General features: G+C 54.7%; 15 protein-coding genes across 21 annotated transcripts; 4 read left to right on the forward strand and 11 right to left on the reverse strand.

Annotated features, from left to right (window-relative positions):
• Positions 1-3,258: 3,258 nt before the first annotated feature.
• PPP6R2 (protein phosphatase 6 regulatory subunit 2) lies at positions 3,259-86,386 on the reverse strand. The gene is made up of 24 exons (XM_069861212.1): positions 86,186-86,386; positions 59,512-59,644; positions 57,358-57,603; positions 50,198-50,384; positions 49,160-49,297; positions 43,683-43,748; positions 42,096-42,208; positions 40,846-40,959; positions 38,171-38,297; positions 36,702-36,854; positions 35,156-35,359; positions 33,435-33,499; positions 32,294-32,409; positions 31,030-31,115; positions 30,618-30,698; positions 29,266-29,363; positions 28,316-28,373; positions 25,904-26,031; positions 24,198-24,364; positions 20,792-20,954; positions 20,349-20,437; positions 19,443-19,650; positions 4,494-4,649; positions 3,259-3,480 (listed from the first exon to the last, which is right to left on the reverse strand). Exons 3-24 carry the CDS (start codon positions 57,582-57,584, stop codon positions 3,429-3,431), a joined length of 2,796 nt encoding a protein of 931 aa, XP_069717313.1. The 5' UTR covers positions 57,585-57,603; positions 59,512-59,644; positions 86,186-86,386; the 3' UTR covers positions 3,259-3,428.
• An 8,137-nt stretch (positions 86,387-94,523) lies between these two features.
• On the forward strand, positions 94,524-124,479 carry DENND6B (DENN domain containing 6B). Of its 2 annotated transcripts, XM_069862534.1 has the most exons (20): positions 94,524-94,705; positions 101,766-101,804; positions 101,892-101,934; positions 102,924-103,036; positions 104,385-104,465; positions 105,784-105,889; positions 107,246-107,325; positions 107,585-107,647; positions 108,446-108,501; positions 110,282-110,404; positions 111,428-111,523; positions 112,707-112,801; positions 113,392-113,457; positions 114,379-114,443; positions 115,108-115,197; positions 116,934-116,987; positions 117,322-117,431; positions 118,740-118,842; positions 121,146-121,220; positions 122,940-124,479. In XM_069862534.1, exons 1-20 carry the CDS (start codon positions 94,538-94,540, stop codon positions 123,060-123,062), a joined length of 1,749 nt encoding a protein of 582 aa, XP_069718635.1. In that variant the 5' UTR covers positions 94,524-94,537; the 3' UTR covers positions 123,063-124,479. The 2 variants fall into 2 exon arrangements, with proteins under 2 accessions (XP_069718635.1, XP_069718719.1); XM_069862618.1 differs by lacking the exons at positions 121,146-121,220; positions 122,940-124,479 and adding an exon at positions 121,066-121,105 and having other exon boundaries at positions 118,740-118,859.
• Positions 124,480-125,730: 1,251 nt separating this feature from the next.
• On the reverse strand, positions 125,731-135,486 carry LOC138724100 (transmembrane protein 116-like). 3 transcript variants are annotated; one of them, XR_011337981.1, is made up of 14 exons: positions 135,217-135,485; positions 134,122-134,467; positions 133,770-133,813; positions 132,601-132,664; positions 132,292-132,432; positions 129,866-129,964; positions 129,647-129,702; positions 129,404-129,532; positions 129,232-129,274; positions 128,114-128,194; positions 127,675-127,828; positions 127,494-127,564; positions 126,046-126,313; positions 125,731-125,947 (listed from the first exon to the last, which is right to left on the reverse strand). XR_011337981.1 is itself a non-coding variant. In XM_069864029.1 (13 exons), the coding sequence occupies exons 2-13, from the start codon at positions 134,446-134,448 to the stop codon at positions 126,183-126,185; spliced, it is 1,335 nt and encodes a 444-aa protein (XP_069720130.1). In that variant the 5' UTR covers positions 134,449-134,467; positions 135,217-135,486; the 3' UTR covers positions 125,731-126,182. The 3 variants fall into 3 exon arrangements, 2 of the variants coding, with proteins under 2 accessions (XP_069720130.1, XP_069720003.1); XM_069864029.1 differs by having other exon boundaries at positions 125,731-126,313; positions 129,647-129,697; positions 135,217-135,486; XM_069863902.1 differs by having other exon boundaries at positions 125,731-126,313.
• Positions 135,487-135,774: 288 nt separating this feature from the next.
• On the reverse strand, positions 135,775-144,489 carry GCC1 (GRIP and coiled-coil domain containing 1). Of its 3 annotated transcripts, none has more exons than XR_011337840.1 (4): positions 144,300-144,489; positions 142,482-143,540; positions 136,554-141,045; positions 135,775-136,448 (listed from the first exon to the last, which is right to left on the reverse strand). XR_011337840.1 is itself a non-coding variant. In XM_069862080.1 (3 exons), the coding sequence occupies exons 2-3, from the start codon at positions 143,526-143,528 to the stop codon at positions 139,741-139,743; spliced, it is 2,352 nt and encodes a 783-aa protein (XP_069718181.1). In that variant the 5' UTR covers positions 143,529-143,540; positions 144,300-144,489; the 3' UTR covers positions 135,775-139,740. The 3 variants fall into 3 exon arrangements, 1 of the variants encoding a protein (XP_069718181.1); XR_011337833.1 differs by having other exon boundaries at positions 135,775-136,255; positions 136,352-141,045; XM_069862080.1 differs by having other exon boundaries at positions 135,775-141,045.
• Positions 144,490-145,531: 1,042 nt separating this feature from the next.
• Positions 145,532-151,671, forward strand: ARF5 (ARF GTPase 5). The gene is made up of 6 exons (XM_069866368.1): positions 145,532-145,671; positions 145,783-145,863; positions 148,927-149,036; positions 149,752-149,823; positions 150,843-150,968; positions 151,160-151,671. The coding sequence occupies exons 1-6, from the start codon at positions 145,605-145,607 to the stop codon at positions 151,244-151,246; spliced, it is 543 nt and encodes a 180-aa protein (XP_069722469.1). The 5' UTR covers positions 145,532-145,604; the 3' UTR covers positions 151,247-151,671.
• Positions 151,672-152,954: 1,283 nt separating this feature from the next.
• Positions 152,955-194,549, reverse strand: ARSA (arylsulfatase A). Of its 2 annotated transcripts, none has more exons than XM_069863635.1 (8): positions 194,323-194,549; positions 160,614-160,854; positions 159,907-160,125; positions 158,101-158,270; positions 156,683-156,807; positions 156,378-156,505; positions 154,773-154,875; positions 152,955-154,657 (listed from the first exon to the last, which is right to left on the reverse strand). In XM_069863635.1, the coding sequence occupies exons 1-8, from the start codon at positions 194,544-194,546 to the stop codon at positions 154,356-154,358; spliced, it is 1,512 nt and encodes a 503-aa protein (XP_069719736.1). In that variant the 5' UTR covers positions 194,547-194,549; the 3' UTR covers positions 152,955-154,355. The 2 variants fall into 2 exon arrangements, with proteins under 2 accessions (XP_069719736.1, XP_069719644.1); XM_069863543.1 differs by lacking the exon at positions 194,323-194,549 and adding an exon at positions 162,900-163,135.
• On the reverse strand, positions 165,057-167,598 carry LOC138735491 (acrosin-like). Its single transcript, XM_069883560.1, has 5 exons — positions 167,528-167,598; positions 166,782-166,973; positions 166,266-166,531; positions 165,797-165,942; positions 165,057-165,410 (listed from the first exon to the last, which is right to left on the reverse strand). The coding sequence occupies exons 1-5, from the start codon at positions 167,596-167,598 to the stop codon at positions 165,057-165,059; spliced, it is 1,029 nt and encodes a 342-aa protein (XP_069739661.1).
• On the forward strand, positions 171,164-173,635 carry LOC138735492 (acrosin-like). Its single transcript, XM_069849725.1, has 5 exons — positions 171,164-171,234; positions 171,711-171,902; positions 172,153-172,418; positions 172,750-172,895; positions 173,282-173,635. Exons 1-5 carry the CDS (start codon positions 171,164-171,166, stop codon positions 173,633-173,635), a joined length of 1,029 nt encoding a protein of 342 aa, XP_069705826.1.
• On the forward strand, positions 180,195-182,495 carry LOC138716557 (acrosin-like). The gene is made up of 5 exons (XM_069849726.1): positions 180,195-180,265; positions 180,579-180,770; positions 181,021-181,286; positions 181,610-181,755; positions 182,142-182,495. Exons 1-5 carry the CDS (start codon positions 180,195-180,197, stop codon positions 182,493-182,495), a joined length of 1,029 nt encoding a protein of 342 aa, XP_069705827.1.
• A 1,936-nt stretch (positions 194,550-196,485) lies between the features above and the next one.
• On the reverse strand, positions 196,486-200,088 carry LOC138716744 (acrosin-like). The gene is made up of 5 exons (XM_069849925.1): positions 200,018-200,088; positions 198,212-198,403; positions 197,696-197,961; positions 197,227-197,372; positions 196,486-196,839 (listed from the first exon to the last, which is right to left on the reverse strand). The coding sequence occupies exons 1-5, from the start codon at positions 200,086-200,088 to the stop codon at positions 196,486-196,488; spliced, it is 1,029 nt and encodes a 342-aa protein (XP_069706026.1).
• A 9,315-nt stretch (positions 200,089-209,403) lies between these two features.
• On the reverse strand, positions 209,404-212,013 carry LOC138716747 (acrosin-like). Its single transcript, XM_069849927.1, has 5 exons — positions 211,943-212,013; positions 211,240-211,431; positions 210,724-210,989; positions 210,256-210,401; positions 209,404-209,869 (listed from the first exon to the last, which is right to left on the reverse strand). Exons 1-5 carry the CDS (start codon positions 212,011-212,013, stop codon positions 209,516-209,518), a joined length of 1,029 nt encoding a protein of 342 aa, XP_069706028.1. The 3' UTR covers positions 209,404-209,515.
• A 10,073-nt stretch (positions 212,014-222,086) lies between these two features.
• Positions 222,087-224,497, reverse strand: LOC138716752 (acrosin-like). Its single transcript, XM_069849933.1, has 5 exons — positions 224,427-224,497; positions 223,812-224,003; positions 223,296-223,561; positions 222,827-222,972; positions 222,087-222,440 (listed from the first exon to the last, which is right to left on the reverse strand). Exons 1-5 carry the CDS (start codon positions 224,495-224,497, stop codon positions 222,087-222,089), a joined length of 1,029 nt encoding a protein of 342 aa, XP_069706034.1.
• A 10,074-nt stretch (positions 224,498-234,571) lies between these two features.
• LOC138716757 (acrosin-like) lies at positions 234,572-236,982 on the reverse strand. Its single transcript, XM_069849937.1, has 5 exons — positions 236,912-236,982; positions 236,297-236,488; positions 235,781-236,046; positions 235,312-235,457; positions 234,572-234,925 (listed from the first exon to the last, which is right to left on the reverse strand). The coding sequence occupies exons 1-5, from the start codon at positions 236,980-236,982 to the stop codon at positions 234,572-234,574; spliced, it is 1,029 nt and encodes a 342-aa protein (XP_069706038.1).
• An 11,735-nt stretch (positions 236,983-248,717) lies between these two features.
• LOC138716766 (acrosin-like) lies at positions 248,718-251,194 on the reverse strand. The gene is made up of 5 exons (XM_069849944.1): positions 251,124-251,194; positions 250,443-250,634; positions 249,927-250,192; positions 249,458-249,603; positions 248,718-249,071 (listed from the first exon to the last, which is right to left on the reverse strand). The coding sequence occupies exons 1-5, from the start codon at positions 251,192-251,194 to the stop codon at positions 248,718-248,720; spliced, it is 1,029 nt and encodes a 342-aa protein (XP_069706045.1).
• Positions 251,195-265,495: 14,301 nt separating this feature from the next.
• Positions 265,496-269,059, reverse strand: LOC138716775 (acrosin-like). The gene is made up of 5 exons (XM_069849954.1): positions 268,989-269,059; positions 267,222-267,413; positions 266,706-266,971; positions 266,237-266,382; positions 265,496-265,849 (listed from the first exon to the last, which is right to left on the reverse strand). Exons 1-5 carry the CDS (start codon positions 269,057-269,059, stop codon positions 265,496-265,498), a joined length of 1,029 nt encoding a protein of 342 aa, XP_069706055.1.
• Between the last annotated feature and the right edge of the window lie 4,575 nt (positions 269,060-273,634).

Genomic DNA, 273,634 nt, shown 5'->3' on the forward strand with positions numbered 1-273,634 from the left:
AGACTCAAAGCCAAAAGCCACCGAGCGACGAGTTCAGAACCTGCAGCAGAAGGCACAGACGCGTCCTTGCTCCTCAAACGTCTCTCAGATGTTATTGCTGCCGGCTGGTCCGTGCTCCGTCTCCGGAGAAGGCAACGTTCCTCAACCCAAGGCCTCGTGAAGGGATCGGGTGGGTGCGGTGCAGCCTCGGCCAGCGTGGGGTTGGGGGGTGACGGGAGGTGAGGTGACCCCCAACCTGTGATGGAACCTTGTGCGAAGCTCATTTCTCCGTCCAACGAGGTGGTTTGAGAAGGATCAAGGCAGAAGGACGACCCAACCGTGCCCGCTATGGACATTCCCCGTCCATCTCTCCATCCCACGTGGACTTGGTCAGGATTGAAGCGTGGTGGAAGCTGTGAGGAGCTCGGTCGAGAGCTGCGAGCGGGCTGGAAGAGAACGATTGCCGGTCATGGTTCTCCACCAGCCGCTGGGACGAGCTGCACGGACGTTGGAGCAGATGAATGAGACTTTTCAAAGTATTAGAGGTTCAAAGAATGCCCAGAGAAAGTTTTTCACAAAGCTTCTAGCACCAATCCTCTGAAAGTTAAGACTTGAACGTGTCTCCAATTAGGAAATCAAAGCCACAAATCATCTTCTGCCAATCCTGGCTCCAAGGGGGGGGGTTGATCTCCACGTACCAAGCAGGGCAACCAAAGCAAAAAGGGAAAGAGTTTGCCTCCCAGTGCAAGGTAATTGAAATTATTTATTTTAAATTACACGGAGCGAGTGAGAAGACCCCCAGGACAACCGTGGCGCGCCAGGAAAGCACCAGCTTCCCGAGCAGTCGTGGTGGGGAGACCCCCCCAGCCACCTCAGCAGCACCCGAGTGGCACCAACCCTAGTGGACAACAGCCACGACGCACACACCAACCCATCCTGGGCTTCCAACCACGCAAAATCCTCCCTTTTCCTGAAGAACGAAGCCAAAACCACATCGGTTTGGGGCACCAAGGGACAACCTTGTGCTGTGGGAGCGTCACCGAGCCAGGAGAACGGTGGTGACGTGGTGTTCCTCACCCACCACCTCTCCGTACGCTTCTGGAACGCGCCTCACAGTTCGAATATTCCGTAAGGATTGAAGCCCGGCTGGGACGCGCCCAAGCCCCGGGCGCTGGGAGGTACCTCCGAAAGCCCCTCCTTACACACAGGTGAGAAGATACCTGGAAAGAAGCTGTTTGGCTACCTACGTGTCAAGCTTCATGCTTTTATTCCCAAGTGATATCCCAGCTTAGGGCTTGGATTAACGAAGTTAAGCAGCGTTTAACGCGGGACGGTGGGTTTCGGAGCACAGAAGCAGCAGGCAGAGCTCCAGGAGAACATGAGCTGCAGCTCCAGGAGAACATGAGCTGCAGCTCCAGGAGAACTTGAGCTGCAGCTCCAGGAGAACACGAGCTGCAGCTCCAGCCGTGGTGCCCTGTGCTCACCAGCCCAAACTTGCTTCTGCGAGCCACCCAACACCTCCACCCAGACCATCTGCGGCTGCAAATCCCGTCTGGGAACGAGCCCGACGCCGAGATCCACGCCGCACGGGGCAGAGCTGAGGCCCCATCGCAGGAGCGGCTCCTCCAACCTCGGCAGAAGCTCCCACGTCCCCGAGGCAGCCCCACACCTCCAAGTGACCTCGCTCGCAGCAGCCCGAGGCGTGGCTCCATCTCTCGGGGCTGTTTTGACTCTATCCCAAGGCCACCTTGGCTCTCCCAAGGTCACCTTAGCTCTCCCAAGGCCACCTTGGCTCTCCCAAGGCCACCTTGGCTCTCCCAAGGTCACCTTGGCTCTCCCAAGGCCATCCTGGCTCTCCCAAGGTCACCTTGGCTCTCCCAAGGCTACCTTGGCTCTCCCAAGGCCACCTTGGCTCTCCCAAGGCTACCTTGGCTCTCTCAAGGCCACCTTGGCTCTCCCAAGGCCACCTTGGCTCTCCCAAGGCTACCTTGGCTCTCTCAAGGCCACCTTCGCTCTCCCAAGGCCATCTTGGCTCTCCAAAAGCCACCTTGGCTCTCCCAAGGCAGCAGCACGTGTCCCACCCCCCAAACTTCTCCGACTACCCAGGGAGTAAGAGCAGGAGACCCGGCTGGGGCCACGTTCTCTCCCGTGTTGTCACTAGGTACAAAGTGCAAAAGTGTTGCTGTTCCTGCATCCATTAGAAACTTTAAAAACAGAACAAAAAAACCCAAATAAACAAAAAGAAAACCCAAACAGAAAAGGATTTCCATACTAATTTGAAAATACATTAAGTCTCCAAAAGGCCAGCAAACACCTGAAAAGCTGTTTGTGCCGTATCTGCTCTCGTTCCCGCTCTCCGCAGTCCAGGGGATCGTTCTCCTCTCCGCCGGAGCGCAATTCCGAGAAGTTGAGTTTCGAGCCGTCTGAGAAGTTGCGTTTTGAGCCATCCGAGAAAGTTGAGTTTCGAATGCGAGAAGTTGAGTTTCGAATGCGAGAAGTTGAGTTTCGAATGCGAGAAGTTGAGTTTTGAGCCAACCGAGAAGTTGAGTTTTGAATCTGAGAAGTTGAGTATTGAGCCATCCGAGAAGTTGAGTCTTGAGCCATCCGAGAAGTTGAGTTTTGACGGATCGACCAGAAGAGACCCAAGCTCTAAACGACCCAAGATCCCGCAGGAATTGTCGCCTCTCCGGAGGAGAGAGAGCAAGTCACCGGAACGCAGAGACTTCCCAGTTCTCGAGACGCTTCAGAGTTAAGAGCAAAAAGTCACCTACTCGGCCTGTGGCTCGGGCCAACGTCAACGACTTCCCTCCCACCCCGCGGCGCCGTCCAAGAGAAATCCCTCCCTGCTTCATCCCACGTCAAGTGTTTGCATCTTTTCCTCCTACGAAATGTTTCTGATAAGGCTTTATTGCTATACAAAAGCGGTGCAAACGCTGCCCGAGGACAGCTCCATCGGGGACTTTGGTCACACGACTGTGGGACTTTGGTGCATCGTCCGCGTCCCAGCGTTAGACCTGCTACCTTTCCGAAGAGAAGCTGAATACTGTGTGCAAGAAACACGAAGAAAACAGGACTGAACCCCAGATACGAAACAAAAAAAAAAAAAACGAGGGAGGAGAGAGGAGTGGGGGGAAAAAAGGGAGTTGGGGGGCAAGGAACTGAACGTAGGCTGAAGGCTTGGGAAGAGCCTCGTCCTTCCTGGGATGACTAACTGCTGGATGCTACATTTAGACAACGCAAACGTCTTTCGGAACAGATTGGAGGTGTCGAAACTGCGGGTCTGGTCCTGAACGCCAGCTCTCTCTCATCAATGCAGCATTTATTAAAAAATAAAATTAAAATGAAAAAAAAAAAAAAAAAAAGAAGAAGAAGAAGAAGAAGAATTGACAAATTGCATCACCAGGTAGCAGCCTGGCCTGGGTCACACACGTCCCACGGCAGCTGGGTCGTCAAGCAGGGCCATTCAACGTGGCTTCGGCACAGGGCAAGACGTCTTCTTTCCTAAAGAGAAAGCCAAAGAGGAATATTAGAATGATAGAGTCACCAGGTTGGAAAGGACCCACTGGATCATGGAGTCCAACCATCCCCATCAATCACTGACCCATGTCTCTCAGCACCTCGGCCACCCGGCCCTTAAACCCCTCCAGGGAAGGGGACTCAGCCCCCTCCCTGGGCCTGAGGACCCTTTGGGTGAAGAAGTTCATCCTGATGTCCAGCCTGACCCTCCCCTGGTGGAGCTTGAGGCCATTCCCTCTCGTCCTGTCCCAATCCTCTGTAGCAGGAGGACTCTGACCATCTCTGACCAACCCTACGCAGTGCTACAGACTAGGAGAAGTCTGGCTGGAAAGGACCTGGAGGAGAAGGACCTGGGGGGGTTGGTGGAACAGGAGCCAGCAGGGGCCCAGGGGGCCAAGAAGGCCAAGGGCATCTTGGCTTGGAGCAGAGCCGGCGTGGCCAGCAGGGCCAGGGAGGTTCTTCTCCCTCTGGCCTCGGCCCTGGGGAGACCGCTCCTCGAATCCTGGGGTCAGTGCTGGGCCCCTCCCCACCAGAAAGACCTTGAGATGTTGGAGCACGTCTGGAGAAGAGCAACGGGGCTTGGGAAGGGGCTGGAGAAGAAGCCTGAGGGCCCTGGGGGTGTTCAGCCTGGAGAAGAGGAGGCTGAGGGGAGACCTCATTGCTCTCTCCAACTCCCTGAGAGGAGGGTGTGGAGAGGAGGGAGCTGGGCTCTTCTCCCAAGGGCCAGGGGACAGGACGAGAGGGAATGGCCTCAAGCTCCACCAGGGGAGGCTCAGCTTGGACCTCAGGTGGAACTTCTTCACCAAAAGGGTCCTCAAGCCCTGTCCGAGGCTGCCCAGGGAGGGGGTTGAGTCCCCTTCCCTGGAGGGGTTTAAGGGCCGGGTGGCCGAGGTGCTGAGGGACACGGGTCAGTGATTGATGGGGATGGTTGGACTCCATGATCCGGTGGGTCCTTTCCAACCTGGTGATTCTCGGATCCTACGATTCTCTGATCTCACCTGTCTTTCGTGGCCGTTTCCGTGACAGCCGTGACAACGCCCGCAGTCTTCTGGAGCTCCTCCGCGTGCTGGGCCGCGTTGTTGAGGGGTTTGGATGCTCTCGTCGTTCCCACGTCCGTGATTTTCAGCTTGTCGATCACCACGCAGTCGGCGTCACTGTGCGGGGAGAATTCAAGTTTGCGTTTAAAACATCAACCACCAGGGCTTAAATCCCAAGGGAGATAAAAAAATTCCTCCTTCTCTCTTCGCACAGGCCATAAAAATGCAATAAATAAACGTGAAGTGAGAATAAACTGGAATGAAGAAGCTTTGGGGGCCTTCTGGAGGCTACGTACCCTAAAATCGAGATACCAAATATGCTCAGGAACGACAGCTCCTCAAGAACAAAAGCTCCTCAAGAAGAGAGTTCCTCAAGAACAAAAGCTCCTCAAGAAGAGAGCTCCTCAAGAATGATAGTTTCTCAAGAACGATAGCTCCTCAAGAACAATAGCTCCTCAAGAAGAGAGCTCCTCAAGAACAATAGCTCCTCAAGAATGATAGCTCCTCAAGAACAATAGTTCCTCAAGAACAATATCTCCTCAAGAAGAGCATTCCCATTTCCCTCAGCCAAATCCAACCCCAACCAAGATGTTTTAACCCCCTCTGCTGGCACGTTCTCCTACGGACGGACACAGAAAACAAGGAGGAGAAGGAAGCAGGTGAGAAGTATGTTCAGCCAAGACTTGGAGGGTCCAGAAAGACCCGTTTAGCCTTGAGGTCATCACACCACAAGCCAACTTGAGAAGAAGAAGAAGGGATGTTCACCAGGAGTATCTCCAGAAGCTGAACACGGTTAAATTAAGGCATCAGCCAACAAATTCTCACTCCTGAGGGACATTCCCAATGACGTCTCTCTACAACTCGACAGAAGCTCAAATCCTGAAAAAGGAAATAACTGCTACCACGAACCCTCCAGATCTTCTCCATCTGGGGACGTAAGGAGGAATTTCTTCACCATGAGGGTGAGGAGGCCCTGGAACAGGTTTCCCAGAGAAGCTGTGGCTGCCCCATCCCTGGAGGGGTTGAAGGCCACGTTGGATGGGGCTTGGAGCCCCTGATCCAGCGGGAGGTGTCCCTGCCCATGGCAGTGGGGGTGGAACTGGATGATCTTTAAGGTCCTTTCCAATCCCATCTACCCTCTGACTCTAAAAAAACCTCATTATTTAACTGATTTCTGTGAGCATCTCCACTTTTTCGCTTCCAAAGCAGAGGACAAGCTGGCACGTGAAGCATCGTCCTCACAGTTTTAACCCAATCCCCGTTTCAGGAATGAGTTCTTCTCCTTTCTGAGAGTCTACAAAAGTGGAAGGAGAACATGGTAGATGATTGAGTTGGGGAGAAGATAACGCACACCCAACCACAGCCCAGTGAGATGTGTGATGGAGATGTTGAGATCCAGGTTCTATTTCCATCGGTGCTTTGCTTTCTGCTCTTGAAAAAAGACTAAATGAAAGCTGAGGAGCAAAGAGACCCAACCATCATCTTCCTACAGGGCTCCTGTGCTTCTAAAAAGAACAAAAACTCCACCGGGGGGTGGATGGGACAGCAGGGAACCGACCGATGTTGCCAGAAACATCAGAAAATGAGTTTCCACCCAAGAAACCGGAGCTCACGAGATTTCAAATGCTCCAAGATCGATACAAGCACTCGGATTTCCAAGACACAAGGATTCATGGGATCACTGAGGTGGGGAAAGACCTCCAAGATCATCTAGTCCAACCAACTCAACCGTAACGGTGAAACCACTGGGCCCAACGTGCCACGGCCACATGGTTTTTGAACACCGAGAGAGATGGAGACTCCAACCCTGCCTGGGCAGCCTCTGCCGGGCTTCACCGCTCTTTCTGCAAAGAAAGTTTTCCTAATATCCAACCGAAACCTTCCCTGGAACAACTTGAGGTCATTTCCTCTCATCCCACCACTGGTTCCTTCAGAGTAACTCTTGTTCCTTGGGAGCAACAAGTTGCTCCGATGTTATGAAGTCACAGAAAAGACTTTTGAGATCATTTAGTCCTGTCCAGATCCCTAAGGACCTCATCCCCCCGTCTTCTAAACCCCTCCAGGGATGGGGACTCCACCACCTCCCTGGGCAGCCTCGGACAGGGCCTGAGAAACCTTTTGCTGAAGAACTTTGTCCTAGTGTCCAACCCGAACCCACCCTGGTGCAATTTGAGGCCATTTCCTCTTGTCTTATCACTTATCAGAGTCCACCCCTAGTGAGTTTGGAGATGACACTGAGCTGGGTGGGAGCTGGATCTGCTGGAGGGTCGGGAGGCTCCAAAGGGACCTGAACAGGCTGGATCCATGGGCTGAGACCAACGGGATGAGGGTTAACGAGGCCAAAGGGCGGGTCCTGCCCTTGGGGCACAACAACCCTGGGCAGCTCCAGCCTAGGAGAAGGCTGGCTGGAAAGGGCCTGGAGGAGAAGGACCTGGGGGGTTGGTTGAACAGGAGCCAGCAGGGGCCCAGGGGGCCAAGAAGGCCAAGGGCATCTCGGCTTGGAGCAGAGCCGGCGTGGCCAGCAGGGCCAGGGAGGTTCTTCTCCCTCTGGCCTCGGCCCTGGGGAGACCGCTCCTCGAATCCTGGGGTCAGTGCTGGGCCCTCCCCACCAGAAGGATGTTGAGGCTCTGGAGCGAGTGCAGAGAAGAGCAACGGAGCTGGGGAAGGGGCTGGAGAAGAAGCGTGAGGGCCCTGGGGGTGTTTAGGCTGGAGAAGAGGAGGCTGAGGGGAGACCTCATTGCTCTCTCCAACTCCCTGAGAGGAGGTTGTGGAGAGGAGGGAGCTGGGCTCTTCTCCCAAGGGCCAGGGGACAGGACGAGAGGGAATGGCCTCAAGCTCCACCAGGGGAGGCTGAGGCTGGACATCAGGTGGAACGTCTTCACCAAAAGGGTCCTCAAGCCCTGTCTGAGGCTGCCCAGGGAGGGGGTTGAGTCCCCTTCCCTGGAGGGGTTTAAGGGCCGGGTGGCCGAGGTGCTGAGGGCCATGGGTTAGTGATTGATGGGGATGGTTGGACTCGATGATCCCGTGGGTCCTTTCCCACCTGGCGATCCTGTGATTCTCTGATAACTCTACGGTTCAAACCCCAAGCGGGCTGAGGGCAGGGATGGAGAGCAGGCTACCTGCATAAACTAGATGTCCCAAGGCTGCTTAAGGAAAGCCAAGGCCAAAGAGTCACCAGCAACCACGTCTGCACCTCCTGCTGACTCCCTCAGCTCTGCAAACACATCTCCCACACTTCCACCTCCAGGAAGAGGAGGAGTTTTTAAGCTCTGACTCAACGTCTCTCACACAAACGCTCCAACAATGAGCTGCTGTCCAGAACGGTGGCTTTGTTCACAAGGGACAAGCACCCAACACAAACAACTCGTGAAGGCCACCTACAGCCGTGCTCACCGGGCTTTCCAACACCACGGCCGGGACAATCTGCCTTTATGGTCACCCAGCTCGATATCGTAGCCAAAGTCAACAACTGAACCGCCCCGTTCGTAAACGCCGCTGCAGAGGTCACCTCTAACAAAGACTCCTCTCTTTCTCCAAGCCCTGCAACGCTCGGAGATACCCGATCGCCCCCAACACACGTGATGAACGTCCTAACTCTTTAGTCTTGGCACAAAATGAGACCACAAAATATGATCTGAGGCATCAGGACCATCCATCCTCACCTCCGGAAGGTTAGAACAAGAGTTAGGACAGAACAAGCTGAAGGTGTCTCCTCCTAACCACGGGCTGAGGTCCTCAGGACAGCACTGGAGAGCCTGGTGGTGTCCTCACCTGGATGCTTGGTGAGTACCAAGGGGGGATGAAGTGTCCTTCTCTGAACCTGTAACGCGGCCAAGCTCAAAGCATCCCGAACAGGTCTCTACTCAGCCTTTAGGCAATAGAGCTTCTCAAGAAGATCATCTTGGGGTCTAAAGGAACTTGGTGGCAGCAGAAGGCTATTGCCTAGGGTCTGGCAAAGTGCAGGGAGGAGCTAATCCACTGGGAAGCTCCAGGAGAGGACAGGAATGGCCACGGTCACGCGAGGGGGGATGAACTGAGGAACGTCCTCCAACACCACAGGGCACAGGTGGCTCTGAAGCTCGGGACCTCAAGGGGGTGAAAGAGAAACGGGTCGGGGATTCCCGTTGACTCTTCCTGATGTGTTGTAGTTCAGGTCTTAAACGTTGTCCACGGGCTGTTTCCAGAGGGACCTGGACAGGCTGGAAGGGTGAGACTGTGAGAGCCTCATGAGGTTCAACAAGGCCAAGGGCAAAGTCCTACACGTGGGTTGGGACAATCCACAGGTTCAGTCCAGGCTGGGGATGGTGTGATGGGAGCAGCTTGAGGAGAAGGATTTGAAGGGCTGGGGGAGGAGAAGCTCCACAGGAGCCACAATGTGTGCTCCCAGCCCAGAAACCCCCCGTGTCCTGGGCTGCATCCAGAGAATGTGGCCAGCAGGGAGGGAGGGGATTGTCCCCTCTGCTCCTCTCCGGGAGACCTCAGCTGGAGGGTTGGGGCCAGGGCTGGAATCCTCAGCAGGAGAAGGAGATGGAGCTGTTGGGACAGGGCCAGAGGAGGCTCCAAGGATGATGCGAGGGCTGGAGAACCTCCCGTCCGAGGACAGGCTGGGAGAGTTGGGGTTGTGGAGAAGAGAAGGCTCCGAGGAGACCTTAGAGAGACCTTCCAGAACCTGAAGGGGCTCCTGGAAAGCTGGGGAGGGGCTCTTGATCAGCAAGGGCAGGGAGAGGATGAGGGGAATGGTTTTGAGCTGCAAGAGGGGAGATTGAGGTGAGATCTTAGAGAGAAACGTTCTCCTGGGAGGGTGGTGAGGCCCTGGAAAAGTTTGCTCAGAGAAGTCATGGCTGCCCCATCCCTGGAGGTGTTGAAGACCAGGTTGGATGGGGCTTGGAGCCCCTGATCCAGTGGGAGGTGTCCCTGCCCACGGAACTGGCTGGGTTTTGAGGTCCCTTGGAACCCAACCCATCCCATGATTCTGTGCTTCTAAGACACGCTGGGAAGAGCAATGACACCACAAACACAGAGGTGAGAGGGTTGTAACGACCTCCCCTCCACACGAGGTTCATGGTGAGCCTTGAAGCGAGTCCTGCAAGCCCAGGCTCTGCAACGACCAACGCCAAGACCAAGCAGGAGACCCAAGGGCAGCCACGCGACACTAGGGCTTCTCACAGCACCACGAGAGCTCTAGCTTCTAAACGAACACGCAGTCTTCCATTAATGAGGTCAACACCTCAGAGGAGATCCTATCTATGCTAATTATTGCAGTAATGTTCAGCTTGGATTGGGAAAGTTCTCTGGTGGAACAGGACCTCAGCTTGGTCACCGTAACCTTTCTTTCCAAATAAACGTACCCCGAGAAGCAGCCAAATCTTCCAGCTCTGGTGGCCTCGTGCTCCGTGCCCCATTCCCACCCTGTGCTGGCTTCCCCAGACCTTCCACCCCGAGCGTTCCAGCAGCTCTTCCCAATGAAGCAACCAAAGATCCAAGCGACCACGTCTCATGCTGCAGTTCCATGCTCGCCGCGTGCGACGGCCAATCCCAGCGACATGCAAGACCAACGGTCGGCAGGCACGGAAAAGAAAGACACATTCCAAACCAGGAGAGCTCAAAACATCCACTGTGACAACGTCACTCCACTCAGGAAAGCCAAGGATTACGTTCTCCACCACATCCAAGAAGCTGCAGCACCCAAACTCCTTGCTCGGTACAAGCCTGGCCACCCTGCCAAGAGCCCAGAGCGGACGTGGTGTGGAGCTGCCAGATCCTGCTCGAAGCCATGGGAGGAACCACTAACGAGGTCAACACCTCAGTCAGCTTAGGAGATCCCGTCCATGCCAATTGTGGCAGTAACGTTCAGCTTGGATTGGAAAAGTTCTCCAGTGAAACCAACGGGATGAGGGTTAACGAGGCCAAAGGGCGGGTCCTGCCCTTGGGGCACAACAACCCTGGGCAGCTCCAGCCTAGGAGAAGGCTGGCTGGAAAGTGCCTGGAGGAGAAGGACCTGGGGGGGTTGGTTGGACAGGAGCCAGCAGGGGCCCAGGGGGCCAAGAAGGCCAAGGGCATCTTGGCTTGGAGCAGAGCCGGCGTGGCCAGCAGGGCCAGGGAGGTTCTTCTCCCTCTGGCCTCGGCCCTGGGGTGAGCGCTCCTCGAATCCTGGGGTCAGTGCTGGGCCCCTCCCCACCAGAAAGATGTTGAGGCTCTGGAGCGAGTGCAGAGAAGAGCAACGGAGCTGGGGAAGGGGCTGGAGAAGAAGCCTGAGGGCCCTGGGGGTGTTCAGCCTGGAGAAGAGGAGGCTGAGGGGAGACCTCATTGCTCTCTCCAACTCCCTGAGAGGAGGTTGTGGAGAGGAGGGAGCTGGGCTCTTCTCCCAAGGGCCAGGGGACAGGACGAGAGGGAATGGCCTCAAGCTCCACCAGGGGAGGCTCAGGATGGACATCAGGATGAATTTTTTCCCCAAAAAGGTCCTCAAGCCCTGCCTGAGGCTGCCCAGGGAGGGGGTTGAGTCCCCTTCCCTGGAGGGGTTTAAGGGCCGGGTGGCCGAGGTGCTGAGGGACATGGGTCAGTGATTGATGGGGATGGTTGGACTCGATGATCCCGTGGGTCCTTTCCAACCTGGGGATTCTCTGCTTCTATGACTCTATGCCATTTCTGTGCTGTTTTATCAATTTTGGGTTGTCCCTGCTGCCCGAAGAGAAGTCAAGCGCCTTCGGCCCAGAACCGTGCACAATCAAGAACAAGAAGAGGCTTTCACGGGATTTTATAGAAACTCCAATGGAGATACGGCAGAAAACCCTAAAACCACCGACACTGTGAGCGTGGTTGTATCTTCACTTCCCGTCTAAGCAACCATCACGGCACCCACAGCGTCTGCCTCCATGGAATGGGACCTGGTGCCACCCAACACGGAAGGAACGGGTTTGGTTTTAACGGAGCAAGAACTTCTGCTCCGAGAATCCCAGCCTCGCCCTCTACACTCCCTGTTCCATTGCTTCTCCAGGCTGCTCGAGCGAGGAGGTACTGGAAGAACCTATTCCACCAGCAATTCCATCAGTAACTCCACCAGAATCCCACTGAGAGGAGATCTTAGGAAGAAATGTGAGGAGACGCTGGCCCAGGTTGCCCAGGGCACGTCCCATCCCTGGAGGTGTTTGGGGCCAGGCTGGATGAGGCTTGGAGCAACCTGATCCAGTGGGAGGTGTCCCTCCTCTTGGCAAGAGGTTGGAACGGGGCTTTGAGGTCCCTTCCAACCCAAGCCATTCCCTGATTCTACGCTGGTTCTACGTTGCAAGGAAAACAAGCGTTTTGGGTTCATGAGCTGAAAGAGAAATTTGGAGTTATGACCACCCCAAATCCACCAGTAGATACAGCGAAAGCAGGGGGCTTCACGGTTTAAGTGCAGCTCATGCTTTGAGAAGATGCTCAACGATCTCGTTTGAACATCTCAGCATCTTCCAACAGCTTCGGAAAATCATAAAGAAGAAAAAGCTCAGGTTAGCGTCCTGCAATTAACAATTAAGCACCGAGACACAGAAATGCAAGTAATTTCCTACAAAATGGGGCTGGGGTGGCCTTGTTGATGTCCAAAACTCCCCAAAAGGAGGTTGTAGCAAGGTGAGCGTTGGTCTCTTCTCCCAAGGAACAAGTGATAAGATGAGAAGAAATGGCCTCAAGTTGCAGCAGGGGAGGTTTAGATTGGATGTGAGGATGAATTTCTTTACTGAAAAAGTGGTGAAGCCCTGGAAGAGGCTGCCCAGGGCAGTGGTGGAGCCTCCATCCCTGGAGGGGTTCAAAAACCACGTTGATGTGGCGCTTCAGGTGGACTGGATGATGTCAGAGATCTTTACAAACCTCAATGATTCTATGACGTCCTGCTCATGTCGCAGACACTTCTGCATCCGTTATCCTCCTTGCCCTAGGAGAAGGACCTGGGGGGGTTGGTTGACCAGGAGCCAGCAGTGGCCCAGGGGGCCAAGAAGGCCAAGGGCATCTTGGCTTGGAGCAGAGCCGGCGTGGCCAGCAGGGCCAGGGAGGTTCTTCTCCCTCTGGCCTCGGCCCTGGGGAGACCGCTCCTCGAATCCTGGGGTCAGTTCTGGGCCCCTCCCCACAAGAAAGACCTTGAGATGTTGGAGCACGTCTGGAGAAGAGCAACGGAGCTGGGGAAGGGGCTGGAGAAGAAGCCTGAGGGCCCTGGGGGTGTTTAGCCTGGAGAAGAGGAGGCTGAGGGGAGACCTCATTGCTCTCTCCAACTCCCTGAGAGGAGGTTGTGGAGAGGAGGGAGCTGGGCTCTTCTCCCAAGGGCCAGGGGACAGGATGAGAGGGAATGGCCTCAAGCTCCACCAGGGGAGGGGTCAGGCTGGACAGCAGGAAGAAATTTTTCATCGACAACTTCAGCAAACCTGGAAGAAATTCCTAAGGAAGCTTGAACATGCTTGGGTGGCTTTGGGAACGTTCTTGATAGTCAAACACTGGCACAAACCCCCTGGGATCACTCAGGAACAGCCTGAGGCTGACTAAAAATTCCTAGCAAGAACCTTCCTAGCAAGAACGTTCCTGAATGCTCAGCTCCTTCGAAAAGAGGCAGAACACTTCCAAAATAATCTGTTAAAATGGCAAAGTTAATTATTAAACCACCTACATCGGAGTTGGGGCAACCTCCGATTTCAGTCCAGGCTGGGGATGGTGTGATGGGAGCAGCTTGAGGAGAAGGACTTGGGGGGCTGGGGGAGGAGAAGCTCCACAGGAGCCACAAGGTGCGCTCGCAGCCCAGAAACCCCCCGTGTCCTGGGCTGCATCCAGAGAACGTGGCCAGCAGGGAGGGAGGGGATTGTCCCCTCTGCTCCTCTCGGGGAGACCTCAGCTGGAGGGTTGGGGCCAGGGCTGGAATCCTCAGCAGGAGAAGGAGATGGAGCTGTTGGAATGGGGCCAGAGGAGGCTCCAAGGATGATGCGAGGGCTGGAGAACCTCCCGTCCGAGGACAGGCTGGGAGAGTTGGGGTTGTGGAGAAGAGAAGGCTCCGAGGAGACCTTAGAGAGACCTTCCAGTGTCTGAAGGGGCTCCAGGAAAGCTGGGGACATTTTCTAAAGGCCTGGAGTGATGGGATGGGAACGGCTTCAAATTGGAAAGGGGAAGATTGAGATTGGACATTATGAAGAAATTCTTCACAATGAGAGCGGGGAGGCCCTGGGCCCAGTTGTCCAGGGAAGTGGTGGCTGTCCCATCCCTGGAGGTGTTGAAGACCAGGTTGGATGGGGCTTGGAGCCCCTGATCCAGTGGGAGGTGTCCCTGCCCATGGCAGAGGTGGAACTGGATGATCTTGAAGGTCCCTTCCAACCCAAATAATTTGGCGATTCTGGATTCCCTTTTACCCCCTCTCCTCGCAGGAGAAGTTCACCAACAGGGAGGGTTTGGCAGAAGCTCCAGGACGCCCGAAACCACCAAGCGCCGGATTTGCTTTCGAAGGGCTCGGGGACGGCACTGGAACGCAGGGCTCGGAAATGGAATTGGTAGGATTTGGTTGAAGGGATCGCGAAAGAGGAGCTTTCCCCGGTTCAAGGGCTCCGTTCCCAGGTAATAATGAGGAGACAGGACTTGTCAGGTGGATGTTTGGAACCCTCAGAAGGTCGGCGTCATACATACCCTACGACTGCAGGTCTAAATACTCTGAGCGCCACCCCCAGCAAGAGAGAAAGGCAGCGAGAGAGGCAGAAAGCAGGAAGGGAGCAAAGGGAGAAAAAAAGAAAACAGTAAAGATCGCTGGAAAAAAAAGAGAGAAGAGTTAACTCTGCGACCATCTCCTCGAGCAGCCAGGAGGACACGCAGGACGCTTCCCAAGCTGTTTCGAAGAGTACGAGCACCAAACACGGCGTTTTCCGCGTAATAGTTAGAGCGACAGCGAGAAAAAGCAGAACGTTGGACACCTGGCTCCAGCCTCACGCACCTCCTGAGGTGACCCCCAAGGTGGGATTCCACAATCTTCAGTATCTAAAGGGGCTCCAAGAGAGCTGGGGTGGGACTTTGTCCAAAAGCTTGTGGATAGGACGAGGGGGAATGGCTCGAAACTGGAGAGGGGCAGAGTTAGACTGGGCATAAGGAGGAACTTCTTCATGATGAGGATGGGGAGGCCCTGGAACAGGTTGTCCAGGGAAGTTGGAGGTGTTCAAGTCCAGGTTGGATGGGGCTTGGTCCACTGGGACTCGTCCCTGACCATCACAGGGGGGTTGGAACTGGATGATCTTTACGGTCCCTTCCAACCATTCTATGATCCTATGATAGCTTGGGTTGGAGAACTCCTGCAGAACTGCTCAGCCTGGAGAAGAGGAGGCGTAGGGACAACCTCATCGCTCCCTACACGAGGTCGCGAGGTGGATGTTGGTCTCTTCTCCCAAGTGACAGGAGATAGGACGAGAGGGAACGGCCTCACCTTGCCCCACTGGAGGTTTAGATCAGATATCGGGAAAAATTTCTTTATGGAAAGAGCAATGAAGCGTTGGAAGAGGCTGCCCGGGGCAGTGGTGGAATCATCAAGCCTGGAGGGGTTCAAAAAACATCTAGATGTGGCACTTGAGGACACGGTTTAGTCGGCACAGAGGGGTTGGGCTCATGGTTGGACTGGATGAGCCGAGAGGTCTTTTCCAACCTCAATGATTTCATGATTCGATGATGTTTTCACAAGGAGCTACCAAACCCGATGAGATCTGGGACAAATTTGCTAAATACGCGTGAAGTAGAGGAAGAGCCAACTACGTCTGCAACACCTTCCGCTGGACAACGCTCAAGGCAGCCAACATCTTCAGCAGGGCTTTCAGCAGCACCGCAAGGAGGGACATCCCACCGAGCCGCGCAAGGACAACTCACTGAGTGCCTGGAGTTGAAATTCTGGGGTGGTTTGGGCATGTAGGGAAGCTCCAGCGGTGGCCAAGGTGGTCATGGAGGGTATGAGAGGTGGGAACTGCACCATCTGGAGGTTTCATGACCCTAGAGATGGTAGAACCTCTAGAGATAGCAGAACCTCCAGAGATGACAGAACCTCCAGAGATGGCAGAACCTCCAGAAATGGTAGAACCTGCAGGGATGGCAGAACCTGCAGGGATGGCAGAACCTGCAGGGATGGCAGAACCTCCAGAGATGGTAGAACCTCCAGAGATGACAGAACCTCCAGAGATGGTAGAACCTCTAGAGATGGTAGAACCTCCAGAGATGACAGAACCTCCAGAGATGGTAGAACCTCTAGAGATGGTAGAACCTCCAGAGATGGCAGAACCTCCAGAGATGGCAGAACCTGCAGGGATGGCAGAACCTCCAGAGATGACAGAACCTCCAGAGATGACAGAACCTCCAGAGATGGTAGAACCTGCAGGGATGGTAGAACCTCTAGAGATGGTAGAACCTCCAGAGATGACAGAACCTCCAGAGATGGTAGAACCTCCAGAGATGGTAGAACCTGCAGGGATGGTAGAACCTCCAGAGATGGCAGAACCTCCAGAGATGACAGAACCTCCAGAGATGACAGAACCTCCAGAGATGGTAGAACCTCTAGAGATGGTAGAACCTCCAGAGATGACAGAACCTCCAGAGATGGTAGAACCTCCAGAGATGGTAGAACCTGCAGGGATGGTAGAACCTCCAGAGATGGCAGAACCTCCAGAGATGACAGAACCTCCAGAGATGACAGAACCTCCAGAGATGGTAGAACCTCTAGAGATGGTAGAACCTCCAGAGATGACAGAACCTCCAGAGATGGTAGAACCTCCAGAGATGGTAGAACCTGCAGGGATGGTAGAACCTCCAGAGATGGCAGAACCTCCAGAGATGACAGAACCTGCAGGGATGGTAGAACCTCCAGAGATGGCAGAACCTGCAGGGATGGCAGAACCTCGAGAGATGGCAGAACCTGCAGGGATGGTAGAACCTCCAGAGACGGCAGAACCTGCAGCTCCAAAGAACACAGCAGCCTTCTAGGATGGAAAAGGATTCCAGAAAAGCTGGGGAGGGGCTCTTGATCAAGGGACAGGACAAGGGGGAATGGTTTGAAGCTTAAAGAGGGGAGATCGAGATGAGATCTTAGGGAGAAATGTTCTCCTGCAAGGGTGGGGAGGCCCTGGAAGAGGTTGCCCAGAGCAGTGGTGGCTGCCCCATCCCTGGAGGGGTTCAAGGCCAGGTTGGATGGGGCTTGGAGCCCCTGATCCCGTGGGAGGTGTCCCTGCCCATGGCAGGGGTGGGACTGGATGGGCTTTGAGGTCCCTTCCAACCCAACCCAGTCCATGATTCAAGAAACATCCAGGAGCTCAGTAGAGCAGGGAGTGGGAAAAAGGAGAAAGAAAGATGTTTCTACAGGAATACGAACGTGGTTTGGAAAAGCCCAGCCCCTCCAGGAAAGGGCTTCTAGAGAGTCATCAAGAACCACAAGTTCATTCTGAGAACTACTCAGACTCTCAGTGTAGTTCATTTCCTTGGAATCATAGAACTGCTTGGTTAGAAAAGACCTTGAGATCATCAAGTCCAACAACACGTGTCCACTACTGAACCAGGTCCCTCAGCACCTCATCTCCCCGTCTTTTAAACCCCTCCAGGGATGGAGACTCCACCACCTCCCTGGGCAGCCTCGGACAGGGCCTGAGAACCCTTTTGGTGAAGAAGTTCCACCTGAGGTCCAGCCTGAGCCTCCCCTGGTGGAGCTTGAGGCCATTCCCTCTCGTCCTGTCCCCTGGCCCTTGGGAGAAGAGCCCAGCTGCCTCCTCTCCACAACCTCCTCTCAGGGAGTTGGAGAGAGCAATGAGGTCTCCCCTCAGCCTCCTCTTCTCCAGGCTGAACAACCTCAGGTCCCTCAGCTGATCCTTGCAAGACTTGTTCTCCAGACTCGCTCCCTTCTCCAGACGTGCTCCAGCATCTCAATGTCCTTCTAGGAGTGAGGGGGCCAAAACCGAACCCAGGATTCGAGGTGCGGCCTCACCAGGACCAAGTCCAGGGGAGGATGATCCCTGCCCTGGCCCTGCTGGCCACGCCGTGTCTGATCCAAGCCAAGATGCCCTTGGCCTTCTCGGCCACCTGGGCCACCGCTGGCCCATGTTCAGACGCTATCAGCCAACACGCCAAGGTCCTTCTCTGCTGGGCAGTCTCCCAGCTGCTCTTCTCCAAGCCTGGAGCATCAAATCCCTACGGAAGGTGGCAAGAAACGGGTTCTCGATTGGCCATTTGTGTTGAATTGCATCCAATCCAAGAGAAGGCCGAGAGCTTTGGGAGACTCGGGGACACCAAGAAGTTCCGATTCACGTCACTGGTTGATACGGAAATTCCAACACCAGGAGAAACCCGGCTCTGGAAGAGCCCCAGAGCATCACATCCATCTACCAGGTGGGGATCACATCCACGAAACGTGCAGCTCAGGAGAAACCTGGAGCAGCTGGGACCACATCCATGTGTCCGGCTGCTGCCTTCCCCCAGCTGCTATTTTGGGTTTTGGCTCCGGTTACAGCTCCCGAGACCTTTGAAGCGGGGACTGTGGTTCCTCGAATATTTATTTGCTTTGCCAAAATCAGATGAGTTTTGTAGAAGTGCAGTCAGGGACGCCAAGCAGGTTCTGGAGACCTTCTTGGAAATGCTCCAGATTTATACGCTTAGAATCACACAATGGGTTGGGTTGGAAGGGATCTTAAAGATCATCCAGTTCCATGCCCGGCCACGGGTAGGAACACCTCCTACTGGATCTGGTTGCTCCAAGCTCCATCCAACCTGGCCTTGAAGACCTCCAGGGATGGGGCAGCCACAGCTTCTCCAGGCGACCTGTTCTCCTCGTCCTGCTCGTACCAACTAACTCTGGTTGATCCCAGCAGCTCTCCAGAAAGGAGAACAGCAAACAACGGCACCGCGCTCCTCTCAGCTAAGAAGAATGAAGGCCACCGAGATGGGCATCAAAACAAAACCCTTGGCCTTCTTGGCCCCCTGGGCCCCTGCTGGCTCCTGTTCAACCAACCCCCCAGGTCCTTCTCCTCCAGGCACTTTCCAGCCAGCCTTCTCCTAGGCTGGAGCTGCCCAGGGTTGTTGTGCCCCACGGGCAGGACCCGCCCTTTGGCCTCGTTAACCCTCATCCCGTTGGTCTCAGCCCATGGATCCAGCCTGGTCAGGTCCCTTTGCATCAACACTCCCACCCAGCTCAGTGTCATCTCCAAACTTGCTCAGGGTGCGCTCAATGCCTTCATCCAGGTCACTGATGAAGACGTTGACCAGCACTGGACCCAGCCCTGAGCCTTGTTCCTCAGCGCCGGGTTTTGAGCTCCCACCACGGGGCGTGGGCAGCCAGGCCTCCATCCTACCCAACCCCGCAACGTTCCTGAGTGAGACGCCCAAAACACGGGGGACTCCAACCCTGCGTCCTCAGGAGGAGGGTGAAGAACAGCCCCAAATACTTTAAAACGGGGTCACCAGATGCTTAGAGGTCACTGGTCCAAGCAGCCTCCAGCACACGCGATCGCAACCCAACCCCTGCCCAGAAGCTGAGAAACCTCAGGAGCTGCCTGAGCTTTTTCTGGCATTTTGCGGGTTTTTTAATCACTTTTCACATCGTTTCATGTCTCTAACACATTGAAAAACAAGAGCTGGAGACACTGACATCTCCCTCTTCCAAGACCGCACGCTGGTTCTACATCGGAACTTGCGTTTGATTAGGTGAAACCACGTTTCACCCACCAGACCGGGTCCAGCTCTCCTGACAGAGGCTGGAAGGAGCCCCAAACGACTCTTAGAATTCACCTCTTGTAAATCTTTGCTTCAAAAACCCAACCCGTGATGCTTCCAGGCACCTTCACAAAGGAGAACTGGAACCAGACCATCCGAAACGGAAAAGGAATTGCCTAATTCCTAGCGACACGAGGGGTTAAACCCGGGAAGAGAGCAGGACTGAGAAGATTCCTCTCCCACCTGGTGAAAACGGCCTTCTCGTTTTTAGCATCCATGGTCAGCTTGATGGTCTCCTGGCCCGAGCCCGTGCTGATGGTTTCGGTGACGCTCTCGGCTTTCTCCTCCTCTTCGTCGCTGTCGGAGCCGCCGGAGGAGCTGCTGTCCGAGGCCACCAGCGGCGCTTTCCTCGTGACGCAGACGTTCCAAACGCAGGGAGAGGCAGCGCTGGCTGAGAAAAGCACAGGATTCACATGGCAAAATGACCCAAGGCCTGAGAAGAACTCCCCCAGGTCCCACCTCGCATGAGCCGCGGGGGGCCAACACCATCAATGCACCCAACTCCACGAATCGGAGAACGGTTTGAGTTGGAAGGGACCTCAAAGATCATCCAGGTCCAACCCCCCGGCCACGGGCAGGGACACCTCCCTCTGGATCAGGGTGATCAAAGCCCCATCCAACCTGGCCTTGAACGTTTTGATAGGAATGGTTGGACTCAATGATCCAGTGGGTCTCTTCCAACCTGGTTATTCTATGATTCTATGATTCTATCTCGGTGATCCAGTGGGACTTGATGATCCAGTGGGTCCTTTCCAACCTAGTGATTCTAGGATTCTGCGATCTCCACGGTTGGGCAGCCACAACTTCCCTGGGCAACCTGTCCTAGGGTCTCACCACCCTCATGGTGAAGGAATTCCACCTCATATCTAGCCTAACTCTGCCCCTCTCCAGTTTATCCCCATTGCCCCTCGTCCCATCCCCACAAGCCTTTGTAGAAAGTCCCTCCTCAGCTTTCTTGGAGCCCCTTCAGGTATTAGAAGACAAGGCAGATGGCACAGGAGGGAAGTTCTTCCCCAGCAGACTCAGAACATTCCGCAGAGAAAGAGCTTCTCTAACGTCTCTACTTCATCTCGGAAAGTTCTCACTTACAGCTCTTGTCTTGACTCTGCTTGGAGGTCCCGTCTGAATCGCTGCTCTCTGTGTCGGCAGGAGAACTGCAACGCGGCCCCGACTCGGAGCTAGAGCAGGAGGGAAAGGGTTGAGAATGAAGGACGGAGATCTCGGTTGTGCTTCCCCCCAGCAGAAGAAACCACTCAGGCTTGTAAATTCTAAATATTTCCTCATTTTATGCTCTTAATGAGAACACGAAGCGTCCCTACGCGGTAAGGCATGAACGGTCCCACCACATGGAAGGGCTGGAAGGCGCTGGGAAGACAAAGCCTTGATCCCGAACGCCCCAACATCAAAGAACACGAGGGGAATGGAAAGAGCAGAAGGAAATATCCCACTAAACGCGCTCCATCCCACCCTATTCCAAAGATTCTTCCATTGGGAAGCGACAAAGCAACCGGCAGAGCGTGGGCCTCCCTTACCAACAGAAAGGCTGGAAGTCGGTGAACTTGGCCCACCCCTTCTCCTCCGGCGCGGTGCTCTCGGCGGCTGCCGAATCCCACACGCTGGAGCCGACGTCCATGGCAACGCAAGGCGTGGGGGGCTTGGCATTGACGGGCTCGAAGACAGCCGTCCAGCCCGACCCTGGGACACGGAAGAAGAGACGGGAACGTTGATGGGCCCTCGCGCGCTTTTGCCACCCCAAAACCAGCCCAAAGTGATCCCAGAGAGAAAAAAACGAAAGCCAATGCGAGGACGCTCCTTCAAATCCTACGGGGTGATGCCAATCACCAAGGTCACCATCAGCTTCAGAACCCTCTGAAGCGTAAACATTGATGGCATCCACATGGAGAAGCATCAGCGAAGATAAATGACACTACGGAGCCAGCCTAAACCTTAGAGAGACCTTCCAGTGCCTGAAGAAGCTCCAAGAAAGCTGGGGAGGGACCTTCTACAAAGGCTCGTGGGGATGGGACGAGGGGCAATGGGGACAAACTGGAGAGGGGCAGAGTTAGACTGGACAGGAGGAAGAATTTCTTCATGATGAGGGTGAGGAGGCCCTGGAACAGGTTGTCCAGGGAAGCTGTGGCTGCCCCATCCCTGGAGGGGTTCAAGGCCAGGTTGGATGGGGCTTGGAGCCCCTGATCCAGTGGGAGGTGTCCCAGCCCACGGCAGGGGGGTTGGAACTGGATGATCTTGAAGGTCCCTTCCACCCCAAACTATTCTACGATTCCATGAAACCACTGGACACTCCACAGGCCGAACTTTGCGTTGATACTGGTTATGCCTAATAAGAATTGACAATGTCTGGACCTTCCAAATGGATGAGGAGAGCTGGACACCAGGACAACTACGCGTTACGCTCCCAGTTGCAGCAAACAGACATCACCCAGAAAAAGAAACTAGTTAGAACTGGAAACTCTCACACCAAGCGAGGAACGCAAGTGAATGTCCTCAGCACTGGTGAAGCCGCACCTCGAATCCTGGGTTCGGTTTTGGGTCCCTCACTCCAAGAAGGACCTTGAGGGGCTGGAGAACGTCTGGAAAAGGGAATGGAGCTGGGGAAGGGGCTGGAGAAGAAGCCTGAGGGCCCTGGGGGTGTTTAGGCTGGAGAAGAGGAGGCTGAGGGGAGACCTCATTGCTCTCTCCAACTCCCTGAGAGGAGGGTGTGGAGAGGAGGGAGCTGGGCTCTTCTCCCAAGGGCCAGGGGACAGGACGAGAGGGAATGGCCTCAAGCTCCACCAGGGGAGGGTCAGGCTGGACCTGATGCAGTGGGAGGTGTCCCTGCCCATGGCAGAGGGGCTGGAACTGGATGGGCTTTAACGTCCCTTCCAACCCGAACTATTGTACAATTCTACGATTTAGTGGACAGGTACAGCTGGAGGTGAGGATCTCAAAGGTCATTCCCAATGTGATGATTTTATGACTCTATGTTTCCGTCCCCTTATTGCAGGTGACTGGGTTGGCTCTGCTGACAACACCGTGTCTCTCGTGAACTCCCACAGGTCCATTTGCACTGTGGTTGGGGACACCCCTGTCCCTTTGCACCCGCCCTCCAGGAACGTGTCTACTACATGCAAATTTCAACCAGAAAGGAGCTTAGGAAAAGACGGATACGTGGAGTGTGGAGATCATAGAATAGTTTGGGTTGGAAGGGACCTTCAAGATCATCCAGTTCCAACCCCCTGCCATGAGCAGGGACACCTCCCACTGGATCAGGGGCTCCAAGCCCCATCCAACCTGGCCTTGGACACCTCCAGGGATGAGGCAGCCAAAGCTTCTCTGGGCAACTTGATTTCCCTGGGTCTCCTCACCCTCATCATGAAGAAATTCCTCCTGATGACCAGTCTAACTCTGTCCCTCTCCAGTTTATCCCCATTGCCCCTTGTCCCATCCCCACAAGCCTTTGGGAAATGTCCCTCCCCAGCTTTCCAGGAGCCCCTTCAGGTCTCTCTAAGGTCTCCTCGGAGCCTTCTCTTCTCCAGGCTGAACAACCCCAACTCTCTCAGCCTGTCCTCGGACGGGAGGTTCTCCAGCCCTCGCATCATCCTTGGAGCCTCCTCTGGCCCCGTTCCAACAGCTCCATCTCCTTCTCCTGCTGAGGATTCCAGCCCTGGCCCCAACCCTCCAGCTGAGGTCTCCCCGAGAGGAGCAGAGGGGACAATCCCCTCCCTCCCTGCTGGCCACGTTCTCTGGATGCAGCCCAGGACACGGTGGGTTTCTGGGCTGCGAGCGCACCTTGTGGCTCCAGTGAAGCTTCTCATCAACCAGCAAACTTTTTATCTCAGAACAGCTTGGGTTGGAAGGGACCTTAAAGATCATCCAGTTCCAACCCCACGTCCCACCAGACCAGGCTGCTTGAGAGTCTCCATAATACTCTTAAAAGATAAGGAGTTGAGGTCATAATCGTCCTCTAAGCTTGTTCATTAGTTTTTATAGGAAAGAGCCAGTGCTGTGACCATCTGTGGTCATCTCAGCATCACCGAAGCTCCACGTCGCTGCCCTGAAGGAGCTGGGCTGGGCTCAGCCTCATAGAATCATAGAATCATAGAATAACCAGGTTGGAAGAGACCCACCAGATCATTGAGTCCAACCACTCCTATCAAATTTCAACCATTCCTATCAACATTCATCATAGTTGCAGGGGCAAAAAATGAAGATTGAAACTCCGATTTCTCCTCTGCCCAGCTGGAATTAGAGAAGATTTCTACTACACTAACTACAGTTTAGGCACCATGGGATAAGAAGTCTCTAAAGCTACCGGAGAGGGGCCGTAGGAGGCCACCAAGTTGGTGAAGGTTCTAGAGGGGAAGCTGTAGGAGCTAAAGTCACTTAGTCTGTTCAGCCTGGAGAACATGAAAGGAAGGGGAGACCTCATGGTGGTCTAGAGTTTCCTCGCAAGAGGAGGAAGAGACGACTTCTCTCTGGTCAACAACGAGAAGAGTCTCTTCCAACCTGGTTATTCTGTGATTCTGTGATTCTGTGAACGATAGGACCTGAGGGAATGGCAGGAGGAACCTAGGGAGGGTTAGGTTGGACATTAGATCAAGGTTCTTCACCCAGAAGGTGGTGGAGCACTGGAAGAGCTCCCCAGGGAAGCAGTCACGGCGTCAAGCCTGACAATATTCCAGAAGCACTTGGCCAACACCCTCAGACACGCGGCGTGAACGTTGGGCTTGTCCTACATGGGGAAAGGAGATGGACACGATGATCCTTGTGGGTCCCTTCCAACTCAGAGACCTTCTATGATTCTACGACACAGAACAGCTCCAGAAAGTCGGAATTTGCAAGCAGCTGTTCTCCAGAGACCGGAGACGTTACAGCGCTTGTTTGAAATGGAACCTTCGAGCTCTGAACCTCGAGGAGGTTCTGCTTCCAACTCTTTACCTTCAGAGGACTCCGAGCCTTTCTGCTCCGAAACACTTTTGTTGTTTGCCGAGGGAGGCGGCTGCTGCTCCGTTTCCTCCTCTTCTTCCGAGTCGACGCTACCGTCATGGTCTCCGTTCTCCAGATCACTTTTCGACGAACTCTCTGAGGTCTGAGATGCTCCGAATCTAAACGGCAGAACTTGGAATTAGAAGAACCCTAACGGCAAGCCGCTCATCCCTCCCCGCCCCAGGGAGAAAACACAAACTAGGACCTGAGCGCACGATGTCAAGTGCCTCTTACGGGGCTGGTGGCCCAAAGAAGAGACAAAGCTGTGACTGGGAGCAGCAGAAGCTGCTCTAGATGCTTCCTCTAAACCTCTACGTGATTCCCTTGTCAAAAAGCATCTGGGAAATAGGTTGCAGTGACATATTTGGGGCTGGGGACCAACAGGAGGAGATGAACACCAGGGTGAGATCCATTCTGTGTACGAACAGGACCATCAGTGAATAAACACCAGGGTCCTGCACCACGGCAGGTCCCTCCTTCTCCTGCAAAACATCGTCTTCTTCTAATCCTGCACCACGGCAGGTCCCTCCTTCTCCTGCAAAACATCGTCTTCTTCTAACAATTCAAAAAGGAATGTTCTGTCTACTGCTCCCAGCCTTACGATTCATTCAGAGAATCCCAGAATCATCAAGGTTGGAAAAGACCTCCAAGCTCATCCAGTCCAACCGTGCCACGGCCACATGGGTTTTGAATCCCTCCAGGGTTGGAGACTCCCCCACTGCCCTGGGCAGCCCCTGCTGGGGCTTCACCGCTCTTGCAGTAAAGAAATTTCTCCTAATATCCAATCTGAACCTTCTCTGGTGCAACTTGAGGCCATCTCCTCTCATGCCATCACCTGGTATTTGGGAGAAGAGCCCAGCACCCACCTCGCTACAACCTCCTCCCAGGGAGTTGTGGACAGTGATGGGGTCTCCCCTCCTCTTCTCCAGGCTAAACATCCCAAGGTCCCTCAGCAGCTCCTTGGAAGACTTGCTCTCCAGATCCTTCTTCAGCTCCGTTCCCTTTTCTGGACACACTCTAGACCCTCAATGTCTTTCTTATACCGAGAGGTCCAAAACTGAACTCAGGATTCAAGGTGTGACCTCACCAGCATCCAATATAGGACACGATCCCTTCTCTGCTCCCACTGGCCACACCGTGGCTGATCCAAGCCAGGATCTGCTGGCCTTCAAGGCCACCTGGGCCACTGCTGGCTCAGGTTCAGCCAGTTCATGAACTGCTTCAACCTCCTCCTCTCCAAGTATCATTCATGGCCGGGTTGGATGGGGCTTGGAGCCCCTGATCCAGTGGGAGGTGTCCCTGCCCATGGTTGGGGTGGAACTGGATGGGCTTTGAGGTCCCTTCCAACCCAACCCATTTTATGATTCTATGAAACACGAGAAAATGAGTAAGTTCTAAGGATTTCAAACTAAGGGTGGGGTGTTTTAGTGTCTTTGACCACAGATTCAATGATTAGGTGACTTCACCATCATCACGCCCCCTCAAACTGGATTTTTGCCTCTTTCTGTAGAAACCTGACAGGGAAAACACTCTGGTTTATGTCAGAAAAAGGCCTTGCAGCACATCAAGACCACACGACGAAGGGTGGACTTCACCAACGTGGACAGTTCCATAGCATTTCGGGTGAAAAACAACTCACTGGCTTGTTTCCACCTTACCGTGTCCTTGATTTCACTTGGGTTGCATAGGTGATCTCCTTCTCTTCCCAAATATCTTCCTCCTCCTCGTTATCATCGAACTGTTGGATCCGTTCGTTGCAGCAGGCTTCGAAGAGGGAAGCGTTGGGCTAAAAGAATAGAAAAAGAAATCAAATCCCGTTCATCCTTTAGCGATAGAAACGAGAACTTTGGTGAGGAGGAAGCTGGTGGAGCCGCCTCTGGACACAGAAGACACCATGAAGGTGTTGGCATTTATTTTGTTTTTACATTCGAAGTCGCACAACAAGGAATGTTTGGAAGTGGAAGAGGAATAAGAGCACGAGATGTTAGATTCAGCAAGGCTGGGACAGGTCAAAGAAGAAACCCAACACTTCTCAGCCAACGTTGCTTCCAAACAGCTGCTCCATGATGGGACTCCGAACCCTCCGAAGAGGCACGGAGATAAAGTCACTGTAGAAGAAGGTTGGAAAGAATTCCCTTGAGAAGACCCTCAAGAACGGAGCAGCTCAGAACTCGGAGAGTAAAGTGATGCTACACAAGGAAAACATCCTGCTAGGACTAAGCTGATGGCCTCCTATGACAAAGGGACTCGACTACTGGATGAGGGAAAGGATCTTCCTGGACTTCAGGAAAGCCTTTGACAGGGTTCCTCCCAGCGTTCTGCTTAGGAAACTGTCCCCTCTGGGCTGGAGAGGAGAACGAGCTCCTGGGTGGAAAACGGGTTGGCTGGAGGGCCCAGAGAGTGGTGGGAGATGGAGTTAACTCCAGCTGGAGGCCAGTGACAAGTGGTGTCCCCAGGGCTCAGGGCTGGGTCCAGCCCTGGTCAATGTCTTTATCAATGACCTGGATGAGGGCATCGAGTGCACCCTGAGCAAGTTTGGAGATGACACTGAGCTGGGAGGAAGTGTCAATCTGCTGGAGGGTCGGGAGGCTCCAAAGGGACCTGAACAGGCTGGATCCATGGGCTGAGACCAACGGGATGAGGGTTAACGAGGCCAAAGGGCGGGTCCTGCCCTTGGGGCACAACAACCCTGGGCAGCTCCAGCCTAGGAGAAGGCTGGCTGGAAAGGGCCTGGAGGAGAAGGACCTGGGGGGGTTGGTTGACCAGGAGCCAGCAGGGGCCCAGGGGGCCGAGAAGGCCAAGGGCATCTTGGCTTGGAGCAGAGCCGGCGTGGCCAGCAGGGCCAGGGAGGTTCTTCTCCCTCTGGCCTCGGCCCTGGGGAGACCGCTCCTCGAATCCTGGGGTCAGTGCTGGGCCCCTCCCCACCAGAAGGATGTTGAGGCTCTGGAGCGAGTGCAGAGAAGAGCAACGGAGCTGGGGAAGGGGCTGGAGAAGAAGCCTGAGGGCCCTGGGGGTGTTTAGGCTGGAGAAGAGGAGGCTGAGGGGAGACCTCATTGCTCTCTCCAACTCCCTGAGAGGAGGTTGTGGAGAGGAGGGAGCTGGGCTCTTCTCCCAAGGGCCAGGGGACAGGACGAGAGGGAATGGCCTCAAGCTCCACCAGGGGAGGCTCAGGCTGGACAGCAGGATGAAATCTTTCCTGGAAAGGGTGATTGGTCCCTGTCCGAGGCTGCCCAGGGAGGGGGTTGAGTCTCCTTCCCTGGAGGGGTTTAGAAGATGTGCAATCTGTCCTTCTGGAAATGAGTTTTCAGAGCCCAGAAAGCGAGGTAGCCCGGTAAATACCCCATGGTTGCCCCAAATGAGACGATTCGAGGATCTTCCCGTTACGACTGGCTACATGCTCTCTCCCAGATGGTTCCCAGTCCAACCCAGTGGACACACAACCACCCGCAGAGCTGGCTGCTCAGGAGAAATCCAAGTTAAGATGAGCACAGGAAGAGCTTTTGGTGGTTGCAGGCTCAGCTGCCAGAGTCGAAAGGAAAATAGAATCGCTGATCGGGAGAGAACTCCCCATCTTCATTGCACTGTTTAAGTGATAAAGAAAGCATCTGAAGACAAAGCTAAGTCTTAGCATTGACCACTTATGCTTCAATGAGCGTGGACTCAGCTCTGAAGCCACCGTTCTCCCTCAAGGAGCACCAACTGAGGTCAATAACCCAGGAAAGGCAGATGTTTAGATCCAGAAGGAACCAAATCTGTTTGCTTTTTGGCCGTGACTACGTACTGAAAGGTCATCCAAGTGAAAACAAGAACAGATTGAGGCTGCAGAGACTCAAAGATTCCTCCTCCATCCAGGGTGTGACCACTGAAGGTCCTCAACACCACGCTGGAAGGCCCTGAGGCTACAGGGAATCCCCGAGTTCCTTCACGAGACCCCATCACGAGTCCAGCTCTGGTTTCCATTTACCAAAACCAAAGCAAACTTTTGGTTTTTCCGACCGACGCCACCGGATTCGAGCCCGAAGCGAGTGGCCGCCCGCCCCGTGAACCCAACGTCCCCACCAGCCACTTACGCTGTCGTCATCGGCGTCGATGTTGAAGTTTATCTCGGCGATGCGGTCGAAGGGGGCGCTGCCAAGAGAAGAGAAAGAAACTTGAGGGACGGCCTGGAGCAACGAAGCGATTTTATCGCCAACGCAAGAAAGAGCCGAGCAGAGAGACACTTCCTACGGCCACGTGACGCCCTCGCGTTTGTTCCCACCACGGGGAACATCACTGGGACCTTGAGCAGCCTGCTCTGCGGAGGTGCCCATGGATGGGGGTTGGAACTGGATGATCTTTAAGGTCCCTTCCAACCCAAACCGTTCTATGATTCCATGGGCAATGGCTTCCTCTCTCAGAGACAGAAGATTAGTTTGTATTTTAAAATCTCAAAATGAGATTTTATGACTCTATGACTCCATCGGGTTTTCACCCGTGAGTTTGATTCAATGACTCAGTGATGAACCTTCGTGCTGTCCTGCTCAGGTGGAATTTGGAGGCTTCGTGCTGCCTGGCTGGTATTTTGCAGCTCTCGTGGTATCTGTGCAGCATAAAAGCATCTCAATTTTCTGCCCCGGCTTCCTCCAGCTGAACCAGAGAATCAAAGAATAGTTTGGGTTGGAAGGAACCTTCAAGATCATCCAGTTCCACCCCTGCCATGGGCAGGGACACCTCCAACTGGATCAGGGGCTCCAAGCCCCATCCAACCTGGCCTTCAACACCTCCAGGGATGGGGCAGCCACAGCTTCTCTGGGAAACCTCTTCCAGTTCCTCCCCACCCTCATGGTGAAGAAATTCCTCCTCATGTCCAGTGTAACTCTGTCCCTCTCCAGTTTATCCCCATTGCCCCTCGTCCCATCCCCACAAGCCTTCCTGAACAGTCCCTCCTCAACTTTCCTGGAGCCTCTTCAGGTCCTGGAAGGTCAGATGCGAAGAGGATGGAATGCAAAGCACTAAGACTCTTGAAGGTTTAGGAACTTACTTGATGTTATCATCCTGGTCTGCAAACTCCTCATCGTTGAAGCCAAACTGATCCACAAAGTTAGCCGTCATCTGCTGGATCTGGTATTCGGAGAAGGCCTGAGGAACGGAACCCAAAAAGAGCCATCGTTAAGGCGTCCAAAGAGATTCCACTAAGCTCGAAGAATCATGGAATGGTTTGGGTTGGAAGGGACCTGTTAAAGCCCATCCAGTTCAAAGCCAGGTTGGATGAGTCTTGGAGAAACCTGATCCAGTGGGAGGTGTCCCCGCCCAGGGCAGGGGGTGGAACTGGATGGGCTTTGAGGTCCAACCCAAACCATTCTATGATGATTCGATGACAAGACAAGACAAAACCACGTTTATTTGTCATGAAGGCAACACATTTTTTCCTTTTTTTCATGTGTTTTCTGTCCTCTGAGGAGAAGAAAGACATTTGTAACATCAGAGCCACCAGTTTGAGTACTGGGACTAAAGAATAACTATAAACGATTTACAGCTCATTAAGACCCTTAATGAGATTTCAGATTGAGATTCTCTTTTGACCTCTACAAAGTTGGGAGCTTCATAAGGTCAGGAGCTCCTTCAAAGCAACATTCGAGGTGCTGAGGGACATGGGTTAGTGATTGATGGGAATGGTTGGACTCGACGAGCCGGTGGGTCCTTTCCAACCTGGTGAGTCTGTGATTCTACGATAAGTAGCTTCCTACCAAAGAGGTTGAAACTCTCATGTTCTGGAAACGCTCTTTACGTTCTCAGCATCGAAAAGGGCTGGAAGAACTTGTCAAAATATCTCCTCCTGCAAAGCGGCTTCCACAGATTGGATGGAGTTGAAGGGAGTAGCTCAGATTTTGAGGATCTTGAGATCTTTGCTATAGCCAAGTGAACCCTTAATTACCTCCAACTCTTCAAGTCAAGGCTTTTTAATGCCCTTATCGCTACCGTTTACCGCTGATATGTTAGGAGGGTTCTTTTGGGTTTTAACAGCAGCAGAAGGCCTCTACAGCTCCAGCGCTGCTGCTGGAAGGTGCTCCACACTGTCTCATGGGTTGGGAACCACCACGGCTGGTGGCAGCTGGTCCAAAGCTCCCTGGCATGCAGAGAACCAGGAAAAGAGAAGAAATGGGCAGCAACACATCATGGAAACGTGAGACGCGACGTGGATCTGGGAGCTGCGAGCAGTCAGAGCCAAACTGGAGTCTAGGCCCTGAAGGTAACTGCACTGGAGAACCACAAACGAGCTGAAGACACTGAGCAGGAGGAACGTTTTGGAAGCTGCTCCGTAGGAGGATGGATTAAGGGCGAATCGGAGAAGGAAGCTTCCCAGGGAGAGCAAGGAGCACCTGGTCAACTCACCTGTTGGAGAGAAAGTTCATTGGGAAAAGCACTTTCAATGTCTTCATCCTCGCTGGACGAGTGCAGATGGTGAGTGCTCACCTGAAAAAAACCACAAAACCATAAGCGGTGACAGCGCAGAAAGCTCCAACGCGTCCCTTCCACGCGTCCTAACAAAGACCAAACTCCTCAGATGGCAGAAACCATCCCAGTAAGGCAGAAACACGGACTGGAGTCACCAACGTGGATCAGAGCACCTGCTGCTCGAAGAGCTCCTATGGAAGGTGTTCACCACAAACCCTCTGCCCTTGAAAGCCGAACCCGTAAAAACCAAAAGAAGAAAAACCCCACCAGTATCACTGTTTTTTTCATCAAAGCAAGCCCAGAAGACAACGGCCTCCTCCAAACCACACACAGGAACGGGCGTCCTCACCAAATCCACCGTATTCCTCCTGTTTGTCTCCGTCAGCGTCTCCTCTACAAAGCTCTCCCATCTCCCTCTGCAGTCCTCAGGTAGCTCTGCAAGGAAAAGTTCATCATGAAGATCAACGCAACCGATGAGAAGGATCAAAGCTGGACCTTTGGCCCCACAGGGAAGGTTTGGAGCAGATACACGAGTCAAGCAGCGCTCCTCTGCACCGTGAATTCCATTCTGGTCCCGATTCTCTGGAAGTGAATTCTGCAGCGAAAGGAACATCTTCCAGTAGAATCATAGAATGGGTTGGGTTGGGAGGGACCTTAAAGTCATGCAGTTCCAAGCCCCTGTTATGGGCAGGACACCTCCCACTGGATCAGGGTGATCAAAGCCCCATCCAACCTGGCCTTCAACACCTCCAGGGATGGGGCAGCCACAACTTCCTTGGGAAACCTGATCCAGGGCCTCCTCACCCTCATGGTGAAGAAATTCCTCCTCCTGTCCAGTCTAACTCTGCCCCTCTCCAGTTTATCCCCATTGCCCCTCGTCCCATCCCCACGAGCCTTTGGGAACAGCCCCTCCCCAGCTTTGCTGGAGCCCCTTGAGGTACTGGAAGGTCTCTCTACGGTCTCCTCGGAGCCTTCTCTTCTCCACAACCCCAACTCTCTCAGCTTGTCCTCGTATGGGAGGTGCTCCAGCCTTTGAATCATCTCCATGACCTCCTCTGGCCCCGTTCCAAGAGATTATCGGGATGTTAACCTTTTCATTGTCAAAAGGACCTTCACAAAATCCATGGAAGAAGAATCTTTGAGAAGAGGAGGCTGAGGGGAGACCTCATTGCTCTCTCCAACTCCCTGAGAGGAGGTTGTGGAGAGGAGGGAGCTGGGCTCTTCTCCCAAGGGCCAGGGGACAGGACGAGAGGGAATGGCCTCAAGCTCCACCAGGGGAGGCTCAGGATGGACCTCAGGTGGAACTTCTTCACCAAAAGGGTCCTCAAGCCCTGTCCGAGGCTGCCCAGGGAGGGGGTTGAGTCCCCTTCCCTGGAGGGGTTTAAGGGCCGGGTGGACGAGGTGCTGAGGGACATGGGTTAGTGATTGATGGGGATGGTTGGACTTGATGATCCGGTGGGTCTTTTCCAACCTGGTGATTCTGTGATCTTTCGAAAAGGCCTTCAAGGGTTATTTAATCAAGGGAATCATAGAATCATAGAACCACCAGGTTGGAAGAGACCCACCGGAGTCCAACCAGGGAAAAACCAGCGATTGAGAAAAGGAGAACACACCTTTGATGAACTCACTGATTTGAGTTTGCATGGGGCCTTTCTCCATGTTCTGGACTACGGCGTTGGCGATGCGGGTGAGGTGGCCCATGTTGCCTCGCCTCATTCCACCTTCTGCCCTGGAAAGAGAAAAGAGCCGTGAGCAAGAGGAGCAGGAGCCACGAATGCCGGGGTGACGGCCACAACCCAACCACGCCAAGAGCTCCCCGCGGCTACAAGAGTTCAACACATCCGCACTGCGGCCTGCAGGGAGAGGACAGAGGATGGACAGGGGGTCATGTAGGCTCCTTGCTCAAGCAGGCAGGGCATGGGATGAGTTTTATGAGTTTACCTGGAAGAAAGGAACCTGCCTGCACCTTCTCGGGTATTGAGAAGGAAGCATAGAATAGTTTGGGTTGGAAGGGACCTTCAAGATCATCCAGTTCCAACCACCCTGCCATGGGCAAGTACACCTCCCACTGGATCAGGGGCTCCAAGGCTCCATCCAACGTGGCCTTCAACATCTCCAGGGATGGGGCAGCCACAGCTTCTCTGGGGAACCTGTTCCAGTTCCTCCCCATCCTCACGGTGAAGAGTTTCTTCTTTATGTCCAGTCTAACTCTGCCCCTCTCCAGTTTATCCCCATTGCCCCTCGTCCCATCCCCACAAGCCTTTGGGAACAGTCCCTCCCCAGCTTTCCTGGAGCCCCTTCAGGTCCTGGAAGGTCTCTCTAAGGTCTCCTCGCAGCCTTCTCTTCTCCACAACCCCAACTCTCCCAGCCTGTCCTGGGACGGGAGGTTCTCCAGCCCTCGCATCATCCTTGGAGCCTCCTCTGGCCCCGTTCCAACAGCTCCATCTCCTTCTCCTGCTGAGGATTCCAGCCCTGGCCCCAACCCTCCAGCTGAGGTCTCCCCGAGAGGAGCAGAGGGGACAATCCCCTCCCTCCCTGCTGGCCACGGTCTCTGGATGCAGCCCAGGACACGGGGGGTTTCTGGGCTGCGAGCGCACGTCGTGGCTCACGCTTTTTAAGATGCAAACTCCAAATCACAATCACACCCGAGACCATTTTTGCCAGCAATCAAGAAACGACCCAAAGATCTGAAAGACTGTTTGAAGGCAACATTCTACAGGGGGACAAGGGCCTTCCAAGGCCCTAACTCCTTACTGTATCTTGTCGTTGGCTTCCCAGGCATCCAATATCCTTTGCACCAGGCAGCACTTCTGGAAGAGCTGAACAGGAGAGAAAAAGAGAGAGGAAGAGCATTTTAGATGCTTGTCAACTGCAGACCTGCACCTTTGGACGTCCAGATGGAACTACAGGGAATTCTACTCATTCCTTCCCTCCTACCCTGCAAGGATCTCAAGTTCAGCACTTCCCCTTCCCGAGAGCTCAAGTTTCAGAGGATCATGGAATGCTTCGTGTTGGAACGGACCTCAAAGCCCATCCAGTTCCAACCCCTGTCCATGGGCACCTCCCACTGGACCTGGTAGCTCAAAGCCTCATCCAACCCGGCCTTCAACACCTCCATTCCAACAACCACACGGTCTACGCAATCAACAATCACTTCTACGAAATCGCAGGGTCCATCCCACCGTGTCTGCGAGATGCCGAAGCGATCACAGCCCTGCACACACGTGGACATCTCCAACTCCTCTTTTTTATTCCCCACGCGACCTGCGTTCACATAGAGGCACTTCAGTTGGACCCCAACGGAGCTAATTGACGGGCAGAAGACCCTTTGTGTTTCTCTTCAGGTGTTCTCCTGCTCACCTGCGAGCCTTCTCCGGGCTCTGGGCCAGCCCTGGCATCAACCTGGGATGGATTGAGGTTCTCCTCCCCTGACAGCTTTAGCTTAAAGCCTTCTTCAACAGCTCTTCCCCTTCTCTGACACGTGGACCTCATCAGCGCCCACAAGACCAGGTTTCTCCATTCCTAGAGGATTCAGGGCAAATGGCAACACCTACAAACACCTTCAGCCTGCTGGGGGGCTTCACACTAGCGGGACTGGAGAAGAGTGTCGGTGCTTCACAAACACGAGAAGGCATCACAGCATTGGGGCCACAACGCAGAAGAGAAGATGCAGCCAGATGGCTGTAGATCACAGAATCATCAGGTTGGAAAAGACCCACTGGATCATCGAGTCCAACCATCCCCATCAATCACTAACCCATGTCCCTCAGCACCTCGTCCACCCGGCCCTTCAACCCCTCCAGGGAAGGGGACTCAACCCCCTCCCTGGGCAGCCTCGGACAGGGACCAATCACCCTTTCCAGGAAATATTTCATCCTGCTGTCCAGCCTGAGCCTCCCCTGGTGGAGCTTGAGGCCATTCCCTCTCGTCCTGTCCCCTGTCCCTTGGGAGAAGAGCCCAGCTCCCTCCTCTCCACAACCTCCTTTCAGGGAGTTGGAGAGAGCAATGAGGTCTCCCCTCAGCCTCCTCTTCTCCAGCCTAAACACCCCCAGGGCCCTCAGGCTTCTTCTCCAGCCCCTTCCCCAGCTCCGTTGCTCTTCTCTGCACTCGCTCCAGAGCCTCAACATCCTTCTGGTGGGGAGGGGCCCAGAACTGACCCCAGGATTCGAGGAGCGGTCTCCCCAGGGCCGAGGCCCGAGGGAGAAGAACCTCCCTGGCCCTGCTGGCCACGCCGGCTCTGCTCCAAGCCAAGATGCCCTTGGCCTTCTTGGCCCCCCGGGCCCCTGCTGGCTCCTGTTCAACCAACCCCCCCAGTTCCTTCTCCTCCAAGCAGCTTTCCAGCTGCTCTTCCCCAAACGTGAAGCTCCACGGGGTTGCTGTGTTGAACCTTGGTGAACCTCATCCCGCTGGTTGCAAACCATTCCTCGTCAAACCATTCCTCGTTAGCACTCCCTACGGGAAACCAGCAGACTTACGTGAGTAACCATGATGTTCTCGGCGGTGGTTTCTGGGGCGTCTACGTTCTCCGTGGCCACGTTTCCGTTGAGCACCTCGTCTTTGCTCTCCTGGCCGTTCGTGGTGGGCTTCCCCTCTTGCGCAGAGTGTGAGAGAATAGCTGCTATCGACAATTCCACTTGGAAATGCAAAAAGTTATTCCACGTGTATTTAAAAAATAAGTCCTGGAACAAAAGAAGAAACAAACTGATTCACACTGGAGGCATCTTGACATTCTTAGCAATCAACTGATACCAGAACATTGCTTAATTAGCTGTTTAATTAGCCATTCCGCTGCAACCGCTGTATTTCTGTGCCTCAGTAGCCACCGTGGTTGCTCTGCTTGTTCTGCTGTCACAGGTGCTTCAAGGAACCATGGAATGGTTGGGGGTGGAAGGAACCTCAAAGCGCAGCCAGTTCCACCCCTGCCAGGGGCAGGGACACCTCCCACTGGATCAGGGGCTCCAAGCCCCATCCAACCTGGCCTTGAACCCCTCCAGGGATGGGGCAGCCACCACGGCTCTGGGCAACCTGGGCCAGCGCCTCTCCACCCCTCACAGGAGAACATTTCTTCCTCAGATCCCATCTCAATCTCCCCTCGTTTACCTTAAAACAATTCCTCCTCATCCGGCCCCTGCCCTCCCTGATCAAGAGCTCCTCCCCAGATTTCTTGTAGGCCTTTCCATACTGGAAGCTGCTCTGAGGTCTCCACAGAGCCTTCTCTTCTCCAGGCTGGACAACCCCAACTCTCTCAGCCTGACCTCAAAGCAGAGGTTCTCCAGCCCTTGGATCATCTCTGTGGCCTCCTCTGGACTCACTCCAACAGCTCCGAGTCCTTCCTGGGCTGAGGACTCTAGAGATGGGCCCAGGACTCCAGCTGAGGTCTCCCCAGAGAGGAGCAGAGGGGACAATCCCCTCCCTCCCTGCTGGCCACGTTCTTTGGACGCAGCCCAGGACACGGGGGGTTTCTGGGCTGGGAGCACAAGTTGAAGCTCCTGTTGAGCTGGTTCAGTCCAAGCAACTGTATTTGTATCACAAAGCCATTCGGAGAATCATAGAATCAGAGAATCACCAGGTTGGAAGAGACCCACCAGATCGAGTCCAACCATCCCCATCAATCACTAACCCATGGCCCTCAGCACCTCGGCCACCCGGCCCTTAAACCCCTCCAGGGAAGGGGACTCAACCCCCTCCCTGGGCAGCCTCCGACAGGGCTTGAGGACCCTTTTGGTGAAGAAGTTCCACCTGAGGTCCAGCCTGACCCTCCCCTGGTGGAGCTTGAGGCCATTCCCTCTCGTCCTGTCCCCTGGCCCTTGGGAGAAGAGCCCAGCTCCCTCCTCTCCACAACCTCCTCTCAGGGAGTTGGAGAGAGCAATGAGGTCTCCCCTCAGCCTCCTCTTCTCCAGGCTGAACACCCCCAGGGCCCTCAGGCTTCTTCTCCAGCCCCTTCCCCAGCTCCGTTGCTCTTCTCCGGACGTGCTCCAAGGTCCCCCCTGTCCCCGTTCGGAGCCCCCCGGTGTTACTCACAAGTAATAAATCCATGGTACTGAGTCTGCATAGTTCCTGATTAATACTGGGAGTGTTGGTGTGAAGCAGAGCAGCTATCAGACGAGATCCATGAAGACGTGCGTTCCCCAGCGGCTCCTCCAAGACACCAATTGTCGTTAGGATTGCTGTTTTCTGTCAGAGGAACGGAGAAGGAGCATCTCAACGGGGAGCAACGTTTCCTTGAGTGGATACGCACCAAGTTTTGACTAGATGCAACCAGTTTGTTTCATAAAGGATCAGCAGGGGGACCTAAACCACCTTCCCACACGGAGCAACCAGACTTTCACTTCCAAACATGAAGATTGAAACCTAACTGAACCACAGAATCCTAGAATCATTGAATGATAGGATAGTTTGGGTTGGAAGGGACCTCAAAGTCATCTAGTTCCAACCCCCCTGCCACGGGCAGGGACACCTCCCACTGGATCAGGGCCTCCAAGCCCCATCCAACCTGGTCTTGAGCACCTCCAGGGATGGGGCAGCCACAACTTCCCTGGACAATCTGTTCCAGGGCCTCCCCACCCTCATGGTGAAGAGTTTCTTCTTAATGTCCAGTCTAACTCTGCCCCTCTCCAGTTTATCCCCATTGCCCCTCGTCCCATCCCCACAAGTCTTTGGGAACAGCCCCTCCCCAGCTTTCCTGGAGCCCCTTCAGGTTCTGGAAGCTGCTCTAAGGTCTCCTCGGAGCCTTCTCTTCTCCAGGGTGAACAACCCCAACTCTCCCAGCCTGTCCTCGGACGGGAGGTTCTCCAGCCCTCGCATCATCCTTGGAGCCTCCTCTGGCCCCGTTCCAACAGCTCCATCTCCTTCTTCTGCTGAGCATTCCAGAACCGGACACAGGACTCCAGATGAGGTCTCACAAGAGAAGATCCTTCACTTCCACCCCTGAGCCTCCTTTACACAAGGGATCAATCCCAACATCTCTGCTTTTTGGTTTTACTCAAATACAAAGCCCTTCCAAATCATGGAATCGTTAAGGTTGGAAAGACCTCTAAGCTCATCCCGTCCAACTGTCAGCCCAACATCACCGTGCCGACCAAACCACGGCCTGAAGCGCCACATCTACGTGTTTTTTGAACCCCTCCAGGGATGGTGACCCCACCACTGCCCTGGGTAACCTCTTCCAACGCTTCATCACTCTTTCAGTAAAGAAATTCTTCCTAACATCCAATCTAAACCTCCCCGGTACAATTTGAGGTCATTCCTCTTGTCCCATCACTTGGTACTTGGTTGAGGAGACCAGCACCCACCTCGCTCCGATCTCCTTTCAGGGAGTCGTAGAAAGCTATAAAGTTGTCCCTAATCCCTCCTGCCCAGCCCCACAGAACCTGAATTGTGGACTTCAAGCGTGAATTCTTCTTCAAACCATCTGGGAAGTCGGTGTAGAATGTGAAGGGAACCCTGGGAGGCAGGTCTGGAGGCTCTGGAGAAGAGTGGAGATGCTTTACCTTGGGAGGGTTGAGCAGCAGCTGGTGGAAGTCCTTTAGCCTCGGTTCGATGCCGTGTAAGATGCTGCTATTGACAGTGTAAGACCTTTCAAATCCCTGAGTGTATGAGTCCATCAGCCCTTCCACTCTGTAAGGAGAAGCACGACACTTAGGATTTGACAACACTTGAGATGGTCTCCAGACACTCTGGCCACGGGGATCATCTCCCCTTGAGAAACCACGGTGAACACAGAATCATTGAACGGGTTGGGTTGGAAGGGACCTCAAAGCCCAGCCAGATCCAACCCACAGCCATGGGCAGGGACACCTCCCGCTGGATCGGGGGCTCCAAGCCCCATCCAACCTGGTCTTCAACACCTCCAAGGATGGGGCAGTCATGACTTCGCAGGGCAACCTGGGCCAGGGCCTCCCCACCCTCATCTTGAAGAATTTCCTTCTTATGTCCAGTGTAAACCTTCCCCCTTCCAATTTAGAGCCGCCCCCCCTCGTCCTATCACCCAGATCCTTGGAAAAGGCTTCTCCCCAGCTTTCCTGGAGCCTCTTTCAGCACTGGAAGCTGCTCTAAGGTCTCCCCAGAGCCTTCTCTTCTCCAGGCTGAACAAGCCTAATGCTCTCAGCCTGCCCTCACAGCAGAGATGCTCCAGCCCTTGGATCATCTCTGTGGCCTCCTCTGGACTTGATCCAACAGATCCATGTCCTTGCTGTGCCAAGGACTCCAGAACTGGTTGGTTTTCTACAACGCGAGCTCACGCTGAGCTTCTCCTCATGAGTCTTTCTCTCATCTTCCACCCTTCTCTCCAACACCTCTTCCTAATCTTCCATTATCTCTTCCACTCTTCCTCACTTTCTCCTTTTTTAGAAACGGAGATTCCCTGTGTCTCACCTCCTCCCCAGAGGTCTCTTTTGTCTTTCTTCTCCATCTCCATAAAAAGAAATGAAAGGAGGATGTGACTCTAAAACCAGAATTCAAACTACGCAGCCAGTTAGAGCTGCAACATCCCCCACCCTGCGCGTGATGGACCATCTCCTCCCGGCTCTGTTCCCATCCCACTGGGAGATCCCTGACATCATAGAATCATGGAATCACCAGGTTGGAAGAGACTCAACAGATCACTGAGTCCAACCATTCCCATCGATCACTGACCCATGTCCCTCAGCACCTCAGCCACCCGGCCCTTAAACCCCTCCAGGGATGAGGACTCCACCACCGCCCTGGGCAGCCTCTGCAAGAGCTTGAGAACCATTTCTGGGAAAGATTTCCTCCTGATGTCCAGCCTGAGCCTCCCCTGGTGGAGCTTGAGGCCATTCCCTCTCGTCCTGTCCCCTGGCCCTTGGGAGAAGAGCCCAGCTCCCTCCTCTCCACAACCTCCTCTCAGGGAGTTGGAGAGAGCAACGAGGTCTCCCCTCAGCCTCCTCTTCTCCAGCCTAAACACCCCCAGGGCCCTCAGGCTTCTTCTCCAGCCCCTTCCCCAGCTCCGTTGCTCTTCTCTGCACTCGCTCCAGAGCCTCAACATCCTTCTGGTGGGGAGGGGCCCAGCACTGACCCCAGGATTCGAGGAGCGGTCTCCCCAGGGCCGAGGCCAGAGGGAGAAGAACCTCCCTGGCCCTGCTGGCCACGCCGGCTCTGCTCCAAGCCAAGATGCCCTTGGCCTTCTTGGCCCCCTGGGCCCCTGCTGGCTCCTGTTCAACCAACCCCCCCAGGTCCTTCTCCTCCAGGCCCTTTCCAGCCAGCCTTCTCCTAGGCTGGAGCTGCCCAGGGTTGTTGTGCCCCAAGGGCAGGACCCGCCCTTTGGCCTCGTTAACCCTCGTCCCGTTGGTCTCAGCCCATGGATCCAGCCTGTTCAGATCCCTTTGGAGCCTCCTGATCCTCCAGCAGATCCAGCTTCCCCCCAGCTCAGTGTCATCTCCAAACTTGCTCAGGGTGCGCTCGATGCCTTCATCCAGGTCATTGATAAAGACATTGACCAGGGCTGGACCCAGCCCTGAGCCCTGGGGACACCACTTGTCACTGGCCTCCAGCTGGAGTTAACTCCATCTCCCACCACTCTCTGGCCCCTCCAGCCAACCAGTTTTCCACCCAGGAGAGTGTGCGCCTGGCCAGGCCAGAGGCTCTCACGGAAAGGATTTTGCTCCGTGGGCACAGGAGATTCATAGAACATCCTGAGTCGGAAAGAACCCACAAGGATCATTAAGCCCGACTCCTGGACCTGCACAGGAGAACCTCAACATCCACACCGTGCGTCTCAGGGCGTTGGCCAAATGCTTCTGGAATATTGTCCAGCTTGGGGCTATGGTTGCTCCCCCGGGGAGCTGCTCCTGTGCTCCAACACCCTCTGGGTGAAGAACCTTTTCCTCACACCCAACGTAACCCTCTCCTGGCATCTTTCTACCATGCCCCCAGGTCCTATCGTTGGTCACCAGAGAGAAGAGCTGAGCGACTGCTTCTCCTCATCCCTTTGTGAGGAAGCTCTAGACCACGATGATGTCTCCTCTCAGTCTTCTCCAGGCTGAAACTCGAAGAGCCGGCGAGAGGGCACGGCTGCCAGCTGGTACATGGGCCACGGCTGCTCCATCAAAGCAACCAAACGTCTTCTCATCCTCCTTTCTAGGCACTAAGAAAAAAAACCCTCCTTTTCTTCAAATTTCTCTTGCTTTGGAAGAAAGAGTCGACTCACCCAGAGCGCCTGGTTTCCAGCAACGTCAGGAGAACCTGTGTTCCATTCACGATGCAGTTTTCAGTCTGTTCTCCATCAAACATGTTCTTGAGGAGCTGCTCCACGCACTCCTGCCTGTGGATCACACGCACGCGTTAGCTCTAAGAAGTAGAAATATTTGGCAGTTCTTTTAATTGCAATAAAAAAAAAAAAATCCACTTTTGAGTTTTCTGGGGGGAAAAAAAAAGGCTGGGATTTGGTTTGGGTTTTATTTTTAGGAAGAATAAAGATGTTTCTCTCAACTTCCACATGACAAGAACGGTTCCACATCAGGTTTCTGAACTTGCTGATCCACCATGAAGGCAAGACCTGGCTCTAAATGTCTCAAGACCAAACCAAATCCTCGTTTCTCCTTCATCAACCCAAGTGTTGACTCAGAGAACTTAGTTTATGAAGGACAACACGGAACTATCAGCTGAGAGTCTAAAATCACCCATGGGAATCGCAAAGACAGACAACGAAGAGCAGAAGCAGTTCTCCAGCCCCTTCCCCAGCTTCGTTGCTCTTCTCTGCACTCGCTCCAGAGCCTCAACATCCTTCTGGTGGGGAGGGGCCCAGCACTGACCCCAGGATTCGAGGAGCGGTCTCCCCAGGGCCGAGGCCAGAGGGAGAAGAACCTCCCTGGCCCTGCTGGCCACGCCGGCTCTGCTCCAAGCCAAGATGCCCTTGGCCTTCTTGGCCCCCTGGGCCCCTGCTGGCTCCTGTCCAACCAACCCCCCCAGGTCCTTCTCCTCCAGGCCCTTTCCAGCCAGCCTTCTCCTAGGCTGGAGCTGCCCAGGGTTGTTGTGCCCCAAGGGCAGGACCCGCCCTTTGGCCTCGTTAACCCTCATCCCGTTGGTCTCAGCCCAGCCACATGTGGCATCCAAGAACATCACCCACACAGGAATTGTCCCGTCTGTCTGTGGAGGATTTCCCAATCCACGAGCCGCGCTTTAACACGCTCAGGATTATCGCCTTGTCTTCAAGCAGGTGGTGAACTTTGGGGGCCGTGAACCTCCACCTCCTGCCTTCAGCGCGAGCTACAAAGCCCAGAGACGGCAGAGGTGGCGAAGCTTCAACTGAACAGCAACGTTAAGCGGGTGGCACGAACATCAAGCGCTAAGGAAAGGTCTAAGAGCCCTCAAAGCAGCGTTTGTGTCTCTGGAGAGCCGGAATCAAGCGACAACGGGAGCAGAAGTTGGTTGAGCAAGAGTCCTCTGAGCGGTACTTACGATTCCAGTGCCGTGAGAAGCGGATCAGGCTCGGGTATGTCCTGGAGTTGATTGCTCTGGTCTCTGCTCAATCGTATGATATCACACAGGGTCTGGGAAGCGTTGGATTGCCTCTGCGAACGACACCAGAGCACGTGTCAGCGCTAAGGTCTCCACCGAGCTCATTCTGCCCCCTTATCACCACCGGGAAGGCGAGGAATGATCGTGGAATCACAGAATCAGTAGGTTGGAAAAGACCTTGGAGATGATCATCAACTCCAACTGTACCGGTCTATTATGAAATGATGACCCCAAGCTCCTCATCTACCCAACATCAACTCCAACCGTACTTGTCTACGACTGACTCATGACCCCAAGCAGCTCAACTCCCCATCTTCTAAACCCCTCCAGGGATGGAGACTCCACCACCTCCCTGGGCAGCCTCGGACAGGGCCTGAGGACCCTTTCGGTGAAGAAATTTTTCCTGATGTCCAATCTGAACCTGCCCTGGTGCAGCTTGAGGCCATGTCTTCTTGTTCTATCACCTCTCACTTGGGAGAAGAGACCATCCCCCACCTCTCTGCAACCTCCTTTTAGGTAGACATGAGTTTTCAGAGCAAGGGGGCTCCAGATTATTCATCTCTTAAACCATAGAACGGGTTGGGTTGGAAGGGACCTTAAAGATCATCCAGTTCCAACCCCTTCGACGGGCAGGGACACCTCCTACTGGATCAGGGGCTCCACGCTCCATCCAACCTGGTCTTCAACACCTCCAAGGATGGGGCAGTCATGACTTCTCAGGGCAACCTGGGCCAGGGCCTCCCCACCCTCATCGTACGGGAGGTGCTCCAGCTCTCCAAATAAACCTTTGGTGCGAAGTTTTAGAAACGCGAACAGGTTTGAGAAGCAAAGGGAAGGTCTTTCTGAACCTAACGAACGTGGTTCGAGGTTTCAGCAAGCGAGGACTCCGTTCGTCCTCCCGATGTGCAGGTTTCAAACACAGGTTTTTCACTCTTAGAATCACCAGGTAGGAAAAGACCCAACGGCTCATCGAGTCCAACCGTTCCCAGCAATCACTAACCCATGGCCCTCAGCGTTGGGGTGAAGACACCAAGAGAACCTCGTGCTGCCCAATTGGTTTTGCTGCCGCCACTCGCTGAGTGGTTGGAGATCAACGTGCTCCTGGGGGTTTTCCTGCTCGGCATCGAGGTGGCAATCAACACCTCGGCATGAAATGATAAGAGCATAAAACTGCTCCAGAGCACCTGGCTGAGGGGTTTTATGGAAATTATTGACCAGGGAAAAGAAAAAAAATCAAAGGTGAGCACTCGTATAACTCAAACCGGTTGATTTGAAGGGTTTCCACCAGCACGTTTCAAGTAGTAGGTTCCTCCTCAACCCCCAGCGAGACAAAACGATAGAGGAAATTGGCAGTAAACAAAGTCAAAACCAGATTAAAAATACCACAAACCACGAGTTTGGCAACCAGAGGGGAGGACACCCACCCGTACAGATTGTCTCCTCCGCTAAAAGTGTTATGGAAGGGATGGGAAGATCCTTCTGGACCTCACAGGACCCACCACCCACCAAGACAAAGCTCATACTCACGTCCTCATCTTGGCTCGAATGGATCAGCTCCACGAGTCTCTGAATAATCCTTGCTTCGTTGAGCCACTGGAGGGAAAGGAAAAAGAAAAGCCTTGATTGAGATCCCAGAAGCCAAAGCAGGAGGACCTTCAGGAAGTTCTACATAACCCAGGCTTCTCAAGAAGGGAAAGCCCTTTCCTTTGACTTCCAACACCAAGCAAACCCACCAACGCAACGTGAGCTCAGCAGCTTTTGAAACAACGGACCGAACGTTACTTAAAAGGAAAAAGACACCGGAGGTTTCTGCAAGATCATCTTCCATTGCCCTTCAGGTGAGTCATGGAGGAAATGAAGCATCTCCTGCCTCCCAGTTCTTCATAAGGTGGCTCCGTGTCCGTTTTCTCTCCTTGAAAGCTCAATGTTGTGTTGACCGTTCACAGAACTTCCAACTCCAACCTTCCGTGGACTCTCTGACAGCTTCGCTCCAACCACCCTCCTCCAGATCTCTCTGACATCACGTCCCAAACGAGGTATGTTTGACTTAACCCCAAAATTCCAGCTGCACTTCAGTCAAGACCACGTTGACCACTCAAGACCAGTCTCTCCTGAGACCCCACCTGGAGCCCTGAGTCCAGTTTTGGATTCAACATAAGAAGGAGATGGAGCTGTTGGAACAGGGTCTGGAAGAGGCCACAAAGATGGTGCGAGGGCTGGAGAACCTCCCGTACGAGGATGGGCTGAGAGAGCTGGGGTTGTGGAGAAGACAAGGCTCCAGGGAGACCTTAGAGAGACCTTCCAGAACCTGAAGGGGCTCCAGGAAAGCTGGGGAGGGATTTCTACAAAGGCTTGGGGTGATAGGACGAGGGGGGATGGCTTTAAATTGGAAGGGCGGGGAATTTAGATGAGACATTAGGAAGAAATTCTTCACGATGAGGGTGGCGAGGACCTGGCCCGGGTTGCCCAGAGGAGTCACGGATACTCCTCCATTCCTGGAGGTGTTCAAGGTCAAGTTAGATGAGACAACTCTATCTGGCCCATGGGAGATCTCAGGCCACATGGAGCTCCTCAGGGAGGGTGTGGACAACCCAGCGCCAGGCAGCAGGGAGCAGCTGGTGCTTCTCCTTGGCAGAGAGAAGGTCTCTCACCCACCGCAGATGCGCTCCCACCATGGGGCTGAGCTCCAGGTGAAGGAGTTGAGGGTGGGGGGGAAGAGAAAACGGAATGTCATATTCCAGATGAAGGGAATTCCAAAAGGGTTTCTCTGCAAAGACCATGGAAACGGTCAAGGTTTCCTGGATCCAAACTCTGCACGGAAGAAGGAAAAGCCAAACCATGCAGGAGTTGGAGGACGGAGACTCCCACGTCGGGATTGGCTGGAAGAAACATGAGAAAGGCTCTCCCACCACCAGGAGATGCGTGGAACGGGCACAACGGCTCGGTGGGAAGAGCCACGGAGGAAGAGGTTTCCTCACGGGAGTTGGAGCTCCTAGAGCCCTAACGGAAGAGGAGGTGGGAGATTCCCTTCGGCAGGGAACCAAGAACCTGCTCCCCAGCCAGATTTGCTGTTCCAAGCAGCACGTCGCTCGCCAGCAGCTCGGCTCCTCCAGCACGTGGGGAGCCTGCCAAGGCTGCTCCAGCCCTTGGACGACCCTTCCCGTCCTCCTGACGCCGCGTGGGCTCCGACACCGCTGCCTGGACGTCCACAACGGCAGATTGAGAAGAGAAAGGGAAAAACCACCTTCTTCCTGCTCATACTCATCCAATTTTCTTCTGCTCCTTTCTCCTCCCTTATCACTGCACGAGTCACAGAATCACCAGGTTGGAAGAGACCCACGGGATCACTGAGTCCAACCGTCCCCATCAATCACTGACCCATGTCCCTCAGCACCTCGGCCACCCGGCCCTTAAACCCCTCCCGGGAAGGGGACTCAACCCCCTCCCTGGGAAGCCTCCGACAGGGCTTGAGGACCCTTTTGGTGAAGAAGTTCCACCTGAGGTCCAGCCTGAGCCTCCCCTGGTGGAGCTTGAGGCCATTCCCTCTCGTCCTGTCCCCTGGCCCTTGGGAGAAGAGCCCAGCTCCCTCCTCTCCACAACCTCCTCTCAGGGAGTTGGAGAGAGCAATGAGGTCTCCCCTCAGCCTCCTCTTCTCCAGCCTAAACACCCCCAGGGCCCTCAGGCTTCTTCTCCAGCCCCTTCCCCAGCTTCATCGCTCTTCTCTGGCCACGCTCCTATCAGCACGGCTCCTCCTCAAGACCTCAAGTTTCATAGAATCATAGAATCACCAGGTTGGAAGAGACCCACCGGATCACCGAGTCCAACCATTCCTATCAAACACTAAACCACGTCCCTCAAATTTCCTAGAATCACAGAACCGTTTCGGTTGGAAGGGACATCAAAACCCATCCGGTTCCATCCACGGTGCCATGGACTGGGAGACCCTCCACTGGTTGCTTCAAGTTCTCATCCAGTCTGTCCTTGGAATGAAAGAAAGGTGGTTTCAGCTGGATCAACCCCCTCGTTCCACGGCATCTTCCAGCCATGGGAACCCTTCAGCGACTTCAGAAGAGCTGAGCAGGCAGAGCCAGTAGTACGGAGGTGAAGGCAGGACGGCCTCTTTCCACACCAACGCCAGCTCCTCACACTCACGGAACTCCTGGCCCTGCTCCACTTGGCACTGGAAATCATCGCTTCTACTAGGAGAGCGAGAACCTCCAGCCGGGCCAAAGTCCTCTGAGCAAGAGGAACCGTCAGCACGGACTTCAGAAGGTCCGTTCAGTGGAAAACAGAGCAGAGAACGGAGCCCTCGGGACCGTCCACTTGCGATAATCTACAGATCCCTAAAATGGAACGTCGAAGAGTCAACCTTGCGCAAGTCTCAGGGAGTCTCCGAGTCAAAGGAACCACGTGGACATCAAATCCCTAAGGACAATTATAGAATTAGAAAGGTTCCCAGAACCCTTGTTCTCCAGCCCCTTCCCCAGCTCCTGCAGATCCTCCTGCCCTCCAGCCATGGATCCAGACCCCTCTGCAGATCCTCCTGCCCTCCAGCCATGGATCCAGGTCCCTCTGCAGATCCTCCTGCCCTCCAGCCATGGATCCAGGTCCCTCTGCAGATCCTCCTGCCCTCCAGCCATGGATCCAGCCTGGCTGGGTCCCTCTTCTTTCCCACCCTCTTTCAACCTCAGATGCAACCAGACCTTTGCTACGAAGCTGCTTGACTTCCCAGTGAACCCTCCACCACCACTATCCCCCACCAGTCCACCTCTGGAAGGCTTTTTCCTCCAACGCCTTTCTTGGAATTGCGATTTGATGCCAAATTGACTCCAGTGCTCACTCCCTTCTCCAGAAATAAAGACTTTCCTGAATGAAGGTCCATGGTTTGTGTCCTTCTCTGCGACAGCAGGACTGCAGGACACGCTCGAACACCAGGAGGTGGAATCAAACAATGGGAACCACCTACCAAGAGTCTTGATGAAGAACCTCTACCTGCTCAGCGCTCCAGACACGGAACATGGAAGACAAAGCCTGTCAACCTTATAAATGTCAGCTGAGACCAACGGGATGAGGGTTAACGAGGCCAAAGGGCGGGTCCTGCCCTTGGGGCACAACAACCCTGGGCAGCTCCAGCCTAGGAGAAGGCTGGCTGGAAAGGGCCTGGAGGAGAAGGACCTGGGGGGGTTGGTTGACCAGGAGCCAGCAGGGGCCCAGGGGGCCAAGAAGGCCAAGGGCATCTTGGCTTGGAGCAGAGCCGGCGTGGCCAGCAGGGCCAGGGAGGTTCTTCTCCCTCTGGCCTCGGCCCTGGGGAGACCGCTCCTCGAATCCTGGGGTCAGTGCTGGGCCCCTCCCCACCAGAAGGATGTTGAGGCTCTGGAGCGAGTGCAGAGAAGAGGAACGGAGCTGGGGAAGGGGCTGGAGAAGAAGCCTGAGGGCCCTGGGGGTGTTCAGCCTGGAGAAGAGGAGGCTGAGGGGAGACCTCCTTGCTCTCTCCAACTCCCTGAGAGGAGGTTGTGGAGAGGAGGGAGCTGGGCTCTTCTCCCAAGGGCCAGGGGACAGGACGAGAGGGAATGGCCTCAAGCTCCACCAGGGGAGGCTCAGGTTGGACCTCAGGTGGAACTTCTTCACCAAAAGGGTCCTCAAGCCCTGTCCGAGGCTGCCCAGGGAGGGGGCTGAGTCCCCTTCCCTGGAGGTGTTTAAGGGCCGGGTGGCCGAGGTGCTGAGGGACACGGGTTAGTGAGTGATGGGGATGGTTGGACTCAATGATCCTCTGGATCTCTTCCAACCTGGTGATTCTATGAATCCCGGTGAGGGCTGCAATGAGCGGGGTACAGATGTCCCTACAGCACATGGTTCTTCTGGTCTACTGAGATGAAGCTAAAGGTGGTTTCCCTCCTCCCAGGCACCGCAGGGTTGAGGGAGCCTCACCCAGACCGGGCTCCGAGGGGAGAAAAACCTGTCCTACCTGTGCAGCAGAGAAACCATCTCTGGGAGAGATGAGGCTGCCAATTAACGAGGAAGGGGATGGAGGAGGGACGAGATATCATCTCTGAAAGTCACATCCATGGCGAGGAGTTAAACAAATTACTGCTCTAAATGATCAGTCGGTGGGAAAGACGCCGCATTTCCTTTGTCAAAGCTCTAGAGTAACACCAGCTGGAGCAAACGGTGGTGGCTCTCCAGGAAAATGAGGGAAAATCATTGGTTCATGGGATGGTTTGGGTTGGAAGGGACCTCAAAGCCCATCCAGTTCCACCCCTGCCCTGGGCAGGGACACCTCCCACTGGATCAGGGGCTCCAAGCTCCATCCAACCTGGCCTTCAACACCTCCAGGGATGGGGCAGCCACAGCTTCTCCGTAAAACCTTCTCCAGGGCCTCCCCACCCTCACAGGAGAAGGTTTCTTCCTAAGATCTCATCTCAATCTCCCCTCTTTCAGCTTGAAACCATTCTCCTTGTCCTACTCCTGCACTCCATGGTCAAGAGCCCCTCTCCAGCTTCCCTGGAGCCCCTTCAGCTACTGGAAGGTCACTCTAAGGCGTCCCCAGAGCCTTCTCTTCTCTAGGCTCAACAACCCCAACTCTCCCAGCCTGTCCTCAGATGGGAGGTGCTCCAGCCCTTGGATCACAGAACCATAGAATCACCAGGTTGGAAAAGACCCACCAGATCGTTGAGTCCAACCATTCCTAGCAAATACTAAACCTCCGTGGCCTCCTCTGGACTCGTTCTAACAGATCCACGTCCTTCTTCTGCTGAGGACCCCAGAACTGGATGAAAAATGCTTTATTGCCAGTGACTGAACCAGCCTTGCTCTGCCACGCGAGCCACCACCAGGCCGAAGCATCCCAAGTCCCCAACACCCAGGCTCTCGCTCTTCACGGCTTCAGGAGAGCAGATCCACTCTCACAAGGAATAACCAAAGGACTTCCATGGCTTTAAGACACCAACCAACCAACCAACCCCCTTCTTCCCGATCCCGTAAAGCAAACCGCGAGGGATTCTCACGTTGAGGACTTCCTGCCGTAGGTTGGCGGGCTCCACGCAGCTGATGAGGCGCAGCAGGAGGTCCATCATCGCCGACGTGTCGATGTGCTTTAGCACCAAGCTAATGAACTGCTCTTTTTTCCTCAAGAACGCGATCACCTGGAAATTAGAGAGTGACGATCAGCCGCTCGGCCAGCACACGCATCTCCTGCACTTCACCTCTCGGTCCCAACCACCCATCTCGATGCGGAACAGCAACTGGATTGAGAAATTCTTCAGCGTACGAGAGAAGGGAATAACATTTTTGCTTCAAATGAAGTTTTTTGAGCTCTTTCCCTTCTTCTATTCCACCAAGACACCCAAGCCCAAAGGAATGAGTGTCGAGAAGCTGGTGCAGCTGGAGAATTTTCCATCCAGCTAAAGCTCTGAGACCCTTCACTCCGAAAATCAGTTTTGAATTCCTAGAATTCCTAAAGCCCTGCTCAGCTCCTGCTCCCAGCACCCCGTTTACAGCCTCGAGACTGAGATGTGGCTTGAGGAACACGGTGATTCCGGACAGGAATCAAGGGATCATCGATGTGCTGGGTTGGAGAAACAGATCATGGAATGGGTTGGGTTGGAAGGGATCTTAAAGACCAGCCAGTTCCACCCCAGCCATGGGCAGGGACACCTCCCGCTGGATCAGGGGCTGCAAGCCTCATCCAACGTGGCCTTCAACACCCCCAGGGATGGAGCAGCCACCACTTGTCCGGGCAACCTGGCCCAGAGTCTCACCACCCCCAGGAGAACATTTCTTCCTAAGATCTCATAGAATCACTGGGTTGGAAAGGACCCATTAGATCATCAACCATCATCTCAATCTCCCCTCTTCCAGCTCCAACCCCAAGACAAAGACCAAAGAGCTTTTGTGAGCTGTTTCCACCCCGATCTCAGAGCCCAGCGAGGTCCTTTCACTGCCACAAACACGACGAGACGATGAAGGTAGCAAAGCTGCTGCCGCACAAGACAACGTTAGCGCGTTAACGGGTGCTGACGTATCAGGACAAATCTAATCGCTACCTGTTCCGTTTTTCTTGCAATGAGATTCCCAATAGTCTTACTGAAGAAACTGGCTAGCAAAGGGTTCAAAGGAGGCTCATGATCCAGGAAGTCGTAGAGGATATTCAGCAGCGTTTCATCCCCTCCCAGCTTGTCGTTGATCTGTGGCACGTCCGAGGTCAGCAGTTCGCAGGCTGTGTTGGGATATCTGGGAAGAGAGAAGCACGAGAACCGAAGGTGAAATGAAAAATCTCAAGGAAATCATCTCTTATTCAAGTCATAAAGCAAAAAGAATCAATGATAGAATCATGGAATGGGTTGGGTTGGAAGGGATCTTAAAGATCATCCAGTTCCAACCCTCTCCCATGGGCAGGGACACCTCCCACTGGATCAGGGTGATCAAAGCCCCATCCAACCTGGCCTTCAACACCTCCAGGGATGGGGCAGCCACAGCTTCCCTGGGCAACCTGTTCCAGGGCCTCATCACCTTCATCATGAAGAAATTCCTCCTCATGTCCAGTCTAACTCTGCCCCTCTCCAGTTTATCCCCATTGCCCCTCGTCCCATCCCCACAAGGCTTTGTAGAAGGTCCTTCCCCAGCTTTCCTGGAGCCCCTTCAGGTCCTGGAAGGTCTCTCTAAGGTCTCCTCGGAGCCTTCTCTTCTCCACAACCCCAACTCTCCCAGCCTGTCCTCGGACGGGAGGTTCTCCAGCCCTCGCATCATCCTTGGAGCCTCCTCTGGCCCCGTCCCAACAGCTCCATCTCCTTCTCCTGCTGAGGATTCCAGCCCTGGCCCCAACCCTCCAGCTGAGGTCTCCCCGAGAGGAGCAGAGGGGACAATCCCCTCCCTCCCCCTGCAGAAGGAGCTGGGGAAAAGCAAAACAACCCACGGAAACAAGGTTTGTCGACGGGAACGGCTCATTCCAAGGAACCATCATCTGGTTTGAACCGACCAGATCACGCAGCTCAGCTGCCCTCAGACCGCGCTCGGGGCTCATTTTTAAGCGCGAGGCACTTAAATCCACTTAAAAGCTCTTAACAGGGATGCATTTGCAGGATGGAATGAACCTCAAGCCGGAGGGTGACGTGCAGGACACGGGTTTTCGCCGGTTACCGTAACATCACAGCAAATTCTTGAGCGGAAAGACACAAACATATTCTGTTCAAGCAAGAGGATTGGAACTGAGAGACAGAAGCTTGGATCCAACACAAACCTCCTGGCAAACGAGCTCACGCTAAGGAGAAGCGATTCAGAGCCAACCCTTGGAGTCTCGATTGTTGAGGAATGTCTACAATCTGCTGTAAAATGAACTTTCAGACAACGTTGCTGCATCTGGCATCGAGAATTTTGCTCACGTCCAATTTCACATTCTGATTTATTGGAAATCCTTCCCATTCCTGCCCTTGTTTCTTGCTCTTCCAGGTTTTTGAAACAGGTCACATTTGTGAACCGGAAAGGTAATAATCGTGGAATAGTTTGGGATGGAAGGGACCTTAAAGATCATCCAGTTCAACCCCTGTCATGAGCAGGGACACCTCCCACTGGATCAGGGGCTCCAAGCCCCATCCAGCCTGGCCTTGAACACCTCCAGGGATGGGGCAGCCACAGCTTCTGGGTCCAGCCCTGGTCACTGTCTTTATCAATGACCTGGATGAAGGCATCGAGGGCACCCTGAGCAAGTTTGGGGGTGACACTGAGCTGGGGGGAAGCTGGATCTGCTGGAGGGTCGGGAGGCTCCAAAGGGACCTGACCAGGCTGGATCCATGGGCTGAGACCAACGGGATGAGGGTTAACGAGGCCAAAGGGCGGGTCCTGCCCTTGGGGCACAACAACCCTGGGCAGCTCCAGCCTAGGAGAAGGCTGGCTGGAAAGGGCCTGGAGGAGAAGGACCTGGGGGGGTTGGTTGACCAGGAGCCAGCAGGGGCCCAGGGGGCCAAGAAGGCCAAGGGCATCTTGGCTTGGAGCAGAGCCGGCGTGGCCAGCAGGGCCAGGGAGGTTCTTCTCCCTCTGGCCTCGGCCCTGGGGAGACCGCTCCTCGAATCCTGGGGTCAGTGCTGGGCCCCTCCCCACCAGAAGGATGTTGAGGCTCTGGAGCGAGTGCAGAGAAGAGCAACGGAGCTGGGGAAGGGGCTGGAGAAGAAGCCTGAGGGCCCTGGGGGTGTTTAGGCTGGAGAAGAGGAGGCTGAGGGGAGACCTCATTGCTCTCTGCAACTGCCTGAGAGGAGGTTGTGGAGAGGAGGGAGCTGGGCTCTTCTCCCAAGGGCCAGGGGACAGGACGAGAGGGAATGGCCTCAAGCTCCACCAGGGGAGGCTCAGGCTGGACATCAGGAGGAAATCTTTCCCAGAAAGGGTGATTGGTCCCTGTCTGAGGCTGCCCAGGGAGGGGGTTGAGTCCCCTTCCCTGGAGGGGTTGAAGGGCCGGGTGGCCGAGGTGCTGAGGGACATGGGTTAGTGATTGATGGGGACGGTTGGACTCAATGATCCTCTGGGTCCTTTCCAACCTGGTGATTCTGTGATTCTATGATTCTAATTCTGCCCCTCTCCAGTTTACCCCCATTGCCCCTCGTCCTATCAGCACAAGCCTCCCACGGCACCAGGCTGCTCCAAGCCCCATCCAACCTGGCCTTCAACACCTCCAAGGATGAGGACAACTCCCTCAGGCAGCCTGGGCTGGGGCCTCCTCACCTTCATCATGAAGAATTTCTTCCTAATGTCTAATCTAAATATTCCCCTTCCCAACTTGAAGCCACTTGGTGAGGTTATTGGTTTGTAACCGAGCCCGTTTCTCCATTAGGATTTTTCAAACCTTCAGAATCCAAGCTCTTTATTTCCTACTTAAAATATTTCCAGGCCAGCCAAGAGGTTTTTTCCCCTCTCACAACACCATTTCCTTCCTAACCACCCTCCTCGTCTTCATGGGGACCATTCCTGGAAGTCAGAAAATCAAACCCCGAGCCCTCGGTAAGGCTGTTAATGTCTTTCTTGCTCCTCTGAGGATCTTAAATCCAAGAACATCACAGTTACAACAACAAAATGACTTTAGAGCCGTTACGTTTCTTGGCCTGAGGGTTGAGGAAGGGTTTTTCCTCCTTTTGCTGGCTCGCGGCTCCACGCAAAAGGCCTTCACGGTCCCTAAGAGCCCCCGTGACAGATACAGAATCAGGATAATGGAATCGTTAAGGCTGGAGAAGACCTCGGAGCTCATCCAGCCCAACTAACAGCCCAAGCCCACCATGACTATTAAATGATGGTTCTAAGTGCCACGGCCACCCGCTCCTAGAAACTCTCCAGGGATGGAGACTCAACCACCGCCCTGAGAAGCTTCTGCTGGGGCTTCATTGCTGTTGGTGAAGAAATTCTCCCTAACATCCAGTCTAAACTTTCCCTGGTGCAACCTGAGGCCATTCCCTGTCATCCCATCGCTTCTTTCTTAGGAGAAGAGTCTGACGTCCCTCTGGCTCCAACCTCCTTTCCAGGAGCTGCAGAGAGCGATGAGGTCTCCCCTCAGCCTCGTCTTCTCCAGATGAAACAGCCCCAGGTCCTCAGTTGCTCCCAGAACCCTTGTTCTCCAGCCCCTTCTCCAGTCCCGTTCCCTTCTCTGCACGCTCTCCAGCCCCTCAAGGTCCTTCTCGGAGTGATGGACCCAAAACTGAACCCAGAATTTGAGGTGTGGCCAGGGGGACAATCCCTTCCCTGCTCCTGGTGGCCACCTCATGGCTGATCCAAGCCAGGATGCCGGTGGCCTTCTTGGCCCCCTGGGCCCCTGCTGGCTCCTGGTCAACCAACCCCCCCAGGTCCTTCTCCTCCAGGCCCTTTCCAGCCAGCCTTCTCCTAGGCTGGAGCTGCCCAGGGTTGTTGTGCCCCAAGGGCAGGACCCGCCCTTTGGCCTCGTTAACCCTCATCCCGCTGGTCTCAGCCCATGGATCCAGCCTGTTCAGATCCCTTTGGAGCCTCCTGACCCTCCAGCAGATCCAGCTCCCACCCAGCTCAGTGTCATCTCCAAACTTGCTCAGGGTGCGCTCGATGCCTTCATCCAGGTCGTTGATAAAGACATTGACCAGGGCTGGACCCAGCCCTGAGCCCTGGGGACACCACTTGGTCCTTTCACCTCTGAAGCCACTATTAACGCGAGCAGGGTCTGCTCTGCCTCTTCTCCAAGCTGCTCTCCTTGCTTCAGGATCTCACCAGGCTCCTCAGACCCCTGCCAGCATCTCAGTGGGGTCCATCACAACCAGACATCCCAAGGCAAACAGCTCAAACTCTTCTTCCACGGCCTGAAGTCTCCATGTGGTTGCTCAGCTTTGACAAGGGGATTTACTGCTCAGTTCTCCTCTTGGCAGTTTCCCTCTTGAACTTTGGGAACTTCCACCCTTGATGTTCTCAAGAAGGAACCACTGCGATGACTCCATTCCCACAGCGCACACCGTTCAGGGCCGTGTGTCCTTCCAAACCTATCGAGTTTCATCCCTGTTCCACTTTAAAACCTTTCATAATCCTTTCTTAAGAGCCAAAACCTGGATTCCACTTGGATTTAGACCGAGTCCTTTTTTTCCTGCTCAGCCTTTATTTATTCCAAAAGCTCCCGCAGCTTCTAAGCAGCTTAAACGCCTCCTTCCCCTCGCTGGTGCCCCACCACGCTTTGAAATGGTCCTCAGCTTGCTCTGTCTACGGGATGGGACGCATTTCCAAACAAAACCCCTTAAAGACCAGCTGGCAAGCGGGCCACCACTCATCTCTCGTGGCCACCAAAGCCTCTGTGCCTGCCTGGGGGTTGTAACCACGCGGCCACCACCGCGACTGGGAAGAGGAAGAGGATGAAATGCCACCTGCTGATGAAGAGAAGGGTGAACGAGGCTGTTTGCTTCCCAACACGAGAGTTCTTCTACCACGGCGGCACAGGGACCGCGATGCCGAAGGCTGAACCTGTTCCACCAGCAGTGGAACCTGCAATGGAACCTCCAGTGGTGCCTCCTCCCCAGCAGGCCCTGAGCTGTGTTCAAGAGCTGAGGAAAACGTCAATAATCCTGCACGGGAAATTCGAGGATGGCTGGGAATAAACACCCAAGCGAGAGCTTCCCTCTTCCCAGAATGACAGAACCATGAAGGTTGGAAAAGACCTCCAAGCTCATCCAGCCCAACCCCTCCGTGCCAACTAAACCAGGTCCTGAAGTGCTGCAGCCTGAAGTTCTTGGAACCCTTCCAGGGAAGGAGACTCCACCACTGCCTGGGCAGCCTCTGCCAGGGCTTCACGGCTCTTTCCGTAAAGAAATTCATCCTAACGTCCAGTCTAAACCTCCCCTGGCACAACTCGAGGCCATCTCCTCTTGTCCCATCACTTCTTCCTTGCGAGCAGAGCCCGACGTCTGCCTGGTCCTTCTCCTCCAGGCAGCTTTCCAGCCAGACATCTCCTAGAATCTGCCCTCTGAACCAACACCGACCACTTCAGAGCTCGGTGCTGGGCTTGGCAGAGGTGGCCTTGTGCTTGGACTCAGTGATCTGAAAGGTCTTCTCCAAGCTCAATCAATGTGAGGAGCAGCTGAGGAACCCGGGGTTGTCCGGCTGAGGTAGAAAGAGGCTGAGGGGAGACCTTGTCACTGTCTACAACTCCCGGAAAGGGTGCAGCGAGGTGGGGGTTGGTCTCTTCTCCCATGGGACAGGTGACAGGATGAGGGAATGGCCTCAAGTTCCACCAGGGCAGGTTCAGATTGGACAGCAGGAAAAATTTCATCACCAAAAGGGTTCTCGGGCGCTGGCAGAGGCTGCCCAGGGAGGTGGTGGAGTCCCCATCCCGGGAGGGGCTTAAAAGACGGGGAGATGAGGTGCTCAGGGATCTGGTTCGGTACTGGAAAAGGACGGTTGGACTCGATGATCTCAAAGGTCTTTTCCAACCTACTGGTTCTACGATTCCGTGGTTCTGTGACCCCACAGTGACAAACCCACCCGGGTTTATTCATTTCTTGATACACAGAACAGCCTTTTCCTTTTACGTAAACTAACCCGACAAAAACAAACTGCCCAAATCCAAACCGTGACTATTTTCAAGCGCACGCTTAGCAAAACAACGTAGGAACAGGATTAGTCGGGAGAACCAAACCCATCAGAAGAGACCACCAAGGTCAGGAAGGGGCCCTCAGCAGAGCCAGAGCCTCCCCCTAGCGACAGGGGCATGGAAATGAGACCTTAGAATCACAGAATCACCAGGTTGGAAGAGACCCACGGGATCATGGAGTCCAACCGTTCCTATCAACCACTAACCCATGTCCCTCAGCACCTCGGCCACCCGGCCCTTAAACCCCTCCAGGGAAGGGGACTCAACCCCCTCCCTGGGCAGCCTCGGACAGGGCTTGAGGACCCTTTTGGTGAAGAAGTTCCACCTGAGGTCCAGCCTGAGCCTCCCCTGGTGGAGCTTGAGGCCGTTCCCTCTCGTCCTGTCCCCTGGCCCTTGGGAGAAGAGCCCAGCTCCCTCCTCTCCACAACCTCCTCTCAGGGAGTCGGAGAGAGCAATGAGGTCTCCCCTCAGCCTCCTCTTCTCCAGGCTAAACACCCCCAGGGCCCTCAGGCTTCTTCTCCAGCCCCTTCCCCAGCTCCGTTGCTCTTCTCTGCACTCGCTCCAGAGCCTCAACATCCTTCTGGTGGGGAGGGGCCCAGAACTGACCCCAGGATTCGAGGAACGGTCTCCCCAGGGCCGAGGCCAGAGGGAGAAGAACCTCCCTGGCCCTGCTGGCCACGCCGGGTCTGCTCCAAGCCAAGATGCCCTTGGCCTTCTTGGCCACCTGGGCCACTGCTGGCCCTCCCCACCTCCGCTGCCCTTCTCTAGATGTGCTCCAGCTCCTGGTTTTGGCTCAACTACCAAAAACCAGTCCAGGTCAGGTATCGATAACTCGGAGCAGAACTCTATTCCCTTGCCATTTGGATCAAACCACCCTGGAGGACCCGTGAAGATACGCGTCCTTTCTCTTGCACGGTTTGAACAAAGAGCAAACGATGATTTGTTTGGACAAAATCAACGTTGAACCATTACAAAGAACTCCAGAAACTCCAGAAAACTCATGACAAACTACAAAAAGCCGTGAAATTCTTCACACTACTCGGAAATCTTTCTCCCAAGATCCCACCCACCTCGCACCAGAGCGTTTCCAACACCATTTTTTTTCACGTAAGAGAGAAAAGAAACACCTACTTGAAGCGGACCTTCTCGTCCATATCCACAGGGGGCTCATGGGTGATGAGGTTGACCAGCTCCTCCATGCAGTGCTGCTGGCAGAGGAAGTCCAGCAGCTTGCGGTTCTGAGCTTTGCACTCCTGTAGGATGTCATCTTCGTCCATCAGCTCGTGAAGTGTCACATCTTCCTTATCCAGCAGCTTGTCCACATGCGATGTCGTGTTCAAATCAAACTTCCAAAACATGTTGATGGGACACAACTTGCTGCAACGCAAAAGAACATGAGTTATTCTTCCATCTTTACTATTTATTCAACCTTTACACGGTTGGAGTAGAAGCCCTTAACAGAACTGGCCACCAGCTGAAAATCAGTTCAATCCTGGAGACAAAATCAGTGAGTTTTTGCATCAGAAAACTAGCAGAAAACTTCGATCAGATCTGAATGACATCGGCGAACAACATGAACTCTCTTCCAACCTAAAGAGCTCCTGATGGACACAATATCTGCCCCCCTTGAACTGAAATCAAAGAGGAGGTTCCTGTACAGAAACACGTGGCCAGCAGGGAGGGAGGGGATTGTCCCCTCGGCTCCTCTCGGGGAGACCTCAGCTGGAGGGTTGGGGCCAGGGCTGGAATCCTCAGCAGGAGAAGGAGATGGAGCTGTTGGAACGGGGCCAGAGGAGGCTCCAAGGATGATGAGAGGGCTGGAGAACCTCCTGTGCGAGGCCAGGCTGAGAGAGTTGGGGTTGTGGAGAAGAGAAGGCTCCGAGGAGACCTTAGAGAGACCTTCCAGAACCTGAAGGGGCTCCAAGAAAGCTGGGGAGGGACTGTTCCCAAAGGCTTGTGGGGATGGGACAAGGAGGAATTGGCTTTAAATTGGAAGGAGGAAGATTTGGGTTGGACATTAGGAAGAAACTCTTCACAATGAGGGTGAGGAGGCCCTGGCCCAGGTTGCCCAGAGCAGTGGTGGCTGCCCCATCCCTGGAGGGGTTCAAGGCCAGGTTGGATGGGGCTTGGAGCAACCTGATCCAGTGGGAGGTGGATCAGGGCTGGGCTTTGAGGTCCAAGCCAAACCATTCTATGACTCTAAGCCTGCAGCTGCAACGCCAGCAGAAATGGAACCAAGATCTTGATCAAACAACACATCCAGCGTCACCTCTCCAGCCTGTCCGGGTCCCTCTGGGTGGCTCCCTCCCTTGGAGCACGTTGACCACGTCACACAGCCTGGTGTCACCAGCAAACCTGCTGCACTAATCCCACCGGCGCTGATGAAGAGGGTGAACAGCAGAGACGCTTGAGGGGCTGCAGACTCAACGAGTTCCTTCAAACACCAGGTCCAGCCCCGTGAGTGGCACCCACAGCACCCTGGTTCCTGCAAACCCACCGCCAAACACTGAGTCTCCAGGCTGTGTTCCCAACAGGTTCTAACTCGGAGCTCCCAGCTCCGATGTTCAGCAGTGGAATCTTCCAAGAGACACCACAGGTCCCTCCTCAATGACTCCAGGTATTCGTAGAATCATACAATCATTAGGTTGGAGAAGACCTCAGAGATCATCACCTCTAACTGTACCCGTCTACTACAAAATCACGTCCCCAGGTACCTCACGTACCTGCTTTTTAAACCCCTCCAGGGATGGGGACACCACCACCTCCCTGAGCAGCCTCTGCCAGGGCCTGAGAACCCTTCCTGTGAAGAACCTCTTCCTGAAGCTCCATCTAAACTTCCCCTGATGCAGCTTGTGGCCATTCCCTTTTGTCCCATCACCTATCACTTGGGCACCACCACCCACCTCTCCACAACCTCCTTTTAGGTAGTTGTAGAGAGCAATAAGGTCTCCCCTCCGTCTCCTCTTCTCCTGAACAACCCCAGGGCCCTCAGCTGCTCCTCGTAACGCTTGTTCTCCAGACCCACCCCCAGCTCTTCTCCGGACACGCTCCAGGACCTCAAGATCTTTCTTCTGAACCCGGGATTCGAGGTGCAGCCTCACCAGTGGAGAGTCCAGGGGGAGAATCTCCCCTGGTCCTGCTGGTCACCATTTCTGAAACAAGCCAGGACGCCGTTGGCCTTCGATATCAACAACCTCCTCACTAGCAACCACCTCAAGGTGGAACGCAGCCCGATACCGCCTGCTGCCACCACAGAGCGTGATGACGAAAAGCAGAGGTTCGTACCTTCAGTAGAAGTTACTTCAAACGTAAAATCTTCTCCACGGACAGAGAAACATTTGGGTTATGGTTCCTGGAATATACCCGGCTTCAGAACATCATCTTCATCCAGTGTGAATTTCTTCTCAAGCGTCCAACCCTGGAAAAGACGTTAAGAAGTTGTTATTGACCACAGGTAGCTGAGGGCAAAACTGTTTCTTTCCTCCTAATCAACCTTTCACATAGAATCACAGAATCACAGAACCACCAGGTTGGAAGAGACCCACCGGATCATGGAGTCCAACCATCCCCATCGATCACTAACCCGTGTCCCTCAGCACCTCGGCCACCCGGCCCTTCAACCCCTCCAGGGAAGGGGACTCAACCCCCTCCCTGGGCAGCCTCAGACAGGGACCAGTCACCCTTTCCAAGAAATATTTCATCCTGATGTCCAGCCTGAGCCTCCCCTGGTGGAGCTTGAGGCCATTCCCTCTCGTCCTGTTCCCTGTCCCTTGGGAGAAGAGCCCAGCTCCCTCCTCTCCACAACCTCCTCTCAGGGAGTTGGAGAGAGCAATGAGGTCTCCCCTCAGCCTCCTCTTCTCCAGCCTAAACACCCCCAGGGCCCTCAGGCTTCTTCTCCAGCCCCTTCCCCAGCTCCGTTGCTCTTCTCCAGACGTGCTCCAACATCTCAAGGTCTTTCTTGGAGTGAGGGGCCCAGAGCTGACCCCAGGATTCGAGGAGCGGTCTCCCCAGGGCCGAGGCCAGAGGGAGAAGAACCTCCCTGGCCCTGCTGGCCACGTCGGCTCTGCTCCAAGCCAAGATGCCCTTGGCCTTCTTGGCCCCCTGGGCCCCTGCTGGCTCCTGGTCAACCAACCCCCCTAGGTCCTTCTCCTCCAGGCACTTTCCAGCCAGCCTTCTCCTAGGCTGGAGCTGCCCAGGGTTGTTGTGTCCCAAGGGCAGGACCCACCCTTTGGCCTCGTTAACCCTCATGCCACCTTCCACCCCAAACAGAAATCAAAGCAAGCTGGTGCGTGACCAACTTCCTTGGCAAAGCCACAACCACCAGCAGGGCTGATGTTCTCCTTCCCATTCCACATCCTTCTGTAGAGCTGGGTCAACACGAACTTGCACCGGAGTCAACAGCCCCTTCTGGGCCCAGGGACTCAGCTCCAAGACTTGGACCTCTTCGACAACACGTTTGTGTCCTTGACATCACTTCAGGAGGAAGTTACAGGCTGTCCAGGAAAACTAAGGGTCATTTTTCCTGCTCCAAGAATCATCACAGCTCCATCCCATGTCCTTCACATCAAGGCTGAGGCCCCATCACCTTAGGAGGCAGCAAGAGGAATGGAGCTGGGGAAGGGTTTGGAGAAGAGGGGTTCTGGCAGCAGCTGAGGAACCTGGGGCTGTTTAGGCTGGAGAAGAGGAGGCTGAGGGGAGACCTCATGGCTCTCTGCAGCTCCTGGAAAGGAGGTTGGAGCCACGTGGAGACTGGGCTCTGCTCCCAAGGAACAAGGGTTGGGATGGGAACGGCCTCAAGTTGTGCCAGGGGAGGTTTAGATGGGATGTTGGGAGAAGTATCTTCACTGAAAGAGCGGTGAAGCCCTGGCAGAGGCTGCCCAGGGTGGTGGTGGAGTCTCCATCCCTGGAGAGGTTCAAAAACCACGTGGTTGTGGCACTTCAGGACACGGTTTGGTTGGCACGGTGGGGTTGGGTTGACAGTTGGACTGGATGAGCTCCGAGGTCTTTTCCAACCTCAATGATTCCACGATTCGATGAAACCCCATGCATCCTCTTCCACCAGGGTGGCAAGAGACCCACCTTCACCTCCAGGCGCAGGAAGCCCCCAGCACCACCTTGAAGAGCCTCCAAGGGCTGAACACCATGAACACCTCCTCCACATTCCCACCCGCCCAACCAGCTCAGCAGCTCCTGTCACCCTGCGGCGTCATTACTTGGTCATTATCCCACCTCCCCGGAAACACAGAACGATCTCCCTGACGTGAGAAGGTGGTGGAGTCGTCACACAAAGGAAACGCTGATAATTCTGCTCTTCGGCATTAACGATTCCCAGCTCCAAGCAGCCACAGGCCAGCAAAAGCCTCTATGAGCATCGTTAGAACCAACAAGGCAGAAAGAAATGGAACCACAGAATTTCACAGAAGAGTTTGGGCTGGAAGGGACCTCCTCACCCTCATGGTGAAGAGATTCCTCCTCCTGTCCAGTCTAACTCTGCCCCTCTCCAGTTTATCCCCATCGCCCCTCGTCCCATCCCCACAAGCCTTTGGGAACAGTCCCTCCCCAGCTTTCCTGGAGCCCCTTCAGGTACTGGAAGGTCTCTCTAAGGTCTCCTCGGAGCCTTCTCTTCTCCAGGCTGAGCAAGCCCAACTCTCTCAGCTTGTCCACAGATGAGAACAGGCAGCTCAGAGAAAAGCAAAAGAGTCACCAACAGTTCCTTGGCAGCTTTTAACCTCACCTGCAGATATTTCAGAGTTCACAGAATCACAGACTCACCAGGTTGGAAAAGACCTCCAGGATCATCGAGTCCAACCATCCCCATCAATCACTAACCCATGTCCCTCAGCACCTCGGCCACCCGGCCCTTAAACCCCTCCAGGGAAGGGGACTCCACCGCTTCCTGCCCACTTGAAGTGCCACAAAGTTATCACAGAATCATTTGGTTGCAAGAGACCTTTGAGACCATTAAGTGCAACCATCCCTGTCCACTACTAAACCACATCCCTGAGCACTTCATCCACCCGGCCCTTAAACCCCTCCAGGGAAGGGGACTCAACCCCCTCCCTGGGCAGCCTCGGACAGGGACCAATCACCCTTTCCAAGAAATATTTCATCCTGATGTCCAGCCTGAGCCTCCCCTGGTGGAGCTTGAGGCCATTCCCTCTCGTCCTGTCCCCTGTCCCTTGGGAGAAGAGCCCAGCTCCCTCCTCTCCACAACCTCCTCTCAGGGAGTTGGAGAGAGCAATGAGGTCTCCCCTCAGCCTCCTCTTCTCCAGTCTAAACACCCCCAGGGCCCTCAGGCTTCTTCTCCAGCCCCTTCCCCAGCTCCTTTCCCCTCCTCTGGACTTGCTCTAGGACCTCAATGTCCTTCTAGGAGAGAGAGGGCCCAAACCTGAACCCAGGATTTGAGACGCAACCTCAAATAATCCATGGAAAAATGCCCAGCATCAAGCAGTCACCCTTTCCATCACCTCCTCTCCAGGGAGGAGGCCATGACCCTTTCAGTCAGCCTGGAGGCTTGGTCATTCCTCGGATTTCACAGAATCATAGAATCACAGAATCACCAGGTTGGAAGAGACCCACCAGATCATCGAGTCCAACCATTCCTATCAAACACTAACCCATGTCCCTCAGCACCTCGTCCACCCCTGCCTTTTCACACTATCAATGCTCACATCAAGGTCCTGAAGTTGGGCTTTTCAGGCATCATCAACTTTTTCTTGGCTCTCAGGAATTCAGGGCCAAAAGGGCATAAACACCATAAAATTGTCGAGGAGAATAACGAAAAACTTAATTCTTATTGCCAAGAGATGGGTCAAAAATCAGGATATTTCTACGTCTTGCAGAAAGCCACCATGAGTTCCCATCTAAAGAAAAGAACTATTAGGCCCTTGAGAGACCTTCCAGTACCTGAAGGGGCTCCAGGAAAGCTGAGGAGGGGCTGTTCCCAAAGGCTTGTGGCGATGGGACGAGGGGGAACGGGGACAAACTGGAGAGGGGCAGAGTTAGACTGGACACGAGGAGGAATCTCTTCACCATGAGGGTGAGGAGGCCCTGGAAGAGGTTTCCCAGGGAAGCTGTGGCTACCCCATCCCTGGAGGTGTTGAAGGCCAGCTTGGATGGGGATTTGATCACCCTGATCCAGTGGGAGGTGTCCCTGCCCATGGCTGGGGGGTTGGAACTGGATGATCTTTAAGGTCCCTTCCAACCCAACCCTTTCCGTGATTTGAGGTGGAAGTGGACGGGCTTTGAGGTCCCTTCCAACCCAACCCACTCCGCGATCCTCTGAAATTCAGGTTCAGAGGGACGACGAATTTGTTTTCCTCACCATCTGGACATTTGCAAAACGAGATGCAAATCATGAGGTAGATGAAACGACGCTGGTAATTATAGACGTAACCGAGACCGGTTACTATTTTAGACTTCTGGCCCCGCTCCCCGAGGAGCTGCCACGGCCACGGAAGCAGCAGGTTCTGGTGTCAGAGCTGGCACCAAAGCCTTGCAGAACTGTTCAGGCTGAGCGTGAAGTCATCTTGGTCTTCTGAGTGGGACAATGAAGTTGGAGAAGGCCCCTTCCACACAGCCAGGAGTCACCGGGTACCCGAGAGCGAGCAGGAGATCATCCAGCGCGGTTATTTCTGGCAGCACCAGCCAAGTGGCAGCAGAGCCGGGACCAAGAAGGAAATTGGGGACAGGGTTTTGCCGCCCAACGTGCAGCTGGAGTTGACAAGAAGGTCCCTTGGAAGGCTGGATGAGGGAAAAGCTGGGGATGGATCTTCCTGGACTTCAGGAAAGCCTTTGAGACAGTTTCTCCCAGCGTTCTGCTTCGGAAACTGTCCCCTCTGGCCTGAACAGGGGAACGAGCTCCTGGGTGGAAAACTGGTTGGCTGGAGGGTCCAGAGAGTGGTGGGAGATGGAGTTAACTCCAGCTGGAGGCCAGTGACAAGTGGTGTCCCCAGGGCTCAGGGCTGGGTCCAGCCCTGGTCAATGTCTTTATCAATGACCTGGATGAGGGCATCGAGTGCACCCTGAGCAAGTTTGGAGATGACACTGAGCTGGGTGGAAGCTGGATCTGCTGGAGGGTCGGGAGGCTCCAAAGGGACCTGAACAGGCTGGATCCATGGGCTGAGACCAACGGGATGAGGGTTAACGAGGCCAAAGGGCGGGTCCTGCCCTTGGGGCACAACAACCCTGGGCAGCTCCAGCCTAGGAGAAGGCTGGCTGGAAAGGGCCTGGAGGAGAAGGACCTGGGGGGGTTGGTTGGACAGGAGCCAGCAGGGGCCCAGGGGGCCAAGAAGGCCAAGGGCATCTTGGCTTGGAGCAGAGCCGGCGTGGCCAGCAGGGCCAGGGAGGTTCTTCTCCCTCTGGCCTCGGCCCTGGGGAGACCGCTCCTCGAATCCTGGGGTCAGTGCTGGGCCCCTCCCCACAAGAAAGACCTTGAGATGTTGGAGCACGTCTGGAGAAGAGCAACGGAGCTGGGGAAGGGGCTGGAGAAGAAGCCTGAGGGCCCTGGGGGTGTTTAGGCTGGAGAAGAGGAGGCTGAGGGGAGACCTCATTGCTCTCTCCAACTTCCTGAGAGGAGATTGTGGAGAGGAGGGAGCTGGGCTCTTCTCCCAAGGGACAGGGGACAGGACGAGAGGGAATGGCCTCAAGCTCCACCAGGGGAGGCTCAGGATGAACATTAAGAAAAGATTTTTCATGGAAAGGGTGATTGGTCCCTGTCCGAGGCTGCCCAGGGAGGGGGTTGAGTCCCCTTCCCTGGAGGGGTTGAAGGGCCGGGTGGCCGAGGTGCTGAGGGACATGGGTTAGTGATTGATGGAGTGGTTGGACTCGATGATCCCATGGGTCCTTTCCAACCTGGTGATTCTGTGATTCTATAACTTCTCCTCTCCTGCCAACGGTCACAATCCGAGCTGACACCTTTCCGTAGCCACGATCCATTTTAGGGCTCTGTCAAGGCATTCGGGAACCCACTAAGCTGAGGAACGCTGCCAGTTTAGCACCTAACACCACGCCGCCACCTCACAAGGATTCACATTTTTAGTATTTTTATCACCAACATCTTCCCAAGCAATGTGCTAATTTGGGTTCTCGAGGAATTTTGACTCCACAACTCGAGTTGCCTAAAAAGGGCCCAACTTTCCAGAAGAGTCACGCCAACACCCTCCAAAATTCAGAGCAAATGTCTGAAGTCCTCCACGGTGAGGTCTGCAGACACATTAGAAAATCTTCCTCCTGTAGATACCAGAGAAAGGAGATGGGAAGCCACCATCCCAGCTTCAGTTTGCACCCACAAAGGCACCAGATGTTCATAGAATCATAGAATCACCAGGTTGGAAGAGACCCACCGGATCAACGAGTCCAACCATTCCCACCAAACACTAAACCATGTTCTCGAGGACGGCACTTGTGTATCAAAACTCCGGTCCTGGAAAACTCTACTCTACTTTTGTGAGATCCCACCTGGAGTCCTGGGTCCAGTTCTGGAACTCCCAAAAGAAGGAGATGGAACTGTTGGGTGCAAAGGAGGCCACGGGCAGACCTCGTAGCAGCCTCCTAGAACCTAAAGGGGCTACAGGAAAGCTGGGGAGGAGCTCTTGATCAGGGAGGGCAAGGATAGGATGAGGGGGAGCAGTTTGAAGCTCAAAGAGGAGAAATTGAGATGACATCTTTGGAAGAAATGTCCTCCTGTGAGGGTGGGGAGGCCCAGGTTGCCCAGAGAAGTGGTGGCTGCCCCATCCCTGGAGGGGTTCAAGGCCAGGTTGGATGGGGCTTGGAGCCCCTGATCCAGGGAGATGTCCCTGCCCATGGCAGGGGTGGAACTGGATGGGCTTTGAGGTCCCTTCCAGCCCAAATCATTGTATGTTTCTCTGAATCTCACACCCACGAGTCTGGAGTCATCACGGGCTCCTACGCCAAAACATGGCGATGCGAATAAAGGCAACGACCTGTCCTTGTTGAGGAGCACAACCCAACATCTTGGAGCACACGATGATCCTCAAGCACCTCCTGCCCCGAACGGTGCGGTTTGAGAGACACAAAAGCCCCGTAGCTTCATGAAAATCAAGGTGGGTTCTCAGCCCTGTTCTTTGAGCTCAGAAGCTCAAAGAGGATGTGAGCCAGCGAGTTCCTGCAGCAGCGGCAGCCACAGAGCGGAGGAGAAGGGGCCCAGGAGGTCACCCAGCCCAACCGTTGCTTCTCAAAGCCGCGTTAGATGGAGCTGTCTAACCTAGAAGAGCATCCAAGAAGGGTTTGAACATCTCCAAGGATTGAGATTCCCTCATCTCTCTGGACAACCAGGGCCTGTGTTCAACCACCCTCACGCTAAAACATCTTTTCTTTCATTGAGTTCAACATATTTCAGTTTGTGCCCTCTGCCTCTTGTCCCGAGAAGAACCTGGCTCCACCTCCTTTACCGCCCTCCATGAGGGATTTCTACACATGGATGATGTCTCTCAAGCATCTCTTCTCCAGGATGAGCAGCCCCAGCTCGCCCAGCTCTCCTCACGCAGCAAATAATCAACTTCATGGCTCTTCCTTGGACTCTCTCCACTAGATCCACGTTTCTCTTGTCCTGTGGAACCCAGCAACGGACCCTGCGCTCCAGATGTGCCCTCCCAGCACTGGATGGACAGGAAAGATCTGCACATGGATCTCTCCTGCAGCAAGGGAACGTCGCTGGCTCCTGGCCAGTCTTGGATCCACCAAGACGACACGGAGATCTTTCTCTGGAGAGCTGAGCTCCAGCTGCTCGGCCCCAGCCTGTCCTGGGGCGCGGGGTTGTCCCTCCCCAGGGCCAGCGCTCGGCACTGCCCTTGCCTGAGCTTCACGAGACTCTTCCAACCTGTCACCCCAGCGTGTCGAGGACCCTCTGCTTGGCAGCTGAGCCTCTGGTCCAGTGAGTGCTCCTGCCAGGACTGAGTCCTAGGATCATGGAATGGGTTTGGTTGGAAGGAACCTCAAAGCCCAGCCAGTTCCAACCGCCCCGCCATGGGCAGGGACACCTCCCACTGCATCAGGTTGCTCCAAGCTCCATCCAACCTGGCCCTCAACACCAGGGATGGGGCAGCCGTGACTTCTCTGGGAAACCTGGGCCAGGGTCTCCTCACCCTCAGAGGAAATATTCCTTCCTAGGATCTCATCTCAATCTCTCCTCTTTCAGCTGAAGAACGTTCCCTCTCATCCTACCCCTGAACTCCCTGATCAAGAGCCCCTCCCCAGCTTTCCTGGAGCCCCTTTCCGTGCTGGGAGCTGCTCTAAGGTCTCCTTGGAGCCTTCTCTTCTCCAGGCTGAACAAGCCCAACTCTCTCAGCCTGGCCTCGTACGGGAGGTGCTCCAAGCCCTCGCATCAACCCCACGGCCTCTTCTGGACTCGCTCCAACAGCTCCACGTCCTCCCTGTGCTGAGGACTCCAGACTTGGACACTCAGGGCTCTTTGCTTTTCCAAGCTGGACATCCCCAACCCGGTCCTGCAGCCCAGACGCGTTTCCTTTCACCCAGTCAGAGGATTTGCTGTTCTTCACCAAGGAAGCGCGCGGCGTTCCAAGAGGGAAAAATCAACCTTTGGAAGATGCGGCTGCTTCAGGCCTGCAGCTCTGCTCCCCAGCCAAACACAACAGCACCACGTGCTCCAGAGCAAAGCAAAGGAGGAGCTGTCAGTGAACCTGCTCCACACAACTTAAAAACACTCTCCAGCCGCTCTCCATCGCTTTCTCCACCACCCACCACCCACCCGTTGTGTGTTTGCTGGGGTTTTAGCCTGGGAGGACTGGTGGAAACCGTGATGATGTTTTAACCCACGGGGCACAGAGCATGGAGGTGATGTCAGCATCTTCTGGATGCTTTCCAAACCTCAAGTTCCCTCCTGCTCGCACAATCTCAGAATCACCAGGTTGGAAAAGACCCACTGGGTCATTGAGTCCAACCATTCCCATCACTCACTAACCCATGTCCCTCAGCACCTCGGCCACCCGGCCCTTAAACCCCTCCAGGGAAGGGGACTCAACCCCCTCCCTGGGCTTGAGGACCCTTTTGGTGAAGAAGTTCCACCTGAGGTCCAGCCTGAGCCTCCCCTGGTGGAGCTTGAGGCCATTCCCTCTCGTCCTGTCCCCTGGCCCTTGGGAGAAGAGCCCAGCTCCCTCCTCTCCACAACCTCCTCTCAGGGAGCTGGAGAGAGCAAGGAGGTCTCCCCTCAGCCTCCTCTTCTCCAGCCTAAACACCCCCAGGGCCCTCAGGCTTCTTCTCCAGCCCCTTCCCCAGCTCTGTTGCTCTTCTCCAGACGTGCTCCAACATCTCAAGGTCTTTCTTGGAGTGAGGGGCCCAGAACTGGCCCCAGGATTCGAGGAGCGGTCTCCCCAGGGCCGAGGCCAGAGGGAGAAGAACCTCCCTGGCCCTGCTGGCCACGCCGGCTCTGCTCCAAGCCAAGATGCCCTTGGCCTTCTTGGCCCCCTGGGCCCCTGCTGCCTCCTGTCCAACCAACCCCCCCAGGTCCTTCTCCTCCAGGCCCTTTCCAGCCAGCCTTCTCCTAGGCTGGAGCTGCCCAGGGTTGTTGTGCCCCAAGGGCAGGACCCGCCCTTTGGCCTCGTTAACCCTCATCCCGTTGGTCTCAGCCCGTGGATCCAGCCTGGTCAGGTCCCTTTGGAGCCTCCCGACCCTCCAGCAGATCCACACTTCCACCCAGCTTAGTGTCATCTGCAAACTTGCTCAGGGTGCAGTTTCTCTCAGAGTCAGAAGGTTCTGGCCAGTACAGGTGATTGAGACACCTCTGGGGAAGGAACAAACAGCACAGAGGACTTTGCCCACGGGCCACGCCGGGAGCAGAGGCAGCAAAGCTTTGTCCAAAGGGCAGAAGGGCTCGTCCAGGTCTCCTGGAGCAGAAGCTGCTTCCTTAGTTGAGTGCAAGCCCTGCTCTCCTGTGCAGGCATCTGCTTCTGCTTCCCAAGCTCCAGTTGCTTCGAGCTGGAAAGGATGAATTATCACCCAGCGGGACGTGGAAGATCTGGAAGATCCACACTGGGAGGGTTGACCAGGTTGTTCAGGAGATGTTTGTCTGGAGATCTGGATTTGAATTTTTTTGGAACTAAGGAACCCAGCGCGGTGTGCTTGGCCACAGTCACGCTTCCCACCACAGACGGGCAGTGCCGAAATCCACCTTGTAGCCCAAGAAGATCCTCACGCCTGCTCCTCCTCCTGCCAGGAGACCCTCACCCTGCTCCTCACTCCAACCCTCAGCATCGAGAAGTCTCTATCCCAACCCATCCATCAGGAACGGTGCCACCCACAGGACAAGGGCCACCCACATCACTCCATGGCCACAGTGGAGATGCGGGGAAGACGATGGAGACAGCGAGCAGAGGTTCTCTTGCTCTTCAAACGTTACCACACAACTGAATCACAGAATCACAGAACAGCTTGGATGGGAAGGGACCTTAAAGATGATCCAGTTCCACCCTCTGCCATGGGCAGGGACACCTCCCACTGGATCAGGGTGATCTAAGCCTCATCCAACCTGGCCTTCAACACCTCCAGGGATGGGGCAGCCACAACTTCCCTGGGAAACCTGTTCCAGGGCCTCACCACCCTCATCATGAAGAAATTCTTCTTTATGTCCAGTCTAACTCTGCCCCTCTCCAGTTTATCCCCATTGCCCCTCGTCCCATCACTCTAAGACTTTGCCAACAGTCCCTCCCCAGCTTTCCTGGAGCCCCTTCAGGTGCTGGAAGGTCTCTCTAAGGTCTCCTTGGAGCCTTCTCTTCTCCACAACCCCAACTCTCCCAGCCTGTCCTTGGACGGGAGGTTCTCCAGCCCTCGCATCATCCTTGGAGCCTCCTCTGGCCCCGTTCCAACAGCTCCATCTCCTTCTCCTGCTGAGGATTCCAGCCCTGGCCCCAACCCTCCAGCTGAGGTCTCCCCGAGAGGAGCAGAGGGGACAATCCCCTCCCTCCCTGCTGGCCACGTTCTCTGGATGCAGCCCAGGACACGGGGGGTTTCTGGGCTGCGAACGCACCTTGTGGCTCCTGTGGAGCTTCTCCTCCTTCATCACCCCAAGTCCTTCTCCTCAAGCTGCTCCATCACACCATCCCCAGCCTGGACTGAACCCAGGGATTGCCCAGAACCAGCTGTAGGACCTGAGAACTTCATGGCTCCAAGCCCTACACCACCAGAGCGTCTGCAAGGCCTTCACCTGCAGCAACAGGGGACAGGACGAGAGGGAATGGCCTCAAGCTCCACCAGCGGAGGGTCAGGATGGACAGCAGGTGGAACTTCTTCACCAAAAGGGTCCTTGAGCCCTGTCTGAGGCTGCCCAGGGAGGGGGTTGAGTCCCCTTCCCTGGAGGGGTTTAAGGGCCGGGTGGACAAGGTGCTGAGGGACATGGGTTAGTGATTGATGGGGATGGTTGGACTCGATGATCCTGTGGGTCTCTTCCAACCTGGTGATTCTATGATTCCATGATTCCCTGTCTGCATCCCTTGGACACCAACAGTTAGTCCTGGAGGGGACCTCCTAGAAGGCCAGGAGAGCCGGGGCTGGGATCTGGGGTGTTCTTCCTTTTAATAAACAACCGCTGCAAGCAGAAAACAATGAAGGTTTGTCTGCTGTACAAATATACACTCAAAATTAAGAGCCACTTCTAATTATTCTGAGCTTCTGAAGTCGCTGAATTAAGCTTCTGAAGTAGCTGAATTAACGCTATCAAAAAGAACTTTCTTTTGATGATCGACTTGCTCCTCACCTGGTATCTGGTTAAACAGCCTTCTAAGTGACGCCTTAACCTGCGCTAACGACATTTGCACAGCTTCTTTATTTAAATGCGACGGTTTTAATTAAATCCAACACTCCCAGGCACTGATGAGAGTGCGGCGCTTCCATGAACGCAGGGAGAAGCCGCCCAGAAAAACAAACCAAAGAGAGTTGCACAAAAAGGGTCTTTTCTAGGTCTGTCGGAAGCACGTGCAGCCAACGCACATTGGAGAAGAATTATAGACTGGGTTGGGTTGGAAGGGACCTTGAAGATCATCCAGTTCCAATCCCCCTGCCATCGTCCCATCCCCACAAGCCTTTGGGAACAGCCCCTCCTCAGCTTCCCTGGAGCCCCTTCAGGTGCTGGAAGCTGCTCTAAGGTCTCCTTGGAGCCTTCTCTTCTCCACAACCCCAACTCTCTCAGCCTGGCCTCGGACGGGAGGTTCTCCAGCCCTCGCATCATCCTTGGAGCCTCCTCTGGCCCCGTTCCAACAGCTCCATCTCCTTCTCCTGCTGAGGATTCCAGCCCTGGACCCGATTCTCCAGATAAGGTCTCACAAGAGAAAGTGAGACCTCATCTAAGTCTATTGGAAGCACATGGAGCCAACAAACACTGGAGAAGCAAATCCCACAGCCTATAACTCCACCTGGGCTTCGAGGGCAGAGTTAGCTCCAGCTTTGGAGCCTCTACTTATGGAGCTCCAGAGTCCATCTCTCCCACCAGGCACCTCGAGGGACTTCCCACTTGATTTGAATATTAAAATACCAGCACCCAAACCTCGTTAAAACACGGATCAGTGAGTCACGGGGGGGTTAAGCAGCGAGGTGCCTCCCTGGTCAAGCTTGTACGGCTCCCACCAACAAAGACTCGGACGCCTCTTGGATCGTTTGATACACATCGGTTAAGCAATAAATTGATTTTTCTTCCTGGATCTCCCCAGTTAAACCCTTCAGAACTAATTATTAACAATCCGACTGGTCGTAGGGAAACGTGGACAAACTTCCAGAGGGACCTGGACAGGCTGGAGAAGTGGGGCTGGAGAACATCAGGAGGGTCAACAAGGCCAAGGGCAAGGACGTGGACCTGGGTTGGGGAAATACATGGTTTCAGTCCAGGCTGGGGATGGTGTGATGGGAGCAGCTTGAGGAGAAGGACTTGGGGGGCTGGGGGAGGAGAAGCTCCACAGGAGCCACAAGGTGCGCTCGCAGCCCAGAAACCCCCCGTGTCCTGGGCTGCATCCAGAGACCGTGGCCAGCAGGGAGGGAGGGGATTGTCCCCTCTGCTCCTCTCGGGGAGACCTCAGCTGGAGGGTTGGGGCCAGGGCTGGAATCCTCAGCAGGAGAAGGAGATGGAGCTGTTGGAACGGGGCCAGAGGAGGCTCCAAGGATGATGCGAGGGCTGGAGAACCTCCCGTCCGAGGCCAGGCTGGGAGAGTTGGGGTTGTGGAGAAAAGAAGGCTCCAAGGAGACCTTAGAGAGACCTTCCAGTACCTGAAGGGGCTCCAGGAAAGCTGGAGGAGGACTGTTGACAAAGTCTTGGAGTGATAGGACGAGGGGAATGGGGATAAACTGGAGAGGGGCAGAGTTAGACTGGACATCAGGAAGAATTTCTTCACGATAAGAGTGGTGAAGCCCTGGAACAGGTTTCCCAGGGAAGCTGTGGCTGCCCCATCCCTGGAGGGGTTGAAGACCACTTGGGATGGAGCTTGGGAAGCCTGACCCAGTGGGAGGTGTCCCTGCCCATGGCAGAGGGGGCGGAACTGGATGGGCTTTGAGGTCCCTTCCAACCCAAACTATTCTATGATTCTAGATTCTATGAAGCGAGGGACTGGGATTCACAGGTGGGGACACACAGGAATTCTCAGAAAACCCAGTTTGCAAACCCATTTCCCACACTGAACTCTGAACCCTGGCTGGTTTATTTTTTGCTGCACACACAGAAGAAGGCGATATTGCAAAAGAAATGCCTTTCCACTCAGATAGCCACGCAGAAATGTTTGGAAACAAAGCTTCTCTCTTGGGTGGTACAAGAAGACCAGGAGCCATAAAACCTGATGGATCATCTACGGGATCAGTACTACCATGTCCTCTCAGGAGGAGGAAAAACGAAGCTTCAGAACTTCTCCTTGCCTCTCCCCACACTCCGCACGCTGCTCCACCACCAAAGTGAACGGACACCAGGGACTAGGTGCTACAGCCTAGGAGAAGGCTGGCTGGGAACTGCCTGGAGGAGAAGGACCTGGGGGGGTTGGTTGACCAGGAGCCAGCAGGGGCCCAGGGGGCCAAGAAGGCCAAGGGCATCTTGGCTTGGAGCAGAGCCGGCGTGGCCAGCAGGGCCAGGGAGGTTCTTCTCCCTCTGGCCTCGGCCCTGGGGAGACCGCTCCTCGAATCCTGGGGTCAGTGCTGGGCCCTCCCCACCAGAAGGATGTTGAGGCTCTGGAGCGAGTGCAGAGAAGAGCAACGGGGCTGGGGAAGGGGCTGGAGAAGAAGCCTGAGGGCCCTGGGGGTGTTTAGGCTGGAGAAGAGGAGGCTGAGGGGAGACCTCATTGCTCTCTCCAACTCCCTGAGAGGAGGTTGTGGAGAGGAGGGAGCTGGGCTCTTCTCCCAAGGGCCAGGGGACAGGACGAGAGGGAATGGCCTCAAGCTCCACCAGGGGAGGGTCAGGCTGGACATCAGGTGGAACTTCTTCACCAAAAGGGTCCTCAAGCCCTGTCTGAGGCTGCCCAGGGAGGGGGTTGAGTCCCCTTCCCTGGAGGGGTTTAAGGGCCGGGTGGACGAGGTGCTGAGGGACATGGGTTAGTGATTGATGGGAATGGTTGGACTCGATGACCCCATGGGTCTTTTCCAACCTGGTGATTCTATGATCCTATGATAGAACCAGCTGGTGGGATTCCATCCCTAACTGCAGGCAACACCGCTGCCTCACGAGAAGGCACAGACCAACCAACACAAGACCACTGGAGCATCGGAAAGGTCTTCTCCCAGTCCCACCAGAATACCTCAGCATGTATCAAGAAGGTGTTCAGCGTCACGCATGAATGGTTTCCTCTCCTACTGAACAAGTCAGACACCCCCCCACGACCAGACTGACACCCCTGACATCGGGTTGGACAATTTACACACATAAAAATTGTGAATGAGAAGAACAGATGAACTTCACAGGCACCACCGGGCAGCCCTTGCTTGTTTAAACACCGCAGGTCGTCAAGAGAGCTTTATAGGAGCACAGAATCATGGAACTATTAAGGTTGGGAAAGACCTCGAAGCTCATCCAGCCCAATCATCAGCCCAACCTCACTAAACCGACTGAACCACGGCCTGAAGGGCCACAGCCACGTGGTTTTTGAACCCCTCCAGGCATGGAGAACCCACCACTGCTATGAGCATCCTCTTCCAATGATTCACCACTCTTCAAGTAAAGACGTTTTCCCCAACATCCAATCTAAACCTCCCCTGGTGCAACTTGAGGTTGATTCCTCTCATCCCTATTCCTTGGGATCAGAACCTGACCCCTACCTGGCTCCAACCTCCTTTCCAGGAGCTGCAGAGAGCGAAGAGGTCTTCTCTCAGCCTTGTCTCCTCCAGTCTAAACAGCCCCAGGAGCTTCAGCCACTCCCAGAACTCTTGTTCTCCAGACCCTTCCCCATCTCCTTTCCCTTCTCTGGACACTCTCCAACCCCTCAAGGTCCTTCTTGGAGAGAGGGGACCAAAACTGAACCCAGGATTCAAGGCGTAGCCTAAAGCTTTGAGGCCAGGGGGACGATCCCTTCCCTGCTCCTGCTGATCCAAGCCAGGATGCTGGTGGCCTCCACGGCCACCTGAGCTCCACCTCTCTATTTTCTTTTCTCACACAGCTCAAAACTGTCTCGAACCCCAAGATACAGAATATTTTGCCATTTGCAGGCAGAGCATCCATTCACATAATCACACTTTCGATGGTATCTTGGCTCATTACTTCACACACCGAGATGGTTATGGAGCTGTTGGAACGGGGCCAGAGGAGGCTACAAAGACGATCCGAGCGCTGGAGAACCTCCCGTACGAGGACGGGCTGAGAAAGTTGGGGTTGTTCAGCCTGGAGAAGAGAAGGCTCCGAGGAGACCTTAGAGAGGCCTTCCAGTACCTCAAGGGGCTCCAGGAAAGCTGGAGAGGGGCTGTTCCCAAAGGCTTGTGGGGATGGGACGAGGGGCAATGGGGATAAACTGGAGAGGGGCAGAGTTAGACTGGACACGAGGAGGAATTTCTTCACGATGAGGGTGGTGAGGCCCTGGCCCAGGTTGCCCAGAGCAGTGGTGGCTTCCCCATCCCTGGAGGGGTTCAAGGCCAGGTTGGCTGGGGCTTGGAGCCCCTGATCCAGTTGGAGGTGTTGGAATGGGGCGATCTTTAAGTTCCCTTCCAACCTAAACTATCCTATGAACTTCCTTAGACCATCCTCTGGCGCTGCCAGCTCTTCCCATGTCTCTTCCCAATGAGGCAGCTGAGTTCCCACCACCCAACACACATAAATGATGGTGATCTCCTGCCCCTCATGGACTGGAACTCCACCAGGTCCAGCTCTCCCTTTGCACCGAGGGCCTTTGGGATCCTCCTGTTCCTCCAACCCCGGCTCCGCTGTCCGCTCCTCAGGGATTTGCTCGAGTTCCTGCTTTTCCCAAAATAATCCGTGACCGGGGCACGAAGCTCCAACAACAAACCCTGATTATGCAACACTATTTTCCTCCCGTGGCGCACGCCCGCTGCGAGGACGAGGCGATTCGGTTCCACTTCACAGCTCCTTGTAAAATCCCGAGCAGACATCCAAGCCCCAAGCACGCACCGAACGGTTTGCTTCGCTGTTCCCTTGAAAGTCTAAAAATAACCCAATAGTTTCGTTGCTGGGATCTGGAACGCTTCATTCCAACATTTTCTTCCAGGTATTTGAAAAGCCAGCGCTCCAACTCGTTTCAAGTGAGTAAAAAAGAAATAAATATATTCGCTCGTGATAAAAAAAGGCAAAGGGGAGAGGGTTTTCCTGCAGGACACGACGTCCCCGAGCGCTTCTGCTTTAAAAGGGAGGAGAAAACCAGGAGCGAGGGGGCACGGACACACTGGATGGAAGCTGCCACGCTGAAAGCACAACAGACAGCACCGCTAATTACCCCTAACGGTTAATTAAGAGGGACCACAGTTTGCCAAGAACAAAGAAGACAGAAGGAAGAGGAAAAACAGAAGTCATGAAATTGGCTGCCCGTTTTGTAAGAGGAAACGGCGGGTGCAGCGTAACAGCAGGGACATCCAAGAGGCATTTCTTCCTGGCAACGCAACCCTAAAACGCCACGCACCCTCCTGCAAAACCCGGCAGTCGCAAGCCCCTTCGGATTTTGTGAGCTGTTCTGCTCCTTCAGAGGGCAGGAGGATCTGCAGAGGGGTCTGGATCCATGGCTGGAGGGCAGGAGGATCTGCAGAGGGACCTGGATCCATGGCTGGAGGGCAGGAGGATCTGCAGAGGGACCTGGATCCATGGCTGGAGGGCAGGAGGATCTGCAGAGGGATGTGGATCCATGGCTGGAGGGCAGGAGGATCTGCAGAGGGGTCTGGATCCATGGCTGGAGGGCAGGAGGATCTGCAGAGGGAGCTGGATCCATGGCTGGAGGGCAGGAGGATCTGCAGAGGGATGTGGATCCATGGCTGGAGGGCAGGAGGATCTGCAGAGGGACCTGGATCCATGGCTGGAGGGCAGGAGGATCTGCAGAGGGACCTGGATCCATGGCTGAATCCATGGACTCAGGTTCAACAAGTGCTGAGTCCTGCACTTGGGACACAAAAACCTTGTGCAGCTCTAGGCTTGGGGAAGAGAATCATAGAATGATTTGGGTTGAAAGGGACCTTAAAGATCATGCAGTTCCACGCCTGCCATGGGCAGGGACACCTCCCACGAGATCAGGCTGCCCAAGCTCCATCCAACCTGGCCTTGAACACCTCCAGGGATGGGGCAGCCACAGCTTCCCTGGGCAACCTGGGCCAGCACCTCATCACTCTCATCCTGAAGACTTTCCTCCTTACGTGTAGTCAAAGAGCAGCTGGAAAGTGCCTGGAGGAGAAGGACCTGGGGGGGTTGGTTGAACAGGAGCCAGCAGGGGCCCAGGGGGCCAAGAAGGCCAAGGGCATCTTAGCTTGGATGAGACCCGGCGTGGCCAGCAGGAGCAGGGTAGGGATTGTGCCGCTGGACTCAGCACTGGTGAGGCCACATCTCAAGTCCTGGGTTCAGTTTTGGGCCCCTCACTCCAAGAAGGACATTGAGGTCCTTGAGTGCATCCAGAGAAGGGGAATGGAGTTGGGGAAAGGGCTGGAGAACAAACCTTATGAGAGGCAGCTGAGTGCCCTGGGGGTGTTTAGCCTGGAGAAGACGAGGCTGAGGGGAGACCTCATTGCTCTCTCCAACTCCCTGAGAGGAGGTTGTGGAGAGGAGGGAGCTGGGCTCTTCTCCCAGGGGACAGGACGAGAGGGAATGGCCTCAAGCTCCACCAGGGGAGGCTCAGGCTGGACATCAGGAAGAAATATTTCACAGAAATGGTTCTCAAGCTCTTGCAGAGGCTGCCCAGGGAGGTGGTGGAGTCCCCATCCCTGGAGGGGTTTAAAAGATGGGGAGATAAGGTGCTCAGGGATGTGGTTCAGTAGTGGACAGGGACAGTTGGACTCAATGGTCTCAAAGGTCTTCTCCAACCAAGCAATTCTATGATTCCATGATCCAGCGTGGAATTTTCACCAAACTAGGACGCACGCAGCCGTTCCCAGGGCCCATCTGCACTATTCCAGCTTTAGCTAATGGAAAAAACTCAGGTTTTACGCTGCCCAAACCAGCAGGAAACTTCAGCTGAGAGTCCCCTGCATGCCAAGCACCGAAGAAACACAGAGCAACTCAGTCTTCCGCACCAAGGAGCTCACAAGACGATCCATGAGCAAACCAGGCAGCCAATCGCAACGCAAAACCGCTCCTCCGATGAGCATCTCCAATCGAACCTGGAAAACCAACCGCGCTGTACGCGACAAACGCTCGAGTTTGTTTTACTGTATTGATCTCAAATAGATAACCAAATGATTCTGGATTATTTATATGCTTTCAACCTCAAACTTCTCCGTCGGCTGCGAAAGAGGAAGGAGTTTCACCCAGCAGCGCGCGTTGCAAAACACAATCCAGGGCCTCGTTCCCCTCCTGCCCCGTGGCAGGTGAGAACACCCCGTGCTGCCGCGAGGAGGTCCCATCCGAACCCTTGCAACAGGACCTGCCTCACCTAACACGTGGAGATTTAAGCTCCGGATGACTAAGCTGAATTAGTCACCCTGATTCCCTTTGCAGAAGAGAGGAAGAAGCGCTTCTAGAGCCAAACTCCGCTCTATTTTAGACTTCTGCATCGAGAGAATAAGCGGCTGCTCCTCTCCGCGGACTAAAAAAGGAATCCTAAAAGGTTACCTCAGCAGCAGGCGTTTACATCACAGATGTGTGAACTCCAGGGAGAGGCTTCCAGCCGTTAGGAAGTGAAGGGAGAGCCTGAAACACAACGTTGGGGGGGAAAGAAGGCTTAGAAAGGCATGAAGAAAATAAGAAAGCTAAAAGAAAACGCGGGATCCGCCACGGACGATGTATGCTGAGCAGCAAGAAAGGGCTGGGAGAACGCAGAAGTGGTGAAAACCAACGGAGCGCTGAGAAAAACAATCTCCCACGTGAAAAAAACCGAGGATAACGTGCAAGAGGACTCAGCTGAAAGGCATCATTCAGTATTTTCTGATTTGCAAAGCGGGCGCCGAGCGAGCGGTTCTGACCACGCAGCTGGGACTCCGAGGATGACCTGGATTCTCTACTCTACTCGTTTGGTTGAAGCTAACGGGGAATCACGGTTCCGGTTCATTTTGCTGCAGCCCCACGTTCCCAGCCCCTTTCCCGTTAGCCGCGGCCGGCAAACGTTCCAGCAGGGCAGCTGCTCTGCTCCCACCGTGCCTGTTGAGTAAAATAAACCTGCAGGAAAGGAGTAGGGGAGGGGGGGGAATCTGCGGACAGACCGGCTCTGTCAGCACAAGACAAACCTGGAACGCAGAGGGACAAACCAGGAACGCCTTCCCCCGCCAACTCCGATCAGGGGCACCGAACCACACCCTGGTAAAGCCAGACCTGCTCCCTTTGCTCTCCTCCTTCCCAGCTCATGCACTGCACCAGCCTCCCTGATAACTTCGCTCTCCTCCTTCCTGGTTCCAGCGCTCCAGCAGCCTCCTTGTTCCCTTTGCTCTCCTCCTTCTTGGTTCCAGTGCTCCAGCAGCCTCCCTGCTCCTTTTCACAGAATCATAGAATCACAGAATCACGAGGTTGGAAAGGACCCACTGGATCATCGAGTCCAACCATACCCATCAATCCCTAACCCATGTCCCTCAGCACCTCGGCCACCCGGCCCTTCAACCCCTCCAGGGAAGGGGACTCAACCCCCTCCCTGGGCAGCCTCGGACAGGGACCAATCACCCTTTCCAGGAAAAATTTTCTCCTGCTGTCCATCCTGACCCTCCCCTGGTGGAGCTTGAGGCCATTCCCTCTCGTCCTGTCCCCTGGCCCTTGGGAGAAGAGCCCAGCTCCCTCCTCTCCACAACCTCCACAAGCTCCTCCCAGCTTCCCTGGAGCCCCTTTCCATACTGGAAGCTGCTCTAAGGTCTCCTCGGAGCCTTCTCTTCTCCAGGCTGAGCAAGCCCAACTCTCTCAGCCTGGCCTCGGATGGGAACAGGCAGCTCAGAGAAAACCAAAAGAGCCACCAACAGTTCCTTGGCAGCTTTTACCCCCACCTGCAGATACTGCAGCTATTTACTCCAATTCTTCCAGCCTGTCCTTGTACTGGAGGTGGACCAGGCCTCAGAACATCTCCGTGGCCTCCCTTGGACATGCTCCAACAGTTCCATGCCCTTCCTTTGCTGAGGACTCCAGAACTAGACACAGGGCTCCAGGTATTGCCCCAACCTGTCAGCTAAAAGCCTCAACTGCCCTTCTGAAATATGCAGAAATCCATTATAAAACAGAATCATTGAACAGTTTGGGTTGGAAGGGACCTTCAAGATCATCCAGTTCCACCCCTGCCATGGGCAGGGACACCTCCCGCTGGATCAGGGGCTCCAAGCCCCATCCAACCTGGCCTTGAACCCCTCCAGGGATGGGGCAGCCACAGCTTCCCTGGAAAACCTGTTCCAGGGCCTCCTCACCCTCATGGTGAAGAAATTCCTCCTCGTGTCCAGTCTAGCTCTGCCCCTCTCCAGTTTATCCCCATTGCCCCTCGTCCCATCTCCACAAGCCTTTGGGAACAGCCCCTCCCCAGCTTTCCTGGAGCCCCTTCAGGTACTGGAAGGTCTCTCTAAGGTCTCCTCAGAGCCTTCTCTTCTCCAGGCTGAACAACCCCAACTCTCTCAGCCTGTCCTCGTACGGGAGGTTCTCCAGCCCTTGGATCATCTTTGTAGCCCTCCTACATGGAATAACACATTCCTACATGGAATAACACACATGAAATGACACAGCAGAGGACCCTCTAAAGGCAGAATAAGAACAGCACGCAGCTAAGGGAACACCACCTTTCCCATCCCATCCCACCACACGTAAGAACAAGCAGGTGAAACAATCCCTGGGTTTGTTGAGACCATGAAGAATGAATCATAGAGTCATAGAATAACCAGGTTGGAAGAGACCCACAGGATCATCGAGTCCAACCATTCCCATCAATCACTAACCCATGTCCCTCAGCACCTCGGCCACCCGGCCCTTAAGCCCCTCCAGGGAAGGGGACTCAACCCCCTCCCTGGGCAGCCTCTGCAAGAGCTTGAGAACCATTTCTGGGAAAAAATTCATCCTGATGTCCATCCTGAGCCTCCCCTCGTGGAGCTTGAGGCCATTCCCTCTCGTCCTGTCCCCTGGCCCTTGGGAGAAGAGCCCAGCTCCCTCCTCTCCACAACCTCCTCTCAGGGAGTTGGAGAGAGCAATGAGCAAAAAAAGATGGAAGAAGAGAGACTCGAAGTCGCCTATCCCAAAACCCCAGGGCGTGCCCGTCGTGCACCTTCTCACAAGGCCGCCACAGGAAAAAAACTGAGACAAAACTGAAACTCAAATATCTTTGCTCGGCTTCCTCCTTCCTTCCTGTGGGCTGCAGCACCTCCAAGCACCCGAGCCTCGGCTCTTGCCCCCGTCTCCCGGGAAGCAGCGCCAGCCTCTGCTTTGCAGCTCTTGCTCCTGATTCTGCCAAAGAGAATCAGAATCAAAGCCGTTTCACGGTCCTCGGTGCCCCTGCGGTGCTTGAACGGCACCGAACCGCAGAGCCCCAGCACACGTGAGAGCCCAACGGCAGCCAGCGCAGGCACGCCGGGCAGGGCGGCTGTGCCAACGCTAACGCCGCCTGCCAGCACGCCTTGCGAAAGATTTCTGTGCGAGCCAGGCAGGGCGCCCACCACCCCACCTACCTGCAACAGGCCTACGAGAAAGCCGGGGAGGGATCTTCAGAAAGGCTTGTGGGGATAGGATGAGAGGGAACGGGGATAAATGGAAGAGGGGCACATGAAGGCTTAATATAAGGAAGAATTTCTTCACCGTGAGAGCGGTGAAGCCCTAGAATAGGTTGCCCAGAGAAGCTGTGGCTGCCCCATCCCTGGACAATCATAGAATCAGAGAATCACCGGGTTGGAAAAGATTCATTGGATCATCGAGTCCAACCATCCCCATCGATCACTAACCCATGTCCCTCAGCACCTCGGCCACCCGGCCCTTAAACCCCTCCAGGGAAGGGGACTCAACCCCCTCCCTGGGCAGCCTCGGACAGGGACCAATCACCCTTTCCAAGAAATATTTCCTCCTGATGGCCAGCCTGACCCTCCCCTGGTGGAGCTTGAGGCCATTCCCTCTCGTCCTGTCCCCTGTCCCTTGGGAGAAGAGCCCAGCTCCCTCCTCTCCACAACCTCCTCTCAGGGAGTTGGAGAGAGCAATGAGGTCTCCCCTCAGCCTCCTCTTCTCCAGCCTAAACACCCCCAGGGCCCTCAGGCTTCTTCTCCAGCCCCTTCCCCAGCTCCGTTGCTCTTCTCTGCACTCGCTCCAGAGCCTCAACACCCTTCTTGAATCCCAGCTTTTCCAAGCTGCGATTTTTAACTTCAGCTGCCTGCGATCATTAATGTTTATCCGCCTGAGTTTGCTGCCCGGAGCAGAGTTAACGCGCAGGTAAAACAGCCGCGGCGCGGAATAATAATGTCAATATTGGCCACCGCACGGTTTTAGTGGCTCAAAACAGGGAAGCCCATCCCAGGGGTGGGAAGGAGGGCGGGAGGAATAGAGACAGGGAAAGAGGGAAGCGCAGTCAAAGAAACAAGGGCACCAGGCAGAAAAGACAAGAATAATATATATATATAAAATAATATTAAACACAAGAGATGCTTCAGCGCCTTCGTAGCTGCTGCTGCTCACACAGAAACCACGTTCCTTCCCTGCTCCTTGCCCAAACCCGCTACCATCCATAGTTTTCCCACGAAAAGGAGGGAATAAACAAGCAAAAGGAAGCGTTACAGGGTTCCGGGAGAGCTGCTGCTCCAAGGGAGAGGAGACACCGTTCCCTACCACCACCCATCAACCCTGTTTCCAATCACTTCACACCCAACCCAACCAGGCCTCGCCGAGATAGTCCTCCCTCGAAAGTTCCCAGAAGTTGGCTCAGCCTCCCAGCTCCTGCTTTGCTCTCAACTCACCACCCTCGTCGGCTCTTCCCGGGTCATTTACACCCGGGTTTCCCAGTCATTCCAGCCCTTCTGCTCTTGCTGCTGCGGAAGCAGCGACTCTTAACGAGATTCTCCTCCATTTCTGGGCATTCCAGTTCGCCCGTTTTTAGGGCTGAGCTTCTCCCACTCCAGCTCTCGCCCTTCAGGCCCTTCAGGCACCAACACTCGGGGCTCTGTTAGGAAAACACGCCACCGGATTATACGTGCGGAGTCGTTTGCCCCAACATATAATCTACGGTCTTTCCACTTGCACTTGTCCACACCTCATTAACCCAAACACGGAGCACGAAAGCTCATCCCGCGCTCCACGTTCTCCTCCAACACGACACCCTCCTTGGCTGGAATCCTTCCGTATCGCGGGATCTCAGGGAAGGGAAGGGAAAAGCTTTGGTTTCTCTTTGTCACTGGAGCCGCTGGCCAATAAAACTCAGGGAAAAAAAAGAGATGAAACGGTGGTTTTCCACGTTCTGTGGAAGGTCTATCAGCTCCATCTGGGGTATCTTCCCACCAAAGGGAAGCGTGAGCGAATGATTCCTCTTCCAAGCTCAGGATACGGCGACTCCAGTCCATCCCAGCTGATTCCCGGTCCAAGCAGGGCGCTGGGAGTAGCAGCCCGAAGCCCACGGGCTCAGGATGCTCGCTTCCCGGGGCAAAAGAAACCAACCAGAAAGCTTTTAAAGATGGTTTTTCATCATTCATTTGACGGCGCTCGGTTTGATGCGCTTAAAAACCCAACTTGTCCCTCCTCCAATGCAAGCAGGACTTCACCAAAGCCCAGGTTTGAAAGGAAGAGGCTCTAGAGCTCCACGCCAGCCACCCCCACGCAGCCCTCGCTCCCCAGGAACCCCTCAAACCCCCCCATGGCGCTCACCAGGGCACCTCACCCACCGCCTCGGCTACAACGCAATAAATCCTCTGCGATTTCCAGACAGGACACGGGCCCAGGCGCCAGGATTCGCGACAGAACACAACGAACGCAACGCGCGGCGAGGACAGGAAAACCAAAACACGCCTTCGGTTTCATTTTCTCCTTCTCCGACCCTCAGTCAGCTCCTCCTGAGCGCATCTCCTCCCGGGATGGCTCAAACCGGCGCAGATTCTTACGCGTTCCTAGCGCGCATCCCGAGATTTAACTTCGCTGACCCCCACGGCGGTGGCCACAGAAGTCACTGTGCAGATTTTTTGTTACCACGAAGGTATTTTGGCTTCCAAGTGTCAGGGTCCTAAGAGAAATCGCAAGGTCTCTTATCCTTAAACAGGGCTTCCCAAGGCAAATCCACCAAGAAGCGATGACGCGCTCGGCTTCAAACCCATCGTAGCACCGGACAGGCCCGGAATTCCGACTTTCTCCTTGGGTTTTTGAGAGAGAAAATAAAGCACGCGATGAAAACGAGCTTCGGGTCGGAAAACGTTCATTTTGACGTGGGAGATGAAGATATTAAAACGCCTCCAGGTTCTCTCGGTTTCCCTTTTTCGCTTCCTAGCTGGGTTTATTTTGATCCAAGGCCTCCGGGTCGGGCGCGGGAAGAGGTCTCCTGGCAGCAGGCCGGGGGGCAACGATTCCCTGTGCGGCTCAGCCCGAGCTTCGTGGCTTCCCCCCACAGCCCCCCAAAACCCAACAAAGCCCAACAAAGCAGGCCTGGAAATGAGGAGGAAGCGCGAGGTAACCCCGGGAGCAGGGAAGGACTCGGAATGGGAGCCCTGAAACCCAACGGAGTTGGGCTGGAAATGGGGAACGCAGGCAGGGGGAGCCGGACTCGACGGCAACGGGGAGCCAGGGGGATCCAGGCAGTGGAAGGGGGCTGGTGATCGACTGGTCCCGGCATCCAGGGGGATCCAGGCAGTGGAACAGGGCTGGTGATCGACTGGTCCCAGCATCCAGGGGGATCCAGGCAGTGGAACAGGGCTGGTGATCGACTGGTCCCAGCATCCAGGGGGATCCAGGCAGTGGAATGGGGCTCGTGATAACTGGTCCCAGGATCCAGGAGGACCCAGGCAATGGAACGGGGCCAGTGATGGACTGGTCCTGGGATCCAGGCAGCGGAACGGGGCCAGTGATCAACTGCTCCAAGGATCCAGGCAGTGGAACGGGGCCAGGGATCGACTAGTCCCAGCATCCAGGGGGATCCAGGCAGCGGAACAGAGCCAGTGACCAACAGCTCGTGGGATCCAGGGGGATCCAGGCAGTGGAACGGGGCTGGGGATCGACTGGTCCCGGCATCCAGGGAGCAGAACGGGGGCGAAGATCAACAGCTTCTGGGATCCAGGGGGATCCAGGCAGTGGAACGGGGCTGGTGATCGACTGGTCCCGGCATCCAGGGGGATCCAGGCAGTGGAACGGGGCTGGTGATCAACTGCTCCAAGGATCCAGGCAGCAGAATGGGGGCAAAGATCAACAGCTCCAGGCATCCAGGGGGATCCAGGCAGTGGAACAGAGCCAGTGATCAACAGCTCGTGGGATCCAGGGGGATCCAGGCAGTGGAACGGGGCTGGTGATCAACTGGTCCCGGCATCCAGGGGGATCCAGGCAGTGGAACAGAGCCAGTGATCAACAGCTCGTGGGATCCAGGGGGATCCAGGCAGTGGAACGGGGCTGGGGATCAACTGGTCCCGGCATCCAGGGGGATCCAGGCAGTGGAACAGGGCCGGTGATCAACAGCTCCTGGGATCCAGGGGGATCCAGGCAGTGGAACGGGGCCGATGATCAACTGGTCCCAGGATCCAGCAGGACCCAGGCAACAGAACAGGGCCGGTGATCAACTGCTCGCAGGATCCAGGCAGCGAAACGGGGGCAAAGATCGACAGCTCCCGGGATCCAGGGGGATCCAGGCAGTGGAACGGGGCCGGTGATCAACAGCTCCCGGGATCCAGGCACCCCCGGACCCCAGGCAGCAACACACGGATGGGGACCCGGGGGTCCCAGGGTGGCTTAACAGGACCCGGCACCGAATGTACCGGGGGTCCCGGTGCCCCGGGGCGCCCCAACAGGACCAGGCACCGAATGTACCGGGGGTCCCGGTGCCCCGGGGCGCCCCAACAGGACCCGGCACCGAATGTACCGGGGGTCCCGGTGCCCCGGGGTGGCCCAGCAGGACCCGGCACCGAATGTACCGGGGGGTCCCGGTGCCCCGGGGTGGCCCAGCAGGACCCGGCACCGAATGTACCGGGGGTCCCGGTGCCCCAGGGCAGCCCAACAGGGCCAGACACCGAATGTACTGGGGGTCCCGGGGCGGCCCAGCGGGTCCGGTTACCGGGTGCTACCGGTGCCCGGGTTGTCTGCGGCCCAGGCCCCGCCGGAGGCCGCGCTCGGCCGCCTCAGCCCGGCAGGCCCCGTTCCCCGTCGCAGCCCGTCCCGGTCGGCGCTCGGCTCGCCTCCCGCCCGTCCCCCTTCCCCGCCGCCCCCGTTCCCGGTGCGTGTGGGCGGGCGGTGACAGCTCGCGGGGGGCCCGGCCGGGGCGCGGGTTCTCACCTGGTGCGGGCGCGGGGCTGCCGTCCGCCCCGCGGCGCCGGGCCTGGCTGCGGGGACCGGCGGAGCGGCGGGCATGGGCCGCGGCCCGGGCGGGGCGGGCGGGCGGCGCCGGGGGCTGCGCTGACAGCGGGTGGAGGGCGAGCGCGGCGCCTCCAAAATGGCGGCGGCCCCGCTGCTGCCCAGCGCCGCGCGGGGGGGGGGGGGGGGGGGGAGGAGGCGGGGCTAAAGCGATTGGGCGGGAGAAGAGAGGGGGCGGGGCTAAGCGGGGGAAGGGGAGAAATGATTGGGCGGGGCGAGGAAGAGGGCGGGGCCAAAGGGCGTGGGCGGGAAGGGAGGCGGGGAGGGGGGCGGGAACGGGAGGGGGCGGGGCCAAAGGGAGAAGGGGTTTAAATGATTGGACGGGGTCAAAGAGGGGGCGGGGCCAAGGGGGAAGAGGCTAAAATGATTGGGTGAGGTCATAGAGGGGGCGGGGCCGAAGGGGAAGGGGAGAAAATTATAGGGCTGAGCCAAGGAGGGGGCGGGGCCAAATGGAGAAGGGGCTAAAATGATTGGGTGGGGTCAGAGAGGGGGCGGGGCCAAGCGGGAAGGGGCTAAAATGATTGGGTGGGGTCATAGAGGGGGCGTGGCCAAAGGGAGAAGGGGCTAAAAGGAGTCTGTGGGGCCAGGGAGGGGGCGTGGCCAAAGGGAGAAGGGGATAAAATGATTGGGCGGAGCCAGAAAGGGGGCGGGGCCAAAGGGAGAAGGGGCTTAAATGATTGGGTGGGGGAAGGGAGGGGGCGCGGCCAAAGTGAGGGGAGGGGCCAAGCGGGGGAGGGGGCTAAAATGATTGAGTGGATACAGTGAGGGGGCGGGGCCAAGGGGAAGGGGCTACAATGATTGGGTGGGGCCAAGGAGGGGGCGTGGCCAAAGGGAGAAGGGGTTTAAATGATTGGATAGGTCATAGAGGGGGCGGGGCCAAAGGGAGAAGAGGCTAAAATGATTGGGCTGAGCCAGAAAGGGGGCGGGGCCAAGGGGAAGGGTCTCCTGGGTGGGCGTGGCCATGGTGGGAGTGGGCGTGGGCACTGGGGCTGTGGTGGGGGCTGAGAGACCCTCCTGAGGTGCAACCAGGCCAAGGGCAACGTCCTACAGCTGGGTCGGGGCAAACCCCGATCTCAGTCCAGGCTGGGGATGGTGTGATGGAGCAGCTTGAGGAGAAGGACTTGGGGGGCTGGGGGAGAAGAAGCTCCACAGGAGCCACAAGGTGCGCTCGCAGCCCAGAAACCCCCCGTGTCCTGGGCTGCATCCAGAGAACGTGGCCAGCAGGGAGGGAGGGGATTGTCCCCTCTGCTCCTCTCGGGGAGACCTCAGCTGGAGGGTTGGGGCCAGGGCTGGAATCCTCAGCAGGAGAAGGAGATGGAGCTGTTGGGACGGGGCCAGAGGAGGCTCCAAGGATGATGCGAGGGCTGGAGAACCTCCCGTCCGAGGACAGGCTGGGAGAGTTGGGGTTGTGGAGAAAAGAAGGCTGCGAGGAGACCTTAGAGAGACCTTCCAGTGTCTGAAGGGGCTCCAGGAAAGCTGGGGAGGGGCTGTTCCCAAAGGCTTGTGGGGATGGGATGAGGGGGAATGGGGATAAACTGGAGAGGGGCAGATTCAGGCTGAACATCAGGAGGAATCTTCATGCTGAGGGTCTGGAGACCCTGGAAGAGGTTTCCCAGGGAAGCTGTGGCTGCCCCATCCCTGGAGGGGTTCAAGGCCAGGTTGGATGGGGCTTTGATCACCCTGATCCAGTGGGAGGTGTCCCTGCCCATGGCAGGGGTGTGGAACTGGATGGGCTTTAACCTCCCTTCCAATCCAAACCGTTCCATGATTCCAAGCTGTTCACCAGCCTGGCCGGTGAGGAGCCTCGCACGGCCCCCTCGGCTGCCGACCCACCCAAAGCTGGGTTGGAGATGCTGCTCGTCCCACGCCGCAGCTTTGGGAGCAGGGTGGGAGTACGATGGCAGCGCGGGCTCTCCTCATCGACGCCAGGTGGTGAACTCATGCTGTGCCTTTCAACGACCTTTTTGGCCGCCTACAAGACCGCGTCGTTGCGCTGGGTGCTCGCACGGTTGGGATCATCTCCAAGTTGTCCCCATCCCTTCTTGTTTGAGCCAACAATACAAGCAGTGACACCGATTGGCACGACGGCAGCTTGGCTGTCCCCGAGCTCTTGGCCAAACTCCTGCTCCACAAGACGTTTTGGCACAGGAGGTTGTGGAGAGGAGGGAGCTGGGCTCTTCTCCCAAGGGCCAGGGGACAGGACGAGAGGGAATGGCCTCAAGCTCCACCAGGGGAGGCTCAGGCTGGACCTCAGGTGGAACTTCTTCACCAAAAGGGTCCTCAAGCCCTGTCCGAGGCTGCCCAGGGAGGGGGTTGAGTCCCCTTCCCTGGAGGGGTTGAAGGGCCGGGTGGCCGAGGTGCTGAGGAACATGGGTTAGTGATTGATGGGGATGGTTGGACTCCATGATCCCGTGGGTCTCTTCCAACCTGCTGATTCCATGATTCTATGATTCTACATGAAATGATGCTTCGCTGCGTGAGTAGCCGGACGACCAGCGAGGGTTCACCCCTTTCTTTGGAGCGTTCAACCTTGATCTAAGGACGCTTCGACTCTGAATTTGAAGGATGGTGGAAACGCATAAACCCAGGAATTGCGATCCAAGCATCTCTGCAGCGACGGCTGGGGCAGAGCTTGGATCCTGGGGCCTCCAGCCCCTGCAATCTTGAGTATTTTGGCTTTCAGACCCTGAGCGCAGCTCCTCAGCTCCAGGAGCAGAAGGAATGAGCTGGAGCCTTGCTACCATTCAAGCCCGGAGTGAGATGAGGCACGTAGTTTGCTAGGAGGCTGCGCGGCCAGAAATAGGATGTGGAGGCTCAAGAATGCTGAGCTCTATTCCTGGCTTAGAAACCGAGTGCGAGCGAGCGCCTAGAACAGACGTTAGCGCCGGGTCGCCAAGCGCCGCTCCTGGCATCAAGTCCTGAAGGGAGGAGGGGAGAAGCTTTCAGTCCTTCTGCTGGAGTCCCAGGCTCCTTTCCCAAACCCAATTTGTTTATCGGGCTTTCCAAACATCGAGGATTCTATTTGGCTGCCTTCTGGGGGCAAGTTCGAAAGCCTCGTTGAAACGACGAGCGCCCAGAACCTCTAAAGAGCGACGAGGAGGGAGGCTGGCGAGCGAGCAGCTCTTGGCTCGCAGCGCACGGCACGTTCTTCTGGTCTGCAGGGAAGTTCTGCTTCTCCTCGTGGCCAGGGAATGTTCTCCTGACTGGCAAGGCGAGAGAAAAAGCAAGGAAGCTGGAGCAGAATGCAAAATACCCTGCGAAATCGGGTGGGCTGGTCGCTCCGGAGAGCTCTGATGCAAAAGATAATTATAGATGGAAGTGTAGCAACGGCCGCGGTTAGGGTTGCGAAATGTTCTATTTACCAGGGTTGCTTAGGAGCCGTGCAGGAACTCCAGTGAGGACGGAGAAGAGCAGCTCTGCAATGTTCTTGAGTTCTGCAGAACCTCCAGTGCCCAAATACGGCCCCGGAGCACAAAAGATCCCGGGGCTGCAAGGAAGAAACCGAAGCTCGGAAAGACCCAGCCCTCCATGGCGAGCAGGTTAAATTCTTCTCTTGGAGAGAAGCCTCTTCTCATAGAATTCTAGACTCATAGAGTCATAGAATCATGGAATCACCAGGTTGGAAGAGACCCAATGGATCATCGAGTCCAATCATTCCCATCAATCACTGACCCGTGTCCCTCAGCACCTCGGCCACCCGGCCCTTCAACCCCTCCAGGGAAGGGGACTCAACCCCCTCCCTGGGCAGCCTCGCACAGGGCTTGAGGACCCTTTTGGTGAAGAAGTTCCACCTGAGGTCCAGCCTGAGCCTCCCCTGGTGGAGCTTGAGGCCATTCCCTCTCGTCCTGTCCCCTGGCCCTTGGGAGAAGAGCCCAGCTCCCTCCTCTCCACAACCTCCTCTCAGGGAGCTGGAGAGAGCAATGAGGTCTCCCCTCAGCCTCCTCTTCTCCAGCCTAAACACCCCCAGGGCCCTCAGGCTTCTTCTCCAGCCCCTTCCCCAGCTCCGTTGCTCTTCTCTGCACTCGCTCCAGAGCCTCAACATCCTTCTGGTGGGGAGGGGCCCAGCACTGACCCCAGGATTCGAGGAGCGGTCTCCCCAGGGCCGAGGCCAGAGGGAGAAGAACCTCCCTGGCCCTGCTGGCCACGCCGGGTCTGAAAGCTTTGCAGCTTTCTCTGAAGGAGCAGAGGACCAGGACCTGAAACGCGGGCTGAACGTCCTCCTTGGTTCTGTTCCTCAGAGAAACTGAGGAAATGGTATAAAATGGAATGGGGATAAACTGGAGAGGGACAGAGTTAGACTGGACATCAGGAGGAATTTCTTCACCATGAGGGTGGGGAGACCCTGGAACAGGTTTTCCAGGGAAGCTGTGGCTGCCCCATCCCTGGAGGTGTTCAAGGCCAGGTCGGATGGAGCTTCAATCACCCTGATCCAGTGGGAGGTGTCCCTGCCCACGGCCAGAGGTGGAACTGGATGATCTTTAAGATCCCTTCCAACCCATCGGGAAACTATTCTATGATTCTATGAAATGGATTATAAAAGCTTTTGTGTTTTGACAACGTGAAAGCAAGACTGGTCTGGGGCACGTCCTCAGCTTGCACAAATTATCAGGAGATATCAAAGTCAGGATCAAACGCTCGCTTTCCCTCAAATATCCTGTGTGTTACGACACAGCAGCCACACGGGTTGTTGTTTTCCCACCAGCAGCATCACCATCGTTTAGTTAACGACACGGCAGGACCATCACCCCTCGTCCTCGTGGGGTTTGTTCCTTCATGCAGAGGTGACACAGTTGCCTTGTCTGGGCTCAACTGTGGTTGAACCACGAGGAGGGTCCAACGCAAAGAACTGACTGCAGTGTTGAAGGAGAATCATAGAATCATTAGGTCGGAAAAGACCTTTGAGATCATCAACTCCAACCGTACCTGTCCATTACTCAGCAAGTTTGAGTGCACCCTCAGCAGGTTTGCAGATGACACCAAGCTGAGTGGTGCAGTTGTCACACCAGAAGGACGGGTTGGATCCAGAGGGACCTGGACAGGCTGGAGAAGTGGGGCTGGAGAACCTCAGGAGGTTCAACAAGGCCAAGGGCAACATCCTACATGTGAGTCAGGGTGATCCCCAGTTTCAATCCAGGCTGGGGATGGTGTGATGGGAGCAGCTTGAGGAGAAAGACTTGGGGGGCTGGGGGAGAAGAAGCTCCATATGAGCCACAAGGTGCGCTCGCAGCCCAGAAACCCCCCGTGTCCTGGGCTGCATCCAGAGAGCGTGGCCAGCAGGGAGGGAGGGGATTGTCCCCTCTGCTCCTCTCGGGGAGACCTCAGCTGGAGGGTTGGGGCCAGGGCTGGAATCCTCAGCAGGAGAAGGAGATGGAGCTGTTGGAACGGGGCCAGAGGAGGCTCCAAGGATGATGCGAGGGCTGGAGAACCTCCCGTCCGAGGACAGGCTGGGAGAGTTGGGGTTGTGGAGAAGAGAAGGCTCTGAGGAGACCTTAGAGAGACCTTCCAGAACCTGAAGGGGCTCCAGGAAAGCTGGGGAGGGACTGTTCCCAAAGCCTTGTGGGGATGGGACCAGGGGTAATGGGGATAAACTGGAGAGGGGCAGAGTTAGACTGGCCATCAGGAGGAATTTCTTCACGATGAGGATGAGGAGACCCTGGAACAGGTTTCCCAGGGAAGCTGTGGCTGCCCCATCCCTGGAGGTGTTCAAGGCCAGGTTGGATGGGGCTTTGATCACCCTGATGCAGTGGGAGGTGTCCCTGCCCATGGCAGGGGCGTCGGAGCTGGCTGGGCTTCAAGGTCCCTTCCAACCCAACCTGTTCCATGGTTCTATGACCTAGGAAATGCTCCAAGACCAGGAAGAAAAGACGGTTCTGTGGCAGGTTCCCCGAGGGTTTGGTGAAAACCCTCTCCCTTTTTGTTCTGATTTATTTCTAGGCTGCTGCTCAGCCAGGCTCGGCCCCGGAGCCGATGAAGGCTGAGGGCACTGCGAAGAGAGAGGGGAAGGAGGAGAACCTGCAGCAGGCTGGACTCATGCAGGCTGGCGCTGAGCACCTCCTGTGCCCCTGGGGAGGTTTGCGATGGAGACGTTCCCTCACACCACGATTTCTCCGGGCGACCTGGGCCTCCCAACCCTCACAGAAAAACATTTCTTCCTAAGATGTCACCTCAACCTCTCCTCTTTCAACTTAAAACCATTCCACCTCATCCTATCCCTGCCCTCCCTGATCAAGAGCCCCTCCCCAGCTTTCCTGGAGCCCCTTTCCCGACTTGAAGCTGCTCCGAGGTCTCCCCACAGCCCCCTTTTCTTCAGGCTGGATAACACCCGCTCTCCCAGCCTGTCCTCAGAGCAGAGCTTCTCCAGCCCTCAGATCATCTCCGTGGCCTCCTCTGGACTTGATCCAACAGCTCCGTGTCCTTCGTGTGCTCAGGACTCCAAAACTGGACACAGGACTCCAGGTTTGGTCTCGCCGGAGAGGAACAGAGGGGCAGAATCCTCTCCCTCACCCTGCAGGTCCCACGGCTTTGGACGCAGTGTCCTCCTGCCCCGAGAGCTGAGGGAAGGAGCTCGTGCCACAGAGTTCACGTGCCTTAAATCCAACACAACTGAGGTCGTTACGGCCCCGGTTGACCCTTGGCCGTTTACTTTGGCTGCCGCCTGCCTCCCTGTGCAAAGCAGGGACCTGCTGGGCGCCTTCCAGCCCCTCACCAGCAGCCAACCCACACCGCTCCCAGCCCACCTGAGCCCATGGGTCAGGTGCCGTGGCCACCGTGAGCCCGTGGGACAAGGTCAGCAATTTCCCCGAGCCCAGGGGTGAGCCCGGTGGCCACCGTGAAGCCAGAGGCAGAGCCCAGCAGCGGGCACAGGACTGGGAGCCACTGGGAGCCCATGGGATGAACTCAGCTGCCCCATCACTGGAGGTGTTGAAGGCCAGGTTGGATGGGGCTCGGAGCGCAGAAACCCCCCGTGTCCTGGGCTGCATCCAGAGACCGTGGCCAGCAGGGAGGGAGGGGATTGTCCCCTCTGCTCCTCTCGGGGAGACCTCAGCTGGAGGGTTGGGGCCAGGGCTGGAATCCTCAGCAGGAGAAGGAGATGGAGCTGTTGGGACGGGGCCAGAGGAGGCTCCAAGGATGATGCGAGGGCTGGAGAACCTCCCGTCCGAGGACAGGCTGGGAGAGTTGGGGTTGTGGAGAAGAGAAGGCTCCGAGGAGACCTTAGAGAGACCTTCCAGCACCTGAAGGGGCTCCAGGAAAGCTGGGGAGGGACTGTTCCCAAAGGCTTGGAGTGATGGGAGGAGGGGGAAAGTGGAGAGGGGCAGACTTAGACTGGACATGAGGAGGAATTTCTTCATGATGATGGTGAGGAGGCCCTGGAACAGGTTTCTCAGGGAAGTGGTGGCTGCCCCATCCCTGGAGGGGTTCAAGGCCAGGTTGGATGGGGCTTGGAGCCCCTGATCCAGCGGTAGGTGTCCCTGCCCACGACAGGGGTGGGACTGGATGGGCTTTACGGTCCCTTCCAACCCAAACTACTCCACGATTCTATGTGGGGTGATGACAGTGAAGGGGCGGGGGGCAGTGTGGGACCTCTCGGCCCATAGGGGGCGCTGTGGGGCGAGGCCAAGAGAGGGGGCAGCGTGGGACCTCCCAGCCTATAGGGGGTGCTGGGGACTTCCTGCTCCATAGGGGGCACTGTTGGCCTCCCGGCCTATAGGGGGCGCTGTGAGTCTCCTAGTCCATAGGGGTCGCTGGGGCCCTCTCTGCCCCTAAGGGGCGCTTTGGGGGCTGGGGGCGCTGGGGCCTTCCTGACTCCTAGAGGTCTCTGGGGCCCTCCCGGCCCGTAGGGGGCGCTGCGGCCCTCTGGCTCCTAGAGGTCGCTGGGGCCCTCCCGGTCCATAGGGGGCGCTGTGGGCCTCCCGGTCCATAGGGGGCGCTGTGGGCCTCCTAGTCCATAGGGGGCGCTGGGGCCTTCCTGACTCCTAGAGGTCTCTGGGGCCCTCCCGGTCCATAGGGGGCGCTGTGGGCCCTCCCGGTCCGTAGGGGGCGCTGCGGGCCTCCTAGTCCATAGGGGGCGCTGCGGGCCTCCCGGTCCGTAGGGGTCGCTGCGGGTCCTCCCGGTCCGTAGGGGTCGGTGCGGGTCCTCCCGGTTCATAGGGGGCGCTGCGGGTCCTCCCGGTCCATAGGGGGCGCTGCGGGCCTCCCAGTCCATAGGGGGCGCCGTGAGCCCTCCCGGCCCGTAGGGGGCGCTGCGGGCGCCGCGGGGCCGGTGGCGGCGCTGCCATGGACGCGCTGAGCCGGGCCTCGCCCCGGCCCCGCCGGCCCGCAGGCCCCGGTCCCGCCTCGGCGTCTCCTTCTTCCTCGTCCCCGCTGCCCTGGGCCCGGTTCTCGGCGTGGCTCGAGTGTGTGTGCGTGGTGACCTTCGACCTGGAGCTGGGACAGGCCATGGAGGTGACGGGGAGGGGGGGAATGGGGGGAGGGGGGGGGGTAACTAGGGAAAAGGGGGGAAGGGGAAGAGTTGGGGAGCAGGGAGGGTGTGGGGAAATAGGGGGAAGGGGAGGAAAGGGGGGGAAGGGGGGGAAGGGGGGGGAAGGGGAGGAAAGGGGGGGAAGAGGAACAGGGAGGTAGGGGGAGCAGGGAGGGTGAGGGGGGGAATGGGGGGAGAAGGAAAGAAATGGGGAGCTGGGGGGTAACTAGAGAAAAGGGGGGAAGAGGAAGAGTTGGGGAGCAGGAGGGTGTGGGGGGAAAGGGGGGGAAGGGGAGGAAAGGAGGGGAAGAGGGGGAAAAGGGAGGAAAGAGAGGGGTAGGGGGAGCAGGGAGGGTGAGGGGGAAATGGGGAGCTGGGGGGGTAACTAGAGAAAAGGAGAAAGAGGAGGAAAAAGGGGGGAAGGGGAAGAATTGGGGAGCAGGAGAGTGTGGGGGAAAGAGGAGGAAGGGAGGAAAGGGGGGGGAAGAGGAACGAGGAGAGGGGTAGGGGGAGCAGGGAGGGTGAGGGCGAAATGGGGGGAGAGGGGAGAAATGGGGGAGCTGGTGGGGTAACTAGAGAAAAGGGGAGAAAAGGAGGAAAAAGGGGGGAAGGGGAAGAATTGGGGAGCAGGGAGGGTGTGGGGGAAAGAGGAGGAAGGGGAGGAAAGGGGGGAGAGGAACAAGGACTCCTAGACTCATCGAATCATAAAATCGTAGAGCTGTCGAATCATAGAATCGTGGCATCGTCGAATCATTGAATCGTAGCTCATGGGATCATCAGTTGTAGAATCGTCAAATCCTGGAATTATCAAATTGTAGAATAATGAAATAATCAAGTAGTGGAGTCATCGATTCGTGTAAGCATGGACGGGGTGATAAGGAAGGAGTCGGGAGGTGGATGTGGCAGGAGGGCGATAAGGAAGGAGATGAGAGCAGGGAAGGGCTGGAAGAGTTTTTCCCTGTTCCTTAGAAGATGCCCTGCAAGAGGGTTTGAAGGGAGTCAGATACCCAGGGCTGGTGGCGTTCCCGGAAAACACAGTGTAAAGGCACCAGATCCATGTGGGTTATCCTGGTCCTAAGGAATTATCTGAAATTCTGTGATTTTTGCTGTGGAATGGGGGGGAGTGCTCCTCGCTTTGCCTGGGTGTGAGGAGGTTAAAGCTTTTCAGCAGAGGATTGAGGCTTTCCCTTGGGCTGAAGCTTCCGAAGGGAAGCGGCAGGGATCGAGTGAGCCTCTTGCCGCTCCGTACCCTTAAATACTTGGCTGTGTTCCTTGTGAAGCCTGAAAATAAATAAAAACCACGGGTGGAGACCGCAGTTTCACACGCTCTCTACTCTTTCCTGCAAAACCAGACTGGATTTGCCCTGGGAAAGCTAAAAATATTAGGATAATAATTAGCATTTATAATTCAATGCTTCATAGGTGGGTTTTAACCTGTAGCTATAAAGGTGCTTTCTTACTAGTTTTATTGCCCATTTGTCTTTCTAACGAGGGGACTTGGGGATTGGGACGTGCAGGAATGTGATCTGTTAATTCCCAGAAAGGGATTTCTCTGCTTTTTTTTGCCTTTCCTCCTTTTTCCTCCTTTGCCTACGGAAGTATCGATGGAAAAATGTTTCTCGTGTGGCATAAGCGACTGGGAACATCTCAGCCTCCGACCTGAGCGATGACACAGCCCATCATCGCTTTGCCTTTTGTTTTCCAGCGTGGGATTTTTGTCTCTGAGCGAAGGGTTTGAGCAAGGAGCAGGGCTCTGTGTGATACGGATCCAGATCCTGCTCTTGATAGGGTCAGGAAAATAAAAAAGTCGAAGCTGTTGCTGTCTGACGGGGAATTCCAAGGAAATCATTCCAGGAGTGAGTCTGCAAAAGGGTAGATGTCGCTGTAGCCAGCAGTGAAATGGAGTCATAGAATCATGAGGTCTCCCCTCAGCCTCCTCTTCTCCAGGCTAAACACCCCCAGGGCCCTCAGGCTTGGTCTCCAGCCCCTTCCCCAGCTTCGTTGCTCTCCTCCAGACGTGCTCCAACATCTCAAGGTCTTTCTTGGAGTGAGGGGCCCAGCACTGACCCCAGGATTCGAGGAGCGCTCTCCCCAGGGCCGAGGCCAGAGGGAGAAGAACCTCCCTGGCCCTGCTGGCCACGCCGGCTCTGCTCCAAGCCAAGATGCCCTTGGCCTTCTTGGCCCCCTGGGCCCTGCTGGCTCCTGTTCAACCAACCCCCCCAGGTCCTTCTCCTCCAGGCCCTTTCCAGCCAGCCTTCTCCTAGGCTGGAGCTGCCCAGGGTTCTTGTGCCCCAAGGGCAGGACCCGCCCTTTGGCCTCGTTAACCCTCATCCCGTTGGTCTCAGCCCATGGATCCAGCCTGTTCAGGTCCCTTTGGAGCCTCCCGACCCTCCAGCAGATCCAGCTCCCACCCAGCTCAGTGTCATCTCCAAACTTGCTCAGGGTGCCCTCGATGCCTTCATCCAGGTCATTGATAAAGACATTGACCCAGCACTGAGCCCTGGGGACCCCACTTGTCACTGGCCTCCAGCTGGAGTTAACTCCATCTCCCACCACTCTCTGTGTCCTCCAGCCAACCAGTTCTCCACCCAGGAGGGCGTGCGCCTCTCCAGGCCAGGATCATTGTCTTCCTGCTCGTTCCCTGTTTCCATCTGTTCCCCCCGGTTGCTTTTAATCGGGTTCAGCTCTCGCCACTTCTCTCCGAGCCGGCTGATTTCCACAGGCGAGAAGAGGGAGTTGTACGCGTTGGGCTCTCAACTGCAGGTTTCTGGATGAAAACAATGCAGGTTTTTGGATGAAAACAGTGCCTCTGTGGCCCCCAGCCCTGTGGGACCTCGCTCCTGGCTCCCTGCGCCGGGGACGTTTGCCGTGGACGTTGCCGGGTCGGTGTAGCTGCCTGAGATTAGATCTCGGCAGCGCTGCCTGCAGGTTTTGTGGCTCTACCTGCAGGTTTTGTGGCTCTACCTGCAGGTTTTGTGGCTCTACCTGCATCCCTCTGACGAGTGATTCATGCGCAGAGGTTTAAGCGGAGCTCTACGGGTTCCTGGAGGAACTTGGAGGAATTACCAGCCTCACGGGCTGCCAGCGAAGCCACTTGGAAGGCAGGGGAACCTCCCGTGGTGGAGCTCGCACGGTGCTTCCGCGTCACCGTTGGCATGTGAAGATCCAACCCGAGGAATTCTTCATGGCTCTGGGAAAGCCCTGGCTCCGGCAGGATTTCTGTGCACCTTTTCCTGAAGATTTTCCTGTGTGTAGGATTCTTTCCAGACAAAGCATGAGCTGAGCCCTGCCGTGATTTTCACGGAATCAGAGAATCACAGAATGGGTTGGGTTGGAAGGGACCTCAAAGCCCATCCAGTTCCAACCCTTCCTGCCATGAGCAGGGACACCTCCCACTGGATCAGGCTACCCAAGGCTCCATCCAACCTGGCCTTGAACCCCTCCAGGGATGGGGCAGCCACATTTTCCCTGGGAAACCTGTTCCAGAGCCTCCCCACCCTCAGCATGAAGAAATTCCTCCTTATGTCTAGTCTAACTCTGCTCCTCTCCAGTTTATCCCTGTTGTCCCATCACCCCAAGCCTTGGTGAACAGTCCCTCCCCAGCTTTCTTGGAGCCTCTTCAGGTACTGGAAGGTCGCTCTAAGGTCTCCTTCCTCCTCCTTCCTCCTCCTTCCTCCTCCTTCCTCCTCCTTCCTCCTCCTTCCTCCTCCTTCCTCCTCCTTCCTCCTCCTTCCTCCTCCTTCCTCCTCATCACTCATCTCCAAGTGCAACATTTGCACCTTGTAACCTCAGGCTCCCCTCTCTCTCCTTCCTCCTCTCCTCCTCCTCCTCCCTCCTCCTCCTCCCCTCCTCCTCCTCCCTCCTCCTCCTTCCTCCTCCTCCTTCCTCCTCCTCCTTCCTCCTCCTCCTCCTTCCTCCTCCTCCTTCCTCCTCCTCCTTCCTCCTCCTCCTCCTTCCTCCTCCTTCCTCCTCCTTCCTCCTCCTCCTCCTCCTTCCTCCTCCTTCCTCCTCCTTCCTCCTCCTTCCTCTCCTCCTCCTCCTCCTCCTCCTCCTCCCTCCTCCTCCTCCCTCCTCCTCCTTCCTCCTCCTCCTTCCTCCTCCTCCTCCTCCTCCTCCTCCTCCTCCTCCCTCCTCCTCCTCCCTCCTCCTCCTCCCTCCTCCTCCTCCCTCCTCCTCCTCCTCCCTTCCTCCTCCTCCTCCCTCCTCCTTCCTCCTCTTTCCTCCTCCTCCTCCTTCCTCCTCCTTCCTCCTCACTCATCTCCAAGTGCAACATTTGCACGTTTTAACCTCAGGCTCTCCTCTCCTTCCTCTTCCTCCTCCTTCCTCCTCTTCCTCCTCCTCCTCCTCTGGCTGCCTTGCAGAACCCCCCCCGAAAAGACACTTGGAGAACTTGGAGACTGTTCTTAACTCTGGAACTTCAGATCAGCAGCAAGCAGCCCAGAACACGCGCTGCTGGGACGTTCCTGAGCTTCCCCAGGAGTCAACGTCACACCTCAAGTTCTCTGTTCCTGCTCTAGCCGTGATTCCATGGCAATTAACCAAATAAATGTCTGCGTGATCGTTAAATTAGTCAGAACCACAGGGATTTGTGCGGTTGCCGGGGGCAGGGATGGTGCTGGCAGAGCAGGGTGTCCTCTCCTGTGGTGCTTCCGAAAAGCATCCCGTCGCACGTCTCCGTCTCGAAGCCTCGGTCTCCGCTTCGCCGCTGGGAGAATTTCGCTCCTGGGGTTTTGTAGCTTTTGTTTTCCAGAGGAGCTTTAAGTGAAGGCTAATCAGTGTGATTTCTTAATTCTCCGCGTGGCTCGCTCCCTCAAGCTGATGAGATGACCTTGCTAAGGGGCCGGTGGGGAACTGCTGGAGCGAGGCGAGCTCTCTCGGTGAACTTCCCAGCGCTCTGGAACGCTGCCACCCTGGCTATTTATAGCCTGGTCGGAAAACCAAGCGCTGAGGAGAGCTCCGGATTTCAGAACCCGAGGACTCGCGCTGACCTGAGGCGGAGTCGCTGCCTGGGAGCTGCCAAGCTCTGAGGAGCAGGGCTCTGTTTTCCAAGCCTTTCAGTCCTAGTTCCTTCCTCATCTGCTGATCTAAAGCCACCCAAGCCGGCCGCGTCACAGGGTGGAGACGTGGGGCTGGAGAACCTCTGGAGGTTCTACAAGGCCGAGGGCAACGTCCTACACATGAGTCAGGGCAATCCGCAGTTTCAGTCCAGGCTGGGGATGGTGTGATGGGAGCAGCTTGAGGAGAAGGACTTGGGGTGATGGGGGAGGAGAAGCTCCACAGGAGCCACAAGGTGCGCTCGCAGCCCAGAAACCCCCCGTGTCCTGGGCTGCATCCAGAGACCGTGGCCAGCAGGGAGGGAGGGGATTGTCCCCTCTGCTCCTCTCGGGGAGACCTCAGCTGGAGGGTTGGGGCCAGGGCTGGAATCCTCAGCAGGAGAAGGAGATGGAGCTGTTGGAACGGGGCCAGAGGAGGCTCCAAGGATGATGCGAGGGCTGGAGAACCTCCCGTCCGAGGACACAAGGAGAGAGTTGGGGTTGTTGAGCCTGGAGAGGAGAAGGCTCCGAGGAGACCGTAGAGAGACCTTCCAGCACCTGAAGGGGCTCCAGGAAAGCTGGGGAGGGACTTTTCCCAAAGGCTTGTGGTGATAGGATGAGGGGGAACAACTTTAAATTGGGATGGGGAAGATTTAGATCAGACATTAGGAAGAAATTCGTCATGATGAAGGTGGGGAGGCCCTGGCCCAGGTTTCCCAGGGAAGCTGTGGCTGCCCCATCCTTGGAGGTGTTGAAGGCCAGGTTGGATGGGGCTTTGAGCAGCCTGATCCAGTGGGAGGTGTCCCTGCCCATGGCTGGGGGGTTGGAACTGGATGAACTTTGCGGTCCTCTCCAACCCAACCCATTTTGTGATTCTAAAACCACAAAATCCACAACTTTCTACATTGGACATAATTTTGGGTGATGTTTAAACGTGTATTTAGGTGCAGAATTTAATATTTACTCTTTCTAGGCTTGAGCTTGATGAGTAAGTTATAGTTTAATGTCATTTCAAGTAGCTTTGGCAAAGTCCTCTCCTGCCGGCTTTACAGAAAACAGACATTTGCCCTCAGCCATCGGTACAGAACAGGTACCAGGTGGGTTGTGGAGCTGTTGGTGCAGTGAGGCTCTGCAAAGGGATCTGAACAGGCTGGACCCACGGGCTGAGACCAACGGGATGAGGGTTAACGAGGCCAAAGGGCGGGTCCTGCCCTTGGGGCACAACAACCCTGGGCAGCTCCAGCCTAGGAGAAGGCTGGCTGGAAAGGGCCTGGAGGAGAAGGACCTGGGGGGGTTGGTTGGACAGGAGCCAGCAGGGGCCCAGGGGGCCAAGAAGGCCAAGGGCATCTTGGCTTGGAGCAGAGCCGGCGTGGCCAGCAGGGCCAGGGAGGTTCTTCTCCCTCTGGCCTCGGCCCTGGGGAGACCGCTCCTCGAATCCTGGGGTCAGTGCTGGGCCCCTCCCCACAAGAAAGACCTTGAGATGTTGGAGCACGTCTGGAGAAGAGCAACGAAGCTGGGGAAGGGGCTGGAGAAGAAGCCTGAGGGCCCTGGGGGTGTTTAGGCTGGAGAAGAGGAGGCTGAGGGGAGACCTCGTTGCTCTCTCCAACTCCCTGAGAGGGTTCTCAGGCCCAGGGAGGGGGTTGAGTCCCCTTCCCTGGAGGGGTTTAAGGGCCGGGTGGCCGAGGTGCTGAGGGACATTGTTTAGTGTTTGGTAGGAATGGTTGGACTCGATGATCCTGTGGGTCTCTTCCAACCTGGTGATTCTATGATTCTATATTGACTGCCAAGTTAAAATCCCAATAAAATATGAGCTGGTCGGTCCATCCCCACCTCCGCTGGGATCAACACAAGTTCTGCAGTGGCTCAGCTTGCTGAAGTGGGGGATGCACCTTCTGTAGGACGCATTAATTTGGGAAAAACAAGGTGTTTGTTGCATGGAAATGGTGTTTATGGATTGATGCAGAACTCATGGGGAGCAGTGTTTGACTCCTTGGCTCTTGTCTCTCTGCAGCTGGTATATCCTTATGAGTCCAGGCTAACGGAGAAAGAGGTGAGGACTTCTTTTTTGACTCCTATTTTAGAGCCACTCAACAGCCGGGAAGGAGGTTTTCTTACTGTGTGGTTTTCTTCGTTGCAGAAAACGAGTATCTGCTACTTATCCTTTCCTGACTCCTACTCAGGTAGGTCTCACCTGCTGGCCCTGCCTGTTTGTTGCTGTTAAATGGAGAAATGGGGCTGTGAGAACCCCTTGAGGTTCTACAAGATCAAGTGCAAGGTCCTGCACCTGGGTCGGGGTAATCCCTGATTTCAGTACACGATGGAGGATGATGTGATTTGAGAGTAGCCCTGAGGAGAAGGACTTGGGGTGCTGGTCAATGAGAAGCTCAACATGAGCCGGCAACGTGCACTCGCAGACCAGGAGGCCACCCATGTCCTGGGCTGCATCCAAAGAACGTGGCCAGCAGGGAGGGAGGGGATTGTCCCCTCTGTTCTTCTCTGGTCTGGGATTAAGGCTTCTTGGAGGTTTTTCAGCAGGGTGGATGGGAAGAGGTGCCTGGAGCTCAGGGTAGAAGATACTGGCCGATGTCTCTGTGTTTCCTTGGCAGGGATTAGCTTAATCACAGAATCATGGACTCATTTAGGTTGGAAAAGACCTTTAAAACCATTAAGTCCGGCTGTAAACCCAGCACTGCCAACCCCACCGTTAAACCATAGAATCATAGAATCATAGAATCACCAGGTTGGAAGAGACCCACTGGATCATCAAGTCCAACCATTCCTATCACTAAACCATGTCCCTAAGCACCACATCCACGTGACTTTTAAACCCCTCCAGGGATTGTCACTCCATCACTGCCCCAGGCAGCTTCTCCCAGTGCCTGCGGCCCTTTCCACGAAGGAATTTTTCCTATTAGCCAGCCTAAACGTCCCCTGGTGCAACCTGAGGCCATTAATGACACCAGTTCTTGTGTTCTGCTGCGTGTTCTTCCTGTCTCACACTGGGATTTGAGGTTTTTTTTTTATGCTGCTACTCTCCACTTCATTTTCAGGTTTTCAACTCCTTGCTCCTCAGCATCCGTGTTTATGTCAGCGTTTCAGATTCGCCCGTTTCCACCTTTCTCTTTACCGAAACTTCTTCCTGAGCCTTTTGTGATCTTCTCTGTCTCAGGTGGCCTGGGGGACACCCAGTTTAGCTTCCGCCTTCGTCAGTCCCGGGGACAGCGGAGCACTCAGTACGAGGATGATGGCGAATACAACAGAGAAGCGCCTCTAACGCTCCAGGTCCGTTGTGTTACTGCTTAAAAGCCAAATGTAGTTCTGATTTATTTTCTATGCACAAAATATTCATTTTCTCTGGCCACAGGAAGAGTCAGAATCGTAGAATCACTTGGTTGGAAAAGACCTTTGAGATCATCAAGTCCAACCATCCCTACCCACCACTAAACCAGATTCCCTGAGCTCCTCATCTCCTTGTCTTTTAAACCCCTCCATGGATGGAGACTCCACCACCTCCCTGGGCAGCCTCGGACAGGGCCTGAGAACCCTTTTGGTGAAGAAATTTTTCCTGCTGTCCAGCCTGAACCTGCCCTGGTGGAACTTGAGGCCATTCCCTTTTGTCCTATCACCTGTCACTTGGAAGAAGAGGCCAGCACCCACCTCTCTACAACCTTTCAGATAGTTGTAGACTGAAGAGGAGAAAGTATTCAGCCCAGGATGGGACTTGGAGCAACCTGATCCAGTGGGAGGGGGGTTGGAACTGGATGGGCTTTGAGGTCCCTTCCAACCCAACCCATTCCTTGATTCCATGACTCTGAGTGATCAGTGAAGAATCCAGAGTCCCTGGATTCTGTTGTGTAAAAATAATATCTGAGAAGACAAAGGTGCCTGCAGCTGTGGGGCCTGTGGGGCTTCAGAAAATGATGTTAAGGATGGTTTTTGCGTTGGGCGCTGGTAACTGTCCTTCCTCCTGGATGTCTGTGGGAACTAAGAATGTGGAACGTGTTTGGGATGATTGCTGGGGATTTGTACGGCATCTGTCTCTTTTCCTGGATGCTGTGGTGGAAGCAACATGCAGCTTTGGTCTTCATCCTGGGCTGGAGCGCCTCCCATCTCAGGACAGGGTGAGAGAGTTGGGCTGGTTCAGCCTTTGAGAAGAGAAGGATCCAAGGAGACCTTAGAGCAGCTTCCAGTACCTGAAGGGGCTCCAGGAAAGCTGAGGAGGGACTTGTTCACAAAGGCTTGTGGGGATGGGACGAGGAGCAAAGGGGATAAACTGGAAAGGGGTGGATTTAAACTGGACATGAGGAGGAATTTCTTCATGATGAAGGTTTGGAGGCCCTGGAACAGGTTTCCCAGAGAAGCTGTGGCTGCCCCATCCCTGGAGGGGTTCAAGGCCAGGTTGGATGAGGCTTTGATCACCCTGATCCAGCGAGAGGTGTCCCTGCCCTTGGCAGAGGGGTTGGAACCGGATGATCTTCAAGGTCCCTTCCAACTCAAGCTATTCCATGATTCCTCTCTCTTCCTATTTGGTCAAACCTCCCAGTTTGCGGAGCGTGGGTGACTGGTGAAGGGGAGCCGGGGGGAGAGGCTGGTGATCGGACCCTAACAGCTTTTTCCGTGTCTCTCACAGTGGGAATCGGCTCATTACTTCGGCTACGTGTACTTCAGGCAGGTCAAGGACAGCTCCATGAAGAGAGGTTATTTTCAGAAGGTGAGTACTGCAACCAGAGCGCTTGCTGCCCCCAAATGCTTCATGGCTATAAACCAGAACCTTTCCAGAGCTGGAAAACAACACCGCGTCCTACGTGACCCCCACGGCGTTTCTGCAGGAAACACCAAAGGTTGGAGAGAAGAGGAATATGTGGAAAACGTAATTCCAAACAAATTGGATGCGGTTGGCTTGCGTTAATCACCCGAGCGGTGACGTGCTCTCTGAATCGTGGGATGCTGGAGTAGCAGATGTTTGCTTCAACCTCTGCTTTGGTGTTGCAGGCAGCGAGAGGATACGCTGGGTTATTGCTGCCTGCGCTGGTTACACCTCAGCCCTCTCTCATTACTGTTTTCATCTTCGAATCCTAGAATCATTAAGGTTCAGAAGGACCTCCACGCTTATCCAGTCCAACCCCACTGTGCTGACTAAACTAAGGCCCAAAGTGCCACGGCCACGTGGTTTTTGAACCCCTCTGGGAATGGGAACTCCACCACTGCCCTGGGTGGCCTCTGTCAGGTCTTCATTGCTCTTTCAGTAAAGAAATTTTTCCCCGATATCCCATCTAACCCTCCCCTGGTGCAACTTGAGGCCGTTCATAGAATGGTTCGGGTTAGAAGGGACCTTAAAGCCCATCCAGTTCCGACCCCCCTGCCATGGGCAGGGACACCTCGCACTGGATCAAGCGGCCCAAGGGCCCATCCAACCTGGCCTTGAACACCTCCAGGGATGGGGCAGCCACAGCTTCCCTGGGCAACTGGAGCCAGTTCCTCATCATCCTCATGAGGAAGAAATTCTTCCTCCTGTCCAGTCTAACTCTGCCCCTCTCCAGTTTATCCCCATTGCCCCTCGTCCCATCCCCACAAGCCTTTGTGAACAGCCCCTCCCCAGCTTTCCTGGAGCCCCTTCAGGTTCTGGAAGGTCTCTCTAAGGTCTCCTCGGAGCCTTCTCTTCTCCACAACCCCAACTCTCTCAGCCTGTCCTCGGACGGGAGGTTCTCCAGCCCTCGCATCATCCTTGGAGCCTCCTCTGGACCCATTCCAAGAGCTCCCTCTCCTTCTTCTGCTGAGGATTCCAGAGAGAAGCCACCAGCTGGGCTTATTCCTTAAACAAAAACCTCCTTGCCTTTGTGTTCACCCAGGCCTTCCCAAAGCTCAACGACTGAGCATCTAGCAAGAATTCCACCCCTAAAAGTGCCGCTTCTTGTTCTTGATGATGTATTTTTTCAGTACAGCCCTCTCGTACACAGTGTAAACAGAAGCTGTGCCAGAAATTATCATATCAGGGTGTCTCTGACTCTTAAATGTCCCTTTTCTTTCAGTCTCTGGTGCTGGTGTCACGCCTTCCGTATGTGAATTTGTTCCAGTCGCTGCTGCAGCTGATCGCTCCGGAATACTTCGACAAGCTGGAGCCGTGCTTGGAGGCCGGTGAGCAGTCGGATTCGGGAGGAGAGAGCTTGCACGTTGAGATCTTGCAGAGATTTTATCAGGAGGCTCCTGAAGGACGGCTGAAATGTTCCAAATTAATTCATTCTGGAACAAATTTTGGCTGGGAAGAACTTTCACCCAAGTGGTTGGCTTGGCAAACCCTTGAACCACAGGAAAGGCTGCGTGAATAGCAAATGTTTGACAGCCTGAATGGGTGATGCTCTCAGCTTTGTATAAAGTTTATTCCTAGAGAGGGGAAAAAACTGTGAATCCTATATATCTATCTAGGTCTGGTGTCTGACTTGAGCTTCACAGGATCACTAGGTTGAAAAGACCCACCGGATCATCGAGCCCAACCACCCCCATCAATCACTAACCCATGTCCCTCAGCACCTTGGCCACCCGGCCCTTAAACCCCTCCAGGGAAGGGGACTCAACCCCCTCCCTGGGCAGCCTCGGACAGGGACCAATCACCCTTCCTGGGAAATATTTCCTCCTGATGTCCAGCCTGAGCCTCCCCTGGTGGAGCTTGAGGCCATTCCCTCTCGTCCTGTCCCCTGGCCCTTGGGAGAAGAGCCCAGCTCCCTCCTCTCCACAACCTCCTCTCAGGGAGTTGGAGAGAGCAATGAGGTCTCCCCTCAGCCTCCTCTTCTCCAGCCTAAACACCCCCAGGGCCCTCAGGCTTCTTCTCCAGCCCCTTCCCCAGCTCCGTTGCTCTTCTCTGCACTCGCTCCAGAGCTTCAACATCCTTCTGGTGGGGAGGGGCCCAGCACTGACCCCAGGATTCGAGGAGCGGTCTCCCCAGGGCCGAGGCCAGAGGGAGAAGAACCTCCCTGGCCCTGCTGGCCACGCCGGCTCTGATCCAAGCCAAGATGCCCTTGGCCTTCTTGGCCCCCTGGGCCCCTGCTGGCTCCTGTTCAACCAACCCCCCCAGGTCCTTCTCCTCCAGGCACTTTCCAGCCAGCCTTCTCCTAGGCTGGAGCTGCCCAGGGTTGTTGTGCCCCAAGGGCAGGACCCGCCATTTGGCCTCGTTAACCCTCATCCCGTTGGTCTCAGCCCATGGATCCAGCCTGTTCAGGTCCCTTTGGAGCCTCCCGACCCTCCAGCAGATCCAGCTCCCACCCAGCTTAGTGTCACCCGCAAACTCACTAAGGGTGCGCTCAGAGCCTTCATCCAGGTCACTGATAAAGACATTGACCAGGGCTGGACCCAGCACTCACACGACTCTCTGTCATGTGTGTTTGTAAGTAGGGAGGCACGGATCGAGTGAGTACGATGGGCAGAACTGAGAGGAGGGGCCGAATTAGCTGCGCTGACCTTCCGATTCCCCTCTTTTCTGTACCCCTGTCCCTGCAGTGTGCAACGAGATCGATCAGTGGCCGCCTCCTGTGCCAGGACAGACCCTGAACCTGCCGGTGATGGGAGTCGTCATTCAGGTACTCGTTGCCGATGATCTGTACTCGGCACCGGGCTGAGGCGAGCTGGACAGCGCAACGCGTCCATCCTTTCCTTCTGAATGTGAAGTTTGCTGTTTAATCTAGAGTTTTTCCCTTTGTTTTTGACCTCTCTACGGTTTGAATGGATAATTGGGGAAGCTTTCTCATGTGGAAGGTTATTAGGGACGAAAGTAAAGCGTGTGTGCAGGCAAATTGATTCTGTCTCCCTGGATAATGTCAGTCCTTATTTGTTTTCTAGGTGAGGATCCCATCGAGGGTGGATAAGCCCGGATCGAGCCCGGTGAAGCAGTTCAATCAAGAGGTGAGCTAAGTTGTGACATGACACAAGCCAGCGATGAGCAGAATCTTGGCAACTAATACAGGAGGAGGGAGAAGAACTGGAACTCTTCTACCCTCAGCCTGTTTGAAACCACTTTAGCCTGGGATTAACGTGATTTCAGCTGCCCATCTGGTTCAAACAGCACCTGCCATGCCTGTGTCTTTCAAAACAGGCCTCTCTGTGCAGAGTTTGGGTGCTTCAAGCTTTGCGTGTCCATTGTTCTCACAGTTTTTATTCTCCTTTGCCTTTCCTGAGAATTCCTGCGTAGGCAGGTCTCCGCGCGCCCCTGCCTCAGCCTGCTGGGCTGTTTCGCAGCGTTTGCCTGTCTGAGCATCTTTGCTGCTTTGATTCCGCTTCCATTTTGATTCTTGTTCATTTGATCTTTGCCCTGTTTCTTTCCTTTGAATCGAGATCTCGTCTTTCGCAGCTTTTGGTACCCACCTGGCCAACCCTTCCTGTCTCTGTCTCTATCTTCTGCTCTGCTTTGCGCCAGAGGGAGCTCTAGAAGATAAAGGAGCAGGCACAGGAAGGATTTCACACCTGGGAACGAGGGATTCTTGGCTGTCTTCTAACAAAGGGAATTCATTTGGACCTTGGATGCTCAATCCAGATCTGGTCCTGGCTCCTACCTCCGAGCATTAACCTCGTTCTCTTCTTTTTGTGCTTGTTGTAGTGGGAGCTGCTGTGTGACTGGTGTCACTTTGGATGGTGCTGCAGTCGGGATGCTTCCATTTACTAACAGTTTTGGGTTGTTTTATTTGTTTTCCCTTCTTCATTTAGAATCTGTTACCAGCCCCTCTGGTTCTCCCCAGTATCCATGAACTGGATCTTTTCAGGTGAGAGCAACCCTCTCCTCTCCATCTGCTTTCCCTCTCCCTGCTCAGAATAGCCTGTAAATCATAGGGATGACGAGGAATCACAAATTACTGAGTTTTATTTAGAATACTAGGCTTGTGGAGCTTGTGTGGTGTTTAAACCTGTGTGCGCTGCCCCTAACACAAACCCTGTGCCCTGGTTTCTTTTCCTGACCTCAGCTTAAGCTCTGAAGCGTTGACATTGCATGCTTGAACCAAGCTTTTGGGTGTTGTGGGCGCTGTTCTAATGGCTGTGAATACGCTGGAATCCACACACAATTTACTAATGAAAACACGCCGAGAGCACTATGACCAGCAGGTTGCTTTACAGCACTTAAAGCGTTTCCTTTAAACGTGGAAATTGGTTAAAGACGCGTGGCGTTCTGTTGTGGAGTATGAAGAATCAGTCCTAGAATCGTAGAATGTTTTGGGTTGGTAGGGACCTCAAACATCATCCAGTTCCAACCAAAGTGGCAGGGATAAAGTGGCCCGAGGCCAACCTGGCCTTGAACATCTCCAGGGATGGGGCAGCCACAGCTTCCCTGGGCAACCTGGGCAAGGTTTCCTCATGGTGAAGAAATTCTTCCTTCTATCAAGCCTCAATCTGCCCCTCTCCAGTTTATCCCCATTGTCCCTCGTCCTGTCTCTCCAAGCCTTTGGGAACAGCCCCTCCCCAGCACTCCTGGAGCCCCTTCAGGTACTGGAAGGTCATGATAAGATCTCCTCGGAGCCTTCTCCTCTCCAGGCTGAACAACCCCAACTCTCCCAGCCTGGCCTCGGACGGGAGGTTCTCCAGCCCTCACATCATCCTTGGAGCCTCCTCTGGCCCCTTTCCAACAGCTCCATTTCCTTCTTCTGGTGAAGATTCCAGACCTGGACCCAATCCTCCAGCTGAGGTCTCACCAGAGAAGAATAGAGGAGCAGAGGGGACAATCCCTTCCCTCCCTGCTGGCCACGTTCTCTGGATGCAGCCCAGGACACGGTTGGTGTCTGGGCTGCAAGCGAACATTGTGGCTCCTGTGGAGCTTCTCCTCCCCCAGCCCCCCAAGTCCTTCCCCTCAGGGCTGCTCCCATCACATCATCCCCAGCCCGGACTGAACCTGTGGATTGTCCCGACCCAGGTGTAGGACGTTGCCCTTGGCCTTGTTGACCCTCCTGAGGTTCTCCCAGCCCCACTTCTCCAGCTTGTCCAGGTCCCCCTGGATCCATCCCATCCTTTTGGCCTGACAACTGCCCCACCCAGCTTGGTGCCATCTGCAAACTTGCCGAGGGTGCCCTCGATCTCGCTGTCCATGTCATCAATGAAGATATTAATCAGTGCTGGTCCCAGTACGGACCTCTGAGGGACACCACTTGTCACAAAAAGATTTCCTAGATTTCAGATTTCCAGAGAGGAGCAAGTAGCTCTTCTCCCAAGCAACAAGGGGTGGGATGAGAGGAAACAGCCTCAAGTTGCGCCGGAGAGGTTTAGATTGGATTAGAGGACAGATTTCTTTACGGAAGGAGTGGTGGAGGCCCAGGACAGCGGTGGAGGCGCCGTCCCTGGAGGGATTTAACGAACACGTGGCCCTTCTTGACGTGATTTAGTCGGCACGGCGGTGTTGGGCTCGTGGTTGGGCTGGGTGATCTTTGAGATCTTTTCCAACCTTAATGATTCTCTGATTCTAAGCGCATCTGGGTAGGCTTTTGTGCAATAACTGTCTCCGGGCTTTTCTGAATGACGTTTCTAAACTTGACTTGTCCTCCTTCTCTTCGCTGGCAGGTGTTTCCAGCCAGTGCTTATTCACATCCAGATGCTGTGGGAGCTGATGTTACTGGGAGAGCCGATTGTTGTCATGGCACCGTCCCCAACGGTTTCCTCGGAAATGGTTCTGGCGCTTACCAGGTAACACCCTCCAGTTCTGGGATGCAGGGAGCTAAAGAAATGAATTCCAGCAGGTTTTCTTTCTCAGATCCGCTCTTAGGAGGAGCGGCTGAGGGAACTGGGGTTGTTTAGGAGAAGAAGACACTGAGGGGAGACCTTAGTGCTCTCTACAACTACCTAAAAGGTGGTCGTGGAGAGGTGGGTATTGGTTTCTTCTCCCAATGATGAGTGATAGGGCAAGAGGGAATGACCTTAAGCTGGGTCAGGGGAGGTTTATGTTGGATATTAGGAAGAATTTCTTCACAGAAAGGGTTTTCAAGGCCTGGCAGAGGCTGCCCAGGGAGGTGGTGGAGTCCCCTTCCCTGGAGGTATTTAAAAAGCAGGGAGCTGAGGTGCTCGGGGATACGATTTGGTACTGGACAGGTACGGTTGGAGCTGATGATCTCAGAGCTCTTCTCCAATCTTATGATTCTATGACATCCTAGGAAGTAACGTTCTCCTGTGAAGAGGAGGAGGCCCAGAGAAGTGGTGGCTGCCCCATCCCTGGAGGGGTTCAAGGCCAGGTTGGATGGGGCTTGGAGCCCCTGATCCAGTGGGAGGTGTCCCTGCCCGTGGCAGGAGGGTTGGAACTGGATGGGCTTCAAGGTCCCTTCCAACCCAAACGGTTGTATGATTCTGTGCTACGGTGGGGGAGATGTTGCTTGGCCTCCTGCGGTTGTGTCAAAACCATCGGGCTGACCACGTGCAAGGAGGGCTGTGGCCGAGCTGCAGAGCTGGATGGATATGGAATATGAATTGGTGGAATATGAGTTTATCTCAGCAGGGAAGAGTAGGAGGGCGTCTTCCATTTTGGGAGACCCAACGGTGCGTAGCCCTGAGGAGCTCTGTCTCCCCAGCTTTGACCTCTGAAAAAAAAAACCCTGAATCTCTTCCGGGGTGTTCCCTCTGGCAGAACAAAGCCACAGGCACAGGACAGAAACCTGATGGAAACCACCTTTGTCCTTCTGTGAGGTTTTGAAAGTGGCTCCTCTGTCTGTGTTGCAGCTGCCTTGCTCCTCTGCGGTACTGCTGCGACTACCGCCCCTACTTCACCATCCATGACAGTGAGTTTAAGGAGTACACCACCAGGACACAAGCTCCGTAAGTACCAGGAGACCCTTGCCACCTGCTTGCCACCTTCTGTGTGAAGAAGCCTGCTGGGTGAGGGAAAGGCTGGGGATGGATCGTCTTGGACTTCAGTAGAGCCTTTGACACAGTTTCTCCCAGCGTTCTGCTACAGAAACTGTCACCTCTGGGCTGGACAGGAGAACGAGCTCCTGGGTGGAAAACTGGTTGGCTGGAGGGTCCAGAGAGTGGTGGGAGATGGAGTTAACTCCAGCTGGAGGCCAGTGACAAGTGGTGTCCCCAGGGCTCCGTGCTGGGTCCAGCCCTGGTCAATGTCTTTATCAATGACCTGGATGAGGGCATCGAGTGCACCCTGAGCAAGTTTGGAGATAACACTAAGCTGGGTAGAAGTGTGGATCTGCTGGAGGGTTGGGAGGCTCCAAAGGGATCTGAACAGGCTGGATCCATGGGCTGAGACCAACGGGATGAGGGTTAACGAGGCCAAAGGGCGGGTCCTGCCCTTGGGGCACAACAACCCTGGGCAGCTCCAGCCTAGGAGAAGGCTGGCTGGAAAGGGCCTGGAGGAGAAGGACCTGGGGGGGTTGGTTGACCAGGAGCCAGCAGGGGCCCAGGGGGCCAAGAAGGCCAAGGGCATCTTGGCTTGGAGCAGAGCCGGCATGGCCAGCAGGGCCAGGGAGGTTCTGGGCCCCTCCCCACCAGAAGGATGTTGAGGCTCTGGAGCGAGTGCAGAGAAGAGCAACGAAGCTGGGGAAGGGGCTGGAGAAGAAGCCTGAGGGCCCTGGGGGTGTTTAACCTGGAGAAGAGGAGGCTGAGGGGAGACCTCATTGCTCTCTGCAACTCCCTGAGAGGAGGTTGTGGAGAGGAGGGAGCTGGGCTCTTCTCCCAAGGGCCAGGGGACAGGACGAGAGGGAAAGGCCTCAAGCTCCACCAGGGGAGGCTCAGGCTGGACATCAGGATGAAATATTTCCTGGAAAGGGTGATTGGTCCCTGTCCGAGGCTGCCCAGGGAGGGGGTTGAGTCCCCTTCCCTGGAGGGGTTTAAGGGCCGGGTGGCCGAGGTGCTGAGGGACATGGGTTAGTGATTGATGGGGATGGTTGGACTCGATGATCCGGTGGGTCCTTTCCAACGTGGTGATTCTCTGATTCTAAGAAAACTCCCAGGTTAGCATTGTTCTGCTTTTTGTTCTCCTTCTTTTTAGGCCAAACATTGTTGTAGGAGTCACAAACCCTTTCTTTATCAAAACTCTCCAGCACTGGCCGCACATTCTCCGGGTTGGGGAGCTCAGAATGTCAGGTAAGGCTCGAACCAAATTCCTGTTGTGCTGGTCGACCTTGTTTAGAGCTAACAGTGCAGTGTAGCCACCGTTTTACGTCTTCATTCCAGTGAGAGCTGTGAAACCAAAGGGAATTCTAGACTTGGACTCAGGTGATGAGCAGGAAGAGCTCACAAAGCGGTGAAGAGGTTATCTTGCTGTGGTGTTTTTCTGAAGCTTTAGGAAAAGGATAAATCCTTCCTTCTGTGTGCAGAGAAGAGCAACGGAGCTGGGGAAGGGGCTGGAGAACGAGGGTTCTGGGAACAGCTGAGGGACCTGGGGGTGTTTAGGCTGGAGACGACGAGGCTGAAGGGAGACCTCATGGCTCTCTGCAGCTCTTGGAGAGGAGGTCGGAGCGAGGCTGGGATCGGACTCTTCTCCCAGGGAACAAGGGATAGGAGAGGAGGAAACAGCCTTAAGTTGTGTTAGGTGAGGTCTAGATTGGATATGGGGGAAGATTTCTTTATGAAAAGAGTGGTGAAGCCCTGGCAGAGGCTTCCCTGGGCAGTGGTGGAGTCTCCATCCCTGGAGGGGTTCCAACACCATGTAGCCATCTGATGTCTTTCCCCAGGAGATCTTCCCAAGCAAGTCAAGGTGAAAAAACCAGCGAAACTAAAAACTCTAGACACGAAACCAGGTAAGGCCTTTTCTCGGACGTCATTTAATTTTATTTCAAATTGCATGTAACGAGGAATGTAAGCTTTGTAGGCATGTGAACGTCGCACGTGTTATTCTCCCCCTCCCTCACGTGGAGTCCTGTGTCCAGTTCTGGAGTCCTCAGCACAGGAATCTGTTAGAGCAGGTTCAGAGGAGGCCACAGAGATGATCCAAGGGCTGGAGAACCTCCCGGATGAGGACAGGCTGAGAGAGTTGGGGTTGTCCAGTCTGGAGAAGAGAAGGCTCCAGGGAGACCTTAGAGCAGCTTCCAGTGTGGAAAGGGGCTCCAGGAAAGCTGAGAAGGGGCTGTTGATCAGGGAGGGCTGGGACACGATGAGGGGGGATGGTTTTAAGCTGAAAGAGAGGAGATTGAGATGAGATCTTAGGAAGAAATGTTTTTCTATGAGGGTGGGGAGGCCCTGGCCCAGGTTGCCCAGAGCAGGGGTCGCTGCCCCATCCCTGGAGGGGTCCAAGGCCAGGTTGGATGGGGCTTGGAGCCCCTGATCCAGTGGGAGGTGTCCCTGCCCATGGGAGAGGGTTGGAACTGGATGATCTTCAAGATCCTTTCCAACCCAAACCATTCTATGATTCTGTGTTCACCTCTGGCCCCACTCTAAGCTGCCTCCGGTGAGTTATCTCACCATCAGCGTAGCATGAGGAGGTCCTTGCGAGTCCTTGAGATAGTTCCGTGTCCTTTAATCCTGCTGTGAGTACTGGTTCCATTAGCAATTTCATAATTGTTTTAATTACCCCCGCCCCCTCCCAGCAGGCGGGATCCGTGCTGAGGATTCCAGTTCTCTTTTCCCTGCACTTTATAACGGAGCCTCCTCTAGATCCGTGGCCAGGAATTTGTTCCTAACTTCTGGATTTGCCTGGTTTTGTCTTTTTTTCTTCAACCTAGGAATCTACACCTCTTATAAAACCTTCCTGCACAAAGACAAAACCCTGATAAAAAGATTACTAAAGGTAAGCTCTTCCCACTCCTACGTCTTGAAGGTTGTTGTGGGACAGCCGTGCGCCTGGGACACGGCGACCCTGGTTGTCCACGCGGACTGTGGGGAGCAAGAGGCTGGAGAGAAGCCCTGCAGAGAGGGATCTGGGGGTTCTGCTCAACTGCTGGGTGCAGTTTTTGGTGCCCCAGGATACAAAAGATCTAAAGCTCCTGGAGAATGTCCAGAGGAGGCCACAAAGTTGGTTGAGGGTTTAGAGGGAAAGATGGATGAGGAGCAACTGAAGCCATCTGGTCTCTTCAGCCTGGAGAAGAGGAGACTGAGGGGGGACATCATCGCAGTCTACACCTTCCTCGTAAGAGGAGGAGGAGAAGTGGGTGCTGATCTCTTCTCTTTGATGACCAATGATAGGACCTGAGGGAATGGCAGGAAGATGCTCCAGAGGAGGGTTAGGTTGGATATTAGGCCAAGGCTCTTATGGATTAAAGGCTTCTGCTGGTGATAACCCAGACTCTGGGTCATGAAATGTGAGCGATAGGTTTAACGGGAGTAGAACGTGTGTTTTGGGTGGTAGAGATTTCCAGACCACTCCAGACTGGCTGTTCAGAGCTGCCGTGTTCCCCTGGGCTTCACCTCTCTGCGTAAGAGAGATCTGTGACTGCAGCGCTTTGTGCTCGCAGGGCATCCAGCGGAAACGCCCGTCGGAGGTCCAGAGCGCCCTGTTGAGACGTCACCTCCTGGAGCTCACCCAGAGCTTCATTATCCCACTGGTGAGTTGAGCAGAGAGTTCTCGGAGTGGTGGGAAGTTGGGGGGGAGCAGGAGATGCTTGAGGGATGAGTTTGCTCTTCCCCTCTTTTATTCACCCCATTCCTGAGCGTCTGTAATAGATTCAGGATGTGGCACTTGGGAGGTTTTTTACCCCGTGGAAAGGAATTAAATGTCTCTTGAAGGCACCTTTCAGCCATTAGTAAAAAATCCTGCAGGCTGGGTGTTCAGAACACTCTGCTTACGGACAGAACGCTCTTTCCTGTAGTTATGGAGACTTCTAGGAGAAGTCTGGCTGGAAACTGCCTGGAGGAGAAGGACCCGGGGGGGTTGGTTGAATAGGAGCCAGCAGGGGCCCAGGGGGCCAAGAAGGCCAAGGGCATCTTGGCTTGGAGCAGAGCCGGCGTGGCCAGCAGGGCCAGGGAGGTTCTTCTCCCTCTGGCCTCGGCCCTGGGGAGACCGCTCCTCAAATCCTGGGGTCAGTGCTGGGCCCCTCCCCACCAGAAGGATGTTGAGGCTCTGGAGCGAGTGCAGAGAAGAGCAACGGAGCTGGGGAAGGGGCTGGAGAAGAAGCCTGAGGGCCCTGGGGGTGTTTAGGCTGGAGAAGAGGAGGCTGAGGGGAGACCTCATTGCTCTCTCCAACTCCCTGAGAGGAGGTTGTGGAGAGGAGGGAGCTGGGCTCTTCTCCCAAGGGCCAGGGGACAGGACGAGAGGGAATGGCCTCAAGCTCCACCAGCGGAGGGTCAGGCTGGACATCAGGTGGAACTTCTTCACCAAAAGGGTCCTCAAGCCCTGTCCGAGGCTGCCCAGGGAGGGGGTTGAGTCCCCTTCCCTGGAGGGGCTTAAGGGCCGGGTGGATGAGGTGCTGAGGGACATGGGTTAGTGATTGATGGAGTGGTTGGACTTGATGATCCAGTGGGTCTCTTCCAACCTGGTTATTCTATGATTCTATGGGCGTTCCCAGCTGTCTGATTCCATTCCCAACTCTGCTTTCTTCACCAGGCAGATGTTTAGGGAAGGGAGAGGGGCCCAGACTGTTCCTCCTCCCCTCCAAGACTGGCATCAAACCTTTTGCCAGCGTGGAACCTTCCCTGCTGGCTTTGGGAAGCTTTGCTGTAGAGCTTAGAGGCCTGTCCACGTGGTGACCACCACCCTACGGCAGTGATAGGAGTTGGACTCGATGATCCTTGTGGGTCCCTTCCAACTCCAGTCGTTCTGTGAGGTTTTACCAAACACCTTCCTTTGAGACCTTCCCTGTCTTGTCCCCCTGGAAAGCTGCCAGTGCTTTTTTTGATGAACCTCCAGCTGGGCAAGTTTGGCTTCTCCACTTTCCTTTCTACATTATCTTCGGAGCTATTACATGGGAGGACAGAGCATCTTCTCACACCCTAGTCCCTCCTGCCAACTCCTTCCCACCTGACCTTTTCTCCCAGGTGCACCTAGGATCCTTCCAGCATCCTTTTCATAGAATCATAGAATCATAGAATAACCAGGTTGGAAGAGACCCACCGGATCATCGAGTCCAACCCCTTTTGTGACCCAACCCCTGGTGGGAAACAAGCTGGAACACTTTAGCTCAGGTGAAAAGCACCTATGAACTAGAAAACCAGAGTGGATGAGGCTGTTGGTTGGGTTTGTGATCGTTGGAGAAGAGCATCAAACTCGGTGACCACGCAAGAGGCTCTTTGATTGTCATAACTTTATTTTTAGTCGTATTTTTGGGGTTTTATATCTTCTTAGGAACATTATATTGCGAGTTTGATGCCTCTGCAGAGGGCCATTACTCCATGGAAGGTACGTTGGCTTTTCCAATCGCTTCTGCTTTCCTTTGCCTGTAGGGATTGGGAAGGGTTATGCCATACGCTCATCACGTATTCTCTTTCTTCGCTGAAGGAGGAGGGTTGTGATGTCTCTAAAAGAAAAGAGAAGGTTGAAACAAACACTGGGTTGCAGTAAATGCAGCTGTGGTCGATCTAATTTGAATTTTACCAGCGAGGTGGTTAAGATGTTGACGCCTCTTCTTCTCATAGTTACTGAGTCTTGCCTTGTGCGGCCTCTTTGCAAACAGAGACTTTGTTCTCCCCGGTTTCTTTTGGGTTCTGTGTCCTACGGTCTTTCTCTTGTGCAGAATCCTCCACAGATCCGTCCGTTCCGTCAGGAAGATTTCATGAAGACCCTTGAACACGCTGGTCCTCAACTCACCTGCGTACTTAAGGGTGACTGGTTAGGCCTTTACAGGTGAGATTTTGGTGATTATTTGCTTGATTCCCTTCGTAGCGGCTGCAAATTATAATGAACGTCAAATCCTGCGTTGGAATTGGGAGCCAAAAAGGGAGTTTGAGGAGAGAGGTCACCTGAAAAAGTCACACCCGTGAAGAATTGATTAATTAATAGCGATCAGGAAGAGCAAGCGCAGGGCAGGGTCAATCCTGTGTGTTCTGTTGTCTCTTAAATGAGGAGATACAGGAGGGTTTAGAGGCTTGTCAGCTCTCCACCTTTAGGAACTTAACCTGAGTCGTAGAATCATTAGGGTTGGAAAAGACCTCCAAGATCATCCAGTCCAACCATCAACACGACACCAACGTGCCTGCTTAACCAAGTCCTGAAGTGCCACTTCTACATGGTTTTTTGAACACCTCTGGGGATGAAGACTCCACCACTGCCCTGGGCAGCCCCTTCCCATGCTTCACCACTCTTTTGGTAAAGACATTTTTCCTAATATCCAATTTAAACCTCTCCAGGCACAACTTGAAGGCCGTTGCCTTTCATCCTATCACTGGTTTCTTGGTTGAAGAGACCATCAGCGAGGTGACTCTGCTCCTCTGTTCCTCTCTTGTGAGACCCCACCTGGAGCCCTGTGTCCAGTTCTGGAATCCTCAACATAAGAAGGAGGTGGAGCTGTTGAAACGGGTCCAGAGGAGGCTACAAGGATGATCTGAGGGCTGGAGCACCTCCCGTCCGAGGCCAGGCTGAGGGAGTTGGGGTTGTTCAGCCTGGAGAAGAGAAGGCTCCAAGGAGATCTTATAATGACCTTCCAGCACCTGAAAGGGCTCCAGGAAAGTTGGGGAGGGACTTTTCACAAAGGCTTGTGGTGATGGGATGAGGAGCAATGGGGATAAACTGGAGAGGGGCAGAGTTAGACTGGACATGAGGAGGAATTTCTTCATGATGAGGGTGATGAGGCCCTGGAACAGGTTGTCCAGGGAAGTTGTGGCTGCCCCATCCCTGGAGGTGTTCAAGGCCAGCTTGGATGGGGCTTGGAGCCCCTGATCAAGTTGGAGGTGTCCCTGCCCATGGCAGGGGGGTTGGAACTGGATGATCTTTAAGGTCCCTTCCAACCCAACGTATTCTACGATGCTATGAAGATGTGAAAAGAGCGTATTAGCTCATAGTTGGTCACCATCCCTCGTGATGCTGCGAATCCCAATGTCTTTTCCTCTCACGTCTGCACCTGCTGAAGCAGAAAGAGGAGTCTGTGCCGTGCAGTCCTTGAGCTTTTCCAGCTCCTGCTCTGTCCCCATCTCAGTGTCACCTCCCTTCCTGCAGGCGTTTCTTCAAGTCGGCCAACTTCGACGGCTGGTACCGTCAGAGGCACAAGGAGATGACCCAGAAGCTGGAGGCCCTTCACTTGGAGGCCATCTGTGAAGCGGTATGTTCCAGCTGCAGGTATTAAAGCCAACGCCAACCCTTCTCAGGCCTGAAACCTGGGAGAGGAGGGTGCTGCTGCCTTGGACGCTTGCTGACGCGTCTCCAGTTCCGTGCTGGTGGGTTGGGGACGGCGCGTTGTGCTCTTGGGAAGCGTGGTTTTTGCCTCCTGGGAATGACGGTGCACGTAGGAGACAAGAAAACTTTGTCAGCCAAGGTAGAACCTGCTCTGCCTGCTTCTATCCACTATTTTTTATAGGTCAGGCCCTTCTCAAGCCAACAGAGAGATGGTGGCATCCAGAGGGACCTAGACAGGTTGGAGAAGTGAGGCTGGGAGAACCTCACGAGGTTCAACAAGGCCAAGGGCAACGTCCTACACCCGAGTCAGGGCGATTCCAAGCAAAAATACAAACTGGGCAGAGAAAGGATTTGGAGCAGCCCTGAGAAGGACTTGGGGTGGTGAGGGATGAGAAGCTCAACGTGAGCCACAACGTGTGCTTGCAGCCCAGAAACCCCCCGTGTCCTGGGCTGCATCCAAAGCCGTACGACCAAGAGGGAGGGGGGGGATTCTGCCCCTCTTCACCGCTCTGGTGAGACCTCATCTGGAGTCCTGTGTTTGGTTCTGGAATCCTCAGTACAGGAAGGGCATGGAGATGTTGGAGCAAGTCCAGAGGAGGCCATGGAGATGATCTGAGCACTGGAGCAACTCCCGTATGAGGACAGGCTGAGAGAGTTGGAGTTGTCCAGCCTGGAGAAGAGAAGGCTCCGAGGAGACCTTAGAGCAGCTTCCAGTACTGAAAGAGTCTCCAGGAAAGCTGAGGAGGGGCTCTTGATCAGGGAGTGCAGGGACAGGAGAAGGGGAACAGTTTTAAGCTGCAAGAGGGGAGACTGAGGTGAGATCTTCGGAGGAAATCCTTCCTGATGAGGGTGGTGAGGCCTTGGCCCAGGTTTCCCAGGAGAAGCTGGGGCTGCCGCATCCCTGGAGGGGTTCAAGGCCAGGTTGGATGGGACTTGGAGCCCCTGATCCAGTGGGAGGTGTCCCTGCCCATGGTTGGGGTGGAACTGGATGGGCTTTGAGCTCCCTTCCAACCCAAACCGTTCTATGATTCTGTGAGTACCAGACCAGAAACATCATCGCTTGCTGCCTTTCTTGATGCCACGATAATCGGTAGGAGTTTTAGTAGTGGCTGCTGGCACCATTCCTTAAGCAGAGGAGCTGCTGGGTGGTCCCAAGAGCTCTGGTGGCCTCCCCAGCTGCACCTCCAGCTGCATCCCTTGCTTCACTGTTGAGCCGTGCAGGACGTTGAGCGTCTTGAAATTCAAAGCCGGCTCCTTTCTGAACAGCCCTGACTTCGGCGAAAGGATGTAAATTCTGAGCATGACACACGATTTGTGGTGATGAATCTTGAGAAGCTCAACATGAGCTCACAGCCCAGAAAGCCAACTGTAGTCTGGGCTGCGTCCAAAGAATGTGGCCAGCAGGGAGGGAGGGGATTGTCCCCTCTGCTCCTCTCGGGGAGACCTCAGCTGGAGGGCTGGGGCCAGGGCTGGAATCCTCAGCAGGAGAAGGAGATGGAGCTGTTGGGACGGGGCCAGAGGAGGCTCCAAGGATGATGCGAGGGCTGGAGAACCTCCCGTCCGAGGCCAGGCTGGGAGAGTTGGGGTTGTGGAGAAGAGAAGGCTCCGAGGAGACCTTAGAGAGACCTTCCAGAACCTGAAGGGGCTCCAGGAAAGCTGGGGAGGGGCTGTTCCCAAAGGCTTGTGGGGATGGGATGAGGGACAATGGGGATAAACTGGAGAGGGGCAGAGTTAGACTGGACATCAGGAGGAATTTCTTCATGATGAGGGTGAGGAGGCCCTGGAACAGGTTGTCCAGGGAAGTTGTTGCTGCCCCATCCCTGGAGGTGTTCAAGGCCAGGCTGGACGGGGCTTTGAGAAGCTTGATCTATTGGGAGGTGTCCCTGCCCATGGTGGGGGGGTTGGAACTGGATGATCTTGAAGGTCCCTTCCAACCCAAACTATTCTACGATTCTGTGGTTCTGATGGGAGCAGGAGAACCCTGCACTGCCTGCTCCTCACTGCATCTTTCCTTGCATCTTCTCTTGCAGGCAAGAGCTTGATGCTGTCATGGGCAGTGGGAAGAGCTCGGTCTTGCTCGTTTAGGTTGAAGTGCTGCAAGCAGAGCAGTGAAAGAGGATGAGAAACCTCCTCCTCGCTTGTACTTCAGGCTTTGCTTAGGGTTATCTCTTTGAGAAAAGCTTCTGTAAAGAAGAAATGTCCCTGATGAAAACTGTTCTCTCTCTTTAGAACATTGTGGACTGGATGAAGGACAAGTCTGAGGTGGAGATTGTAGACCTGGTGCTGAAACTGCGTGAAAAGCTGGTGAGTTTTCCACCCTTCTTCCTCCACTCCTTGTGTGTCTCTCTGGATCCCTGTGGCAGGGAGAGACTGGGGACACGGATCCACACTTGTTGCTTGGAGAACCTTGTTCTTGCTTCCTGACTTGGAGAACTGGCAGTTGGGACGATCATGAAACTTTGTGTAGGAAAGGCTTCAAAGTTCTGAGTCTCTTCGTGAGGCTCATGTGGTGTTTTCCTGTCTGTTCCCTCCAACCCTACGTTCCTTGCCGGTGGAAAAGGACCTCAGGGTGCTGGTTGGCAGTGGCTGAACATGAGCCAGCAGTGGTCCAGGTGACCCAGAAGGCCAACAGCCTCCTGGCTTTGGATCAGCCATGAGGTGGCCAGCAGGAACAGGGAAGGGATCATCGTCCCCCTGGACTTGGTGCTGGCGAGGCCACATCTCGAATCCTGGGTTCAGTTTGGGGCCCCTCACTCCAAGAAAGAACTTGAAGGACTGCGGCACGTGCAGAGAAGGGAACGGAGCTGGGGAAGGGGCTGGAGAACGTGGTTCTGGGAGCGGCTGAGGGACCTGGGGCTCTTTAGGCTGGAGAAGAGGAGGCTGAGGGGAGACCTTGTCGCTCTCTGCAGCTCCTGGAAAGGAGGTTGGAGCCAGGCAGGTGTCAGGCTCTGCTCCCAAGGAACAAGGAGTGGGATGAGAGGAAACAACCGCAAGTTGCACCAGGGGAGGTTTAGATTGGATATTAGGAAAAAAGACTTTACTGAAGGAGTGGTGAAGCCCCAACAGAGGCTGCCCAGGACAGTGGTGGAGTCTCCTTCCCTTTAGGAGTTCAAAAACGTTTGCAGATGACACTAAGCTGGGTGGAAGTGTGGATCTGCTGGAGGGTCGGGAGGCTCCAAAGGGACCTGAACAGGCTGGATCCATGGGCTGAGACCAACGGGATGAGGGTTAACGAGGCCAAAGGGCGGGTCCTGCCCTTGGGGCACAACAACCCTGGGCAGCTCCAGCCTAGGAGAAGGCTGGCTGGAAAGGGCCTGGAGGAGAAGGACCTGGGGGGGTTGGTTGACCAGGAGCCAGCAGGGGCCCAGGGGGCCAAGAAGGCCAAGGGCATCTTGGCTTGGAGCAGAGCCGGCATGGCCAGCAGGGCCAGGGAGGTTCTTCTCCCTCTGGCCTCGGCCCTGGGGAGACCGCTCCTCGAATCCTGGGGTCAGTGCTGGGCCCCTCCCCACCAGAAGGGTGTTGAGGCTCTGGAGCGAGTGCAGAGAAGAGCAACGGAGCTGGGGAAGGGGCTGGAGAAGAAGCCTGAGGGCCCTGGGGGTGTTTAGCCTGGAGAAGAGGAGGCTGAGGGGAGACCTCATTGCTCTCTGCAACTCCCTGAGAGGAGGTTGTGGAGAGGAGGGAGCTGGGCTCTTCTCCCAAGGGCCAGGGGACAGGACGAGAGGGAATGGCCTCAAGCTCCACCAGGGGAGGCTCAGGCTGGACAGCTGTTTTTTTTCCAACCTTGTGATTCTGTGAAAAAACATGTAGATATGGCGCTTTGGGACCTGGTTTAGTCGGCTCGATGGCGTTGGGCTGATGATTGGACTGGATGATCTCGGAGATCTTTTCCAACCTTAATGCTTCCTTGATTCTTTGACCCCGAACTTCACCGGCGTGAAGTTCTCTCGGCCAAAAGCAAAGCAGAAGGAGGAACTTGGAAGGTGTTTCAAAATCCCTCTGCTTCTCCCCTCTCTCTCCCTGCAGGTGAGAGCCAGGTGCCAGCACCTCCCCGTGAAGGAGGAAACTCTGCAGCGCGTGGGCCTCTACATCGAGACCGTCATCGGTTCCTTGCCCGAGGATCTCCAAGCTGTGCTGCACCACCACTGAGCACACCGAAGGGACTCAGCTGGAGAAGGAAAGGCCCTCCCACCTTGCTCTGAGCCGTGGGGAAGCTTTAGTCGCCTTTGGAAAGGAAAGTTCTTCCCTGATCCAGCCAACGGGAGCTGCTCTGGATCCTGCTGACAAACACGTGTCATTTTGAGCGCGTGAGGGTCAGAACTGAGGCCGAAACGGGGAACTGGGGGCGCTCTTCTGTCCAGTCCCTGCTTTGAGGAGCTGGATGAGGAGGACTGGAAAGGAGAAACCGCTCCCTGCGTGGTGTGGGGAGCTCCGAAAGGGTCAGCCGGGCTCCTAGCAGCATGCGACGGGCTGTGCAAAACGTCTTATCGCTCGTATATCCACGTCCACCTCTGTCTGAACGCCGTCGCCCTGCCTGGAAGAAGCAAGACCAGCCCTGGAGCGGGAGCTGCTTCCAGGACAGCGGATCACAACGAGAGAGACATAGAAATAACGTGAAGAAATTGCCTCTTCAGCAGCCCGACTCGTGCCGGCGACAGCTTCAGGCGTGATGGGAGAGAAGGTTTTGCTGGAGGTGGGATGGTGGTTTTTGTCACCCCGGGGCAGAGACGGAGAAGAAGGATCTGGTGCGTCTGCAAAGCGCAGAGCTCTCCACGCCGAGTGTGAGCGGCGCTAGCGACTGGAGCTCCACGGAGAGGAGCTGGCCTCCCAGCGGACTTGATTCTGCTTGCAAAATCAAATTTGGGCTCTCAAATTATGTATGAAAGAGAGAGATTCTAGGATTCCGTGGAGCTCTGCCTCGGGCAATGAGGTGGCTAACGTGGTGGGGCCATTTGCTTATGAAACGTGCTGGAGAACCTGATTTTTAGAGCCTGGCTCGACCTCACCAAGTGGGAACGTAGAGCGGGGAACCTCGCCCTGGGCCGAGGCCGGTGGGGAGCAACCTCCAGCGCTCACGGCTCCATCGTTCTGCTCCCGTTCACCTCTTGGGAAAGAGAGAGGCGACCGCGCGCTTCTGGGCTGAGAGGAGGAAAGGCTTGAGGCTCGGTGACAGCCTCGGAGGGAGCTGCCCTCGACCTGAGAGCAGAACCGTGCCGCCGGCTGCCTTGGAAACGCGTGTCTGGGAAGCTCAAGGTTGCTCGCTGCTGCTGAAATCGCATCGGCTGGGATGTTTCCCTTGAGAACGGCTTTTAGGATGGATCCGAAAGCTCTGATGGGCTCTCGTTCCTTAAAGAGCCCTGGAGCATCTCTCCACACGTGGCAGGAGAGTTGGGGTCTCCCTGTAGCAACGAACCCTCTACGATATCCCGTAGGGGCATCCCTGCCTGTATATATTCAGTGTATATTCTGTATATTGAGTGGGTGTACGCGTCAGCGCGATGGCTCTGCGGTCGCTGGGGTGGACACAAGCACTAATGTATAGTAGAAAATCCTCGTTTAAAACCAATTTAAGCCAAGCTTTGTCCTGGTTTGGGGTCTCCAGCTGATTTCTTTGCTTCAGAAGGGAGTTTCCTTGCAGAGGAGCTCTTGAGCTTGGCCACTCGTGGCCCTCAGTGTGGTGTTTTCATAGATTCATAGAGGAGTTTGGGTTGGAAGGGACCTTAAAGATCATCCAGTTCCAACCCCCTGCCATGGGCAGGGACACCTCCCACTGGATCAGGGGCTCCAAGCTCCATCCAACCTGGCCTTGAACACCTCCCGGGATGGGGCAGCCACAGCTTCCCTGGGAAACCTGTTCCAGGGCCTCCTCATCCTCATGGACCTCCTCACCACCTCGGCTCCGTTCCACAAGAAGGACATTGAGGGGCTGGAGTGCGTCTGGAGAAGGGTTGAGCCCATGGGTTCTGGGAGCAGGTGAGGAACTGGATGGGCTTTGAGGTGCCTTCCAGCCCAAACTATTCCACCATTGCCTGGCAGGGAAGGACCTGGGGGTGCTGCTTGACAGCAGCTGAACATGAGCCAGCAGGGGCCCAGGGGGCCAAGAAGGCCAAGGGCATCTTGGCTTGGAGCAGAGCCGGCGTGGCCAGCAGGGCCAGGGAGGTTCTTCTCCCTCTGGCCTCGGCCCTGGGGAGACCGCTCCTCGAATCCTGGGGTCAGTGCTGGGCCCCTCCCCACCAGAAGGATGTTGAGGCTCTGGAGCGAGTGCAGAGAAGAGCAACGGAGCTGGGGAAGGGGCTGGAGAAGAAGCCTGAGGGCCCTGGGGGTGTTTAGGCTGGAGAAGAGGAGGCTGAGGGGAGACCTCATTGCTCTCTCCAACTCCCTGAGAGGAGGTTGTGGAGAGGAGGGAGCTGGGCTCTTCTCCCAAGGGCCAGGGGACAGGACGAGAGGGAATGGCCTCAAGCTCCACCAGGACAGGTTCAGATTAGACATCAGGAAAAGTTTCTTCACCAAAAGGGTTCTCAGGCCCTCTCCGAGGCTGCCCAGGGCGGTGGTGGAGTCTCCATCCCTGGAGGGGTTTAAAAGGTGGGGAGATGTGCTCAGGGATCTGGTTTAGTAGTTGACAGGTACGGTTGGACTCAATGATCTCAAATGTCTTCTCCAACCAGACAATTCTATGATTCTATGAATCATCCCCAGCGACGGCTCCTTCGTCTCCGTTGACGTGGTCTTGGCCAGGAACCTTCCCCAGAAGCAGGGCTGAGGCCCGAGCCACCTGGTCCTGTTACTTACGGAAGAGCAGCAAAGCCCAGGAGCACCTCAACCGTAACACCTTTATTTGTAAGCGCCTTTTCCCCATCCCCGCGAGGAACTTGGATTGCTCTGTCAGATCGCGTGATGCTGAAACGAGACCAAACCAAAGAGGAGGAACCGCCACCATCCTGGGGAATCGCAGCTCACGTCCCATCGCTGGAAGGGTCCCCAGCTTCCTTCTGCAGCATCTCCCGTGGTCCAGGCGCTGCTGGTGGGGTCGCTGCCTGCACGGTGTGGGTGGTGGGATGTGGGGCTGCCTCCAGGTGGGCTTCCCCGCCAGGAGCAGAGCCACCTCAGCCCCCAGCGCCTTCCGTGCTCCGACCTTTCCAGGCATGAAGGAAGCCCAGGGAGATCCCGCTCGGCCGCAGGGAGCTGCTGGGGAGGTGCAACTCAAGCTTGTGGACAGCCCGGAGGCAGCGGGATGGGGCAGCAGCTTAGGGAACAGCCGCCAGGGAGTCATCATAGAAAGCCTGGAGGCCCCGGGGGGGCTGCAGGGAGGACCTCTTGCCCGCTGCCTCCTCGCGGAAGTTTTGCCTCAACCAACCGTAGACCAGACTGTGCAGGAAGCCTTGGAGGGAGACGGTCAGAGCCTGCGGGAGAGAGTGTGGTGAGCACCACCTTGACCTGCTCCTTGGAGGAACAAGGCCAACCCATCACCCTCTGAGAGAGCTGGGGTGGGTCAGCCTGGAGGAGAGAGGGGTCCACAGGGACCTTAAAGCAGCTTCCAGTACCTCCAGGGTGGGGAGGCCCTGGAGCAGGTTGTCCAGGGAAGCTGTGGCTGCCCCATCCCTGGAGGTGTTCAAGGCCAGGTGGGATGGGGCTTGGAGGAACCTGATCCAGTGGGAGGTGTCCCTGCCTCTGGTAGGAGTTGGAACTGGATGGTCCCTTCCAACTCAACCCATTCTGTGATTCACTCCACATCAGAAGAGCTGAGGAGTGAAACAGCAGCCACCAAACCAGGGACCAACATGCTCCTGCCCTTCCACAGCGGCCACACCACCACCTCTCACGTCTCCGACAGGATGGATGGCCTCAAGCTCCACCAGGGGAGGCTTTACATTAGGAAAAAAATTTTCATGGAAAGGGTGATTGGTCCCTGTCCGAGGCTGCCCAGGGAGGGGGTTGAGTCCCCTTCCCTGGAGGGGTTTAAGGGCCGGGTGGCCGAGGTGCTGAGGGACATGGGTTAGTGATTGATGGGGATGGTTGGACTCCATGATCCCGTGGGTCTTTTCCAACCTGGTGATTCTATGATTCTATGAATGTTATAGAATCACAGAACAGTTTGGGTTGGAAGGGACCTCAAAGCCCATCCAGTTCCAACCCTCTCCCATGGGCAGGGACACCTCCCACGGGATCAGGTTGCTCATCCTCATCCAACCTGGCCCTCAACCCCTCCAGGGACGGGGCAGCCACAGCTTCTCTGGGCAACCTGGGCCAGGGCCTCTCCACCTTCTCCGGAAACCGTTCCTTCCTAAGATCTCCTCTCAATCTCCACTCTTTCAGCTGAAAAACGTTCCCTCTCATCCTGTCCCTGCCCTCCCTGATCAAGAGCCCCTCTCCAACTTTCCTGGAGCCCCTTTCCACACTGGAACCTGCTCTAAGGTCTCCTCGGAGCCTTCTCTTCTCCAGGCTGAACAACCCCAACTCTCTCAGCCTCTCCTCGTACGGGAGGTTCTCCAGCCCTCACATCATCCTTGTGGCCTCCTCTGGACTTGTTCTTCGAGGCCCAATGCCCCAGTTCCAGAGCCCAGGAGATGGGTTTTTACTTACTGTAACAACATAGAGGACAAAAACCGAGGCAGGTTTGATGCTGGTGAAGGAGATGAGGGTGAGGAGGAAGGCTGCGGGTGGAAGACAAAAGGACATCCCTCATTCTCCTGCTCTGATGATGCTTCATCTGGAGCTTCCCGTGTCTCAGCCCAGGAATGAAGCGCCCGCAGTGGGAGCTCACCTGGTGCCCAGCAGAGCAGGAAAACCAGCTGGAAGTAGTGGGAGACGGTGCTGACGCTGCGGATGCTCTTGCTCGCGAAGCCGTCCTTCTCCAGGGCCAGCAAAGGCGCTGCCGCGGTCCTCCGGCACCACAGCTTCACCCGGCGGTACAGGAGCTGGGAAGCAGCGAGCGGGGTCAGCTGGGATGCGCTGGACCGGCTGCTGCAGCCGGATCCCACGCTCGATGCTGCAGCCGGATCCCACGCTCGATGCTGCAGCCGCATCCCACGCTCGATGCTGCAGCCGGATCCCACGCTCGCTGCTGCAGCCGCATCCCACGCTCGATGCTGCAGCCGCATCCCACGCTCGATGCTGCAGCCGCATCCCACGCTCGATGCTGCAGCCGGATCCCGGCTGCTCCATGCAGACCCCATGCCCTCCCCGCTGTGCCGCGGGCTTACCGTGCAGGAGCTGAGCACCAGCAGCAGGTACAAGAAGAAGACGATTTTCCCCTCCAGGCCCACGTCCTTCCTCCCTACGTACTGAAAGGCGAAGGGAAATGAGCGGGGCCAGCAGCCAACCCTGCCCCAAGCAGCCGGGAGCTGCTCGAGCACGGACACCCCTGCCCCGTCCCCCGGCCAGCATCGCCCCTCGCGTGGTGGGGCTGGGGGGGAGTGTGGGTCTGCAGGAGGGTCAGGAGGCTCCAAAGGGATCGGAACAGGCTGGATCCATGGGCTGAGACCAACGGGATGAGGGTTAACGAGGCCAAAGGGCGGGTCCTGCCCTTGGGGCACAACAACCCTGGGCAGCTCCAGCCTAGGAGAAGGCTGGCTGGAAAGGGCCTGGAGGAGAAGGACCTGGGGGGGTTGGTTGGACAGGAGCCAGCAGGGGCCCAGGGGGCCAAGAAGGCCAAGGGCATCTTGGCTTGGATCAGAGCCGGCGTGGCCAGCAGGGCCAGGGAGGTTCTTCTCCCTCTGGCCTCGGCCCTGGGGAGACCGCTCCTCGAATCCTGGGGTCAGTTCTGGGCCCCTCCCCACCAGAAGGATGTTGAGGCTCTGGAGCGAGTGCAGAGAAGAGCAACGAAGCTGGGGAAGGGGCTGGAGAAGAAGCCTGAGGGCCCTGGGGGTGTTTAGGCTGGAGAAGAGGCGGCTGAGGGGAGACCTCATTGCTCTCTGCAACTCCCTGAGAGGAGGTTGTGGAGAGGAGGGAGCTGGGCTCTTCTCCCAAGGGCCAGGGGACAGGACGAGAGGGAATGGCCTCAAGCTCCACCAGGGGAGGCTCAGGCTGGACATCAGGATGAAATCTTTCCCGGGAAGGGTGATTGGTCCCTGTCCGAGGCTGCCCAGGGAGGGGGTTGAGTCCCCTTCCCTGGAGGGGTTTAAGGGCCGGGTGGCCGAGGTGCTGAGGGACGTGGGTTAGTGATTTGATGGGGATGGTTGGACTCGGTGATCCGGTGGGTCCTTTCCAACCTGGGGATTCTATGAGTCTATGATCTGCTGCCTCTTGGGCTCCTTTCGAGCCCAACCACCCTTGGCCGGGAACGGGACTGGCGGGAGGGACAAGCACCCGCAGCTCTCACCTCGTAGCAAACATCCTGAGCGCGGCGGATGAGGAGCAGGCAGCTGAAAGGATGGAGAGGATGGAGGTCCCATCACCTCTTGCCCACCTCGCAGGGGCTGCAGGATGCCCAGAGCCCTCGGGCAGGGGGAGGAGAGCCCATCCTGGCTCCGGGAGGTGGGATGGCAGCGTACCTGGAGCAGTACAGGCTGTAGGTCTCGGAGCGGTTGCCTTTCCAGGGCTCGATGGCTCTCGGTGCGATGTCGGTGCTGGAGGTGCCGCGGGCGATCAGCTGCCCCAGCAGTGTGAGCGCTGTCACCAGCCTTGCAGGGAAAAGCCGAGGGGAGCGTGTTTGGTTCCATCCAGAGCTGAGCCAAGGCTGTTCCACAGCCCCAGTCCGGCTGGAGAAAGGGTCGGGACCGATAGGTGGCACCTACCAGGCCAGGATGTACGGCAACCCCTGCCAGATGCTCTCCAGGCACCCACTCCTGTCCTGCGGGGAGAAAACTACCATCAACCCAGGCTCCTACCCCGCAGGACAGCCAGGAACGGGCTGCTCTTCCATCTTTCTGCGGCTCCCCGAGTCCCCACAGGGCTGGAGGAACCATGAGCAGGAAGGGTGATGCTCATGGGCACCACGGCTTGGGGCCACCAACCTGCAGAGCTGCCACGTGCCACCCTCTCCTGCCGTGGACGGTGCGATGGGCTTCGTACGCGTAGACAACCACCATGAGGAACGAGACCGAGTAGAAGGTCTGGGATAAAAGGAGGAGGAGTGGGCTCCTGCTGGGCCCAGGGCTCCAAAGGCACCTTCTTCTCTCCTCGCATTCTGCATCCCAACATCCCGCTGTCCCCCCAGCAGCACTGTGCCAGGAGAATCATAGAATCATGGAATCGCTAGGTTGGAAAGGACCCACTGGATCATCGAGTCCAACCATTCCTATCAGAGCTCAGCACTCCTATCAACACTGCGTCCATCCCAGGAAAGGAACCGGTGGCTTTATCAGGGTCACAGGGCAGGAGGATCTGCAGAAGGACCTGGCCAGGCTGGATCCATGGATGAAAGGCAGGAGGATCTGCAGAGGGACCTGGATCCATGGCTGGAGGGCAGGAGGATCTGCAGAGGGATCTGGATCCATGGCTGGAGGGCAGGAGGATCCGCAGAGGGATCTGGATCCATGGCTGGAGGGCAGGAGGATCTGCAGAGGGATCTGGATCCATGGCTGGAGGACAGGAGGATCTGCAGAGGGACCTGGATCCATGGCTGGAGGGCAGGAGGATCTGCAGAGGGATCTGGATCCATGGCTGGAGGGCAGGAGGATCTGCAGAGGGATCTGGATCCATGGCTGGAGGGCAGGAGGACCTGCAGAGGGACCTGGATCCATGGCTGGAGGGCAGGAGGATGTGCAGAGGCATCTGGCCAGGCTGGATCCATGATCCAATGCCTGTGGGATGTGGGTCACCATGGCCAAGTGCCAGGTCCTGCACTTGGGTTACAATGACCCCATGCAGCGCTCCAGCCTTGGGGAGGAGCAGCTGGAAAGCTGCCTGGCGGAGAAGGACCTGGGGGTGTTGGTTGACAGTGACTGAACATGAGCCAGCAGTGGCCCAGGTGGCCGAGGTGGCCACCAGCATCCTGGCTTGGATCAGCCATGGGGTGTCCAGCAGGAGCAGGGAAGGGATTGTCCGCCTGGTGAGGCCGCACCTCGAATCCTGGGTTCAGTTTTGGGTTCCTCACTCCAAGAAAGACCTTGAGGGGCTGGAGGGCACCCAGGGAAGGGAATGGAGGTGGGGAAAGGTCTGGAGAACAAGGGTCCTGGGTGTGGCTGAGGGACTTGGGGGTGTTTAGCCTGGAGGAGGCGGAGGGGAGACCTCATCGCTCTCCACAACCACCTGAAGAGAGGTTGTGGTGAGCAGAGATCGGGCTCTGCTCCCAAGGAACCATGGATGGGATGAGACAAAAGGGCTTCCAGTTGTGCCAGGGTGGGTTTAGATGAGACATTGGGAAAAATTCCTTCATGGAAAGGGCTGTCAAGCCCTGGCAGAGGCTGCTCAGGGCGGTGGTGGAGTCCCCATCCCTGAGGGATCTCAAAGGCTTGTGGATGTGGTGCTGGGGGACACGGTTCAGGGGTGGGGTTGGCAGCGCTGGGTTGGACGTGATGATCCGAAAGGTCTTTTCCAACCTAAACGATTCGGAGATTCTCCCAACGCCCGGGGCCGTGCTGGGCTCTAGGTGGCCCGAACGAGGCTCTGCCCTGCGTCCTGTCACCAGGCCTGAAGCCACGGCGATGGGCGCCCCACGCATCGTACAGCCGGGCAGGTGGAGACGTGGAAAGCAGAGCAAAGCTGAGCCCCCTCCTGGTCCCTGTCCCCACGGGTGGCAGAGGCAAAGGCCCCGTTCCCAGTGGGATGAGCCTGGAGGGAAGGGGCATCACCCACCGTAGGGTCCCGGTAAGGCAGAGGAGGTTTCATAGGGTCATAGAATCATGGAATAGTTTGGGTTGGAAGGGAACTTGAAGATCATCCAGTTCCAACCCTCCTGCCACGGGCAGGGACACCTCCCACTGGATCAGGGGCTCCAAGGTCCATCCAACCTGGCCTTGAACCCCTCCAGGGATGGGGCAGCCACAACTTCCCTGGGAAACGTGTTCCAGGGCCTCATCACCCTCATCGTGAAGAAATTCCTCCTCATGTCCAGTCTAAATCCACCTCTCTCCAGTTTATCCCCATTCCCCCTCATCCTATCCCCACAAACCTTTGCAGAAAGTCCCTCCCCAGCTTTCCTGGAGCCCCTTCAGGTGCTGGAAGCTGCTCCAAGGTCTCCTCGGAGCCTTCACCAGGCTGAACAACCCCAACTCTCTCAGCCTGTCCTCGGACGGGAGGTTCTCCAGCCCTCGCATCATCCTTGGAGCCTCCTCTGGCCCCGTTCCAACAGCTCCATCTCCTTCTCCTGCTGAGGGTTCCCCCAGGTTTGGTGGAGCCAGTTCTCCACCTCACACGAGGCCCCTCCAGCCCGCAGAGGGGGCTCAGCACAGGAGGGGATGCTCAGCCCCACGGAGCGAGGTCCCCCCCCCCCGCTTACCGTGAGCAGCATCGCTCCGTAGGGGCAGGCAGCGTACGCCGGGATGAAGAGCGGGGCCGGCAGCAGCTGGATGGTGGCCGTGCTCAGCACCGCGGCGGAGGCCAAGAAATCTGCCAAGGCGAGGAGAAAAAGGGGGCGAAGCTGGGGGACAGAGACGTGGGGTTAGCTGGGACCTGCTGTTCTCCAGGGAGGTTGATGCTTCCTGCTTCTCCTGCCCTGCTCGGGTCCCGTGAAGCCCAGCAGCTGGGCTGGCTTTGACTTGGGGTCCACTGGAGCCCAAATCCATCCCTGTGCCCTGAGAGAACCCACCTGGATGTGGCAGCATCGCCTCTGCCGGGAGGTGACAGCGAGGACGGATCCGCTGCCCAGGAGGCTGGAAGAGATGGAGCTGGGGGTTAAAGTCCCAGAAGAGGTGTTGGTGCCCGACCTTCCTGATGAACCCATCCCAGTGGGGTCCTCAGTGTCCCCGAGGTGCAGGGGCTGGCACAGGTAGGAGGAGGCCCCTTCCCTACAAAGGTGGTGGGATGGGGAAAACCCGCATATCCGCAGTTTGGGGGTCATAGAATCATAGAATCACCAGGTTGGAAAGGACCCACTGGATCATCAAGTCCAACCATCCCCATCGATCACTAACCCATGTCCCTCAGCACCTCGGCCACCCGGCCCTTAAACCCCTCCAGGGAAGGGGACTCAACCCCCTCCCTGGGCAGCCTCGGACAGGGACCAGTCACCCTTTCCTCGAAATATTTCATCCTGCTGTCCAGCCTGAGCCTCCCCTGGTGGAGCTTGAGGCCATTCCCTCTCGTCCTGTCCCCTGGCCCTTGGGAGAAGAGCCCAGCTCCCTCCTCTCCACAACCTCCTCTCAGGGAGCTGGAGAGAGCAATGAGGTCTCCCCTCAGCCTCCTCTTCTCCAGCCTAAACACCCCCAGGGCCCTCAGGCTTCTTCTCCAGCCCCTTCCCCAGCGTCGTTGCTCTTCTCTGCACTCGCTCTAGAGCCTCAACACCCTTCTGGTGGGGAGGGGCCCAGAGCTGACCCCAGGATTCGAGGAGCGGTCTCCCCAGGGCCGAGGCCAGAGGGAGAAGAACCTCCCTGGCCCTGCTGGCCACGCCGGGTCTGATCCAAGCCAAGATGCCCTTGGCCTTCTTGGCCCCCTGGGCCCCTGCTGGCTCCTGGTCAACCAACCCCCCCAGGTCCTTCTCCTCCAGGCCCTTTCCAGCCAGCCTTCTCCTAGGCTGGAGCTGCCCAGGGTTGTTGTGCCCCACGGGCAGGACCCACCCTTTGGCCTCGTTAACCCTCATCCCGTTGGTCTCAGCCCATGGATCCAGCCTGTTCAGATCCCTTTGGAGCCTCCCGACCCTCCAGCAGATCCAGCTTCCACCCAGCTCAGTGTCACCCCGAAATTTGCTCAGGGAGGGATCAGACTGTGGGCTGTGACCCAGATGAGGCCACACACCCCCGGCCGCGGGGCAGAACCCACCTGAGCAGCGAGGCCGCCAGGTAGATGCACGTCAGCGCAAAGACCTGAGGGAGAAAGATGGAGAGGAGCGTGGGCTCAGGTGTCCTGCTGAGAACGGCTCCGGACAGGTGAGGTGGCCAGAGCTGGATGCTTCTCAGAGCCCACTGAGTCACACGGAGAGCGCCGAGCAGGAGCAGCTGACCGGGAAAGCGAGCGCGAGCCTGCAAAGCTCCGGGTTGGGTGGCTGGGACCCCTTTGCTGGCTGCCTGGGGCACGTTTTGCAGCAGCCACAATAAAAAAAAAGAGCCTGCAGCGGTTCAGCAGCAGCTTTCCAGGTTTCTGCAGAGGGATTCCTGCACGCGCACGCTCGTACCTGGTTATCCGAGAGAGCCGCTGGGGGTTCCTCTTCGTCTGCCATGGGTGGGCAGCTGGGAATCAAGAGCCTTCCCACGTCTCCTCTGCCACCAGGCACTGGGATGAGCTGGAAATTCTGGGGCGTCTGGCACCGGAGCAGCTCCCGCAAGCGCTCCACGCGCCGTCTGCAAGGACCTCGGCGCTGCCCGCGTGGTGCAGCCGGAGGAACCTGCCCAGCCGGGGCCGCAGGAGCTTCCAGACGGACGCGCAGGCTCCTACGTGCAAGCCCTGCGAGCAGGGAGGGGATGGGCCCCCTCAGGCTGGTGGAGCAGGAAAGGACGGGCATCCCGAGCTAAAAGGGGAAACTGAGGCACGTGAAAAAAAGGTCAGCGGGACAGAGGATGGGTGTGCAAGGTGATCTCCAAAGCTCAGCGCCCCGGACGAGTGCTGCAACCGCTTGCAGCAAGAATCCAGGGGCTGAATGCGAGCCAGCAGGGGCCCAGGGGGCCAAGAAGGCCAAGGGCATCTTGGCTTGGAGCAGAGCCGGCGTGGCCAGCAGGGCCAGGGAGGTTCTTCTCCCTCTGGCCTCGGCCCTGGGGAGACCGCTCCTCGAATCCTGGGGTCAGTGCTGGGCCCTCCCCACCAGAAGGATGTTGAGGCTCTGGAGCGAGTGCAGAGAAGAGCAACGAAGCTGGGGAAGGGGCTGGAGAAGAAGCCTGAGGGCCCTGGGGGTGTTTAGGCTGGAGAAGAGGAGGCTGAGGGGAGACCTCATTGCTCTCTCCAACTCCCTGAGAGGAGGTTGTGGAGAGGAGGGAGCTGGGCTCTTCTCCCAAGGGCCAGGGGACAGGACGAGAGGGAATGGCCTCAAGCTCCACCAGGGGAGGCTCAGGCTGGACAGCAGGATGAAATCTTTCCCGGGAAGGGTGATTGGTTCCTGTCCGAGGCTGCCCAGGGAGGGGGTTGAGTCCCCTTCCCTGGAGGGGTTTAAGGGCCGGGTGGCCGAGGTGCTGAGGGACATGGGTTAGTGATTGATGGGGATGGTTGGACTTGATGACCCAGTGGGTCCTCTCCAACCTAGCGATTCTGTGAAGACCGAGCCCGCAGCAGGACTGACCTTGCAGCAGGGCTCGGCTCACGACAGGGATGTGGGGCAGAGCCCAGCCTGTCACCACCGCAGGCACAGAAACGGGAGCGGAGGTGCTGGAAGGAAGCATCGGCATCCACACAGACCTGAGGAGATCAAGGACTTCTTCGATAACTTTTGGATCACCGTGGAATGAAGAGTGTTCTGATCAAGCAGCAAACTCCCCCAGGGTCAAGCCATGCCCAGCACCATCCAGGACCCACCAGGTCCCAGCACCAACCACCCCGCTGCGAAATGTTTCCTGCTCAAGGGATCACTGACCCCAGCAACCCCAAACTTCTCTCTGCTGCATTTTCTTTCAATTAAACACATCTCCATCCATCACATAAACCCATCCCTGCAGCACAGGGGGGAGCCCCATACCCTGTCACCAATATCGAGGCTTCCCAAGGCTCTGACAGCAAGAACAGGTCAAATCCACAAGGGAAAAGAAAGAATTTACACGTTCAAGCACAAGGAGAAGCCCGCAGGCAGCCGGCTCGCAGGCCACTCGCTGCTTAAACCCCAAGGCACTGAACAGCGAGCGGATTTAGGCTTCCAGCAGGGTTTTGTACTTTTATTTCAGGGGTATCGGCTGATTGAGGGGAGGAAAGAGGGAGGGATGCGAGGGAAGGTCTGAGGGATGGAGGGTGAGTGGGGAGAGGGGCTGGAGGGGGACAGAGAGAGGAATTGCACTGGGAGAGGTGCACAGGGTGACAGCAGCGCAGGGGAACCAGGCTTTGGGAGCTCCTGGAGATGTCCCCCACAGCTGCCTCCATCGTAGCTGGCCCTGCTTCCCCTCCATCAGGTGAGGAAATGCTCCCTGAACCCCGCGTAGTGGTTCTGGATGGTCCCGGCTGGACCCCACTTGGTTCCCTTCCTCACCATCACCTCCCAGCTGGCTTGGTTCTCTCACCTTCACTGCTCTGGTTCTCTTCAGCTTCACTGCTCTGGATCTCTCCAGCTTCACTGCTCTGGATCTCTCCAGCTTCACTGCTCTGGCTCTCTCCAGCTCCACTGGCAGCTTTTCCTGCCCAGGAACACAAGAGGAACCCAGGCTTGGAGGTGGGGAATGGACATCTTGCAGCGTTCTTGGGACACAGAACCCACCAACCACAGAACCCACCTCCACCAGGGATTTCTTCTAGGTTGCTCTGTTCTCCAGGCAGAGGTTCTTCTGGAAAACCACGAGGCAGAGGGAAGAAAAGGGATCCCCTCTCAGCCTGCGCAGCAAAGCAGGAGGAAGCATCATCACCTTCAGCAACGTGGGAACGGCTCCCACTCCTGCAGGGTCAGGTTTGGATCAGTCCTTGCTGTTTCAGACCCACCACTTGATTCAGGCTTTCCAAATCGGGACCAGAGGAGACCAGGATCTTCTCAGCAGATCTCTTGGCTGAGCCAACGCTCCTATCTTTGACAATTCCTCCAAACCAAGGAGCCCAGGACCAAACACAAGGATGCTCCATCCCTGGAGGTGTTCAAGGCCAGGTTAGATGGAGCCTTGGGCAGCCTGATCTAGTAGGAGGTGTCCCTGTCCATGGCAGGGGGGTTGGAATAGGATGATCTTTAAGGTCCCTTCCAACCCAAACTATTCTAGGATTCTATGAAGCGCTCCCCGAAACAATTTCCATCCAGTTGCTTCCATCAGAGCAGCACATGGAGCAACCACACCAGAGATTTTGGAGATTTTGTAATCCCCTCTCTGGACCTCCAGCAGGCACGAGTTCTGCACGGGGTATGTTTTCCCTGAGGAGTTTCGGAGGAGAAATCGGCACCAAGGGTGGCGTTAACTGAAACTCGATGTTGGACTCGATGATCCGATGGGTCTTTTCCAACCTGGTGATTCTAGGATTGTAGGAAACGCTGCTCTTGCCTTCAGCGAGGTGGGATTTGCAGAGTGGACTCCAGGGAACTCAGTCACTGGTGGGACAAGGACACCGAGAAGGGAAAAGACACTGGAGCAAGCGGCACTTACCCCACTCTGAGGCTGTTGGAGCAGCTGGAGTTCATCCACCCAGCTGAGCAACACTTGGGCTTCTCCCAACAGGATTTAATGTCCCTTTTTTACACGCGTCCTGCATTTCAAGACTGGGAAGTCGTGTTTTAGTAGCCAAGTTTTTATTAAAAACAAAGCAGGTGCAGGAAAACAAAACTCAAATGAGGTTTCGGCTTCCTCCAGCAGCTTTGGACAGGAGAAGCCAGTTCCCAGGCCTGCAGGCAGCCACCCAGCATCTCTGGAAGCAAAACATCCCTCCCTGGTTTGAAGAGAGTAACGATCATTTAAATATCAGCTCAAACACTTCCTGGTGGGCACTTTTCCAGTGGATCCAGCCGGCACAGCTCTTTTCACCTCACAGAGACGCTCCTTCTCATTTCAGATAACCCCAAGCCAACAGGTAGCACTGGACAAACAACAGTTGGGGCGCTCGTTTTTCTCTCCTGACCCTGCATGACTGCGATTACAGAGAGAACCGAGGCGCTGCTCCAGACTTCAGGAGCACTTCTCTGCAGCAGATGCTGGTTTGGACACAGAAACCCACCCCACTGACCCATAAACCTCTCCCACCTGCAGACCTTGCACACAGGGATCAGGCAGGACCAAGGAACGGCTGCTGAGTCCTCCTCCTGCTAATTGCTGTAGAATCACTAGGTTGGAAAAGACCCACAGGATCATGGAGTCCAACCATCCCCATCGATCACTAACCCGTGTCCCTCAGCACCTCGGCCACCCGGCCCTTAAACCCCTCCAGGGAAGGGGACTCAACCCCCTCCCTGGGCCTGAGAACCCTCTCAGGGAGTTGGAGAGAGCAATGAGGTCTCCCCTCAGCCTCCTCTTCTCCAGGCTAAACACCCCCAGGGCCCTCAGGCTTCTTCTCCAGCCCCTTCCCCAGCTCCGTTGCTCTTCTCTGCACTCGCTCCAGAGCCTCAACATCCTTCTGGTGGGGAGGGGCCCAGCACTGACCCCAGGATTCGAGGAGCGGTCTCCCCAGGGCCGAGGCCAGAGGGAGAAGAACCTCCCTGGCCCTGCTGGCCACGCCGGCTCTGCTCCAAGCCAAGATGCCCTTGGCCTTCTTGGCCCCCTGGGCCCCTGCTGGCTCCTGTTCAACCAACCCCCCCAGGTCCTTCTCCTCCAGGCACTTTCCAGCCAGGCTTCTCCGAGGCTGGAGCTGCACAGACCAGAACCAGCAGCGGGGATCCCCAAGGATCCAGCTGCTTCCTCCAGCCAGGTGGCTGCTTCCCTGGTCCCAACCCTCAGCGTGGCAGGGGAGAGATGGAAAGCAATGGAAAGGCACCAGGGTCAAAACCAGCCTTTTGACCACTGAAAACAAGACCTTTGAGGGTGAAACAGCGTGTTCTCCTTCTCTAGCCCAGCAGCTCTCAAGGCACCTGAGCACAGAGCTCCAACAACAAAAGGAAAGTGAGGTTCCTACACAGAGAGGGAAGCATCACAGCCACAGCTCCCGAGGCTCTGACCCCCTTTGGCTTCTTTCCTGCCACACTCACCAGTTTGCAAGGACGTTATGCGGGAGCTCCAAGTTCTGTGCAGCCCCAGGACAGACCCTCATCCTCTCACGATGCTCACTGCGAGCTCAGGAACCGGGTTACGATGCCCTAGAGTTGTTCCCATCCACCCCTCGCTGCTGCTGTTCCAGCAGGAGAACACGTTCATCCCCAAACCAACACCGTGGAGCATCCAAAACTTCCCCCAAGCTCCCAAATGCTCAGAAAATGACTCGCTGAAGGGGTTTCATTTGCCTATTTCAGCCTTCCCTCAGCCCGCAACACCCTGGTTCCCATCCCAAGCAAGGTCAGAACCCTCCGATATCCTCTCTAGAAGAACTGGGACGCAGCACGTGCACTGTTGCCAGTAAATCCTGAGGATTTCCTTCCCAGGAGACACCAGTAACTGCAGAGAATCCCTGCTCAGAGCTCACGGTAACGAGCCATCCCACCAAACGAGCCGCAGCGCTGCTGGATCCACTGGGAGAAATTTGCCTCTAGGTAAAAAAAGAAAGAATTTTAGAGAAACAGCTCAAGATTTTCCGCACTCGGGCGACGCTGGTGGTTAAGACTCATCCTTCTCGCACGCTTTGAGCTCTTGGTCTTATTTTAGCACCGTGCTAAATGCTTCCCCCTCACCTTTTACATTTTTGGAGTCCCGAGCCTGCCTGGTGCTTGAATAAGCAAGTTCCACCTTCACGGAGCTCCTCACCCTGACAGGGAGAGATTATGTTAAAAATTGTGTTTAACAAAAGCGTCAGTGCCTTCATTTTTGTGTTTTAAATCAAGTTCTGACTCAGAGCAAATTCTCACACCAGAGAGCGAGAGCGCACCGGGATCTTCTTGGAACAGTTGGCACGATTCTGCTTTAATTTAGTGCCAAGAGCACCGGTTTAAGCCCAATTCTTTGCTCCTTGCTCCACCGCAAAGAGGTGACACCACAGTGAATTGGTCTTAATTCATAATCAGAAGTGCGTTACCGTGCAAAACCAGCCAGGAAGAGAATTTACCACCTCATCTCTTCCCAGAAAGCCACCAGCTGCTGGAAGCTGACTGCTTCGAAATGGTTTGTTTTTCTTCGGGGCTGAAATGCAGGATAGTGAGGATGGCCGTGAGGGTCTGCTGGCGGCCGAGAGAGTCCGGCAGCGTCAGGAACCGATAGACGATGTTCTTGAGGTACTCCAGGTTGGCTCCCTCTCTGCTCTTGTCTCGGAAGTTCTTCTCAATTTCGCTTTGCAGCGCGGCCACCTCTTCGCGGTGCTTCTCCTCCTCAGCCAAGACTTTCTCCTGGAGCTGATGCAATTGCATCTCCAGCTTGTGCTTCTGCTTCCTCAGCGCCACGATTTCCACTTCTTTGCGAGCCAGCTGCTCGGCGTACAAGAAGAAGGTGGGTTCGCCGCTGGTGGAGAGATGAAGAGCCTGGGGGAGAATCTCCGAGGCGTCGCTACCTAGCGAGTCGCCGCCAGCGCCATCGGTCCCGGACGCCAGGTAGTTTTTGGATCCTTGGAGGCCGTAAGGGAACGCGACAGATCTCAGCTGCTCCAGCTCTTGGTCCTTTTCCGCCAGCACGGCCAGCGCTCGGTCCCGTTGCTTGTGCATCTCCTCCTCCAGCTTCAGCGCCCGCTCCCTGTACTCCAGCTGGCATCGTTCTAATTCCTGCCGGTGGATTTGCTGCAGCTGGGACAACTCTTGCTTCTTGGCTTCCACGTCGTGCTGGTGCCGCTTCTCCATTTCATCACAGGAGACCTGGAGCACGATGTATTTCTCCTTCAGGTCAGCCAGCTGCTCTTGAGCTTCCTCCAGTTCTTTAGCCAGATTCCCATCTTTGGCTGACTTGTTCTTGAAGACGACCTGCGCCCTCATCTTGTACCTTTCAAACTCTTCCTTCAGCTGCTTCAGCTCCTGCTGATAGTACAAAGCCGTGGCCTTCTCGCCATCGCCAGCCTCGGTGCCCTTCGGCAGCTCCAGCTCGCACAGCTTCTCGATGTCCAGAGCGGGTTGGCTCTTCTTGGCTGCCGCCTGCAAGAGCTTCTTCAGCTTCTCCATTTTATCTTTGAGAACGTTAACGTCGAGATTGGCTTCTTCCATGTGAACATCAAGAGGGGATCGGCTAGACGCGGCGATGGCCAAGGTTTTGTTCTCCAGGTCCAACTGCGCGATGCGATCCTTGAGCTTCTGGATGATGGCCTGGTCTTTCTGTTTGGCTTTTTCGTACATGCCCAGCAGTTCCGACACTTCGGAGACTTGGCCCTCCAGGTCGGCCACGCGCCGCTCCTCCATCTGGGCGTGTTGGCGGAGCTGCTCCTCGGCCTGCGTGGTCTGAGAAAAGAGAGAGACACGAGGGTTTGAATGTCTTTATGTTCTGTTCAATGTCTTTTATCAGTGACCTGGATGAAGGCTTTGGGTGCACCCTGAGCAAGTTTGGAGATGACACTGAGCTGGGTGGAAGCTGGATCTGCTGGAGGGTTAGGAAGCTCCAAAGGGATCTGAACAGGTTGGATCCATGGGCTGAGACCAACGGGATGAGGGTTAACGAGGCCAAATTGCAGGTCCTGCCCTTGGGGCACAACAACCCTGGGCAGCTCCAGCCTAGGAGAAGGCTGGCTGGGAACTGCCTGGAGGAGAAGGACCTGGGGGGGTTGGTTGAACAGGAGCCAGCAGGGGCCCAGGGGGCCAAGAAGGCCAAGGGCATCTTGGCTTGGAGCAGAGCCGGCGTGGCCAGCAGGGCCAGGGAGGTTCTTCTCCCTCTGGCCTCGGCCCTGGGGAGACCGCTCCTCGAATCCTGGGGTCAGTGCTGGGCCCCTCCCCACTAGAAGGATGTTGAGGCTCTGGAGCGAGTGCAGAGAAGAGCAACGAAGCTGGGGAAGGGGCTGGAGAAGAAGCCTGAGGGCCCTGGGGGTGTTTAGCCTGGAGAAGAGGAGGCTGAGGGGAGACCTCATTGCTCTCTCCAATTCCCTTTTTGAGGGCATCTGTAATTGCAGCTTGCATTGCACTCACACATCTCACGGAGACGAGACCTCGCTCAGAGGAAGCGTCTCTCCTCCCAGGGACACTGTGGAGTACGGTGATCATGGATTCACCTCTAAGACTACTCCAAAACCAACAGTCACCACCCCTGAGCAATGACTTACACGCCGCGTCACACACAGCTTTTATTTTCATAGACTCATAGACTCACCAGGTTGGAAAATACCCACGGGATCATCGAGTCCAACCATCCCCATCAATCACTAACCCATGTCCCTCAGCACCTCGGCCACCCGGCCCTTAAACCCCTCCAGGGAAGGGGACTCAACCCCCTCCCTGGGCAGCCTCGGACAGGGACCAATCACCCTTTCCGGGAAAGATTTCATCCTGATGTCCAGCCTGAGCCTCCCCTGGTGGAGCTTGAGGCCATTCCCTCTCGTCCTGTCCCCTGGCCCTTGGGAGAAAAGCCCAGCTCCCTCCTCTCCACAACCTCCTCTCAGGGAGTTGGAGAGAGCAATGAGGTCTCCCCTCAGCCTCCTCTTCTCCAGCCTAAACACCCCCAGGGCCCTCAGGCTTGTTCTCCAGCCCCCTCACCAGCTTCGTCGCTCATCTCTGGACTCAGAAAATTATATTCCTCAGGGAATATAATCCAGTCTAAGACACGATGCTCTCCTTTATCCCAATCCTCTTGGACTCCGCGGGACTGGGAAGGGAATTTGTGCTCCTCTAGCCTCTAACCCTTCCAATCCAGCCCACAGGATGCATCCAGGACCCAGAGCAGCAATTACCTTCCTCATCTCCTGCAGGAGCTGCGCTTGGAAATGGTTCTTGAGGCTGGTCATCTCCTCCTGCAGATGCTGGATGCGAGGGTCTGGCTTGTTGCTCTCCTCCTGAACGGCCTGCAGCCGCCTCTTCAGGTCCTCCACCTCCTGGCTGAGCTGCTTGATGCGCAGCTCGTAGCCCTCGGCGCGCTCGGCGAGACAGGCCCTGCCGGCCAGCGCCGCCCTGGTCTCCTCCAGCTTCAGCTCCGCGTCCTGGCGGAAAGTCCTCTCGCTCTGCAGCAGCTTCTGCAGCTCCCGCAGCATAACGGCGTGGTCGCTCTCCTCCTGCGCCCGGTCGTGCTGCTGCGTGATCAGACGGGCTTTGGTCTCAGCCAGCTGCTCCTGGACGCACTTGAGCTCCGTTTCCAACCTCTCCGTCTCCTCCTCCGCTTTCTTAACGGCGTCATCCAGGTCCTGCTTCATCTTCTTCTTGTCTGCTTGGTAGGAGGCTTCCATGCGGGATTTCTCCTGCGTGACCGTCGACAGAGCACTGGTCAAGGTGGCCAGTTGGGTCTTCAACTGGAGGACTCTTCTATCCGTCTCGCTCGCCGCAGGGGACGCGTCCCCGCTGCTCGTGCTGACGCCGCTCTCCGAACCGCTCGTCTCTTCCGATTTCAGGGAGGAGGCGGCGGCCCCGGGCTTTTCGTCCTCAGGTCCCGCTTCCCCCTTGGTACTGGCCAGACTGGCTGCGGTGTCCGCGCTGGTGGCTGTCCCCACGCTGTCCTCGCTGTGAATTGAGCTCTGGTCATCGGCGGCGTCGGGGAAGGAAGAACCAGAGCCGGTCACCGGTGCCAGCTGAACGCTGCTCAAGCCAACGTCGGCCTCGTGAGACACGGATAATACTTTCAAGCTGGCTTCCAAGGCTTCTTTCTCCTTGAGGAGGCTCTTGTAAGCCCGGACAACATCCTTCAGCCGAACCTGGTACTGAAGGAGCTGCTTCTTCTGCGATTCGATGGTGTCCAGGAGATCTTTTTTACTTGGGCCACCTCCAAAATTCATGCCAAACTTCTCCATGACTCATGTGATCTGAAAGGAGAAAAACAACACAAAGGCTGAACGAGCAGCAAAGAGACGGTTAGGATTGGCAGGACCAGGATCCACCACGATCAGGTCCCTCTGCAGAGCCTCCTGCCCTCCAGCCATGGATCCAGGTCCCTCTGCAGATCCTCCTGCCCTCCAGCCATGGATCCAGATCCCCCTGCAGATCCTCCTGCCCTCCAGCCATGGATCCAGATCCCTCTGCAGATCCTCCTGCCCTCCAGCCATGGATCCAGATCCCTCTGCAGATCCTCCTGCCCTCCAGCCATGGACCCAGATCCCTCTGCAGATCCTCCTGCCCTCCAGCCATGGATCCAGGTCCCTCTGCAGATCCTCCTGCCCTCCAGCCATGGATCCAGAGCCCTCTGCAGATCCTCCTGCCCTCCAGCCATGGATCCAGATCCCCCTGCAGATCCTCCTGCCCTCCAGCCATGGATCCAGATCCCTCTGCAGATCCTCCTGCCCTCCAGCCATGGATCCAGCCTGGCCTGGTCCCTCTGCAGAGCCATTCCCCCTTCTCCTGTACCCCGTCCCTTGGGAGAAGAGCCCAGCTCCCTCCTCTCCACAACCTCCTCTCAGGGACTTGGAGAGAGCAATGAGGTCTGCCCTCAGCCTCCTCTTCTCCAGCCTAAACACCCCCAGGGCCCTCAGGCTTCTTCTCCAGCCCCTTCCCCAGCTCCGTTGCTCTTCTCTGCACTCGCTCCAGAGCCTCAACATCCTTCTGGTGGGGAGGGGCCCAGCACTGACCCCAGGATTCGAGGAGCGGTCTCCCCAGGGCCGAGGCCAGAGGGAGAAGAACCTCCCTGGCCCTGCTGGCCACGCCGGCTCTGCTCCAAGCCAAGATGCCCTTGGTCTTCTTGGCCAGCTGTGACTGGTCTCCGGGTGGGACAGCGAAGGTCCCGCGGGGCCCAGGTGCTGGGGGGGCCTGTGGGGCGCAGGGGGAGCTGCGGGCCGCGGCGCCAGGAAAGGCGGATGGTCTGTGGCTCCGCGCCGCCGCGCAGCTTCCGCTTCCGCCCTCCGCACGCGTCACTTCCGGCCCGCGCATGCGCAGCCGCGGGGAGAGAGGGAGGGGGTCCCAGAGGGGCGGGGCTTTCTAGCAGAAAGGGGGCGTGGCCTGAGGCGCGGGGGCGTGGCCTCGAGGCAGCAGGCCAATGGATTTTAACGAGGGGGCGTGGCCTAGGCACGAGGGGGCGTGACCTGAGGCGATAGGGGGCGTGGCCTATTGGAGATGGGTGCGTCCTGATTGGGTGTGGCCTATTGGGGGTGTAGTGTGACAAGGGAGGGGGCGTGGCCTGGCTCGGAGGGGCGTGGCCTATATGGGGGCGTGGTCTCTATACGATGAGCACGGCCTGATATCCGAGGGGCGTGGCCTTGTTTTATAGGGGCGTGGCCTTGCTTTATGGAGGCGTGGCCTTGTCTTATGGGGGCGTGGCCTTGCTTTATGGGGCGTGGCCTTGTCTTATGGGGCGTGGCCTTGTCTTATGAGGGCGTGGCCTTGCTTTATGGAGGCGTGGCCTTGTTTTTGGGGGCGTGGCCTTGTTTTAGGGGCGTGGCCTTGCTTTATGGAGGCGTGGCCTTGTCTTATGGGGGCGTGGCCTTGCTTTATGGGGCGTGGCCTTGTCTTATGGGGGCGTGGCCTTGATTTCATGGGGCGTGGTTTTGTTTTTATGGGGGCGTGGCCTTGTTTATGGAGGCGTGGCCTTGCTTTATGGGGCGTGGCCTTTTTATGGGGCGTGACCTTGATTATGGGGGCGTGGCCTGCGAGGGGGCGTGGCCTGCGAGGGGGCGTGGCCTATCTGGCCTAGCCTCTTGTGAGGGGGCGTGGTCTTCCCACAGGGGGCGTGGCCTGTTGAGGACACGTGATCTCATGGGGTTTGGCCTATTTCCCCGAGGGGCGTGGCCTAGTTTTGTGGGCGTGGCCTCCCTGGGTGGGCGTGGCCTCCCTGGGTGGGCGTGGCCTCTGCCGCGGGGGCAGCTTGTTGGGGGGGGTCCCCCTCCATCCCTCTCCCTCCATCCCTCTCCCTCCATCCCGGCCTCTCCGGTCCCTCCGCCATGGGCCTCACGGTCTCCGCCATCTTCTCCCGCATCTTCGGGAAGAAGCAGATGCGGATCCTGATGGGTGAGTGGGGGGGGGGAGAGGGGGGGGGGGAGGGGATGAGGAGGGATGATGGGGGGGGGGGGGGCACGGGGCATCGTTCCGGGCATCGCCGACATCGCCTCTAAATTGCAGTGGGGCTGGACGCCGCCGGGAAAACCACCATCCTCTACAAGCTGAAGCTGGGCGAGATCGTCACCACCATCCCCACCATCGGTGAGTGACCCCCCCACCCCCCGAAAGCACCGGGAGGGGTCCCCAGGGGACGGTGGGCGTCAAGTAGGGGCCCCCCCCATTGCGCTCTGGGGACCAAAGAGGGTCCCCACTGAGCACTGGGGGCCCCTCAACTGAGCATGGAGCATCAAGCAGGGACCCCCACCCTGCCTCTGACAGTGGCACCGGGCAGGGACCCCCCTAACTGAGCACTGGGGACCAAACAGGGCCCCCCACTGAGCTCCAGGTACTGAGCAGGGTCCCCATTGAGCACTAGGTACCCCCAAACTGAGCATTGAGCATCAAGCAGGGACCCCCACTCTGCCTCTGACAGTGGCACCGGGCAGGGCCCCCCCCAAGTGAGTACTGGGATCAAACAAGGTCCCCATTGAGCTCTAGGTACCGAGCAGGGTCCCCATTGAGCACTGGGCACCCCTCAACTGAGCATCGGGCATCAAATAGGGACCCCCACCCTGCCTCTGACAGTGGCATCAGGCAGGGTCCCCCCACTGAGCTCTGGGGACCCCTCAAGCAAGCATCGAGCATCAAGCAGGGACCCCCACTCTCCCTCTGACAGTGGCACCGGGCAGGGACCCCCCTAACTGAGCACTGGGGACCAAACAGGGTCCCCCCACTGAGCTCTGGGGACCAAAGAGGGTCCCCACCGAGCTCCAGGTTCCGAGCAGGGTCCCCATTGAGCACTAGGTACCCCCAAACTGAGCATCGAGCATCAAGCAGGGACCCCCACCCTGCCTCTGACAGTGGCACCAGGCAGGGTCCCCCCACTGAGCTCTGGGGACCCCTCAACCAAGAATCGAGCATCAAGCAGGGACCCCCACTCTGCCTCTGACAGTGGCATCAGGCAGGGACCCCCTTAACTGAGCACTGGGGACCAAACAGGGTCCCCCCACGGAGCTCTGGGGACAAAACCGAGTCCCCACCGAGCTCCAGATATTGAGCAGGTTCTCTGTTCAGCACTGAGCACCCCCAAACTGAGCATCGAGCCTCAAGCAGTGACCCCATCCTGCCTCTGACAGTGGCACCAGGCAGGGACCCCCCCCTAACTGAGCACTGGGGACCAAAGAGGGTCCCCCCACTGAGCTCTGGGGACCAAAGAGGGTCCCTACTGAGCTCCAGGTACCAAGCAGGGTCCCCATTGAGCACTGGGCACCCCTCAACTGAGCATCGACCCTCAAGCAGGGACCCCCACTCTCCCTCTGACAGTGGCACCTGGCAGGGACCCCCCTAACTGAGTACTGGGGATCAAACAGGGTCCCCCCACTGACCTCTGGGGACCAAACAGGGTCCCCATTGAGCACTAGGTACCCCCAAACTGAGCATTGAGCATCAAGCAGGGACCCCCACTCTGCCTCTGACAGTGGCATCAGGCAGGGACCCCCTTAACTGAGCACTGGGGACCAAAGAGGGTGCCCCCACTGAGCTCCAGGTACCGAGCAGGGTCCCCATTGAGCACTGGGCACCCCTCAACTGAGCATCGAGCATCAAATAGGGACCCCCACCCTGCCTCTGACAGTGACATCAGGCAGGGACCCCCCTAACCGAGCACTGGGGACCAAACAGGGTCCCCATTGAGCACTAGGTACCCCCAAACTGAGCGTCGAGCATCAGGCAAGGACCCCCACCCTGCCTCTGACAGTGACATCAGGCAGGGACCCCCCTAACTGAGCTCTGGGGACGAAACAGGGTCCCCCCCCGAGCTCTGGGGACCAAAGAGGGTCCCCATTGAGCACTGGGCGCCCCTCAACTGAGCATCGACCCTTAAGCAGGGACCCCCACTCTCCCTCTGACAGTGGCACCAGGCAGGGACCCCCCTAACTGAGCACTGGGAACCAAACAGGGTCCCCCCACTGACCTCTGGGGACCAAAGAGGGTCCCCACCGAGCTCCAGGTTCTGAGCAGGGTCCCCATTGAGCACTAGGTACCCCCAAACTGAGCATCGAGCATCAAGCAGGGACCCCCACCCTGCCTCTGACAGTGGCACCAGGCAGGGACCCCCCTAACCAAGCACTGGGGACCAAACAGCGTCTCCCCACCGAGCACTGGGGACAAAACCAGGTCCCCACTGAGCTCCAGGTATTGAGCAGGTTCTCTGTTCAGCACTGAGCACCCCCAAACCGGGCATCGAGCATCAAGCAGGGACCCCCACCCTGCCTCTGACAGTGACATCAGGCAGGGTCCCCCCACTGAGCTCTAGGGACCCCTCAACCAAGCATCGAGCATCAAACAGGGACCCCCACTCTGCCTCTGACAGTGGCACCGGGCAGGGACCCCCCTAACTGAGCACTGGGGACCAAACAGGGTCTCCCCACTGACATCTGGGGACCAAAGAGGGTCCCCACTGAGCTCCAGGTACCAAGCAGGGTCCCCATTGAGCACTGGGCACCCCTCAACTGAGCATCGACCCTCAAGCAGGGACCCCCACTCTGCCTCTGACAGTGGCATCAGGCAGGGACCCCCCTAACTGAGCACTGGGGATCAAACAGGGTCCCCCCACTGACCTCTGGGGACCAAACAGGGTCCCCATTGAGCACTAGGTACCCCCAAACTGAGCATTGAGCATCAAGCAGGGACCCCCACTCTGCCTCTGACAGTGACATCAGGCAGGGACCCCCCTAACTGAGCACTGGGGATCAAACAGGGTCCCCCCACTGACCTCTGGGGACCAAAGAGGGTCCCCACTGAGCTCTGGGTACGGAGCAGGGACCCCATTGAGCACTAGGTACCCCGAAACTGAGCATCGAGCATCAGGCAGGGACCCCCACTCTCCCTCTGACAGTGGCACCGGGCAGGGACCCCCCTAACTGAGCACTGGGGACCAAACAGGGTCCCCCCACTGAGCTCTGGGTGTCTGGGCTCCCCAGTACATGAGAGATGGGGACACACTGGAGTGACTCTGGTGCAGAGTCACGGTGATGGTGAAGGGACTGGAGCAGCTGGGAGGGCTGGAGCTGCTCAGCCTGGAGAAGAAACAGGAGATGGGGTTGGGTTCCCCTCGGCTGCACCCAGGAGCGGTGAGCATCCCGTGACCCTCCTGCCGCCCCGCAGGGTTCAACGTGGAGACCGTGGAGTACAAGAACATTTGCTTCACTGTCTGGGACGTGGGCGGCCAGGACAAAATCCGACCCCTCTGGAGGCATTACTTCCAAAACACGCAGGTACGTGGAGCGTGGTCGCGATGGACCCGGGCAGGGCAGGGATAAACTTCATCCAAGGCCGTGAAGGTGGCCTGGGCTTCCTCAGGGCTCATGGCCTGATCCTCCTGGGATCCCTCGCCCTCTCCAGCCTGTCTTCTGTGACCAGCAGGGAGGGAGGGGATTGTCCCCTCTGCTCCTCTCGGGGAGACCTCAGCTGGAGGGTTGGGGCCAGGGCTGGAATCCTCAGCAGGAGAAGGAGATGGAGCTGTTGGAACGGGGCCAGAGGAGGCTCCAAGGATGATGCGAGGGCTGGAGAACCTCCCGTCCGAGGACAGGCTGAGAGAGTTGGGGTTGTGGAGAAGAGAAGGCTCCGAGGAGACCTTGAAACAGCCTTCCAGAACCTGAAGAGGCTCCAGGACATTTGGGGAGGGACTGTTCACAAATGCTTGGAATGATAGGACGAGGGGCAATGGGGATAAACTGGAGAGGGGCAGTTAGACTGGACATGAGGAGGAATTTCTTCACGATGAGGGTGGGGAGGCCCTGGAACAGGTTGTCCAGGGAAGTTGCCTTGAACACCCCATCCCTGGAGGGGTTCAAGGCCAGGTTGGATGGGGCTTTGATCACCCTGATCCAGTGGGAGGTGTCCCCGCCCATGGCAGAGGGGTTGGAACTGGATGATCTTCAAGGTCCCTTCTAACCCAAACTATTCTATGATTCTGTGATTGTGCCTCAGGGTCTCATCTTCGTGGTGGACAGCAACGACCGCGAGCGAGTGCAGGAATCTGCTGAGGAGCTGCAGAAGATGGTGAGTGATGGGGTCATCCCCCAGCCCTCCTCCTGCTCGGCAGGAATTCCCGGGTGGGTGCGAGGTGGCATCCAGGAGGTGGTGCCAGGGACATCCATCCAACAGGCACAACATCTGCTGGGTAAAACCTGGCTGCATGGCCAGGTCCAAAGAGTGGTGAGGAATGGAGGGCAGGGGGATCTGGATCCATGGCTGGAGGGCAGGAGGATCTGCAGGGGGATCTGGATCCATGGCTGGAGGGCAGGAGGATCTGCAGAGGGACCTGGATCCATGGCTGGAGGGCAGGAGGATCTGCAGAGGGATCTGGATCCATGGCTGGAGGGCAGGAGGATCTGCAGAGGGATCTGGATCCATGGCTGGAGGGCAGGAGGATCTTCTGCCCTTTCAGGTACTTCTCTACAAGTACCTGAAAGGAGGTTGTGGAGAGGTGGGTGCTGGTCTCTGCTCTTGAGTTACAAATGATTAGATAAGAGGAAATGGTTTCAAGTTCCACCAGGGCAGGTTCAGGTTGGACATCAGGAAGAATTTCTTCACCAGAAGGTTTCTCAGGCGCTGGCAGAGGCTGCCCAGGGAGGTGGTGGAGTCCCCATCCCTGGAGGGGCTTAAAAGATGAGGAGATGAGGTGCTCAGGGATGTGGTTTAGATGTGAACAGGTGTGGTTGGACTTGATCATCTCAAAGGTCTTTTCCAACCAAGTGATTCTATGATTCATCCGGAGATGGGCTTGGGGACTGCATCGTGCTCGCTCTCCTGCAAAGTGGTCACTGTGCTCCCCATCCCCTGCAGCTCTGTGCTCCAACATGATTGTCCCCTCTGTGAAGGACATGGATGCTCTTCCAAGAGCATCCTGGAGCCACCAAGACCTCCAGGTAGTGATGGAGGTTGGGGGACAGCTGAGATAGTGGCAGTGAGCAGAGGAACTGGAGACTCCTCCTGGCTCTTTGGGTCTCTCCAAGCTTGCTGGTGCCACAGGGGTCACCAAGAGCCCCGTGGCTCATCCATCTCCGCTCTCTCCGCAGCTTCAGGAGGACGAGCTGCGAGACGCCGTCTTGCTGGTCTTCGCCAACAAGCAGGACATGCCCAACGCCATGGCCGTGAGCGAGCTGACCGACAAGCTGGGGCTGCAGACGCTGCGCAGCAGGACCGTGAGTGGCCACGTCCCGTCCTCAACCCCAATCCCTGCGAGAACTTCCTGGGGGAGCTGCTCTTGGGGTATCCCTCGATGATCCAGTGGGTCCTTTCCAACCTAGTGGTTCTACGATTCCATGATTCCATGATTCCATGATTCTGTGACCCCGAGCAGAGCCCCAAGCCTTTTTTCTCCTCTCTTTTGCAGTGGTACGTGCAGGCAACGTGTGCGACGCAGGGCACGGGGCTCTACGATGGGCTGGACTGGCTCTCGCACGAGCTCTCCAAGCGTTAGCTGCACCAGATGAGCCAGGAACGACTCTTCCAACTGCTGTTTCGTTTGGTTTTCTTTGTTTTCTTACCGGGGGGATCCTTTCTCCCCTCGAGTGGCCTCGTCTCCGTGTGTTTATCTGGCAGGACTTCAACCTCAAGGACTCCTCGAGCGGCTCCGCTCAGCGGTGACACTGCCTTCACCCTCTCCACCTGCATGTGTCACCCGGACCTGCTGGGGTGGCATGTCCCCAAGTGTCCCAGCTCCTCGCTTGGAGGCAGCGCAGGGTTGGGAGGCAGGAAGGATCCTACTTTTTAATCCTTGGATAAACTTTATAGTTCTCTTTCTCGCAAGGACGGGGGGTGGGGGGGTGGCTGCGTAACGTGCTGTCGTATAATGAGTAATAATTAAACGCCACCACTTTGACAGGCTGAGAGAGTTGGGGTTGTTCAGCCTGGAGAAGAGAAGGCTCCAAGGAGACATTATAGTGACTTTGCAGTGTCTGAAGGGGCTCCAAGAAATATGGGGAGGGACTGTTCCCAAAGGCTTGTGGTGTTTCCTGCCCTTGGGGCACAACAACCCTGGGCAGCTCCAGCCTAGGAGAAGGCTGGCTGGAAAGGGCCTGGAGGAGAAGGACCTGGGGGGGTTGGTGGAACAGGAGCCAGCAGGGGCCCAGGGGGCCAAGAAGGCCAAGGGCATCTTGGCTTGGATCAGACCCGGCGTGGCCAGCAGGGCCAGGGAGGTTCTTCTCCCTCTGGCCTCGGCCCTGGGGAGACCGCTCCTCAAATCCTGGGGTCAGTTCTGGGTCCTCCCCACCAGAAGGATGTTGAGGCTCTGGAGCGAGTGCAGAGAAGAGCAACGGAGCTGGGGAAGGGGCTGGAGAAGAAGCCTGAGGGCCCTGGGGGTGTTTAGGCTGGAGAAGAGGAGGCTGAGGGGAGACCTCATTGCTCTCTCCAACTCCCTGAGAGGAGGTTGTGGAGAGGAGGGAGCTGGGCTCTTCTCCCAAGGGCCAGGGGACAGGACGAGAGGGAACGGCCTCAAGCTCCACCAGGGGAGGCTCAGGCTGGACAGCAGGATGAAATCTTTCCCAGAAAGGGTGATTGGTCCCTGTCTGAGGCTGCCCAGAGAGGGGGTTGAGTCCCCTTCCCTGGAGGGGTTGAAGGGCCGGGTGGCCGAGGTGCTGAGGGACATGGGTTAGTGATTGATGGGGATGGTTGGACTCGATGATCCAGTGGGTCTCTTCCAACCTGGTGATTCTATGATAGGATAAGGGGCGATGGGTATAAACGGGAGAGGAGCAGATTTAGGCTTGACATAAGGAGGAATTTCTTCACCGTGAGGGTGGTGAGGCCCTGGAACAGGTTTCCCAGGGAAGCTGTGGGTGCCCCATCCCTGGAGATGTTCAAGGCCAGGTTGGATGGAGCTTTGGGCAGCCTGATGCTGTCCCCCTACTCTGTCCCTGTGGGGTGACACTGGCTGTCCCTCTAGGCTGTCCCCTCAGTGTCCCCATGGGGTCCCTCTGTCCCCCCAGGGTCCCACCTGGCACCCTCAGTCTGTTCACAGATGAACCTGGGACCAAGGAGGGAAGAATAATCAGGGGTGGGAACCTTGTTTGGGAGGAGACAAGGGTGGAGAAAGAGAGGAGTGAAGGAGACCATGGGGATGGGCAAGCATGGAAAAAGCAAAGAGGTTGCATGAGGGGAGGGTTTGATTAGATATTAGAAACGTTTTTTTTATTTCTGAACGAGTAGTGAAGCACCGGCAGAGGCTGCCCAGGGCAGTGGTGGAGTCTCCATCCTTGGAGGGTTCCAAAAACATGTAGACAGGGCACCTTGGGACCTGGTTTAGCAGGCACGGTGGGTTTGGGCTGGTGGTTGGACTGGATGAGCTTGGAGATCCTTTTCCAACCATAATGATTCCATGATCCTCGGAGAAGGGGACACCAAGGAGCCACTGGCACCTGGGCAAACTGCCAGCTGCTTTGCCTCTTTGAGCCCTGCCGCTCAAACTGGGGAACTGGAAGCTGGACCAGCTCTCCAGAAGGAAAACCTTTTATTTGGATGAGCTGTGGTTGCAGCCCACCTCACCGATCAGCATTAACAGACCCTACAAGAGGAGCAGGTCTGATAACCACCAGCCACATCTCCACCTCCTGGACTCACAAAGGACCTGAAGGTGCTTGAACATTCATCCCCTGAGCTGCTTCCCACCCAAGTATGTTCCCTCTGCCCTTGAAGCTACCAGGACCATCCACCCCATTCTCTTCTCGCTGCAGCTCCAAGCTCAATTCCCACCCTGGGGTGCACAACACACACCTCCTACTGATTTGGGACCTCTGGATGATGGATCTCAATGCCCTTTGCTTCACCTTGATCATGGTTCGAGAGGAGCTGCTCTGGTTCTGGAGACGACGTTGGATCATGGTCCCTCCCTGAATAATTCAGGGTTTCTGTGCAGACATCTCATCTTGAACGTCCACCACGGAGCGTGGGGAGAACCTCCAGCATCTGGAGGTGTCCCTGAACCAAAGCTGTGGGGTTGCTCCAAGACTGAGCTTTGTTGTTGGGTTGGGGAGGTCTGTTGGGTTTGGGATAAGAGGTTTGAAAGGAGCTGTTCTGGCTCTGGAGACAATGTTGGATCATGGTCCCTCCCTGAATAATTCAGGGTTTCTGTGCAGACATCTCAGCTTGAACGTCCACCACGCAGCACGGGGAGCATCGCCCTGTGCTCCAAGCAGGGCTGAGGATCTTCCAAGCCCCGAGTTTTGCTACCCCAGCCCTCCAGCAGCTGGAGGTGTCCCTGAGCCAAAGCCGTGGGGTTGCTCCAAGGCTGAGCTTCATTAGTTGGGGTGGGGAGGTCTGTTGGGTTTGGGATAAGAGGTTTGAAAGGAGCTGTTCTGGCTCTGGAGATGATGTCATATCATGATCCCTCTCTGAATAACTCAGGGTTTCTGCGCAGACGTCTCATCTTGAACGTCCACCACGGAGCGTGGAGAGAACCTCCAGCATCTGGAGGTGTCCCTTAGCCAAAGCTATGGGGTTGCTCCAAGGCTGAGCTTCGTTAGTTGGGTTGGGGAGGTCCCTTGGGTTGGAGATAAGGTGCCAGCGACGTTAGAGGAGGGAGCACCAAGAGCTTAGGAGCAGCGGCAGCAGGAAGGCTTGGGAGCGCAGTTTGGGGCACAGCAGGGCTGCAGGGCTGGGTCCCTTCCCTTCCTGATCTGGCTTTCTCCAAACTCCATGCGCTGCTCAAAAAGCACTTTCTGCAGCTGGATCTCCTTCAGGATTTGGAGAACCTCTGGCCCTGCACCTCCCTGCAGCAGATCGTAGTTCTCCGCGGGATCGGCCTCCAGGTCAAAGAGCAGCGGAGGCAAGTGAGGCGTCAGCGGGGTCAGCCCGTGGCACGACTGGTCTGGGGTGGTGCCGCTGTGGAAGGAACCTGCCAAAGAAAGTCCCAGAGGCAGCTCAGCTTCTTCTCTCTCGGAGCTCTGGAGAGCAGAACCACGCCGGACTCCACAAAAGCACCTGAGCAGAGCCAAGGAGGCACCACTCACCTTGCGTGAAGTAATGAGCCTTGTACTTCCCAAGCCTGACAGCGAAGGCACCGTGCAGGGGGTCGGGGGACGGTGGGTAGAAGAACATCGTCTGGCGGGGACTCTGTGGGCAGCGGCAGAGCTGAGCTCAGCTGAGCAGCCACGAGACTGAATCACAGAACGGTTTGGGCTGGAAGGGTCCTCAAAGCCAGTTCCAACCCTCTCCCATGGGCAGCGACACCTCCCACTGGATCTGGTTGCTCCAAGCCCCATCCAACCTGGCCTTGAACTTCTCCAGGGATGGGGCAGCCACAATTTCCCTGGGAAACCTGTTCCAGGGCCTCCCCACGCTTATCATGAAGAATTTCTTCCTAAGATCTCATCTCAATCTCCCCTCTTTCAGCTTAAAAAACCGTCCCCCCTCATCCTCTCCCTGCAATCCCTGAGGAGAAGCCCCTCCCCAGCTTTCCTGGAGCCCCTTTCCATATCGGAAGCAGTTTTAAGGTCTCCTCAGAGCCTTCTCTTCTCCTGACTGAACAACCCCAACTCTCTCAGCCTGTCCTCGTACGGGAGGTGCTCCAGCCCTCGCATCATCATCGTGGTTTCCTCTGGACTCGCTCATTTATGTCCTTCTTGTCCTGAGGACTCCAGAACTGAACACACGGCTCCAGGTGAGGAGAGCCTGAAACACCACCAGGCAGAGACTCCAAGGAGCCACACGGCCCCCAGAGAAGGTTGAAGCTGACCACCAGCATCATCCCTTCTGCTCCCTGCTCAAAGTTATTTGGGCTCTTCTCATCCACTGCAGCCACAGGGATCTGGCTTGGCCACACGGTGAAGGTCTAAGAGCTGAGCAGCCTGAGGAAGCCCCAGGGAACCTCACGGCGTGACTCTGGCTGGAAAGAAGGTCCCAGCTTATGGATCTCCACTGACCACAGTGGTTTCTTCTCAGCACGCACACAGCTCCAACCCCACTGACAGCCAAAGAACCATAGAATAGTTTGGGTTGGAAGGAACTCGGCACTGGTGAGACCGCACCTCGAATCCTGGGGTCAGTGCTGGGCCCCTCCCCACAAGAAGGATGTTGAGGCTCTGGAACAAGTGCAGAGAAGAGCAACGAAGCTGGGGAAGGGGCTGGAGAAGAAGCCTGAGGGCCCTGGGGGTGTTTAGGCTGGAGAAGAGGAGGCTGAGGGGAGACCTCATTGCTCTCTCCAACTCCCTGAGAGGAGGTTGTGGAGAGGAGGGAGCTGGGCTCTTCTCCCAAGGGCCAGGGGACAGGACGAGAGGGAATGGCCTCAAGCTCCACCAGGGGAGGCTCAGGCTGGACAGCAGGATGAAATATTTCATGGAAAGGGTGATTGGTCCCTGGCAGAGGTTGCCCAGGGAAGGGGTTGAGTCCCCTTCCCTGGAGGGGTTTAAGGGCCGGGTGGCCGAGGTGCTGAGGGACATGGGTTAGTGATTGATGGGGATGGTTGGACTCGATGATCCAGTGGGTCTTTTCCAACCTGGTGATTCTGTGATTCTGTGAACCTTAAAGATCATCTAGTTCCAACCCTCCTGCAACGGGCAGGGACACCCCACTAGATCAGCTGCCCAAGGCCCCGTCTAGAAGCCCACAGGACTCACCTTCCCCGTCCCAAACAGCACAGGGCTCAGATCGTAGCCATCCAAGGTGACTTTGGGAAGAGCTGCTCCAGCCAGGGTGGCCAGCGTCGGCAGGATGTCCAGGGTGCTCGCCAGCTCATGCGTTACTCCTGTCACCCAACACAGCAAGGTACAAGGAAAGGTTCAACAAGCACCCAATCCCGCTCCATCCTCGCCATCGTCGCTTCTCTCCCGCCCTCTGCTTCTCCGGGGGCAGCCGAGCTGCCGTCACCTCCTCTCCATGCTTGGGGCCAGCCTGGAAAAGGCACGAGCAGTGCCGACCTCACCTGGAGCGATGCGGCCTGGCCAATAAGCCACGGCTGGTTCCCTCATGCCACCTTCGTACGTGGTGCCCTTCCCACACTTGAGAAGACCAGAGCTGCCTCCCCGCGCCATCCGCATGGTGGAAGGGCTGCAAGAGAGAAGAATCAGTGCCACGAGCTCACGCTGCCCCTGTCCTGATGCTAAAAACAGGGCCAGGAGAAGAGAAATGTGGTGACAGGGTGTGACATTGCCATCCCCCTCAGCCTCGCGAGGCAGGAGGCGTGGGGAGGTGGAGAAGTCATGGTGTGCAAGACACCCAAGCTGGACACACAAAGAAAATTGGGTACGTTTGGGTTGCACGCTCCTAGCTCAAACCCCATGAGGGTTCTGCCCACGACGAGGGGCACAGGAACAAGGAGAAATTCATGCACTGAGTCTTCTCCAGAGCAACATCCACCTCTTGCCTCGCTTCAGGTCTCACCCAGCAATGCCAACCACGTTCCCTTGGTCCCGGTTGATCAACGCTTCGTTCCCGTTCCCCCAAGACCCCATCCAGCCCGGCCTTCAACACCTCCAGGGATGGGGCAGCCACAGCTTCCTTGAGCAACCTGTTCCAGGGCCTCCTCACCCTCATCCTGAAGAAATTCTCCCTTATATCAAGCCTAAATCTGCCCCTCTCCAGCAGCAAAGCTGACCAGCGGCCGTGTCATAGAATCATAGAATCACCAGGTTGGAAAAGACCCACTGGATCATCGAGTCCAACCATCCCCATCAATCACTAACCCATGTCCCTCAGCACCTCGGCCACCCGGCCCTTAAACCCCTCCAGGGAAGGGGACTCAACCCCCTCCCTGGGCAGCCTCGCACAGGGACCAATCACCCTTTCCATGAAATATTTCATCCTGATGTCCAGCCTGAGCCTCCCCTGGTGGAGCTTGAGGCCATTCCCTCTCGTCCTGTCCCCTGGCCCTTGGGAGAAGAGCCCAGCTCCCTCCTCTCCACAACCTCCTCTCAGGGAGCTGGAGAGAGCAAGGAGGTCTCCCCTCAGCCTCCTCTTCTCCAGCCTAAACACCCCCAGGGCCCTCAGGCTTCTTCTCCAGCCCCTTCCCCAGCTCCATTGCTCTTCTCTGCACTCGCTCCAGAGCCTCAACATCCTTCTGGTGGGGAGGGGCCCAGAACTGACCCCAGGATTCGAGGAGCGGTCTCCCCAGGGCCCAGGCCAGAGGGAGAAGAACCTCCCTGGCCCTGCTGGCCACGCCGGCTCTGATCCAAGCCAAGATGCCCTTGGCCTTCTTGGCCCCCTGGGCCCCTGCTGGCTCCTGTTCAACCAACCCCCCCAGGTCCTTCTCCTCCAGGCACTTTCCAGCCAGCCTTCTCCTAGGCTGGAGCTGCCCAGGGTTGTTGTGCCCCAAGGGCAGGATCCACTGCTGAGGCCACTCACCCGTTGTCGGAGGTAAAAAACACCAAGGTTGAGTTGGCCAGACCGTTCTCCTCCAGCGCCTGCAGCACCTCTCCCACCGAGCCGTCAAACTCCGCGAGCGCGTCCCCGAACGGCCCTCGCTGCGACTGCCCCGCATACTCCCGGCTGGCAAACTGGGGGTAGTGTGTGTGCTGGAAAAAGGGCAGAGAAGAGCGCTGCGCAAACTCCCAGAGCTTCCTCGGGCTCGCAGAAGTTCACCTGGGGAACTCTCAGGGAGTTGGAGAGAGCAATGAGGTCTCCCCTCAGCCTCCTCTTCTCCAGGCTAAACACCCCCAGGGCCCTCAGGCTTGTTCTCCAGCCCAGCATGGATGTGTAGAGAAGTGACAACCCCCACGAGATGACTCCTACAATTGTTTGGTCGGAAACGACCTTCGAGATCAATGAGTCCAACCGTCCGTGTCCACCACTAAATCAGATCCCGGAGCACCTCATCTCCCTGTCTTTTGAACACCTCCTGGGATGATGACTCCACCACTGCCTTGGGCAGCCTCTCCCACCGTCTGAGAACCCTTTCAGCCAAGAAATTCTTCCTAATATCCCAAATATCCAATCTAAACCTCCCCTGGTGGAATTTGAGGCCATTTCCTTTCATCCTATCGCTTGTTACTTGGAAGAAGAGACCAGCACCCACCTCGCCACAACCTCCTTTCAGGGAGCAAGAGAGGGATAAGGTCTCCTCTCAGCCCCGTTTTCTCTAGGCTAAACAGCACCAGTTCCCTCAGCTTCTTCTCAGTAGACTTGTTCTCCAGCCCCTTCACCGTCTCCGTTGCTGAGAGGAGGTTTGTTCCTAAGCTCCATCTCTCAGCAATGGCACAAAGGAGCTGAGCCCCTTGAGAAGACATGGAGACACAGAGCGAGACGTTTTCCTCGGTAGGCTCCTGACCTAGAGAAGCTGGCAAAGCCCCAGAGAGCAGCAGCCCAAGAACATTATGATAACGGAGACCTGAGGGTGGGAACAGCAACCCCAGGAGCAAGTCCTGGCTGCTCAGCACAGGGATAGAACAATAGAAGAGTTTGGGTTGGAAGGGATCTCAAAGTCATCCAGTTCCACCCCCTCTGCCATGGGCAGGGACACCTCCCACCGGATCAGGGTGATCAAAGCCCCATCCAACCTGGCCTTGAACCCCTCCAGGGATGGGGCAGCCACAACTTCCCTGGAAAACCTGCTCCAGGGCCTCCCCACCCTCATGGTGAAGAAATTCTTCCTTATATCAAGCCTAACTCTGCCCCTCTCCAGTTTATCCCCGTTCCCCTTCATCCTATCCCCACAAGCCTTCGTGAACAGTCCCTCTCCAGCTTTCCTGGAGCCCCTTCAGGTACTGGAAGGTCTCTCTAAGGTCTCCTCGGAGCCTTCTCTTCTCCAGGCTGAACAACCCCAACTCTCTCAGCCTCTCCTCGTACGGGACGTTCTCCAGCCCTCTGATCACCTTTCTAGCCTCCTCTGGACCTGTTCCAACAGCTCCATCTCCTTCCCATGTTGAGGATTCCAGAAGTGGATCCAAGCCTCCAGCCGAGAGCTCTCAAGAGAGGAATAGAGGGGGACTGCGGGATCTGAGGGGCTGCCCTGCTCTCATAGAATGGTTTGGGGTGGAAGGGACCTTAAAGATGATTTAGTTCCAACCTCCCTGTGATGGGCAGGGACACCTCTCACTGGACCAGGCTTCCCAAGGCCCCATCCAACCCGGTCTTGAGACCAACCTGGTCCCTCCCCACAGAACAAAGGTTTCCCCCTTTCCCTCAGCCCGGAGCAACGTCCCCATCTCCTACGTGGGACGCGTAGTAGAGCAGGAAGGGGACGCCTCGTCGGGCACAGTCGGTGATGAAGTCCCGGGAGAATTTGTTGTAGAGCGGCACCAGATCAGGGAAAGAGACGGGCTGCTGCACGATGCTCTGGTTCCAGAGGAGCGGGACTGGCACTACACCTTGGTCACAGGTCCCAAAGCACTTGGTGTCGGGTGGGAAGCAGGTGAGATTCTGGCAGGGGCCCTGGAGAGAACAAAGAACATTTTGGCCTTCATGGAATCATAGGATTTGGCTTTGTTGGTCTCAGTCCATGGATCCAGCCTGTTCAGATCCCTTTGGAGCCTCCCGACCCTCCAGCAGATCCACACCTCCACCCAGCTCAGTGTCATCTCCAAACTTGCTCAGGGTGCGCTCGATGCCCTCATCCAGGTCATTGATAAAGACATTGAACAGGGCTGGACCCAGCCCTGAGCCCTGGGGACACCACTTGTCACTGGCCTCCAGCTGGAGTTAACTCCATCTCCCACCACTCTCTGGGCCCTCCAGCCAACCAGTTTTCCACCCAGGAGCTCGTTCTCCTCTCCAGGCCAGAGGTGACAGTTTCCGAAGCAGAACGCTGGGAGAAACTGTGTCCAAGGCTTTCCTGAAGTCCAGGAAGATCCATCCCCAGCCTTTCCCTCATCCCTTCGAGCTCTCTCCCCATTCCTGCTGGACGCCCCCCAGCTCCTCACCTGGTCGTGGGAGTAGGGCACCCCAAGGAAGTGCTCGAAGCCCTGGTGGGTGGGAAGGAAGGAGCCGTTCTGGCCCACGCCGAGGTGCCACTTGCCCACCATGGCCGTGGCGTAGCCCTCGGCCTTCAGCAGCTCGGCCACGGTGACCTCCGCCAGCGGCAGCCCGCCCCGCGAGTCCGGGTAGAAGACGCCGGGGTAGATCCCGGAGCGCGTCTGGAAGCGGCCGGTGAGCAGGGCTGCGCTGGGGAGAGAGGAGACAGGGCAGGCGTGAAGGGCCAGGAGGGCAGAGAAGGGCAGGACGGGGAGGAGAGAGCGGGGACGAAGGACAAGGAGAGACATGGGGACAAGGTGAGACGGGGGGACGAGGTGAGACCGGGGGGACGAGGAGAGACATGGGGATGAGGTGAGACGGGGGGACGAGGAGAGACGGGGGATGAGGAGAGACGGGGGATGAGGAGAGACGAGGGATGAGGAGAGACGGGGGGACGAGGAGAGATGGGGGGATGAGGAGAGACGGGGGGACGAGGAGAGACGGGGGGACGAGGAGAGACAGGGGGACGAGGAGAGAGGGGGGACGAGGAGAGACAGGGGGATGAGGAGAGACAGGGGGACGAGGAGAGAGGGGGGGATGAGGAGAGACAGGGGGACGAGGTGAGACGAGGGACGAGGAGAGTTGGGGGGACGAGGAAAGACAGGGGGATGAGGAGAAATGGGGGGACGAGGAGAGATGGGGGATGAGGAGAGATGGGGGACGAGGTGAGATGGGGGGATGAGGAGAGACAGGGGGACGAGGAGAGAGGGGGGGGATAAGGTGAGACAGGGGGATGAGGTGAGATGGGGGGACGAGGAGAGACAGGGGGATGAGGTGAGATGGGGGAATTAGGAGAGATGGGGGGTTGAGGAGAGATGGGGGGATGAGGAGAGATGGGGGGAGGAGGAGAGACGGGGGGAGGAGGAGGGGGTGAGGAGGAGAGAGGGGGGACGAGGTGAGACGGGGATGAGGAGAGACGGGGGGACGAGGAGAGACAGGGGGATGAGGAGAGACACGGGGGACGAGGAGAGACGGGGACGAGGGCAGAGGGGGGACGAGGCAAGAGAGATGGGGATAATGTGAGAGGGGGGATGAGGCTACGAGATAAGGGGGGGACAAGGCGAGAGATGGGGTGAGGCAAGAGATTGGGGAGGAGGAAAGGGGGAGACGAGGTAAGACGGGGGGACAAAGAGAAAGAAAGGGGTGATGAGGCAAAGGGATGAGACGAAGCAAGAAAAGGGGAAGGAGGTGAGAGGATGGATAAGGATTTTGGTGGTTTATAACATGTTTTTTCAAATAGTGTTTTTCCAGGCACTGTTCTGTCTTGAGTGAAGCATGTTCCGTGCTGAACAGACGTGTTTTTTCCTCTAATCAGCTCTATTTGCAGTTTTTCCCCTATCTCAAGCGGAGACAGAGAGCTGGAGTCAGCTCCGAATTAACAAGAGATTGCGCTGTTGTGAAATTCAGAACAACATTGAAACGAATCCTTGGAAAGTAATAGAATATGCACAAGATTTCGAGGAAAATTGATATGTAGGCATGTAAGTGGGAAATATATTCTGTAACCAGCATTTCTCTCACTGAACGCGACTGATGGGGATCGCCTGCCCTGATTAAAAAACCCAAAACAGGTCCTAGAGGGTTTATTCGTCAGTATTTTCGGTGTCAGGGGGACGAGGGCAGAGAGAGGGGATGGTGAAGGGAGAGGGTGGGGATGAAGGCAGCCAGGAGGGCAGCCGTGGGCACAAAGGGGGGTGAAAGCAGCACAGGGGTCGTGGGAAAGTGGGGTGGGATGAAGGCAGATGGGGGGGTCGGGGAATGAAGCGAGAGAGGGGAGACATGAAGCTGGGGGGGCACAAGAGGGGAAAGAGGGTAGCAGAGGGAGTGAGGTGAGGGCAGAGGGGGAGAGAGAGAGAGAGGGGCGAGATGCAACGGGTGGGAGGCAAGAGGAGAAGGGGGATGACGGCAGAAGGGGTGGAATGAGGATGAGGGGAGGAAAGGAGAGCAGAGAGGGGGGACCAGGGCGAAGCTGGAGGGGGATGAGGCCAGAGAGAGAGGGGGGGACAAGGCCAGAGAGAGAGGTGGGGGGGGACGAGGCCAGAGAGAGGGGGGGGGGACGAGGCCAGACAGAGAGCGGGGGGAGGAGGCCAGAGAGAGGGGGGGGGGACGAGGGCAGAGAAGGAGTGGGGGATGAGGACGGGGTCGGGGAAGAGGGAGGAGGGGGGGCCCCGGCTCCTCGCGCCCCAGGGCCGCACCGGGAGGGGCTGCAGACGGGGGAGCTGCTGTAGAAGTCGGTGAAGCGCAGCCCCCGGGCCGCCAGCCGGTCCAGGCGCGGCGTGGCGGAGGACGGGTGCCCGTAGCACCCCAGGTCCCCGAAGCCCAGATCGTCCGCCAGCAGCAGCACGAAGCTGGGCCGGGCGGAGGCCGCTCCCCGGAGCAGCCCCAGAACCAACGGGAGGAACCAGCCCCGAGGCCCCATGGCGCCGCCTGCCGCGACACCCACCGCCCGGGGCCGGAAGCGGAGACACCGACTTCCGGTGCGGAGACCGGAAGCGCCGCGGGGCAAGCCGGGAATTGTAGTTCGCCGCGTGATTCGGCAGCCATAGATAAGGTTATCTATTGAGTCTGCCGCGGGGCATGCCGGGAGTTGTAGTCCGACATGTCTGGGTGGGAGGCTCCAAAGGGACCTGAACAGGCTGGATCCATGGGCTGAGACCAACGGGATGAGGGTTAACGAGGCCAAAGGGCGGGTCCTGCCCTTGGGGCACAACAACCCTGGGCAGCTCCAGCCTAGGAGAAGGCTGGCTGGAAAGTGCCTGGAGGAGAAGGACCTGGGGGGGTTGGTTGACCAGGAGCCAGCAGGGGCCCAGAGGGCCAAGAAGGCCAAGGGCATCTTGGCTTGGATCAGACCCGACGTGGCCAGCAGGGCCAGGGAGGTTCTTCTCCCTCTGGCCTCGGCCCTGGGGAGACCGCTCCTCGAATCCTGGGGTCAGTGCTGGGCCCCTCCCCACCAGAAGGATGTTGAGGCTCTGGAGCGAGTGCAGAGAAGAGCAACGAAGCTGGGGAAGGGGCTGGAGAACAACCCTGAGGGCCCTGGGGGTATTGACCCTGGAGAGAGGAGGCTGAGGGGAGACCTCATTGCTCTCTACAAGAGGGTGCTGGACAACATCAAAGCTCATACAAGGTTTGGGAGCTTCCTGCTGCCATCCTGGCTTGGGTGGAGAGACACAAGGACACAGCTGATTGTGCAGCCACGTCCCCAGGAGGAGAGGGCAGGCTCTGTCTGGAAGCAGCTGAGATGCTCTCAGGGCCCCAGAGGTGTCAGAAGGCTTCACCAGCACCAGAACCGGACCCCAGACCAACAGGAATTAGAGCTGCTTTGGTTTTGGAGAGTGAACCTGAAGGTGATTCCCGGATGTGCTTAGAGCAGCCTAGCTCTGTGGAGAAGACAAGCCGTCTCCTGCAGATCCTCCTCTATTCCAGCACCAGATCTGGTCGGGTGGATTGCTGTATTTCCCTGTGCAAGGACAGTCAGAAGGGTCCTGCAGCCACAGAAGAACCAAGCTGTGATTTTCGTCAGGGTACAACAGCAGAAGTTTATTCCTACTCCATGAAGGAGAGCCCAGCGAAGGGCTGGAGGGATGGGAGGAGTAGAGGGATGGAGGGATGGAAACTGTTGCTACGGGGCAGTTTTTCTACCTTTCAGTTGCGCGTGTTCTTCCCCAAACTGTGTCAGATAAGCAGGATATTGTAAATAACCATAGCACTTGTCAGATCTGGAAGCTCAAGCCTGCACACCTCTTAACAAATAATTCACTCCTTCACTAATTAAAGTGGAATCCTGTAAATCACAGAATCATGGAATAGTTTGGGTTGGAAGGGACCTCAAAGCCCAGCCAGTTCCAACCCTCCTGCCGTGGGCAGGGACACCTCCCACTGGATCAGAGTGCTCAAAGCTCCATCCAACCTGGCCTTCATTGGGGTCATTGAGGTCCCTTCCAACCCAAACCGTCCTGTGATTCTCTGAAGACCTCCAGCCCCTGGAACCACCATTCCCTTCTTCTCTCCCTCTTGTCCAACCAGGCACGGGGTCACCCTTTGGAGTGAGTCTTTCCCTTCATGCCCTTCTCACCTTGTGCAGCGACCAGGATGGAGACCTTGCCTTGCCCAGGAGACAGAATGAGGCTGAAGCAGAGTTTGCTGTGAAAACTATTTATTGCTATACAGAGAACAGACTAGAAACAACATCCTAACAAAACACAACCAGTCATCGTAGGCTTAGAGCTTGAGGTGGGAGGGCAGGACCAAGCAGGTCTGGGACCTCAAGGCTGCTTGTGGAGCAGCAGCCAACAGCCCAGCACAACGTGGTGGTGGCATCATTCAGCCTGCCCTGCATCCTCTTCCCCCTGTTCTCAGGTCCTTCGACCTGTCAGGACCTGCAGGAGCTCCATCACCTTAGTGAAGAAGTCCACCAGCTTGTTGATTGGAATCGGGCAGGCGCTGAAAGCGCTCGGCTCCGTCGCTGGGGTTATCTCCGCAGGGTTTGTCGTGGTCGGAAAGTGGCTCCAAGTGCGTTCCGATGCAGCTGCCGCTGGAGCCGAGTAGCGCTTCATCACCCCCAGGATCCAGTCGCGGAAATGCTGCGTGGCGGTGTAGACCCCGGGACGATGGGCTCGGGCACAGCCTGTCCCAAAGCTGGTCACCCCCACCAGCCAGAAGTGGTCAGTAGAGGGATCTTGGCAGACCAGAGGACCCCCGCTGTCCCCCTGCGGAGAAGAAAAGAGGATTCAGAGAGTGCTGGGGGCTCCGTAAGCCCCAGGGATCTGCTCCTGCTCTCTGCCAGCAGTTGCCAGAGCTGTGTTCCCTGCCCAGAAAGGTTCTCCTAGAGTGCTGGAGCCAACAGAACGTGGTTGGGGAGGTGTTTGTGGGAGTCTCGGGCAGGTTCTCTCCTGGCTGTGGGGCAGAGGGATGTTCCAGGGTTGGTCCCTGCATGCTGAGAACATGGGATGAACTTTTTTGCAGAGTCACAGTGCTGTGGGACAACTGGACTCTGAGCATGGAGCAGCAGCTGGAGAAGAGGAGGTGACCGCCGGAGCGATGGGGACCCCGCGGTGGGAGGGGGACTTGCTAGGGGCTGGGATCACCCTCCTACCTGGCAGGTGTCGATGCCGCCCTGCGCGTAGCCCGCACACAGGTTGTGGGGGTGGACGGCGCCCCTGTACCACCCGCTGCTGTTACAGACTTGGGTGTCGATGAGGTGGACGCGGGCCTCCTGCAGCACCGGCAGTGCTCCAGAAGCTGTGGGGACAAGACAGGAATGAACCCCCAGCACATGCCACCAGTTCTCCTCCTCTCTTCCCCAGGGCTTGGCTTTGCATCGGCAGCGGCATCGCTGTGGTGTTCCCCTTCCACCCTGCTCTGGTTGGCAGCTCATTCCCACCTCCCCGGACGCAGCTCATAGAATCACCAGGTTGGAAAAGACCCATCGGATCATCGAGTCCAACCATTCCCATCAATCACTAACCCATGTCCCTCAGCACCCCGTCCACCCGTCCCTTAAACTCCTCCAGGGAAGGGGACTCCACCACCTCCCAGGATACAAATACGTCTGGGGAACTCACATCTGGCCGTGGTGACCCCCCAGCCGCTGACGTAGCAGCTTCTCAGCTGCCAGAGCTGCAGGGAGAAGTCGGGGACGCAGGCGAGCTGCACGTAGAGGCCGCAGTGGAAGGGCTCGTAGAGCTCCATCAGGGCGATGTCGTTCCTCTGAGTGATGTTGTAATAGTCTTCGTGGATGATGATCCGCCTGACATAGCGCACTTGTTCCTCGGGACCCGGGTGGGTCAACGAGGTGGTTCCGGCCACCACGCGCCACGCTGGGACATGCCTGGAAGGTGGATGGAGAGAGAAGTGAGAGGGAGAGGAGCCACGCGCTGCAGCTTCCCTGCCTCGTGCTTCCCAAGTGGGAGAGGAGAGCATCTAGGGAGGGTGCGACTGCCCCAACGCGCCCGAAGGAGAAGAATCATGGAGATGGAGGCATTGGGAATGCAGTGACACAAGCCCAGCCTTTTTCTGGATGCAGAAAAAGGGCGTCTGCCAGGGTTTGAGGGATCTCCCTGTCCCCTGCTCCTCCTTACTGGGTATTGACGAAGCAGTGGGCGGCTGTCAGCACCCACTGGGGGTGGATGATGGTCCCTCCGCACACGGGAACGAAGTGCGTCTTGAACACCTGCTGGACACTCACGATCCAAGGCCAGGAACCCAGCTGTGCATTTTTGCCTCCAACCACTCGCCCGGTGCCGTAAGCCAAGGGACGGAGTCCACAGGTCCTGTGGAAACCAGAAACTCGTTACTGTCCTGCTTGAGACTTGGGGCTGAAGGGCAGGCACCTTCCCTCCCCAGTCGTCATCGCTGTGTGGAGCACGGAGCCAAGGAACCCCGTGGGGCACCCAGGTGTCCACCTCTGTCTCTGCTTTAGCTCTTAGGGAGCCCTTAGCAGCCTGGGAAATGGAGAAGAATGTCAGGAACCACATGGGGTTGGAGAAGGAACCACTTGGTATTGGAGAAGGAACCACATGGGATTGGAGAAGGAACCACATGGGATTGGAGAAGGAACCATATAGGATTGGAGAAGGAAGTACATGGAGCTGGAGAAGGAACCATATGGGTTGGAGAAGGAACCACTTGGAATTGGAGAAAGAACCACATGGAGCTGTGGAAAGAACAACATGGAGCTGGAGAAGGAACTACATGGAGTTTGAGAAAGAACCACAAGGGGTTGGAGAAGGAACCACATGGGGTTGGTGAAGCTGTTGGGAAGCGCGCATCCTCCAGTGAAGCCCAGCAGTGTTGCCCAAGCTCCCTCCCAGCCTGTTCCACTCACTTGCAGGTGTCCCAGGAGCCCTGTGCTGGCCAGAACAGGGCCAGGAGGATGAGGACTAAGAGAACCTTCATGGTTCCAGCGACACGAGGGAGATGAAGATCCGAGGGCTGGTGTCCAGCAGAGCACCAGCCGACACGCTGCCTGTAGCGCCCACGCTGCCCGCAGAGCCCGTGGCCCCAAGCTGATGTCACAGAGCGGCTGCTTCTGGGGGCTGGGTCCGGGGAAGTCGGGGCTGGGGGGGGACATGGGGTGTTCCAAGCGGGAGGGGAGGCAGGAGGTGGGGTTGGACACCCCAAAATCCCCTACAAAACGCTCTGCTGGGGTGGTGTCTGTGGTTCCGAGCTCTGCCTGCCCCGAGCCAGCAGGGAAACCCCAAGGGTGGCAGCACAGGCTCTCTGGGAAGGGCGCAGAATCGTTGAGGTTGGGAAAGAACTCGAAGATCATCCAGTTCAACCATCAACACAACACCAGCCGTGCCTACTAAGGGCTTGGCAGCAGGACGGTGAGTCCTGGACCTATGATGTCGTTGCCATCATGGAAACGTGGTGGGACGACTCATATAACTGGAGTACGGCTATGGTGGGGTATAAGCTTTTCAGGCGGGACAGGAAGGGTAGGAGAGGATGTGGGGTAGCCCTCTTTGTAGGGGAGGACTTGGACTCCATTGAGATGGATTGTGGCCATCAGGAGGTTGAGTGCCTGTGGGTCAAAATCAGAGGAGCCCACCAGAAGGTAGATTTTGTGATGGGAGTCTGTTACAGACCACCCAACCAAGGAGAAGCAGCTGATGAGCTCTTCTATAAACAGCTGGGGTTAATCTCTAGATCAATGCCTCTCGTTCTGGTGGGAGACTTCAATCTGCCTGATATCTGCTGGGTGTACAACACAGCAGAAAGGAAGCAGTCTAGGAGGTTCCTGGAGTGCGTGGGAGACAACTTCCTCGCACAGCTGGTGAATGAACCCACAAGGGAGGGGTGCCCTCCTGGACCTCCTGTTGGTGAACAGAGAAGGCCTTGTAGGGGATGTGGCGGTAGGTGGACGCCTAGGACTAAGCGACCATGAGATGATAAAATTTTCTGTTCTAGGTGAAGTGAAGAGGGTGGTTAGCAAGACGATAGCATTAAATTTCCAGAGGGCAGACTTTGATTTCTTCAGAAGGCTCGTTGGCGAAGTCTCATGGGAGACAGTACTCAAGGGCAAGGGAGCCCAGGAGGGCTGGGAGCTCTTCAAAAGGGTGGTCCTAGCAGCTCAGGAGAAAGCCATCCCCGTAGTCCGGAAAAAAAGCCGGCAGGGGAGAAAGCCAGCTTGGTTGAACAGAGAGATCTTGAGGGATATCAAGAAGAAGAGAAATGTTTATGGCCTCTGGAAGAAGGGACAGGCCTCTTGGGTGGACTACAGGAGGGAAGTGAGATTGTGTAGGGAAAAAATCAGAAGGGCTAAGGCTTAGCTAGAAACTGGATTGGCCAAGTCAGTGAAAGATAACAAAAAATCTTTCTACAAATATATAAATAATAAAAGGCAGACTAGGGAGACCATACAGTGCCTATTGGACACAGAAGGAACAACAGTAAGAGGGGATGAGGAAAAGGCTGAGGTACTTAATGCCTTCTTTGCCTCAGTCTTTAGTCGTAAGGAGGGTCGTTCCGTCTGTGTACAAACCCAGGAGCTAGAGGAGCATAATGAGGCTCCCGTGATCCAAGAGGAGGTGGTCAGAGCCTTGCTAGCCCGACTGGACAGCCACAAGTCTATGGGGCCGGACGGGATCCACCCTAGGGTACTGAAGGAGCTGGCGGATGTGCTGGCCAAACCCCTTTCCATCATCTTCCAACAGTCCTGGAAGACTGGGGAAGTCCCACTGGACTGGAGGCTGGCTGATGTTGTGCCCATCTACAAAAAGGGCCGCAGGGAGGACCCAGGAAACTACAGGCCTGTCAGTCTGACCTCAGTGCCAGGGAAAGTCATGGAGCAGGAGATCTTGAGTGCTATCATGAAGCACATGCAAGAGAACCGGGTGATCAGGCCCAGTCAACATGGGTTCACAAAAGGCAGGTCTTGCCAGACTAACCTGATCGCCTTCTATGACAAAGTGACTCGGCTGCTGGATGAGGGAAAGGCTGTGGATGTGGTCTTCCTGGACTTCAGCAAAGCCTTGGACACAGTTTCTCACAGCGTTCTGATTGAGAAACTGTCAGCCTCTGGCCTGGACAGGCGCACACTCTCCTGGGTGGAAAACTGGTTGGATGGAGGGCCCAGAGAGTGGTGGGAAATGGAGTTAACTCCAGCTGGAGGCCAGTGACAAGTGGTGTCCCCAGGGCTCAGGGCTGGGTCCAGCCCTGTTCAATGTCTTTATCAATGACCTGGATGAAGGCATCGAGTGCACCCTGAGCAAGTTTGCGGACGACACTAAGCTGGGTGGAAGTGTGGATCTGCTGGAGGGTCGGGAGGCTCTGCAAAGGGATCTGAACAGGCTGGACCGCTGGGCAGAGTCCAATGGCATGAGGTTTAACAAGGCCAAATGCCGGGTCCTGCACTTGGGGCACAACAACCCTGTGCAGTGCTACAGACTGGGAGAAGTCTGTCTAGAAAGCTGCCTGGAGGAGAGGGACCTGGGAGTGTTGGTTCACAACCGACTGAATATGAGCCAGCAGTGTGCCCAGGTGGCCAAGGCGGCCAATGGCATCTTGGCTTGTATTAGAAATGGCGTGACCAGCAGGTCCAGGGAGGTTATTCTCCCTCTGTACTCGGCACTGGTGAGACCGCTCCTCGAATACTGTGTTCAGTTCTGGGCCCCTCACCACAAGAAGGATGTTGAGGCTCTGGAGAGAGTCCAGAGAAGAGCAACAAAGCTGGTGAAGGGGCTGGAGAACAGGCCTTATGAGGAGCGGCTGAGAGAGCTGGGGTTGTTTAGCCTGGAGAAGAGGAGGCTGAGGGGAGACCTCATTGCTCTCTACAACTACCTGAAAGGACATTGTAGAGAGGAGGGTGCTGGCCTCTTCTCCCAAGTGACAGGGGACAGGACAAGAGGGAATGGCCTCAAGCTCCGCCAGGGGAGGAATAGGCTAGACGTTAGGAAAAAATTCTTTACAGAAAGGGTCATTGGGCACTGGAACAGGCTGCCCAGGGAGGTGGTTGAGTCACCTTCCCTGGAGGCGTTTAAGGCATGGGTGGATGAGGTGCTGAGGGATATGGTTTAGTGTTTGATGGGAACGGTTGGACTCGATGATCCAGAGGGTCTCTTCGAACCTGGTTATTCTGTGATTCTGTGATTCCTCGAGTTCTTTCCCAACCTCAACGAGTCTGTGCCCTTCCCAGAGAGCCTGTGCTGCCACCCTTGGGGTTTCCCTGCTGGCTCTGGGCAGGCAGAGCTCGGAACCACACACACCACCCCAGCAGAGCGTTTTGTAGGGGATTTTGGGGTGTCCAACCCCACCTCCAGCCTCCCCTCCCGCTTGGAACACCCCATGTCCCCCCCCAGCCCCGACTTCCCCGCACCCAGCCCCCAGAAGCAGCCGCTCTGTGACATCAGCTTGGGGCCACGGGCTCTGCGGGCGGCGTGGGCGCTACGGGCAGCGTGTGGGTTGGTGCTCTGCTGGACACCAGCTCTCAGATCTTCATCTCCCTCGTGTCGCTGGAACCATGAAGGTTCTCTTAGTCCTCATCCTCCTGGCCTTGTTCTGGCCAGCACAGGGCTCCTGGGACACCTGCGAGTGAGTGGAACAGGCTGGGAGGGAGCTTGGGCAACGCTGCTGGGCTTCACTGGAGGATGCGCGCTTCCCAACAGCTTCACCAACCCCATGTGGTTCCTTCTCCAACCCCATGTTGATCCTTCTCCACCTCCATGTGGTTCCCTCTCCAGCTCCATATTGTTCTTTCTCCAACTCCATGTAGTTCCTTCTCCAATCCCATATGGTTCCTTCTCCAGCTCCATGTGGTTCCTTCTCCAGCTCCATATCGTTCCTTCTCCAGCTTCATGTGGTTCCTTCTCCAACCCCATGTGGTGATATTCTTCTACATTTCCCAGGCTGCCCTAAGAGCTAAAGCAGAGACAGAGGTGGACACCTGGGTGCCCCACAGGGTTCCTTGGCTCCGTGCTCCACACAGCGATGCCGGCTGGGGAGGGAAGGTACCTGCCCTTCAGCCCCAAGTCTCAAGCAGGACAGTAACGAGTTTCTGGTTTCCACAGGACCTGTGGACTCCGTCCCTTGGCTTATGGCACCGGGCGAGTGGTTGGAGGCAAAAATGCACAGCTGGGTTCCTGGCCATGGATTGTGAGCGTCCAGCAAGTGTTCAAGACGCACTTGGCCCCCGTGTGCGGAGGGACCATCATCCACCCCCAGTGGGTGCTGACAGCCGCCCACTGCTTCGTCAATACCCAGTAAGGAGGAGCAGGGGACAGGGAGATCCCTCAAACCCTGGCAGACGCCCTTTTTCTGCATCCAGAAAAAGGCTGGGCTTGTGTCACTGCATTCCCGATGCCTCCATCTCCATGATTCTTCTCCTTCGGGCGCGTTGGGGCAGTTGCACCCTCCCTAGATGCTCTCCACTCCCACTTGGGAAGCACGAGGCAGGGAAGCTGCAGCGCGTGGCTCCTCTCCCTCTCACTTCTCTCTCCATCCACCTTCCAGGCACGTCCCAGCGTGGCGCGTGGTGGCCGGAACCACCTCGTTGACTCGCCCGGGTCCCGAGGAACAAGTGCGCTATGTCAGGCGGATCATCATCCACGAAGACTATTACAACATCACTCAGAGGAACGACATCGCCCTGATGGAGCTCTACGAGCCCTTCCACTGCGACCTCTACGTGCAGCTCGCCTGCGTCCCCGACTTCTCCCTGCAGCTCTGGCAGCTGAGAAGCTGCTACGTCAGCGGCTGGGGGGTCACCACGGCCAGATGTGAGTTCCCCAGACGTATTTGTATCCTGGGAGGTGGTGGAGTCCCCTCCCCTGGAGGAGTTTAAGGGACGGGTGGATGAGGTGCTGAGGGACATGGGTTAGTGATTGATGGGAATGGTTGGACTCGATGATCCGATAGGTCTTTTCCAACCTGGTGATTCTATGATTCTATGATCTGCGTCCGGGGAGGTGGGAATGAGCTGCCAACCAGAGCAGGGTGGAAGGGGAACACCACAGCGATGCCGCTGCCGATGCAAAGCCAAGCCCTGGGGAAGAGAGGAGGAGAACTGGTGGCATCTGCTGGGGGTTCATTCCTGTCTTGTCCCCACAGCTTCTGGAGCACTGCCGGTGCTGCAGGAGGCCCGCGTCCACCTCATCGACACCCAAGTCTGTAACAGCAGCGGGTGGTACAGGGGCGCCGTCCACCCCCACAACCTGTGTGCGGGCTACGCGCAGGGCGGCATCGACACCTGCCAGGTAGGAGGGTGATCCCAGTCCCTAGCAAGTCCCCCTCCCACCGCGGGGTCCCCATCGCTCCGGCGGTCACCTCCTCTTCTCCAGCTGCTGCTCCATGCTCAGAGTCCAGTTGTCCCACAGCACTGTGACTCTGCAAAAAAGTTCATCCCATGTTCTCAGCATGCAGGGACCAACCCTGGAACATCCCTCTGCCCCACAGCCAGGAGAGAACCTGCCTGAGAGTCCCACAAACACCTCCCCAACCACGTTCCGTTGGCTCCAGCACTCTAGGAGAACCTTTCTGGGCAGGGAACACAGCTCTGGCAACTGCTGGCAGAGAGCAGGAGCAGATCCCTCGGGCTTACGGAGCCCCCAGCACCCTCTGAATCCTCTTTTCTTCTCCGCAGGGGGACAGCGGGGGTCCTCTGGTCTGCCAAGATCCCTCTACTGACCACTTCTGGCTGGTGGGGGTGACCAGCTTTGGGACAGGCTGTGCCCGAGCCCATCGTCCCGGGGTCTACACCGCCACGCAGCATTTCCGCGACTGGATCCTGGGGGTGATGACGCGCTACTCGGCTCCAGCGGCACCTGCATCAGAACGCACTTGGAGCCACTTTCCGACCACGACAAACCCTGCGGAGATAACCCCAGTGACGGAGCCGAGCGCTTTCAGCGCCTGCCCGATTCCAATCAACAAGCTGGTGGACTTCTTCACTCAGGTGAAGGAGCTCCTGCAGGTCCTGACAGGTCGAAGGACCTGAGAACAGGGGGAAGAGGACGCAGGGCAGGCTGAATGATGCCACCACCACGTTGTGCTGGGCCGTTGGCTGCTGCTCCACAGGCAGCCTTGAGGTCCCAGACCTGCTTGCTCCTGCCCTCCCACCTCAAGCTCTAAGCCTACGATGACTGGTTGTGTTTTGTTAGGATGTTGTTTCTAGTCTGTTCTCTGTGTAGTAATAAATAGTTTTCACAGCAAACTCTGCTTCAGCCTCATTCTGTCTCCTGGGCGAGGCAAGGTCTCCATTGTGGTCACTGCACAAGGTGACAAGGGCACGAAGGGAAAGACTCACTCCAAAGGGTGACCCCGTGCCTGGTTGGACAAGAGGGAGAGAAGAAGGGAATGGTGGTTCCAGGGGCTGGAGGTCTTCAGAGAATCACAGGATGGTTTGGGTTGGAAGGGACCTCAATGACCCCAATGAAGGCCAGGTTGGATGGAGCTTCGAGCACTCTGACTCAGTGGGAGGTGTCCCTGCCCACGGCAGGAGGGTTGGAACTGGCTGGGCTTTGAGGTCCCTTCCAACCCAAACTATTCCATGATTCTGTGATTTACAGGATTCCAGTTTAATGAGTGAAGGAGTGAATTATTTGTTAAGAGGTGTGCAGGCTTGAGCTTCCAGATCTGACAAGTCCTATGGTTATTTACAATATCCTGCTTATCTGACACAGTTTGGGGAAGAACACGCGTAACTGAAAGGTAGAAAAACTGCCCTGCCGGGACGGGAGGAACCAAGCGGTCAAATCAATATGATTGATAAAGCAAGGTCAACTTTATTCAAAAGAAGTTAGGTTATATACTTTCCTTATACTCGACTACATCATCGTATTACAATTTCTTTGGTTAGTAACAGCATGCAAATACATGTTCATTAGCTATATTCCTAATGCCCCCATGTTAATATTCATTAACTATTACGTGCTATTTTGCTTCTAACATCCTGCTACACTTTCTATGTTCAAGGACACAATGCCCTGTTTTGATTCAAGTTTTCTAAACTATGTGCTGACTTATCTTAGAGTAAGGCTTAATGTTATCAAAAAGAATTGCTTGTACAGCCACCTGCTCTCAGCTCATCATTTAACTGCGAGATTGTTTATACAGCTCCTTCAAGGGCCTTGTTCACTTAACCATTTCCCAACAAATTCCCCGTCTTTTTCTTGTACAAGCAATACCTTTTGTGACAACGTTGATACTTGTTTCATTATGCATCTATACGCCAAACGAACTACAACTATGATTAACAATAAAATTCTAAGCCAACGTAAAACTTTTGTCATGTACGATACCAGCCATGGAGAGAGATTGTTAAACACTGATGTTAGCCATTTGTCAGATGTCAGAGAGATTGAAACAACACATTTCCTCAAAATCTTCACAACCATGGCCTTGTGGTAGCAATAAAAAATCTGTGTCTGCCCGGTTCTGTAACGTGGCATGTCGCACGGAGTCTACATCAAGCAGCAATTCAGACAGCGCTTTGGATGTAGCATTTGTTTGTTTGGAGAGCTAGCATCCTAGTTGATTTAGTTGGGCCAAGGTTCCGGTGGCTGCTACTCCCGGAGCTAAAATTGAGACTGCTATGATTGTTTCTGGGTTCCAAAACTTGACCGTATCTTTGCAGCTAGTAGAAAACGCATGGGTCTTTCCTTACAGCAAGGAATAAAATCCATTGATAATTCTTTAGAAGGTGTCCAATTTTTTCCACCGGCATGTCCGTGGATATGTGTCCACTATATCTCAGTAACGCAAGCTGTAAAGGTATAGAAGGTCACATGCATCATTCCCAATCGGCCACTGTCATTGGAATATGGATGCTGTCGGGCTCATTCCCACTTAATGCCAGTGTTCGTCATCGTCCCTTTCTGATTACTTCTCCAACAGCCACAAGTTGCAGTTGGGTACTTGTCTTTGGTTGACTAGGCAGGAATAAACAAAGCTAGAGCAGTAAAAGCTGAAGGAGACCAAAACTGTATTTCATCCACGCAGGAAGCATCAAATTCTTTAAGCTCCCTTTTTGTTTTTCGACTAAAGCGTTCAGTTGAAACACACGATCGACTTGACGTTGTATACACTGTAACACACAGGATAATTGTCAAAGCAATCAACAGCAATAAAACAACATTCCTCCTTTGACCAAGAGTTCTCATACCCATCTTGTTATCCACCCATTCTTTCGAGAATCCAACACCCAGGGACATCCTTTAGCTACCACCTAGAAGATTAAGAGCATCCATAATGTTAACGTCCTCCTCATTCTTGTTGACTGTTTTCGTGGCTGGGGCTCAACACTTGTCATGCAGCAACGTGGGCTTGATCCACTTCGCAGGTGCCCAAACTGGTCCTTCATCTCTTAAACTCAAACACAACCTCGTCCCCATGTAAGTAGCTTATACAGACCTGCCCATTGTCCATAATAACTGTTTTTCAATAGCACTTTCACATTGTCTTATATTTGCTCTGATTTTGACGACATGGTTTGTACATGCTTCAACTTTAGCACAATTTGATCATCTCCTGCTAATTGCAAAAAATTCACTACATATTGCACCTTCATCAATCTATTTAGCAGTGTCTCTCCTGATTCTGTGCTTGATAGGTAAGTGATCCCAGCTCTTGTTGTAGGAGTTTTCAGACTGCACCATATCTTTCTACATTCATCATTAGGATTTTTTGTCACAGATTGCAAAATTAAGGCTTCTGTAACTGCTCAGTTGTCTACCTGCTTGTCGAGCACACCCTTTGATGTATCTATAAACACCATAGAAAGGTCATGCCTGTTTCAGCTTTCCAACATCCAGTATCTTTATAAGTGTTTAGAACTGTCTTGATTCTTGAACTGGTACCAACGTTGTTTAATTGAGCCATTTCTTCTTGTATCTATTAACAGGCCCTTCTGTAACGCTGAAACTGTCTGGGTTTCGCGGCGGCAGTGGTGGTGAGCGGCTCCCCCCTCAGCCCAGGGCAGAGGCCCGCTCTGCGGGAGCTGGAGGGGTGGGGGGGGTGGGGGAGCGGCCCTTGGCCGGGCAGCTTGGTTCTCTTTTTACAGTTTTTGGAATCTCCTTTATCGCTTCATCACTAATTAGTTCCCAGCGCTGACTGCCGTGCCGCACACAGATCAAAGCTTGCAATCTTTCAACTTCTCCCTGCTACTGTGCCTCCCCGCTGGCTTGAGCCCGTTGGTCTGAGGGACAGTGACGGGGGGGATCGAGCTCCTTGTCGGTGTCTCTCAGACCCTCTTGGAGAGGATAGTTTGGAGGATTTTCACCACTGCCTCTTCATTATCTTTAAAAAGTGTGGAACCCATTCCTCCCCCGACCGCCGCTACTTGCCTGTGGCGGATCTTTGACTCCCGAGTCTTCTTTATTTGGACGCGCGTCTTACTCCAATCTTCAGCAATGCCGGAAAGCCATCAGCAATGCCGGAAAATCATCAGCAGTGCCGGAAAATCTTCAGCAGTTCCGGAAAAATCTTCAGCACCGGGTCAGTGCCGGAAAGTTTTCGGCCGGTCCTTCCACCCTCTACCGCGTCTTCAGTCATTCAGAGCAACTTCGGCAAGCAATCTGAGGGTCCCTGTTCAGGCGCCACTCGTTGACGGGAGCATGGAACCAAAACGCAGAGATCAATGTGATCAGCGAGTGTTCACTTTATTGAGCTTAGCTGTTTCTTTATAAACCCTTTTCGGTTACGCAACTGGGTGCCCACGAGGGTATCTACAGTGTATTATTGGTTAAAGGTAGCTGTCCATAAGGCTATTACTAATCTATTATTGGCTAAACTACTGCACATGCTAAGAAACCAAGTTATACTGAACTTAACTATGTTGACAGTTCTCTTCAATTGTTTTTCTTTCAGCCCGTGCTGGTTCCCACAGAAGTAGCCACTACATTCCTCCCAACTGGCCCCTGTTTATCTTTCGGCTCTCTGTTTCAAGGCCGTGTTAGAGTTGTTCAGTATTAAACAATCTCACAGCATCCAGGCCTTGTTCTGTGTAAAATGTTCCAACACGGGGCAATCTGCATTTTCAATCCAGACTGGGGAATGAGGAGATTGGGAGCAGCCCTGAGGAGAAGGACTTGGGGTGATGGGGGACGAGAAGCTCCACATGAGCCACAAGGTGCGCTCACAGCCCAGAATCCTCCTGGGCTGCATCCAGAGAACGTGGCCAGCAGGGAGGGAGGGGATTGTCCCCTCTGCTCTTCTCTGGGAGACCTCAGCTGGAGGGTTGGGGCCAGGGCTGGAACCCCCAGCAGGAGAAGGAGATGGAGCTGTTGGAACAGGCCCGGAGGAGGCTACAAAGATGATCCGAGAGCAGGAGCATGTCCCATGTGAGGAGAGGCTGAGAGAGTTTGGGTGGTTCAGCGTGGAGAAGAGAAGGCTCCGGGGAGACCTTATAGCAACCTCCCAGTCACCGTTGGATAGAAGCACTCTCTGATGCATTTTGTAAGCTACAGGTCTCTTTTTATCTAGTTTAGAGTTTGCAATTTCCCCCCTCAAGGCTGTTTGAAGTTTGAGCATCCAGATCCAGCTTTGAGCAACCGAGCAGCCTGATCCAGTGGGAGGCGTCCTTTCCCATGGCAGGGGGGTTGGAACTGGATGATCATTCTGTGATTCCATGGTATGAACCGAAAGGCTTTCCCAGCCTGCACCATTCCGGGATCCCCTATCCAGCATGGCTCCTGCTGAGCGCTGTTGTGTGGTGGACTGCAAACCCAGCCATTCCCTATGGAATTCCTCCTCATGTCCAGTCTAACTCTGCCCATCTCCAGTTTATCCCCATTGCCCCTCGTCCTATCCACAAAAGCCTTTGTGAACAGTCCCTCCCCAGCTTTCTTGGAGCCCCTTCAGGTACTGGAAGGTCTCTCTAAGGTCGTGGAGCCTTCTCTTCTCCAGGCTGAACAACCCCAACTCTCTCAGCCTGTCGTCGTACAGGAGGTTCTGCAGCCCTCGCATCATCCTCAGAGCCTCCTCTGAACTCGTTCCAATAGCTCCATCTGCTTCTTCTGGTCAGGATTCCAGAAGTAGACCCAAACCTGCAGCTGAGGCCTCACCAGAGAGAAATAGTGGGGCAGAATCCCCTCCCTCCCTGCTGGCCACGCTCTTTGGATGCAGCAGGAGAGCTCAGAGCCAGGTGCTGGTGCCTGATCCCGGGCTGCCCACACACACCACCCCAGCAGAGCATTTTGTAGGGGATTTTGGGGTGTCCAACCCCTCCTCCTGCCTCCCCTCCCACTTGGAACACCCCATGTCCCCCCCCAGCCCCGAGTTCCCCAGACCCAGCCCCCAGAAGCAGCCGCTCTGTGACATCAGCTTGGGGCCACGGGCTCTCCGGGCGGCGTGGGCGCTACAGGCAGTGTGTGGGCTGGTGCTCTGCTGGACACCAGCTCTCGGATCTTCATCTCCCTCGTCTCGCTGGCACCATGAAGATGCTCCTCGCCTTCCTCCTGCTGGCCCTGTGCCAGCGGGCGCAGGCATCGTGGGAGACCTGCGAGTGAGTGGCACAGGGTGTTGGGCACAACAACCCCAGGGAACGCTCCGGGCGTGGGGAAAAGCGGAGGAAAAGGACCTGGGGTGCTGGTCGGCAGCAGCAGAACAGGAACCAGCAGGGGCCCAGGTGGCCAAAAAGGCCAATAGCCTCCTGGCTTGGACCAGCCGTGGTGTGGCCAGGGGGAGCAGGGAAGGGATTGTCCTCTTGGCTCAGCGCTGGGGAGGCTGCACCTCAAATCCTGGGTTCAGGTTTGGGCTCCTCGCTCTAAGAAAGACCTTGAGGGGCTGGAGTTTGTCCGGAGAAGGGAATGGAGCTGGGGAAGGGGCTGGAGAACAGGGTTTCTGGGAGCGGCTGAGGGACCTGGGGCTGTTTAGTCTGGAGAAGAGGAGGCTTAAGAGGAGACCTCATCGCTCTCTGCAGCTCCCAGAAAGGAGGTTGTGCTGAGGCGAGTTGTTGTGTTCTCCCCAGGGACAAGCACCAGAACAAGAGGGAAGGGACTCAGGTTGTGCCAGAGGAGCTTTAGATGGATACTAGGAAAAAATTCTTTACTGAAAGAGCGATGAAGCCCTGGCAGAGGGTGTGGTGGAGTCTCCATCCCTGGAGGTGTTAGGAAAACGTGTTGGGGTGACACATTGGGACGTGGCTTAGTAGGCACAGCTGGTGTTGTGTGGATGGTTGAACTGGATGATCTTCGAGTTCTTTCCCAACCTCAACGATTCTGTGCCCTTCCCAGAGAGCCTGTGCTGCCACCCTTGGGGTTTCCCTGCTGGCTCGGGGCAGGCAGAGCTCGGAACCACACACACCACCCCAGCAGAGCGTTTTGTAGGGGATTTTGGGGTGTCCAACCCCACCTCCTGCCTCCCCTCCCGCTTGGAACACCCCATGTCCCCCCCCAGCCCCGAGTTCCCCGGACCCAGCCCCCAGAAGCAGCCGCTCTGTGACATCAGCTTGGGGCCACGGGCTCTGCGGGCGGCGTGGGCGCTACGGGCAACGTGTGGGTTGTTGCTCTGCTGGACACCAGCTCTCGGACCTTCATCTCCCTCGTGTCGCTCACACCATGAAGGTTCTCTTAGTCCTCGTCCTCCTGGCCCTGTTCTGGCCAGCACAGGGCTCCTGGGACACCTGCGAGTGAGTGGAACAGGCTGGGAGGGAGCTTGGGCAACGCTGCTGGGCTTCACTGGAGGATGCTCTCTTCCCAACAGCTTCACCAACCCCATGTGGTTCCTTCTCCAACCCCATGTGGTTCCTGACATTCTTCTCCATTTCCCAGGCTGCTAAGGGCTCCCTAAGAGCTAAAGCAGAGACAGAGGTGGACACCTGGGTGCCCCACAGGGTTCCTTGGCTCCGTGCTCCACACAGCGATGCCAGGTCGGGAGGGAAGGTACCTGCCTTTCAGCCCCAAGTCTCAAGCAGGACAGTAACGAGTTTCTGGTTTCCACAGGACCTGTGGACTCCGTCCCTTGGCTTACGGCACCGGGCGAGTGGTTGGAGGCAAAAATGCACAGCTGGGTTCCTGGCCTTGGATCGTGAGTGTCCAGCAGGTGTTCGAGATGCACTTCGTCCCCGTGTGCGGAGGGACCATCATCCACCCCCAGTGGGTGCTGACAGCCGCCCACTGCTTCGTCAATACCCAGTAAGGAGGAGCAGGGGACAGGGAGATCCCTCAAACCCTGGCAGACGCCCTTTTTCTGCATCCAGAAAAAGGCTGGGCTTGTGTCACTGCATTCCTGATGCCTCCATCTCCATGATTCTTCTCCTTCGGGCGCGTTGGGGCAGTCGAACCCTCCCTAGATGCTCTCCTCTCCCATTTGGGAAGCAGGAGGCAGGGAAGCTGCAGCGCGTGGCTCCTCTCCCTCTCACTTCTCTCTCCATCCACCTTCCAGGCACGTCCCAGCGTGGCGCGTGGTGGCCGGAACCACCTCGTTGACTCGCCCGGGTCCCGAGGAACAAGTGCGCTATGTCAGGCGGATCATCATCCATGAAGACTATTATAACATCACTCAGAGGAACGACATCGCCCTGATGGAGCTCTACGAGCCCTTCCACTGCGGCCTCTACGTGCAGCTCGCCTGCGTCCCCGACTTCTCCCTGCAGCTCTGTCAGCTGAGAAGCTGCTACGTCAGTGGCTGGGGGGTCACCACGGCCAGATGTGAGTTCCCCAGACGTATTTGTATCCTGGGAGGTGGTGGAGTCCCCTCCCCTGGAGGAGTTTAAGGGGCGGGTGGACGAGGTGCTGAGGGACATGGGTTAGTGATTGATGGGAATGGTTGGACTCGATGATCCGATGGGTCTTTTCCAACCTGGTGATTCTATGATCTGCGTCCGGGGAGGTGGGAATGAGCTGCCAACCAGAGCAGGGTGGAAGGGGAACACCACAGCGATGCCGCTGCCGATGCAAAGCCAAGCCCTGGGGAAGAGAGGAGGAGAACTGGTGGCATCTGCTGGGGGTTCATTCCTGTCTTGTCCCCACAGCTTCTGGAGCACTGCCGGTGCTGCAGGAGGCCCGCGTCCACCTCATCGACACCCAAGTCTGTAACAGCAGCGGGTGGTACAGGGGCGCCGTCCACCCCCACAACCTGTGTGCGGGCTACGCGCAGGGCGGCATCGACACCTGCCAGGTAGGAGGGTGATCCCAGTCCCTAGCAAGTCCCCCTCCCACCGCGGCGTCCCCATCGCTCCGGGGGTCTCCTCCTCGTCTCCAGCTGCTGCTCCATGCTCAGCGTCCAGTTGTCCCACAGCACTGTGACTCTGCAAAAAAGCTCATCCCATGTCCTCAGCATGCAGGGACCAACCCTGGAACATCCCTCTGCCCCACAGCCAGGAGAGAACCTGCCTGAGAGTCCCACAAACACCTCCCCAACCACGTTCTGTTGGCTCCAGCACTCTAGGAGAACCTTTCTGGGCAGGGAACACAGCTCTGGCAGCTGCTGGCAGAGAGCAGGAGCAGATCCCTGGGGCTTACCGAGCCCCCAGCATTCTATGAATCCTCTTTTCTTCTCCGCAGGGGGACAGCGGGGGTCCTCTGGTCTGCCAAGATCCCTCTACTGACCACTTCTGGCTGGTGGGGGTGACCAGCTTTGGGACAGGCTGTGCCCGAGCCCATCGTCCCGGGGTCTACACCGCCACGCAGCATTTCCGCGACTGGATCCTGGGGGTGATGACGCACTACTCGGCTCGAGCGGCACCTGCATCGGAACGCACTTGGAGCCACTTTCCGACCACGACAAACCCTGTGGAGATAACCCCAGCGACGGAGCCGAGCGCTTTCAGCACCTGCCTGTATCAGCTCAACAAGCTGGTGGACTTTTTCACTAAGGTGAAGGAGCTCCTGCAGGTCCTGACAGGTGGAAGGACCTGAGAACAGGGGGAAGAGGACGCAGGGCAGGCTGAATGATGCCACCACCACGTTGTGCTGGGCCGCTGGCTGCTGCTCCACAGGCAGCCTTGAGGTCCCAGACCTGCTTGGTTCTGCCCTCCCACCTCAAGCTCCCCATCCAAGCCTACGGTGGCTGGTTGTGTTTTGTTAGGATGTTGTTTCTAGTCTGTTCTCTGGGTAGGAATAAATAGTTTTCACAGCAAACTCTGCTTCAGCCTCATTCTGTCTCCTGGGCGAGGCAAGGTCTCCATCCTGGTCGCTGCACAAGGTGAGAAGGGCATGAAGGGAAAGTCTCACTCCAAAGGGTGACACCATGCCTGGTTGGACAAGAGGGAGAGAAGAAGGGAATGGTGGTTCCAGGGGCTGGAGGTCTTCAGAGAATCACAGGACGGTTTGGGTTGGAAGGGACCTCAATGACCCCAATGAAGGCCAGGTTGGATGGAGCTTTGAGCACTCTGATCCAGTGGGAGGTGTCCCTGCCCACGGCAGGAGGGTTGGAACTGGCTGGGCTTTGAGGTCCCTTCCAACCCAAACCATTCCATGACTCTGTGATTTACAGGATTCCACTTTAATGAGTGAAGGAGTGAATTATTTGTTAAGAGGTGTGCAGGCTTGAGCTTCCAGATCTGACAAGTGCTATGGTTATTTACAATATCCTGCTTATCTGACACAGTTTGGGGAAGAACACGTGTAACTGAAAGGTAGAAAAACTTCCCCATAGCAACAGTTTCCATCCCTCCATCCCTGTACTCCTCCTGCTAGGAAAGTTACACTTAAAGTAGGATAAAACACTGATCATCGACTAATCAAGAACTAAGACAGAATATAAGAATTGCATGATTCTGTTGATTCTTAACGTATCCTAGCAACAGACCCCAAGGTACTTGCTCAAAAGACCTCATGTGACAATAGGATCCAAGTGTGCTTAGGAAAAGTACATACTAGCTACCCTACCCAAGTAGAACATACACCTGCAACAGCCAAAAGACCATCATAAATCTTGTGAAAGACAGAAGAACAGGTTTCAGGAGGCAAGAAAGATATACCTGAGCGGTCAAGTGGAGATAAGTGCGGGCCCAGCCAAGAAAAATCGACGAGTTTGCCAAAAGAACAAGAAGTAATAAAGACAATGCGAGGAAGACTATTTACTTCATCTGAGGAAGACTACTTACTTCATCAGGACGACCCCCAGAGGGGGCTACGCAGGCGCAATAGAGACTGATGTCGCAATAAGGCGATGAAGTAACCTACCTATGCATATGTATTAGATAATGAAGTAACCTGTTGAATATACAATAGATTGCGAAACTTTTAGAAAATAAAAAGCGGACGCGATGTGACGGTCTTTGGAACCAGATCTGGGTGCGTACCCCTGGTTCCCGGGGCCTCGAAATAAAGCACCACATATAACCTCCTAGTGTGGTTATGTGTTTGTCATTCTGCTAACAGTTTTTGGCGACCCAGATGGGACCTCGCGGGCATTGCTGAGGTGGCTCGCGCATCGATCCTGCTCCAGCCGGCACCGAGTGATTCTCGGGGAGCCATCGACCGCGACCGACCTCCGCTGCTCCCGACGGACCAGGGATATTGGTAAGACACGGTGCTTTATCTGGAATGGTACCATTTGGGGTCTGGTAAAGCCTGCCTGTCAGACGCGGCGAAAGCTGCGCTTGGTTGGGCTCAGGGCTCTGGTAAAGCCTGCCTGTCAGACGCGGCGAAAGCTGCGCTTGGTTGGGCTCAGGAGCTCCGACGGGAAGCCTAGGCGCCGTCCATAAGACAGTGGCGAAAGCTCTGCAGGTTCGGCATCAGTGGTCTGGTCTGGTAATTCCGGAATTCTGGTATTTCTGGTATTTTGTAGTTTTGTTCTGCTCTCAGTAATTTATACTTTCCTGTCTAGTTAATCCATTTTAAGCTGTTTGTGGTAAAAAGAAAAAAAAAAAAAGAGAAAAAGGAAGAAAAAACTAACAAAAAAAAAACCCCAAAAAACTCAACCACAATGTCAATACCTAAGTCATCTCCATTAGAATGTATTTTGAGTCACTGGAAGGAGGGAGGATTTGGGCAGGATATGCAAAAAGGAAAGTTGATTGAATATTGTAATGTCTGGTGGACACAATATGAATTAGAAGACCAGGTTCATTGGCCAGAAAATGGGACTCTAGATTATAATACAATTTTTCAGTTAATGTTGTTTTGTAGACGAGAGGGAGAATAGGATGAAGTACCATATGTAGAACTGTTTTTTATTTTAAGGCGGAATGATGAATGGAAAAGAGCATGCGGACTAATGGTTGTCAGTGTAAAATCAAATGGGCAATGTGATGGTTGTGTGGCTGAAAAAAAAAGTGCATAAAATGTTTAGCAGTAGAAAATGCTTCACGACATCAGCAAGATGATGATTTTGATTTATTGATAACCCCCTCAGCCCCAGACCCCAGGGAGGGGGGATCGGGTAATGAGGGGAAGGACAGAAAGGGGGGGGATAGAAAATGCGAATATGAGGAGGAACAGGTTTATCCAGGTACTCCGATCTCTCATCGAACACGGCAAAGAGAAATCCAGGGGAGGGAGGCTGAACGTCAGCCATCTAAGGCATTACTAGCACCACTGCGTCAGGGGGTCAGAGCGGAGGGTCCGGTATATGTTAAAGTGCCTTTTACGCCAGGAGATTTGATGCTTTAGAAACAGTCTGCTGGAGTTTATCGAGAAAACCCAGACAAGGTAGCAAGGGTAGTAAAAATGATTCTAAAGACTCAGAATCCTGATTGGGATGATATTCAGGTGTTATTGGACACTTTGATGGATTCTACAGAAAAGGAGATGGTTCTGGGAAATTATGGAAACCAAAGCTGACTAGATTTAGAAAGCAGTGAACTCCTAGTGAAAATAAAATTAGGAGGGGAAGAGGTGCAATTTTTGGTGGATACTGGCGCAACATATTCAGTTTTAAATGATTTGTATGGAAAAATAGGAAACAAAACTACTACAATAGTGGGGGCCACAGGGAAAGAGGAAATACGGCCATTCATGCGACCCTTAGAGTTACGATTTGGGGGAAAGGAATTAACACATGAATTCTTATATGTACCCAACTGCCCGGTTCCTCTTCTGGGACGGGACTTGTTATCTAAACTAAATGCAAAAAATCAGCTTTGAAAATGGAGAATTGATTATGCAAGTCCCAGAATCGAACGTAGGAAAGATTTCAGTAGTAAAGGAAAATCCCAAACCTCAGATACCCAAGAAGGTAAAAGAGGCAGTAATCCCTACAGTTTGGGAAACAAGTATACCAGGAAAATCAAAAACTGCTCAACCGGTAATGGTGGAGTTAAAAGAGGGAGCAAGGCCAGTACGAATAAAACAGTATCCCATAAAATGGAAGCCCGATACGGAATAGTAGAAATCATTGAAAAATTTTTAAAATTTGGAATATTAGAGGAATGTGAGTCAGAATATAATACTCCGATCTTTCCAGTAAAGAAACCAAATGGGGAGTATAGGTTAGTACAAGATCTGAGGGCCATCAACAATATTACGAAAGATATACATCCAGTCGTAGCTAACCCATATACATTGTTGACATCTGTGAAGGAAAAATATAAATAGTTTACAGTAATTGATTTAAAAGATGCCTTCTTCTGCATTCCCCTTGACAAAGATAGTAGGAAACTTTTTGCTTTTGAGTGGGAAAACCCATATAATGGACGAAAAACGCAACTCACGTGGACGAGGCTCCCACAAGGATTCAAGAATAGCCCAACTCTTTTTGGAAACCAACTGGCGAAAAAATTGGAGATCTGGACTACGCAAGAAAAAATTCAGGTACCAAGAACACAGTATCTTTTGTTACAATATGTAGATGACATATTCCTTGCAACAGAACAAGAATCATTATGCATACAAGTGACTATTGAGATTTTAAACCAACTGGGCCTAAATGGATACAAGGTTTCAAGAGAAAAAGCTCAAATTGCATGCACAACTGTATTGTATCTTGGATGTGAGATAACACAGGGACAACGAAGGTTAGGAACGGATCGTGTTAGAGCAATTTGTGCGATTCCAGAACCCCGGAACTTGCATGAACTGAGGACATTCTTGGGAATGGCAGGGTGGTGTAGGCTGTGGATAATGGACTATGGACTTACAGCAAAACCTCTGTATGAGGCACAAAAATTGCCTAATCTCACTTGGGAGGGACCTCAAAAGGAGGCCTTTAAGAAACTAAAAGAGGCCTTGACTAAGGCACCAGCATTGGACTTACCGGATTTAACAAAGACTTTCCAGTTGTTCGTTCACGAAAGACAACGATTAGCACTGGGTGTCTTAACACAGAAATTAGGAAGCTGGAAACGACCAGTGGGATACTTCTCTAAACAGTTGGACCCCCTTAGTGCAGGTTGGCCATCCTGCCTGAGAGCCGTAGCAGCAACTGTAATTCTGATACAAGAAGCCAGAAAATTGACTCTAGGAAAAAACATTGAAGTTTATATACCTCACATGGTGTTAACAGTCTTAGAACAAAAAGGGGGGCATTGGCTTTCCCCTAGCCGAATGATGAAGTTCCAAGCCATACTCACTGAACAGGATGATGTAAGTTTGAAAACAACTAACCTGTTAAACCCAGCAGCCTTTTTAGGTGCAGCAACAGAAGATGGTCCTTTGGAACATGATTGCATAGACGTCATAGAACACACATATGCAACGAGAGCGGACTTGAAAGATACTCCAATCGAACAGCCTGATCAAGAGCTCTTCACAGACGGGAGTAGCTTCGTGGAGAATGGGACGCGGTATGCAGGTTATGCCGTGACCACACAGAGCACGGTAATAGAAGCACAGGCCCTACCGGTGGGGACCTCAGCACAACGGGCAGAAATAATAGCCCTCACAAAGGCATTAGAATTAAGCAAAGATAAACGAGTAAACATATGAACAGATTCAAAATATGCCTTTGGAGTAGTTCATGTACACGGAACTTTATAGAAAGAACGAGGATTATTATCCTCGCAGGGAACCAATATAAAATACCAAAAAGAAATTTTAAACTTGATATCTGCTGTGCAATTACCAGAGCAGGTAGCGATCATGCATTGCAAGGCACATCAAGGAAGAGACTCTAAGGTGGCCGAAAGAAACACATTAGCAGATCGAACGGCTCGGCGGATAGCACGACAGGTACAGACGATGATGGCCTTGATACCTACCAAGGTAAGCCCTTTACAAGATTACCTGACACAGAAACCGAAATACTCGGAAGAGGACAAGAAATTGGCCAATTTAATGAAGGCAAACCTAAATTCTGAAGGATGGTACGTAACTACAACTGGACAAATAATTGTACCTCCTGTCATTATGCGGGCAATTCTACAGGCAGAACATCAAAAGTGCCATTGGGGAGCAGAAGCATTAGTGACTTATCTGAAACGAAACATAATTTCGGCACAGATGTTAACAATGGCAAAATCTGTAAATTCAAAATGTGAACTTTGCTTGAGGAATAATCCTGTGGCTAGGAGGAGAGTAGAAATGGGACATATCAGAGTAGGCATGGAACCAGGAGATTATTGGCAAATAGACTTTGTAGAATTACCTAAAGCTCAAGGGTACAAATATTTGTTAGTCGGGGTCGACACTTTTTCTGGATGGCCAGAAGCCTTTCCCTGTCGCACCAATCAAGCCAAAGAAACAGTGAAATGGTTGTTGAGGGAAATTATCCCTAGGTTTGGGGTTCCCTTAGGTCTATCGTCTGATAGGGGATCACACTTTGTAGCCACAATTGTACAAGAAGTAAGTAAGGCATTGGGAATTTCCTGGAGTCTCCATACCCCATGGAGACCACAATCTAGTGGACAAGTAGAAAAGATGAATCAGACGATAAAAAGACAGGTCAGTAAAATATGCCAAGAAGCTAAAATTCAATGGCCCCAGGCATTACCAATAACCCTTCTAAGAATAAAGATAAAGCCTAGGAGTGGGATGGGACTGAGTCCTTATGAAATCCTCTTTGGGAAACCATATCAGTCGCCACAACCAAACCCAAACATGCATATTAAAGGACACCAAGACGTGTACAACTATATGTTATCTCTTGGTAGAACTTTGACACAGCTACGAAGGGCCTTGATCTGGAACCGTCCGGTGTCATTAGAGAATTCAGTACACGAAATTAAACCGGGAGACCAGGTCTACGTCCGCGATTGGAGTGAAGAGCCACTGAAAGAACGGTGGAATGGACCGTACCTGGTGCTGCTAACAACTTTCACTGCGGTAAAAGTAAAAGGAATAGACTCTTGGATCCACTACACACGAGTGAAGAAGGCACCCAAGGACTGGAGAGTCGAAGTAGTCAGACCAACGAGACTAAAGCTGAAAAGCAAGTAAAATGTCGTACTTCGAGTACGGGACTTTGATTATAGTTTGGTCCTTGATACCTATAATAGGTGTCACATCTCTAGAAATTTCATGTAAGAGAGAAACAAGCAAGTATACCATTGGACAAAATGCCATTCTGTCTTGCAGGTTTCAAAGTCATGTCCCAATGAAAAGGAAATTAATTCAGATTTTTTGGGAAAAGGTGTCTAGAACTTGTGGAGCACCTGAAACAATCTATGATAGCAAAGATTTGGGGTTAGATGGTTACAAACAAGAACTATGAGGGACATGGAAACTTAAAGGGAAAGTATCGAACAAGTTTTATCCGCGAAATCCCATACGAAGTGAAACAAAACTGGAGCTGACGAATTTAACTTTGACTGACCAAGGAAAATATAGGTGTTTTGTGGGAGCAGGAAGTAATGTAGACTATGGAGAAAGAACACTGATAATAAATCCCCTTCAAGACCATGGAATAAAAGCAGGGCATACACATTATCCGGCTCCTCTGGGTAGTGAGGCACTTATTTACTGCCTCCTAGAGGACCCCCAGCCTGAGGAATTTGGATGGATAAAAGAAGAAAAAGCAGTTCTAAGTGATAAAAGACACTCAATAGAATTGAGACTGGGAGGAATGTTAGTCCAGATTATTAAACGGATAAAAAGATCCGACTTGGGAACTTACAGATGCCAATATCAAAATGCTACTACCTTTGGATATAGCGAAATCAATATTACTGAAGCCAGAGTGAAACGAGCCATAGAACTGACCCAGGCACCCCAGGAGATTTATGTTCAAAAGAAAGATGCTGAAGAAAATTTGATGATTGGGTTAATCAAAGATTTTGCTAGAATGCAAAATACAAGTAAGATTACAGCATGCTTGCCTTTACCAAAAACGGCTGGAGAACCGATAAGCTGGGAAATATTGACTTTCCCACTCCCAGAGGTAAAAAAAAAAATAAAACCGAATGTAAACAAATAATAACACCCATACAGAAAAAACAGAAAATAAGTATAAAAAGGGAGTGGAGAACTGCAGGAAGTCAAAACGATTGTGAAAAATTACCAAATTATAAGTTCACACGTATCGGACGATTTAAAGATGTAGGATAGTGTTCATATGATGAAATAAAAGAAATAGTGAGAGAAAGAAATACAATAAAATGGATGTGCCAGAAAAGAAATGATACAGAACAAAATTGGGACACAGTTTGGTCAACAAGTATTTTACAAAAATTCCAATACGGAGGAAAAACATCTTAATATTTTAAATGGACAGGAAAACAAAGTAGTGACAAATTACCAGTAAATGGCCGGATCAGTAGAGATCCTATTGATAGCGTTTCATAGTAGAATTGTTCTAAAATTTTAGATTGTGACCTAGACCCTGAAGAGATCACCATACCTCCAGTTAAAATGGCTCTAATAATAGGGTGTGCCTGTCGGGGATTTAAAGTCGGGGGAAAGGTAATACAAGTACCAGTTAATGGAATAGACTGTAAATATTCAATAGTACGCAGTATGGGTAATTTTGTTTGAGCATCTAATGATAGAACTTGGACTACACATTTATCAATGGAGGGTCCAGTTAAAGAAATAACTCTGGGGTTGCCTACCCTGTGCCCAATTTAGAAGCGATCCCCCTTCAGAGGTAAATTGGAAACTTTACAAATTCGTGCTAAAAGAGACATAGAAAATGATATTAAAGACATAGATGACACTTGGCAAAAGCCTGAGACAGGAGTTAAAGTGAGATGGGCATTAGAATCCCTTTTTGCCCAAATAGCGACGTATCGTAATAGAAAATGATTTACAAACTAATTGGACAAACTGAAAGATTGGCAAAAATAACAAAGAAGGGATTTCGAGATTTAAACTTGCAACTACAGGCGACAACGAAAATGACTTTGCAGAACAGAATGGCATTAGACATGCTCTTGTTAAAAGAACATGGTGTCTGTGGATATCTCAAAGATCGAACTGATCACTGCTGTGTGCATATACCTAATGTCACAGCCGATGTGGAATACGATATCTCGCAATTAGGAAAAATAGAAGAAGAAGCTGAAAAAGAGAAAGAAGAAATTGGTCAAAATTGGGTTGGGGCATTATTTGATAGATTAAGCATCCATCTTACTGGCTGGATACACTCTCTCATTCAAACGTTATTCACACTTTTGCTTATATTCCTTACAATCTATCTGGTGTATTTGTGTATCCGGAGAGAAATTACTCGCAAACAAAACTGGACACACAAAATTATTGGAGCAGTGACACGAGAATATCCACAGCACCCAATACCCCCATCAACTTACCAAGAAACAGTTACATGAAATGAAAATACTTGCTAAGGTGAAGTATTTTAAAAGGGGGGAAATGCTAGGAAAGTTACACTTAAAGTAGGATAAAACACTGATCATCGACTAATCAAGAACTAAGACAGAATATAAGAATTGCATGATTCTGTTGATTCTTAACGTATCCTAGCAACAGACCCCAAGGTACTTGCTCAAAAGACCTCATGTGACAATAGGATCCAAGTGTGCTTAGGAAAAGTACATACTAGCTACCCTACCCAAGTAGAACATACACCTGCAACAGCCAAAAGACCATCATAAATCTTGTGAAAGACAGAAGAATAGGTTTCAGGAGGCAAGAAAGATATACCTGAGCGGTCAAGTGGAGATAAGTGCGGGCCCAGCCAAGAAAAATCGACGAGTTTGCCAAAAGAACAAGAAGTAATAAAGACAATGCGAGGAAGACTATTTACTTCATCTGAGGAAGACTACTTACTTCATCAGGACGACCCCCAGAGGGGGCTACGCAGGCGCAATAGAGACTGATGTCGCAATAAGGCGATGAAGTAACCTACCTATGCATATGTATTAGATAATGAAGTAACCTGTTGAATATACAATAGATTGCGAAACTTTTAGAAAATAAAAAGCGGACGCGATGTGACGGTCTTTGGAACCAGATCTGGGTGCGTACCCCTGGTTCCCGGGGCCTCGAAATAAAGCACCACATATAACCTCCTAGTGTGGTTATGTGTTTGTCATTCTGCTAACACTCCCATCCCTCCAGCCCTTCGCTGGGCTCTTCTTCATGGAGTAGGAATAATCTTCTGCTGTTGTACCCTGACGAAAATCACAGCTTGGTTCTTCTGTGGCTGCAGGGCCCTTCTGACTGTCCTTGCACAGGGAAATACAGCAATCCACCCGACCAGATCTGGTGCTGGAATAGAGGAGGATCTGCAGGAGACGGCGTGTCTTCTCCACAGAGCTTGGCTGCTCTAAGCACATCCGGGAATCGCCTTCAGGTTCACTCTCCAAAACCAAAGCAGCTCTAATTCCTGTTGGTCTGGGGTCCAGTTCTGGTGCTGGTGAAGCCGTGTGACACCTCTGGGGCCCTGAGAGCATCTCAGCTGCTTCCAGACAGAGCCTGCCCTCTCCTCCTGGGGACGTGGCTGCACAATCAGCTGTGTCCTTGTGTCTCTCCACCCAAGCCAGGATGGCAGCAGGAAGATCCCGCACCTTGTATGAGCTTTGACGTTGTCCAGCACCCTCTTGTAGAGAGCAATGAGGTCTCCCCTCAGCCTCCTCTTCTCCAGGCTCAATACCCCCAGGGCCCTCAGGCTTCTTCTCCAGCCCCTTCCCCAGCTTCGTTGCTCTTCTCTGCACTCGCTCTAGAGCCTCAACATCCTTCTGGTGGGGAGGGACCCAGCACTGACCCCAGGATTCGAGGAGCGGTCTCCCCAGGGCCGAGGCCAGAGGGAGAAGAACCTCCCTGGCCCTGCTGGCCACGCCGGGTCTGCTCCAAGCCAAGATGCCCTTGGCCTTCTTGGCCCCCTGGGCCCCTGCTGGCTCCTGTTCAACCAACCCCCCAGGTCCTTCTCCTCCAGGCACTTTCCAGCCAGCCTTCTCCTAGGCTGGAGCTGCCCAGGGTTGTTGTGCCCCAAGGGCAGGACCCGCCCTTTGGCCTCGTTAACCCTCACCCCGTTGGTCTCAGCCCATGGATCCAGCCTGTTCAGATCCCCTTGGAGCATCCTGATCCTCCAGCAGATCCAGACTCCACCCAGCTTAGTGTCATCTCCAGACTTGCTAAGGATGCACTCGATGCCCTCATCCAGGTCATTGATAAAGACATTGAACAGGGCTGGACCCAGCCCTGAGCCCTGGGGACACCACTTGTCACTGGCCTCCAGCTGGAGTTAACTCCATCTCCCACCACTCTCTGGGCCCTCCAGCCAACCAGTTTTCCACCCAGGAGCTCGTTCTCCTCTCCAGGCCAGAGGGGACAGTTTCTGAAGCAGAACGCTGGGAGAAACTGTGTCAAATGCTTTCCTGAAGTCCTCTGCCAGCGGCAACCCGCCCCGCGAGTCCGGGTAGAAGACGCCAGGGTAGATCCCGGAGCATGTCTGGAAGCGGCCGGTCAGGGGGGACAAAGAGAAAGAAAGGGGTGATGAGGCAAAGGGATGAGATGAAGCAAGAGAAAAGGGAAGGAGGTGAGAGGATGGATAAGGATTTTGGTGGTTTACAACATGTTTTTTCAAATAGTGTTTTTCCAGGCACTGTTCTGTCTTGAGTGAAGCATGTTCCGTGCTGAACAGACGTGGTTTTTCCTCTAATTAGCTCTATTTGCAGTTTTTCCCCTATCTCAAGCGGAGACAGAGAGCTGGAGTCAGCTCCGAATTAACAAGAGATTGCGCTGTTGTGAAATTCAGAACAACATTGAAATGAATCCTTGGAAAGTAATAGAATATGCACAAGATTTCGAGGAAAATTGATATGTAGGCATGTAAGTGGGAAATATATTCTGTAACCAGCATTTCTCTCACTGAACGCGACTGATGGGGATCGCCTGCCCTGATTAAAAAACCCAAAACAGGTCCTAGAGGGTTTATTCGTCAGTATTTTCGGTGTCAGGGGGACGAGGGCAGAGAGAGGGGATGGTGAAGGGAGAGGGTGGGGATGAAGGCAGCCAGGAGGGCAGCCGTGGGCACAAAGGGGGGTGAAAGCAGCACAGGGGTCGTGGGAAAGTGGGGTGGGATGAAGGCAGATGGGGGGGTCGGGGAATGAAGCGAGAGAGGGGAGACATGAAGCTGGGGGGCAAGAGAGGGGAAAGAGGGTAGCAGAGGGAGGGAGGTGAGGGCAGAGGGGGAGAGAGAGAGAGAGGGGCGAGATGCAACGGGCGGGAGGCAAGAGCAGAAGGGGGATGACGGCAGAAGGGGTGGAATGAGGATGAGGGGAGGAAAGGAGGGCAGAGAGGGGGGACCAGAGCGAAGCTGGAGGGGGACGAGGCCAGAGGGGGGGGGGGAGGAGGGCAGAGAGAGGTGGGGGGGAACGAGGCCAGAGAGAGAGAGGGGGATGAGGACGGGGTCGGGGAAGAGGGAGGAGAGCGGGGCCCGGCTCCTCGCGCCCCAGGGCCGCACCGGGAGGGGCTGCAGACGGGGGAGCTGCTGTAGAAGTCGGTGAAGCGCAGCCCGCGGGCCGCCAGCCGGTCCAGACGCGGCGTGGCGGAGGACGGGTGCCCGTAGCACCCCAGGTCCCCGAAGCCCAGATCGTCCGCCAGCAGCAGCACGAAGCTGGGCCGGGCGGAGGCCGCTCCCCGGAGCAGCCCCAGAACCAACGGGAGGAACCAGCCCCGAGGGCCCATGGCGCCGCCTGCCGCGAGACCCACAGCCCGGGGCCGGAAGCGGAGACACAGACTTCCGGTGCGGTGACCGGAACCGCCACGGGGCAAGCCGGGAAATGTAGTTCGCCACAAGATTCGGCAGCCATAGATAAGGCTATCAGGTGAGACTGCCGCGGGGCATGCCGGGAGTTGTAGTCCGACATGTCTGGGTGGGAGGCTCCAAAGGGACCTGAACAGGCTGGATCCATGGGCTGAGACCAACGGGATGAGGGTTAAGGAGGCCAAAGGGCGGGTCCTGCCCTTGGGGCACAACAACCCTGGGCAGCTTCAGCCTAGGAGAAGTCTGGCTGGAAAGGGCCTGGAGGAGAAGGACCTGGGGGGTTGGTTGAACAGGAGCCTGCAGGGGCCCAGGGGGCCAAGAAGGCCAAGGGCATCTTGGCTTGGATCAGAGCCGGCGTGGCCAGCAGGGCCAGGGAGGTTCTTCTCCCTCTGGCCTCGGCCCTGGGGAGACCGCTCCTTGAATCCTGGGGTCAGTTCTGGGCCCCTCCCCACCAGAAGGATGTTGAGGCTCTGGAGCGAGTGCAGAGAAGAGCAACGAAGCTGGGGAAGGGGCTGGAGAAGAAGCCTGAGGGCCCTGGGGGTATTGAGCCTGGAGAAGAGGAGGCTGAGGGGAGACCTCATTGCTCTCTACAAGAGGGTGCTGGACAACGTCAAAGCTCATACAAGGTGTGGGAGCTTCCTGCTGCCATCCTGGCTTGGGTGGAGAGACACAAGGACACAGCTGATTGTGCAGCCACGTCCCCAGGAGGAGAGGGCAGGCTCTGTCTGGAAGCAGCTGAGATGCTCTCAGGGCCCCAGAGGTGTCACACGACTTCACCAGCACCAGAACCGGACCCCAGACCAACAGGAATTAGAGCTGCTTTGGTTTTGGAGAGTGAACCTGAAGGTGATTCCCGGATGTGCTTAGAGCAGCCTAGCTCTGTGGAGAAGACAAGCCGTCTCCTGCAGATCCTCCTCTATTCCAGCACCAGATCTGGTCGGATGGATTGCTGTATTTCCCTGTGCAAGGACAGTCAGAAGGGTCCTGCAGCCACAGAAGAACCAAGCTGTGATTTTCGTCAGGGTACAACAGCAGAAGTTTATTCCTACTCCATGAAGAAGAGCCCTGCGAAGGGCTGGAGGTATGGGAGGAGTAGAGGGATGGAGGGATGGAAACTGTTGCTACAGGGCAGTTTTTCTACCTTTCAGTTACGCGTGTTCTTCCCCAAACTGTGTCAGATAAGCAGGATATTGTAAATAACCATAGCACTTGTCAGATCTGGAAGCTCAAGCCTGCACACCTCTTAACAAATAATTCACTCCTTCACTCATTAAACTGGAATCCTGTAAATCGCAGAGTCATGGAATGGTTTGGGTTGGAGGGGACCTCAAAGCCCAGCCAGTTCCAACCCTCCTGCCGTGGGCAGGGACACCTCCCACTGAGTCAGAGTGCTCAAAGCTCCATCCAACCTGGCCTTCATTGGGGTCATTGAGGTCCCTTCCAACCCAAACCATCCTGTGATTCTCTGAAGACCTCCAGCCCCTGGAACCACCATTCCCTTCTTCTCTCCCTCTTGTCCAACCAGGCACGGGGTCACCCTTTGGAGTGAGTCTTCCCCTTCGTGCCCTTCTCACCTTGTGCAGTGACCAGGATGGAGACCTTGCCTCGGCCAGGAGACAGAATGAGGCTGAAGCAGAGTTTGCTGTGAAAACTATTTATTCCTACCCAGAGAACAGACTAGAAACAACATCCTAACAAAACACAACCAGTCATCGTAGGCTTGGATGGGGAGCTTGAGGTGGGAGGGTAGGACCAAGCAGGTCTGGGACCTCAAGGCTGCCTGTGGAGCAGCAGCCAGCGGCCCAGCACAACGTGGTGGTGGCATCATTCAGCCTGCCCTGCGTCCTCTTCCCCCTGTTCTCAGGTCCTTCCACCGGTCAGGACCTGCAGGAGCTCCTTCACCTTAGTGAATAAGTCCACCAGCTTGTTGATTGGAATCGGGCAGGCGCTGAAAGCGCTCGGCTCCATCGCTGGGGTTATCTCCACAGGGTTTGTTGTGGTCGGAAAGTGGCTCCAAGTGCGTTCAGATGCAGGTGCCACTGGAGCCGAGTAGCGCGTCATCACCCCCAGGATCCAGTCACGGAAATGCTGCGTGGCGGTGTAGACCCTGGGACGATGGGCTCGGGCACAGCCTGTCCCAAAGCTGGTCACCCCCACCAGCCAGAAGTGGTCAGTAGAGGGATCTTGGCAGACCAGAGGACCCCCGCTGTCCCCCTGCGGAGAAGAAAAGAGGATTCAGAGAGTGCTGGGGGCTCCGTAAGCCCCAGGGATCTGCTCCTGCTCTCTGCCAGCAGTTGCCAGAGCTGTGTTCCCTGCCCAGAAAGTTTCTCCTAGAGTGCTGGAGCCAACGGAACGTGGTTGGGGAGGTGTTTGTGGGACTCTCAGGCAGGTTCTCTCCTGGCTGTGGGGCAGAGGGATGTTCCAGGGTTGGTCCCTGCATGCTGAGAACATGGGATGAGCTTTTTTTGCAGAGTCACCGTGCTGTGGGACAACTGGATGCTGAGCATGGAGCAGCAGCTGGAGACGAGGAGGAGACCCCCGGAGCGATGGGGACCCCGTGGTGGGAGGGGGACTTGCTAGGGACTGGGATCACCCTCCTACCTGGCAGGTGTCGATGCCGCCCTGCGCGTAGCCCGCACACAGGTTGTGGGGGTGGACGGCGCCCCTGTACCACCCGCTGCTGTTACAGACTTGGGTGTCGATGAGGTGGACGCGGGCCTCCTGCAGCACCGGCAGTGCTCCAGAAGCTGTGGGGACAAGACAGGAATGAATCCCCAGCAGATGCCACCAGTTCTCCTCCTCTCTTCCCCAGGGCTTGGCTTTGCATCGGCAGCGGCATCGCTGTGGTGTTCCCCTTCCACCCTGCTCTGGTTGGCAGCTCATTCCCACCTCCCCGGACGCAGATCATAGAATCACCAGGTTGGAAAAGACCCATCGGATCATCGAGTCCAACCATTCCCATCAATCACTAACCCATATCCCTCAGCACCTCGTCCACCCGTCCCTTAAACTCCTCCAGGGGAGGGAACTCCACCACCTCCCAGGATACAAATACGTCATGGGAACTCACATCTGGCCGTGGTGACCCCCCAGCCGCTGACGTAGCAGCTTCTCAGCTGCCAGAGCTGCAGGGAGAAGTCGGGGACGCAGGCGAGCTGCACGTAGAGGCCGCAGTGGAAGGGCTCGTAGAGCTCCATCAGGGCGATGTCGTTCCTCTGAGTGATGTTGTAATAGTCTTCGTGGATGATGATCCGCCTGACATAGCGCACTTGTTCCTCGGGACCCGGGCGAGTCAACGAGGTGGTTCCGGCCACCACGCGCCACGCTGGGACGTGCCTGGAAGGTGGATGGAGAGAGAAGTGAGAGGGAGAGGAGCCACGCGCTGCAGCTTCCCTGCCTCCTGCTTCCCAAGTGGGAGAGGAGAGCATCTAGGGAGGGTGCGACTGCCCCAACGCGCCCGAAGGAGAAGAATCATGGAGATGGAGGCATCGGCGATGCAGTGACACAAGCCCAGCCTTTTTCTGGATGCAGAGAAAGGGCGTCTGCCAGGGTTTGAGGGATCTCCCTGTCCCCTGCTCCTCCTTACTGGGTATTGACGAAGCAGTGGGCGGCTGTCAGCACCCACTGGGGGTGGATGATGGTCCCTCCGCACACGGGGGCCAAGTGCGTCTTGAACACCTGCTGGACGCTCACAATCCATGGCCAGGAACCCAGCTGTGCATTTTTGCCTCCAACCACTCGCCCGGTGCCGTAAGCCAAGGGACGGAGTCCACAGGTCCTGTGGAAACCAGAAACTCGTTACTGTCCTGCTTGAGACTTGGAGCTGAAGGGCAGGCACCTTCCCTCCCCATCCGGCATCGCTGTGTGGAGCACGGAGCCAAGGAACCCTGTGGGGCACCCAGGTGTCCACCTCTGTCTCTGCTTTAGCTCTTAGGGAGCCCTTAGCAGCCTGGGAAATGGAGAAGAATAGCAGGAACCACATGGGGTTGGAGAAAGAACCACATGGGAATGGAGAAGGAACAATATGGGACTGGAGAAGGAACCACATGGAGCTGGAGAAGGAACCATATGGGATTGGAGAAGGAACTACATGGAGTTGGAGAAAGAACAAGATGGAGCTGGAGAGGGAACCACATGGAGGTGGAGAAGGAACAACATGGGGTTGGAGAAGGAACCACATGGGGTTGGTGAAGCTGTTGGGAAGCGAGCATCCTCCAGTGAAGTCCAGCAGTGTTGCCCAAGCTCCCTCCCAGCCTGTTCCACTCACTCGCAGGTGTCCCAGGAGCCCTGTGCTGGCCAGAACAAGGCCAGGAAGATGAGGACTAAGAGAACCTTCATGGTTCTAGCGACACGAGGGAGATGAAGATCTGAGAGCTGGTGTCCAGCAGAGCACCAGCCTACACACTGCCCGTAGCGCCCACGCTGCCCGCAGAGCCCGTGGCCCCAAGCTGATGTCACAGAGTGGCTGCTTCTGGGGGCTGGGTCCGGGGAAGTCGGGGCTGGGGGGGGACATGGGGTGTTCCAAGCGGGAGGGGAGGCTGGAGGTGGGGTTGGACACCCCAAAATCCCCTACAAAACGCTCTGCTGGGGTGGTGTGTGTGGTTCCGAGCTCTGCCTGCCCAGAGCCAGCAGGGAAACCCCAAGGGTGGCAGCACAGGCTCTCTGGGAAGGGCACAGAATCGTTGAGGTTGGGAAAGAACTCGAAGATCATCCAGTTCAACCATCCACACAACACCAGCTGTGCCTACTAAGCCACGTCCCTATGTGTCACCCCAACACGTTTTCCTAACACCTCCAGGGATGGAGACTCCACCGCACCCTCTGCCAGGGCTTCATCGCTCTTTCAGTAAAGAATTTTTTCCTAGTATCCATCTAAGGCTCCTCTGGCACAACCTGAGTCCCTTCCCTCTTGTTCTGTTGCTTGTCCCTGGGGAGAACACAACAACTCGCCTCAGCACAACCTCCTTTCTGGGAGCTGCAGAGAGCGATGAGGTCTCCTCTTAAGCCTCCTCTTCTCCAGACTAAACAGCCCCAGGTCCCTCAGCCGCTCCCAGAACCCCTGTTCTCCAGCCCCTTCTCCAGCTCCGTTCCCTTCTCCGGACAAACTCCAGCCCCTCAAGGTCTTTCTTAGAGCGAGGAGCCCAAACCTGAACCCAGGATTTGAGGTGCAGCCTCCCCAGCGCTGAGCCAAGAGGACAATCCCTTCCCTGCTCCCCCTGGCCACACCACGGCTGGTCCAAGCCAGGAGGCTATTGGCCTTTTTGGCCACCTGGGCCCCTGCTGGTTCCTGTTCTGCTGCTGCTGACCAGCACCCCAGGTCCTTTTCCTCTGCTTTTCCCCACGCCCGGAGCGTTCCCTGGGGTTGTTGTGCCCAACACCCTGTGCCACTCACTCGCAGGTCTCCCACGATGCCTGCGCCGGCTGGCACAGGGCCAGCAGGAGGAAGGCGAGGAGCATCTTCATGGTGCCAGCGACACAAGGGAGATGAAGATCCGAGAGCTGGTGTCCAGCAGAGCACCAGCCCACACGCTGCCCGTAGCGCCCACGCCGCCCGCAGAGCCCGTGGCCCCAAGCTGATGTCACAGAGCGGCTGCTTCTGAGGGCTGGGTCTGGGGAACTCGGGGCTGGGGGGGGACATGGGGTGTTCCAATTGGGAGGGGAGGCAGGAGGTGGGGTTGGACACCCCAAAATCCCCTACAAAATGCTCTGAGGGGTGGTGTGTGTGGGCAGCCTGTGATCAGGCACCAGCACCTGGCTCTGAGCTCTCCTGCTGCATCCAAAGAGCGTGGCCAGCAGGGAGGGAGGGGATTCTGCCCCTCTATTTCTCTCTGGTGAGGCCTCATCTGGAGGGTTGGGTCCACTTCTGGAATCCTGACCAGAAGAAGCAGATGGAGCTATTGGAACGAGTCCAGAGGAGGCTCCAAGGATGATGCGAGGGCTGGAGAACCTCCTGTACGACGACAGGCTGAGAGAGTTGGGCTTGTTCAGCCTGGAGAAGAGAAGGCTCCAAGGAGACCTTAGAGAGACCTTCCAGTACCTGCAGGGGCTCCAAGAAAGCTGGGGAGGGACTGTTCACAAAGGCTTTTGTGGATAGGACGAGGGGCAGTGGGGATAAACTGGAGAGGGGCAGAGTTAGACTGGACAGGAGGAGGAATTTCTTCATGATGAGGGTGGGGAGGCCCTGGAACAGGTTTCCCAGGGAAGGTGTCGCTGCCCCATCCCTGGAGGTCTTCAAGGCCAGGTTGGATGGGGCTCTGAGCCCCAGATCCAGTGGCAGGTGTTCCTGCCCATTTCAGGAAGTTGGAACAGCATGATCTTTAAGGTCTCTTCCAACCCAAACTATTCTGTAGGGAATGGCTGGGTTTGCAGTCCACCACGCAACAGCCTCAGCAGGGGCCGTGCTGGATAGGGGATCCCACAGAATCACAGAATCACAGAATAACCAGGTTGGAAGAGACCCACCGGATCACCGAGTCCAACCGTTCCTACCAAACACTAAACCATATCCCTCAGCACCTCGTCCACCCGTGCCTTAAACCCCTCCAGGGAAGGTGACTCAACCACCTCCCTGGGCAGCCTGTTCCAGTGCCCAATGACCCTTTCTGTAAAGAATTTTTTCCTAACGTCTAGCCTAAACCTCCCCTGTCGGAGCTTGAGGCCATTCCCTCTTGTCCTGTCCCCTGTCACTTGGGAGAAGAGGCCAGCACCCTCCTCTCTACAACGTCCTCTCAGGGAGTTGTAGAGAGCAATGAGGTCACCCCTCAGCCTCCTCTTCTCCAGGCTAAACAACCCCAGCTCTCTCAGCCGCTCCTCATAAGGCCTGTTCTCCAGCCCTTTCACCAGCTTTGTTGCTCTTCTCTGTACTCTCTCCAGAGCCTCAACATCCTTCTTGTGGTGAGGGGCCCAGAACTGAACACAGTATTCAAGGAGCGGTCTCACCAGTGCCGAGTACAGAGGGAGGATAACCTCTGTGGACCTGCTGGTCACGCCGTTTCTGATACAAGCCAAGATGCCATTGGCCTTCTTGGCCACCTGGGCACACTGCTGGCTCATATTCAGTCGGCTGTCAACCAACACCCCCAGGTCCCTCTCCTCCAGGCAGCTTTCTAGACAGACTTCTCCCAGTCTGTAGCACTGCATAGGGTTGTTGTGCCCCAAGTGAAGGACCCGGCATTTGGCCTTGTTAAACCTCATGCCATTGGACTCTGCCCAGCGGTCCAGCCTGTTCAGATCCCTTTGCAGAGCCTCCCGGCCCTCCAGCAGATCGACACTTCCACCCAGCTTAGTGTCGTCCGCAAACTTGCTAAGGGTGCATTCAATGCCTTCATCCAGGTCATTGATGAAGACATTGAACAGGGCTGGACCCAGCACTGAGCCCTGGGGAACCCCACTTGTCACTGGCCTCCAGCTGGATTTCACACCATTTACCACCACTCTCTGGGCCCGGCCATCCAACCAGTTTTCCACCCAGGAGAGTGTGCGCCTGTCCAGCCCAGAGGCTGACAGTTTCTCAAGCAGAATGCTGTGGGAAACTGTGTCAAAGGCTTTGCTGAAGTCCAGGAAGATCCATCCACAGCCTTTCCCTCATCCAGTAGCCGGGTCACTTTGTCATAGAAGGCGATCAGGTTAGTCTGGCAAGACCTGCCTTTTGTGAACCCATGTTGACTGGGCCTGATCACCCGGTTCTCTTGCATGTGCTTCATGATAGCACTCAAGATCACCTGTTCCATGACTTTCCCTGGCTCTGAGGTCAGACTGACAGGCCTGTAGTTTCCTGGGTCCTCCCTGCGGCCCATTTTGTAGATGGGCACAACATCAGCCAGCCTCCAGTCCAGTGGGACTTCCCCAGTCTTCCAGGACTGTTGGAAGATGATGGAAAGGGGTTTGGCCAGCACATCCGCCAGCTCCTTCAGTACCCTAGGGTGAATCCCGTCCGGCCCCATAGACTTGTGACTGTCCAGTCGGGCTAGCAAGGCTCTGACCACCTCCTCTTGGATCATGGGAGCCTCATTATGCTCCTCTAGCTCCTGGGTTTGTACACAGGCGGAACGACCCTCCTTACGACTAAAGACTGAGGCAAAGAAGGCATTAAGTACCTCAGCCTTTTCCTCATCTCCTCCATCCCGGAATGGTGCAGGCTGGGAAAGCCTTTCAGTTCATACCATGGAATCACAGAATGGTTTGGGATGAAGGGACCTTAAAGATCATCCAGTTCCAACCCCTCTGCCATGGGCAGGGACTCCTCCCACTGGATCAGGCTGCTCTGTTGCTCAAAGCTGGATCTGGTTGCTCAAACAGCCTTGAGGGGGGAAATTGCAAACTCTAAACTAGATAAAAAGAGACCTTTGAAGGTTACAAAATGCATCGGAGAGTGCTTCTATCCAACAGTGACTGGGAGGTTGCTCTAAGGTCTCCCCGGAGCCTTCTCTTCTCCAGGCTGAACCACCCCAACTCTCTCAGCCTGTCCTCATACGGGAGGTTCTCCAGCCCTCGCATCATCCTTGGAGCCTCCTCTGGGCCCATTCCAACAGCTCCATCTCCTTCTCCTGCTGAGGATTCCAGCCCTGGCCCCAACCCTCCAGCTGAGGTCTCCCCAGAGAGGAGCAGAGGGGACAATCCCCTCCCTCCCTGCTGGCCACGTTCTCTGGATGCAGCCCAGGAGGATTCTGGGCTGTGAGCGCACATTGTGGCTCCTGTGGAGCTTCTCGTCCCCCATCACCCCAAGTCCTTCTCCTCACGGCTACTCCCAATCTCCTCATTCCCCAGTCTGGATTGAAAATGCAGATTGCCCCGTGTTGGAACATTTTACACAGAACAAGGCCTGGATGCTGTGAGATTGTTTAATACTGAACAACTCTAACAAGGCCTTGAAACAGAGAGCCGAAAGATAAACAGGGGCCAGCTGGGAGGAATGTAGTGGCTACTTCTGTGGGAACCAGCACCGGCTGAAAGAAAAACAATTGAAGAGAACTGTCAACGTATTTAAGTTCAGTATAACTTGGTTTCTTAGCATGTGCAGTAGTTTAGCCAATAATAGATTAGTAACAGCCTTATGGACAGCTACCTTTAACCAATAATACACTGTAGATACCCTGGTGGGCACCCAGTTGCGTAACCGAAAAGGGTTTATAAAGAAACGGCTAAGCTCAATAAAGTGAACACTCGCTGATCACATTGATCTCTGCGTTTTGGTTCCATGCTCCTGTCAACGAGTGGCGCCCGAACAGGGACCCTCAGATTGCTTGCCGAAGTTGCTCTGAACGACTGAAGACGCGGTAGAGGGTGGAAGGACCGGCCGAAAACTTTCCGGCACTGACCCGGTGCTGAAGATTTTTCCGGCACTGCTGAAGATTTTCCGGCACTGCTGATGATTTTCCGGCATTGCTGATGGCTTTCCGGCATTTCTGAAGATTGGAGTAAGACGCGCGTCCAAATAAAGAAGACTCCGGAGTCAAAGATCCGCTACAGGCAAGTAGCGGCGGTCGGGGGAGGAATGGGTTCCACACTTTTTAAAGATAATGAAGAGGCAGTGGTGAAAATCCTCCAACCTATCCTCTCCAAGAGGGTCCGATAGACACCGACAAGGAGCCCGATCCCCCCCCTCACTGTCCCTCAGACCAACGGGCTCAAGCCAGGGGGGAGGCACAGTAGCAGGGAGAAGCTGAAAGATTGCAAGCTTTGATCTGTGTGCGGCACGGCAGTCAGCGCTGGGAACTAATTAGTGATGAAGCGATAAAGGAGATTCCAAAAACTGTAAAAAGAGAACCAAGCCGCCCGGCCAAGGGCCGCTCCCCCACCCCCCCCCACCCCTCCAGCTCCCGCAGAGCGGGCCTCTGCCCTGGGCTGAGGGGGGAGCCGCTCACCACCACTGCCGCCGCAAAACCCAGACAGTTTCAGCGTTACAGAAGGGCCTGTTAATAGATACAAGAAGAAATGGCTCAATTAAACAACGTTGGTAGCAGTTCAAGAATCAAGACAGTTATAAACACTTATAAAGATACTGGATGTTGGAAAGCTGAAACAGGCATGACCTTTCTATGGTGTTTATAGATACACCAAAGGCTGTGCTCGACAAGCAGGTAGACAACTGAGCAGTTACAGAAGCCTTAATTTTGCGATCTGTGACAAAAAATCCTAATGATGAATGTAGAAAGATGTGGTGCAGTCTGCAAACTCCTACAACAAGAGCTGGGATCACTTACCTATCAAGCACAGCTGGTAGCTGCTGCCCTGACTGTAATCTGGGACAGAAATACGTTTTGTTAGAGACGCGGCAAGGAGAGACATTTTAAAAGAGACTGCCAGACGCACCACCAGGAGAGAGGGCCTAAAATCTGCCCTCGGTGTGGAAAGCGCAAACATTTTACCAGTTGGTGTAAATCAAAATGGGATAAGAACGGGACAGTATTGTCAGAAAACCAGGAGCAAAGCATGGTTCAGAGGCACGTACCAACACAGACGCCTCCGCAGCGAGCAGCAGCTCTCACCTCAGAGCATGCAGCAGCTCTCACCTCAGAGCAAGAACCAGAGGCAGCACCGAGATAGACGTGATCAGCACCATCGCAGTAGTGCTGCAATCGTCTGCACATCACACAATAGCATGGAACGTAAAAGGACCATTGGAGGGTGGCTTTACTAACTCGTAGTTCGAATGATTATCAATAATTTGGTTGGGATTAGGCATATGGGGAGACAGAGGCTGTTGTTCAACTGACCAGTCCGCAGTTCTATCAATACAGAAAATAAAAAAAACCTCAAAAAAAAAAAAAAACCAACCCCCCAAAAAAGTCTACCATAAGTGAAATTCTTGTTAGACAATCGATATAAGCCTTATTAGATAATGCATCTACGTATTTTAAGTGTTGCATGTTCCCGGTACCGTGTGTAGTTTAAATATCCGTAGCATGGAAAAATTGTGGATCCACTAGTGATAACCAACATTGTATGAATGTGTTCGGCTAGCTGAGAAATGAGTGGTCGCGTGTGTGTGTGTGTGTTTGAAGCGCTTCAAACGTTTGTAAGACTTAGAAATTAGTTTTGATTAATCATTGAAATACATCTCTGGGACCTTTCAATCTCAAATGTCCACTAAGCCGGCAAACAGGTAGATTTACCTGGGGATCTTTGGAATGAAAGGCTTCAGAAGGAAAAGTTTTAAAATACCTAGCAAAACACGCAGCTGTATGTGTGTGAGTGCCCCCGCCACCCCCCACCCTCCCGCCCTTCTCCTTCTTTGCTAAGTTTTCTTTTCTTTCAGCTTTGAAGAAGACCAGAGGAGTTCATGGTGTTATCTCTTTAGGGGACTGCCAATTCCTTAGAACACTCTGCATTCCAATGTCCCTCATCAGCAACTGCTGGGTCCTAGTGCAGACAACCTTTAGGGATAATTGAGGCAATGAGAGAGGAAAATTCAAAAGCTTCATTACAAATTATTGAGTGGATATTTTCCCACACTAACCCCAAAAAACATAGTCACTAAATTTGAAATGATTACAATGATAATCACCAAGGGGAAAAAAAAAAAAAGGAGAGGGGAGAATCAGGAGAGACACTGCTAAATAGATTGATGAATGTGCAATATGTAATGAATTTTTTGCAATTAGCAGGAGATGATCAAATTGTGCTAAAGTTGAAGCATGTACAAACCATGTCGTCCAAATCAGAGCAAGTATAAGACAATGTGAAAGTGCTATTGAAAAACAGTTATTATGGGCAGTGGGCAGGTCTGTATAAGCTACTAACATGGGGACGAGGTTATGTTTGTGTTTTAACAGATAAAGGACCAGTTTGGGCACCTGCGAGGTGGATGAAGCCCACGTTGCTGCGTGACAACTGTTAAGCCCCAGCCACGAAAACAGTCAACAAGAATGAGGAGGACGTTAACATTATGGATGCTCTTAATCCTATGGGTGGTAGTTAAAGGATGTCCCTGGGTGTTGGATTCTCGACAGAATGGGTGGATAACAAGATGGGTATGAGAACTCTTGGTCAAAGGAGGAATGTTGTTTTATTGGTGTTGATTGCTTTGACAATTATCCTGTGTGTTACAGTGTCTACAACGTCAAGTCGATAATATGTTTCACCTGAACGCTTTAGTCATCAAAAAACAAAAAGGGGGAATTGTTGGAACATTTTACACAGAACAAGGCCTGGATGCTGTGAGATTGTTTAATACTGAACAACTCTAACAAGGCCTTGAAACAGAGAGCCGAAAGATAAACAGGGGCCAGTTGGGAGGAATGTAGTGGCTACTTCTGTGGGAACAAGCACCGGCTGAAAGAAAAACAATTGAAGAGAACTGTCAACGTATTTAAGTTCAGTAGAACTTGGTTTCTTAGCATGTGCAGTAGTTTAGCCAATAATAGATTAGTAATAGCCTTATGGAGAGCTACCTTTAACCAATAATACACTGTAGATACCCTCGTGGGCACCCAGTTGTGTAACCGAAAAGGGTTTATAAAGAAACAGCTAAGCTCAATAAAGTGAACACTTGCTGATCACATTGATCTCTGCGTTTTGATTCCATGCTCCCGTCAACAGCCCCAACTCAGGCGTAGGATGTTGCCCTTGGCCTTGTTGAAGCTCATGAACCCCCCATCTCTCTCTGCCCTCGTCCCTCCCCTCTCTCTCTGGCCTCCTCCCACTCCAGCTTCGCCCTGGTCCCCCCTCTCTGCCCTCCTTTCCTCCCCTCATCCTCATTCCACCCCTTCTGCCGTCATCCCCCTTCTCCTCTTGCCTCCCACCCGTTGCATCTTGCCCCTCTCTCTCTCTCTCCCCCTCTGCCCTCACCTCACTCCCTCTGCTACCCTCTTTCCCCTCTTGTGCCCCCCCAGCTTCATGTCTCCCCTCTCTCGCTTCTTTCCCCGACCCCCCCATCTGCCTTCATCCCACCCCACTTTCCCACGACCCCTGTGCTGCTTTCACCCCCCTTTGTGCCCACGGCTGCCCTCCTGGCTGCCTTCATCCCCACCGTCTCCCTTCACCATCCCCTCTCTCTGCCCTCGTCCCCCTGACACCGAAAATACTGACGAATAAACCCTCTAGGACCTGTTTTGGTTTTTTTTAATCAGGGCAGGCGATCCCCATCAGTCGCGTTCAGTGAGAGAAATGCTGGTTACAGAATATATTTCCCACTTACATGCCTACATATCAATTTTCCTCGAAATCTTGTGCATATTCTATTACTTTCCAAGGATTCGTTTCAATGTTGTTCTGAATTTCACAACAGCGCAATCTCTTGTTAATTCGGAGCTGACTCCAGCTCTCTGTCTCCGCTTGAGATAGGGGAAAAACTGCAAATAGAGCTGATTAGAGGAAAAACCACGTCTGTTCAGCACGGAACATGCTTCACTCAAGACAGAACCGTGCCTGGAAAAACACTATTTGATAAAACATGTTGTAAACCACCAAAATCCTTATCCATCCTCTCACCTCCTTCCCTTTTCTCTTGCTTCATCTCATCCCTTTGCCTCATCACCCCTTTCTTTCTCTTTGTCCCCCCTGACCGGCCGCTTCCAGACGCGCTCCGGGATCTACCCCGGCATCTTCTACCCGGACTCGCGGGGCGGGTTGCCGCTGGCAGAGGACTTCAGGAAAGCATTTGACACAGTTTCTCCCAGCGTTCTGCTTCAGAAACTGTCCCCTCTGGCCTGGAGAGGAGAACGAGCTCCTGGGTGGAAAACTGGTTGGCTGGAGGGCCCAGAGAGTGGTGGGAGATGGAGTTAACTCCAGCTGGAGGCCAGTGACAAGTGGTGTCCCCAGGGCTCCGTGCTGGGTCCAGCCCTGTTCAATGTCTTTATCAATGACCTGGATGAAGGCATCGAGCGCACCCTTAGCAAGTCTGGAGATGACACTAAGCTGGGTGGAATCTGGATCTGCTGGAGGATCAGGAGGCTCCAAAGGGATCTGAACAGGCTGGATCCATGGGCTGAGACCAACGGGATGAGGGTTAACGAGGCCAAATGGCGGGTCCTGCCCTTGGGGCACAACAACCCTGGGCAGCTCCAGCCTAGGAGAAGGCTGGCTGGAAAGTGCCTGGAGGAGAAGGACCTGGGGGGGTTGGTTGAACAGGAGGCAGCAGGGGCCCAGGGGACCAAGAAGGCCAAGGGCATCTTGGCTTGGATCAGAGCCGGCGTGGCCAGCAGGGCCAGGGAGGTTCTTCTCCCTGTGGCCTCGGCCCTGGGGAGACCGCTCCTCGAATCCTGGGGTCAGTGCTGGGTCCCTCCCCACCAGAAAGCTGTTGAGGCTCTAGAGCGAGTGCAGAGAAGAGCAACGAAGCTGGTGAAGGGGCTGGAGAACAATTAAAGTGGAATCCTGTAAATCACAGAATCATGGAATAGTTTGGGTGGGAAGGGACCTCAAAACCCACCCAGTTCCAACCTTCCTGCCGTGGGCAGGGACACCTCCCACTGGATCAGAGTGCTCAAAGCTCCATCCAACCTGGCCTTCATTGGGGTCATTGATGTCCCTTCCAACCCAAACCGTCCTGTGATTCTCTGAAGACCTCCAGCCCCTGGAACCACCATTCCCTTCTTCTCTCCCTCTTGTCCAAGCAGGCACGGGATCACCCTTTGGAGTGAGTCTTTCCCTTCATGCCCTTCTCACCTTGTGCAGCGACCACGATGGAGACCTTGCCTCGCCCAGGAGGCAGAATGAGGCTGAAGCAGAGTTTGCTGTGAAAACTATTTATTGCTATACAGAGAACAGACTAGAAACAACATCCTAACAAAACACAACCAGCCATCGTAGGCTTGGATGGGGTGCTTGAGGTGGGAGGGCAGGACCAAGCAGGTCTGGGACCTCAAGGCTGCCTGTGGAGCAGCAGCCAACGGCCCAGCACAACGTGGTGGTGGCATCATTCAGCCTGCCCTGCATCCTCTTCCCCCTGTTCTCAGGTCCTTCCACCTGTCAGGACCTGCAGGAGCTCCATCACCTTAGTGAATAAGTCCACCAGCTTGTTGACTGGAATCGGGCAGGCGCTGAAAGCACTCGGCTCCGTCGCTGGGGTTATCTCCGCAGGGTTTGTCGTGGTTGGAAAGTGGCTCCAAGTGCGTTCCGATGCAGCTGCCGCTGGAGCTGAGTAGCGCTTCATCACCCCCAGGATCCAGTCGCGGAAATGCTGCGTGGCGGTGTAGACCCCGGGACGATGGGCTCGGGCACAGCCTGTCCCAAAGCTGGTCACCCCCACCAGCCAGAAGTGGTCAGTAGAGGGATCTTGGCAGACCAGAGGACCCCCGCTGTCCCCCTGTGGAGAAGAAAAGAGGATTCAGAGGGTGCTGGGGGCTCCGTAAGCCCCAGGGATCTGCTCCTGCTCTCTGCCAGCAGTTGCCAGAGCTGTGTTCCCTGCCCAGAAAGGTTCTCCTAGAGTGCTGGAGCCAACGGAACGTGGTTGGGGAGGTGTTTGTGGGACTCTCAGGCAGGTTCTCTCCTGGCTGTGGGGCAGAGGGATGTTCCAGGGTTGGTCCCTGCATGCTGAGAACATGGGATGAGCTTTTTTGCAGAGTCACAGTGCTGTGGGACAACTGGACGCTGAGCATGGAGCAGCAGCTGGAGATGAGGAGGAGACCCCCGGAGCGATGGGGACCCCGCGGTGGGAGGGGGACTTGCTAGGGGCTGGGATCACCCTCCTACCTGGCAGGTGTCGATGCCGCCCTGCGCGTAGCCCGCACACAGGTTGTGGGGGTGGACGGCGCCCCTGTACCACCCGCTGCTGTTACAGACTTGGGTGTCGATGAGGTGGACGCGGGCCTCCTGCAGCACCGGCAGTGCTCCAGAAGCTGTGGGGACAAGACAGGAATGAACCCCCAGCACATGCCACCAGTTCTCCTCCTCTCTTCCCCAGGTCTTGGCTTTGCATCGGCAGCAGCATCGCTGTGGTGTTCCCCTTCCACCCTGCTCTGGTTGGCAGCTCATTCCCACCTCCCCAGACGCAGGTCATAGAATCACCAGGTTGCAAAAGACCCAGTGGATCATCGAGTCCAACCATTCCCATCAACACTAAACCATGTCCCTCAACATATCGTCCACCCGCCCCTTAAATTCCTCCAGGGGAGGGGACTCCACCACCTCCCAGGATACAAATACGTCTGGGGAACTCACATCTGGCCGTGGTGACCCCCCAGCCGCTGACGTAGCAGCTTCTCAGCTGCCAGAGCTGCAGGGAGAAGTCGGGGACACAGGCGAGCTGCACGTAGACGCTGCACTGGAAGGGCTCGTAGAGCTCCATCAGGGCGATGTCGTTCCTCTGAGTGATGTTGTAATAGTCTTCGTGGATGATGATCCGCCTGACATAGCGCACTTGTTCCTCGGGACCCGGGCGAGTCAACGAGGTGGTTCCGGCCACCACGCGCCATGCTGGGACGTGCCTGGAAGGTGGATGGAGAGAGAAGTGAGAGGGAGAGGAGCCACGCGCTGCAGCTTCCCTGCCTCGTGCTTCCCAAGTGGGAGAGGAGAGCATCTAGGGAGGGTGCGACTGCCCCAAGACGCCCGGAGGAGAAGAATCATGGAGATGGAGGCATCGGGAATGCAGTGACACAAGCCCAGCCTTTTTCTGGATGCAGAAAAAGGGCGTCTGCCAGGGTTTGAGGGATCTCCCTGTCCCCTGCTCCTCCTTACTGGGTATTGACGAAGCAGTGGGCGGCTGTCAGCACCCACTGGGGGTGGATGATGGTCCCTCCGCACACGGGAGCCAAGTGTGTCTTGAACACTTGCTGGACACTCACGATCCAAGGCCAGGAACCCAGCTGTGCATTTTTGCCTCCAACCACTCGCCCGGTGCCGTAAGCCAAGGGACGGAGTCCACAGGTCCTGTGGAAACCAGAAACTCGTTACTGTCCTGCTTGAGACTTGGGGCTGAAGGGCAGGCACCTTCCCTCCCCAGCCGGCATCGCTGTGTGGAGCACGGAGCCAAGGAACCCTGTGGGGCACCCAGGTGTCCACCTCTGTCTCTGCTTTAGCTCTTAGGGAGCCCTTAGCAGCCTGGGAAATGGAGAAGAATGTCAGGAACCACATGGGGTTGGAGAAGGAACCACATGGAGTTAGAGAAGGAACCACATGAAGCTGGAGAAGGAACGATATGGGACTGGAGAAGGAACCACATGGAGCTGGAGAAGGAACCATATGGGATTGGAGAAGGAACTACATGGAGTTGGAGAAAGAACAACATGGAGCTGGAGAGGGAACCACATGGAGGTGGAGAAGGAACAACATGGGGTTGGAGAAGGAACCACATGGGGTTGGTGAAGCTGTTGGGAAGCGAGCATCCTCCAGTGAAGCCCAGCAGCATTGACCAATCTCCCTCCCAGCCTGTTCCACTCACTCGCAGGTGTCCCAGGAGCCCTGTGCTGGCCAGAACAAGGCCAGGAGGATGAGGATTAAGGGAACCTTCATGGTGCCAGCGACACGAGGGAGATGAAGATCCGAGAGCTGGTGTCCAGCAGAGCACCAGCCGACACGCTGCCCGTAGCGCCGACGCCGCCCGCAGAGCCCGTGGCCCCAAGCTGATGTCACAGAGCAGCTGCTTCTGGGGGCTGGGTCCGGGGAACTCGGGGCTGGGGGGGGACATGGGGTGTTCCAAGTGGGAGGGGAGGCAGGAGGTGGGGTTGGACACCCCAAAATCCCCTACAAAACGCTCTGCTGGGGTGGTGTGTGTGGTTCCGAGCTCTGCCTGCCCAGAGCCAGCAGGGAAACCCCAAGGGTGGCAGCACAGGCTCTCTGGGAAGGGCACAGAATCGTTGAGGTTGGGAAAGAACTCGAAGATCATCCAGCTCAACCATCCACACAACACCAGCTGTGCCTACTAAGCCACGTCCCAATGTGTCACCCCAACACGTTTTCCTAACGCCTCCAGGGATGGAGAATCCACCGCACCCTCTGCCAGGGCTTCATCGCTCTTTCAGTAAAGAATTTTTTCCTAGTATCCATCTAAGGCTCCTCTGGCACAACCTGAGTCCCTTCCCTCTTGTTCTGTTGCTTTTCCCTGGGGAGAACACAACAACTCGCCTCAGCACAACCTCCTTTCTGGGAGCTGCAGAGAGCGATGAGGTCTCCTCTTAAGCCTCCTCTTCTCCAGACTAAACAGCCCCATGTCCCTCAGCCGCTCCCAGAAACCCTGTTCTCCAGCCCCTTCCCCAGCTCCGTTTCCTTCTCTGGACAAACTCCAGCCCCTCAAGGTCTTTCTTAGAGCGAGGAGCCCAAACCTGAACCCAGGATTTGAGGTGCAGCCTCCCCAGCACTGAGCCAAGAGGACAATCCCTTCCCTGCTCCCCCTGGCCACACCACGGCTGGTCCAAGCCAGGAGGCTATTGGCCTTTTTGGCCACCTGGGCCCCTGCTGGTTCCTGTTCTGCTGCTGCCGACCAGCACCCCAGGTCCTTTTCCTCCGCTTTTCCCCACGCCCGGAGCGTTCCCTGGGGTTGTTGTGCCCAACACCCTGTGCCACTCACTCGCAGGTCTCCCACGATGCCTGCGCCGGCTGGCACAGGGCCAGCAGGAGGAAGGCGAGGAGCATCTTCATGGTGCCAGCGACACGAGGGAGATGAAGATCCGAGAGCTGGTGTCCAGCAGAGCACCAGCCCACACGCTGCCCGTAGCGCCCACGCCGCCCGCAGAGCCCGTGGCCCCAAGCTGATGTCACAGAGCGGCTGCTTCTGGGCGCTGGGTCTGGGGAACTCGGGGCTGGGGGGGGACATGGGGTGTTCCAAGTGGGAGGGGAGGCAGGAGGTGGGGTTGGACACCCCAAAATCCCCTACAAAATGCTCTGAGGGGTGGTGTGTGTGGGTAGCCTGGGATCAGGCACCAGCACCTGGCTCTGAGCTCTCCTGCTGCATCCAAAGAGCGTGGCCAGCAGGGAGGGAGGGGATTCTGCCCCTCTATTTCTCTCTGGTGAGGCCTCAGCTGGAGGGTTGGGTCCACTTCTGGAATCCTGTCCAGAAGAAGCAGATGGAGCTGTTGGAATGAGTCCAGAGGAGGCTCCAAGGATGATGCGAGGGCTGGAGAACCTCCTGTACGATGACAGGCTGAGAGAGTTGGGGTTGTTCAGCCTGGAGAAGAGAAGGCTTCAAGGAGATCTTAGAGAGACCTTCCAGTACCTGAAGGGGCTCCAAGAAAGCTGGGGAGGGACTGTTCACAGAGGCTTTTGTGGATAGGACGAGGGGCAATGGGGATAAACTGGAGAGGGGCAGAGTTAGACTGGACATGAGGAGGAATTCCGTAGGGAATGGCTGGGTTTGCAGTCCACCACACAACAGCCTCAGCAGGGGCCGTGCTGGATAGGGGATCCCGGAATGGTGCAGGCTGGGAAAGCCTTTCGGTTCATACCATGGAATCACAGAATGGTTTGGGAGGAAGGGACCTTAAAGATCATCCAGTTCCAACACCCCTGCCATGGGCAGGGACGCCTCCCACTGGATCAGGCTGCTCGGTTGCTCAAAGCTGGATCTGGTTGCTCAAACTTCAAACAGCCTTGAGGGGGGAAATTGCAAACTCTAAACTAGATAAAAAGAGACCTGTAGGTTACAAAATGCATCGGAGAGTGCTTCTATCCAACAGTGACTGGGAGGTTGCTATAAGGTCTCCCCGGAACCTTCTCTTCTCCAGGCTGAACCACCCCAACTCTCTCAGCCTGTCCTCACATGGGAGGTGCTCCTGCTCTCGGATCATCTTTGTAGCCTCCTCTGGCCCCGTTCCAACATCTCCATCTCCTTCTCCTGCTGAGGGTTCCAGCCCTGGCCCCAACCCTCCAGCTGAGGTCTCCCAGAGAGGAGCAGAGGGGACAATCCCCTCCCTCCCTGCTGGCCACGTTCTCTGGATGCAGCCCAGGAGGATTCTGGGCTGGGAGCGCACGTTGTGGCTCCTGTGGAGCTTCTCCTCCCCCATCACCCCAAGTCCTTCTCCTCAGGGCTGCTCCCAATCTCCTCATTCCCCAGTCTGGATTGAAAATGCAGATTGCCCCGTGTCGGAACATTTTACACAGAACAAGGCCTGGATGCTGTGAGATTGTTTAATACTGAACAACTCTAACAAGGCCTTGAAACAGAGAGCCGAAAGATAAACAGGGGCCAGTTGGGAGGAATGTAGTGGCTACTTCTGTGGGAACCAGCACCGGCTGAAAGAAAAACAATTGAAGAGAACTGTCAACGTATTTAAGTTCAGTAGAACTTGGTTTCTTAGCATGTGCAGTAGTTTAGCCAATAATAGATTAGTAATAGCCTTATGGACAGCTACCTTTAACCAATAATACACTGTAGATACCCTCGTGGGCACCCAGTTGCGTAACCAAAAAGGGTTTATAAAGAAACAGCTAAGCTCAATAAAGTGAACACTCGCTGATCACATTGATCTCTGCGTTTTGGTTCCATGCTCCTGTCAACGAGTGGCGCCCGAACAGGGACCCTCAGATTGCTTGCCGAAGTTGCTCTGAACGACTGAAGACGCGGTAGAGGGTGGAAGGACCGGCCGAAAACTTTCCGGCACTGACGCGGTGCCGAAGATTTTTCCGGCACTGCTGAAGATTTTCCGGCACTGCTGATGACTTTCCGGCATTGCTGATGGCTTTCCGGCATTGCTGAAGATTGGAGTAAGACGCGCGTCCAAATAAAGAAGACTCCGGAGTCAAAGATCCGCTACAGGCAAGTAGCGGCGGTCGGGGGAGGAATGGGTTCCACACTTTTTAAAGATAATGAAGAGGCAGTGGTGAAAATCCTCCAAACTATCCTCTCCAAGAGGGTCCGATAGACACCGACAAGGAGCCCAACCCTCCCCGTCACTGTCCCTCAGACCAACGGGCTCAAGCCGGTGGGGGCACAGTAGGAGCTCAATTAAACAACGTTGGTAGCAGTTCAAGAATCAAGACAGTTATAAACACTTATAAAGATACTGGATGTTGGAAAGTTGGAACAGGCATGACTTTTATATGGTGTTTATAGATACATCAAAGGCTGTGCTCGACAAGCAGGTAGACAACTGAGCAGTTACAGAAACCTTAATTTTGCAATCTGTGACAAAAAATCCTAATGATGAATGTAGAAAGATGTGGTGCAGTCTGCAAACTCCTACAACAAGAGGTGGGATCACTTACCTATCAAGCACAGCTGGTAGCTGCTGCCCTGACTGTAATCTGGGACAGAAATACGTTTTGTTAGAGACACGGCAAGGAGAGACATTTTAAAAGAGACTGCCACACGCACCGCCAGGAGAGAGGGCCTAAAATCTGCCCTCGGTGTGGAAAGCGCAAACATTTTACCAGTTGGTGTAAGTCAAAATGGGATAAGAACGGGACAGTATTGTCAGAAAACCAGGAGCAAAGCATGGTTCAGAGGCACGTACCAACACAGACGCCTCCGCAGCGAGCAGCAGCTCTCACCTCAGAGCAAGCAGCAGCTCTCACCTCAGAGCAAGAACCAGAGGCAGCACCGAGATAGACGTGATCAGCACCATCGCAGTAGTGCTGCAATCGTCTGCACATCACACAATAGCATGGAACGTAAAAGGACCATTGGAGGGTGGCTTTACTAACTTGTAATTTGAATGATTATCAATAATTTGCTTGGGAATAGGCATATGGTCATATGGGGAGACAGAGGCTGTCTCGAAAAAAAAAAAGAAAAATCTACCATAAATGAAATATTTGTTAGACAATCGATATAAGCCTGATTAGATAATGCATAGATAAGTATCTTAAGTGTTGTATGTTCCTGGTACCGTGTGTAGTTTAAATATTTGTAACATGAAAAATTGTGGATCCAACTGTGACAATCAACATGTATGAATGTATTCAGCTAGCTGAGAAATGAGTGGTTGTGTGTCTGTGTGTTTGAAGCGCTTCAAACGTTTGTAAGACTGAAAAACTGGTTTTAATCAATCTTGAAAATACATTTCTGGGACCTTTCAATCTCAAATGTCCACTAAGCCGGCAAACAGGTAAATTTACCTGGGGATCTTTGGAATGAAAGGCTTCAGAACAAAAAGTTTCAAAATACCTAGCAAAACATGCAACTGTATGTGTATGAGTGCACTTCAAACCCCCCCCCCCTCCTTTTTTCTGTTTCCTTTCTAAGTTTTTTTTTCTTTCTTTCGGTTTTGCAGCAGTCTAAAGGAGTTAACAGTGTTATCTTTCTAGGAAAATGTGAGAACACTCTACATTCCAATGTTGCTCGTCAGCAATTGCTGGGTCCTAGTGCAGACAACCTTCAGGGATAATTGAGGCAATAATAGAGAAAAATTCAAAAGCTTCATTACAAATTATTGAGTGGATATTTTGCCACACTAACCCCAAAAACCATACTCACTAAATTTGAAATGATTACAATGATAATCACCGAGGGAAGAAAAAGAAGTGTTTAGTTATTAGGCCAAGACTTGACAATCATTTATATCCCAATGACAAAAGAATGTGCTAAGTGGCACATGGTAAATATTTTGAATTTATAAGTAGATCTAATAGATTATCCAGAAAGTATTGACATCCATTTACCAAGTCATGGCATTATTGAACGTACCCCTCAAGTAATCAAAACATTGTTAGCAAAACAGAAATCAGGAGAGACACCAAGGAGCAATGGAGCAGTATGTAATGAATTTGGTTTTTTTTTTTGCGATTAACAGGAGATGATCAAATTGTGCCTTCTACCAGTCCTTGGAATTTACCTAGTTTTGTTATTGAAAACCAGTCTGGCAAATGGTGCTTGCTCCATGATCTTAGAAAAATTAATGACGCTATGGAAGACATGGGGGCCCTACAACCTGGCCTTCCGTCCCCTACTATGATACTCCGGGATTGGCATTTGACTGTTATCGATCTCAAAGATTGTTTTTTCAATATCTCCCTGCATCCAAGTGATGCTACTAAATTTGCTTTTTCTGTTCCTAGCATTAATATGCAAGCTCCGTTGCAAAGATATCAGTGGGTTGTGCTACCACAAGGTATGCAAAATAGTCCTACAATCTGTCAGTGGTATGTGGCTAAAGTGCTCAGCCCTGTCAGGGCCGCTGTGCCCAGAGCTTTACTGTATCATTATATGGATGATATCCTAGTGGCTGCACAACACCACGAGGTCATGGACGAAGCCGTCGCCCTTGTCATGACCACCATCGATTCGGCAGGCCTTTGTATTGCGCCGGAAAAAAATTCAGAAGACACCACCATGGAAATATTTGGGCTGGCATATAAGGGCTCAATCCATAATTCCGCAACCTTTACAGATACGAATAGACGTAAAAAAATTACATGATGTACAGAAACTGTTAGGCACAATCAATTGTGTCTGGCAGCTGTTGGGAATTTTTAACACGAATTTAGGCCCCTTATTCAAGCTGCTCAAGGGAGATACTGACTTGTGTTCCCACCGCAGTCTTGGCCCTAAGGCCATTAACTCCTTACAAAAGGTCGCTACGGCAATCAGCTTTAAACAAGCACATCGGTGGGCTCCCGAGTTGCCTTTTTACCTGATCATTTTAAATCCCGCTCGACAGCTTCAAGCCCTGATATTTCAATGGCTTTGTTATGGCACTAGCTGACTCCTTGTTACAGGAGCTTATTTCTCTTTTGGACTCTCGCCTGCGCCCCTATTTTTGTTATGTGTGTTAGGTCACACACTTCTGTACCTGGCTTTATTGCAGAAGGAAATCGATGGGCCGATTTATTGACATTACCAGTACAGGTGTTGCCTGATCGCATAGCACAGGCTAGACTTAGCCATTCCTTTTTTCACCAGAATGCTGGAGGTCTCAAACAACAGTTTGGCCTCACCTCTCAGCAAGCATCTAATATCATTGCTGTATGCCCTGACTGCCAAAGACATTCTTTTCCATCAATAGCAGGAGGAGTTAATCCCAGAGGACTACAAAGTTTACAGTTATGGCAAATGGATGTAACTCACTTTCCGGAGTTTGGCAAATTGAAATATATTCACTCTTCTATAGACACCTTTTCCGACGCCTTATTTGCTTCTTGTCACACAGGAGAAAAAGCACGTGACGTCCGTAAACATTTGATGCGTGCCTTTGCCACTTTGGGTATACCCTCTCAGCTAAAAACGGATAATGGCCCTGCATATATCTCAACCGCAACGGAAGAGTTCTTTGACTCTTGGAGCATAACCCATATTACTGGTATCCCTCATTCCCCCACAGGTCAATCTTTGATTGAGCGTTCTCACCAATCACTGAAACGTCTGATGCAACAACAAAAAAGGGGGAATAGGAACTGTCACTCCGGAGGAGTGTTTTTACAGAAAGCCTTGTATGTTTTTAATTTTTTAAATTGTTTTTTGATAGATAACAACCCTCCAATTGTTTGACATTTTAATACAGTTGTGTCACTCGAGGCGCGAGTCAAAGCCCCGGTATTGGTTCGCGACCCAGAAACAGGTAAGGTCATGGGACCATATCCTCTTGTTACATGGGGCAGAGGCTATGCTTGTGTCTCCACAGAGAAATGTCCCCAATGGATCCCGGCAAAGAATGTGCGGCCTTTCCGTGAATCCTTACAACAATCATCTGGTGAAAACCTCAATCACCCTCAGGACCAGTCTCCCGGACAACAACTTGATGAATTTCCAAGGAAGATCGGGATAACAGAGACTGAACGCGAAAAAACTGCATGAACCAGGGCAGAGAAACACTCGTCGTTGGAATCACAATGTGCTTTATGTAAATCTTGTGAACCTTGGGTTTTGTGCAAATGTTATACATGTGAAAAGGAGTGGTGGCACCGAGCAACTCTTGCCAGGCGATGGTGTGAAGACTGTTTAGAAAAGGAGATTGATGTGGTAAAACTTTTACTTGTTACAGGGCATGAATCATTAGGGAATGACCGATATCTATGTGAGTATATAAATTGGGCTAATCTAGTGGGAAAGAGGGCACGAGAGACTGTAATCTGTAATTTAGAGTGTAGCAGGACAAACCTAGTACCCGCCATATGGGCCGTCCTTAAACAAGACTGGAATCAAACAAAAGAAAGATGCAAAAGACGGTTTGCTTGGAAGCTAGAAAGGGGCAAAAAGTTGTTCCTCAATTAGTAGTTTTTATCATGATTATGTCGGGGAACACGCAAAGTTACCCATTCCTGCCTGCACCACCCAAGGTCAATATATGGGTGACACTAGCAAATCTCACAGGACAAGATACGTTGTGTCTTGCCACTGCCTCTCCTAATAATCCATTCTCTACGTGTCTTGTGGGATTGCCGCTAGATGAGTGGCCAATACCCAAGAATCTCCTGGGAACCCTCTTTCAAAATAGCAGATCCAGGAATTGCTGGGACTTGTGGACTCCACATCTCCCACTAGCCACCCTAGAGCCACAGGAGATTGAACTCCTCGGATCAGTAAAAATGGATTTTTGTGTCAGGTTTAATTATACAGGGAAAAATCAGTCCAAGGTATGGGACGTTTCCTCTGTCCACTCCGTCTTTAAAAACGCTGCTATTTGGTGTAATTATACAGCAACAAATTTGTCCAAGTCTAGCAATACTCCCCTTCTATTACCACCAGGAATATTTTTTATCTGTGGAGACAGGGCATGGCCCATGATCCCCTCTCATATAAAAGGAGGACCATGTAGTCTTGGACGTCTGTCTGTTTTAACCCCTGATTTTACAACATCGCCTTTCTCACAGGGCAAGACGAGGTATCCACGCATATACCCCCGAGTGTGATGATAATGCTGAGTTTTGGTCTTTTGGCCAACGCTTTACTGCTTCTCTTTTGATACCGGGAGGCGCAGTTGCAAAAGCATTAGCAACCCTAGATAAACTTGGCTGCTGGCTTGCAAAACAAACAAATGCTACCAGCAGTGCTCTTTCTGGACTTTTATTAGATGTAGATAGTGTACGACATGCTACCTTGCAAGATAGAGCTGCAATAGATTTTTTGCTTTTGGCACAGGGACATGGTTGTGAAGATTTTGAAGGCATGTGTTGTATGAATCTTTCTGATCACTCGGAATCTATTCATGCAAGCATTCAACAGCTCAAGGAGGGAGTCTTTAAACTTCGACAAAATGATAGTTGGGACTGGTTAGATAAGCTTTTCGCAGGATGGGGGCTGTCAGGATGGTTAAGAAGTCTTATAAAAATAATCGTTTATGTTTTAGTCGTTTTTATTCTTTTGTTGTTATTTTTGCCATGTTTGTTGCAATGCTTACAAGGATTAATAACACGTTCTGTGAAGAGAATTTTTATTGTGCAACAGGAAGGGGGAGATGTAGGACACGATTTGCCTGGCTTCAAGAAAGCCCCCAGTACAGACCAGTTGATAAAACAGGACGTGCTGGAACTTGTTGGACGGAGACCCTGGGAGGAGTGAGATAATGTTTTTGTTTAGAAAGGAATAGAGACTACTGGCTCTGTGCGGATGAGCACGGGCGTCTGCGGTTGTGAGGCAGTGGCCTTGATGAGAGGAGCTGCTGCAGTTGCTGAAAGCAAGTAGATAAGAGAAACTGTTGCTGTTGCTAAAGCAAGTAGATGCTTAAAAAAGGCTCATTTCAATTAACCAATCTGTGATTGCCTAGTTCAGGGTAAAAACCAATCGGTTTGAAACACGCATCTTGTAACCACTATAAAAATGTGTTTTAAACGCAATAAATCTGACACTTGCTTGCATCAGGCTATTGTCCCGTCTCTTATTCGCAGCAATAAGGAAAGTATATAACCTAACTTCTTTTGAATAAAGTTGACCTGGCTTTATCAATCATATTGATTTGACCGCTTGGTTCCTCCCGTCCCGGCAGGGCAGTTTTTCTACCTTTCAGTTATGCGTGTTCTTCCCCAAACTGTGTCAGATAAGCAGGATATTGTAAATAACCATAGCACTTGTCAGATCTGGAAGCTCAAGCCTGCACACCTCTTAACAAATAATTCACTCCTTCACTCATTAAACTGGAATCCTGTAAATCACAGAGTCATGGAATGGTTTGGGTTGGAAGGGACCTCAAAGCCCAGCCAGTTCCAACCCTCCTGCCGTGGGCAGGGACACCTCCCACTGAGTCAGAGTGCTCAAAGCTCTATCCAACCTGGCCTTCATTGGGGTCATTGAGGTCCCTTCCAACCCAAACCGTCCTGTGATTCTCTGAAGACCTCCAGCCCCTGGAACTACCATTCCCTTCTTCTCTCCCTCTTGTCCAACCAGGCACGGGGTCCCCTTTGGAGTGAGACTTTCCATTCGTGCCCTTCTCACCGTGTGCAGCTACCACGATGGAGACATTGCCTCGCCCAGGAGACAGAATGAGGCTGAAGCAGAGTTTGCTGTGAAAACTATTTATTGCTACCCAGAGAACAGACTAGAAACAACATCTTAACAAAACACAACCAGCCATCGTAGGCTTGGATGGGGAGCTTGAGGTGGGAGGGCAGGACCAAGCAGGTCTGGGACCTCAAGGCTGCCTGTGGAGCAGCAGCCAGCGGCCCAGCACAACGTGGTGGTGGCATCATTCAGCCTGCCCTGCATCCTCTTCCCCCTGTTCTCAGGTCCTTCGACCTGTCAGGACCTGCAGGAGCTCCATCACCTTAGTGAAGAAGTCCACCAGCTTGTTGATTGGAATCGGGCAGGCGCTGAAAGCGCTCGGCTCCGTCGCTGGGGTTATCTCCACAGGGTTTGTCGTGGTTGGAAAGTGGCTCCAAGTGCGTTCCGATGCAGGTGCCGCTGGAGCCGAGTAGCGCTTCATCACCCCCAGGATCCAGTCACGGAAATGCTGCGTGGCGGTGTAGACCCCGGGACGATGGGCTCGGGCACAGCCTGTCCCAAAGCTGGTCACCCCCACCAGCCAGAAGTGGTCAGTAGAGGGATCTTGGCAGACCAGAGGACCCCCGCTGTCCCCCTGCGGAGAAGAAAAGAGGATTCAGAGGGTGCTGGGGGCTCCGTAAGCCCCAGGGATCTGCTCCTGCTCTCTGCCAGCAGTTGCCAGAGCTGTGTTCCCTGCCCAGAAAGGTTCTCCTAGAGTGCTGGAGCCAACAGAACGTGGTTGGGGAGGTGTTTGTGGGACTCTCAGGCAGGTTCTCTCCTGGCTGTGGGGCAGAGGGATGTTCCAGGGTTGGTCCCTGCATGCTGAGAACATGGGATGAACTTTCTTGCAGAGTCACAGTGCTGTGGGACAACTGGACGCTGAGCATGGAGCAGCAGCTGGAGACGAGGAGGTGACCCCCGGAGCGATGGGGACCCCGCGGTGGGAGGGGGACATGCTAGGGACTGGGATCACCCTCCTACCTGGCAGGTGTCGATGCCACCCTGCGCGTAGCCCGCACACAGGTTGTGGGGGTGGACGGCGCCCCTGTACCACCCGCTGCTGTTACAGACTTGGGTGTCGATGAGGTGGACGCGGGCCTCCTGCAGCACCGGCAGTGCTCCAGAAGCTGTGGGGACAAGACAGGAATGAACCCCCAGCACATGCCACCAGTTCTCCTCCTCTCTTCCCCAGGGCTTGGCTTTGCATTGGCAGCGGCATCGCTGTGGTGTTCCCCTTCCACCCTGCTCTGGTTGGCAGCTCATTCCCACCTCCCCGGACGCAGCTCATAGAATCACCAGGTTGGAAAAGACCCATCGGATCATCGAGTCCAACCATTCCCATCAATCACTAACCCATGTCCCTCAGCACCTCGTCCACCCGCCCCTTAAACTCCTCCAGGGGAGGGGACTCCACCACCTCCCAGGACACAAATACGTCTGGGGAACTCACATCTGGCCGTGGTGACCCCCCAGCCGCTGACGTAGCAGCTTCTCAGCTGCCAGAGCTGCAGGGAGAAGTCGGGGACGCAGGCGAGCTGCACGTAGAGGCCGCAGTGGAAGGGCTCGTAGAGCTCCATCAGGGCGATGTCGTTCCTCTGAGTGATGTTGTAATAGTCTTCGTGGATGATGATCCGCCTGACATAGCGCACTTGTTCCTCGGGACCCGGGCGAGTCAACGAGGTGGTTCCGGCCACCACGCGCCACGCTGGGACGTGCCTGGAAGGTGGATGGAGAGAGAAGTGAGAGGGAGAGGAGCCACGCGCTGCAGCTTCCCTGCCTCCTGCTTCCCAAGTGGGAGAGGAGAGCATCTAGGGAGGGTGCGACTGCCCCAAGACGCCCGGAGGAGAAGAATCATGGAGATGGAGGCATCGGGAATGCAGTGACACAAGCCCAGCCTTTTTCTGGATGCAGAAAAAGGGCGTCTGCCAGGGTTTGAGGGATCTCCCTGTCCCCTGCTCCTCCTTACTGGGTATTGACGAAGCAGTGGGCGGCTGTCAGCACCCACTGGGGGTGGATGATGGTCCCTCCGCACACGGGGGCCAAGTGTGTCTTGAACACCTGCTGGACGCTCACAATCCATGGCCAGGAACCCAGCTGTGCATTTTTGCCTCCAACCACTCGCCCGGTGCCGTAAGCCAAGGGACGGAGTCCACAGGTCCTGTGGAAACCAGAAACTCGTTACTGTCCTGCTTGAGACTTGGGGCTGAAGGGCAGGCACCTTCCCTCCCCAGCCGGCAACGCTGTGTGGAGCACGGAGCCAAGGAACCCTGTGGGGCACCCAGGTGTCCACCTCTGTCTCTGCTTTAGCTCTTAGGGAGCCCTTAGCAGCCTGGGAAATGGAGAAGAATGTCAGGAACCACATGGGGTTGGAGAAGGAACCACATGGAGTTAGAGAAGGAACCACATGAAGCTGGAGAAGGAACGATATGGGACTGGAGAAGGAACCACATGGAGTTGGAGAAAGAACAACATGGGGTTGGAGAAGGAACCACATGGGGTTGGTGAAGCTGTTGGGAAGAGAGCATCCTCCAGTGAAGCCCAGCAGCGTTGCCCAAGATCCCTCCCAGCCTGTTCCACTCACTCGCAGGTGTCCCAGGAGCCCTGTGCTGGCCAGAACAAGGCCAGGAGGATGAGGACTAAGGGAACCTTCATGGTGCCAGCGACACGAGGGAGATGAAGATCCGAGAGCTGGTGTCCAGCAGAGCACCAGCCGACACGCTGCCCGTAGCGCCCACGCCGCCCGCAGAGCCCGTGGCCCCAAGCTGATGTCACAGAGCGGCTGCTTCTGGGGGCTGGGTCCGGGGAACTCGGGGCTGGGGGGGGACATGGGGTGTTCCAAGTGGGAGGGGAGGCAGGAGGTGGGGTTGGACACCCCAAAATCCCCTACAAAACGCTCTGCTGGGGTGGTGTGTGTGGTTCCGAGCTCTGCCTGCCCAGAGCCAGCAGGGAAACCCCAAGGGTGGCAGCACAGGCTCTCTGGGAAGGGCACAGAATCGTTGAGGTTGGGAAAGAACTCGAAGATCATCCAGTTCAACCATCCACACAACACCAGCTGTGCCTACTAAGCCACGTCCCAATGTGTCACCCCAACACGTTTTCTTAACACCTCCAGGGATGGAGACTCCACCACACCCTCTGCCAGGGCTTCATCGCTATTTCAGTAAAGAATTTTTTCCTAGTATCCATCTAAGGCTCCTCTGGCACAACCTGAGTCCCTTCCCTCTTGTTCTGTTGCTTGTCCCTGGGGAGAACACAACAACTCGCCTCAGCACAACCTCCTTTCTGGGAGCTGCAGAGAGCGATGAGGTCTCCTCTTAAGCCTCCTCTTCTCCAGACTAAACAGCCCCAGGTCCCTCAGCCGCTCCCAGAACTCCTGTTCTCCAGCCCCTTCCCCAGCTCCGTTCCCTTCTCCGGACAAACTCCAGCCCCTCAAGGTCTTTCTTAGAGCGAGGAGCCCAAACCTGAACCTAGGATTTGAGGTGCAGCCTCCCCAGCGCTGAGCCAAGAGGACAATCCCTTCCCTGCTACCCCTGGCCACACCACGGCTGGTCCAAGCCAGGAGGCTATTGGCCTTTTTGGCCACCTGGGCCCCTGCCGGTTCCTCTTCTGCTGCTGCCGACCAGCACCCCAGGTCCTTTTCCTCCGCTTTTCCCCACGCCTGGAGCGTTCCCTGGGGTTGTTGTGCCCAACACCCTGTGCCACTCACTCGCAGGTCTCCCACGATGCCTGCGCCGGCTGGCACAGGGCCAGCAGGAGGAAGGCGAGGAGCATCTTCATGGTGCCAGCGACACGAGGGAGATGAAGATCCGAGAGCTGGTGTCCAGCAGAGCACCAGCCCACACACGGCCCGTAGCGCCCACGCCGCCCGCAGAGCCCGTGGCCCCAAGCTGATGTCACAGAGCGGCTGCTTCTGGGGGCTGGGTCTGGGGAACTCGGGTCTGGGGGGGGACATGGGGTGTTCCAAGCGGGAGGGGAGGCAGGAGGTGGGGTTGGACACCCCAAAATCCCCTACAAAATGCTCTGAGGGGTGGTGTGTGTGGGCAGCCTGGGATCAGGCACCAGCACCTGGCTCTGAGCTCTCCTGCTGCATCCAAAGAGCTTGGCCAGCAGGGAGGGAGGGGATTCTGCCCCTCTATTTCTCTCTGGTGAGGCCTCAGCTGCAGGGTTGGGTCCACTTCTGGAATCCTGACCAGAAGAAGCAGATGGAGCTATTGGAATGAGTCCAGAGGAGGCTCCAAGGATGATGCGAGGGCTGCAGAACCTCCTGTATGACAACAGGCTGAGAGAGTTGGGGTTGTTCAGCCTGGAGAAGAGAAGGCTCCAAGGAGACCTTAGAGAGACCTTCCAGTACCTGAAGGGGCTCCAAGAAAGCTGGGGAGGGACTGTTCACAAAGGCTTTTGGGGATAGGACGAGGGGCAGTGGGGATAAACTGGAGAGGGGCAGAGTTAGACTGGACATGAGGAGGAATTCCATAGGGAATGGCTGGGTTTGCAGTCCACCACACAACAGCCTCAGCAGGGGCCGTGCTGGATAGGGGATCCCGGAATGGTGCAGGCTGGGAAAGCCTTTCGGTTCATACCATGGAATCACAGAATGGTTTGGGATGAAGGGACCTTAAAGATCATCCAGTTCCAACACCCCTGCCATGGGCAGGGACGCCTCCCACTGGATCAGGCTGCTCGGTTGCTCAAAGCTGGATCTGGTTGCTCAAACTTCAAACAGCCTTGAGGGGGGAAATTGCAAACTCTAAACTAGATAAAAAGAGACCTGTAGGTTACAAAATGCATCGGAGAGTGCTTCTATCCAACAGTGACTGGGAGGTTGCTATAAGGTCTCCCCGGAACCTTCTCTTCTCCAGGCTGAACCACCCCAACTCTCTCAGCCTGTCCTCACATGGGAGGTGCTCCTGCTCTCGGATCATCTTTGTAGCCTCCTCTGGCCCCGTTCCAACATCTCCATCTCCTTCTCCTGCTGAGGGTTCCAGCCCTGGCCCCAACCCTCCAGCTGAGGTCTCCCAGAGAGGAGCAGAGGGGACAATCCCCTCCCTCCCTGCTGGCCACGTTCTCTGGATGCAGCCCAGGAGGATTCTGGGCTGGGAGCGCACGTTGTGGCTCCTGTGGAGCTTCTCCTCCCCCATCACCCCAAGTCCTTCTCCTCAGGGCTGCTCCCAATCTCCTCATTCCCCAGTCTGGATTGAAAATGCAGATTGCCCCGTGTCGGAACATTTTACACAGAACAAGGCCTGGATGCTGTGAGATTGTTTAATACTGAACAACTCTAACAAGGCCTTGAAACAGAGAGCCGAAAGATAAACAGGGGCCAGTTGGGAGGAATGTAGTGGCTACTTCTGTGGGAACCAGCACCGGCTGAAAGAAAAACAATTGAAGAGAACTGTCAACGTATTTAAGTTCAGTAGAACTTGGTTTCTTAGCATGTGCAGTAGTTTAGCCAATAATAGATTAGTAATAGCCTTATGGACAGCTACCTTTAACCAATAATACACTGTAGATACCCTCGTGGGCACCCAGTTGCGTAACCAAAAAGGGTTTATAAAGAAACAGCTAAGCTCAATAAAGTGAACACTCGCTGATCACATTGATCTCTGCGTTTTGGTTCCATGCTCCTGTCAACGAGTGGCGCCCGAACAGGGACCCTCAGATTGCTTGCCGAAGTTGCTCTGAACGACTGAAGACGCGGTAGAGGGTGGAAGGACCGGCCGAAAACTTTCCGGCACTGACGCGGTGCCGAAGATTTTTCCGGCACTGCTGAAGATTTTCCGGCACTGCTGATGACTTTCCGGCATTGCTGATGGCTTTCCGGCATTGCTGAAGATTGGAGTAAGACGCGCGTCCAAATAAAGAAGACTCCGGAGTCAAAGATCCGCTACAGGCAAGTAGCGGCGGTCGGGGGAGGAATGGGTTCCACACTTTTTAAAGATAATGAAGAGGCAGTGGTGAAAATCCTCCAAACTATCCTCTCCAAGAGGGTCCGATAGACACCGACAAGGAGCCCAACCCTCCCCGTCACTGTCCCTCAGACCAACGGGCTCAAGCCGGTGGGGGCACAGTAGGAGCTCAATTAAACAACGTTGGTAGCAGTTCAAGAATCAAGACAGTTATAAACACTTATAAAGATACTGGATGTTGGAAAGTTGGAACAGGCATGACTTTTATATGGTGTTTATAGATACATCAAAGGCTGTGCTCGACAAGCAGGTAGACAACTGAGCAGTTACAGAAACCTTAATTTTGCAATCTGTGACAAAAAATCCTAATGATGAATGTAGAAAGATGTGGTGCAGTCTGCAAACTCCTACAACAAGAGGTGGGATCACTTACCTATCAAGCACAGCTGGTAGCTGCTGCCCTGACTGTAATCTGGGACAGAAATACGTTTTGTTAGAGACACGGCAAGGAGAGACATTTTAAAAGAGACTGCCACACGCACCGCCAGGAGAGAGGGCCTAAAATCTGCCCTCGGTGTGGAAAGCGCAAACATTTTACCAGTTGGTGTAAGTCAAAATGGGATAAGAACGGGACAGTATTGTCAGAAAACCAGGAGCAAAGCATGGTTCAGAGGCACGTACCAACACAGACGCCTCCGCAGCGAGCAGCAGCTCTCACCTCAGAGCAAGCAGCAGCTCTCACCTCAGAGCAAGAACCAGAGGCAGCACCGAGATAGACGTGATCAGCACCATCGCAGTAGTGCTGCAATCGTCTGCACATCACACAATAGCATGGAACGTAAAAGGACCATTGGAGGGTGGCTTTACTAACTTGTAATTTGAATGATTATCAATAATTTGCTTGGGAATAGGCATATGGTCATATGGGGAGACAGAGGCTGTCTCGAAAAAAAAAAAGAAAAATCTACCATAAATGAAATATTTGTTAGACAATCGATATAAGCCTGATTAGATAATGCATAGATAAGTATCTTAAGTGTTGTATGTTCCTGGTACCGTGTGTAGTTTAAATATTTGTAACATGAAAAATTGTGGATCCAACTGTGACAATCAACATGTATGAATGTATTCAGCTAGCTGAGAAATGAGTGGTTGTGTGTCTGTGTGTTTGAAGCGCTTCAAACGTTTGTAAGACTGAAAAACTGGTTTTAATCAATCTTGAAAATACATTTCTGGGACCTTTCAATCTCAAATGTCCACTAAGCCGGCAAACAGGTAAATTTACCTGGGGATCTTTGGAATGAAAGGCTTCAGAACAAAAAGTTTCAAAATACCTAGCAAAACATGCAACTGTATGTGTATGAGTGCACTTCAAACCCCCCCCCCCTCCTTTTTTCTGTTTCCTTTCTAAGTTTTTTTTTCTTTCTTTCGGTTTTGCAGCAGTCTAAAGGAGTTAACAGTGTTATCTTTCTAGGAAAATGTGAGAACACTCTACATTCCAATGTTGCTCGTCAGCAATTGCTGGGTCCTAGTGCAGACAACCTTCAGGGATAATTGAGGCAATAATAGAGAAAAATTCAAAAGCTTCATTACAAATTATTGAGTGGATATTTTGCCACACTAACCCCAAAAACCATACTCACTAAATTTGAAATGATTACAATGATAATCACCGAGGGAAGAAAAAGAAGTGTTTAGTTATTAGGCCAAGACTTGACAATCATTTATATCCCAATGACAAAAGAATGTGCTAAGTGGCACATGGTAAATATTTTGAATTTATAAGTAGATCTAATAGATTATCCAGAAAGTATTGACATCCATTTACCAAGTCATGGCATTATTGAACGTACCCCTCAAGTAATCAAAACATTGTTAGCAAAACAGAAATCAGGAGAGACACCAAGGAGCAATGGAGCAGTATGTAATGAATTTGGTGGTTTTTTTTTGCGATTAACAGGAGATGATCAAATTGTGCCTTCTACCAGTCCTTGGAATTTACCTAGTTTTGTTATTGAAAACCAGTCTGGCAAATGGTGCTTGCTCCATGATCTTAGAAAAATTAATGACGCTATGGAAGACATGGGGGCCCTACAACCCGGCCTTCCGTCCCCTACTATGATACTCCGGGATTGGCATTTGACTGTTATCGATCTCAAAGATTGTTTTTTCAATATCTCCCTGCATCCAAGTGATGCTACTAAATTTGCTTTTTCTGTTCCTAGCATTAATATGCAAGCTCCGTTGCAAAGATATCAGTGGGTTGTGCTACCACAAGGTATGCAAAATAGTCCTACAATCTGTCAGTGGTATGTGGCTAAAGTGCTCAGCCCTGTCAGGGCCGCTGTGCCCAGAGCTTTACTGTATCATTATATGGATGATATCCTAGTGGCTGCACAACACCACGAGGTCATGGACGAAGCCATCGCCCTTGTCATGACCACCATCGATTCGGCAGGCCTTTGTATTGCGCCGGAAAAAAATTCAGAAGACACCACCATGGAAATATTTGGGCTGGCATATAAGGGCTCAATCCATAATTCCGCAACCTTTACAGATACGAATAGACGTAAAAAAATTACATGATGTACAGAAACTGTTAGGCACAATCAATTGTGTCTGGCAGCTGTTGGGAATTTTTAACACGAATTTAGGCCCCTTATTCAAGCTGCTCAAGGGAGATACTGACTTGTGTTCCCACCGCAGTCTTGGCCCTAAGGCCATTAACTCCTTACAAAAGGTCGCTACGGCAATCAGCTTTAAACAAGCACATCGGTGGGCTCCCGAGTTGCCTTTTTACCTGATCATTTTAAATCCCGCTCGACAGCTTCAAGCCCTGATATTTCAATGGCTTTGTTATGGCACTAGCTGACTCCTTGTTACAGGAGCTTATTTCTCTTTTGGACTCTCGCCTGCGCCCCTATTTTTGTTATGCGTGTTAGGTCACACACTTCTGTACCTGGCTTTATTGCAGAAGGAAATCGATGGGCCGATTTATTGACATTACCAGTACAGGTGTTGCCTGATCGCATAGCACAGGCTAGACTTAGCCATTCCTTTTTTCACCAGAATGCTGGAGGTCTCAAACAACAGTTTGGCCTCACCTCTCAGCAAGCATCTAATATCATTGCTGTATGCCCTGACTGCCAAAGACATTCTTTTCCATCAATAGCAGGAGGAGTTAATCCCAGAGGACTACAAAGTTTACAGTTATGGCAAATGGATGTAACTCACTTTCCGGAGTTTGGCAAATTGAAATATATTCACTCTTCTATAGACACCTTTTCCGACGCCTTATTTGCTTCTTGTCACACAGGAGAAAAAGCACGTGACGTCCGTAAACATTTGATGCGTGCCTTTGCCACTTTGGGTATACCCTCTCAGCTAAAAACGGATAATGGCCCTGCATATATCTCAACCGCAACGGAAGAGTTCTTTGACTCTTGGAGCATAACCCATATTACTGGTATCCCTCATTCCCCCACAGGTCAATCTTTGATTGAGCGTTCTCACCAATCACTGAAACGTCTGATGCAACAACAAAAAAGGGGGAATAGGAACTGTCACTCCGGAGGAGTGTTTTTACAGAAAGCCTTGTATGTTTTTAATTTTTTAAATTGTTTTTTGATAGATAACAACCCTCCAATTGTTTGACATTTTAATACAGTTGTGTCACTCGAGGCGCGAGTCAAAGCCCCGGTATTGGTTCGCGACCCAGAAACAGGTAAGGTCATGGGACCATATCCTCTTGTTACATGGGGCAGAGGCTATGCTTGTGTCTCCACAGAGAAATGTCCCCAATGGATCCCGGCAAAGAATGTGCGGCCTTTCCGTGAATCCTTACAACAATCATCTGGTGAAAACCTCAATCACCCTCAGGACCAGTCTCCCGGACAACAACTTGATGAATTTCCAAGGAAGATCGGGATAACAGAGACTGAACGCGAAAAAACTGCATGAACCAGGGCAGAGAAACACTCGTCGTTGGAATCACAATGTGCTTTATGTAAATCTTGTGAACCTTGGGTTTTGTGCAAATGTTATACATGTGAAAAGGAGTGGTGGCACCGAGCAACTCTTGCCAGGCGATGGTGTGAAGACTGTTTAGAAAAGGAGATTGATGTGGTAAAACTTTTACTTGTTACAGGGCATGAATCATTAGGGAATGACCGATATCTATGTGAGTATACAAATTGGGCTAATCTAGTGGGAAAGAGGGCACGAGAGACTGTAATCTGTAATTTAGAGTGTAGCAGGACAAACCTAGTACCCGCCATATGGGCCGTCCTTAAACAAGACTGGAATCAAACAAAAGAAAGATGCAAAAGACGGTTTGCTTGGAAGCTAGAAAGGGGCAAAAAGTTGTTCCTCAATTAGTAGTTTTTATCATGATTATGTCGGGGAACACGCAAAGTTACCCATTCCTGCCTGCACCACCCAAGGTCAATATATGGGTGACACTAGCAAATCTCACAGGACAAGATACGTTGTGTCTTGCCACTGCCTCTCCTAATAATCCATTCTCTACGTGTCTTGTGGGATTGCCGCTAGATGAGTGGCCAATACCCAAGAATCTCCTGGGAACCCTCTTTCAAAATAGCAGATCCAGGAATTGCTGGGACTTGTGGACTCCACATCTCCCACTAGCCACCCTAGAGCCACAGGAGATTGAACTCCTCGGATCAGTAAAAATGGATTTTTGTGTCAGGTTTAATTATACAGGGAAAAATCAGTCCAAGGTATGGGACGTTTCCTCTGTCCACTCCGTCTTTAAAAACGCTGCTATTTGGTGTAATTATACAGCAACAAATTTGTCCAAGTCTAGCAATACTCCCCTTCTATTACCACCAGGAATATTTTTTATCTGTGGAGACAGGGCATGGCCCATGATCCCCTCTCATATAAAAGGAGGACCATGTAGTCTTGGACGTCTGTCTGTTTTAACCCCTGATTTTACAACATCGCCTTTCTCACAGGGCAAGACGAGGTATCCACGCATATACCCCCGAGTGTGATGATAATGCTGAGTTTTGGTCTTTTGGCCAACGCTTTACTGCTTCTCTTTTGATACCGGGAGGTGCAGTTGCAAAAGCATTAGCAACCCTAGATAAACTTGGCTGCTGGCTTGCAAAACAAACAAATGCTACCAGCAGTGCTCTTTCTGGACTTTTATTAGATGTAGATAGTGTACGACATGCTACCTTGCAAGATAGAGCTGCAATAGATTTTTTGCTTTTGGCACAGGGACATGGTTGTGAAGATTTTGAAGGCATGTGTTGTATGAATCTTTCTGATCACTCGGAATCTATTCATGCAAGCATTCAACAGCTCAAGGAGGGAGTCTTTAAACTTCGACAAAATGATAGTTGGGACTGGTTAGATAAGCTTTTCGCAGGATGGGGGCTGTCAGGATGGTTAAGAAGTCTTATAAAAATAATCGTTTATGTTTTAGTCGTTTTTATTCTTTTGTTGTTATTTTTGCCATGTTTGTTGCAATGCTTACAAGGATTAATAACACGTTCTGTGAAGAGAATTTTTATTGTGCAACAGGAAGGGGGAGATGTAGGACACGATTTGCCTGGCTTCAAGAAAGCCCCCAGTACAGACCAGTTGATAAAACAGGACGTGCTGGAACTTGTTGGACGGAGACCCTGGGAGGAGTGAGATAATGTTTTTGTTTAGAAAGGAATAGAGACTACTGGCTCTGTGCGGATGAGCACGGGCGTCTGCGGTTGTGAGGCAGTGGCCTTGATGAGAGGAGCTGCTGCAGTTGCTGAAAGCAAGTAGATAAGAGAAACTGTTGCTGTTGCTAAAGCAAGTAGATGCTTAAAAAAGGCTCATTTGAATTAACCAATCTGTGATTGCCTAGTTCAGGGTAAAAACCAATCGGTTTGAAACACGCATCTTATAACCACTATAAAAATGTGTTTTAAACGCAATAAATCTGACACTTGCTTGCATCAGGCTATTGTCCCGTCTCTTATTCGCAGCAATAAGGAAAGTATATAACCTAACTTCTTTTGAATAAAGTTGACCTGGCTTTATCAATCATATTGATTTGACCGCTTGGTTCCTCCCGTCCCGGCAGGGCAGTTTTTCTACCTTTCAGTTATGCGTGTTCTTCCCCAAACTGTGTCAGATAAGCAGGATATTGTAAATAACCATAGCACTTGTCAGATCTGGAAGCTCAAGCCTGCACACCTCTTAACAAATAATTCACTCCTTCACTCATTAAACTGGAATCCTGTAAATCACAGAGTCATGGAATGGTTTGGGTTGGAAGGGACCTCAAAGCCCAGCCAGTTCCAACCCTCCTGCCGTGGGCAGGGACACCTCCCACTGAGTCAGAGTGCTCAAAGCTCTATCCAACCTGGCCTTCATTGGGGTCATTGAGGTCCCTTCCAACCCAAACCGTCCTGTGATTCTCTGAAGACCTCCAGCCCCTGGAACTACCATTCCCTTCTTCTCTCCCTCTTGTCCAACCAGGCACGGGGTCCCCTTTGGAGTGAGACTTTCCATTCGTGCCCTTCTCACCGTGTGCAGCTACCACGATGGAGACATTGCCTCGCCCAGGAGACAGAATGAGGCTGAAGCAGAGTTTGCTGTGAAAACTATTTATTGCTACCCAGAGAACAGACTAGAAACAACATCTTAACAAAACACAACCAGCCATCGTAGGCTTGGATGGGGAGCTTGAGGTGGGAGGGCAGGACCAAGCAGGTCTGGGACCTCAAGGCTGCCTGTGGAGCAGCAGCCAGCGGCCCAGCACAACGTGGTGGTGGCATCATTCAGCCTGCCCTGCATCCTCTTCCCCCTGTTCTCAGGTCCTTCGACCTGTCAGGACCTGCAGGAGCTCCATCACCTTAGTGAAGAAGTCCACCAGCTTGTTGATTGGAATCGGGCAGGCGCTGAAAGCGCTCGGCTCCGTCGCTGGGGTTATCTCCGCAGGGTTTGTCGTGGTCGGAAAGTGGCTCCAAGTGCGTTCCGATGCAGGTGCCGCTGGAGCCGAGTAGCGCTTCATCACCCCCAGGATCCAGTCACGGAAATGCTGCGTGGCGGTGTAGACCCCGGGACGATGGGCTCGGGCACAGCCTGTCCCAAAGCTGGTCACCCCCACCAGCCAGAAGTGGTCAGTAGAGGGATCTTGGCAGACCAGAGGACCCCCGCTGTCCCCCTGCGGAGAAGAAAAGAGGATTCAGAGGGTGCTGGGGGCTCCGTAAGCCCCAGGGATCTGCTCCTGCTCTCTGCCAGCAGTTGCCAGAGCTGTGTTCCCTGCCCAGAAAGGTTCTCCTAGAGTGCTGGAGCCAACAGAACGTGGTTGGGGAGGTGTTTGTGGGACTCTCAGGCAGGTTCTCTCCTGGCTGTGGGGCAGAGGGATGTTCCAGGGTTGGTCCCTGCATGCTGAGAACATGGGATGAACTTTCTTGCAGAGTCACAGTGCTGTGGGACAACTGGACGCTGAGCATGGAGCAGCAGCTGGAGATGAGGAGGTGACCCCCGGAGCGATGGGGACCCCGCGGTGGGAGGGGGACATGCTAGGGACTGGGATCACCCTCCTACCTGGCAGGTGTCGATGCCACCCTGCGCGTAGCCCGCACACAGGTTGTGGGGGTGGATGGCGCCCCTGTACCACCCGCTGCTGTTACAGACTTGGGTGTCGATGAGGTGGACGCGGGCCTCCTGCAGCACCGGCAGTGCTCCAGAAGCTGTGGGGACAAGACAGGAATGAACCCCCAGCACATGCCACCAGTTCTCCTCCTCTCTTCCCCAGGGCTTGGCTTTGCATTGGCAGCGGCATCGCTGTGGTGTTCCCCTTCCACCCTGCTCTGGTTGGCAGCTCATTCCCACCTCCCCGGACGCAGCTCATAGAATCACCAGGTTGGAAAAGACCCATCGGATCATCGAGTCCAACCATTCCCATCAATCACTAACCCATGTCCCTCAGCACCTCGTCCACCCGCCCCTTAAACTCCTCCAGGGGAGGGGACTCCACCACCTCCCAGGACACAAATACGTCTGGGGAACTCACATCTGGCCGTGGTGACCCCCCAGCCGCTGACGTAGCAGCTTCTCAGCTGCCAGAGCTGCAGGGAGAAGTCGGGGACGCAGGCGAGCTGCACGTAGAGGCCGCAGTGGAAGGGCTCGTAGAGCTCCATCAGGGCGATGTCGTTCCTCTGAGTGATGTTGTAATAGTCTTCGTGGATGATGATCCGCCTGACATAGCGCACTTGTTCCTCGGGACCCGGGCGAGTCAACGAGGTGGTTCCGGCCACCACGCGCCATGCTGGGACGTGCCTGGAAGGTGGATGGAGAGAGAAGTGAGAGGGAGAGGAGCCACGCGCTGCAGCTTCCCTGCCTCCTGCTTCCCAAGTGGGAGAGGAGAGCATCTAGGGAGGGTGCGACTGCCCCAACGCGCCCGGAGGAGAAGAATCATGGAGATGGAGGCATCGGCGATGCAGTGACACAAGCCCAGCCTTTTTCTGGATGCAGAAAAAGGGCGTCTGCCAGGGTTTGAGGGATCTCCCTGTCCCCTGCTCCTCCTTACTGGGTATTGACGAAGCAGTGGGCGGCTGTCAGCACCCACTGGGGGTGGATGATGGTCCCTCCGCACACGGGGGCCAAGTGTGTCTTGAACACCTGCTGGACGCTCACAATCCATGGCCAGGAACCCAGCTGTGCATTTTTGCCTCCAACCACTCGCCCGGTGCCGTAAGCCAAGGGACGGAGTCCACAGGTCCTGTGGAAACCAGAAACTCGTTACTGTCCTGCTTGAGACTTGGGGCTGAAGGGCAGGCACCTTCCCTCCCCAGCCGGCATCGCTGTGTGGAGCACGGAGCCAAGGAACCCTGTGGGGCACCCAGGTGTCCACCTCTGTCTCTGCTTTAGCTCTTAGGGAGCCCTTAGCAGCCTGGAAAATGGAGAAGAATGTCAGGAACCACATGGGGTTGGAGAAGGAACCACATGGAGTTAGAGAAGGAACCACATGAAGCTGGAGAAGGAACGATATGGGACTGGAGAAGGAACCACATGGAGTTGGAGAAAGAACAACATGGGGTTGGAGAAGGAACCACATGGGGTTGGTGAAGCTGTTGGGAAGAGAGCATCCTCCAGTGAAGCCCAGCAGCGTTGCCCAAGATCCCTCCCAGCCTGTTCCACTCACTCGCAGGTGTCCCAGGAGCCCTGTGCTGGCCAGAACAAGGCCAGGAGGATGAGGACTAAGGGAACCTTCATGGTGCCAGCGACACGAGGGAGATGAAGATCCGAGAGCTGGTGTCCAGCAGAGCACCAGCCGACACGCTGCCCGTAGCGCCCACGCCGCCCGCAGAGCCCGTGGCCCCAAGCTGATGTCACAGAGCGGCTGCTTCTGGGGGCTGGGTCCGGGGAACTCGGGGCTGGGGGGGGACATGGGGTGTTCCAAGTGGGAGGGGAGGCAGGAGGTGGGGTTGGACACCCCAAAATCCCCTACAAAACGCTCTGCTGGGGTGGTGTGTGTGGTTCCGAGCTCTGCCTGCCCAGAGCCAGCAGGGAAACCCCAAGGGTGGCAGCACAGGCTCTCTGGGAAGGGCACAGAATCGTTGAGGTTGGGAAAGAACTCGAAGATCATCCAGTTCAACCATCCACACAACACCAGCTGTGCCTACTAAGCCACGTCCCAATGTGTCACCCCAACACTTTTTCTTAACACCTCCAGGGATGGAGACTCCACCACACCCTCTGCCAGGGCTTCATCGCTATTTCAGTAAAGAATTTTTTCCTAGTATCCATCTAAGGCTCCTCTGGCACAACCTGAGTCCCTTCCCTCTTGTTCTGTTGCTTGTCCCTGGGGAGAACACAACAACTCGCCTCAGCACAACCTCCTTTCTGGGAGCTGCAGAGAGCGATGAGGTCTCCTCTTAAGCCTCCTCTTCTCCAGACTAAACAGCCCCAGGTCCCTCAGCCGCTCCCAGAACTCCTGTTCTCCAGCCCCTTCCCCAGCTCCGTTCCCTTCTCCGGACAAACTCCAGCCCCTCAAGGTCTTTCTTAGAGCGAGGAGCCCAAACCTGAACCTAGGATTTGAGGTGCAGCCTCCCCAGCGCTGAGCCAAGAGGACAATCCCTTCCCTGCTACCCCTGGCCACACCACGGCTGGTCCAAGCCAGGAGGCTATTGGCCTTTTTGGCCACCTGGGCCCCTGCCGGTTCCTCTTCTGCTGCTGCCGACCAGCACCCCAGGTCCTTTTCCTCCGCTTTTCCCCACGCCCGGAGCGTTCCCTGGGGTTGTTGTGCCCAACACCCTGTGCCACTCACTCGCAGGTCTCCCACGATGCCTGCGCCCGCTGGCACAGGGCCAGCAGGAGGAAGGCGAGGAGCATCTTCATGGTGCCAGCGAGACGAGGGAGATGAAGATCCGAGAGCTGGTGTCCAGCAGAGCACCAGCCCACACACTGCCCGTAGCGCCCACGCCGCCCGCAGAGCCCGTGGCCCCAAGCTGATGTCACAGAGCGGCTGCTTCTGGGGGCTGGGTCTGGGGAACTCGGGTCTGGGGGGGGACATGGGGTGTTCCAAGCGGGAGGGGAGGCAGGAGGTGGGGTTGGACACCCCAAAATCCCCTACAAAATGCTCTGAGGGGTGGTGTGTGTGGGCAGCCTGGGATCAGGCACCAGCACCTGGCTCTGAGCTCTCCTGCTGCATCCAAAGAGCTTGGCCAGCAGGGAGGGAGGGGATTCTGCCCCTCTATTTCTCTCTGGTGAGGCCTCAGCTGCAGGGTTGGGTCCACTTCTGGAATCCTGACCAGAAGAAGCAGATGGAGCTATTGGAATGAGTCCAGAGGAGGCTCCAAGGATGATGCGAGGGCTGCAGAACCTCCTGTATGACAACAGGCTGAGAGAGTTGGGGTTGTTCAGCCTGGAGAAGAGAAGGCTCCAAGGAGACCTTAGAGAGACCTTCCAGTACCTGAAGGGGCTCCAAGAAAGCTGGGGAGGGACTGTTCACAAAGGCTTTTGGGGATAGGACGAGGGGCAGTGGGGATAAACTGGAGAGGGGCAGAGTTAGACTGGACATGAGGAGGAATTCCATAGGGAATGGCTGGGTTTGCAGTCCACCACACAACAGCCTCAGCAGGGGCCGTGCTGGATAGGGGATCCCGGAATGGTGCAGGCTGGGAAAGCCTTTCGGTTCATACCATGGAATCACAGAATGGTTTGGGATGAAGGGACCTTAAAGATCATCCAGTTCCAACACCCCTGCCATGGGCAGGGACGCCTCCCACTGGATCAGGCTGCTCGGTTGCTCAAAGCTGGATCTGGTTGCTCAAACTTCAAACAGCCTTGAGGGGGGAAATTGCAAACTCTAAACTAGATAAAAAGAGACCTGTAGGTTACAAAATGCATCGGAGAGTGCTTCTATCCAGCAGTGACTGGGAGGTTGCTATAAGGTCTCCCCGGAACCTTCTCTTCTCCAGGCTGAACCACCCCAACTCTCTCAGCCTGTCCTCACATGGGAGGTGCTCCTGCTCTCGGATCATCTTTGTAGCCTCCTCTGGCCCCGTTCCAACATCTCCATCTCCTTCTCCTGCTGAGGGTTCCAGCCCTGGCCCCAACCCTCCAGCTGAGGTCTCCCAGAGAGGAGCAGAGGGGACAATCCCCTCCCTCCCTGCTGGCCACGTTCTCTGGATGCAGCCCAGGAGGATTCTGGGCTGGGAGCGCACGTTGTGGCTCCTGTGGAGCTTCTCCTCCCCCATCACCCCAAGTCCTTCTCCTCAGGGCTGCTCCCAATCTCCTCATTCCCCAGTCTGGATTGAAAATGCAGATTGCCCCGTGTTGGAACATTTTACACAGAACAAGGCCTGGATGCTGTGAGATTGTTTAATACTGAACAACTCTAACAAGGCCTTGAAACAGAGAGCCGAAAGATAAACAGGGGCCAGTTGGGAGGAATGTAGTGGCTACTTCTGTGGGAACCAGCACGGGCTGAAAGAAAAACAATTGAAGAGAACTGTCAACGTATTTAAGTTTAGTAGAACTTGGTTTCTTAGCATGTGCAGTAGTTTAGCCAATAATATGTTAGTAATAGCCTTATGGACAGCTACCTTTAACCAATAATACACTGTAGATACCCTCGTGGGCACCCAGTTGTGTAACCGAAAAGGGTTTATAAAGAAACAGCTAAGCTCAGTAAAGTGAACACTCGCTGATCACATTGATCTCTGCGTTTTGGTTCCATGCTCCTGTCAACGAGTGGCGCCCGAACAGGGACCCTCAGATTGCTTGTCGAAGTTGCTCTGAACGACTGAAGACGCGGTAGAGGGTGGAAGGACCAGCCGAAAACTTTCCGGCACTGACCCGGTGCTGAAGATTTTTCCAGCACTGCTGAAGATTTTCCGGCACTGCTGATGACTTTCCGGCATTGCTGATGGCTTTCCGGCATTGCTGAAGATTGGAGTAAGATGCGCGTCCAAATAAAGAAGACTCCGGAGTCAAAGATCCGCTACAGGCAAGTAGCGGCGGTCGCGGGAGGAATGGGTTCCACTCTTTTTAAAGATAATGAAGAGGCAGTGGTGAAAATCCTCCAAACTATCCTCTCCAAGAGGGTCCGATAGACACCGACAAGGAGCCCGATCCCCCCCCTCACTGTCCCTCAGACCAACGGGCTCAAGCCAGGGGGGAGGCACAGTAGCAGGGAGAAGCTGAAAGATTGCAAGCTTTGATCTGTGTGCGGCACGGCAGTCAGCGCTGGGAACTAATTAGTGATGAAGCGATAAAGGAGATTCCAAAAACTGTAAAAAGAGAACCAAGCCGCCCGGCCAAGGGCCGCTCCCCCACCCCCCCCCACCCCTCCAGCTCCCGCAGAGCGGGCCTCTGCCCTGGGCTGAGGGGGGAGCCGCTCACCACCACTGCCGCCGCGAAACCCAGACAGTTTCAGCGTTACAGAAGGGCCTGTTAATAGATACAAGAAGAAATGGCTCAATTAAACAACGTTGGTAGCAGTTCAAGAATCAAGACAGTTGTAAACACTTATAAAGATACTGGATGTTGGAAAGCTGAAACAGGCATGACCTTTCTATGGTGTTTATAGATACATCAAAGGGTGTGCTCGACAAGCAGGTAGACAACTGAGCAGTTACAGAAGCCTTAATTTTGCGATCTGTGACAAAAAATCCTAATGATGAATGTAGAAAGATGTGGTGCAGTCTGCAAACTCCTACAACAAGAGCTGGGATCACTTACCTATCAAGCACAGCTGGTAGCTGCTGCCCTGACTGTAATCTGGGACAGAAATACGTTTTGTTAGAGACACGGCAAGGAGAGACATTTTAAAAGAGACTGCCACACGCACCGCCAGGAGAGAGGGCCTAAAATCTGCCCTCGGTGTGGAAAGCGCAAACATTTTACCAGTTGGTGTAAATCAAAATGGGATAAGAACGGGACAGTATTGTCAGAAAACCAGGAGCAAAGCATGGTTCAGAGGCACGTACCAACACAGACGCCTCCGCAGCGAGCAGCAGCTCTCACCTCAGAGCAAGCAGCAGCTCTCACCTCAGAGCAAGAACCAGAGGCAGCACCGAGATAGACGTGATCAGCACCATCGCAGTAGTGCTCCAATCGTCTGCACATCACACAATAGCATGGAACGTAAAAGGACCATTGGAGGGTGGCTTTACTAACTCGTAAACCTCCAATGGCATGAGGTTTAACAAGGCCAAATGGCGGGTCCTGCACTTGGGGCACAACAACCCTGAGCAGCTACAGACTAGGAGAAGTCTGTCTAGAAAGCTGCCTGGAGGAGAGGGACCTGGGGGTGTTGGTTGACAGTGACTGAACATGAGCCAGCAGTGGCCCAGGTGGCCAAGAAGGCCAATGGCATCTTGGCTTGGATCAGAAACGGTGTGACCAGCAGGTCCAGGGAGGTTCTTCTCCCTCTGTACTCGGCACTGGTGAGACCGCTCCTCGAATACTGTGTTCAGTTCTGGGCCCCTCACCACAAGAAGGATGTTGAGGCTCTGGAGAGAGTCCAGAGAAGAGCAACAAAGGTGGTGAAAGGGCTGGAGAACAGGCCTTATGAGGAGCAGCTGAGAGAGCTGGGGTTGTTTAGCCTGGAGAAGAGGAGGCTGAGGGGAGACCTCATTGCTCTCTACAACTACCTGAAAGGACATTGTAGAGAGGAGGGTGCTGGCCTCTTCTCCCAAGTGACAGGGGACAGGACAAGAGGGAATGGCCTCAAGCTCCGCCAGGGGAGGTTTAGGCTAGACATTAGGAAAAAATTCTTTACAGAAAGGGTCATTGGACACTGGAACAGGCTGCCCAGGGAGGTGGTTGAGTCCCCTTCCCTGGAGGTGTTTAAGGCACGGGTGGATGAGGTGCTGAGGGATATGGTTTAGTGTTTGATGGGAACGGTTGGACTCGATGATCCGGAGGGTCTCTTCCAACCTGGTTATTCTGTGATTCTGTGATTCTGTAATTCGAATGATTATCAATAATTTGGTTGGGAATAGGCATATGGGGAGACAGAGGCTGTTGTTCAACTGACCAGTCCGCAATTCTATCAATACAGAAACTAAAAAACAAAAAACCAAAACAAAAAAAAAAACCAAAAAAGTCTACCATAAGTGAAATATTTGTTAGACAATCGATATAAGCCTTATTAGATAATGCATCTACGTATTTTAAGCGTTGCATATTCCCGGTACCGTGTGTAGTTTAAATATCCGTAGCATGGAAAAATTGTGGATCCACTAGTGATAACCAACATTGTATGAATGTGTTCGGCTAGCTGAGAAATGAGTGGTCACGTGTGTGTGTGTTTGAAGTACTTCATACTTTTGTAAGACTTAGAAATTAGTTTTGATTAATCTTAGAAATACATCTCTGGGACCTTTCAATCTCAAATGTCCACTAAGCCGGCAAACAGGTAGATTTACCTGGGGATCTTTGGAATGAAAGGCTTCAGAAGGAAAAGTTTTAAAATACCTAGCAAAACATGCAGCTGTATGTGTGTGAGTGCCCCCGCCAACCCCCACCCTCCCGCCCTTCTCCTTCTTTTCTAAGTTTTCTTTTCTTTCAGCTTTGAAGAAGACCAGAGGAGTTCATGGTGTTATCTCTTTAGGGGAATGCCAATTTGTAAGAACACTCTGCATTCCAATGTCCCTCATCAGCAACTGCTGGGTCCTAGTGCAGACAACCTTTAGGGATAATTGAGGCAATGAGAGAGGAAAATTCAAAAGATTCATTACAAATTACTGAGTGGATGTTTTGCCACACTAACCCCAAAAAACATAGTCACTAAATTTGAAATGATTACAATGATAATTACCGAGAGGAAAAAAAAAAAAAAAGGAGGGGGGAGAATCAGGAGAGACACTGCTAAATAGATTGATGAAGGTGCAATATGTAATGAATTTTTTGCAATTAGCAGGAGATGATCAAATTGTGCTAAAGTTGAAGCATGTACAAACCATGTCGTCAAAATCAGAGCAAATATAAGACAATGTGGAAGTGCTATTGAAAAACAGTTATTATGGGCAATGGACAGGTCTGTATAAGCTACTAACATGGGGACGAGGTTATGTTTGTGTTTTAACAGATAAAGGACCAGTTTGGGCACCTGCGAGGTGGATCAAGCCCACGTTGCTGCGTGACAAGTGTTGAGCCCCAGCCACGAAAGCAGTCAACAAGAATGAGGAGGACGTTAACATTATGGATGCTCTTAATCTTCTAGGTGGCAGCTAAAGGATGTCCCTGGGTGATCGATTCTCAAAAGAATGGGTGGATAACAAGATGGGTATGAGAACTCTTGGTCAAAGGAGGAATGTTCTTTCATTGGTGTTGATTGCTTTGACAATTATCCTGTGTGTTACAGTGTATACAACGTCAAGTCGATCGTGTGTTTCAACTGAACGCTTTAGTCGAAAAACAAAAAGGGAGCTTAAAGAATTTGATGCTTCCTGCGTAGATGAAATACAGTTTTGGTCTCCTTCAGCTTTTACTGCTCTAGCTTTGTTTATTCCTGCCTAGTCAACCAAAGACAAGTACCCAACTGCAACTTGTGGCTGTTGGAGAAGTAATCAGAAAGGGACGATGATGAACACTGGCATTAAGTGGGAATGAGCCCGACAGCATCCATATTCCAATGACAGTGGCCGATTGGGAATGATGCATGTGACCTTCTATACCTTTACAGCTTGCGTTACTGAGATATAGTGGACACATATCCACGGACATGCCGGTGGAAAAAATTGGACACCTTCTAAAGAATTATCAATGGATTTTATTCCTTGCTGTAAGGAAAGACCCATGCGTTTTCTACTAGCTGCAAAGATACGGTCAAGTTTTGGAACCCAGAAACAATCATAGCAGTCTCAATTTTAGCTCCGGGAGTAGCAGCCACCGGAACCTTGGCCCAACTAAATCAACTAGGATGCTAGCTCTCCAAACAAACAAATGCTACATCCAAAGCGCTGTCTGAATTGCTGCTTGATGTAGACTCCATGCGACATGCCACGTTACAGAACCGGGCAGACACAGATTTTTTATTGTTAGCACAAGACCATGGTTGTGAAGATTTTGAGAAGATGTGTTGTTTCAATCTCTCTGACATCTGACAAATGGCTAACATCAGTGTTTAACAATCTCTCTCCATGGCTGGTATCGTACATGACAAAAGTTTTACGTTGGCTTAGAATTTTATTGTTAATCATAGTTGTAGTTCGTTTGGCATATAGATGCATAATGAAACAAGTATCAACGTTGTCACAAAGGTATTGCTTGTACAAGAAAAAGACGGGGAATTTGTTGGGAAATGGTTAAGTGAACAAGGCCCTTGAAGGAGCTGTATAAACAATCTCGCAGTTAAATCACAGAATCACAGAATATCCAGGTTGGAAGAGACCCACCGGATCACCGAGTCCAACCGTTCCTACCAAACACTAAACCATATCCCTCAGCACCTTGTCCACCCGTGCCTTAAACACCTCCAGGGAAGGTGACTCAACCACCTCCCTGGGCAGCCTGTTCCAGTGCCCAATGACCCTTTCTGTAAAGAATTTTTTCCTAACGTCTAGCCTAAACCTCCCCTGTCGGAGCTTGAGGCCATTCCCTCTTGTCCTGTCCCCTGTCACTTGGGAGAAGAGGCCAGCACCCTCCTCTCTACAACGTCCTTTCAGGTAGTTGTAGAGAGCAATGAGGTCACCCCTCAGCCTCCTCTTCTCCAGGCTAAACAACCCCAGCTCTCTCAGCCGCTCCTCATAAGGCCTGTTCTCCAGCCCTTTCACCAGCTTTGTTGCTCTTCTCTGGACTCGCCCCAGAGCCTCAACATCCTTCTTGTGGTGAGGGGCCCAGAACTGAACACAGTATTCGAGGAGCGGTCTCACCAGTGCCGAGTACAGAGGGAGGATAACCTCCCTGGACCTGCTGGTCACGCCGTTTCTGATACAAGCCAAGATGCCATTGGCCGCCTTGGCCACCTGGGCACACTGCTGGCTCATATTCAGTCGGCTGTCAACCAACACCCCCAGGTCCCTCTCCTCCAGGCAGCTTTCTAGACAGACTTCTCCCAGTCTGTAGCACTGCATAGGGTTGTTGTGCCCCAAGTGAAGGACCCGGCATTTGGCCTTGTTAAACCTCATGCCATTGGACTCTGCCCAGCGGTCCAGCCTGTTCAGATCCCTTTGCAGAGCCTCCCGACCCTCCAGCAGATCGACACTTCCACCCAGCTTAGTGTCGTCCGCAAACTTGCTAAGGGTGCATTCGATGCCTTCATCCAGGTCATTGATGAAGACATTGAACAGGGCTGGACCCAGCACTGAGCCCTGGGGAACCCCACTTGTCACTGGCCTCCAGCTGGATTTCACACCATTTACCACCACTCTCTGGGCCCGGCCATCCAACCAGTTTTCCACCCAGGAGAGTGTGCGCCTGTCCAGCCCAGAGGCTGACAGTTTCTCAAGCAGAATGCTGTGGGAAACTGTGTCAAAGGCTTTGCTGAAGTCCAGGAAGACCACATCCACAGCCTTTCCCTCATCCAGCAGCCGAGTCACTTTGTCATAGAAGGCGATCAGGTTAGTCTGGCAAGACCTGCCTTTTGTGAACCCATGTTGACTGGGCCTGATCACCCGGTTCTCTTGCATGTGCTTCATGATAGCACTCAAGATCACCTGTTCCATGACTTTCCCTGGCACTGAGGTCAGACTGACAGGCCTGTAGTTTCCTGGGTCCTCCCTGCGGCCCTTTTTGTAGATGGGCACAACATCAGCCAGCCTCCAGTCCAGTGGGACTTCCCCAGTCTTCCAGGACTGTTGGAAGATGATGGAAAGGGGTTTGGCCAGCACACCCGCCAGCTCCTTCAGTACCCTAGGGTGAATCCCGTCCGGCCCCATAGACTTGTGACTGTCCAGTCGGGCTAGCAAGGCTCTGACCACCTCCTCTTGGATCATGGGAGCCTCATTATGCTCCTCTAGCTCCTGGGTTTGTACACAGGCGGAACGACCCTCCTTACGACTAAAGACTGAGGCAAAGAAGGCATTAAGTACCTCAGCCTTTTCCTCATCCCCTGTTACTGTTGTCCCTTCTGTGTCCAATAGGGACTGTATGGTCTCCCTAGTCCGCCTTTTATTATTTATATATTTGTAGAAAGATTTTTTGTTATCTTTCACTGACTTGGCCAATCCAATTTCTAGCTGAGCCTTAGCCCTTCTGATTTTTTCCCTACACAATCTCACTTCCCTCCTGTAGTCCACCCAAGAGGCCTGTCCCTTCTTCCAGAGGCCATAAACATTTCTTTTCTTCTTGATATCCCTCAAGATCTCTCTATTCAACCAAGCTGGCTTTCTCCCCTGCCGGCTTTTTTTCCGGACCACGGGGATGGCTTTCTCCTGAGCTGCTAGGACCACCCCTTTGAAGAGCTCCCAGCCCTCCTGGGCTCCCTTGCCCTTGAGTACTGTCTCCCATGAGACTTCACCAACCAGCCTGCTGAAGAGATCAAAGTCTGCCCTCTGGAAATTTAATGCTATCGTCTTGCTAACCACCCTCTTCACTTCACCTAGAACAGAAAATTTTATCATCTCATGGTCGCTTAGTCCTAGGCGTCCACCTACCGCCACATCCCCTACAAGGCCTTCTCTGTTCACCAACAGCAGGTCCAGGAGGGCACCCTCCCTTGTGGGTTCATTCACCAGCTGTGCGAGGAAGTTGTCTCCCACGCACTCCAGGAACCTCCTAGACTGCTTCCTTTCTGCTGTGTTGTACACCCAGCAGATATCAGGCAGATTGAAGTCTCCCACCAGAACGAGAGGCATTGATCTAGAGATTGACCGCAGCTGTTTATAGAAGAGCTCATCAGCTGCTTCTCCTTGGTTGGGAGGTCTGTAACAGACTCCCATCACAAAATCTACCTTCTGGTGGGCTCCTCTGATTTTGACCCACAGGCACTCAACCTCCTCATCTCCACAATCCATCTCAGTGATGTCCAAGTCCTCCCTTACAAAGAGGGCTACCCCACCTCCTCTCCTACCCTTCCTGTCCCGCCTGAAAAGCTTATACCCCACCATAGTCGTACTCCAGTTATATGAGTCGTCCCACCACGTTTCCGTGATGGCAACAACATCATAGGCCCCTTGCCCTACGACAGCTTCCAGCTCTTCCTTCTTATTCCCCATGCTGCGTGCATTGGTGTAAATGCACTTCAGCTGAGCTGCCGAGCCTTCAGCCCTCCTAGAGGGAACAGGGTTCGTTGCCAACTGCCTGGTAACTGGATCAGTTGACACCAGAGTGCCTGCATCTCCCTTAACACCCCGAGGTGTGTTCTCCCCGACTTTTTGTGTGGTGAGGTACTGGTGGTCCTCGCCCGCGCACCCTCTCCCAATCACCAACTCCCCACATCCAGGCTCATTCCTGTCTAGACTGAGCTGAGAGCAGGTGGCTGTACCAGCAATTCTTTTTGATAACATTAAGCCTTACTCTAAGATAAGTCAGCACATAGTTTAGAAAACTTGAATCAAAACAGGGCGTTGTGTCCTTGAACATAGAAACTGTAGCAGGCTGTTAGAAGCAAAATAGCACGTAATAGTTAATGAATATTACCATGGGGGCAATAGGAATATAGCCAATGAACATGTATTTGCATGCTGTTACTAACCAAAGAAATTGTAATACGATGATGTAGTCGAGCATAAGGAAAGTATATAACCTAACTTCTTTTGAATAAAGTTGACCTTGCTTTATCAATCATATTGATTTGACCGCTTGGTTCCTCCCGTCCCGGCAGGGCAGTTTTTCTACCTTTCAGTTACGCGTGTTCTTCCCCAAACTGTGTCAGATAAGCAGGATATTGTAAATAACCATAGGACTTGTCAGATCTGGAAGCTCAAGCCTGCACACCTCTTAACAAATAATTCACTCCTTCACTCATTAAAGTGGAATCCTGTAAATCACAGAATCATGGAATGGTTTGGGTTGGAAGGGACCTCAAAGCCCAGCCAGTTCCAACCCTCCTGCCGTGGGCAGGGACACCTCCCACTGAGTCAGAGTGCTCAAAGCTCCATCCAACCTGGCCTTCATTGGGGTCATTGAGGTCCCTTCCAACCCAAACCATCCTGTGATTCTCTGAAGACCTCCAGCCCCTGGAACTACCATTCCCTTCTTCTCTCCCTCTTGTCCAACCAGGCACGGGGTCACCCTTTGGAGTGAGTCTTTCCCTTCATGCCCTTCTCACCTTGTGCAGCGACCACGATGGAGACCTTGCCTCGCCCAGGAGACAGAATGAGGCTGAAGCAGAGTTTGCTGTGAAAACTATTTATTGCTACACAGAGAACAGACTAGAAACAACATCCTAACAAAATACAACCTGTCATCGTAGGCTTGGATGGGGAGCTTGAGGTGGGAGGGCAGGACCAAGCAGGTCTGGGACCTCAAGGCTGCCTGTGGAGCAGTAGCCAGCGGCCCAGCACAACGTGGTGGTGGCATCATTCAGCCTGCCCTGCGTCCTCTTCCCCCTGTTCTCAGGTCCTTCCACCTGTCAGGACCTGCAGGAGCTCCTTCACCTTAGTGAATAAGTCCACCAGCTTGTTGATTGGAATCGGGCAGGCGCTGAAAGCGCTCGGCTCCGTCGCTGGGGTTATCTCCGCAGGGTTTGTTGTGGTCGGAAAGTGGCTCCAAGTGCGTTCAGATGCAGGTGCCACTGGAGCCGAGTAGCGCGTCATCACCCCCAGGATCCACTCGCGGAAATGCTGCGTGGCGGTGTAGACCCCGGGACGATGGGCTCGGGCACAGCCTGTCCCAAAGCTGGTCACCCCCACCAGCCAGAAGTGGTCAGTAGAGGGATCTTGGCAGACCAGAGGACCCCCGCTGTCCCCCTGCGGAGAAGAAAAGAGGATTCAGAGGGTGCTGGGGGCTCCATAAGCCCCAGGGATCTGCTCCTGCTCTCTGCCAGCAGTTGCCAGAGCTGTGTTCCCTGCCCAGAAAGGTTCTCCTAGAGTGCTGGAGCCAACGGAACGTGGTTGGGGAGGTGTTTGTGGGACTCTCAGGCAGGTTCTCTCCTGGCTGTGGGGCAGAGGGATGTTCCAGGGTTGGTCCCTGCATGCTGAGAACATGGGATGAGCTTTTTTGCAGAGTCACAGTGCTGTGGGACAACTGGACGCTGGGCATGGAGCAGCAGCTGGAGAAGAGGAGGTGACCTCCGGAGTGATGGGGACCCCGCGGTGGGAGGGGGACTTGCTAGGGGCTGGGATCACCCTCCTACCTGGCAGGTGTCGATGCCGCCCTGCGCGTAGCCCGCACACAGGTTGTGGGGGTGAACGGCGCCCCTGTACCACCCGCTGCTGTTACAGACTTGGGTGTCGATGAGGTGGACGCGGGCCTCCTGCAGCACCGGCAGTGCTCCAGAAGCTGTGGGGACAAGACAGGAATGAACCCCCAGCAGATGCCACCAGTTCTCCTCCTCTCTTCCCCAGGGCTTGGCTTTGCATCGGCAGCGGCATCGCTGTGGTGTTCCCCTTCCACCCTGCTCTGGTTGGCAGCTCATTCCCACCTCCCCGGACGCAGATCATAGAATCACCAGGTTGCAAAAGACCCAGTGGATCATCGAGTCCAACCATTCCCATCAATCACTAACCCATGTCCCTCAGCACCTCGTCCACCCGCCCCTTAAACTCCTCCAGGGGAGGGGACTCCACCACCTCCCAGGATACAAATACGTCTGGGGAACTCACATCTGGCCGTGGTGACCCCCCAGCCGCTGACGTAGCAGCTTCTCAGCTGCCAGAGCTGCAGGGAGAAGTCGGGGACGCAGGCGAGCTGCACGTAGAGGCCGCAGTGGAAGGGCTCGTAGAGCTCCATCAGGGCGATGTCGTTCCTCTGAGTGATGTTGTAATAGTCTTCGTGGATGATGATCCGCCTGACATAGCGCACTTGTTCCTCGGGACCCGGGCGAGTCAACGAGGTGGTTCCGGCCACCACGCGCCACGCTGGGACGTGCCTGGAAGGTGGATGGAGAGAGAAGTGAGAGGGAGAGGAGCCACGCGCTGCAGCTTCCCTGCCTCGTGCTTCCCAAGTGGGAGAGGAGAGCATCTAGGGAGGGCGCGACTGCCCCAAGACGCCCGGAGGAGAAGAATCATGGAGATGGAGGCATCGGGAATGCAGTGACACAAGCCCAGCCTTTTTCTGGATGCAGAAAAAGGGCGTCTGCCAGGGTTTGAGGGATCTCCCTGTCCCCTGCTCCTCCTTACTGGGTATTGACGAAGCAGTGGGCGGCTGTCAGCACCCACTGGGGGTGGATGATGGTCCCTCCGCACACGGGGGCCAAGTGTGTCTTGAACACCTGCTGGATGCTCACAATCCATGGCCAGGAACCCAGCTGTGCATTTTTGCCTCCAATCACTCGCCCGGTGCCGTAAGCCAAGGGACGGAGTCCACAGGTCCTGTGGAAACCAGAAACTCGTTACTGTCCTGCTTGAGACTTGGGGCTGAAGGGCAGGCACCTTCCCTCCCCAGCCGGCATCGCTGTGTGGAGCACGGAGCCAAGGAACCCTGTGGGGCACCCAGGTGTCCACCTCTGTCTCTGCTTTAGCTCTTAGGGAGCCCTTAGCAGCCTGGGAAATGTAGAAGAATGTCAGGAACCACATGGGGTTGGAGAAGGAACCACATGAAGCTGGAGAAGGAACGATATGGGACTGGAGAAGGAACCACATGGAGCTGGAGAAGGAACCATATGGGATTGGAGAAGGAACTACATGGAGTTGGAGAAAGAACAAAATGGAGCTGGAGCGGGAACCACATGGAGGTGGAGAAGGAACAACATGGGGTTGGAGAAGGAACCACATGGGGTTGGTGAAGCTGTTGGGAAGCGAGCATCCTCCAGTGAAGCCCAGCAGCATTGCCCAAGCTCCCTCCCAGCCTGTTCCACTCACTCGCAGGTGTCCCAGGAGCCCTGTGCTGGCCAGAACAAGGCCAGGAGGATGAGGACTAAGAGAACCTTCATGGTGCCAGCGACACGAGGGAGATGAATATCTGAGAGCTGGTGTCCAGCAGAGCACCAGCCCACACGCTGCCCGTAGCGCCCACGCCACCCGCAGAGCCCGTGGCCCCAAGCTGATGTCACAGAGCAGCTGCTTCTGGGGGCTGGGTCCGGGGAACTCGGGGCTGGGGGGGGACATGGGGTGTTCCAAGCGGGAGGGGAGGTAGGAGGTGGGGTTGGACACCCCAAAATCCCCTACAAAACGCTCTGCTGGGGTGGTGTGTGTGGTTCCGAGCTCTGCCTGCCCAGAGCCAGCAGGGAAACCCCAAGGGTGGCAGCACAGGCTCTCTGGGAAGGGCACAGACTCGTTGAGGTTGGGAAAGAACTCGAGGAATCACAGAATCACAGAATAACCAGGTTCGAAGAGACCCTCCGGATCATCGAGTCCAACCGTTCCCATCAAACACTAAACCATATCCCTCAGCACCTCGTCCACCCGTGCCTTAAACACCTCCAGGGAAGGTGACTCAACAACCTCCCTGGGCAGCCTGTTCCAGTGCCCAATGACCCTTTCTGTAAAGAATTTTTTCCTAACGTCTAGCCTATTCCTCCCCTGGCGGAGCTTGAGGCCATTCCCTCTTGTCCTGTCCCCTGTCACTTGGGAGAAGAGGCCAGCACCCTCCTCTCTACAACGTCCTTTCAGGTAGTTGTAGAGAGCAATGAGGTCTCCCCTCAGCCTCCTCTTCTCCAGGCTAAACAACCCCAGCTCTCTCAGCCGCTCCTCATAAGGCCTGTTCTCCAGCCCCTTCACCAGCTTTGTTGCTCTTCTCTGCACTCGCCCCAGAGCCTCAACATCCTTCTTGTGGTGAGGGGCCCAGAACTGAACACAGGATTCGAGGAGCGGTCTCACCAGTGCCGAGTACAGAGGGAGGATAACCTCCCTGGACCTGCTGGTCACGCCATTTCTGATACAAGCCAAGATGCCATTGGCCGCCTTGGCCACCTGGGCACACTGCTGGCTCATATTCAGTCGGCTGTCAACCAACACCCCCAGGTCCCTCTCCTCCAGGCAGCTTTCTAGACAGACTTCTCCTAGTCTGTCGCACTGCATAGGGTTGTTGTGCCCCAAGTGCAGGACCCGGCATTTGGCCTTGTTAAACCTCATGCCATTGGACTCTGCCCAGCGGTCCAGCCTGTTCAGATCCCTTTGCAGAGCCTCCCGACCCTCCAGCAGATCGACACTTCCACCCAGCTTAGTATCGTCCTCAAACTTGCTCAGGGTGCACTCGATGCCTTCATCCAGGTCATTGATGAAGACATTGAACAGGGCAGGACCCAGCACTGAGCCCCGGGGAACCCCACTTGTCACTGGCCTCCAGCTGGATTTCACACCATTTCCCACCACTCTCTGGGCCCGGCCATCCAACCAGTTTTCCACCCAGGAGAGTGTGCGCCTGTCCAGCCCAGAGGCTGACAGTTTCTCAAGCAGAACGCTGTGAGAAACTGTGTCAAAGGCTTTGCTGAAGTCCAGGAAGATCCATCCACAGCCTTTCCCTCATCCAGCAGCCGAGTCACTTTGTCATAGAAGGCGATCAGGTTAGTCTGGCAAGACCTGCCTTTTGTGAACCCATGTTGACTGGGCCTGATCACCCGGTTCTCTTGCATGTGCTTCATGATAGCACTCAAGATCTCCTGCTCCATGACTTTCCCTGGCACTGAGGTCAGACTGACAGGCCTGTAGTTTCCTGGGTCCTCCCTGCGGCCCTTTTTGTAGATGGGCACAACATCAGCCAGCCTCCAGTCCAGTGGGACTTCCCCAGTCTTCCAGGACTGTTGGAAGATGATGGAAAGGGGTTTGGCCAGCACATCCGCCAGCTCCTTCAGTACCCTAGGGTGAATCCCGTCCGGCCCCATAGACTTGTGGCTGTCCAGTCGGGCTAGCAAGGCTCTGACCACCTCCTCTTGGATCACGGGAGCCTCATTATGCTCCTCTAGCTCCTGGGTTTGTACACAGATGGAACGACCCTCCTTACGACTAAAGACTGAGGCAAAGAAGGCATTAAGTACCTCAGCCTTTTCCTCATCCCCTCTTACTGTTGTTCCTTCTGTGTCCAATAGGGACTGTATGGTCTCCCTAGTCCGCCTTTTATTATTTATATATTTGTAGAAAGATTTTTTGTTATCTTTCACTGACTTGGCCAATCCAATTTCTAGCTGAGCCTTAGCCCTTCTGATTTTTTCCCTACACAATCTCACTTCCCTCCTGTAGTCCACCCAAGAGGCCTGTCCCTTCTTCCAGAGGCCATAAACATTTCTCTTCCTCTTGATATCCCTCAAGATCTCTCTATTCAACCAAGCTGGCTTTCTCCCCTGCCGGCTTTTTTTCCGGACCACGGGGATGGCTTTCTCCTGAGCTGCTAGGACCACCCTTTTGAAGAGCTCCCAGCCCTCCTGGGCTCCCTTGCCCTTGAGTACTGTCTCCCATGAGACTTCGCCAACCAGCCTGCTGAAGAGATCAAAGTCTGCCCTCTGGAAATTTAATGCTATCGTCTTGCTAACCACCCTCTTCACTTCACCTAGAACAGAAAATTTTATCATCTCATGGTCGCTTAGTCCTAGGCGTCCACCTACCGCCACATCCCCTACAAGGCCTTCTCTGTTCACCAACAGCAGGTCCAGGAGGGCACCCTCCCTTGTGGGTTCATTCACCAGCTGTGCGAGGAAGTTGTCTCCCACGCACTCCAGGAACCTCCTAGACTGCTTCCTTTCTGCTGTGTTGTACACCCAGCAGATATCAGGCAGATTGAAGTCTCCCACCAGAACGAGAGGCATTGATCTAGAGATTGACCGCAGCTGTTTATAGAAGAGCTCATCAGCTGCTTCTCCTTGGTTGGGAGGTCTGTAACAGACTCCCATCACAAAATCTACCTTCTGGTGGGCTCCTCTGATTTTGACCCACAGGCACTCAACCTCCTGATGGCCACAATCCATCTCAATGGAGTCCAAGTCCTCCCTTACAATGAGGGCTACTCTGCCTCCTCTCCTACCCTTCCTGTCCCACCTGAAAAGCTTATACCCCACCATAGCCGTACTCCAGTTATATGAGTCGTCCCACCACGTTTCCGTGATGGCAACGACATCATAGGCCCCTTGCCCTACGACAGCTTCCAGCTCTTCCTTCTTATTCCCCATGCTGCGTGCATTGGTGTAAATGCACTTCAGCTGAGCTGCCGAGCCTTCAGCCCTCCTAGAGAGAACAGGGTTCGTTCCCAACTGCCTGGTAACTGGAGTAGTTGACACCAGAGTGCCTGCATCTCCCTTAGCACCCCGAGGTGTGTTCTCCCCGACTTTTTGTGTGGTGAGGTACTGGTGGTCCTCACCCGCGCACCCTCTCCCAATCACCAATTCCCCACGTCCAGGCTCGTTCCTGTCTAGCCTGGGCTCAACCCCCTCCCCCTTCACATCTAGTTTAAAGCTTGATTTATGAGCTTGGCTAGGTTTCTAGCAAGGGCTTTAGCCCCCCTAGGAGACCCATGATTCCCGCCCTTAGCGAGAAAGCCTGGGGGTGCGTGAGCGCCCCCATGATCAAAAAAGCCAAAGCTCCTCTCTTCGCACCAGGCTCGGAGCCAGGTATTAATCGAATTCTTCATCCTGGCTTCCTGCTCCTCTCTATTTAGCACTGGGATGGAGCAGAATACTACTTGTGCCCCAGAGCCCTCCATCATTCTCCCAATGGCCCTGAAGCCATTCTTGATGGCTTTGGCCTTTTTGATTGTTAGGTCATCATTACCAGTTTGGACTGCTATCAGAGGATAGTAGTCTGTCTCGTGGACCAGGGAAGGAAGTTTTCTAGCTACCTCCTTCCCTGATGCACCCGGTAAGCAGCAGACATCTCTGTGGAGTGGGTCCGGTCTGCAAATGGGTCCCTCCGTTCCTTTTAGGAGGGAGTCCCCTACAACAATCACCCTCCTCTTCTTCTTAATGGAGGATGTTTTTATCTTTTTCTGAGAATGGTGCAGCCTAGGGAAGGATTCTAGGCTGTGGGAGCCACCATCCTCATCCTGGGGGCTGGATTCCACCTGCAGCACCTGGTACTTGTAGATCATCCAGTTCAATCATCCACACAACACCAGCTGTGCCTACTAAGCCACGTCCCAATGTGTCACCTCAACACGTTTTCCTAACACCTCCAGGGATGGAGACTCCACCACACCCTCTGCCAGGGCTTCATCACTCTTTCAGTAAAGAATTTTTTCCTAGTATCCATCTAAAGCTCCTCCGGCACAACCTGAGTCCCTTCCCTCTTGTACTGAGCTTGTTCCTGGGGAGAACACAACAACTCGCCTCAGCACAACCTCCTTTCTGGGAGCTGCAGAGAGCGATGAGGTCTCCTCTTAAGCCTCCTCTTCTCCAGACTAAACAGCCCCAGGTCCCTCAGCCGCTTCCCAGTGCCTGTTCTCCAGCCCCTTCCCCAGCTCCGTTCCCTTCTCTGGACAAACTCCAGCCCCTCAAGGTCTTTCTTAGAGCGAGTAGCCCAAACCTGAACCCAGGATTTGAGGTGCAGCCTCCCCAGCGCTGAGCCAAGAGGACAATCCCTTCCCTGCTCCCCCTGGCCACACCACGGCTGGTCCAAGCCAGGAGGCTATTGGCCTTTTTGGCCACCTGGGCCCCTGCTGGTTCCTGTTCTGCTGCTGCTGACCAGCACCCCAGGTCCTTTTCCTCCGCTTTTCCCCACGCCCGGAGCGTTCCCTGGGGTTGTTGTGCCCAACACCCTGTGCCACTCACTCGCAGGTCTCCCACGATGCCTGCGCCGGCTGGCACAGGGCCAGCAGGAGGAAGGCGAGGAGCATCTTCATGGTGCCAGCGACACGAGGGAGATGAAGATCCGAGAGCTGGTGTCCAGCAGAGCACCAGCCCACACGCTGCCCGTAGCGCCCACGCCGCCCGCAGAGCCCGTGGCCCCAAGCTGATGTCACAGAGCGGCTGCTTCTGAGGGCTGGGTCTGGGGAACTCGGGGCTGGGGGGGGACATGGGGTGTTCCAAGTGGGAGGGGAGGCAGGAGGTGGGGTTGGACACCCCAAAATCCCCTACAAAATGCTCTGAGGGGTGGTGTGTGTGGGCAGCCTGTGATCAGGCACCAGCACCTGGCTCTGAGCTCTCCTGCTGCATCCAAAGAGCGTGGCCAGCAGGGAGGGAGGGGATTCTGCCCCTCTATTTCTCTCTGGTGAGGCCTCATCTGGAGGGTTGGGTCCACTTCTGGAATCCTGACCAGAAGAAGCAGATGGAGCTATTGGAACGAGTCCAGAGGAGGCTCCAAGGATGATGCGAGGGCTGGAGAACCTCCTGTACGACGACAGGCTGAGAGAGTTGGGCTTGTTCAGCCTGGAGAAGAGAAGGCTCCAAGGAGACCTTAGAGAGACCTTCCAGTACCTGCAGGGGCTCCAAGAAAGCTGGGGAGGGACTGTTCACAAAGGCTTTTGTGGATAGGACGAGGGGCAGTGGGGATAAACTGGAGAGGGGCAGAGTTAGACTGGACAGGAGGAGGAATTTCTTCATGATGAGGGTGGGGAGGCCCTGGAACAGGTTTCCCAGGGAAGGTGTCGCTGCCCCATCCCTGGAGGTCTTCAAGGCCAGGTTGGATGGGGCTCTGAGCCCCAGATCCAGTGGCAGGTGTTCCTGCCCATTTCAGGAAGTTGGAACAGCATGATCTTTAAGGTCTCTTCCAACCCAAACTATTCTGTAGGGAATGGCTGGGTTTGCAGTCCACCATGCAACAGCCTCAGCAGGGGCCGTGCTGGATAGGGGATCCCACAGAATCACAGAATCACAGAATAACCAGGTTGGAAGAGACCCACCGGATCACCGAGTCCAACCGTTCCTACCAAACACTAAACCATATCCCTCAGCACCTCGTCCACCCGTGCCTTAAACACCTCCAGGGAAGGTGACTCAACCACCTCCCTGGGCAGCCTGTTCCAGTGCCCAATGACCCTTTCTGTAAAGAATTTTTTCCTAACGTCTAGCCTAAACCTCCCCTGTCGGAGCTTGAGGCCATTCCCTCTTGTCCTGTCCCCTGTCACTTGGGAGAAGAGGCCAGCACCCTCCTCTCTACAACGTCCTTTCAGGTAGTTGTAGAGAGCAATGAGGTCACCCCTCAGCCTCCTCTTCTCCAGGCTAAACAACCCCAGCTCTCTCAGCCGCTCCTCATAAGGCCTGTTCTCCAGCCCTTTCACCAGCTTAGTTGCTCTTCTCTGTACTCTCTCCAGAGCCTCAACATCCTTCTTGTGGTGAGGGGCCCAGAACTGAACACAGGATTCGAGGAGCGGTCTCACCAGTGCCGAGTACAGAGGGAGGATAACCTCCCTGGACCTGCTGGTCACGCCATTTCTGATACAAGCCAAGATGCCATTGGCCGCCTTGGCCACCTGGGCACACTGCTGGCTCATATTCAGTCGGCTGTCAACCAACACCCCCAGGTCCCTCTCCTCCAGGCAGCTTTCTAGACAGACTTCTCCCAGTCTGTAGCACTGCATAGGGTTGTTGTGCCCCAAGTGAAGGACCCGGCATTTGGCCTTGTTAAACCTCATGCCATTGGACTCTGCCCAGCGGTCCAGCCTGTTCAGATCCCTTTGCAGAGCCTCCCGACCCTCCAGCAGATCGACACTTCCACCCAGCTTAGTGTCGTCCGCAAACTTGCTAAGGGTGCATTCAATGCCTTCATCCAGGTCATTGATGAAGACATTGAACAGGGCTGGACCCAGCACTGAGCCCTGGGGAACCCCACTTGTCACTGGCCTCCAGCTGGATTTCACACCATTTCCCACCACTCTCTGGGCCCAGCCATCCAACCAGTTTTCCACCCAGGAGAGTGTGCGCCTGTCCAGCCCAGAGGCTGACAGTTTCTCAAGCAGAATGCTGTGGCAAACTGAGTCAAAGGCTTTGCTGAAGTCCAGGAAGACCACATCCACAGCCTTTCCCTCATCCAGTAGCCGGGTCACTTTGTCATAGAAGGCGATCAGGTTAGTCTGGCAAGACCTGCCTTTTGTGAACCCATGTTGACTGGGCCTGATCACCCGGTTCTCTTGCATGTGCTTCATGATAGCACTCAAGATCACCTGTTCCATGACTTTCCCTGGCTCTGAGGTCAGACTGACAGGCCTGTAGTTTCCTGGGTCCTCCCTGCGGCCCTTTTTGTAGATGGGCACAACATCAGCCTCCAGTCCAGTGGGACTTCCCCAGTCTTCCAGGACTGTTGGAAGATGATGGAAAGGGGTTTGGCCAGCACATCCGCCAGCTCCTTCAGTACCCTAGGGTGAATCCCGTCCGGCCCCATAGACTTGTGACTGTCCAGTCGGGCTAGCAAGGCTCTGACCACCTCCTCTTGGATCATGGGAGCCTCATTATGCTCCTCTAGCTCCTGGGTTTGTACACAGGCGGAACGACCCTCCTTACGACTAAAGACTGAGGCAAAGAAGGCATTAAGTACCTCAGCCTTTTCCTCATCTCCTCCATCCCGGAATGGTGCAGGCTGGGAAAGCCTTTCAGTTCATACCATGGAATCACAGAATGGTTTGGGATGAAGGGACCTTAAAGATCATCCAGTTCCAACCCCTCTGCCATGGGCAGGGACTCCTCCCACTGGATCAGGCTGCTCTGTTGCTCAAAGCTGGATCTGGTTGCTCAAACAGCCTTGAGGGGGGAAATTGCAAACTCTAAACTAGATAAAAAGAGACCTTTGAAGGTTACAAAATGCATCGGAGAGTGCTTCTATCCAACAGTGACTGGGAGGTTGCTCTAAGGTCTCCCCGGAGCCTTCTCTTCTCCAGGCTGAACCACCCCAACTCTCTCAGCCTGTCCTCATACGGGAGGTTCTCCAGCCCTCGCATCATCCTTGGAGCCTCCTCTGGGCCCATTCCAACAGCTCCATCTCCTTCTCCTGCTGAGGATTCCAGCCCTGGCCCCAACCCTCCAGCTGAGGTCTCCCCAGAGAGGAGCAGAGGGGACAATCCCCTCCCTCCCTGCTGGCCACGTTCTCTGGATGCAGCCCAGGAGGATTCTGGGCTGTGAGCGCACATTGTGGCTCCTGTGGAGCTTCTCGTCCCCCATCACCCCAAGTCCTTCTCCTCACGGCTACTCCCAATCTCCTCATTCCCCAGTCTGGATTGAAAATGCAGATTGCCCCGTGTTGGAACATTTTACACAGAACAAGGCCTGGATGCTGTGAGATTGTTTAATACTGAACAACTCTAACAAGGCCTTGAAACGGAGAGCCGAAAGATAAACAGGGGCCAGCTGGGAGGAATGTAGTGGCTACTTCTGTGGGAACCAGCACCGGCTGAAAGAAAAACAATTGAAGAGAACTGTCAACGTATTTAAGTTCAGTATAACTTGGTTTCTTAGCATGTGCAGTAGTTTAGCCAATAATAGATTAGTAACAGCCTTATGGACAGCTACCTTTAACCAATAATACACTGTAGATACCCTCGTGGGCACCCAGTTGCGTAACCAAAAAGGGTTTATAAAGAAACAGCTAAGCTCAATAAAGTGAACACTCGCTGATCACATTGATCTCTGCGTTTTGGTTCCATGCTCCTGTCAACGAGTGGCGCCCGAACAGGGACCCTCAGATTGCTTGCCGAAGTTGCTCTGAACGACTGAAGACGCGGTAGAGGGTGGAAGGACCGGCCGAAAACTTTCCGGCACTGACCCGGTGCTGAAGATTTTTCCGGCACTGCTGAAGATTTTCCGGCACTGCTGATGATTTTCCGGCATTGCTGATGGCTTTCCGGCATTTCTGAAGATTGGAGTAAGACGCGCGTCCAAATAAAGAAGACTCCGGAGTCAAAGATCCGCTACAGGCAAGTAGCGGCGGTCGGGGGAGGAATGGGTTCCACACTTTTTAAAGATAATGAAGAGGCAGTGGTGAAAATCCTCCAAACTATCCTCTCCAAGAGGGTCCGATAGACACCGACAAGGAGCCCGATCCCCCCCCTCACTGTCCCTCAGACCAACGGGCTCAAGCCAGGGGGGAGGCACAGTAGCAGGGAGAAGTTGAAAGATTGCAAGCTTTGATCTGTGTGCGGCACGGCAGTCAGCGCTGGGAACTAATTAGTGATGAAGCGATAAAGGAGATTCCAAAAACTGTAAAAAGAGAACCAAGCCGCCTGGGCAAGGGCCGCTCCCCCACCCCCCCCACCCCTCCAGCTCCCGCAGAGCGGGCCTCTGCCCTGGGCTGAGGGGGGAGCCGCTCACCACCACTGCCGCCGCGAAACCCAGACAGTTTCAGCGTTACAGAAGGGCCTGTTAATAGATACAAGAAGAAATGGCTCAATTAAACAACGTTGGTACCAGTTCAAGAATCAAGACAGTTATAAACACTTATAAAGATACTGGATGTTGGAAAGTTGAAACAGGCATGACCTTTCTGTGGTGTTTATAGATACATCAAAGGGTGTGCTCGACAAGCAGGTAGACAACTGAGCAGTTACAGAAGCCTTAATTTTGCAATCTGTGACAAAAAATCCTAATGATGAATGTAGAAAGATGTGGTGCAGTCTGCAAACTCCTACAACAAGAGCTGGGATCACTTACCTATCAAGCACAGCTGGTAGCTGCTGCCCTGACTGTAATCTGGGACAGAAATACGTTTTGTTAGAGACACGGCAAGGAGAGACATTTTAAAAGAGACTGCCACACGCACCGCCAGGAGAGAGGGCCTAAAATCTGCCCTCGGTGTGGAAAGCACAAACATTTTACCAGTTGGTGTAAGTCAAAATGGGATAAGAACGGGACAGTATTGTCAGAAAACCAGGAGCAAAGCATGGTTCAGAGGCACGTACCAACACAGACGCCTCCGCAGCGAGCAGCAGCTCTCACCTCAGAGCAAGCAGCAGCTCTCACCTCAGAGCAAGAACCAGAGGCAGCACCGAGATAGACGTGATCAGCACCATCGCAGTAGTGCTCCAATCGTCTGCACATCACACAGTAGCATGGAACGTAAAAGGACCATTGGAGGTTGGCTTTACTAACTCGTAAACCTCCAATGGCATGAGGTTTAACAAGGCCAAATGCCGGGTCCTGCACTTGGGGCACAACAACCCTATGCAGTGCTACAGACTAGGAGAAGTCTGGCTAGAAAGCTGCCTGGAGGAGAGGGACCTGGGGGTGTTGGTTGACATGTATTTGCATGCTGTTACTAACCAATGAAATTGTAATACGATGATGTAGTCGAGTATGAGGAAAGTATATAACCTAACTTCTTTTGAATAAAGTTGACCTTGCTTTATCATTTTGATTTGACCGCTTGGTTCCTCCCGTCCCGGCAGGAAAAAAGGTGGGGGGTGAGAATCAGGAGAGACACTGCTAAATACATTGATGAATGTGCAATATGTAATGAATTTTTTGCAATTAGCAGGAGATGATCAAATTGTGCTAAAGTTGAAGCATGTACAAACCATGTCGTCAAAATCAGAGCAAATATAAGACAATGTGAAAGTGCTATTGAAAAACAGTTATTATGGGCAATGGGCAGGTCTGTATAAGCTACTAACGTGGGGACGAGGTTGTGTTTGTGTTTTAAGAGATGCAGGACCAGTTTGGGCACCTGCGAGGTGGATCAAGCCCACGTTGCTGTATGACAACTGTTAAGCCCCAGCCACGAAAACAGTCAACAAGAATGAGGAGGATGTTAACATTATGGATGCTCTTAATCCTATGGGTGGTAGTTAAAGGATGTCCCTGGCTGATCAGTTCTTGAAAGAATGGGTGGATAACAGGATGGGTATGAGAACTGTTGGTCAAAGGAGGAATTTTATTTTTAATGGTGTTAATTGCTTTGACAATTATCCTGTGTGTTACAGTGTCTACAACGTCAAGTCGATAATATGTTTCACCTGAACGCTTTAGTCATCAAAAAACAAAAAGGGGGAATTGTTGGAACATTTTACACAGAACAAGGCCTGGATGCTGTGAGATTGTTTAATACTGAACAACTCTAACACGGCCTTGAAACAGAGAGCCGAAAGATAAACAGGGGCCAGCTGGGAGGAATGTAGTGGCTACTTCTGTGGGAACAAGCACCGGCTGAAAGAAAAACAATTGAAGAGAACTGTCAACGTATTTAAGTTCAGTATAACTTGGTTTCTTAGCATGTGCAGTAGTTTAGCCAATAATAGATTAGTAATAGCCTTATGGACAGCTACCTTTAACCAATAATACACTGTAGATACCCTGGTGGGCACCCAGTTGTGTAACCGAAAAGGGTTTATAAAGAAACAGCTAAGCTCAATAAAGTGAACACTCGCTGATCACATTGATCTCTGCATTTTGGTTCCATGCTCCCGTCAACAGCCCCAACTCAGGTGTAGGATGTTGCCCTTGGCCTTGTTGAAGCTCATGAACCCCCCCTCTCTCTCTCTCCCCACCTCTGCCCTCACCTCACTCCCTCTGCTACCCTCTTTCTCACTCTCTTGCCCCCTAGCTTCATGTCTCCCCTCTCTCGCTTCATTCCCCGACCCCCCCATCTGCCTTCATCCCACCCCACTTTCCCACGACCCCTGTGCTGCTTTCACCCCCCTTTGTGCCCACGGCTGCCCTCCTGGCTGCCTTCATCCCCACCGTCTCCCTTCACCATCCCCTCTCTCTGCCCTCGTCCCCCTGACACCGAAAATACTGACGAATAAACCCTCTAGGACTTGGTTTGGGTTTTTTTTTATCAGGGCAGGCGATCCCCATCAGTCGTGTTCAGTGAGAGAAATGCTGGTTACAGAATATATTTCCCATGTACATGCCTACATATCAATTTTCCTCGAAATCTTGTGCATACTCTATTACTTTCCAAGGATTCGTTTCAATGTTGTTCTGAATTTCACAACAGCGCAATCTCTTGTTAATTCGGAGCTGACTCCAGCTCTCTGTCTCTGCTTGAGATAGGGGAAAATCTGCAAATAGAGCTGATTAGAGGAAAAAACACGTCTGTTCAGCACGGAACATGCTTCACTCAAGACAGAACAGTGCCTGGAAAAACACTATTTGAAAAACCATGTTATAAAACACCAAAATCATTATCCATCCTCTCACATCCTTCCCTTTTCTCTTGCTTTGTCTCATCCCTTTGCCTCATCACCCCTTTCTTTCTCTTTTGTCCCAACCCACTAGGGCTTCGAGCACTTCCTTGGGGTGCCCTACTCCCACGACCAGGTGAGGAGCTGGGGGGCATCCAGCAGGAATGGGGAGAGAGCTCGAAGGGATGAGGGAAAGGCTGGGGATGGATCTTCCTGGACTTCAGGAAAGCCTTGGACACAGTTTCTCCCAGCGTTCTGCTTCAGAAATTGTCCCCTCTGGCCTGAACAGGAGAACGAGCTCCTGGGTGGAAAACTGGTTGGCTGGAGGGCCCGGAGAGTGGTGGGAGATGGAGTTAACTCCAGCTGGAGGCCAGTGACAAGTGGTGTCCCCAGGGCTCAGTGCTGGGTCCAGCCCTGGTCAATGTCTTATCAATGACCTGGATGAGGGCATCAAGTGCATCCTTAGCAAGTTTGGAGATGACACTGAGCTGGGTGGAATCTGGATCTGCTGGAGGGTCGGGAGGCTCCAAAGGGATCTGAACAGGCTGGATCCATGGGCTGAGACCAACGGGATGAGGGTTAACGAGGCCAAAGGGCGGGTCCTGCCCTTGGGACACAACAACCCTGGGCAGCTCCAGCCTAGGAGAAGGCTGGCTGGAAAGTGCCTGGAGGAGAAAGACCTGGGGGGGTTGGTTGAACAGGAGCCAGCAGGGGCCCAGGGGGCCAAGAAGGCCAAGGGCATCTTGGCTTGGAGCAGAGCCGGCGTGGCCAGCAGGGCAAGGGAGGTTCTTGTCCCTCTGGCCTCAGCCCTGGGGAGACCGCTCCTCGAATCCTGGGGTCAGTGCTGGGCCCCTCCCCACCAGAAGGATGTTGAGGCTCTGGAGCGAGTGCAGAGAAGAGCAACGGAGCTGGGGAAGGGGCTGGAGAAGAAGCCTGAGGGCCCTGGGGGTGTTGAGCCTGGAGGAGGCTGAGGGGAGACCTCATTGCTCTCTACAAGAGGGTGCTGGACAACGTCAAAGCTCATACAAGGTGTGGGAGCTTCCTGCTGCCATCCTGGCTTGGGTGGAGAGACACAAGGACACAGCTGATTGTGCAGCCACGTCCCCAGGAGGAGAGGGCAGGCTCTGTCTGGAAGCAGCTGAGATGCTCTCAGGGCCCCAGAGGTGTCACAAGGCTTCACCAGCACGAGAACTGGACCCCAGACCAACAGGAATTAGAGCTGCTTTGGTTTTGGAGAGTGAACCTGAAGGTGATTCCCAGATCTGCTTAGAGCAGCCAAGCTCTGTGGAGAAGACAAGCCGTCTCCTGCAGATCCTCCTCTATTCCAGCACCAGATCTGGTCGGATGGATTGCTGTATTTCCCTGTGCAAGGACAGTCAGAAGGGTCCTGCAGCCACAGAAGAACCAAGCTGTGATTTTCGTCAGGGTACAACAGCAGAAGTTTATTCCTACTCCATGAAGAAGAGCCCTGCGAAGGGCTGGAGGTATGGGAGGAGTAGAGGGATGGAGGGATGGAAACTGTTGCTACAGGGCAGTTTTTCTACCTTTCAGTTACGCGTGTTCTTCCCCAAACTGTGTCAGATAAGCAGGATATTGTAAATAACCATAGCACTTGTCAGATCTGGAAGCTCAAGCCTGCACACCTCTTAACAAATAATTCACTCCTTCACTCATTAAACTGGAATCCTGTAAATCGCAGAGTCATGGAATGGTTTGGGTTGGAGGGGACCTCAAAGCCCAGCCAGTTCCAACCCTCCTGCCGTGGGCAGGGACACCTCCCACTGAGTCAGAGTGCTCAAAGCTCCATCCAACCTGGCCTTCATTGGGGTCATTGAGGTCCCTTCCAACCCAAACCATCCTGTGATTCTCTGAAGACCTCCAGCCCCTGGAACCACCATTCCCTTCTTCTCTCCCTCTTGTCCAACCAGGCACGGGGTCACCCTTTGGAGTAAGTCTTCCCCTTCGTGCCCTTCTCACCTTGTGCAGCGACCACGATGGAGACCTTGCCTCGCCCAGGAGACAGAATGAGGCTGAAGCAGAGTTTGCTGTGAAAACTATTTATTCCTACCCAGAGAACAGACTAGAAACAACATCCTAACAAAACACAACCAGTCATCGTAGGCTTGGATGGGGAGCTTGAGGTGGGAGGGTAGGACCAAGCAGGTCTGGGACCTCAAGGCTGCCTGTGGAGCAGCAGCCAGCGGCCCAGCACAACGTGGTGGTGGCATCATTCAGCCTGCCCTGCGTCCTCTTCCCCCTGTTCTCAGGTCCTTCCACCGGTCAGGACCTGCAGGAGCTCCTTCACCTTAGTGAATAAGTCCACCAGCTTGTTGATTGGAATCGGGCAGGCGCTGAAAGCGCTCGGCTCCGTCGCTGGGGTTATCTCCACAGGGTTTGTTGTGGTCGGAAAGTGGCTCCAAGTGCGTTCAGATGCAGGTGCCACTGGAGCCGAGTAGCGCGTCATCACCCCCAGGATCCAGTCACGGAAATGCTGCGTGGCGGTGTAGACCCCGGGACGATGGGCTCGGGCACAGCCTGTCCCAAAGCTGGTCACCCCCACCAGCCAGAAGTGGTCAGTAGAGGGATCTTGGCAGACCAGAGGACCCCCGCTGTCCCCCTGCGGAGAAGAAAAGAGGATTCAGAGGGTGCTGGGGGCTCCGTAAGCCCCAGGGATCTGCTCCTGCTCTCTGCCAGCAGTTGCCAGAGCTGTGTTCCCTGCCCAGAAAGGTTCTCCTAGAGTGCTGGAGCCAACGGAACGTGGTTGGGGAGGTGTTTGTGGGACTCTCAGGCAGGTTCTCTCCTGGCTGTGGGGCAGAGGGATGTTCCAGGGTTGGTCCCTGCATGCTGAGAACATGGGATGAGCTTTTTTTGCAGAGTCACCGTGCTGTGGGACAACTGGACGCTGAGCATGGAGCAGCAGCTGGAGATGAGGAGGAGACCCCCGGAGCGATGGGGACCCCGCGGTGGGAGGGGGACTTGCTAGGGACTGGGATCACCCTCCTACCTGGCAGGTGTCGATGCCGCCCTGCGCGTAGCCCGCACACAGGTTGTGGGGGTGGACGGCGCCCCTGTACCACCCGCTGCTGTTACAGACTTGGGTGTCGATGAGGTGGACGCGGGCCTCCTGCAGCACCGGCAGTGCTCCAGAAGCTGTGGGGACAAGACAGGAATGAATCCCCAGCACATGCCACCAGTTCTCCTCCTCTCTTCCCCAGGGCTTGGCTTTGCATCGGCAGCGGCATCGCTGTGGTGTTCCCCTTCCACCCTGCTCTGGTTGGCACCTCATTCCCACCTCCCCGGACGCAGATCATAGAATCACCAGGTTGGAAAAGACCCATCGGATCATCGAGTCCAACCATTCCCATCAATCACTAACCCATGTCCCTCAGCACCTCGTCCACCCGTCCCTTAAACTCCTCCAGGGGAGGGAACTCCACCACCTCCCAGGATACAAATACGTCATGGGAACTCACATCTGGCCGTGGTGACCCCCCAGCCGCTGACGTAGCAGCTCCTCAGCTGCCAGAGCTGCAGGGAGAAGTCGGGGACGCAGGCGAGCTGCACGTAGAGGCCGCAGTGGAAGGGCTCGTAGAGCTCCATCAGGGCGATGTCGTTCCTCTGAGTGATGTTGTAATAGTCTTCGTGGATGATGATCCGCCTGACATAGCGCACTTGTTCCTCGGGACCCGGGCGAGTCAACGAGGTGGTTCCGGCCACCACGCGCCACGCTGGGACGTGCCTGGAAGGTGGATGGAGAGAGAAGTGAGAGGGAGAGGAGCCACGCGCTGCAGCTTCCCTGCCTCCTGCTTCCCAAGTGGGAGAGGAGAGCATCTAGGGAGGGTGCGACTGCCCCAACGTGACCGAAGGAGAAGAACCATGGAGATGGAGGCATCGGCGATGCAGTGACACAAGCCCAGCCTTTTTCTGGATGCAGAAAAAGGGCGTCTGCCAGGGTTTGAGGGATCTCCCTGTCCCCTGCTCCTCCTTACTGGGTATTGACGAAGCAGTGGGCGGCTGTCAGCACCCACTGGGGGTGGATGATGGTCCCTCCGCACACGGGGGCCAAGTGCGTCTTGAACACCTGCTGGACGCTCACAATCCATGGCCAGGAACCCAGCTGTGCATTTTTGCCTCCAACCACTCGCCCGGTGCCGTAAGCCAAGGGACGGAGTCCACAGGTCCTGTGGAAACCAGAAACTCGTTACTGTCCTGCTTGAGACTTGGAGCTGAAGGGCAGGCACCTTCCCTCCCCATCCGGCATCGCTGTGTGGAGCACGGAGCCAAGGAACCCTGTGGGGCACCCAGGTGTCCACCTCTGTCTCTGCTTTAGCTCTTAGGGAGCCCTTAGCAGCCTGGGAAATGGAGAAGAATAGCAGGAACCACATGGGGTTGGAGAAAGAACCACATGGGAATGGAGAAGGAACGATATGGGACTGGAGAAGGAACCACATGGAGCTGGAGAAGGAACCATATGGGATTGGAGAAGGAACTACATGGAGTTGGAGAAAGAACAAGATGGAGCTGGAGAGGGAACCACATGGAGGTGGAGAAGGAACAACATGGGGTTGGAGAAGGAACCACATGGGGTTGGTGAAGCTGTTGGGAAGCGAGCATCCTCCAGTGAAGTCCAGCAGTGTTGCCCAAGCTCCCTCCCAGCCTGTTCCACTCACTCGCAGGTGTCCCAGGAGCCCTGTGCTGGCCAGAACAAGGCCAGGAAGATGAGGACTAAGAGAACCTTCATGGTTCTAGCGACACGAGGGAGATGAAGATCTGAGAGCTGGTGTCCAGCAGAGCACCAGCCTACACACTGCCCGTAGCGCCCACGCTGCCCGCAGAGCCCGTGGCCCCAAGCTGATGTCACAGAGTGGCTGCTTCTGGGGGCTGGGTCTGGGGAACTCGGGACTAGGGGGGGACATGGGGTGTTCCAAGTGGGAGGGGAGGCAGGAGGTGGGGTTGGACACCCCAAAATCCCCTACAAAACGCTCTGCTGGGGTGGTGTGTGTGGTTCCGAGCTCTGCCTGCCCAGAGCCAGCAGGGAAACCCCAAGGGTGGCAGCACAGGCTCTCTGGGAAGGGCACAGAATCGTTGAGGTTGGGAAAGAACTCGAAGATCATCCAGTTCAACCATCCACACAACACCAGCTCTGCCTACTAAGCCACGTCCCTATGTGTCCCCACCGCACCCTCTGCCAGGGCTTCATCGCTCTTTCAGTAAAGAATTTTTTCCTAGTATCCATCTAAGGCTCCTCTGGCACAACCTGAGTCCCTTCCCTCTTGTTCTGTTGCTTGTCCCTGGGGAGAACACAACAACTCGCCTCAGCACAACCTCCTTTCTGGGAGCTGCAGAGAGCGATGAGGTCTCCTCTTAAGCCTCCTCTTCTCCAGACTAAACAGCCCCAGGTCCCTCAGCCGCTCCCAGAACCCCTGTTCTCCAGCCCCTTCCCCAGCTCCGTTCCCTTCTCTGGACAAACTCCAGCCCCTCAAGGTCTTTCTTAGAGCGAGGAGCCCAAACCTGAACCCAGGATTTGAGGTGCAGCCTCCCCAGCGCTGAGCCAAGAGGACAATCCCTTCCCTGCTCCCCCTGGCCACACCACGGCTGGTCCAAGCCAGGAGGCTATTGGCCTTTTTGGCCACCTGGGCCCCTGCTGGTTCCTGTTCTGCTGCTGCTGACCAGCACCCCAGGTCCTTTTCCTCCGCTTTTCCCCACGCCCGGAGCGTTCCCTGGGGTTGTTGTGCCCAACACCCTGTGCCACTCACTCGCAGGTCTCCCACGATGCCTGCGCCGGCTGGCACAGGGCCAGCAGGAGGAAGGCGAGGAGCATCTTCATGGTGCCAGTGACACGAGGGAGATGAAGATCCGAGAGCTGGTGTCCAGCAGAGCACCAGTCGACACGCTGCCCGTAGCGCCCACGCCGCCCGCAGAGCCCGTGGCCCCAAGCTGATGTCACAGAGCGGCTGCTTCTGAGGGCTGGGTCTGGGGAACTCGGGGCTGGGGGGGGACATGGGGTGTTCCAAGTGGGAGGGGAGGCAGGAGGTGGGGTTGGACACCCCAAAATCCCCTACAAAATGCTCTGAGGGGTGGTGTGTGTGAGCAGCCTGGGATCAGGCACCAGCAGCTGGCTCTGAGCTCTCCTGCTGCATCCAAAGAGCGTGGCCAGCAGGGAGGGAGGGGATTCTGCCCCTCTATTTCTCTCTGGTGAGGCCTCATCTGGAGGGTTGGGTCCACTTCTGGAATCCTGACCAGAAGAAGCAGATGGAGCTATTGGAACGAGTCCAGAGGAGGCTCCAAGGATGATGCGAGGGCTGGAGAACCTCTTGTACGACGACAGGCTGAGAGAGTTGGGCTTGTTCAGCCTGGAGAAGAGACGGCTCCAAGGAGACCTTAGAGAGACCTTCCAGTACCTGCAGGGGCTCCAAGAAAGCTGGGGAGGGACTGTTCACAAAGGCTTTTGTGGATAGGACGAGGGGCAGTGGGGATAAACTGGAGAGGGGCAGAGTTAGACTGGACAGGAGGAGGAATTTCTTCATGATGAGGGTGGGGAGGCCCTGGAACAGGTTTCCCAGGGAAGGTGTCGCTGCCCCATCCCTGGAGGTCTTCAAGGCCAGGTTGGATGGGGCTCTGAGCCCCAGATCCAGTGGCAGGTGTTCCTGCCCATTTCAGGAAGTTGGAACAGCATGATCTTTAAGGTCTCTTCCAACCCAAACTATTCTGTAGGGAATGGCTGGGTTTGCAGTCCACCACGCAACAGCCTCAGCAGGGGCCGTGCTGGATAGGGGATCCCGGAATGGTGCAGGCTGGGAAAGCCTTTCAGTTCATACCATGGAATCACAGAATGGTTTGGGATGAAGGGACCTTAAAGATCATCCAGTTCCAACCCCTCTGCCATGGGCAGGGACTCCTCCCACTGGATCAGGCTGCTCTGTTGCTCAAAGCTGGATCTGGTTGCTCAAACAGCCTTGAGGGGGGAAATTGCAAACTCTAAACTAGATAAAAAGAGACCTTTGAAGGTTACAAAATGCATCGGAGAGTGCTTCTATCCAACAGTGACTGGGAGGTTGCTCTAAGGTCTCCCCGGAGCCTTCTCTTCTCCAGGCTGAACCACCCCAACTCTCTCAGCCTGTCCTCATACGGGAGGTTCTCCAGCCCTCGCATCATCCTTGGAGCCTCCTCTGGGCCCATTCCAACAGCTCCATCTCCTTCTCCTGCTGAGGATTCCAGCCCTGGCCCCAACCCTCCAGCTGAGGTCTCCCAGAGAAGAGCAGAGGGGACAATCCCCTCCCTCCCTGCTGGCCACGTTCTCTGGATGCAGCCCAGGAGGATTCTGGGCTGTGAGCGCACATTGTGGCTCCTGTGGAGCTTCTCGTCCCCCATCACCCCAAGTCCTTCTCCTCACGGCTACTCCCAATCTCCTCATTCCCCAGTCTGGATTGAAAATGCAGATTGCCCCGTGTTGGAACATTTTACACAGAACAAGGCCTGGATGCTGTGAGATTGTTTAATACTGAACAACTCTAACAAGGCCTTGAAACAGAGAGCCGAAAGATAAACAGGGGCCAGCTGGGAGGAATGTAGTGGCTACTTCTGTGGGAACCAGCACCGGCTGAAAGAAAAACAATTGAAGAGAACTGTCAACGTATTTAAGTTCAGTATAACTTGGTTTCTTAGCATGTGCAGTAGTTTAGCCAATAATAGATTAGTAACAGCCTTATGGACAGCTACCTTTAACCAATAATACACTGTAGATACCCTGGTGGGCACCCAGTTGCGTAACCGAAAAGGGTTTATAAAGAAACAGCTAAGCTCAATAAAGTGAACACTCGCTGATCACATTGATCTCTGCGTTTTGGTTCCATGCTCCTGTCAACGAGTGGCGCCCGAACAGGGACCCTCAGATTGCTTGCCGAAGTTGCTCTGAACGACTGAAGACGCGGTAGAGGGTGGAAGGACCGGCCGAAAACTTTCCGGCACTGACCCGGTGCTGAAGATTTTTCCAGCACTGCTGAAGATTTTCCGGCACTGCTGATGATTTTCCGGCATTGCTGATGGCTTTCCGGCATTTCTGAAGATTGGAGTAAGACGCGCGTCCAAATAAAGAAGACTCCGGAGTCAAAGATCCACTACAGGCAAGTAGCGGCGGTCGCGGGAGGAATGGGTTCCACTCTTTTTAAAGATAATGAAGAGGCAGTGGTGAAAATCCTCCAACCTATCCTCTCCAAGAGGGTCCGATAGACACCGACAAGGAGCCCGATCCCCCCCCTCACTGTCCCTCAGACCAACGGGCACAAGCCAGGGGGGAGGCACAGTAGCAGGGAGAAGTTGAAAGATTGCAAGCTTTGATCTGTGTGCGGCACGGCAGTCAGCACTGGGAACTAATTAGTGATGAAGCGATAAAGGAGATTCCAAAAACTGTAAAAAGAGAACCAAGCCGCCCGGGCAAGGGCCGCTCCCCCACCCCCCCCACCCCTCCAGCTCCCGCAGAGCGGGCCTCTGCCCTGGGCTGAGGGGGGAGCCGCTCACCACCACTGCCGCCGCGAAACCCAGACAGTTTCAGCGTTACAGAAGGGTCTGTTAATAGATACAAGAAGAAATGGCTCAATTAAACAACGTTGGTACCAGTTCAAGAATCAAGACAGTTATAAACACTTATAAAGATACTGGATGTTGGAAAGTTGAAACAGGCATGACCTTTCTGTGGTGTTTATAGATACATCAAAGGGTGTGCTCGACAAGCAGGTAGACAACTGAGCAGTTACAGAAGCCTTAATTTTGCAATCTGTGACAAAAAATCCTAATGATGAATGTAGAAAGATGTGGTGCAGTCTGCAAACTCCTACAACAAGAGCTGGGATCACTTACCTATCAAGCACAGCTGGTAGCTGCTGCCCTGACTGTAATCTGGGACAGAAATACGTTTTGTTAGAGACACGGCAAGGAGAGACATTTTAAAAGAGACTGCCACACGCACCGCCAGGAGAGAGGGCCTAAAATCTGCCCTCGGTGTGGAAAGCACAAACATTTTACCAGTTGGTGTAAGTCAAAATGGGATAAGAACGGGACAGTATTGTCAGAAAACCAGGAGCAAAGCATGGTTCAGAGGCACGTACCAACACAGACGCCTCCGCAGCGAGCAGCAGCTCTCACCTCAGAGCAAGCAGCAGCTCTCACCTCAGAGCAAGAACCAGAGGCAGCACCGAGATAGACGTGATCAGCACCATCGCAGTAGTGCTGCAATCGTCTGCACATCACACAATAGCATGGAACGTAAAAGGACCATTGGAGGGTGGCTTTACTAACTCGTAAACCTCCAATGGCATGAGGTTTAACAAGGCCAAATGCCGGGTCCTGCACTTGGGGCACAACAACCCTATGCAGTGCTACAGACTAGGAGAAGTCTGGCTAGAAAGCTGCCTGGAGGAGAGGGACCTGGGGGTGTTGGTTGACATGTATTTGCATGCTGTTACTAACCAATGAAATTGTAATACGATGATGTAGTCGAGTATAAGGAAAGTATATAACCTAACTTCTTTTGAATAAAGTTGACCTTGCTTTATCATTTTGATTTGACCGCTTGGTTCCTCCCGTCCCGGCAGGAAAAAAGGTGGGGGGTGAGAATCAGGAGAGACACTGCTAAATACATTGATGAATGTGCAATATGTAATGAATTTTTTGCAATTAGCAGGAGATGATCAAATTGTGCTAAAGTTGAAGCATGTACAAACCATGTCGTCAAAATCAGAGCAAATATAAGACAATGTGAAAGTGCTATTGAAAAACAGTTATTATGGGCAATGGGCAGGTCTGTATAAGCTACTAACGTGGGGACGAGGTTGTGTTTGTGTTTTAAGAGATGCAGGACCAGTTTGGGCACCTGCGAGGTGGATCAAGCCCACGTTGCTGTATGACAACTGTTAAGCCCCAGCCACGAAAACAGTCAACAAGAATGAGGAGGATGTTAACATTATGGATGCTCTTAATCCTATGGGTGGTAGTTAAAGGATGTCCCTGGCTGATCAGTTCTTGAAAGAATGGGTGGATAACAGGATGGGTATGAGAACTGTTGGTCAAAGGAGGAATTTTATTTTTAATGGTGTTAATTGCTTTGACAATTATCCTGTGTGTTACAGTGTCTACAACGTCAAGTCGATAATATGTTTCACCTGAACGCTTTAGTCATCAAAAAACAAAAAGGGGGAATTGTTGGAACATTTTACACAGAACAAGGCCTGGATGCTGTGAGATTGTTTAATACTGAACAACTCTAACACGGCCTTGAAACAGAGAGCCGAAAGATAAACAGGGGCCAGCTGGGAGGAATGTAGTGGCTACTTCTGTGGGAACAAGCACCGGCTGAAAGAAAAACAATTGAAGAGAACTGTCAACGTATTTAAGTTCAGTATAACTT

The sequence above is a fragment of the Phaenicophaeus curvirostris genome, chromosome 1 (assembly GCF_032191515.1).
Source record: "Phaenicophaeus curvirostris isolate KB17595 chromosome 1, BPBGC_Pcur_1.0, whole genome shotgun sequence".
NCBI classification, from domain to species: domain Eukaryota; kingdom Metazoa; phylum Chordata; class Aves; order Cuculiformes; family Cuculidae; genus Phaenicophaeus; species Phaenicophaeus curvirostris.

Excerpts from the sequence above, each read along its gene's own strand:
- PPP6R2 (XM_069861212.1), bottom strand. The coding sequence starts at position 57,584 with ATGTTTTGGAAGTTTGATTTGAACACGACATCGCATGTGGACAAGCTG. Across the intron at positions 50,385-57,357 it reads GACGAGAAGGTCCGCTTCAA|ATATCCCAACACAGCCTGCG; the intron begins GTAGGTGTTTCT and ends CTCTCTTCCCAG. Across the intron at positions 19,651-20,348 it reads GCAGAGTCAAGACAAGAGCT|CCAGCGCTGCCTCTCCCTGC; the intron begins GTAAGTGAGAAC and ends TGCTTTTCTCAG.
- DENND6B (XM_069862534.1), top strand. The coding sequence starts at position 94,538 with ATGGACGCGCTGAGCCGGGCCTCGCCCCGGCCCCGCCGGCCCGCAGGC. Across the intron at positions 110,405-111,427 it reads ATGGTTCTGGCGCTTACCAG|CTGCCTTGCTCCTCTGCGGT; the intron begins GTAACACCCTCC and ends TCTGTGTTGCAG. Across the intron at positions 121,221-122,939 it reads TGAAACTGCGTGAAAAGCTG|GTGAGAGCCAGGTGCCAGCA; the intron begins GTGAGTTTTCCA and ends CTCTCCCTGCAG.
- LOC138724100 (XM_069863902.1), bottom strand. The coding sequence starts at position 134,448 with ATGCCCGTCCTTTCCTGCTCCACCAGCCTGAGGGGGCCCATCCCCTCC. Across the intron at positions 129,275-129,403 it reads TACAGCCTGTACTGCTCCAG|CTGCCTGCTCCTCATCCGCC; the intron begins GTACGCTGCCAT and ends CCATCCTTTCAG. Across the intron at positions 127,565-127,674 it reads CCTGCTCTGCTGGGCACCAG|CCTTCCTCCTCACCCTCATC; the intron begins GTGAGCTCCCAC and ends TTCCACCCGCAG.
- GCC1 (XM_069862080.1), bottom strand. The coding sequence starts at position 143,528 with ATGGAGAAGTTTGGCATGAATTTTGGAGGTGGCCCAAGTAAAAAAGAT. Across the intron at positions 141,046-142,481 it reads TCCTGCAGGAGATGAGGAAG|ACCACGCAGGCCGAGGAGCA; the intron begins GTAATTGCTGCT and ends CTCTTTTCTCAG.
- ARF5 (XM_069866368.1), top strand. The coding sequence starts at position 145,605 with ATGGGCCTCACGGTCTCCGCCATCTTCTCCCGCATCTTCGGGAAGAAG. Across the intron at positions 149,824-150,842 it reads CTGAGGAGCTGCAGAAGATG|CTTCAGGAGGACGAGCTGCG; the intron begins GTGAGTGATGGG and ends CTCTCTCCGCAG. Across the intron at positions 150,969-151,159 it reads AGACGCTGCGCAGCAGGACC|TGGTACGTGCAGGCAACGTG; the intron begins GTGAGTGGCCAC and ends TCTCTTTTGCAG.
- LOC138735491 (XM_069883560.1), bottom strand. The coding sequence starts at position 167,598 with ATGAAGGTTCTCTTAGTCCTCATCCTCCTGGCCCTGTTCTGGCCAGCA. Across the intron at positions 166,974-167,527 it reads GGCTCCTGGGACACCTGCAA|GACCTGTGGACTCCGTCCCT; the intron begins GTGAGTGGAACA and ends TGGTTTCCACAG. Across the intron at positions 165,943-166,265 it reads GGGGGTCACCACGGCCAGAT|CTTCTGGAGCACTGCCGGTG; the intron begins GTGAGTTCCCCA and ends TTGTCCCCACAG.
- LOC138735492 (XM_069849725.1), top strand. The coding sequence starts at position 171,164 with ATGAAGGTTCTCTTAGTCCTCATCCTCCTGGCCTTGTTCTGGCCAGCA. Across the intron at positions 171,903-172,152 it reads CACTGCTTCGTCAATACCCA|GCACGTCCCAGCGTGGCGCG; the intron begins GTAAGGAGGAGC and ends TCCACCTTCCAG. Across the intron at positions 172,419-172,749 it reads GGGGGTCACCACGGCCAGAT|CTTCTGGAGCACTGCCGGTG; the intron begins GTGAGTTCCCCA and ends TTGTCCCCACAG.
- LOC138716557 (XM_069849726.1), top strand. The coding sequence starts at position 180,195 with ATGAAGGTTCTCTTAGTCCTCGTCCTCCTGGCCCTGTTCTGGCCAGCA. Across the intron at positions 180,771-181,020 it reads CACTGCTTCGTCAATACCCA|GCACGTCCCAGCGTGGCGCG; the intron begins GTAAGGAGGAGC and ends TCCACCTTCCAG. Across the intron at positions 181,756-182,141 it reads GCGGCATCGACACCTGCCAG|GGGGACAGCGGGGGTCCTCT; the intron begins GTAGGAGGGTGA and ends TCTTCTCCGCAG.
- ARSA (XM_069863635.1), bottom strand. The coding sequence starts at position 194,546 with ATGGGCCCTCGGGGCTGGTTCCTCCCGTTGGTTCTGGGGCTGCTCCGG. Across the intron at positions 160,126-160,613 it reads TGCCCTACTCCCACGACCAG|GGCCCCTGCCAGAATCTCAC; the intron begins GTGAGGAGCTGG and ends TGTTCTCTCCAG. Across the intron at positions 156,808-158,100 it reads TTTTTTACCTCCGACAACGG|CCCTTCCACCATGCGGATGG; the intron begins GTGAGTGGCCTC and ends TCTCTCTTGCAG.
- LOC138716744 (XM_069849925.1), bottom strand. The coding sequence starts at position 200,088 with ATGAAGATGCTCCTCGCCTTCCTCCTGCTGGCCCTGTGCCAGCCGGCG. Across the intron at positions 197,373-197,695 it reads GGGGGTCACCACGGCCAGAT|CTTCTGGAGCACTGCCGGTG; the intron begins GTGAGTTCCCAT and ends TTGTCCCCACAG. Across the intron at positions 196,840-197,226 it reads GCGGCATCGACACCTGCCAG|GGGGACAGCGGGGGTCCTCT; the intron begins GTAGGAGGGTGA and ends TCTTCTCCGCAG.
- LOC138716747 (XM_069849927.1), bottom strand. The coding sequence starts at position 212,013 with ATGAAGGTTCCCTTAATCCTCATCCTCCTGGCCTTGTTCTGGCCAGCA. Across the intron at positions 211,432-211,942 it reads GGCTCCTGGGACACCTGCGA|GACCTGTGGACTCCGTCCCT; the intron begins GTGAGTGGAACA and ends TGGTTTCCACAG. Across the intron at positions 210,990-211,239 it reads CACTGCTTCGTCAATACCCA|GCACGTCCCAGCATGGCGCG; the intron begins GTAAGGAGGAGC and ends TCCACCTTCCAG.
- LOC138716752 (XM_069849933.1), bottom strand. The coding sequence starts at position 224,497 with ATGAAGGTTCCCTTAGTCCTCATCCTCCTGGCCTTGTTCTGGCCAGCA. Across the intron at positions 223,562-223,811 it reads CACTGCTTCGTCAATACCCA|GCACGTCCCAGCGTGGCGCG; the intron begins GTAAGGAGGAGC and ends TCCACCTTCCAG. Across the intron at positions 222,441-222,826 it reads GTGGCATCGACACCTGCCAG|GGGGACAGCGGGGGTCCTCT; the intron begins GTAGGAGGGTGA and ends TCTTCTCCGCAG.
- LOC138716757 (XM_069849937.1), bottom strand. The coding sequence starts at position 236,982 with ATGAAGGTTCCCTTAGTCCTCATCCTCCTGGCCTTGTTCTGGCCAGCA. Across the intron at positions 236,047-236,296 it reads CACTGCTTCGTCAATACCCA|GCACGTCCCAGCATGGCGCG; the intron begins GTAAGGAGGAGC and ends TCCACCTTCCAG. Across the intron at positions 235,458-235,780 it reads GGGGGTCACCACGGCCAGAT|CTTCTGGAGCACTGCCGGTG; the intron begins GTGAGTTCCCCA and ends TTGTCCCCACAG.
- LOC138716766 (XM_069849944.1), bottom strand. The coding sequence starts at position 251,194 with ATGAAGGTTCTCTTAGTCCTCATCCTCCTGGCCTTGTTCTGGCCAGCA. Across the intron at positions 250,193-250,442 it reads CACTGCTTCGTCAATACCCA|GCACGTCCCAGCGTGGCGCG; the intron begins GTAAGGAGGAGC and ends TCCACCTTCCAG. Across the intron at positions 249,604-249,926 it reads GGGGGTCACCACGGCCAGAT|CTTCTGGAGCACTGCCGGTG; the intron begins GTGAGTTCCCCA and ends TTGTCCCCACAG.
- LOC138716775 (XM_069849954.1), bottom strand. The coding sequence starts at position 269,059 with ATGAAGATGCTCCTCGCCTTCCTCCTGCTGGCCCTGTGCCAGCCGGCG. Across the intron at positions 267,414-268,988 it reads GCATCGTGGGAGACCTGCGA|GACCTGTGGACTCCGTCCCT; the intron begins GTGAGTGGCACA and ends TGGTTTCCACAG. Across the intron at positions 266,972-267,221 it reads CACTGCTTCGTCAATACCCA|GCACGTCCCAGCGTGGCGCG; the intron begins GTAAGGAGGAGC and ends TCCACCTTCCAG.